This window comes from Acomys minous (assembly GCF_964271855.1).
Source record: "Acomys minous genome assembly, chromosome: 13".
In the NCBI taxonomy this organism is placed as follows: Eukaryota; Metazoa; Chordata; class Mammalia; order Rodentia; family Muridae; genus Acomys; species Acomys minous.
The window spans coordinates 14,613,589-14,848,747 of NC_140495.1; the positions used below are offsets into that span (position 1 = coordinate 14,613,589).

Here is a 235,159-nt window from a genome sequence, read left to right on the forward strand (position 1 = left end):
TCTCAGCGCTAGGAATCCGACCCCATCCTATTTTCAGAGAGCAAAAGTGAGTTCCGGCCGCGTTTTTCAACGTCACGGCTTTTGAGTTGTCATGGAAACAGCTGATGAAATGAAGTCCCTGATCACTGCCGAAAATGTGTAAAATGGCCTATCTAGGGACCGCATAAACCTGGTATTTTTTAGGTGCCTACTGGGAACAGCACAGACAGGGAAGGGAAAGAAAGGGCTAGGAGCAACTTCATAGGAAGTTCTGAGATTTCTTTAAAATCTCCGGGGAACACGATCCAACAACATGTCACAGGCAGCACTTATTGGACCAAGTAGGTTATTAAAACAAACAAAACAAACGTTTTGAGGTTCTTAGTAGTAGTTGGGAGGAAGGGTGGGGAGTGAGATACATTGTTGCTGGGAGAGATCATAAGTCTTTAATCACAGAGGCAGAAGCAGGTGCGTACCAGGAGAGTTCAAGGCCAAGTGTGGCAACATAGTGAGACTCTGTCTCAAAAAAAAGAAAGAAAGAAAACAAAGATACATTGTTTACATATATGAAATTGTCAAGAAAATTAGAGAGCAAAGAGGAGGAGGAGGAGGAGGGGAGAGAGAGAGAGAGAGAGAGAGAGAGAGAGAGAGAGAGAGAGAGAGAGAGAGAGAGAGAGAGAGAAATATTCTGGGAGTGAGGAGATGTCTCCGCAATTATGAAGAACACTGGTTGCTCTTCCAGAGAATCTGGGTTTAATTCCTAGCACCCACAAAGCAGTTCAACTATGGCATCACCAGCTGCAGGGGATCTAATGCCCTCTTCTGGCCGCCACAGGCGTTAGGCACACAAGTGGTGCACAGATGCACATACAAGCAAAACAGCCATACACAAAGTTTTTTCTTTTTTCTTTTTTTTTTTTTTGTTTTGTTTTGTTTTTTGTTTTTTGAGACCCGGATTCTCTGGGTAGCTGTCCTGGCTGTCCTGGAATACACCCTATAGACCAGGCTGGCCTCAATCTCAGAGATTTGCCTGCCTCTGCTTCCCAAGCGCTGGGATTAAAGGCCTCTTGAACCACCATGTGACATAGTCTTCTCTTCTTTTTAATCTTTTGAGACAGGGTTTCTTTGTGTAGCCTTGGCTGTCCTGGATTTGCTTTGTAGACCAGGCTGGCGTCAAACTCACAGAGATCCACCTCTCTGCCTCTTTGGGTGCTGGGATTAAAGGCATGTACCACCACACCCAGCTAAATAAAATTTTTAATGAAAAATAACATTAAAAATAAAAAAAGCAGGCCAGGTGTGGTGGTGCATTGCTTTAATCTCAGCACTTGGGAGGCAGAGGCAGGGGGCTCACTGTGAGTTTGAGGCCAGCCTGGTCTACAAAGTGAGTCCAGGACAGTCAAGGCTACACAGAGAACCCCTCTCTTGAAAAAACAAAAATAAGTAAATAAAATAAAATAAAAATAAAAAAGCAGGAAGATCGCTGTGAGTTTGAGGCTAACCTGGTCAACAAAGCAAGTCCAGGACAGCCAAGGCTACACAAAGAAACCCTATCTAGAAAAGCAAACAAAAAGAGGTACATCTTTGAGGCAGGTGTGGCACACACACTTTAATCCCATAACTTCCAGGCAGAGGCAGGTGGGTCTCTGTGACTTCTAGGCCAGCTTGGTCTACAATAAAGTGAGTCGAGGACAGCCAAGGCTGTTGCACAGAGACACTGTATCTCAAAAAACAAAACAAGGGGCTGGAGAGATGGCTTAGCAGTTAAGAGTGCTGACTGCTCTGTTACATTAAAAATGTATCAGTTAGCCAGGCGTGGTGGCCCACACCTGTAATCCCAGTACTTGAGAGGCAGAGGCAGGCGGATCACTGTGAGTTCGAGGCCAGCCTGGTCTACAAAGTGAGTCCAGGACAGCGAAGGCTAACACAGAGAGACCTAGTCTCAAAAAACCAAAAAAACAAAAACAAAAAAAAATGTATCAGTTAGGCCTAAGATTGCTAAATAAAGACAGAGTCTGAAGTGTACTTTAAAGCTGCCAGCACAACGCTGAGCAGAATCTGAGCTAATACAAATCTTCTCCTAAACTATGGTAAACAAACTACTCTAAACGGATATATAATACATATACCCCAAGCATTTGCCACTAAGATGCTTGTCCGGCCATTCTTCCCTTCCTCTTCCTACACAGTCAACCATCTCACTCCTCTCAACTGACAACCTGAGCTCTCTTCCAGGAGGTCCCACCTTCCACTCCCTGTCCTTCTGCCCAGCTGATTGGCTACACAGCGCTGTCTTGACAGTAGTTACATCCACTCAGCATACCTCCACACTGCTCTTCCAGAGGTCCTGAGTTCAATTCCCAGCAACCACATGGTGGCTCACACCCATCTATGATGTGATCTGATGCCCTCTTCTGGCCTGCAGGTGTAAATGCAGGCAGAGCAATGTATACACAATAAACTTTTTAATTAATTAATTAAAAACAAAACAAAAGAAAACCCCAGAACCCACAGGCAGATCCCTCCATAGAACTTTTGATGTAGGGACAGTGTCAAACGGAGATGCAGTAATCATGATGGTGTCTACAGTGCTTGGAGTTCTCCATAGTCTTCTAACTTCCAAGACTTGCTTAGAACAAAACACATAAATTGCCTGGGCGTGGTAGCATACGCCTTTAATCCCAGCACTCGGGAGGCAGAGGCAAGCAGATCTCTGTGAGTTCGAGGCCAGCCTGGTCTACAAAGTGAATCCAGGACAGCCAAGGCTACACAGAGAGACCCTGTCTCAGAAAACAAACAAACAAAAGCCCCACATAAAGTGTTCTTTATGTGAAAACTGAGAAAGTTAGCTGCTATTTGTAGGACTGTGAAGACATTCCCAAATGCGGAACTGGAGTTGAGGCTTTTGGAAGCCTTGATGTTCTGGATGGTCAAGGCCTGAGCAGGAGTCTGACAAGGCTCTAACCACACCCTGTGATCTGCTTCATGCTGACACCCCACCAACGGCCAAGTGTCATGTCCAAGTTTATGTATGGATCTCACAGAACGATCACTTGGCCAGGTTCTGTCTGGAGCCACAGATCCAATCCTGTATCTCTCTCTCTCTCTCTCTCTCTCTCTCTCTCTCTCTCTCTCTCTCTCTCTCTCTCTCTCTAAGATTTATTTATTATGTGTACAGTAAGTATTCTGGCCGCATGTGTGCTTATACACCAGAAAAGGGCACCAGATCTCATTACAGATGCAGCGCCATATAAATTACCTCACCAGAGGTTGTAGAGATAGCTCAGAGGTTAAGAGCACTGACTGCTCTTCCAGGGTCCTGAGTTCAATTCCCAGCACCCACATAGTGGCTCACAACCATCTATAATGTGATCCAATGCCCTCTTCTGATCTGCAGGTGTACATGCAGGCAGAACATTGTATGTATAATAAATCGATCTTAAAAAAAATAATAATGACCTGTTACTGCCAATGTTTCCTCAGTACTTGAAGCCACCCAAGGATCATTCCAACTCAGCCACTGCCTTCACTAGGCCTTCCATGTCTGGCCATCCTGAATGGGGTTAGGACCCACATCCCTTTACGTGGTCTCCTCATGACACCCTGTAGATCAAACAGCTCAGTGTAGCAGCACGAGATAGTAGCTCTGTCATGGCATAAGTGACAGGTGACAACAGGATGTCTAATCAGTCTCCAGGAACCATGACTTACACACAGAGCAGAAATGAATGGCCCTAGCCTATAGGTTAGCCTTCCTACAGGAGTACCACATTCATGAAAAACGTCTGAGTAGAAAAGCTAGGTAGCAGCCAGCAAAACCCATCATAGTGTGGGGTCAGCCAGGTGCATAACAAGTCTCAATGGCATAGACTAACGGCATACAGAGGCCACAGATGGTGTCCTAGGCTCAGCAGTGACAATGTTACACACAACAAAGACCAACACAATCCTGTTTTACAGTCCATGCCTACCAAGTCCACCAACACACAGTTTAGCCTTTCCATTTCTACGAGGCCCCACACTCAGCCACTTCTACAAAGGCAGCACCACCACACGACCTTTTTATATTGTGCCCTCACTGGGAGAAGCCAATTGTGATCATGTAGTTAGGATTTTGTAGTAACTCCCAGTTCTGAAGGGGAGCAGTAGTGAGATCTGAGTGCTGAGCTTCATGTAATTGGCTGTGTGCTTGAGGATGCTGTTGGCCCCATTCACACCTTGGCCTCTTGTCTTTATGCTTCTGGCTTCTCTAGGTCCAATTGTGTGGGGACGGGAGGGCATGTGTGTGTGTGTGTGTGTTGTGGGTACCCAAAGACAGAGACAGTCAAATTCCCTGAGGCTGGAGGGTTTGGTTTTGTTTTTCAGGAAAAGGTTTCTCTGTGTAGCCCTGGCTGTGGACTCGCTTTGTAGACCAGGCTGGGCTCAAACTCACAGTGATCTGCCTGCCTCTGCCTCCGGAGTGCTGGGATTAAAGGCGTGTGCCACCTTGCCCGGCTCTGAGGCTGGAGTTTTAGGCAGTTGTGGGCTGCCTAATGTGTGGGTGTTGGGACTCAAACTCTAGAAGACCAGCAAGCAAGCACTTAACCACTGAGTCATCTCCCCAGCTCAGCTCCCAAATATCTGCTTCCTAACTACTTTTGCTTCCCATCACTCTCTGCAGATGCCCACTCTCAGGTAATTAAGAATACAGAGACAGCAGGATCAAGGTAGAAACAAGGTTTCTTGTGTTTGTACAGGGCTCAGCTCGGTGGTAGAGCAACTGACTACACAGATGCCTGGTACTGGAAGCAAGTGTACAGGTTGCAAAGACCCTGAAACTACATATGCCTGCTGACCTGTAGGCGAGTAGCCTCAGGCAGTTAGGAAGGGCCATTGTCTGAAGGAGGAAGCTGGGTAACATTGTCTCTGGTCCTCTGTTTTCCTCTTTTCAGAGCAGGCTTCCCATCATTTTTCTCAAGGCATGCAGGTGTTTTTAAACTACTGCTGCGGCTTGAGGAGAGGGTCCCCCAGAACGCTCCTGCCCTCCCCATGGTCTCCAACCTGCTGTCCGGTTGTTCCCAGGCTGCTGTATGGTTTGTACCTCTTAACCCGTGTTATCAGCTCTGGAGTTTCAAGGGACTACTCTTAACTAATGCCAATTATAGCCACTTCAACATGGGAGCCAGAACCAACGGGATGCCAGGCAGCAGGCAGCCTCCAGAGAGCCGATACCACCGGGCTTCCTGAGTATGGTGGTTAACGCTGTCTAATTGGCCAGGCGGTGGGGGCACATGGCTTTAATCCCAGCACTCGGGAAGCAGATGGATCTCTGAGTACTAGGCTAGCCTGGTCTACCAAGTGAGTTCCGGGACAGTCAGGGCTTTCACAGAGACACTTGTCTCCAAAAACAGAAAAAACATCTCTTTGACACAATCTAAAATCACCTAGGAGACCTATGAGGGCAGTACCACTCATCCCATAGGTGGGGGGTCTGAGTGAACAGGAAGAAGATGACCTGCGGCGCTCGCTGCTCCCTGCTTCCTCACTTGACACACGGTGTGACCACCTGCTTCATGTCTTTTCTGCCGTGGTAACTGGACCCCCAAACTAAGAAACCCTTTCTTCCTGAAGTTGTTTTTAGCAGGCAGTTTGTCGGAGCAACAGTTAAAGTTCTACAGTGACCCAGAGAAAGTGAGCTGTGACCTTATCTCCCCTCAGACCAGAGAACCCCAGGATCTTCAATACGAACACATACACCAGATGAGGAGGAGGGAAGGGAGGGGAGGGAGCCACAACATGTTGTGGATCAGTCACTAAGTCGACTTATTTATTATTTATTTTAAAATATATTTAAACAGCAGCAATCACTTCCAAAATGCAAAAAAATTACAATTCTTAGAATAAAATTATAATGTTTATAATGCAGGTCAGAAAGAATTGAAGTTACAACTGAGAATCAAACACGCAGTACTAAAGGCAGCTGAAAAAGCCAAGGCCCACTAACCTGGGGACCGAGTTGACATGAGGTCACAATTTGTGAGGTTCCCACCCCCAAATCACAACCTCAACTTCCCATTGGTGGAACCAGTGTCCTCTGAGTGACAGAAGAAAAAGTGGCAAAGAGATGGCCCTCTATAGGGGATACCCCAAACCCAGTCCCTCCATCAGCCAGGGACCTGCTAATCGACCTCCTCCATGTTGCTGTACGTGGGGGCTGGGCGGTCCACAGGGGGGGCGAAGCGTTCAGGGGCTGTCCGCGTGGGGGCCACCTCGGGGGCCTGGCCAGGGCCTAGTCCCTGCAACAGAATACGAGGACAGGGGTTGGGGATTGCCCAGCATACTGCCTGGCATCCCGGGGGTGCTGGCTCAGAGCCCCGGCACCCAAGGGAGGGCCCCTAGGCAGGCGCAGACAGCAGCAGCATTTAGACAGAGAGACGAGATCGGGCCTGAATACTCACTTTATTAACACTTTAAATACAGGAAATAGTTCCAGCAGGGCTAAGCCCTAGGACAGGGGTCAGAGAAACAGGAGGAACAGACAACTGGATGGACACATACCCTAGGGTACTCTGCCCCCGCAGAGGCTGCAGTCCCCACGAATCTCCCATCAGATACAAACACTGAGGCCCAGAGCCCAGAGTTGTTCCCCACCACAAAGGTAGGCACGGCCTAGTGAGAGGCAGGTAGGCCAGCTCACAGAGGCACCTGCAGGTGAGCTCATCTCCAGCGGCTCTGAGATACCAGAGGATAGAATACGTTGAGCACAAGGGCCACCAAAGCCGCCACGGTACCCAGGACAAAGTATCGGAGGCAGCCCTCGTCTGTTGTGGTAGGGCCACGTGGTGGGGGCCCCACCCAGTCTTGGGGCCCCCAAGGGCCCAGAGGCCCAGGCCCCTCGGGCACCATCTCCTCCTCGGCCTCGAGCTCCTGCCAAATCCGGGAAGCCTATGGTATGTGGAAAGGGCCATCAGCACCCAGAGGGTGGGGAGGCCCCAGCTTCCCTGAGGCCCCTATAACCAGGATGGCCACATCAAGGAGACTGGGCCTAAGCCCTGGGAAGGCAGCCAGGATCAAGAGAGCATTAGGATATAAGACTCCCAACAGCCTCTGACTGCCTCCAGACAGCTTAATCCACACGTAGCTGTTCGTGGGCAAGGGTGTGGAGTTACCTGGTCAGATTTTAGTCCACACCTCCCACAGAAGGGACCAGCTCACAGAGGATAAGTAGCCAACCCCATGGCAAGCTCCTCAGGGTTAGCAATGTCCAGATCCTGACCACTGTGTTGTGTCTCTGAGCCTGAGAACGAGGGCCCAAGGGTGTATGGGAAACAGAAAGGAGGCTGCTGGTCTAGAGAGCAAAGTGACCATGCTCATGGACCTATGAACAGTGTCAGCAAATGAGAGAGAAGAGCAAGGGCAGCTGCTCACCACAGCAAGTGTGACAGCCACTCGAGGTGACAGCCATTTCTGACAGAGGACACATCAGAACACAAGTGAGAACGTCTAGGCTGGCATATGGAGAACATGGGCCAGAGCTGGGAGAAGTCAGGTTAGTCTGTTTACCGCACCACGCCTGGTGAGCTCTGACCAGTACTTTTGTGCACACTGGTGGCAGCATGTTTAAATATGTACACCTTTGACTGTGTCCCTGGGCTATCTTCCAGGATGCCCCTGGGTGAGGTCCGAACGTCAAGGAACCCTGTCTCTAAACTCTATAGGCTTGAAGGGCCCAAGACTAGAGGAAAGAAAGCTATATCCCCAGCTCTGTCCACCAACTAGCCTGTGCGGCCTCCCCCATGCCTCACCTGGCTGGCAGCAGCCTCAGCTGCAGGGCCTAGGTCTGGGTGGTGTTCAGAGTGCCCTGCCCTGGGGGGTCTCTCCACAGGAGAGTTCCGCCGACGGTAGAAGAGTACATAGGCGTAACGGGTCACAACCTGGCTCTCGTCTACTGTTGTCACCGTGCTGTCATCAAACAAGCGCCAGCCTACAGTAGGGTGGAAAGAGTATGAACACGGCCTGCACCACCACCCCTACCACCTACCCTGCTGGTTGTGCGTGCCCTCACCCACGTCACTGCGCTGGCTACTGCGATCATTGGGCAGACGTGCACAGGCAGTATAGTGACCCCCGATCATGCCTCCATAGTGATTGATGACAGCATACAGGTCATAGCTGGGCAGCTGCTCCTCTTTCTGACCAATACAGAACTTGCTCAGGTCCAGGTTCCTGTAGTCCCAGTCAGAGAAGGGTGAGGCAGTTAGTTAGCAGGAGCCCAGGATTTGCGCCCGGCCCCCTTGCCCTGTCCAGTCACAGGGCTCACTCAGTGCTCACCGAACAGGAAACTCCACCAAGTCGTTGATCTTGTCACGCCAAATGAAACTGCGAAAGGAGAAGCGCTTGAGCTGCACAATGAGCACATTTGGTAGGCGCCATAACAAGAGCTGTTTGGAGGCCTCACGGTGCTGTTTGCACTGTGGGCAGTACCTGGTAGGGGACACAGAGGAGTCAGAACCAGCAAGTTTGCCTTCACCCTGCCCCAGTACCTGCTTGCTGCTCCATCCTCACCAGGCCTCCTCAGGTGCCAGCACTTCAGGCCGGGTAAAGAGGTTGAGGCACTGGTCCAGGGTGAAGTGGCCAGCACGGGCAGCCTCACCAGCAGAGCCTGGATCCTCAGCACACTCCAGCTCCTTAGAGGCCACCAACACGAACTCGGGCAGGCGTTCATTGTTCCGCCACACCAGAGCCAGGCTGCAGTCATCACCTAGCTCCAGCGGGGTCTCTCCTGGAGACAAGCAGAAACAGTGGTCAAACGCTGGCTGTCCAGAGTAGCCAGGCCAAGCTAATCGTATGACCTCCACCCACGGCATCAGGCACCTTTGTCCTCAAGCCGCTGCTCTCTGTTCGATGCGTCAATTTTATAGATGTAAAACTGGGGTGTGTGGGTATTCATGGCTTCACGTGAGTGTTGGTACCCAGGCACAGCAGCTAAGACAGAGCATAGTAATCAGTGTTCACCTGTCCAAGGCACAAACCGCCTCCCCATCTTTTCTCTGCAGCACTCAAAGCATTTCAGCAGATCTTACCTTCAGGCCTGGACACCCTCTCACTAGCAAGCAAGGAACAACCTTCAATAGGCCCACTGGCCAGCATCTCAGAAGAAAGCCCACTGGTGCTAGGTGCAGGACCCCGATCAGGAGGCGCCCACACGCGAGAAGCCCCTGTATCCCCGTCAGCCACAGGAGTCACCAACGGGAGCTCAGAAGGCTGAATGGGTTCTCGTTCACTATCCCCAGCCTCCAGGGAGCTAGTTGGAAGCAATGTGGTGCAGCTAGGGCTCTGTGATTCCAAAGAAATGCGGCCAGGCTGGAAGGGCGGCTGGAATACACTCACAGAGTACCTGGCAGCGGACAACAAGGCAAGTCAGGACTCTGAGCTGCTGGCCACCACCTGAGCACCTCTGCTCCCCACCCAGACTGGTGCAGCCTCTGGGCTCTCACCGAGCATAACCTTCTAGTAGCTGAGCAAGACGGGCGTAAGTGAGGCGTGAAGCAGGTACACTGACCAGGAACGGGTAGCCAATGTTCTCAGGGCGGCAGAGGCCTTTGTGGTCAGGCCAGTGGGTTTTCTGGCAGAACCTGGAGGGAAGGAGAAGGTTAAGACTAGGGTCTTACCACTAAGTGCCATAACTGTTACTAGGGACTTGTCTGAAGCCCTGGGGACTAAGTATGCCAGGCCTGCCTCCCCCAAAGCCTGATAAAACAGAGAAGTGGGTGAAAGGCTTAAACTTTGTGCCTACGTGTAGACAGGAGGACAGGACAGCAAACGGCAGGTGGAGAAAACGGAAGGGGAGAGGCCATGGGGTTCCTCACTCACTGGTTGCAGTAGCCCACACGGTAGCAACGGGTACAACGCTTCAGTTTTTCATCCTCTGATTGCTGCTTCCGCTGGCAGGCTGCACACTTAGAGATGGGGATGCTGGGTACCTGGGGGCGCTAGGGTGGGTCATCTGGCTCAGCAAGGCCAGGCAGGAGTGACCAGCCCCACCAGGGCCCTGTGCATCAGGTTGTCCCCCACTTACCTGCTGCACCTCTAGCACCACTACCCGCTCCTTAGCCAACTCTGGGGATAGCAGCTCAAAGCAGAGGAGCATGTCAGTTGGGGACACAGCGTCCAGTGAGTGGGAGGGCAAGAAAACACGGTGGAAACGATTCTTAATTACCTGGAGATAAACAACATTTAGATGCCATACGGTAAGGCCTTTCTCTAGGCCTGCTTCACAGGGCCAAGAAGGGCTTGGCTCCGCACTACAGAACAGGATTTGTGGTCTAAAGAATATGCTTGCCCAGTCACAGAGTACACAGAGTACCTGAGAGACAGCAGGAGCAAGGATCAACTACAGTGATGCACACTGAGGCCTCTGCCCCTATGCTAACTAGCAAGCTCCTCATCTGGAGAGGGAAAGGAGAATCCGTGTACGTGGCCTGGAGAGATGGCTCAGCATTAAGAGCACTGGCTGCTCTTGGAGAAGATCTGGATTCCATTCTCGGCACACACATGGCAGTGCATGACCATCTGTAACTCAAGTTCCAGTGGGTCCGACACACTCTCTCCTGGCCTCTATGGGCACCAGGCATACAACATGGTACACATACATACATGTAGACAGCAGGCACAATACTCATAAATCGTTAAAACAACAACGAGTAAACATACATGGGCACACGGAGAAACCTAGCAAAGATGTACCTCAGCCAGGCGCAGGTTCTCGGGCTTCACGTGGACACTCTGCGAGAGGGAATCCAAAACTTCACTGGCGCTGGAGTTCTCCTTGCTAACACTCACCAGGAACTTTGGCAACAGAGGTAAAGTCAGTGTGGAGGAGTGGGAGCGGCCTGCCTCTCTAGGACAGCCAGAGGGTGGGCTCGGTACTTACCTTGACGGGTTTGCTGTGGGGCTCCCTGGCAAAGTAAAAGATGGGGAGAACCTTCTGCTTTTGTGGCAAGGGCACCGGCAGATAAAGGAACGGGTCAAAGGTGATGGAGACCTGTGGACGCAAGGCGACACTAGGGTGTCACAAGCAATCAAGATGCCCATTCTTGGAGAGCCAATCCAGGCCCTCAGATGTTCTCACGGCCAACCAACAAGCGCAAACACTCGCGCCTTTAGTCAGGAGCCTGCCCTGCCTCACTTCTTCAGACCACGGAGAACCCAGGGCCCCTCTCTGCCACCTCCCTTCCCCAAATTTAGCCCAGCACTCCCTGAAAATGCATATGCTTCAACTTAATCTGACCAAAGCAGCCCAACCAAATAGGGGTCCCTCTCTCTAGGGGAGTCCACCACACCTTGGCACACACAGGGCACACCAGCTTCGACTTGTACTGGCCCTGAAACAGGTCCACAATGAACGAGTCGTTCCTCATCTTGTGCCGCTGCCATGCTTCCTCAGCTACCACCTGAGAAAAAATGCTGAGAACTAAGGAGAACTCAGGGCTGGGACACACAAACCCCATTCTACAACCCGCCACAGACCACCTCAACCCGCCCACGGACCTCGTCAGGCCGCCCACAGACCACGTCAGGCCGCCCACTGACCTCGTCAGGTCGCCCGTCTGAGTCCACAGTCTCGGTGTAGGGCTTGTTTTGGATCCGATTCAGGTCCTCATGAAGCCCATCCAACAGGAAGGCCATGAACTCCTGGGCATCATGCTGTGCGTAGCCTGTGAACTGGCTGGCCTTGCTTGCTACAATGGCCTGGATGAAGATGCCCAAGTGTTAGTGAGGAACCCTAGGACCCAAGCCCTGGGCACCTTCCTAGCTAGGCCTCCCATCCCTCTCCAAACAAGGGTCAGGGTGATCACAAGTCACCTTTAGCTTGGAGGGCTGAAAGGCTTGGTGAGTTCCCTTCCACAGGGCCCGGAGCAGCACAGCAAAGCCAATGGCCAGACGCCCACCGGTCCCCAATGGGTTGTTGTAGTTAATCTCAGCTTCAAAGGATCGGTCTAGGAACAGTTAAGCAGAGGTGTAAGAGACGGAGGTACTCCTTCCGCCTACCCCGTCTCCCAGCCCTGACCTTACCATGGAAGAAGTCACGAAGTTCCCGAGTGTTGGACAGAGACTGGATGACACTATTCATGAAGCACGTGTTCCCTAAATTGACAAGGCCAGTAAAGCCTGGCAGGCACACCTTCTTCTCTTCCTCCTCCTCCTCCTCCACACTATCTCCACTCACCGGGCTATGTGGCATTGGAGGAACCATACATGTGGGTTTGGGCTGTGGAAGCAGAGCAAACGTGAAAGAGCAGCCCTGACGCTCCTCCGGCTCATTTGTGGCCCTACCTGACCCAGAATTCTCACCGAGGCCAAGTGTGGCTCTGGCTTTGGGGCTACATGCTCCAAGGGAGTGCGGGCCACCACACCATCCAGCCCTGAGTCCTCTGATCGAGCCTTGGGTTTTTCCTTCTCCACAGCCCTGGCCTCCTCCTGGCCTGTCAGGGGGTGGGGGGCACCTCCCGGAGGGGTTGAATCCAAAGGGGTTGGACCAGTCGGCACGGCAACCTTTGCACCACCCACTGCACCTTAAACAGAGGGAATGAGAGGGCTGGTGGTTAGCAGCATGTGTGACAGGGGCCTGACTGCGCGGGGCTCGGGCAATGAAGGGAGCTCGTGTGCAGACCTCGTGTAGCCGGGGCCTCCAGTCCCCCCCAGCGCTGACTCTGCCGCTTCCGGAGGCAGATATCGATGCGGGAGGCCGTGAAACAGAACGTACACTGCTCTGGCTCAATCAGGTTCCTGTCACGGAAAAGCCGAGTTTAGAGAGCTCTGGTGAAGTGCTTGAGGCTAAGAAAGCCAGAGAGATAGAAACCCAAGTGGGACAAGCAGGAATGGGGCTGGGCACCACCCACCTGAGCTTCACCTGCCAGCGGAAGATGGTGTGGGGCCCACAGCCTGGATGCAGCCTCAGGAAATTTCCATCCCTGCAGAGGCAGGGCAGGGAAGGAGAAAGGACAAAAGAAAAAGCTTGGAACACATTCCCCGCCAAGGCCCACTGCCTGTGCCAGCCCCGGCCACACACCTGGTCTGGAAGATGAGCGTGAAGTCCTGCTCTCGGAAAAGAACTCGAGAGCTGTTCCTGCAGATCTCCTTCACGTACACGTGCACCACCACGGAGTCCGGCCCCTTCTCATAGGAGTCATTCTTGACGAATGCCAGGTTCACCATGGACTCTGGTTCTATGTTGAGACCACGGCTCAGCGCCACCAACCCAAGACAAGCTCCAGCCTGCTACTGTACTCCTCCCTACCCACCCATCCGCCCTGCAGTCCAACCTGGGGGCCTGCCTGACCAATTCCCCATGTTACCATCCATCAAGGCTGCAGAGTCTGGTCCTACTGCCATCTCCTCTTTCCCGTGCTCATCTTTCTCAGGGTCTCTGCTCCGGACCATGACTGCCGAGACTGGGTCATTCCTGGGGGATAGTGTCTTCTCTCCTGTCAAAAGGGCTAAATTCTTCTCTGAGCCCAGGAGACTGGTTTGAGGGTTCAGTGGTGGTACACGGAGCTGATCCTCAACCTAATCACCCCCAGCCAAAACAAAACAAAAGGCAAGATTAGCCCTGGATCTGGCAGGTGGCACCCACTCTAGCCCACATTCCTTCCCCAATAGTCCAAACAGGTGTCTAACTCTCACCTGGGTGGCCGAGTCAGACAGGAAAGGTGGGGCATCACCCTGGGGGCCAGGGCCATCCCTGGACCCTTCCCCTTCTGGCCCTCTTCGAAGATGCACAGCCCTCTTGGCGCTGGGCCCTGCCTGTGCCCCAGGGCCAGCCCCTGAGCCTACCTCACCACGGCCCTGGGCCCGCTTCTGGTTTCGGGCTTCCTGTTTAGCTCTGCGGGGCTCAGAGCCTGGCTCCAGGGAAATGGGAGGCAGCTCTTGCCCATTCTCCTGGCACCGCAACCCTGGCACCAGTTCTTGGGTCCCTAGAGGTTTCTTCTGCCAAAGATACAACAGTTAGGCCCTGCTGAATACACTGAGGTCCCCAAATCCCATGCCCTCAGTCGGAACTTACCAAGAGAGAGGGCCACGTGAGCAGGGGGACCTTCTTGGGTAATGCCAACTGCAAAAGACCACCCTTACGAGCCTGTACTTTGGTGCAAGAACTTTGTATTTCAGCAAAGAAGACACCACCCCATTGCCGGCCATCTGGAAAAAAGGGTGGCACAAGTGAGCGGGGCTGCGGCTGGCAGAGAACTCAAAGGCTCACACTGAACCCGGGCAGATGAGCATACCTGGAAGCCTCACCACACAGTCTGTGTCGGTGAAAGCAGCGTCCACCTCCTCCAGCCGCACGGGACCTGCTCCTACCCGCAGCTTGACAATCACCTCATCTGCACTCTGTCTCCAATCGAGCAACAAGTCTACAGGGAGAGCGGCAAAGAGATCGGAAGAGTCTCAGCCAGCTGCTAACGGTGACAGACGTACTGTCCCAGATGGGAGCTGGAGTCCCCTTTCCCTCAAGCAGCACTCAAAAGCTCCATTCAGTCACTACTCACCCTCTTTGGTCTGCTCCTTTCGAGGAGTGGGCGCTGGCAACAAAAGAACAGACAATAATGAGAAGCCAGACTCCAAGACCCCACCATCTTCTGGCTCTTAGATGAGTCCCTCGAGGTGAAAGCGGAGGTTCTATCCAGCTTGCCATGAGTCTTTTTGGGAAGCGCCACTCCTACCTCTCCTCGGATCTCCATCTTTGCTTTCCTGGTTTGCGCGGTCCTTCTGCTTCTTCTTACTGGTGGCCTCCTCCAGCCCAGGAGGCCCTCTCCTTGGCCCTGTTGCACTGGCCCCACCAGACATCTTGAGCCGCTTGGTAGCCAGCCAGAGTGCCCCAGGGTCGGCAACAGCGTCTGGGTCAGGGCTGCGGCGCTTTCTTCCTGGCCCAGCTATCTTGGCAACTCTTTGTGGCCAAATTCTTCAGCAAGGAACCAAGAGCCTAATGAAAATGGACCCACGTTATCACTGCCAAGGCCAAACAATTTGCTCCCTGCCTAGAGCTGCGGCACGGCTCAGCCTGGGGGCACTCTCAACCTAAAGGGCAGTATCTGAAGCGGCCATGCCTACAGTGAGGCTACCCGATGAGGAGATAAATAATTCAGGCAGCAGCACCTGCTTCAGGCCACATCTCCCGGGTATCTGCAAAAGAGAGACCCACAATGCTGGAAGCCGCACTAAAGGAAGTGCTGGGTCAAGGCAGTCGTGGCCGGGGACCAGGATCGTCCTCTGGACAGGAGCCATGGCTCCAACCCACAGAACTGGCACTCCGAGCAGAGCGCTCCCTCTCCTTCACTCTCACTGGGTGCTTAGTCACCACCAGACAAGCAGAAGGTGAAGGGGTTAGGCAGGAGACAGGGAGGCCACCAGGAAGTATTAGAAAGGCCAGACTCTGGAGCTGAAAACGGAGCCTACCCAGGTTGCTGCCAGACTCCATCCAGAAAAGGGGTCTAACCTGCTTTCCTGCCAGTGCCCGTTTTTACCATAAATCAGCTTCTGAAACTTAAGTCTTTTATCTCCACCTAAAGCGGGACTTCTCTCCCCAGCTTAAAAGAGGAGTGGACTCCAGTATCGAAAGCCACGGCACTGGGCATCGGGCTTGACACTGACACAGACATCGCCTCTCCTTGCAGGTTCCTTCACTCATCAGCTGTAAGCCACCGCGGTCTAATCAGTTTCCCACCTGTGTGTGGATTCTGGCTCTTTCCAATCCAAAATGAAGTTGTCAAAACCAGACACTGAAGTGAGGGTGGAACGTAGACCTGGGAGCCCTCGCAGCCTCAAGGCCGGCTCGCTAGCCAGAAACGATACGACCAGCCTCTCTCCCCTTAGGGGAAAGGAGGTGATAAAAATACCCTTGTACGGTAAGAGTGATGAGCTGAATCCTTAGTGACAGGCTGTCCGAGCCTGAGGGCAGAGCACTGGCCTTTTTCCTCCTAAAACCTAGGCCCAATTCACAGGCTGAGTCCCTCCCCCATGCTCCGAGGCGACGAGACGGCAGCGGAACTATCCAGAGATCCCAGCTGGTCGGAAAGGCTGCGCAGAGTTACTGACCACAGACCAACGCCCCAGCTAGGCTGCTACCCGACTCCAACCTCCCAAAGCCTGGCCTGCCACCGCCTCCTCCAGGAAGCCACCCTCGCTCGCCGATACTCCTCTTAAAAAAAGAGAGGCCGGCCACAGGTGTAGCATAACGGCTCAGTAGGCATCGGTGGGCCCAGCACGCCGCGGGACTCGGGATATCGGGGCTGGCACGGCCCGTGACCTTGAACAGGCCGCCCCGGGCCAACGTTGCGGCCTTCCCGCTGCGGCCAAACCGGCGACTTGCGGCCCGCACCACTCACCGAGCGAGACCGCCGCCACCAGCCCTCTTCGGGCCCTGGCAACCCGCTCTCGATTCCGGTTCCGGCGTCGGGTCGGTTCCGGTTCCGGCGCGCCCCTCCCCCGTCCCGGCGCCGCCGCCGCCGCCGCCGCTTCAGCCGCTTGTTTTGTTTCGACTTCGAGATAGGGCTGTGGGAGGCGGAGCGCCGAGCTGATGACGCACTTCCGGCAGGAGTGGGAGCTGTAGTGAAGGGCAGCTACGGGAGGGCGGGAAAGAAAGAGGAGGGGTTCCGGTGCATTGCCCTTTTCTAGAATCCTACTGAAGACAATATATAGAAGTCCTTGGCTTCTCCCATTAAGGTCCAGACAACACAGTGGAAGTTCACATTGGTTTATTGAAAGCACTCGCTACCCAAGAACTCTTTAATGTGTGGAGAAACACGCGCGTGTGCGGAGCAGTGCTTGGGGACATGGTTAAGCCCTAGGGCGTGGTCACTGGCAGGTGTTGTAGATCTGGACCTGCAGGTTGATCCCCTGAAGCACGCTGCGCATCCTGGCTTCCAGCCCATCCAGCTGGGCCGCCTTGCCCTCCAATGCCCGCTCATTCTCTTCATAAGTGCCCTCCAGTTCTAGAAGGGTAAACAAATAGTTTAGACCTTTCTCCCACAAGCCCACCTCTCCAGTTCCTATCCACCACGGTGCTCACCCTGTAATCGCTGCAGCTTGTCCTGAGCAGCCTGCAACAGGCTCCGAGCCTCATCCCGCAGCTGCTCGGCCCTGGCTTGTGCAGCCAGAACACCTTCAGCCTTGCGTTCTGCCAATGCCCTCACAGTTTGGTACTGGTCATCTACTTGTTCTCGCAGTTGCTGCAGATATAAAAGGCAGGGTCAGTATGCTAGTCCGGTGGGGTCCTAAATACACTACCCCTACCCCATCCCGATGGCTTTGCCTCAACTCACCTTCTCAGCCTCCCTGGCACGGCTCTGGGCACTGCCTGCTGTTTCTTCAGCTGTAGATGCTGCCAGGCTATTTCCTGCTCGTTTCAGTTTCAGGGCCTCCAGGAGGGCATCCAATTGCCGAGCACGCTCACTAGCCGACTTCAGGGACTGCTCTGCACCTGCCATCCTCTCTTGTACCTGTAACGGAGACACCTGGGTTTAACAAATCCACTTTTAGTTCCAGCAATTGATTAGGAGAAGGAAGCTCCAGCCAGGGAACACTCGGGAGGCAGAAGCAGGCAGATCGCTGTGAGTTCGAGGCCAGCCTGGGCTACAAAGTGAGTCCAGGACAGCCAGGGTGACATAGAGAAACCCTGTTTTAAAGGCAGGCGATCACTGTGAGTTCGAGGCCAGCCTGGTCTACAAAGGCTACACAGAGAAACCCTGTCTCAAAAAGCCAAAAAAAAAAGTTCCAGCCAGGGATACAGGGTAAGACCCTGTAGCAAACCAAACAAAACAGATCCATAATAGGAGCCCATAACCTTGTCCCACTGATGCCCTAGGGAAACCACACCTGGTGCAGGGTCTGCTCTGTGTTCTGTGTGTCAGCCACTGCTCCCCGGATGGCACCCTGAGCAGCACCCTGTGCCCTTTGAGCCTCCTCCAGTGCTGCTTGTACTGTCTCTGCCTTCTGCTTCTCACCCTCAGCCCGGCTCCTGAGGAAAAAGGGGAGATCAGGGTCTGCAGGTATCGGGACCAGGTTTCAACAATGGGGACCAGGGTTGGGGGTCAGACCGTGCCCGCTGCGCATCTTGTAGTAGCTGCTCAGCCCGACGCACATCCCCCATAGTGTGTGCCAGGATTGTGTCCACATCCGCCAGGCTTCGGACACGTTCTGCAATCTCACTTGCTAGGCGCTGGATCTGCTCCGGGGAGGCGGGGATGGAGAGTTCTAGCACCCGTGTCGCTACCATTTCAATACTGTCAGGATCAGCTCCCTCCTCTACGGAGACACAGGCAAGGACTTAGCAGGTTCTCCAACATGAGCTTGGGAACACTATCTTGGTCTGTGGATTCTCAGACTGCACATGCGATAGGAAGTTGCTAATAGGCATAAGGATGTAGCCAAAGAATGGGGACTATATAACGGGTACAGACTCAGGGACATTGACTGGACAAGGACTCAGAGGCCAGACATAGGGTCATGAACACATGTCTGTTGGAGACCCCGAGACTCAAGTACACACAGACACAAGGGAAACAACCACATGGCCTGGGCCACGTGGGAGGCTCATGGCTGAGGAAGTCCTTCACACTCAAGTACACACAGACACAAGAAAAACAACCACATGGCCTGGGCCACGTGGGAGGCTCACGGCTGAGGAAGTCCTTCACACTCTGGATAAGTTCTCGAAGCTCCTGATTGGCCTGCTCCACTTGGCCCCTAGTAGCATTAGCCTTGTCCAGGGCTGCCTGTGCCCGCTGCTGTGCCTCCTCTGCCTGCCGACGAGTCTCAGACACTCGGCTGAGGATGCCACCACCTTCTACCAGTGCCCGCTGCAGCTCTGCCTGTGTGTGCCGAGCCCGGCCCAGCGCTAGGTCTGCTGTGGCTGCTGCCCCACTGCAACCGAGGCCACCACAGCGGGGCTGCCCATCCTCATCCCGACATCCGGCACCCCCACAAGGGCTGGTAGCACAGGGTGCGTCCCCTGGGGCCCCACACACCTGCCAGGCACAAAACAAATCATGGTTCTGTGGGAAGAGCATCCCCACCCACCTGCCCCACTCCACACCTGCCCCTCACCAGCTCATTTATGCCTGTCAGGCTCAGTGCATGGGTATGTGCAGAGAGCTGTCCCAGGGCCTGCTGGTTGGCCAAGTGTTGGCGGTTGAAGTTTTCTTTTTGGGCACCCATCAGCACTTCTGTCCGACGCCTGGTATCTGCTGAGTTGCTCACGGGGCTAGGGACTGCCAGGGTGGAGGTGTTGGCACGGCGTTCTGCTTCTGTAGACTGGCTATGGGCATGGCGGATGCTGTCATAGGCACCTAAGTTGGGTCAAAGGGGCCAGTTAGTGGCTGAACAGTGACCTGGCCCGCCTGCCTAGTTCATTAACAACTCACCTAAGAAATTAGAATGTTTGAGGATATCCAGATGCTGGTCAAGCTGCCTCAGCGTGAGATTAAGCGCAAGCCCGTCTCTCTCCAGCCCACTGAGTGCGTGGTTGGCATTGAAGTTCTCATCCTGGACATCTGTTAGCTCTGCTTCTAACTGAGTCAGGCGCTCAGTGGTCTTCCCAATTTCGTGGCTGTAGCAATAGGGGACGTGTTTAGAGCAGCTTCAGTACAGAACTCTCGGATCTTTCCTCCATCCCCCCGTATGTGTTTAGTTCCATCCGTACCGCAGTCCCTCTGTGGCTTCTACGAGCTTTGCAGTAGAGGCAGCTGAGGCGTTGCGGGCACCCACAATGGCCTGCACCATGCCCAGCTTCCCCTGCATGTTCAAAAAGCTGCTCTCAAAGGCACCCAGCACACCCATCTGCTGCAACTCCCGAGCCCACTGCTCCAGGCGTCGGGTACGAGCAGCCAAGTCCTGAACCACACGATCCCAGTCTCCAAAGCACGCATGGCAGGGGTGACAAGCGGGGAAAACACCAGAGAAGCCACGAGCACACTGGTCACAGCGCACGCCGGACACGCCTGGGCGGCAGCTACAGTGGCCTGTGGCACGGTGACACTGAGGTTTGTCTATTCCTCTGGGATCACAATCACAGGCTGTAGGAAAAGACAGACCACGGTATTAGGGTCCTAGCGATGCATCCAAGACAGTCTTTATCCACCCTGTCTCTCCAGATTTCTCACCACGACACTGCAGGCCAGGGTCTCCCCAGTGGAGCTCTTGGCACTCAGAACAAGTCCTCCCACCAAAGCCGGCATGACAGTGGCACTGCCCTGTGAACTGGGGTACAAACAGAGTAAGGCACAGGGCCTCTAGCAAAGGTTGAGCCTTTGTGGCAGACAGCTGGCTCCATCTGCCAGGATCTCTCCAGGATCCATACCTCATTGCAGGTAGGGCCTCTGGCCCGGCTCGGGTGGCAAGCACAAGGCTGGCAGCCACGGCCACTGGTGAAGTTCCAAAAGTTGGGCGCACAGCGGTCACAACTCAGACCTTGGACATGGGGGAGGCATGGGCACTGCCCACTGCTTGAGTCACAGTGGCACTGGTCAGAAGATGGGCACCGCTGGGGATCTGTGCCTAGGAGGTTGCAGGTACAGCCTGGGCAAGCCAAGATTGACACAACAAGTCAAGGAGCTCTATCTGTAGCAGAGCCCACCCTAAGCATCTCTTCCCACATCCACAACTCACGGTGACAGCTCTGTCGGGTGGCTTGCCCATGGAAGCCAGGCTTGCAACGGCCGCAGCGGGGCCCCTCTGTGTGGTGTAAACAACGCAAACATTGCCCCGTGTGGGGGTCACAGGCATCGGGGTCGGTGGGGTCAATGTTTCCACTGCACTCACAAAGTTGGCATCTGCCACCTGGCTTTGTCGGGTCTCCAAAGTGCCCGGGGGCACAAGCGTCACACCGAAGCCCTGTCCACGGTCAAGGGGAAACCATGAGTGCTTAGCTTAGCCACCTCACCCTGATCCCATACCTGGGCCCCCACACACTCACCTGTGTAGCCTGGTCGGCAGTGGCACACAATTTGCTGAGAATATCCATCCCGGTGACAAGAAGTAGCGAAGTGCCGTTGGCTCCCAGGGCCTTCGGGACAGGGACAAGGCCGGCACTGGCCCCCATACGGCAGCCGTGGGTCCCCATGAAAACCAGCAATGCACCTGCAGGGAAATGAATAAGTGTTGTCTGAAGGCAGCCCACCCAGCCGCCAACCCCTCATAGGCTGCTCTAGGCTCACCTTTCACAGTGCTCGCCCCCTGTGTAATCACGGCAGCCCAGGCAAGCGCCTGTGTGCGTATCACATTCGTCCGCACGCCCATTGCAGACACAGGGCCGGCAATTGGGGAACCCCCACTGGCCGCGTTGGCAGTGGTCACAGCGAAGACCAAAGGCACCAGCTCGGCAGGGACATTGTCCGCTAGTCCCGTCACATAGGGCACTGAGTGCTCCATCGGGACTACATTGGCAGGCTGGGGACAAGGGAGACACTTGAGTTGACAGGAGGCAGTCAGGGTGGGAAGGCTGGGGAAAAATAGAAAAGTGACCCCAGCCTAAGAGTTCCAAGGGATCCAAGGCAGAGTTGAGGAAGGAAAAAGCAAAGCCAGAAGGAAGAGAGAGACTCATAGTGGGAACAGAAAGAAAAGCAACCAAGAGATAGTCAAATACCTTGACAGCCTGCAGGGCCAAAGCCATAGTAGCCCGGAGCGCAGGCGTGGCAGCGGCGCCCAACCACTCCAGGTTTGCAGAGGCACTGGCCGCCATGAGGGTTGCACTCGGAACTCAGCGAGCCTTGAGGGTCACACTGACATGCTATGAGGAGAAGAGGAAGAGCGGATTGCGGGTTAGGCTAGGTCCCCACCTCTGCCTACCAAATCCCTACCCAAAGTACTTACGCAAGGCACCATTGTAGATGAAGGAGGACAGGCTGATGAGGAGGGGGGCACAGGCCTCCGACAGAGGGGTCTTGCTGGGCATCAGACCTTCCTCATGGCAGCGGTATCGCTCAAAGGTGGCACGGCGCTCCAGGGCAGCTGCGTCGCCCCCGCTGAACATCTCTAGCACCAAGACACGGGGCAGCAGCACCAGCTGAAGAGATGCGCGAGAGAGCAGGCACATAGGGCCACACCGGTACTGCCAGAGGACCTGCCTTAGCACTATTACCACGGGCCTGGCTTTTTCAGTCACAGACCCTTCCTAGTCATCACCACCACCATATCCTCCACCCCACCGGCCCTGCCACCCTGGCTGAGATGAGCACGAGCGACTTGTTCACCGAGTCAATGAGTAGCCCAGATCCAAAGGAGGTTTCAGGATGGGCCCGTCCACCCAACCGAATCAGCTTCAGATTCAACTTGTAGGAGACACCGGGCTCGAGGCACACAGGCCTGGGAAACACCAAAAACCTAGGCATGCGGAAGAGGGAGACAGGGATAGGAAGGATGCCACTCAGGGCCCTCGTACCCTCTTACACTGCCACTCACAGCAGTCAAACCTATTGACCAAGGCAGAGACCGCAGCTGGGCCAGACCAGGCCAACATATACCTGTTGAGGCCCTGGTGGGGAATCTGAACAGAAGAGTCCCACAAATGTGGCTTTCTGGAACCACAACACCTATACAGACCAATAGCACTGGAAACACAGAGCCTGGCAACCGCACGTCTCCTGGCATTAGAATTTGTCAGAGTTTCTTTTTCTCGTTTGTTATTTTTATGTATGTATGAATGTGTGTGTGTGTGTGTGTGTGTTTATGTGTGCGCGTGTGCGCCACATGTGACCAGGTGCCCACAGAGGCCAGAAGAGGGTGTTGGATCCTTTATAACTAGATTACATGCAGTGGCAGTCTCCCAATGTGGATGCTGGGAACCAAACCTGGGTTCTCTGAAAGAGCGAGTGTTCTTAACTCCTTCTCTCTTGACCTTGTTTTTTTTGTTTTGTTTGTCTGTTGCTGTTTTTCCTGTCTATAAATCCACAGTTCTTTTCTTTAATGATTTATTATTTACTTTTATGTGTATTGGTGTTTTGCTTGCACGTATGTCTGAGTGAGGGTATCAGATCCCCTGGAACTGGAGTTACAGACAGTTGTGAGCTGCCATGTGGGTTGCTGGGAATTGAACTTGGGACCTCTGGAAGAGCAGCCAGTGCTCTTAACTGATGAGCCATCTCTTCATCCCCTCCAGGCCTGGTTTTTCAGTTTTTGTTTGGTTGCTTGGTTTTCTTTCTTTCTTGTTTTGTTTTTTTAGGCAGATACCCAACTAAAATGTGAGTGACTGAGTTTGTACTGATTTTGTAGACCCAAGGATGGGACCTACTACAGCTTTGTAAGTACTAGGAAGTAAGGAGGTGTCACTACTACACCCAGACCTCTGTTCCTTTCCTTGAGACACTAATCTCATCACTCTTTCCATCTCTGAAGTGACTTCCATCACCTTCTGAACCCGCACGTGACTTCACTCATTCCACTCCCGAATCCTCCTCCATCCCAGGAGTCTTCTGCCCCTGGTGTTACGTCAGCTTTGCTCTTCCACCCAGTCAATCCACAGAGACGCCTGTAGTCACTACCAGCTCGCCTTCTACTCCAATGGACTTCTTTCTGGCCCGCTTGGTGTCAAGGTCAACAGTGACTTCCATGGAGCTAAACTCAGCGGCCACTTTCCTCTCCTCTGGCTCCAGCACTCGGCATGTCATAAGCTCACTGTATTTTCCTCTCCACTCTTTGTGCTCAGCTTCCTTGCCCTGTCCACAGCCCTAGATTTTCCTTTCGTCCACTCATTTCCCTTTTTTTTTTTTTTTGAGACAAGCTCTCATGTGTTCCAGGTAGACTTGGAATGTGCTGTGTAGTCAAGAATACATTTAATTTCTTTCTTTCTTTCTTTTTTTCGAGGCAGGGTATCTCTGTGTAGCCTTGGCTGTCCTGGACTCACTTTGTAGACCAGGCTGGCCTCGAACTCACAGCGATGCCTGCCTCTGCCTCCTGAGTGCTGGGATTAAAGGCGTGCATCACCACGCTGAGTGTTACGTTGAATTTCTAATCCTTCTGCCTCCATCTCCCAGGTGCTGGAATTACAAGCATGAGGTACAACAACTAATTCACTCGAACCATGTTTTTACTCCAAAATGACTCCTCCCAGTAACTCTAGGCACAGAAACACACCCACTCACTGGCCTCATCCCGCAAGTCAAAGAGTCTCAGAACTGTTCTGTCTGTTCCATTAGCTACACAGGGTGGTGCACCCTTTTAGCTCCAGCACTTGAGATGCCAAGGCAAGAAAAATCACAAGTTTTGGGCTAGCCTGGGACATGTTATAAGATCCTGGATTGGGGTAAGGTGGTGGTGCACACACGCCTTTAATGCCAGCAGCGAGGAGGCAGAGGTAGATCTCTGTAGGTTCAAGGCCAGCCTGGTCTACAGAGAGAGTTCCAGGATAGCCAGAGAAATCCTGTCTAGAAAAAAAGATACACACACACACACACACACACACACACACACACACACTAGGCAGTACAGCACACTACTACAATCTTCACACTCGGAAGGTGTAGACAGCGGAAGTTCAAGGTTATTCTAAGCTACATAATAAGTTCAAGGCTAGCCTGAGATATATGAAATTCTCTCTCCAAAAGGGGGAAAAAAGAAAGATGGGATAAGGGGGCTACAGTGTAGCCATCAGTGTAATAAAAAAGATACAGGAAACAAATACTTCTAAAATGTAACAAAACCTTAACCAGACCAGTCACAGGCCTCCTCTGACACCACTGCCTTGCACCATCACCATCATAGGAGTGACACTGGATGACTTCCCATCAGTTAATGTCTTGGCTTCTTAAACTTATACCATTGAGGACGCAGGCCCCGTTTTATCTCTGTCCTTCCTGTAAGCATCCCCAAAAAGGTACTTGACAGAAGGAACTGATGAAAGAGCAGTGGGGTCTCTCAGGTGATGAGGCCCTTCAGTCCTTACCACAGCGGCGCACTCACCTGGTGTTTGGCTGAAGCATCCCCTGAACGCGGTCGTCCTTGGGCAGCACATGCCCACATGGACTGCGGCCAGACACGGGCCCTGGACGCTGCACGGTCACTTCCAGCTCTGCCCATTGCTCAGGAACCTGGGGGAAAGAGAACACTGGAGCGGATGCTTTACAGCCAGAATGCCAGCACAGGTCAGCCACCACAGGGTCTAACCTGGGGCTCGAAGCGCAGTAGCAGGTCATAGTCCATGGCCCTTGGCAAAGAGGTCACGAGGAACTCTACTTCCTGACCTTCCCGCAGCCGCACAAAGCCCAGGCCGGTCCAGGATGGAGTCTCTCGGTTGGTCGCCATACGCTCTACCACCTCAAGCCCCTGAGAGTCAACGCAGTCAAAGTAGGGATGAAAGTGCCTATTTTGCCATAATTAGCGCCAAACACCATTTCTCCTGCCAAGACCTCCCCCAAGACTGGATAGTACCCAATCACCTCCAAGACCCCACCCACAAACCTCCTCTCTAGCCACCCCACCCACACCCTATGAATTCTCCCACCTGCCCACGGGCATCCTCAGCCTCCCAAGTTAAATAGTCCAGAAAAGGGCGGAAGTAGCCAGGCTGTACTTGTTCACAGCGTCGCCCAATCATGTGCTGGCGGCAGCGGCACTGACCCGTGGCCTCATCACACCTGAGGAATGCCGAGGTTACTTGAGGTCCACCCCTCGCCTTCCCGACCACCTCCCGAGCCCCTGTTCCAGCAACTCACTGAGGATCCAAGGCACCACCCACGTCGCAGTCACAGGGGCGGCAGCCAAGCAGGTCATGGCTCAGGCCCCAGTGGCCAGGCTAGGGAAAAGGGATTGCTGGAGGCCAGAAACAGACCTCCTGGCCACCACCCAGAGTCCAGTTGAACTCCCAGCCTCTGCCACTGACAGGTGAACCGAGGTGAACACCTTATCCTCCTCCCAGCCCAGAGGCTTTTCACCCAGGACTTAGGTTCAGGTTTTTGGTACCTACCCACTGGACTTTGCCCTCAGCTATGCGCTTTGAGGACAAGTCCAGGACCCCAAAACCCCAGATCCCTCAGTCATACCAGGCAGCGGTCACAGCCACGTCCGGTCACCAGCCGCTTGCAGAAACAGGTTCCACTGTTGGAGTCACAAGGGGTGCCCCCAGGCACTGTGCCCCGTGAATTACACTGACAACCTGGAGTGAAGGAGACCCATTAGCACTTTAGGGAATGAAAGCAGTGTTCCGGTTCAGCTGCATCAGGCACAAGAGGCCAAGGGTTAAAGGTCAACATAGGAAGAGTCAAGGCAGGAGGCACATACGCTGGCATCCCAGAGGGTCACTGGCACTAAGTCCAAAGAAGCCATCGCGGCATTGCTGGCAGCGAGTGCCGACCACATGTTCTTTGCAGCGACACTGGCCTGAGACCAGCCCTAGCACAGGGTCATCATGGGAATCACAGCGGCCACCATCTTGAGAACCCATAGGGTCACAGTCACAGGCTGAGAACAGAGGAGAATATAAAGTCATCCTGTCCCAATGGCATAGCGTCAATCCGGAACCTTCCCGAGTCCTGTTCTGAGTCGGCCACATATTCCCTATGTCCTGGGGCCATAATATCGCTTCCCAGATCCTGACTCAGGCTCAGCCTTTCTCTCCCTCACACCCAGTCCCAGCCTTACGACGGCACACGGCTGGATCCCGCATGTCCTTGGTTGGGTCACGGTAGAAGAAGGGCCGGCAGAATTCACAGTGGCGCCCAGCTGTGTTGTGCTGACATCCGTCACAGACGCCTCCACTCACGTTTCCGGATGCCAGGTATACAGCCATGTCAAAGTGGCAGCTATGTGTATGCCCGTTGCACTCACACTCTGGGAGAAGGCAAAGGCCAATTGAGAAGGCAGGTCCTTAGGATAAGGGACACGTGTGGAGAGTGGGGCGGGGGAGGTAGTTTTGTTACATTATGGTACCAGAATTTGTGGGTGATAGCTTAAGGACTTCAAGGCTTCAGGATAGCCAGGGCACTGTATAACAGAGAAATGCTGTCGCGGAGAAACCAAAAAAAGGAAAGATAATATATATATATATATATATATATATATATATATATATATATATATGGGACTGGTAGCCAGAATATACAAGAGGGTTGAGGGCACCGGGTGTGGTGGCGCATGCCTTTAATCCCAGTACTCGAGAGGCAGAGTCAGGCGGATCGCTGAGAGTTCGAGGCTAGCCTGGTCTACAAAGTGAGTCCAGGATGGCCAAGACTACACAGAGAAACCCTGTCTCGAAAAACAAAAACAAAATAAAAAACAACAACAAAAAAAAGAGGGTTGAGGGTCATCAGGGATACCAAGGCCTAGGTGGCCTTTAGACAAAAGCCTAGGTTTTTAGGGCCTGACCGTTTTTGGCTTTTGGCTTTAACCAGGGCACAGCCAGGCCAGAGTTCTGTGTGTCACTCACTCCGGCAAGCATGAGTATTGCCATCCTCAGCAGGATGCCAGGGAAGGTCCTGAAAGAAGTCCTGACACTTCTCACAGTTGAGACCGTGGGTATTGTGCTTGCAGATACAGGCCCCGTGCACCTGTGCAGATAACGCAAGAAGGTTGATGTCACCATCCAGAAATGCCTGTCCCTCCCCCCAACCCTGTTCCAGTCATCCCAGGGCCCTTACCATGCCTTCAGCATGGGTCGGTGCCCCTGGGGCAGGGGCGCACTGTGAGGCATGCCCATAGCAGAAGCAGTTGCCGCGGATAACAAGCTCATAAAGGGCATAATAGTATTTTTCCCGGATCTCCCGCCGTGGGTCAAGCAAGTTGTCTCCCAGCGTGTGAAGCCGAGTCAAGTTCACTCGTAGGTTGGTGATCTTCAACAGGTCTAGGAAAGGGTACGGGATTGAGTCCAAGTAGAGAGGCAGGCCCCTGTAGCCTCATACCCACCCAGGGGTTGCAGCTGCCAAGGTCACCTTGGGAGACCTCTTTTCTACTGCTAAAGCAGAGCTAAACTGGGCTTGGCATCTGCTCTAGGAAGCACCTAAAATAGTTACTGAGGCCCCAAATAGTCCCCATCCGGACACTGGGACTGTGCCAGTCTCAACAGTAGAATACCCACTCTGAATCCGTGAGCTGTAGGGGTCTGGAATTGGAATAGCAGGATCCAGCACGCGATAGATGACCTGGCATGACAGGAAGTACACAGAGATAATGGACCTTGCTTCAGATCCATCACAAACCTCACTGATCCTTTTTCCTGTCCGTGGCCAGATCGCAGCCCTTACCTCGCCTTCAGTGGATGGCTCGATTTCTGAGTAGCGGGATTCACAAACCACATCATCCCAGTGCCGGGGTGGAGCCAGCGGGACACCTGGAAAGTCCGCCCCACAGTCATAGGAAAAATATCGGTACACATGCCAAGTGCGACCAAAATCTGCAGAGCGCTCCACCAGCATGGCAGCAGGGCGAAATGTCTGGGTGGGGAAGGAAGACACATCTGATCAGGAGGAACCAGGACCTCAGTTCAACCTAGGCTACTGAAAGCCCAGCTTAGTCATGGTCACTGCCAAGCAGCTCACAGTCAGGCGGGAGTGACAGTGCAAGGCAAAGATCAGAGCAGGGAGGGAGGAAAGCTGTCTCAGGAGGCCCAGGGAGACTGGATCTGACCTAGTCTGGGAATGGGCCACAAGACAGCATGTGCAAGCCAGGTGTGGTGGTGCACACCTGTAATCCCAGCACTCAGGGAGGCAGAGGCAGGTGGATCTCTGTGAGTTTGAGGGCCAGCCTGGTCTACAAAGCGAGTCGTCCGGACACAACACATGAGCTCAGGGAAGCTTAGCTGTGGATCTGGGGCTGTGCCCAGGGCCACTGGGGAGCAAAGCAGAGCAATTCAGGCAGGTTCCGCTGTCTGACAATGAGGCACCTTGAAAGTCATGATGAGATGGGTGAAATGGAATTCAGCTTCCAGATCCAGCTGGATGGTGACCATTGGGATACCTGCAGCCGGAAGCAGAGGTCAAGGTGTTGAGGTTCACTGATAGACAAGCCCCGACCACTCTAACGACCTACTCAGGCCTCACCGTTCTCCGACTGCCACCAGGCCGTCCGGCGCTGTGGTGCAAAGCTGGTGACCACATTCTGGATCCGATGGCTGTTTGGGTTGTCTCGAGCAGAGAAGGGGCGCCGGGAGTCACACAGGAAACACTTCTTCTCATCCTGGTTTGGGTGGAGGTGAGGCTCAGCGAGTGACCTTAGCCGCTGCCAACCCCACCCTGACCCAGCATCTCACCCAGTCCCCAGCGGCACCTGGAGATGACTGACGATACAGTAAGGCTGAGGACTGTGCAAGCCACATGTGGAGGAGGCAGTCAGTCTGTCTGCGCGGCCCACCAGCAGGTCACCCGTGGCTGGGTAGCAGCTTCCTCGAGAACAACCAGGTACATCCAAGGACGGGCCCTGGGCCAATGTGGCAGCCAGCACTGGGGGGGTTAGGGGGATGGGGTGGGAGGGGTGGGGTGGGCAGTGGGTCAACCAGTTCAGCAGTACTTCTTTTAGTGGGTAGTCCCATCCCTTGGGCCCCTGGGACAGCCAACCACCCCTGGACCTATCACCACATCCCACAACCTTAGGCCTCCCCAGGCCCCCTCACCACTTAGAAGTAGGCCCAGGCGAAGAAGTTCCCATGGCACAGGCTGTCCTAGCCTGGCCCTCCCTGGTTCTCCTGAGGCCCACTCCATCCTGAAGAGAGGTAAAATGGAGGTAAGGGGAGAGAAAGGACCTAGAGACAAATCCCACCACCTCCCTTGGTTGGGGACTGACCCTGACCGTGTAGGTACTGGGCTGGCTTGCCTCCAGGCCCTCAGTCGGTCCCAGGGTCCTTCCAGAAGTCACTCCTCCACAATCTGAGAGTCTGACGACTTTGAGTAAAGTTGGAAAGCAGGGAAGGAAGGAAAACATGGAATGGATCTTAGCCAGGATTATAACTGAGGCCAGAACCCACAACCCTTACCCCTGCCCTCTGCAGACAACTCTCACCCCAAGAACCAGACATTGGCCACGTTACACAGTTTCTTTTTTTTGTTCTTTCTTTTTTTTTTTTTTTTTGTTTGTTTTGTTGTTGTTGTTGTTGTTTTCGAGACAGGGTCTCTCTGTGTTAGCCTTGGCTGTCCTGGACTCGCTTTGTAGATCAGGCTGGCCTTGAACTCACTGTGATCCACCTGTCTGCCTCCCAAGTGCTGAGATTAAAGGCGTGTGCCACCACGCCCCCCTCCCCCGATACACAGTTTCTTTAAGCTGGGATTTATTTAGCAGAGTATCAGAGGCGTATTTAACAAAGAAGCAGTTTAGTTAGAAGAGCTAATATGTAAAGGGAGCACCCCAAAGAGAAAGTGGAGTAGGCTGCTCAGAGACAGGGACCAGCCTGGTCCACGTATCTTCATTGTATCCCTTAAGTCCAGCGGAAGATGGAGAGCTGACTCGTTAGGTGATAGGAAGAGGGTTCGTGGAGTCAGGGGAAATGGTTTATGATCTTTGAGATCTGGAAGGCAAAGTGGCTCTAAAGAGCATATGGCCTTTGTCCTTGGCGTCACTATGGAAACCAATGTCAAATCAGCTACACGGTTACAGCATCAGCAGGGAGATGGAAAAGGTGCAAGCTGAAATTCTATTGGACCTGTGGTGAGGTTTTGGATGACCACAAAGGACAGACTAAGACTGAGCTCTGAGCCCTGGGAAGTACTGGGAAGACCAGGCACTACTGCCTGAAAGCACAGCTTTGAGGAACTCGGCAGTCCATAGCCACTACAGCAAATGGGTTCCGAGAAGCGTTGCCTGTTTTCTGATTAAAATGGGCCGTGGTTATTCAGTTACCCAGATGATGGGATCTGGATGTCAGACCCTGGACCAGAGCAGCAGCGAGTGAATCCGAATCTTGTAGCTTTTTATCCATTCCGGGCTTTCCAGGCCTCTGGCAGCTGGAAGCGGAGAGTTGGAATGCGCGCACCCACTAGGCGCGCGCCCCACCCAGACCCCTGGGACGTCAGGCGGGAAGAGGGTGGGTCCAGGGTCCGTAAGGCTTGCTTTGAGTGCCACAGCTATGAACAGACTGCTGGAGATCAAGTAAAGATTACTAAAAGCTGCAGGCGCCCGTGGGAAAGCCGAAAGTTCTTCAAAGGAAAACTTTCCGTCTTACCAAAGGGAGTGGGGGGGAGGCGGGGCGGGGCAGCCAAGCTGCTGGATTTTCCCGGTCGCTGGAGTAGAGTCTCCAGCCGCCTAGAGAGCCCTGTGGGTAACCTAGGGATGGATCAGAATTTTAGATCGCTCAAAGATAAAGGTGGGAGTGGAGTGGGGTTAAGGGCTCTAGAGGGTGTCAAGGGGGTTCATGATAGCTTTGTTCTCAAGGTCAGACGGCCAATAAGGGACATCACAGAGTCACATAGAGGGCACTCAGTGAGTTCTCAAGATGAGACTCCTTGGTTACTATAGTGTTACCCCCCGGGGTGAGTAGGGGGTTGTTCACGGTCCTTTTTTTTTTTTTTTTTTTTTTAATGTTACACGTATGAATGTTTTGTCTGCATGTATACCTGTGAACCATTTCTGTGTCTGGTGCCACCAGAGGCCAGAGAAGATCATCAGATCCCTTGGAGCTGGAGTTACAGAGCTGCCATGTGGGTGCTGGGAATCGAACCCAAGTCCTTTGGAGGAGCAGCCAGTGCACATAGCTGCTCACTTTCTCCAGCTGTGCCTTTTTGGCTGGCATCTGTAGTTGGCTATCAGCTGCTGACGTGAGTGGCATATGTGCTCTAAAGTTTTCCTCCTTTGGGGCCAGGAGATTGGCTGCCTTCTTGCCCAGGGCCTGGCCATTCGGTGCTAGCCGATGCTCCAACTCTGGACACCAGGCCATCGGGTCAGGAGTGTAACTTCTGACTCTGCCCCCAGTCTCTAGCACAACTCTGGACCCCAGACCTAACCTTCAATGAACCCGGACTCGGATCAGGCCCGCCCACCACCCCAAACTTTACTGCAGCGCACACCTCACAGGATCTTGAATCTGATAATGATGCAAGTCCCGGCCCAAACACCTTTGTTCTGGCCTCAGCTTCTGATTTAATCCTACCACATGCCTGCCCGAGTAAAGCCCAGCCACATCTCTCTAGGTGGCTCCAGTTACTTCTGTGTCTTTCACCACAGTTCCTGGCCCTCCACTCTTCTGCAAGATGGCTTCAGGCTGCATTCGCCCTTCTACAGATCCACTGAACTTGTTTGGCCATCTGCAACTTCTAGAGCAATGCTGAGTGTCACACCTACCCAGACTCTAGTGACCCAAGTAAATCACTGATCAAGGTTGCTGGGATCTTCAAACTGAGACCCCCTACTTTAGGCCCATATAGCTCAGCCCCAGCCTGAACCCTACTTCCTACTGTTCTACTGTTCTACAAGGGTCCTTGAGACCCTAATACCCTGTTTCACCTAGCCTGGGTTTCTAGACATGCCCATGGCCCATGTTGCCTGCTCTGCAGCCCGGAGCTGGAACTAACCCAAGATGAAACATGTCCTGAGATCCTCAGCTCCACTGGGCACACGACTGGGGCCATATCAACTAGTAGCTAGGTTCTCTGTCACCTGAGGCAAAAGACAGGTTGTGGAGAAGTCACAGCAAGGGAGCCACTAGATTCAGTATTCATCTGATATGGGTAATTAGTACATGGTAGAGGATCCCCAAAGGGAATGGAGATTACAGTAGGTGTGTCCGTGTGTGCATGAACATGTGTGTGAAGGCATGCAATGTGTGTGCAGGTCCCTGTGGAGTTCAGATGACAGCGTTGGATCCTCTGGAGCCTTAACCTATGAGCCTTCTCTCTCCAGCCCACAGTAGCCTTTGACTAGATAAACAGGCGCTGAGGTGGAGAAGTAGGGTATATGCCCCATCCTAGGGAAGAGGCAAAGCCAGCAAACACCACAACACTGGCCCCACACCCGTAATATCTGAGCCTTCCTCTGTCGAGAAGGGCGTAGGTATCACAGGAACCTTGGTTGATAACCTTATGACCCTCATCCCAACCTTTCTCAGACCCTTCACCTGCCTCAAGCAATTCTGACATGGTGAGAGGTTTTCAAGAACTGGTTGTCAGACCTAGGCCTGGGATCACCATGAGTTCAAGGCCAGCCTGGACTTAACATAGTAAGACTTTGTCTAAAAGAAAAAAAAAAAACAATTAGGAAACATGCAAAATCCTTGCAAATGGGTTGTCAAATGGTACGTATACTGAAAGCAGCCATGGTAGGTTACACCTTGAAAACGGATGCAGACTTCAAATCAGTCCCCCTAACACTAGACAATTTCTTTTTTGTTTCTGATTTTTGAGACTAACTTTAAACTCACTCTCCTGCTTCTTCTTCGGTAAGGTGTGTGTGTGCGCATGTGTGTGTGTTGCACACGTGAATGCATGCCTCCATATCTGAATAATGTACCGGGGATAAAACCTAGAGCTTCGTGGATGCCAGGCAAACACTCGATCAACTGAGCTACGTCCCTAGCCAGCTGTTAAACACTCACCAGCTCACTAGTCCTGTGAAGCCCGTTCAGCCCTACCAATAGCATCAATAGCATCAAGGCAATATTCTGGGTACCACCCAGGTGCCCACAGTCATGTACAAGTAAACATGTACTCATGAGCACACACCGGATGCCTTAGTGCATTAAACCAGATTTTCTAGACCTGGGTCCCTGTGAAGCCTGCTGTGGGCCAGAGTTGCTATAGTTGGTAAGGCAGGGTCATATCTAAGGCAACCCCATATCTAAGCTGTAGTCTCCTGGGACTCCCCATATGGCTCAATACCACGGTAGCCATTCCTGATCTTGCTCCAAATGTATGCCTGCTATGTCTAGGCCACAGGCATAATCTGTGGGAGGCAATCAGACTCCCCTGTGTAGTAGATAGGGCTCCCGGGTAAAGAGGGAATCCCACAGAACACAGAAACGCAGACGCCCAAACCCCTGGTTCCTATAGTACTGCAAACCAGATGGGCGATACACTGAAGAATGTTCCTGCCTGGTCTCCTCCCGCCCTGCACCCAGCCTACGCCTGGGAGGGAGGCCTCACCAGGTAACACCCCTCACAGGAACCCACACACTACTCCAGTTCTGACTAGGGGCCCCAGGGGGTGTGGGTTCAGTATCAGGACCCTACTGACCCGTTCGTTCCTTCTCCCCAGGTCCCCACAGCAAGTGCTCTGTCCACCAACAGGCCCCTTAGACCTCTACACTAGGAGGTCATTCAGTCATTTGAATAATCTGCATCCTAGATTCTGAGCATGGGCTCCCGAGAAAGCAGAGCCTCACCCTCAGTGCGCGTAGGTAGATAGAGAGGCACTAGGGTTCCTTGTTCTGGGTAAGCTCAACTTCCGGTCACAGCCTAGCCCCTTCCTTTACCTGTTGCCCATGCACGTGCCCACTTGGCCTCACCTTGCACTATCATGGCTCTCTTGTGCCAAGCCAAGCTGTTGATCTGGTCCAATCCCCAGGATAGTACTTTGAGGTACTCTGTATTGTGGTTTTTTGTTGTTGTTGTTGTTTTTGGTTTTGTTTTTTTTTTTTTTTTTTTTTTTTGAGACAGGGTTTCTCTGTGTAGCCTTGGCTGGCCTGGACTCCCTTTGTAGACCAGGCTGACCTCGAACTCACAACGATCCGCCTGCCTCTGCCTCCCGAGTGCTGGGATTAAAGGCGTGCGCCATCACGCCCAGCTGTATTGTGGAACAGTGTCCAGGACAATACAGTCAGTTCCCTCCCACAGCAGTCAGCGTTAGTCTAGCCAGAGACGCCCTCTGCTCCATGACTACTGGACACAAAACTCAGGCAGTCCATCTTATTTGGCGGGGGGGAGGTTCAAGACAGGTTTCTCTGTGTGGCCTTGGCTGTCCTAGACTGGCTTTGTAGACCAGCTGGCCTCGAATTCACAAAGATCAGCCTGCCTCTGCCTTCCAAGTGCTGGGATTAAAGCGTGAGGCACTACACCTGGCTGGGCAGTCCATCTTGTAACTCTGTATCTGGACTTTAGGAAGCTGACTAGAGAGTTCATCCCTCCTGATTCCAGATTCCTTGACTGAACTCCCTAGCTGTTGCTGCATAGTTCCCATGGAGGCATGTCTGGTGAAGATGGAGCCTAGGGACTGGAGAGATGGCTCAGTGTTGAAGAGTGCTGACTGCTTTTCCAGGGGTCTGTGGCTCAATTCCCAGCACCGTCATGGTGTTTATCAACAGTCTATAACTCCAGTTCTGAGGGGCTGCCATACTCTCTGTACATCCATCTAAGGCTGGGTGTGGTGGCGCACGCCTTTAATCCCAGCACTCAGGGAGGCAGAGGCGGGTGGATGGTTCTGAGTTCGAGGCCAGCCTGGTTCACAAAGCTAGTCCAGGACAGCCAGAGCTACACAGAGAAACCCTGTCTCAAAAAATCAAAAAAGTAAAAGAATTCATACATCCATACATATAATATAAATAAATAAGTATGGAGCTTTGTGGGTCACAGGTATAGGCTGTAGGGGAGACACTGGGTTAGAAACAGGCAGACGGTACTAGCCTTAGCTTCAAAACCAGCCCTGTGTGAACCAGGTGTGTTGGTACCTGCCTGTAATCCAGGATTGAGGAGATGAGTTAGGAAGATTAGGTCAAGGACAGTTTTAGCAACATAGCAACCTCAAGGCCAGCTAAGCTAAAGACTTCTCTCCTAAAATACAATAAACAACTTTTAAAAACCAAGTATGGTATATGCCTATAGTCTCAGTACTCCAGAGCCTCTGAGAGAGGGTCACTGTGAGTTCAAGGTCAGCCTGGCCTACATAATAAGTACTAAGCCAGTCAAGGCTATATAGCCAAATCCAATATAAAAAAAAGAAAAAGAAAAAATTGAAAAGCAAGTGTGAGTATGCACAGCAGTTTCACCTGCTTATGGCTGACATGGGCACTGAAATCTTCCCTGACAGACAGGCCATATCACACAGCAGCCCTGGGACAAGAATACACAGGACTTAAAGGTTCGTTTGTGGGTTTTTTGTTTGTTTGTTTTTGTTTTTTTGAGACAAGGTCTCACTGTGTAGCCTTGGCTGTCTTGGATTCGCTTTGTAGGCCAGGCTGGCCTTGAACTCAGAGCAATCCACCAGCCTCTGCCTCCCGAGTGATGGGATTAAAGAGGTGCACCACCATGCCCGACTCATTTTTTGCTTTTCGAGGCAAGGTTTTTCTGTGTAACAGCCCTGGCTGCCCTAGACTCACTTTGTAGACCAGGGTGGCCTTGAACTCACAAAGATTAAAGGTGCGCACGTCCATGCTCAGTTTCTCAGAGGTTCCGTTAACTTTCTCAGATTCAGCCAGGGTCAGGGGCTAAGAAAGAGCTATCCAAAGTATCCTCACTTCAATAAGCCACTGCTTAGATTTGTTAATTGTTTCCTTACATTTCTTCAAGTATTTTGTTTGTTTTGTTTTATGGCGAGTGAGGCAATAAACGTGCTGTGTCTTCTTTCTGGAAGCCACCAGACAGACGCTCTCTTGTTCCACAGGCAATGACGTCATAGGGCAGCCTTATCTTCATGGGAGGCTATGTAAGCGCCCTATTCACGTCTTCATTCCTACTCTGGATAACTCTACTATCCTGACGTGAAGAGCACGTGAAAGTCTCAAGTTCTGGCCTGCAGGGGCACATACTTCGTCCTGAGATATGAAGAGTCAGCACCGGCAAATTCCTTCCCTCCTAAGGAAGAAAGGAACAGGAGTGCTCAACACACACACACACACACACACACACACACACACACACACACACACGTGGGAAGCCGCGCTCACATTCGCCATTACAAGATGGCGCTGACATCCTGTGTCCCATGCTGACAAACAACTAATCTGCGCATGTGCGAAGGGATTTTCCACTCGTTGTGCTCTGCCTCTCCCGTGGCATCATCTCGCCCAATGAGCAACAGCCAATCAGGGACTGACACGTCCTAAGCGGAGGACAGTTTCCTATGTAAGGGAGGGGTTTCTGCTGTTTGCTCTCTCTGTCTCCGTTTTTCGTGTTGTAAGCTTATGCTCTTCCTCTCAAGAGGCAGTAAAGCTTTACTGCAGAAGGATCCTGTTTGTGTGTGCAGCGTCGTTCTTGCTGGCGAGACGGTAACGCTAGCCACATCTGGTGCCGAAACCCGGGAGGACTACACCATCGTCATCACCTTCGGAGAGCCCCTGACTACAGGGAGGATTCAGAACTGCAGGGTTGATAAGTTCGGAGAGGTATGCATATTTTTGAAATTCTTGGGCTGATTCTAACTGTAATATTTACTGCCGTAATTGCCCTTCCCTTGTTCATTTGTTTCAAGAGGGCAGTAGATGAAGGACAGGTCGCCCTAGAAGTTCAGGATAGCATGTCAGAAACCGAACGTAGTGAGAGGTTGGGTGCGGGCAGGAAAAAGGATGCCCATAAAAAGAAAAAAGCTCAGGACCCTCCTGTAAAAGGAGTGCAACCCCCCTCAGGAACTAGTTCACCGCCGGGAAAAATATCGCAAAGGTTTTATCCTTTAAAGGATCTTGAGGCATTGAATATTGATAGCTCTACCTCTGACAATGAGACTCTTGATTCGGAGGAAGAAGCCGAATTAGAGGAAGAGGCAGTCAGGTATGAGGAAGAGAGATACCACCTAGACGAACGAGAGGGTAATAAAAAACCCTCCCTCAATTTATCTCACAGGGTGGTACCCACTGCTCCTCCACCCTACGAACTGCAGTCTGGATTTTCCTTCTGGCCGGAAAAGATTCATAAAAAATTACATAATTTTTTTCCTGTGTTTGAAACAGAGAACGGGGGTCGAGTCCATGCTCCAGTGGAGTTCAGTCTAATAAAGGACTTGGCTGAATCTGTTCGCAAATATGGGGCTAATGCAAATTTCACCCTGGTAATGTTAGAAAGAATTGGCGCTAGTGCCCTAACTCCTTCTGATTGGCAGATGGTGGCCAAGGCCGCACTTCCAGATATGGGCCAATATATGGAATGGAGAGCCCTGTGGTTTAAGGCCGCTCAAACACAGGCTCGGGCCAATGCCCTTGCACTTACCCCTGAACAGAGGGATTGGACCTTTGATTTGCTAACAGGTCAAGGTCAATTTACTGCAAATCAGGTAAATTACCATTGGGGAGCTTATGCTCAGATTTCACAAACTGCAATTAAGGCCTGGAAAGCACTCTCTAAAAAAGGGGAAGGTAATAGGCGCCTCATAAAGATTGTTCAGGGCCCTGAGGAGTCGTTCTCCGATTTTGTGGCCAGAATGACAGAAACGGCAGGGCGCATTTTTGGAGACATTGAACAGGTCGAGCCTTTTATTGAACAACTAATATTTGAGCAGGCAACCCAAGAGTGTAGAGCCGCCATAGCCTCCAGAAAAGATAAAGGGTTACAAGATTGGCTCAGAGTCTGCAGAGATCTCGGAGGACCGCTTACTAATGCGGGCCTAGCAGCTGCTATCCTCCAGTCTCAGAAACGCCCTGTCGGTAAAACCAATCCGAGAACTTGCTATAACTGTGGCAAGCCCGGACATTTTAAAAAAGATTGTAAAAATTCCAATAAACGAGAGAAAACGCCAACCCTCTGCAACCGTTGTGGCAAAGGATATCATAACGCTAGTCTATGCCGCTCGGTGAGGGATATGCAAGGGAGGCTCCTCCCACCTATTAACAATCAAACCGCCAATAATGACCCGGCTGCTGACACGCCAAAAAACGGGCCGTCGGGCCCTCGGTCCCAGGGCCCTCAAAAATATGGGAACCCGTTTATCAGAGCCCAAGAGGACAACAAAGACACAACTCAGGACACCCTACAAGAGTGGACCTGCATGCCGCCTCCGACTTCTTACTGATGCCACAGATGAGTGTTCAACCAATTCCTGCGGAGGCCATAACACCTTTGCCTCTGGGGACTGTTGGCCTCATACTGGGTCGGGGCACGCTTACTTTACAAGGTTTAATAGTATATCCTGGAATTGTAGACAATCAACATTCTACAGAAATTCAAATTTTATGTTCTAGTCCAAAAGGAGTTTTTTCAATTTCAAAAGGGGACAGAATTGCTCAATTGTTACTCCTCCCTGATATAGGAGGAGGATCCCCTGGACCAAATATTGCCGGAATGGGCTCTTCAGGCAATGATTCGGCTTATTTGATGGTCCTTCTATATGAGAGACCCAAGCTTCATTTAAAAATTAATGGTAAAACATTTGAAGGCATATTAGACACAGGGGCAGATAAGAGCATAATTTCCTCTTATTGGTGGCCTAAGGCCTGGCCCATCACCCAATCATCCTATTCTCTGCAAGGCTTGGGGTATCAATCTTGCCCCTCAATTAGTTCCACTACTCTAAAATGGGAAACTTCAGAAGGTCAACAAGGAAAATTTATACCATATGTGCTCCCTCTTCCAGTTAATCTTTGGGGAAGAGACATTATGCAACATTTGGGCTTGACCCTATCTAATGAGTATGCCTCTTCTGAAAGATATTCATTACAAGCAAAAGACATTATGTCAAAAATGGGATACAAAATAGGAAAAGGATTGGGCAAACAAGACCAAGGAAGGGTTGAACCCATTTCACCCACAGGAAACCAGACCAGACAAGGGTTGGGTTTTTCCTAGGGGCCATTGAGGTAGCACGACCCATACCTTGGAAAACAGAGGACCCTGTGTGGGTTCCTCAATGGCCACTATCCTCTGTAAAGTTAGAAGCAGTGACTCAGCTGGTAAAAGAACAATTGGATTTGGGTCACATTGAACCATCTACATCTCCATGGAATACCCCAATTTTTGTGATTAAGAAAAAATCGGGTAAATGGAGACTGTTACATGATCTGAGAGCCATTAATGAACAAATGAATATGTTTGGCCCCGTACAGAGAGGCCTTCCTTTGCTTTCGGCCCTGCCCAAGGGCTGGAACCTAATTATTGTGGACATAAAAGATTGCTTTTTCTCTATACCTTTATTTTCTGGAGACAGGCCCATATTTGCTTTCACCATCCCCTCTACTAATCATGCAGAGCCTGATAAATGGAAAGTTTTGCCCCAGGGGATGACTAACAGTCCCACTATGTGTCAGCTTTATGTCCAAGAGGCATTATTGCCCTTAAGGCAGTACTATCCTTCCTTAATTATGCTTCACTATATGGATGATATTCTTCTGTGCCATAAAAATACAGCAAAACTCCAAGAGGCCTACTCTTCTTTATTAAAATGTTTGGAACAATGGGGTTTGCATGTGGCTATTGAAAAGGTACAAATTACAGACACGGGACAATTTCTAGGGTCCATAGTATCCCCCACAAAGATTGTCCCTCAAAAGGTAGAAATAAGAAGAGATCATCTTCACACCTTAAATGATTTTCAAAAATTACTAGGACATGTTAATTGGCTTCGACCCTTTTTAAAGATTCCTACCGCTGAATTGAAACCTTTGTTTGATATTCTGGAGGGAGACTCTCATCTCTCCTCTCCCAGGAGTCTTACTCCTGCAGCTAACCAAGCCCTACAAAAGGTGGAAATAGCTTTACAAAATGCACAATTGCAACGCATTGATAATACGCGGTCTTTTATTTTGTGTGTTTTTAAGACATCTCAACTGCCAACTGCTGTGTTATGGCAAGATGGACCACTGTTATGGATCCATCCAAATGCCTCTCCTGCTAAGGTTATAGACTGGTACCCCGATGCAGTTGCACAGCTAGCCCTCAAAGGAGCTAAAGCAGCACTCATCCATTTTGGATATGAGCCCAAGTCCCTAATCATTCCATATACTGCCACACAGGTTCAAACCCTGGCGGCTACTTCCAATGATTGGGCTGTTCTGATTACCTCCTTTACAGGACAAATTGATAATCATTATCCGAAACATCCTATTTTACAATTTGCATTAAATCAGGCCATGGTATTTCCACGAATGACAGTTAAGTCTCCACTTAAGGATGAAATAATAGTATATACAGATGGTTCAAAAACCAGAGTTGGTGCTTATGTGATTGATAATAAGATAGTGTCTAAAGATTATAAAGAGACCTCACCTCAAGTGATGAAATGTTTGGTAGTTTTAGAAGTTCTAAAAACTTTTTCCGAGCCTCTAAATATTGTATCAGATTCCTATTATGTGGTTAATGCAGTTAATTTATTGGAGGCCACGGGAGTCATTAAACCCTCTAGTAAAGTTGCCTCTATTTTTCAACAAATACAATTGACCTTACAAAATAGAAATACACCCATATATATTACTCATGTCAGGGCACATTCGGGCCTGCCAGGTCCAATGTCCCGGGGCAATGATTTGGCAGATAAAGCTACTCGATTTGTAGCTATTGCACTGTCCTCAGAGGCAGATGCAGCAAGAGAATTTCATCGGCACTTCCATGTGATGGCTGAAACTCTCTGCCGCTGCTTTTTGATAACTAGAAAGGAAGCCAGAGAAATTGTGACTCAATGTAAAAATTGTTGTGAGTTTCTGCCCGTACCCCATGTAGGGATAAACCCACGGGGCATAAGACCTTTACAGATCTGGCAAATGGATGTTACACATGTTTCCTCCTTTGGTAGACTTCAATACCTACATGTTTCTATTGATACCTGTTCAGGCGTTATATTTGCCACACCACTGACAGGTGAAAAGGCCTCTCATGTGATACAGCATTGCCTTGAAGCATGGAGTGCTTGGGGAATACCTAAGGCTCTCAAGACAGATAATGGACCTGCATATACTTCACAAAAATTTCAACAGTTCTGTCATCAGATTAGTGTGACTCATCTGACTGGCCTTCCCTACAACCCTCAAGGACAAGGGATTGTAGAACGTGCACACCGCACACTTAAATCTTATTTAATAAAACAAAAAGGGGGAGTAGAGAGTGTCCTCCCCTCAGTACCAAGAGTGGCTGTTTCTATGGCACTCTTTACCCTAAATTTTTTAAATCTGGATGACAAAGGCCATACTGCGGCAGAAAGACATTATTCAGAACCTAATAGACCAAAAGAAATGGTTAAATGGAAAGATGTTCTGAGTAACACATGGAAAGGACCGGATCCTATTTTTATAAGATCCAGGGGAGCTGTTTGTGTTTTTCCACAGGATGAAGACAATCCATTTTGGGTACCTGAAAGACTTACTAGGAGAATTGTGGAAACAACTAAAGGAACGGACAATGAGGACGTGGATTCATCTCGTCATAACGATCATTCAAGTCAATTCCACACGGCTGGATCTGTCACTTACTGAGGGATTCTCGTCGTGGATATACTCAGCCTTCTCCTTTAAAGAATGGGTTGGGGTTGGATTGTTTGGAGCTGTAATCTGCTGTGGATTAGTGTTGACCCTATGGTTGGTCTGTAAACTCAGGGCTCAAACAAAAAGAGTCAAGGTGGTTATCACCCAAGCACTTGCTGCTTTAGAGTCTGGGACCTCCCCTGATATATGGTTAACCATGTTTAAGCAATAAGTCGCTGGCTGCTCAGCTCTTGCACCCTCAGAGTCTCATCTCATTGCACGAGGTAGAGTGAGTAAGCTTCAGCAGCCCTGGAGAGTTGCATAGCGAAGCATTGCAGTAGAATGGCTCTGCGGCATATATGAGCTAATTCTAGGGAGGCATGTCATCTTGCATGAAGGTTGCGTGCCCCAGTGTCCTTCCCCCAGAAAAAACGGCACAGGGCCAGGCTATGACCTCTCCGGGTGAAGAGCTTAGGGGAGAGTTGTGTATGCAGGCCTGATATTTTGCTTGGGGATTTGACCTCTGTCTCCACTCTCCCTGTTGGGTGTCTTATTGCTTCTTAATAATAAGAAAAGGGGGAGATGTGGGAAGCCGCGCTCACATTCGCCATTACAAGATGGCACTGACATCCTGTGTCCCATGCTGACAAAACAACTAATCTGCGCATGTGCGAAGGGATTTTCCACTCGTTGTGCTCTGCCTCTCCCGTGGCATCATCTCGCCCGATGAGCAACAGCCAATCAGGGACTGACACATCCTAAGCGGAGGACAGTTTCCTATATAAGGGAGGGGTTTCTGCTGTTTGCTCTCTCTCTGTCTCCATTTACTTGTTGTAAGCTTATGCTCTCCCTCTCAAGATGCATTAAAGCTTTACTGCAGAAGGATCCTGTTTGTGTGTGCAGCGTCGTTCTTGCTGGCGAGACGGTAACGCTAGCCACACACACAGCCTTCTTCTGCCAGCCCTGCTCTGGCCTCTGGAACCTGAGTGCTCAACATGCACACACGCAACCACACGCACACCGTGCGGCCTCTGCCAAGCCTGCTCTGGCTTCTAGTCTCTGCATTTGGTGGAGGGCTCCTCACTATGGCTTTCTCTAGCCTGGCCCGCTTGGCCAATCCAATCTCTGCCATCTACATCACCAAGCCTTGCCTCCCATGCGTCCGCTGGATTCTCACTTCCTGACCTCTCGCCCTTCTGTTTCATGTCCTGCTGAGCCCTTGTGCCTCCCTCACCCCTTGACTCTGACTTCCACTCCGACCTCATCGAGGACACACAACATCGCATTCAGTCATTGACTGTGCGCATCCTAGAAACATTTGCTTCCTCAGGAGCTGCCTGTACCAGGTCTCCACCCTCCACCTGGGCCTCCGCAGCCCATTCTCAGCCCTACCCACCCATCCCATCATGCTCACCACCTGTCATGACCCATTCGTAACAGTTTGTCCACATAATAGTGCATAGCTGCACATATGGCTGGGCACATGCATCCTCAGACAAAAAGACTCTTACCACATGCATAGGCAGGCATGCGGTCCTTCAAATCTGGTTAATGTCACACACTTTATATGACGGAGAAAGGCTCACATACTACATGACACACTGGTTGCAAAGTGCCAAATTGGTAGCCCTGGGGTTCCCCAAGGTTTCAGAGGAGAGACGAACAATGGCTAATGCCTACGGGTGTGAGGGTGGCAGGGGGACTGCTTGCTGACTTATTTGCAGAAACAGGCTTTGGTTTCAGATTGACACCACTTTGGGACAATACCTAGGGGGTCACAGCTACACGTAAAGAGAGGAAAGATTTGCAGTGTCTACAGAGGAGAGACCTCATCTAGCTGTGCTGAGGTATCCTCATTCACTCAATATGCATGTTCACACTGGCAGCCTCCAGCACGCAGGCACTGCCAGGAAGCCAGGTCTGCAGGAGGCACAGCTAGGGCCGAGGCTAGGATGCCAGTAGTGTTGGCAGCATCCGTCCTGTGGGATCACAGCCTACAGGGTCTGAAGAATCAGTATCACCATTGCACTGGCAAGGCCAGCATGGATTCTTCCTAAGGTCTTATAACTAAGGGTACCGGAGGTAGCAAGAGGAACAAGAGGCCTGGATGCGTATGTTATCTTAGGCATCTTGTATCTTTAGGGCCTGTGGATACTGCACAGCCATAATGTGTAAGTCTGGCTGGAAGGGGAAAGGACACAGAAGTTACATTAAAAATAACCAATCTTAGGCCGGGCATGGTGGCGCACGCCTTTAATCCCAGCACTTGGGAGGCAGAGGCAGGAGGATCGCTGTGAGATAGAGGCCAGACTGGTCTACAAAGTGAGTCCAGGACAGCCAAGGCAACACAGAGAGACCCTGTCTCAAAAAAAAAATAATCAATCTTAATGAATTATATGAATGTGTGTATAACTCCTCTGTTTTGCCCTCCTTTCCTACACCAGGTACTCTGTAAAGATAAATGTGTTGTTATAAAGAAAGGAAACACACACATACACACACACACACATATACACACACACATACACACACACAAACACACACACACATACACACACACAAACACACACACACAAACACACATACACACACAAACACACACATACACATACACACAAAGCAAAAAAACAAAAACAAAAAGGCATGGTGGCTCATGCCTTTAATCTTAGCACTCTGGGAGGCAGAGGCAGGAGGATCTCTGTGAGTTGAGGCCAGCCTGGTCTATAAAGCAAGTCCAGGACAGCCAAGGTGAACACAGAGAAAACCCTTGTCTCAAAAAACCAAAACCACCACCACCAACAATAACAACAACAATATAATAATTAAGAGGGCTGGAGAATGGGCCCAGCAGTTAAGAGCCTCGTTGTTCTTGCTGAAGACCCAGGCTTGACTGCCGCACCCACATGGTAGCTCACAGCCATCTTTAACTCCAGTACACCCTCCTCCTCCTCCTCCTCCTCCTCCTCCTCCTCCTCCTCTTCTTTTTGTTTGTTTTCCAAGACAGGGTTTCTCTGTGTAGCCTTGGCTGTCCTGGACTCACTTTGTAGACCAGGCTGGCCTCGAACTCACAGCGATCTGCCTGCCTCTGCCTCCTCTCTGGGATTAAAGGCGTGCGCCACCACGCCCGGCACAAAATACTTTTTATATTGAAAAAAATGTGTCTAAGTATACAGGTAGGATGGACGAAGGTTTGTCATGTAGCCTTGGTGGAACTGGGATTTTCAATGAGATGAGTGGGTCTGTGGGTTTGCCATTGTCAAGTATGCCTCACCTTTAGATCCAGGTTCCCTGAAGCACAAGATGTGCCCACTCATGCTGCCTGCATGGCAAGACCTCCTATACTCGAGACCAGAGTCAAGGTCCCCACATCAGAAGAAGGGCTGCCACTGCTGGTCCAAGCCCAGAATGGAGGAGTCACCACAGTAGCTCTACAAGCATCTAGAGGCAGGAGCATATTTACACTTTCCAACCCATTGTCAGGAAGTGCTCACCTTTCCCAGTGCTGACCCATAGTGCTCCCCTTCTCCTGCCTCCAGGGATGACTGGCGGACACTTGTAAGTAGGCGGCACAGGACAGGAGACTCCACTAGCTGGGGAAGCAACAGTCGCAGTGCACCCAGCAAGTCTTGCCTACATATGCACTGCCCCCTCACAGTTAGACACAGCACAGGTGGGTAGCACCCTCAGCAAGACAGTGTTTGATAGCTTCCTGCTGAAAGACTACACTTCCCAGCGTTCCTTAGGTGTTGGGATAATCTTTTTGTGCATTTTGTAAAGGTTGTCTTTGCATTACTCCAATGTTGAGTTCTGTACCAGCAGAGACTTTGGTATTATTTTCATGGCTCATCACCTGCCTTAGTAGTTTGTAAACGTACATCCCCATCACCTTCTGATTGGCTTAATAAAGAGCTAACGGCCAATACGTGGGAGAGGCGGGACTTCCGGGAGAGATAGGAACAGCGGGGAAGAATTGAGAAATGTGAGATTCACCAGTGAGACACAGAGGAAGTCAGAAGTACCAGGGCTGAGTGAGAGGTAATGGGCCAGGTAGCAAAGTGGACGAGAATAAATGGGGTAATTTAAGTTAGGGGAGCCAGCTGGGAGGTAGCCAGCAAAGGCCTAAGCTGTAATAAATAATAGTAAGTCTCTGTGTCTTTATTTGAGGGCTGGCAGGTTGAGACAGTCCAACAATACTTATGGACTGCAGAAGTCATTTCCACCGCTATGAGGGGCTACACCCCATCCTCCTCTGTGGACATTGTCCTCATCTCTATATGCGGGTAACAAAATGCTCCCTTGCCCTGAATAAACATGGTCCTGCCCAAGGTCAAACCAAGCCTCTCTTTCCACTTTCTGTTAATCCCATTGGCCGAGAACAGGACCGCTAACACAATTTTTGGGCCAAATTTAGAGTGAGCTTTATTATAGACCGGCAGGATGGTGGCCAGTGGCCAGGTCCATACCCAGGATTCCCAGAGAATGACCCTGAATTAGGTTAGCTAGGTACTTATAAAGGCAAACCCCACAAGGCTATGTACTCCTGCCTTGGTCCAATTGGGAGCAAACATACATCCAGATGCACTTCCTGCACATCCTGTGCGGTTGAGGCAACCAATCTGGTTTATAGAAGTGGCCTGTGATCTTACACGAACAGCCCTAGCATTCCAGGAAGTTATCTGTCCTAAATGGGAAATACAGGTTAGAGGCATTTTGGTTTTATAGACTTAGTAAGCACAGTAACATAAAACTTAAAACATAACTTTAGCCTTCACGCTAGCTATTGCTATAGCTGCCTTTATTTGTTTGTTTGTTTTAGTTTTTCGAGACAGAGTTTCTTTGTGTAGTCTTGGCTGTCCTGGACTAGCTTTGTAGATCAGGCTGGCCTCAAGCTCACAGTGATCCGCCTGCCTCTGCCTCCCCAGTGCTGGGATTACAGGCGTGCGCCACCATGCCAGGTTTACAGCTTCCAATAAATAATCTAACAATGTTCTTTCTGTGTGACACTATTCCTGGGGAGATGGTAACAAAAGCCCACTCACTCGAGGCAGCGAGCCAGGGACAGAACAAGATACAGTACCACCAAAATCCAGCTTGGTGAACCAGTGAGTTTTATTGGGGTTACTTACAGCAGCAGAAATGACCCAAAAGACAAGCGCATCGCCAAAGCCCAGTCCAGCATGGAGAATCGACTGGTCTTCCAAGCAGCTTGTCTCGTCTGCTGCTTCTAGGTGGCATGGCAGGTCTGTTTGTTTCACACAGCCTAGCAAGTCTGAGTCTAGCTGGTCAGCTTGTCTGTGAATGTCCCCGGGCAGGCGGTCTTTACTGCTTATAGGGAGCTAGTGAATCCTACCAGTCTCCAGGACTTCCTGAATTCCTGAACTTAACGAGTGTCCCTGCAGAACGGAATGTTTCACCTCCCAGAAGAATTATCTTGTATCTTTAAAGAGCCTCCCTGAAGGATACAACGTTTCACTTCCCCTTAGAACATCCTGTGTTGTAGGGAGCCTCCCTGAAGAATGGAATGTTTTGCCTCCCTTTAGATTCTTAAGTTTAGAACACCAGCGTCTTAAGGAGCTTCTTTCCGAATGGATGCTTTTGTCTTAGAGACTACTTACACCATACAGCGGCACCCTGTGGGGGAGTGACAGGACAATTAAACCATCCAGATAAAGGACATGATTGGTCCTCAACCTCAAACCTAGTGGCCTTGAACCTACCACAGCAAAGGGTAGTTCAAGAAGCATAAATTCCGGGCATGGTGGCGCAGGCATCGATCATTGATTCAGGGGACAGTTGGGGCACTGCCCATTCAAGACACACTTGGTGCTCAGTTTGGAAGGCCCCCAGGGACAAGTCTAAGCCATGGCGTTTTTTAAGCCTTTCTTCACTGTTCCCATGCAGCCTGCCTGGAAACACTGTGTGGCCTCAGCAGCTCAGGCAGCAACTTTAGGATGTAACTTAGCAGGAGGGAGGGAGCCGCCGTCCTACCAGCTCCCTTCATGTCCCCTAATATCTTCTGAAGCTTTAAAAAAAAAAAAAGACTTATTTATTATTATGTATACAGTGCTCTGCCTGCACGTACATCTGCAGGCAGAGGAGGACATCAGATCACATTACAGATGGTTGTGAGCCACCATGTGGTTGCTGGGAATTGAACTCATGACCTCTGGAAGAGCAGACAGTGCTCTTAACTGCTGAGCCATCTTTTATCTCCTATCTCTCCAAAGGGCCAAGACCCCACAGCACCCTCACTCAAGACAGGGTTTCTCTGTTATCTTGGCTGTCCTATACTCACTTTGTAGACCAGGTTGGCCTCGAACTCACAGCGATTCGCCTGCCTCTGCCTCCTGAGTGCTAGGATTAAAGGCGTGCACCACCACACCGGCTTCTCCTGGTCTTGTAAACCCTGGCCCCGACCCTATTCTCACTTTTCACCCTTTCTACATGCTATGCTTCCTATGTTCCCCCACTGGCACGTGTCAGTCCCCTTGATTCAATTCTAGACCTGTGCTCCCCCACCTCAGAGAGAGAGCGAGCTTTACTGCAGAAACCCTGTCCTGCCATAATTGGTTTCCACAAGAGGTAAACCAAAACACCAAGAACGTCATAGAACCCAGAAAGATGGTCTGCGCAGGCCACTGTACTCCCTTTACTCTCCGAGCCCTTCATATCTCGAGTGAAATTGTTCGTGGTTCAAAGCAGAAGGGGCCTGGGCAGGACCATCGCCCCACGTGACTGTGGAGAGGTAAGGTGATGGTATCATGATCACGTGGTCCTAAGGATGCCTCTCTCACCCCTCTATTTTTTTTTTTTTCTTTCTGAGTCTTATGTAGCCAAAGCTGGTCTTGAACTTGAGTTCCTCTAACTTGAGTCTCCCTAGTTCGGGGATAACATGTATGCAGCAACATCTCACTTAGGATTCTCCTTTCTCCCTCCTGTTTTCTGACTTGGTCTTGTGTATTCACATGTGCATGTGTGCGACTCACAGGTGTTCTTGTCCAGGAACTGATGATAGGAGGTCTTCCTCAACTGCTTCCTCATCTTTTTTTTTTCCTCCCCAAGACAAGGTTTCTCTGTGTAGCCTTGGCTGCCCTGAACTAGCTTTGTTTTTTTTTTTTTAATATTTATTATTTATACATACTCTGCTTGCATGTGTGCCTGCCCGCCAGAAGAGAGAACCAGATCTCATTATAGATGTTTGTGAGCCACCATGTGGTTGCTGGGAATTGAACTCAGAGCCTTTGGAAGAACAGACAGCGCTCTTAACCTCTGAGCCATCTCTCCAGCCCAGCTTTGCTTGTTTTTTCTTGTTGTTTTTTTTTTCTCCCAAGACGGGGTTTCTCTGTGTAGCCTTGGCTATCCTAGATTCACTTTGTAGACCAGGCTGACCTCGAACTCACAGAGATCCACTTGTCTCTGCCTCCTGAGTGCTGGGAGCCTTTAAAGGCATGCACCAATGCATCTGGCTCTGAACTCTCTTTGAAAACCAGGCTAGGCCCCACCTTCTAAAAAATTGTATTATTTATTTTGGTTTTTCAAGACAGGTTTTCCCTGTGTAGCCTTGGCTGTCCTGAACTTAGCTGTAGACCAGGCTGGCCTCGAACTCACAAGGATCCGCCTGCCTCTGCCTCCCGAGTGCTGGGATTAAAGGTGTGTGTCATCATGTCTGGCTCCCATCTTTTAAAAATTTATATTATTTTATGAGTGTTTTATTTGTATGTAGGACATACGCACACAGTGTCTTTGGAGACCAGGAGGAGGCAACAGATCTGCTGGAACTGGAGTCACAAGTGGTTATAAGCTGCCGTCTCGATGCCGAGAACCTAACTCTGGTCTTTAGCAACAGCAGCAAAAGCTCTTAATAACTGAGCCATCTCTCTAGTTTCCCAACCATGTTTTTCTTTAAGTTCTTTTGGACATAGTGGTGCATACCTTTAATCCCAGCACTTGGGAGATCAAGGCAGGTAATCTCTAGGAGTTCAAAGCTACTATGGTCTATATAGTAAGCACCAGGTCCTTCACGACTACATAGTGAGACCCTGTCTCCAAGAGAGAAGTGGATTTCCCCCCAACAGTTTATACAAAGCCCTGGCTATCCTGGAACTCTCCCATGTAGACCAGACTAGCCTTGAACACAGAGAAATCTACCAGTCTGTTTCTTGTGCCATCACACCCAGCGAGAGATATCCAGATACATTTTTTAAGGTAAGTGCCCCACAGAGAACAGAAGAGGAAATCAGAGCCCTTGGAGCTGAAGTTCCAGGTGGTTGTGAGACTCCTAATGTGAGCACTGGGAACCTCTATTTGTGACAACAGTACATGCTCTTACCCACTGAGCCAACCCTCCAGCCTCCATCTTACTCTTAGAGATAGTCTTTCACTGAATCTCAATTTTGTCATTTCGGCTTGACTTCCTGGTCAGTGAATCCTAGGACCTGCCTTAGTGCTGCTGTTACAGATACTTGAGAGTCTTATACTTGAGTTTGGGGGATCTGAACTTAGATCCTCCTGCTTGCACAGAGGGCGTTTTACCCAGACCATCTCCCAGCCCAGCCTGTCATTATACTGTTCTTCTTGTAAAGGCAGTAAGTGAATCATGTTTCTTTGTGCATAGGCATTTTACCTGCATGCATTTCTCTTTACCAGGGATATGCCTAGTACCCAGTGAAGCCAGATGAGAGGGTCAAATCCTCTAGGACTGCCCTGGGAATTGAATGCAAGTCCGTGTTAGAATAACCAATGCTTTTAGCCTCTGAGCCATCTCTCCAGCCTGGCCAACAAGTTTTTATTTAAGGGATTTCACACAATTCTTTTGCTTATCAACATCACTGAAGTTCAAGGTTCTCACTGCCTTTCATGGGAACCAAACTTGGGTCTTCTGGGAAAGCCCTTGAGATCCCCTGGAGCTGGACACAGGAGTTTGTGAACTGCCTTTCGTGGGAACCAAACTTGGGTCTTCTGAAAAGCGCTCTTAACCAGTAAGCCATCTCTGCATTCCCCTGGCTTGGTCCAGCGGCACATATTTATGCCAGCACCTGGGAGGCAGAGGCAGGTGGATCCGAGTTTGAGGCCACCCTGGTCTACAAAGAGAAAGCCAGTCTCAAAAACCAAGCAGAGAGCCGGGCATGGTGGCATATGCCTTTAATCCCAGCACTCAGGAGGCAGAGGCAGGTAGATTGCTGTGAGCTCGAGGCCAGCCTAGTCTACAAAGTGAGTCAAGGACAGCCAAGGCGACACAGAGAAACCCTGTCTCAAAAAAGCAAAACAAACAAACAAACAAACAAAAAACAAAAAGCCAAGCAGAGTCTCAGTGTGTAGCTGACGCAGACCTCAAGCTCAAACGCCCGAGGATGATGGGATGCTTGGTTCTCTACTTTCTAGCCAGAGCAGCTGCCAGTGCAGCGCAGGTGGGCACCACAGCTGCTTCCATTCAGCGCCCAGCCTCTTCTCCAAAGCAGAAGGCACCAGCAGTGTCCAAAGCACCCAGCATATGTTAGGGTACATGGTGAAAAGTTGAACCCTCCAGTAAGATGGAGCAGGTGGTACAGGTAGAAACCCTCCTGGATCCACCACCAGTTACCACAGAGACAGTTCTTTGGATAGTAAGCACAGGTTTTATGGTCCAGATCCAAAGCCTGCCTCTCGTCACCAACTGGGAAAGTGAGGCTGGTGACTTCCAGCAGGGAAGCGGTACTTCAAGCTTTTTAAGCATGTTCCCTCCCCCAACCCCCAGACAAGCCTAGGCAAAGCTTTAAAGCTGCCCCCCAACCCCAGAGTGGTACCACAAAGGCTTCTTATCCTGGCCTAAAAACCTGTTTGGTGCAGGATTTCCCACTGATCCGCAAGCAATTTTGAATGGGACCCATCAGGTTAAAAACTGGGACACTCATGGCTGTCTTACCTCATAGTGACTCTGACCCTCCCCTCAGGATCTCTCTCTCACATCCAAGGAAACCAGCACCTGGATTTCCCCACCTCTCTCCAGAAGCCTGGGAGCATCGCCCTCCCATAATGTCACCCTATCATTCAAATGGATGACGCGCTGCAAGCTCCCAGGGCATGCTCTTCAAGCCTGCTTAGGGCTGCTTCTGTTAGGCTCCTGCCATCATCCCACACATACCAAAATCAATCAATCAATCAGACCACGGAGGGTGAGCAGGGAGACCGGAAGGTGGAAAGGTATAAAACTTGATAGATGGAACGGCAGACACACAATTTGAAGAACAAATCACAGTGCACTGAGCCACGAGAAAACCCTCCCACGACCCACCCCATCCCAAATCCTCAGTTTCTGAAAGGAGGTTGGTGACCACGAGGGCCTGGGAGGTACCCGGAGTCCAGGAAGCTGCAGAGTTCACAAGCATGGCACACTGTGCTGCTGGCCACACAGACAGCTCAACTGTTTCCCCAAGCATTGCTTGCGGCAAGGACTCAGGTGTTGAGTACAGCATCAAGACGGTAGCAATGGCTGGAGCCATACCACTGGAGAAAGATTCACACGGAGGATCTGTTGGGCCCACTGTCGGACCTCGTCATCTGAGAACTTCCTGTCTACCTTTATGGTGTGGTAGCTGCGAGGCTTTGTTGTTGCAGGCCCCAGCCATGCCTTAGGAGGTCGGAGCACGAGGCGTGCCCTCTTCTTAGGAGGAAGACCCTTGGCCTCTGAGGCTTTCTTCCTCTTCTGCCCCACAGTCTCAGAGCAGTTTTTCAGGCTTGCCCTTCCAGTTCTGGACGGAACGGATCCCTTTGGCCTTCTCTTGTGCGTGGCCTGAGCTGCTTTGGCCTTGGCCTGGCCTGCCTTGGCTTTACCCTTGTCCCTCACTACAGTGGCCTTGGCTTTGGCTCTGGCTGCCCTGGGCTTGGGCTGTGTTGCCTTGGCCCTGATCCTTACTGCCTTGGGCTGGGTTTGAGCTACACTGGCACAGGCACGAGCAGCTTTGGTCAGTGTTCGAGATGCCTTGGCCTTGACTGTTTTGGTGCTCAAGGCAGAGCACCCTTTTACTTGTGGGCCACTGTCCTGGGTCCCAGCACCTCGTCGGGGACCAGCCCCAGGGCCTTTGCTAGTCAGGCATTTGAGGCCCTTGCTTGTGGTTTTTCTGGGTGCTTTAGACTGTGGGTTCCCTGAACCTTTCCTCCGTTTCAGAGGAGAGTTTGCAAGTGACAGCTGCAGTGGCTGTGCCCTGTGCTTAGCACCCAAGCAAGGAGGCTTGAGGGGGACAAGTGCTTCAAGGACCACAGAGAGCCGCATGGCAGGGTACACGCCTGGGTACAGGTGGGCAGGGAAGCCTACTGTTGTGCCGCTGGTGCCACTGGCATTTGACTGCTTCAAGGAGCTCAGCAGCAGGTTAGTGGCAGCATGCTTGGCAAGGGCTGGTGTAGACCCCTTAGCCAGCCTGCCAGACAGTGGCACAGGGAGCAGCGTCGCCTGGCTTGCAGGCAGCGACACAGCAGCCTTAGGAGCCCTGGCTGGAAGTGATGTGGCAGACGGGATGGTGGTGCGAGCTTGTAGCTTTGTCTGGCTGGGGGGGCTGGCTGTGCATGAACTATAGCCATAGACGTCACCACTTCGCAGAACGGTCGGCTGGAAGCCATCGTCTCGCAGGCCCTGGAGGAAGGCCACAAGCTGGGCCTCTGTGGCACTGAGATCCTGGCTCATGGGATTAAACACAAGGAGGGCCTCTTCCAGGGCCTTCTTCCCTGCCGTGGAGATGCGTGACCACGAGTGCACAGCTTTCTCCTCCACATGCTGCACTAGCACGCTCATGGCATTGGGCACTGCAGAGCTGCCTGGAGATCCACAAACCAGCGCTGGGCACCTCCAAAGCAAGAAGAGAAGAGGTGATGAGAATGGTGCCAAGCCACAGAGCGGCAACAGGATGGCAGCCTGAGCGAGGCTCCCACTCTCTGGGACAGAAGGGCCTGGCCAGAATAAATCACTCTCCTGATCTCTACCATGTAGCTGTTTCTTTGGGGTACACGCTCAGAAGCACCTCAGCACCATCTACCTACCCTACTGCCAGGCTTATGGGGAGACTTAAATCAGGCTTGTTTTTACTTCAGTGGCATTAAAAATTTTTTTTTTGTTTTAAAACAAGTCCCACATAGGCAAGGATGGTCTCCAACTCTTATACAGCTGAGGCTGGCCTTGAACCCTGACCCCTGTTAGCCTTGTCGCCCCAGCTGTGATTACAAGCAAGCAATGCCAGATGGTTGTTTGGAACACAGCTCACTATATAGCTCTGGCTGTTCTGGAGCTTGCTATATAGTCTAAACTGGCCTCAAATTCATAATCCTCCTAGTGCAGGCTCCCAACTGCTAGGATTATAAGTGTATGTCAAAGCTCAGCAAAATTCTGCATTCTTTTCAATTCTTTGAAATGGAGCTTGCTATGTCGCCAGGCTGGTCTTGAACTGGTGGATGCAAGTGATCCTTCCACTTAGCCTTCCAAGCAGCTAGGACTACATACTTGTACTACCATGCTTGTTTTGTTTTTTCTTTCCTGATATCAAATATCTAGACTTAGTCCCATGTAGGCAATTATCTCTATCCTAAAAGAGCCCAGTCCTGAGGTCAAGCCATGCCACCATTAAGATTCCTGGGAGTATATGGTATTATCCAAGTCAGCTTACTAATAGGTTAGGGAAGGTCTCCTGGGGGCAGTAACATCTACCTATCTGACTTACAAAAAGAAAAGAAACAAGCCGGGTGATGGTGGCGCACACCTTTAATCCCAGCACTTGGGAGGCAGAGGCAGGTGGATTGCTGCGAGTTCGAGGCCAGCCTGGTCCACAAAGCGAGTCCAGAACAGCCAAGGCTACACAGAGAAACCCTGTCTCGAAAACCAAAGAGGAAAAAGAACACATACAGATGGAGCCAATCAGGTAACAGTGTATGTAGCAGCTGTGATGTATGGGTGAGGAACATGAGTGGTGGTGGGATCTAACTGAAAAAACAGGCTAAGGGCCGGGCATGGTGGCGCACGCGTTTAATCCCAGCACTCGGGAGGCAGGGGTAGGTGGATCTTTGTGAGTTCGAGGCCAGCCTGGTCTACAAAGCAAGTTCAGGACAGCCAAGATAACACAGAGAAACCCTGTCTCTATTTAAAAAAGAAAGAAAGAAAAAACAAAAAGAAAAGAAAAAGAAAAAAGAAAAAAGGGGCTGGAGAGATGGCTTAGAGGTTAAGAGCCCAGGACTGCTTTTCTAAAGGTCCTGAGTTCAATTTCCAGCAACCACATGGTGGCTCACAACCATCTGTAATGGGATCTGGTGCCCTCTTCTGGCCTGCAGGTGTACATGCAGGGAGAACACTGTAAACTTAATAAGTAAATCCTAAAAAAAGAAAAGAAAAAACAGACTAAGGCCTTTCATCATAGGCCCAAAGACCCAAATTTACACTTGATGTCTGTCCACCCCACCTCTGTTTTTCCAGCTGCCAGTGTTCCAGCCAGGAGGTGGTTTATCTCCCCGCTTACCAGATACAGTTCAACCCCAGTATCAGAGGCAGACTCTCCAAAAAAGGGGTTGAAGCCGGATGTGATGGCCCACGCCTGTAATCCCAGCACTCAGAGAGGCAGAGGCAGGCAGATCTCTGCGAGTTCGAGGCCAGCCTGGTCTCCAAGAGTCCGGTACAGCCAGGGCTACACAGAGAAGCTTTGTCTCAAAAAACAAAACAAAAAAAAGCTATTGAATAACAGCTGCAAACATCTCTAAGGCAGGGTGCAGTGGCGCACACCTGTAATCCCAGCACTCGGGGAGGAAGCAGAGGCAGGTTGATCAATGTGAATTCGAGGGCCGTCTCATCTACAAAGTGAGTCCAGGACAGGCAAGGCTACATAGAGAAACTGTCTTGAAAAAAACAAAAAACCAAACAAAACACCTCTAGGGCAAGCAGGGGACCAGGTGCCTCATCAAGGAGTCCAAGGTTTGAAAACAATCAGAGGCAAAGGTTCCAACTAGGAAGATAGTCAAGCGACCATTAAAGGTCTACACCGTGCTAACCACAGCTTAAAGGGTGGCAGGCCTCAGGATAGCACTGACACGGTTACCTGGGACCACCCTGCGCTTTCTTAAAGCGATGCCTATCAACCATGAGTTACATCCAGCACCCCGCACTGCACTTTTGAGGGCTTCTAGGGTCAAGAGGTAAACTCCCCAGCTGCACTGGAACGCGAAAAGATCAGCTGGGATGAGACAGGTCCCTGGAGCCTTGAGGCCCGTCTGTGCTCCCGCTTTGCACAGCTCTAATGGAGCAGATACACAGTCTTCGGAGTCCCCAGAGAAAGTGCCCTGGGGCTCTATGTTTGGAAACATTCTTGGATCCTCAGGTGTCAGGCACTTCCCCTCCCCAGAGGATGCTCTCCAAGTACAATCCTGGCACATGGCTTTAGTTCTTTTATTTATTTATTTTTCTTGAAGGGGTTGGCTGTGAACTGTAGGACTTCCCACCCCAAACCTCTGGCGCTGATATGGGGGCGGGGGAAGGCGGGGACCAAGGAGTTTTTCCGCCTAAGTCATTCTGAGCCCTCGGGAAGGTGCTTCTTGGTTTTCAAGAAGCTTTGTCAACAGAGGCTGCAGCCAGGCTGACTCGGCTTCACACATTCCTTTGGGGCCAGCACAGGAAGTTGACCGAAGATTGGGGGCGGGAGAAGTACTTATCAGGCAGACGAGGGCCGGGGACAGATTGGGGCCCTCAGGCTGGGAGGCCGCATCCCCAGGGCCCGAGCGACGACAGGGAGTCGGGGTCACTGCGGCGGCGAAACGTGTAAGGTGGACATTGGTAGCCCGGCAGGATCCTCACAGCCCCAGGGTGGGGTCCTGTGTGGGGGTGGGGTGTCTTGGCCAAGCCCGGGGAGAATAAGGATCCGGGGAGAGTTGGCCACCCAGTCCCTTCGCCCTGCCGCCCTGCGTCCTCACGGGCCGCCACTCCGCAGCACCGCTAGGCTCGCGGCTCCAACCTACCGGCGCCGCCACGGGGACCCTGGACGCACCTCTGCGCCGCCTCCGCTGCTCCAACATGGCCGCCCGCTGCGCGCCGGAAGTACACTGCTCTTCCGCTTCCGGGATCTGGCCCGCCTGGTGACCCTTGACCCCTAGCACTTCCCCAGGTCTGGGGGGTGGAGCAGGTTGAGTACCAGGGAGGGCTGCCTGGAGGTGGTGGCTACAAAGACAAGGGCAAACCTATCTGATCCAATATGGTGCACATAGATGGCAAGAGACACAGGAACCCAGTCAGGACTGGACTAGGGGGCTTATTTTGACATTTTTCTAAAATGACGTGGTAGTATAGTATAGTGACTCCTGGCAAGGTCTAGCCCATTCTACACCCCAGGGTCTGCTCTTTCTCTGGCACCTGATCAAAAGGTCAAAAAGGAGTGTGCCTGGCAGGGAGTATCTCAGGATAGACCCTTTGTTTCACCACAAAAGTACCGCATATAAGGACTGTAGACCTTCCTCTCTTCCCAAGAATGGGGCCAATGCCTGGAATAGTGCATGAAAAGATGGTATATACATGTGGTAACAGATAATACGCAGAAACCTGCGTCTGTAAGTCATAGTACATCAATGTGGGCCCGAATACACCTGCCCAGGTACGTTTGCATAAATGTAGTGCCAAGATCTGGCTCAGCCAAAGCACTTCAATAGCACAAAGTCGCACTTTCAGTCTTCACAGTGCCAAGAATGCCCATCCTATAGCCAGGGAGATTGCAAACTCCGTCGTTCTACCTGCGTAGGCAACAGAGGGCAGTTACAGAGTCCACACCTCAGGAGCACTTAATTTGAGGACACAGGTCAAAATTAACTCTAGGGATCTGAGACATTCAGATGAACAGTCAAAATGGTTTCCAAAACTTTCTTCTTTTCTTTTCTTTTCTTTCTTTCTTTCTTTCTTTCTTTTTTTTTTTTTTTTTTTTTTTTTTTTTTTTTTGAGACAGTGTCTCTCTACATAGCCTTTGGATTGCTGGGACGCCTAAGCTCCATGGCTCTTAGCAAAGACCTCAGATGTTTCCTAGTCCAGGTGGGGAGCCATCAGGAAAGCTTTGGTTTCACAGGTGAGGGATCGAAGCATCTGGACCAGTATCGGAGTTTGGCTAGGTAGAAGAGAGTGTCGGAATGCTTCCTGTAGGATACTAACCTCCTTCCTTTTTCATAGGACCCAAGATCCTTCAGCTGGTCTCTATTCCCCAGCCTATAGGGCGGGATCCAGGCATCCTAAGAGATCAATACCCACCCCACCCAACAATGCCCAAGGCCTCACTTGGTGCCTGTTAGCTTCTCAGGACCTTGGCATTGATGGTAGAGTCCTGAATATCTTCCAAGGCAACCCAAACGCCCAACAGGAACCACAAAATCTGCTGATAATCTGGGGTTAGTATTTCCAACCCTTTGTCTTGGTGGAGAAAAAGCCTTATGGGCCTACACCAGACTGAAGCATGCCTAGGCAAACAGAAACCGCTTCCACGAAGAGGCAGGGCTCGGTTCCTCCACGGACAGCAGTAGCCAGGTGTGTCCTAGAAGGAGGTTCCTCTCTGGCATTGTCCAGCCCAGAAGTCAGGCAAGATGGAGGACAAGAAGGGTAGGTTCATTCTATCTCTGTCCCATCTATCTATGGTTACTGAAGGAATGGTAAAGGCTAAGGTACCCAGCTATCAAAGGGGCATCCTGCTATTAAGCCTAAGATGGGACTCCCAGGGGACACTCATCAAAGCACAGTTCTTCATAGCTGCTGACTGACTCTACATAGACATAACCCAAGTCAGAAGGGGAGAGACACAAGGTGTTTCCATGATCCACGCCTTGCTCCCTTTGTTTGACATCTTACATGGTCATTAGTGAGGTCAACCCACATCCATCTCAGCAGAGACAACTGGTGATCGGGTGGAGAATGCTACAGCTTAGGAAAGATTTTCTCAATAGATTCTAAGTTTGCTCCTTTGGGAAAGCCAGAGCCAAATCTGTTTTGGGGTGTGGGGTCTGATGAGTAAACCTGGGTCCCTAGGCATGCCACGCAAGTAAATACTGTCCTTAGCCTTCTTTTCTTTGTGCTCATGCTTGCGTGTGTGTGTGTGTGTGTGTGTGTGTGTGTGTGTGTGTGTGTATGTATGACAGAGGATAAACTTAGGTGTCACTGTTTCATTGTTACTGAGGAGCTGTTATTGAGATAAGAGTCTCATTATGTAGTCCTAACTGGTCTGGAGCTCACTACATAGACCAGGGTGGCCTTGTACTGACAGTTCTGGATTAAAGCTGTATACTACCGTGTGTGTGTGTGTGTGTGTGTGTGTGTGTGTGTGTGTGTGTGTGTGTGTTTTAAGAAAAATCTCTCATTTGGCTAGTTTAGCTGGCCAGCAAGACCCAAGGATTTCCCTGACTCGACCTCCAGCACTGGGATTACAAATATTGGCACTAGGATTATAAGTATGGACCACTATGCCTGGCTTTCATTTTTTTTTCCTTTTTTAAAAATAACATTATGTGTGTTTTCATTCTCAGCACACCCTTCCACAGTGAGTGAAGAAAAGAAATAAAAAGAAAAAGGACATGAGTGCTCCTAGCTATGGTGGAGGAGAGAGTTTATTGTAATAAAAGGGAGAATGTAGGCAAAGACAGGGACATCTGGGAGAGTCCAGAGTGGACATGACCAGGTTGAGCTGGGCCATGTGGAGAGAGCAAGAGGGGAAAGGAGAGGGAAGACAGGGGACCCAGGTGCCGCAGCCAAAGGGCAAAAGATAAAAAGGGCAGGTAACCAATGCGGTTGGATTATATAGGGAAAGCATCCTCGCTGGAGAGTTGGGGGTGGGGGATGCTGTAACAGGCAGGGCATGAGGGATTCTGGGAGAACCTGGTGTCCAGGTCTGCTTTGATATATTAAATAGGCACCTCTGTTCTGGGTTTGAAACTGAACACAGCACTGGTATAGCAGTCAAAGGACAACCTTTGGGGATGGATTCTCTTTTTCTATGAAGTGGTTCTCTGGAATCCAGTTCAGGTTGTCAGTCTTGGTGGCAGCCGCCTTTACCTTCTGAGCCAACTCATCAGCCTCCTCTCCAGCATATATATTGAATATACATTGCGACAAGGCCATGGCGCTCAAGAGGTGGCTCAGAGGTTAAGAGCGCTGACTGTTCTCCCAGAGGTTGTGAGCTCAACACTGTATACGTAATAAAATAAATAAATAATAAACTTTAAAAAAAAATCTCACTCGGGAGGCAGAGGCAGGCAGATCGCTGTGAGTTCGAGACCAGCCTGGTCAACAAAGTAAGTCTAGATCGGATCCCTGAAAACTGTAGTTAAGCCACCATGTGGGTGCTGGAAACCAAACCTAGGTCCTCTGAAAAAGCAGCCAGTGCTCCTAACCTCCGCTCTGTCTTTCTGTCACCTAAGTTCCCTTGTAGTGTGTGTCCATCTGTTGGCTTTGTTCCCTTAGAGACTCTTGACTAATACATGTGGTGACTTTTTTTTTTTTTTTTTTTTTTTTTTTTTTGGTTTTTCCGAGACAGGGTCTTTCTGTGTAGCCTTGGCTGTCCTGGACTCACTTTGTAGACCAGGCTGGCCTCCAACTCACAGTGATCCACCTGCCTCTGCCTCCCGAGTGCTGGGACTAAAGGCGTGCACCACCACGCCCGGCCACGTGGTGACTTTTTAAAGGCAATTTTGGTGGCTGGAGATGTAGCTCAGGCGGTAGAGTGCTTATCTAGCATGCTCAAGGCCTTGAGTCCGTTCCTTATCATCCATAAACTGGGCAAGGTGCTATGCCTGCGATCCCAGCATTTGGAAAAAGAAGAGAAGAGACTCAGAAATCCAGTCATCCTTAGCTATGTAGCAAGTTCAAGACCAGCCTGAGCTACACGAGCCTCTGACTCAAAGATGCAAAAAACCAATTGTTTCACCATGTAGTTGTGGTACAGGCCTTTAGTCCCAGACTGGGGGTTGGGGTGGGGCCGAGGCAGGCAAGATCTCTGTAAGTTAGAGGCTAGCCTGGTCTACATGTAAGCAAGTTCCAGGATGGCCAAAAACTATTACACAGAGAAACCCCATCGAGAAACAAACAAAACCAAACCTAATTATTTCAAAAGCAATTTTGGGGGAAGAAGTGACAAGAGACTGAGGTGGCAGATAACAAGTCACTGGAGTCTGCGGACAGATAGCTTCAAAATTCAGAGGGAACAGGAAGAAACAGCCTTGACTTAGTGCTGGTAGATATTTAAAAGGAGATAGCTTGGGCTGGAGAGATGGCTCAGTGGTTAAGAGTGCCGCCTACTCTTCCAAAGGTCCTGAGTTCAATTCCCAGCGACCACATGGTGGCTCACAACCATCTATAATGTGATCTGATGCCCTCTTCTGGCCTGCAGGTGTACATACAGGCAGAACACCGTATACATAATAATAAATAAATCTTAGAAAAAAAAATCAAACAAATAAAAGGAGATAGCTTGTAAATGGTTATCAGCTGAAAAGAAAGCCAGGGGGGATGGGCTGGAGAGATGGCTTAGTGGTTAAAAGCACTGACTGCTCTTCCAGAGGACCTGGGTTCAAGTCCTGGCACCCACATGGCAGCTCACAACTGTCTGTAAATTCACGATCTGATACCCTCACTCAGACACACATGCAGGCAAAACATCAATGCACATAAAAATAAAAATGTCTTTTTTTGAAAAACCCTGTTTGTTAAAAAAAAAAAAAAGCCGAGGTTGTACCCGGGGCACTGTGAGTACCCTGTGGAGGGCCATCTCAGTGCCCCAAGTGAGGAGCGATTTGGAGAGTAGGAGGAGTGGCATGGGAGAGTAGAGGCCTTTTAGAGTCTGCGCAGTTTGTAATATTCTTTGCACTATTCTTCCTGTGAATGCTCCCCCCACAACACCCCCTCCTTTTTTTTTTTTTTTTTTTTAAGTTTTTCGAGACAGGGCTTCTCTGTGTAGCCCTGGCTGTCCTGAACTTACTTTTTTTTTTTGAAACAGGGTTTCTCTGTTTAGCCTTGGCTATCCCGGACTCACTTTGTAGACCAGGCTGGCCTCGAACTCACAGTGATCCGCCTGCCTCTGCCTCCCGAGTGCTGGGATTAAAGGTGTGCGCCACCACGCCCGGCCCCCTGAACTTACTTTGTAGACCAGGCTGACCTCGAGCAAACAGAGCTTCTCCTGCCCCTCCCTTCCGGAGTGCTGGGATTACAGGCGTTCACCACAGCGCCCGGTGCATGCCCTCGACTTCAAACCACCAACCACTGAAAGAGCTGTAGGCTCTATTTAGTCATGAGGAAGGGCTCACCCACCTTTTGGGCAGGTGAAGGCAATGACACCCCCAAACAGCTCTCCCCATATGATTCTTGGGGCTGTGAAGATGAGTTCCTTAGGTCCCCTTGCTCCTGGGCGCTGTAACAGTGTAAGGCCCACGTTCCTAAGCAGCTCCCAGGATCCCCAGAAGGATCTGGTCCCAGTTACCGGCGGTGGCGACTTGTTTGATAACACCTCCTTTCTTGGCTACTTTCCTTGCTACTCCTCTCCTGGCGCCTCCTGGCGTCACCTCCCACACTGACTGTGTGCACTTGTGTCATTGTCTCAAGATCTGCTTTGGGGAAATTAAGATAAGCACGGCACAGGCAAGGGGATCAAAGCAGTGAGAAGACGCAGACAACTGCGAGGAACAGTTGGCCCAGGAGCTCTGGCTGGAAGCTGCCGGCTGATTCAGAATGCTCGTAAGATAGGCTGAACCAAGGTTTAAATAAGGGATAGGTGGCCCTTTGTCACATCAGTTTGCTATCACGTGACCACAGTGCTGGCTAGAGACAAGCCCTGTACCCTGAAGATGGACAGTCACCTAGGCATCAGAGTAGCCCCAATCTCAGGACTTACAGCATTAGGCAGAGATCCCTGGCAGCCTTTGGCTGTTCTAGCTCATCCCCAGCTGAGATCTAACCAAGTTAACCTACCTTTTTGTTAAAAAAAAAAAAAAAGGGCTGCATAGGCCCTAAGGCTGGTACAGTCCGCTTCTTCATCTCACCTGCTACTGGTCTGGTCTGTTCTGTTCCTGGCTTTGTGTCATGGTTAGGACAGGACAGCTGAGTTCCCTACCTCGAGGCCCAGGCTACAGCCCTAGTGACCTCTAGGGGGCGCCGCTGCGAAGCTGGTGGATGGGCACCTCCAAGCTCAGTTGTGATGGGCGGGCTCCGACCCCTAAAGGCCCCAGGTTAGCTCCTGGCTGAACGCACCCACCGTGGATTCGACTCAGAACGACACCCTCCTCGGACCCCACCATACCGGTGTTGTTTTGCTCGCCGCTGCCTCAATTCTATCATCGCCCCAGGTAGAATCCTATATCCTGGCCGGCCGGATGTCCACATGCCTGTCTGTTCATTCTGGGTGACCGTGGGTCGGTGCGCCCTACTCCTGCCGTGGCATGTGCAGAGTTAAGGCGGGAGGAGGTTTCCCCGAATCTGGGGAGGGGGGAGCGAGGGGCGGAACTGGTCCAGCCCCGCCCCACGCCGGAGCGGTGCCGGAGCCCCACCGGAGCCCAGCTTCAGCCCTTGCCAGAGCCAGCGGAGGCGGAGGCGGAACGGCGGACCCCGTGCCCTGGAGACATCAGAGATCCAGCGGGTGAGTCCCGCGAGAGCCTTGCTCTGGGGAAGTTTGGGGCACGAAGCATAGAGCCTTAATTAAGCCCACTAGCCAGACCCGCCCCCCACTCTCATTTGAGTTGGAAGTTTGGGGCCAGGAGGCCGTCCTGCCAAATCCCGGAACTGAGAGTGGTAGCCCCCAAGACACAGACACAGAACAAAAGGGGAGGCTAAGGAATGTGCTTTTAGGGGGTTCAGGAATCCAGCTGTTTACTCCTATAGGAAAATCCCTGAATTCAGGGCCCTTCAAATCCTATACTCAAGAGCTTCTTCTCCACCTCAGCCCCCTAATCCCTCTATAGCTGGGAATCTGCTGGCCCTGCCACACCCCTGAGGATGGACTTCAAAGGGAGTGTGGAATCCTGGGATCTGTCCCCTTGAATCCTTCACGTGAGACTGGCCCTTCGCTGATGTAAATGGCTGTACCTTGCAGATGGGGACGATCTTTGTTCTGAGGACTGCAGATGAGAGACCCTGATGGCCGGCCCCAGCTTGTCCAAGGCACACTGGACGCCAGTGTGCAGAGGACTCAGAGCTCCTCTCTTGAGCACCAAGACAGGACTTGTTGGGAAAGGAAGGGCGCTAGGATGGGTGGAGAGCTGGGTTCTAATCCCCTTACCTCCCCTTCCACTCTAGTTGACCAAGGAGCTACTTGCTAGTGTTTAGAGGTTGGCGGTGGGGAGAGTCCCTCGTTAGCCCTGTGGGAAGTCAGAAAGCTGTCTGGGTAATGAGTCTGTTCTCCTGCCCATCACACCAGAGTGCCAGGCAAAGGGGTGGGTCCTTGTCCACTAGTGATTTGGGGCCTGGCCTGCATGTTGTTCACTGTTTCTTGCCAGTGGCCCTGACTCTTTGTTTTCCATCTCTTCTCCAGGTGAAGGCAAGGTCCTTTGGACTGGCCAGACACCCTTACAGCCCTGACGGAATCAAGATGAGGCCGTATCGTGTCCCCCCAGTGAGGCCCACAGCTTGAGCAGATAGCATGGCCTACCACTGGCAGTGAGCAACATGGCTGCAGGTGGTGGCCGGGCCTTTGCTTGGCAGGTGTTCCCCCCTATGCCCACTTGCCGGGTCTATGGCACAGTGGCACACCAGGATGGACACCTGCTGGTGTTGGGGGGCTGTGGCCGGGCTGGGTTACCTCTGGACACTGCTGAGACACTGGACATGGCCTCACACACGTGGCTAGCAATAGCACCCCTGCCCACTGCCCGGGCTGGTGCAGCTGCTGTGGTTCTGGGGAAGCAGGTGCTAGTGGTGGGTGGCGTGGATGAAGTCCAGAGCCCAGTAGCTGTTGTGGAGGCCTTCTTGGCTGATGAAGGCCGCTGGGAGCGTCGGGCTACCCTCCCTCAAGCAGCCATGGGGGTCGCGACTGTGGAGAGAGGTGAGTGGTTTAGAACATCCCTCAGGTGCCCCAATAACCTTCGTTTTTCTTTTCTCCTGACCAGGGCCATTATCTCAGAGACTGGATAGGTACAACCCTGGGCATGGCTTTGCCTCCTGTCTCCTCCTTTACCTAGGCTTGCCGCAGCTTACTGTTAATTGCCTTTTCTGGGCTATGAGGTAGAGGTCAGATCCCAGAAAGATGGGCCACCCGAGCCACTACCTTGTCCTGTTCTTTGTTACTAAGAGACAGTGGGGGGTGTGGCCTAATGACTCTCCTAGTTATAAATAGTCTGGGGGGAGGGGAGGGGAGCAAGGCCTTGGCTCAGAGCCCAGCAAATGCTTAAGTGCTTAGACCTCCCCCCCACACACACACACACCAGGGATCCTGATGTGGACAAAGGCCAAGCCGACCTGGAGGTGGTTGCCATGGAAGCCCCCAGCTGCCTGGCACATCACCCAAAGGCCTGTGGATGTGCCCCTAGCTGACTCTGAGCACCTAACAGAGGCAAGAAGCTACTCTAGTGAAGCAGCATGGTGTGGTGGTGCTGAGAGGCTGGCAGAGGCTGAAAGCTGTGGCCAGCACCTCTGTCCTACAGGCCCAAGCTCGTCTCCCAGCCCCAGGCCTTCCCCTAGTTGAGTTACCTTCCCAGACTGAGCTTTATGCTGAGCAAATCTTATACCCTCTACCACTGTCTTAAGCTATCCCTCCCCTTCCCCTCAGGGGACCCGCTCTACACACACACACACACACACACACACACACACACCTTGTGGCCTCCAAGTGTGGCCACCAGTCCAGACTAGCCTGCTTAGATGCCAGATTTGGTTGCCATAGCGTCTCCAGGGAGACTGTGCTGGATTATAATTAGATCAGCTGCCTCCAGCTCTTCACTTGGAGGGGCCTAGGCCAAAGCTGGAATCCCAGCTCCTCCTAGCTCCCAACTTCAGATAGGCAACAAGTTTTTGATGAACACATGAGTCTCTATCTACCCCTGGGCCTGACCAAGGGAGCTGTCAGGGTGGGGTTCACCAGCCAGACATGGCCGTGCAGTCTGAACTACTCTTTTCTGTGCAGATGGTATGGTGTATGCTCTGGGGGGAATGGGTCCTGACACGGCCCCCCAGGCCCAGGTACTGTTGTATGAGCCCCGCCGGGACTGCTGGCTTTCGCTACCCTCCATGCCCACACCCTGCTACGGGGCCTCCACCTTCCTGCACGGAAACAAGATCTATGTCCTGGGTAAGGGCTGAGGGAATCTGGGAAAGGGGGAAAAAAGAGGCCAGACGTCTCCATCCCCGTAGGTTGTCTGGATTAGGGATCAGTCTTAGTTGGAGATGTTAGGGCTTGAACAGGTTTTTGGTTTTTGTTTTTGTTTTTCAAGACAGGGTTTCTCTCTGTAGCCTTGGCTGTCCTGATCTCACTTTGTAGACCAGGCTGGCCTCGAACTCACAGCAATCTGCCTGCCTCTGCCTCCTGAGTGCTGGGGTTAAAGGCGTGCGCCACCACCGCCCAGCTACTTGAGCAGTTTTGTTGGGGGGTAATCTAGGCCTATTCTAAACCTCCTTGTTGGCCCAACTGGGCTTGAAAAATCAAACTCAGTGCCTAAGGGGTCAGTCATGTGGTCTCATGGCTGATCCACGGGTGGGTGTATACACAGCTGGGTGTAGGAGGAGCCTGGGTGCACAGTCCAGCGACCTGGTGAGGCTTCTACCAACCCCCTGGGCTCTGTCCTAGGTAGTTCAATTCCTTTCACAGGAGGCCGCCAGGGCAAGCTCCCAGTGACTGCTTTTGAAGCTTTTGATCTAGAGACCCGGACGTGGACCCGACACCCAAGCCTGCCCAGCCGCCGAGCCTTTGCCGGCTGTGCTATGGCTGAGGGAACCGTCTTCAGCCTGGGTGGCCTGCAGCAGCCCGGGCCCCACAATTTCTATTCCCGCCCGCACTTCGTCAACACTGTGGAGATGTTTGACCTGGAGCATGGTGAGCAATGCCTGTTCTAGTCTGTTCTACTCTCCGTGGAACAGAGGGACGTTCGTGTGTGTGTGTGTGTGTGTGTGTGTGTGTGTGTGTGCGCGAGCACGCGCGCGCACCCTTGTGTCTGTCTGAGTGCCTTCATCTTACATCTTCTCTCCTTCAGGATCCTGGACTAAGCTGCCTCGTAGCCTGCGAATGAGGGAGAAGAGGGCCGACTTTGTGGTTGGCTCCCTTGGGGGCAACATCGTGGCTATTGGGGGCCTTGGTAAGTCCCCATGAGGCTAAGAAAAGATGGCATAAAGCGGGAAAGACTATCTCCTAGCAGGCCCACCTTCTCTAGACTCTGGGGTCAGAGCTTTGTGAGCTCTTTGCCTATCTATAAACCAGGGAGCTTCTGATTTGCCTGGCCCAGCTCTCGGGGTGTCCCCCCGGGCCTGTCCAGGGGCCTCTAAGAAACAGAAGCAGAGCACATGATTGAATAGACACAGCACGCATGAGCGAACAGTGATGGACTCGGGCAGTGAAGAGCAAAGCGCTGCTAGCTCGCGCTGGGGTAGTACTTACTGGGCCCTTGTCTGGGAAAAGGGGGCGGAAGGGGTCTTCAGCCCCTCGTTTATCTCCGTTCTCCAGGGAACCAGCCGTGCCCTTTGGCCTCTGTGGAGAGCTTCAGTCTTGCGCGGCGACGCTGGGAGGCACTGCCCGCCATGCCCACAGCCCGATGCTCCTGTTCCAGCCTACAGGCCGGGCCCCGGCTGTTCGTTATTGGGGGTGTGGCCCAGGGCCCCAGTCAAGCCGTGGAGGCACTATGTCTGCGTGATGGAGTCTGAAGGCCTGGTGAGATCTATCTCCTAGAACAGCTCAGTGTAGAAGCAGATCGGGCTCCCTTCTGCTGCTGAGGGACCTCCCCGTGCCTCTGTAGGGTGAGGGAGGCACAGAGGAGGGCGCCTGAGTTGCTGCCTTAGGGACTTGGGTTGGGGGAGCCTCTGTCTTTTAGCACAGGAAACACATGCTCACACCTATTTTTTTAATCAGCATCCACTCATAGCTAGCTCCTCCTATGCCCTAGAAGTTACTAGGCCCTCTGTGAATGCTGACGTGTGAAGAGCATGGTATTGGCCTCACAGTCTACAGGATAGGCCCGAAGAGTTGCAGGCCCTCTCGAGTGGCCATTCTGGAAAAGTCTGAGCTTCCGGCCTTCCTTGAGGGTCCCCGGGGACCCGAGGAGTATTCTGAGCACAGAAATCACAGAAGTAGCAGAGGGGAGAACGTGGGGACTGCCAGAGGACCGCTGCTTTGTGCCATCTACACTGAGGGTTGTCCGACCCGGGCAGGTCATTTCACCTATCTGTGCCTCAGCATCCTCGTTTGTCGATGGGGATCTCTGAAACTTTCCTGCCCGACCTACCTCACAGGGCTGTTGTGAGGACCCAGGGAGTTTTGATGTAGAAATAAAGATACAGCTAAGACCCGGTGTGTGGCTTCTGGTGTAGACAATCCTGTTATTCTTTTCGCCTCAACTTTGGAGGCCTCAGCTCTGTCGGGGATAAGAGTCCACAGGGAGCCGGGCGGTGGTGGCGCTTGCCTTTCATCCCAGCACTCGGGAGGCAGAGCCAGGTGGATCGCTGTGAGTTCGAGGCCAGCCTGGTCTACAAAGCGAGTCCAGGACAGAGAAACCCTGTCTCAAAAAATAAATAAATAAAATAAAATAAGAGTCCACAGGGAGCCCCTTAAGCCTGGTAACCATAGTGAAGGGGACCCCAACTCCACCTAAGCCTCAGCTTCGTCTTCAGTGTGAGGGGACTTGATAGGCTGACCAGAGAAGAGCTAACAAACCCAAAATTCCACAAGGCTGAGATAAGCTCCAGATCCAAGCCTCCCCACACCCCTAAAGGGAGCAGCAGCCCCAGCTGCGCCAGTGTCCTTGTTAGGCATCTCTTGGGCAGGACTGTGTGGCTGAACTGGCAAACCCCATCAGAGGCACCTGGTTCCTGGGGGCGGGGGCGCTGCCAGCCCTTGCTGCTTAACTTTGCCTTAACTGCTCGCTAGTAGGATCCTCTGACTCTGTGTTCCCTGCAGCATCACTAAGTACAAGAGGCTACGATTACTGAGAAGTTATGGGGGCCCTAGAGCCCACCCAGGGTTGTGGTGACCTTTCTGGACCCCCCCTTTTTTTTCTCCTCCTCCTTTTTTTTTTTTTTTTTGGTTTTTCGAGACAGGGTTTCTCTGTGTAGCCTTGGCCATCCTGGACTCACTTTGTAGACCAGGCTGGCCTCAAACTCACAGCGATCCGCCTGCCTCTGCCTCCCGAGTGCTGGGATTAAAGGCATGCGCCACCACGCCCGGCCTCCTCCTTGGTTTTTTGAGATAGGGTTTCTCTATGTTATCTTGGCTGTTCTGGACTCTCTTTGTAGACCAGGCTGGCCTCAAAGTCACAGAGATCTGCCTGCCTCTGCCTCCCCCGAGTGCTGGGATTAAAGGCGTGCGCTACCACGCCTGGCTCCTTTCTGGACTCTTTGAGTCCAGACTTATCCTTTCTTGCTTTAGTGGCTCCGCGGACAGCGCCTCCCCAGCCCAGCACACAGAAACCATAGACAGACACTCCATGGGGAGCCAGACACAGGACCTGTTGAGAGAGCTGCTCACACGCGCCCCCAGACACCTCAGGCTGTGAGTCCAAACAAGCCGCTATGTCAGCTGGACCTGTTTAATGCTTGCGTCCAGTTTAAACACTCAGAAACTCCAGCGTGAATATAGTGCTGCAGCAGCTTGGGCTTCGGAATCCCGGGGAGGTCAGGCAGTATTTCAGTGACTGGCTCAGGGGGCCTTACCTTGGTCGTACCACAATGGCCACCCCGGGATGGCTGGCAGAAGTTGTGCTGGTAGGTGGTGTTTGCATAGGGAGGCTGGAGCTGCACAAAGTTGACAAGGCGCTGGGGGAGCCTACTCAGTTCTGTGCCTGACCGGAAGTCAGTCTGGTAGGAAGATTCCAGAGGTGGCTGCTGGCTCAGTTCCAGCTCACAGGGTGCCCAGCGCAGAAAGGTGTGTCGCTTCCACAGGCGCTCCAGGTCTTTCCGTCTTCCAATTCCCTGCAGCAGACAGTAGGGGCCCTCCTCAACGGTACGGGCCCTTGGCCCACAGTCTTGGCATCCGGTGTTGGCTTGGGCCAACCCCCTCTGTCTAATCCCAAATCAGCTTGGTGATGCTGGGGTTGCGCCTTGGCCTCCCTAGCCTGGACCCTGCATCTTCAGTAATGCCATCCGTTTTAGCACGAAGCCCCTGAGTGAACCCCTGGAATATTTGTTCACAGTTGGACAAACTAGCCCAGAAAACCAAGACAGAGTTGCCTCTTTCTTGGGGGGTAGGGGGTAGTTAGCAGTGGAAGAGTTATGGGGAAATAGATGCTTGTCTGCTTATTTAAGAAGCCCTTGCTCCTTAAAGGGCTTGTCTCTACCCTATGGCCTGCTCCATCCAGTCAGCCATGGGGCTCCTCCCCGTTTCTCTCTCCAGCACTCACTTTGTCGAAGGAAGTGCGGTTGTCATGCTTGGAGAAGAAGTGCTGCCGTACTGGCTCCTTGAAAGAAGATGAGAAGGAAGATGAAGAGGAGACAGGACATTTACCCGCTCCTGCAGATACTGCCTCGGGAGCCCCCACTTCTAAATTGCTAAACTGCCAACCACCTGAGAGGGTAGAGACAAATGAAAGTGGCAACCCTACCCCCACCCCATCTCTTGTCCTCAGCCTGCCCCACCTAGAAGCTTTGGGAGCACTGGGATGCCTGCCAGGACATCCTGCCATTAATGGAGAGCTTTAAATTCAAGTGGTCCAGGACCAGGTTTGTCTTATCCGCTCCACCCCACACTCCGTAACAGCGCAGCCACGCGCTGAGCCCTAAATGACAGCTGGAAATAAATGTCTCCCTTTGAAGGTGTCTGATGAACCCCAGGCTCAACAGCCAACTGCCTGCTGCACATCTTCATGTCAGGGCACGGCAGGGCACCTCCCAACACAGCTCTGAGTTTTGAGTCACCGCCCAGCCCATTTTGCCTACAGCTCAGGCCATGGCATCTGGCAGCTAGATCCAAGTATCTGCATCTCTTCTCCATTTTTTATTTGTCGTTTTGAGACATAGAGTCTTGCTACGGTAGCCCAAGCTAGCCTGGAATCTACTATCCAGCCTGGGTTGGACTTGAAGATCTTTCTGCCTCAGCCTCCCAGATGCTGGAATTACAGATGATGAGCCTCCACGCTTGGCTTGTCCTGGCTGAAGCCACCGTCCTCTCTTGCCTGAGATGTCAAAGAGCTTTCCATTTATGTCTGTGCTTTCGAGATTGCCACTCCCAGGTGTCTGTCTTCTCAGTAGCCAAAAATCCCCTTAACTACATAAATCAGATCACATCTTGTTTGCCAAAAATATGCAAAAAGCTTGTCATGTTTATAGCAACCAAAATCATAATAGTGATCTGTGAGAGCTGACACACATCTTTCCCTCTGACTCTGCTTCCAGCCACACTGGTCTCCGCTCTAACCGCTAGTGATTCCTTCCTCAAACCTGAGCTGGTGACACCGACCACAGCCGGCTTGGTCGTATTAGCAGTGGCTGACAAACAAACTCAGGTAACATGCATGATTTGGGGTATCTCAGTGGTAGATTGTGCTAGCCCAGCTGGTCTGAGTCTCTGGGTTTTTATCACAGCATCAGAAAAAGAAAGAAAAGGAGGGAAGGGAACGGAAGGGCAGGGCAGGGCAGGGCAGGGCAGGGAAGGGAAGGGAAGGGCAGGGAAGGGAAGGGAAGGGAAGGGAAGGAGCTGGCTCCAGCAAGGATTGATGATTCGGTTAAGATAGTCTGTGGTATGTCTTTAACAGTCTCCCCTTTTGGCACTTCCTATCTTAGAGATTGTATATCTGGAAGTAATCTCCAAACAGTGTGATAACTATGGAGAGAGGAAGCTGGCCAGACTTCCATTCCTTATAAGGAATGTGACACAATTGGCACTAAAATCCTGGGGCTCTCAGAACTGAGGTTGGCAATTCAGGGGGTTTAGCTCAGTGGTAGGAAGTTGGTTTCACATGTGCACATACCCTGGATTCAGAGTATACACACACACACACACACACACACACACACACACACACACACACACACCAACTAATAACCAACCAACGAGAAAAAAAGCCAAGGCTGTTTAGAAAAAAAAAAAAAAAGAGGAGAAACTCTTCAGAATTGAGAGCAGGTAAAGGATTCTTAGACTTGACACTAAAATCAAAGCCAAAGAGGAAAAAGTAAGCCAGGTGTGGGGGACCATGCTGTATTCCTAGGGTTTGGGAGGTGGAGGCAAGATCAAGAGTCCAAGGATACACTTTACTACAGACCGTGTTTGAGATCAACCTCAAACAATATTTAGTTGTTTTAGCTAAACTAGATGTTATCAGCAATAAACACATTTTTGTTCTTGGGGACTAGGTGATAGGAGGGCGGCTCGGTGGTTACGCATACTTACTGCTCTTGCCGAGGATCCAGGTTCAGTTACCAAATTCATGCCAGGTGCCTCACACCACTTGTCATTCCAGCCCTCTTCCACACCCTGTTACACTGTTGGCACACATAAAACCATGCAAGCACACACACACACACACACACATGAAAGCAAATAAATCCTGCTGGGCGCAGTGGCGCACGCCTTTAATCCCAGCACTCAGGGAGGAAGAGGCAGGCGGGTCTCTGTGAGTTCGAGGCCACCTGGTCTACAAAGCGAGTCTAGGACAACCAAGGCTACACAGAGAAACCCTGTCACAAAAACAAAAGCAAGCAAGCAAGCAAAGAAACAAACAAACAACACCAAAAGAACCAATAAATAGATCTTTTTTCAAAACTATGCCAGGCATGACTGCCATGTTTATAATCCCAACTCTTTTTTTGCTTTTTGTTTTTTGGTTTTTTTCGAGAAAAGGTTTCTCTGTGTTAGCCCTGACTGTCCTAGATTTGCTTTGTAGACCAGGCTGGTCTCCAACTCACAGCCATCTGCCTGCCTCTGCCTCCCAAGTGCTGGGATTAAAGGCATGCGCCACCACACCTGGCCTATAATCTGAAAGTTTAGGAGGCTGAGGTGGGAGGTTTGTTACTAGTTCAAGGCCAGCCTGGGAGACCTTGTCTCCCAAAAAGATTTTCCTATAAAATCCATAAGATAATGATGAAAAGTAAGCTATAGGTTGGGGGGAAATATATTTTCAAATCATATATTCAACAAGGGAATAGAATCTAGACTATAATAAAAAATACAATAGTAAAACAAACAACCCAAGAGAATGGACAAACAACATGAAGATATTTCACACACAGAGAAAAATATGCAAATGGAAAATAACATGAAAAGATGCATAACATCATTAAATATTGGAGAAATTCAGATCACAGTCACAATGAAATCTCATCACCCATGTATCAGAATGGCTAAAACTAAAAATAGAGACAATGCCAAATGTTACTGAAAAAGCAGGGAAATCGCATCATTCATGCAGGGCTGGTGAGAATGTAAAATGGCAAGGCTACGATAGAAAACAGCTTGACAGTTTCTTTAAAAACTAAACATGCAACTACCATATGATCCAGCAACTGGGCTTCTGGGCATGTGTCCCAGAGAAAAGAAAGCTTATGTTCACCCAAAAATCTGCCCAAATGTTCATAGCAGCTTTATTTATAAGAGCCGAAACTGGAATCAGCTCAGATACCCTTTAATAAAGCGAATGCTCAAACAATCCAATACATACAAAACAGAGAACGTTACTTAGTAATGAAAGGAAATGAACTATTTATAGTCACAACGGCTTGGATGACTCTCCAGGAAATTGCACTGAGCCAGGAAAGCCAATCTCCAAGGTTGCATACTGTATATTACACTTACACGGCAGTTTTCCCCTTTAAATCATTGATTTGTTGGAACAGGGTTTCACTCTGCAGCCCAGACAATCCTAGGCTCACTATGTAGCTTAGGCTAGCTAGCCTCAAACACAGCAATCTTCTACCTCAACCTCCCAAGTGCTGGGATTATGGCAGTGGGCCTCAATGGGCCACAATGCCTGGGTTGTTTTGTTTTGTTTTGTTTTGTTTTTTATAAAGACAAGATCGCCTCCCTGTGTAAGCCTTTCTGGCCTGGGATTTACAGGCTGCCTGCATTCAGCTTTCTGAGTATAAGAATTATAAGCATAAAAAAAAAAAAGAATTGTAAGCATAGCTGGGCATGGTGGCGCACACCTTTAATCCCAGCACTCAGGAGGCAGAAGCAGGAGGATTGCTGTGGCTGTGAATTCGAGACCGGCCTGGTCTACAAAGGGAATCCAGGACAGCCAAGGCTATGCAGTGAAACCTTGTCTCGAGAAAAACAACAACAACCCAAAAACAACAACAACAAAAGAATTGTAAGCATATACCACCATACTTGGCCCAACATTTTTTAGAAGTGAAGGCAGTTTGGTAGGAATTGGGAGGATAGAGGCCCAAGAGTCAGGTGGCTATGTGGGTAAAAGGCCAGGATCAGCCAGGTGGTGGTGGCGCACGCCTTTAATCCCAGTACTTGGGAGGCAGAGGCAGGCCAATTGCTGTGAGTTCAAGGCCAGCCTGGTTTACAAAGGGAGTCCAGGACAGCCAAGGCTAGACAGAGAAACCCTCTCTCAAAAAACAAACAAACAAACAAAAAAGGCCAGCATCAAGCGTCTTTGTGATGTTGGTCAGAAACTTAACTCTGCTGGTAGCTGTGTGGACTCACACTGGATAACATTCTATAGCTCTTAGTGCACAAACCCCAACACAAGTAAAACTGTGACAATTTGAATGAAATTGGTGAATTGCAATCATGCCAATTACTATAGCTTTGTAAAATGTTGCTGTTGAGAGAAAACTGGGCAAAATGCAGAATTCCTTCTAAGCTCTTATTAATGTGTAATCACTTCAGTGGAAACAAATCTAAGGTGGCTCAGTGCACATGTGCACATGTGTAAAACAAATAAATAAATGTGATATATATTTATTCTAGAAACCAGGCATAGTGGTGCACACCTGTAATCCCAGCACAAAGGGTATAAGGGAAGCTAGGTCAGTCCTCACAGGACTTGCTCTGCAATCATCAGGGTCTAAGTCGTCCCCCCCGCCCCCAGAGCCCACATAAGAAGCTGGGTATGGTGCTTTAGGGGTGCAGCTTTGTAACCTCCAGGGCAGGTAGATCCCTGGGGATTCCAGCCAGCTTAGTTGAATTAGCAAACCTGAGGACACAGTGAAAGACCCTGTTCTCACTGTCCTGAGGAAAAGCCCTCAAGGCTGACCTCTGACCTCCATCTATGTATGCATATATGCACACAAGTACACACACACACACAAAGAAAAGTCTAGAAGTCTGGGACAAGTTCCAGCTGACCTGCACGGTTCTCTTATGCCTACTGTCAGCTGCAGTCAGACAGGCTAGAATGAACGCCCTGACTCTGGAAACTCATTATTCCTCCAGTGGCAGGGTAATCAATCGACGCCCGCTGATTCCAGTTCTGCTCTCTCACAACTGTGGGAGCCTGGTGAGGAGTCAATTCCTCTCCGCCCAGGCAGTTCTGGCTATGCTTGCCCTTGAGAAAGAAGTATCAGCTGCGCCTTTGTCCCTCAGCCGTTTAGGCTTCCCTTCTGTTGAGATAGCCACAGTGTCAGTGTCTGAGCAGGTAGGACTAGCAGAGAGTGATTCTGCATTAAGAGGCCTTGGGGAGAAAATTTGGTCCCACCAGGAAGAGGCAGCATTTACACTGGGAGAGCTGAGTGCCCTGTGGAAGCTGGCCAGTCTCAAGTCAGTGGGATGCTGAGGGAGGAGCCTCTGTCAGATGGAGACATGGGCACGACAGGGACACAGCGCTCAGCTCTGTAGCCAAAGGACCTGCTCCACCCATGTGTCTCTGTGTCTCTTCTTGTCTGCCTTTCGGAACCAACAGGGCTGTTATTACAGTTCCCAAGGGCCAGGCAGGTAAAGGCTGAAGTAAATCCATCTGTTTAGAAGGAAAATGACAGTAAAAAAATTTTTTCCCTATATTCAAATGTCATTGATGAAATTTTCATCTGCTCTAAACCAGAGAAAAGTGTTGCCATGTCTCAGGAGACCTTTTAAACAACAGCTGCAATCAGCCAGCTGGAGCTGGTCCTCTCAGCCAATGAAAAGTAAAACATGCACCTTTCCTGGGCAGTTCTATTAATTAAAACAGGCTTAGACTGAGAAAGAGCCACGAGACGTGACATTTATTCAACCAAGTGCAATGCATACAGATAGTGGTGTTTGGAGCATTTGATAATACCAGAAAATATCTCAGGTCTTCAGTTTGATCAGTCACTAAAACATATCTCTTGTGTGTCTGTTCCTGAGGGGTGGGTTTAACAAATCAAGAGGATGTTTGCTCTCTGAAATGAGAGCTGCCTGAGAGATACTGTAAACACCCACCAGGAAGGTTCTGGATTGCTTCTGCCCATATATTTCTCTCTCTCTCTCTCTCTCTCTCTCTCTCTCTCTCTCTCTCTCTCTCTCTCTCTCTCTCTCTCATTTTCCCTGCTCTCTGGTTTAGAACAAGATGACCTTGGACTCATTACCTAGCAAGGCTGTCCTGACCTTTGTGACTTCACCTGCCACGTGCTGGGACTGCAGGTGTGTGCCACCACACCTGGCTTCTTCACTCTTCCAAAAGGAAGCAGGGTGCTGATGGGCAATCTGGAGCTGCGGTTGGGCCTGGTTTTTGTAAGCGTTGCCAATAAGTCCTTCCAACTGGAAATGCTAAGAATGCTAAGAAATATGGCAGCCTCCAAGACTCGGCTGTCAGCCTGAGAAAGCAATTCTTGAAGACTCCAGATGGCAGATCTAGGAGGACCTGGCAAAAGACTGGGAACCAAGAAGCTACCGCGGATGGGAAGTGTTTCTCTGGGCTTTCTTCTACCCTCTCCTTGTTTACAAGGCAGACTGAGAACACACCTCACTGTGACCTCTGGGAAGCCCTGGGAGGAGACAGTTTTTCTCCACTTCGCTCCTGGCTGAATATGTTTCTCCTCTCAGGAGCTCCTCTCCCCACACCTATCTTTCTTTTCTGGACTCTAGCAGCCATTTGCCAGCTTTTCATTTGTTTGTTTACTCAGTTGTTTTGTTTTTTGTTTTTATGAGACAGGGTTTCTGTGTGTAGCTTTGGCTGTACTGGACTCACTTTATAGACCAGGCTGGCCTCAAACTCACAGAGATCCACCTGCCTCTGCCTCCTGAGTGCTGGGGCGAAAGGTGTGCGCCACACACCTGCCCTGTTTCCTCAGTTTTGTTTTGAGGCAATGTCTCATGTATCCTGGGCTGGCCTCTGAGGAAAACTTTGAGTACATGATCCTCCTGTGTGCTGGGATTGTAGTCACATACCATGTTTATTCAGTGCTCTGGATCAGACCCATGGCTTCATGCTTGTTAGGCAGGCACTCTACCAACTGAGCCACACCCCCAGCCTGCTTATTTGAGACAGGGTCTTGCTATGTAGCGCTTCCTGGCCTAGAGTTTGTTAAACACCCCAGACTGGCTTTGAATTCCTCTGTCTCTTAAGTGCTAAGATTACGAGACACGCATAACCAAACTCCACACTTGGCTGGACGTGACGGCTCAAGGCTGTAACCCTAGACTGTGCAAGTTAGAGCAAGAGGATTATTATGTGTTCAAGGCCAGCCTGGGCTATATGATGAGTTAGGCCAGCCTGGGCTACAGAATGAAACCTTGTTTCAAATCTTATCCTCTCTCCTAAACAAACAAAATCTTGTGAGACAATCTTTTCCTGAGGCCTCCATACCTACTGTTTTGTGAGCAAATACTCCTGAGTTCTATTTTGTGTGCTGCTTGTTTGTTTTTTTATTTCTTTGTTGGTTTCAAGGCATGGTTCCTCTGTGTAGAATTGGCTGTCCTGCACTCACTTTGTAGACCAGGCTGGCTTCGAACTCACAGAGGTCTGCCTGCCTCTGCCTCCCTAAGTGCTGGTATCACATGTGTGTGCCACCACGCCCGGCTTGTGTGTGCTTCTTAATGCTGCAACTCTGCTGCACACACCTCAGCTTCTCCTTGTCTGCAGGCATGAAAATGGTGGAGATCTGGGCCTGCATCCTCCTACTGTGCTCTTGAGTCCTGTTTCTGCTATTCTAGGCCACCTAGCCTCCCAGGCCTTCCCAGTCCTCCCAGGCCACCACGTGCCAACTAAAGGGGAAGGTAAAGGGAGGCTTCTTACTTGTGCCCAAGTCCTAGGCCTGGGAGACTGGCTGTGGACTTCTATGGCCTCAAAGAATCTGAAATTAAGGGAAGTTCAGCAAAATTCAAGGTTCCTAGATTCTAAAGACTCTATTCCCCATTGCCACATACCCCACCTTGGCTTGGAACTTTCTGCCATCCAGAAGGAGCCATAAACAAAACTACCCAGTTTGGTGTCTGCTCTCCTCTACCCTTTTGGTAGAGATCTGGTATGTCAAGGCCAAGGTCCCAGACCTCTTGATGGCCCTGACGTAGATTGTTCCCTGGTGCCTGCCTTGTCAGTCTAGCTCTGCAAAGGCTGAAGTGGTGCTCTTGGGGGCCCACAAGAGACAGGAAGAGCCCTTCCCACTGCCCTCAGGGAGGCGTTGTACCTCACATCTCTGCAGGAACACTTCTGGAGGCGGGGGCTTGGCTGCGAGGCGGTACTCTCCAGCACTCTCACTCTTGACTTGACCTCGGTAGTGCCCGTAGAAGCCACTGTTGTGCTGTGACAAGGCAGGTACGAATGCTGGTGAAGCCCATTTAATTCCCTCCCCCAGCTTCTGGTAAGCCAGAAGCTCCTCGTTAACGTTTCTGACAATAGAACTTGAAGAGGAGCAATACTCCTGGATTGGAGCCAGCACAGAGCTGTCCCCACCTTTCATTGGGACAAGTGGCCTCAATATGTTGTTCTTTCTGGGCTCCATGTGTGGAAGGGAAAGGCACCATCTAGTCTTACTTCTGTAGGCAAAGCTACTGTTGAGTGGGGTGCTGTGTCCTTGGGGCCTGACAGTGAGTCCCTTTTGTTTCTTTCCTCACAATATTAATAGTGAGCCAAGAGTCCCCGAGAAGCAAGAATGCAACCTATTTCTTTTGAATTTATTGGCAAGGCTATGAACACTCATTTACCATATACTTTGCTATTCTGGGACAAAAATGTGCACCACTAAGCCTGAGGCACTCAAACAAGACCTAAGCTTTTCCAAAAAGAGGATATAACCAATAGAGAACCTTCTGGTTATAAGTCAGAGAAAGATCCTGTCAAAACCAAACCAAACCAAACATCAGAAATAAGAGCTGGGAGATGGTGGTGTCCACCTTTAGTCCCAAGGAGGCAGAGGTGGATGTCTCAGTTGCAGGCCAGCCTGGTCTACAGAGTGAATCCAGGACAGCCAGGGCTACACAGAGAAACTCTGTTTTGAAAAACCAATTAACCAACCAAACAAAAAATCATAAACACTTGTCTGCCAGACATGGTGCCTCATACATTTAATATAAGCAGTTGGGAGGCTGAGATGGGAGGATACTATGAATTCAAGGCTATCTTGGGCTACATAGAGAGTGCTAGGCCAGCCTGAGCTACAGTGTCAGACTTTAACTCAAAACAAACACCACAACACCACCACAACAAAACCAGTCGAAGGAGACCTATTGAAAATAAGTAGGGGTTCAGGGGTAGTCAGAGTGGGGTGAAAGAGGGTGATGGAGGGTACAATGATCATATACATATATGAAACGGTCAAAGAAGATAGTTCAGCAGCTGCTTTTCCAGAGGACCTGAGTTTGCAGGTTCACAGCATCCCAATGGCATCTCACTGCCATCTATGATTCTGGTTCTAGACCTGAGGCCATCTCACCTTCTGGCCTCCTTGGGGACCAGGCACACACATGGTGTACAGACACAGACGCAACATTCATACAGGTAAAACAGACTATACATTAAAACGCTCCCATGGAAGGGCTGTTCTGTGCTGATATCATTGGGAGAACACTCCTGGACAGTGGCATCAGGTACCTATGGCCCAGCTCTTCTGTACTGAGTCCTCTTGAAGATCAAAGTCCCCATAATGGTAATCCTAAACAGAGTGACTTGGCTGGAGGCCAGCCACAGCAGCTGACTCCCTGAAGATTTGTACCTTAACTGTCTACCTGCTCCTGCACTGTTTGTAGACACCCTCTCACTCGTCACTCAGTTTAGTTTAAACAACATTTTAGTCCAAAGCATTCACTGTGTTCCAGGCATGGGGATGGGCCCAGGAAATGGACAAAACCACAAACAATAATCTACTGATGGCCCCAAAGTAGAGAACAGTTAGTCCCTAAGTTTAACCAGAGCCTGGGAGGACCAGTGAAGAGCTGGCCACTAGAAGGCTGACTGGCTAGCAGGAGAGCAGGAAGCAATGCCCTTCGAGGGTGTGGAGGTGTGGAGGAGGAGAGGGCAGCTTGAGGTCGCTGCCCGCCTGGTTATGACCTCACTTCACACTTATGACTCATGAATGCCATGCTAGCCAGAGGGAGAGGGTTTGCTCTTACCCAGGAGCCTATTAAAGCACCTTGCATCTTTCTATGAAGAGAGCCAAAAAGGCAAAATTGCCTTTTTGAAGCTACATCTGGAGAGAGAAGAGACTCTCAAGAAGTCAGCTTTCGTTGCTTAGTAACAAAGGGGGGAGGGCTGTGACTGCACAATGCTGTTGTCAAGGCATTGCTGACCCAGCCTGTTGTCCTTTTGTCCTTGCTGCTCTGTTTCTTCCGTATGAGGGAACTCCAGCTCTTGTCTTTATCAGCCTGGGAGAGCCTTTATACAAACACACAGCTCTACAGGGGAGTCTGATGAACTCACGGCCTGTGAAACAGTAAAGGGCACTTTAATATGCGAATATTGCATCTTAAACACTCTGTGGTAATACTGCTAGGGACATACTTTTAGAAGGCTCTCTATGGATTCAGGAGAAGTGTCAGAGGTCAGTTGCTTTTAGGAAAAATCATAAGCTCTGCCTGCTTAATGCAGGCTTGTGTGTAACTAGGAACGCCAGTGTTTACAAGTGAATGCCACGAGGGCTTCCCTAGAGGAGAAGGGATCTGATGTATGGTCCACTGCTGAGAAAGTTTGGCTCAGTTTTATACTTTCTATTTGATCTGTAACAGAGATATGAGCAGTTTACATGCCCCCCCCCCCAAAAAGTCTGTCTATCTAGAAACATTCTGATGGAAGCTCACCTACGAGGTCAGGGAGGAGAAAAAGCTGCAAGAGGTAGGATAGAAAGAGGAAAAAATAAAATTAGTTTATATGTATGAGTGCTTGTCTGCATGTGTGTGAGCACCACATGTGTGCAGTACCCATAGACACCAGAAGAGGGTGCTGAATTCCCCTGAGGCTGGAATTACAGTTGGGCACTTCTATGTGGGTGCTGGTCCTAGGTCCTCAGAAAAAGCAGTCAATGGTCTTAACCACTAAGCCATCTCTCCAGCCTCAAATTAAAGGCAGGGGGATGGGGGAGGGGCTGGAAAGATGGCTCAGCGGCTAAGAGCACTGTCTGCTCTTTCAGAGGTTCTGAGTTCAATTCCCAGCAATCATGTGGTGGCTCACAACCATCTATACCCTCTAATGCCCTGTAGGTGTACATGCAGATAGAGCACTTATATACATACATAAATAAAATCTTTAAAAAAAAAAAAGTTGAACAACATAAAAAAAGGCTCCGCTGGTGTTGCAGGCAGGAAGTGTGTCCCAATGTAACTAGCCACACTGACATATCAATATAAAAGTACTCATAGTAGCTGGGTGTGGTGGTGCACGCCTTTAATCCCAGCACTTGGGAGGCAGAGGCAGGCGGATTGCTATAAGTTTGAGGCCAGCCTGGTCTACAAAGCAAGTCCAGGACAGTGAAAATAACATAGAGAGACCCTGTCTCAGGAAAAAACAGAACAAAAAAAATTAATTTTTTTAAAAAAAGGACTCATAGTAACTGTATACATTTGCTATCCTTTCTTGGAAATACTTGATGCCTGAAACATTCCAGGATTATTTTCTGATTTTGGAATGGTCATAGTTACTTTCCTGTTGCTCTGATAAAATATCCTGGCTGAAGGGAGAGAAGGTGTGTTTTGGCTCACAAATCCTCACCATTAGCAAGTCACAACAGCAGGAGCTTGAGGCAGCTGATGATTTTGCATCCAGTCATGAAGCAGAAACTAGGGCCAGAGAGATGGCTCGGTGGTTAAGGAGCACGGGCAGCTCTTACAGAGGACCAGGGTTCAGTTTCCAGCAATGACATGGAGGCTCATAAGCATCGATACTGTGATCTGATGCCCTCTTCTGGCCTGCAGGTGTACATGCAGGCAGAGAATTGGATATATAATAATAAATAAATAAATCTTTACAAAAAATAGCCAAAACAATTTTGAAGTAGAAACTAGCACTGATGAGAATGACTGTGTGGGCAAAGGTGTTTTCTGGCAAGTCTGAAGACCTGAGTTCAATCCCAGGGATCCATGTGGTGGAAGGAGAAGACCAACTCCTGTGTATCCTACATTAAATAAATATCTGTAAAAGAAAGAAGAGCAGCTGGGCCGTGGTGGCACATGCTCGGGAAGCAGAGGCAGGTGGATCACTGTGAGTTCGAGGTCAGCCTGGTCTACAAAGAGAGTCCAGGACAACCAAGGCTACACAGAAAGACCCTGTCTCAAAAAACCAAAGCCAAAACAAAACAAAAAGAAGAATAAAAGGAAAAAAGAGCAGAGGAAGAGAGAAGGTAGCAATGAGTTCTGTGCTCAGTTTTGTTTTGTTTTTTCTCCCTTTTATACGCTCTAGGAGGCCAGCCCAGGGAACCGTGCCACCTCAATGACCTAGTCATGGAAATCCCCTACAGGCATGCACAGAGGCCCTTGTCCTAGGTGAATCTTGATCTCATGGAACTGACAATTGAAATGAACTATCAAAAGCATATAACCAGAAATCTTTTGTTTTGTTTTTGGATTTTGTTTTTTTTTTTTTTGAGACAGGGTTTCTCTGTGTAGCCTTGGCTGTCCTAGACTCGCTTTGTAGACCAGGCTGGCCTCGAACTTACAGCGATCCGCCTGCCTCTGCCTCCCGAGTGTTGGGATTAAAGACGTGCGCCACAACCGCCCGGCTTCAATTGTTAATTTTATTTATTGCCTTTTTGTATGTTCGTGTTCATCATGCGCAGGCCACTGCACACACACGGAGGTCAGAGCACAGCTCTCAGGGGTCTGAGAACTTGGTTCTATCTTTGTGGGTTCAAGATCAAGCCAGGCCTTTGGGTTTGGTGGCAAAGCTCTTCACCCGCTGGGCCTTTTAGCTGGCCCTTGAGCCCACTGTTGTATGGATGTAGCAAATCTCTTCCCTGTTGCTCCTGATGTTCCGGCTACTCTGCCCTGGCTCCCGAATCCCCGGCTTATCCTGACTTTGGCACCCTGGCCCACCCTCAACACCTTCCTCACAGGAGGCATTAGGCCTTCCCGAGGTTCCGGGCCTCCATTTTTCTTTTTTCTTTTTTTCGGGCCTCCATTTTTTCAGGTGAGAAGTGAGGTGGGGCGGGGGACTCCCAGGTGGTCTGCGCTGAGCAGCCACGCCTGAGGGTTCGGCCTGGTGGGGTCCGTGGGCCGGCTGTGGCTGTAAACCGACGACGGTTAAAACAATTCCGGCCGTTAAGACCGTTAAAACCGTTAAAAGCCTTTGGCTTCCTGCGGCCGTGGGGGCGGGGCCAAGGAGAGGCATTCTCATTGGTGTATGCAGCCCGGGGGCGGGGCCTCACCTCGGATGAGGGGGCGGGATCTCCACACTCGTCCCCGACGGCAGAAGGCGTTCGCCTGTGGTGTCGCGTGTGGTGCGGATGCAGGAGGTGAGAACACGAGGGGCGTGGGCGAGGAGGGGCGTGAGGAGAGGGAAGAGATGGGGGAACACGCGGAGCCCGACCCAGTCGCTCCGTGCTTCCAGTCCGGCACTGGAAGCCTGGACTCTCAGCTCCTCTTGGGACTGCCAGGGCCGAGGCTTCCAGTGAGAGACGAGCCAAGAGTCAGCCTGGGAAGTCAGTGAACGCGGAATCAGAGAGGCCCCTGGAATTTGTCTTTATTGGGGTGTTTGTTTTTTTTGAGACAGGGTTTCTCTGTGTAACCTTGGCTGTCCTGGACTCGCTTTGTAGACCAGGCTGGCCTCGAGTTGACAGAGATCCGCCCGCCTCTGCCTCCCGAGTGCTGGTATTAAAGGCGTGCGCCACCACCGCCCGGCTTTTGTCTTTTTTTGTTATGAGCAAGAGTTTAAAAAAAAAAAAGCTGTCTGGGAAACACATAGGAATGCTTGTCCAGGAGTTTGGAGGGCCTCATAAAACATTTTGTTGTAAGCCTGGAGTGGTGACTACTGACGGAGTTCCAGAACATCCAGGGCTACGGTGAGATCAAAACAAACAAACAAAAACCCAAACATACAAAAAACCATTTTGGGGGCTGGAGAGATGGCTCAGTCGTTAAGAGGACTGCCTGCTCTTCCAAAGGACCCGGGTTCAATTCCCAGCACCCACATGGCAGCTCACAACTGTTTGTAGCTCCAAGATCTGACACCCTCACACCAACGTACATAAATTAAAATTAAATAAAATATTAAAAACAAAAACCTGTTTTGTTTTTATTATACTTGTATATGGGGAGGGAGTTGTTGTGGAGGTCAGAAGACAACTTTTGGGAATTGGTTCTCTGCTATGTTCGTCTCAGGGACCGAACTTGGGTCACCAGGGCACCTTTACCCATTGAGCTATCTCTTTATCCCTTAGAGCTGTTTGTTTGTTTGTTTGTTTTTCAAGACAAGGTTTCTCTATGTAGCCTTGGCTGTCCTGGACTCACTTTGTAGACTAGGTTGGCCTCGAACTCACAGAGATCCACCTGCCTCTGCTTCTCAAGTGCTGGGATAAAAGGTGTGCGCCACCACTCCTGGCAGAGAAAACTTCTTGACCAGACAATCTGAGAGTGAACAATTCCTCCTGGCTAAGAATTGCCTAGTGTTTGTTGGAAGGGTAGAAGTCTAAGAAAGAAACTTGCCTTTTATGCATTAAAAAGGGGGTGTTGGAGGCATGTGGAGGATATAGGACTTGGGGGGGTGAGGTATTGGAGGGTTCTCAGAGTTAAGACAGGACAATGGTGAGTTCTTGGACAGCCTGAGCTATACCAAGAGTTCCAGATATATCTGTTGTTAAGTAGTGGAACCTGGATCCAGAAAATCAAGCTGGACATAGTGACAGAATGTCTGTAATCCTAGTACTCTGGGGGGCTGAGGCAAGCCAGTTTTGGGGTTCATAGCAAGATCCTATATACAAATGAAATATCCCAGCACTAGGCAGGCAGAGGCAGGCAGATCTCTGCATTTGAGGACCTCCTCTACATACTGAATTTGAAGGCAGCCATGGCTACATAGTGAGACTATCTCAAGATAAGTAAATAAAAACAAAAGCCAGCTGGGTGGTATGTTTATGCCTTTAGTCTCAGCACTTGGGAGGTAGAGGCAGGTGGATCTCCGTGAGTTCCAGGACAGCCAAGGCTACACAAGAGAAACCCTGTCTTGAAAGACAAAAAACCAAAACACCCAAACCCAAATAGTGGGATACTGATATAATAGTAGCCATAAAAACAAAATAGTGAGAGAACGACATAATGAAAGCCATATAGAAGTATACAAGTAGAGTCCAGAAATATCTGCTTTCTTTCTGGGTACCTGCTGTACAGAGGTTGCAAACATAAATAGCTTATGCAGCCTGTTGCCTATGTGGGTTGCCCTGGGGGACCTTAGACATTTTATGTCTTTGATCTTAGTGCTGTCCCCAGGCTATGATCCCGACAGGTTATATGAGGTGCCTCTGAGAAGCCATGGTCGGGTCTTCATGTCTGTCTACACCAAGCTACAGACAAGGGACACAAGATTAATGATCTGTGGTCAAGTTCCTTCGCCAAGATCCACATCTCAAAGAAGTGGGGCTTTTCCAGGTTTAATGCAGATGAACCTGAAGCTGTGGTAGCTAAGAAGCAGCTGTGGGGTCAGGTATCTCCCAGGTGTGGTCCCCTGGGCTAGCTAATGTTAGGTCCTGACTCCTGAGGACTTCCACAGTGTTGTCCTACACCCACCAAATCATGTTCAGTAATCCCACATTCAGTCTAAAAGTAAAAGAGCCCAGGAATAATTATTAAGAAAAAATTCTCAGAGTGTATCATGGGGTCAGAGGGAGGAGTCACTGACTCCCAGGGCCACCCTCTCTTCACACACATTCTTCCTTTATTCATTCTGGCCAGAACCCTTCTTACGGAAAAGGTGACTTTCTTTAATAAAGAAGGCTTGATAAATGAGGAGGGAATCCTGCACTTGGAAGCCTCAACTGTGTGCATTTAAGATGTCACTTACCTTGATGGATAGGCATATTGGAATGACTTACCTCATCATTAGTCATGCCTGGTAGAATCATCTAGGAGAAAGCTTTGGCTGATAGGATTTCTATTCTCTGTAAAGATAAAGCTCATTTAGTTAATAGCAGACAAAGCTAAAAGCACAGAAGACAACATTAGCCCTCGTGGTCCTTAGATAGAGTTAGTGAACACTAAGAATATGCCCCCCCTTTGGAGACAGCCTTTAGATGTGTAGTCCATGGTGGCTTTGAATTCTCTGTTCTTTTGCCTCTGCTTTTCTAGTGCTGGAGTTACGGGTGTGTACCACTAATGATTGGTGCTGTCATGGGGATTTTTGGCTTGGTTTGGTTTGGTTTTTGGTTTTGGAGACAGGGTTTCTCTGTATACCATCCCTGGTTCTCCTGGACTCACATTGTAGACCAGGCTGGCCTCAAACTCACAGAGATCCCTCTGCCTCTGCCTCCCAAGTGTTGGGATTAAAGGCCAACAGGTTCTTAAAAATAAATTTATCTGTATAGGTGCTTTGCCTGCATGTTTGTCTGTATGCAACGTGCATATAAGTGCCCCAGGAAGCCAGAAGAAGGTGTTGGGTCCCTTAGGACTGAAGTTACATATGGTTGGGAGTTACCAGCCTTGTGGGTGCTAGGAATCAAATCTGGGTCCTTTGGAAAATCAGCCAGTGCTATTAACTGTTGAACCATCTCTCCAGCAAACTGTCACAGAGTTGTACAATGTAGCTTTGGCTAGCCTGCGACTCACTGTGTAAACAAGGCTGGCTTCAATTTAACAGAACTAACAGACTCCCTAAGAAGGTTAGGTTGGCCATTGAACTCATCCCAATCTTCCTGCTTCCACCTTTTCAAGTGTTGTGCACACCTTTAATCCTAGCACTCAGGAGGCAGAGGCAGGCAGATGGCTGTGAGTTTGAGGCCAGCCTGGTCTACAAAATGAGTCCAGGACAGTCAAGGCTACACAGAGAAACCCTGTCTCAAAAAAAAAAACCCCAAAACCCAACCAAACAACAACAACAACAAGATAACAGGTGTGGGGCTGGAGAGATGGCTCAATGGTTAAGAGCACTGTCTGTTCTTCCAGGGGTCCTGAGTTCAATTCCCAGCAACCACATGGTGGCTCACAACCATCTATAATGAGATCTGGTGCCCTCTTCTGGTGTGCAGGCATACATGTATATGTAATTAATAAATAAATCTAAAAAAAAGAAGATTACAGGTGAGTAATCTGGCTCATAGTGCAATTTGGTAGCAGAAAAGATCTATTTCTGGCACATTAAGTAGTGGAACTTTTCACCAGTTTGGTCAGAACAAAACTGCTGGAATGTTCCTAATGTAATTAGTACTTTTGAAAATGTTGTACTGAGCCGGGCGGTGGTGGCGCACGCCTTTAATCCCAGCACTCGGGAGGCAGAGGCAGGCGGATCGTTGTGAGTTCGAGGCCAGCCTGGTCTACAAAGTGAGTCCAGGACAGCCAAGGCTACACAGAGAAACTCTATCTCGGAAAGCCAAAAAAAAAAAAAAAAAAAAAAAGAAAATGTTGTACTGTATTAATCTCCTGAATATTTCTGTTTTCTCTAATAGAAACATAACAATGAATTTTAATGTCTGGAATATCAAAGAGATGCTTAGTATTCCCTCAGGCCCTGGGTAAGTCTCTTGGTTGTTTTCTTTGATATTTAAGCCCTGCGGCTTTATTGGTTTCATAGAAAGTCTCTTTCCTATAGCTGGAGTAGCTGTTGAACAGTGCCAGAGGTAGCCCATGTTACTACTCCTTTTCTCCTTCTCTGTTACTGCTGTTTCTTTCTATGCTTGTCTTTTTCCTCCCACTTATTTTCTGATTGGAAAAGCGATGTTAGTTTAGGACAGATAGCTGAGGGTAAAGTGTTTGCCTTTCAAGTGTGAACACTTGAGTTTAAGTCCCCAGACCCATAAAAAAGGTGGCATGTGCCTAATAATCCATCAAAATGAGATGGGAGCTAGAGACAGGGGGAGTCTCTGGCAGCTCACAGGCCAGCCAGCTTGGCCTGTGTGGCAGAGTTCCAGTGAGAGATCTTGTCTCCCACAAAAGGAGGAAGGCACCTAAAATAAGTACCCGGTGTTGTCCTCTGGGCTCCACATAGATGCTGTTTATACACACACATACCCATATGCTGTTCATACGTACACATACATACACCTTCACCCACATGGATGTGCATTGGAACTTCCACGCAGACACACCCACAGGGAGTATATCAACTCTGTATATAACACGCAGTCCTGGCACTGGAGCTGTGAGAGTCAGATATAGACCCAAAAGATTTATTTATTTTTATTATGTATACAGTGCTCTGTCTGCATTTACACCTGCAGGCCAGAAGAGGGCATTAGATCACAGTATAGATGGTTGGGAGTCAACATGGGTTTGCTGGGAATTGAACTCAGGACCTCTGGGAAAGCAGACAGTGCTCTTAACCTCTGAGCCATCATCTCTTCAGAAACCCCAAATCTTGAAACTGACCTGAAGAGGCAATTTCAGGCAATTTCTGGTTGGGAATAGAAAGATGTTCAGATGTTTATTGGTTTGTGTAATATAATTTGTATCTGCTATGAAGATAAGAGCCACTCCAGCTACTGCTGAGATCCGATGAGACACTGTGACTGCTGTATCTGCTGTCCACCAACCTGCAATAAACCTGCCATTTCTACATTGGTGGTTATGTCTGAAAGGGGATTTAAATTTTTTTTGCAGGTCTTTATCATTGGATAGTTGCTTTCTTTTCTAACACTTTCTCAGAGAAATTTGTGGATTTGATTTTTTTTTAAAAAAAATCTAGATCCTGGAGTGATGCCTCCAGTTAAGATCACTTAATTCTTTTGCAGGCGACCTAGGCTTATTTCCCAGTGTCCACATGGTGGTTTACAACCATCTGTAACTGCAGTTCCAAGGCACCTGACACCCTTAACTCCTTGGGTACCAAGCACACACATGGTATACATACATACATGCAGGTAAAACACTTACACACATAAAACTAAGTAAATATTTTAAAAACTTACTCTTTTTGTGTCTCAAAAAAGGGTTTATGGCTGCTAGGTATGGTGGTGCATGCCTTCAATCCCAGCACTGTCAAAGCAGAGGCAGCCAGATCTCTGTGAGTGCAGGACAGCCAGGGCTGTTACACAGAGAAACCTTGTCTCAAAAAAACCCAAAAACCAAAAGGACTTATGTTTATACAGAGTAGAGAAAACTTACCTTTGTTTAATTTTATCATTGCTTTAAGATATAATACTGTATGAACTGGGCTTTCTCCCCCACCTCTTTTTTCCAGTCTTGCTGATTATTCTCTTTATTCTAAGAGGAAAGGCAGAGAGCTCTTTGGAATAATGATTATGCAACTATATTATATTATGTACAGCTCAACTTGAGCTAACCTCAGAAAATGTTTCTATGAGTAAAATAATTACTTATCCCTGTAAGTACTTGTTTCCTTTCTTAATAATGTTTGTTAATATCAATATATAAACAACTTTTGTATTGATAATATTTCTTTGGCTTAAAATACTTATGCCAGGTGTAGTAGCGCACACCTTTAATCTCAGCACTTGGAAAGCACAGGCAGGTGGATTGCTGTGAGTTCGAAATCAGCCTGTTCTACAAAGAGAGTTCCAGGACAGCCAGGGCTACGCCGACAAACCCTGTCTCGAAAAACAAAAACAAACAACAAAAAAAATTTACTTGCTGGGCATGGTGTCGCATGCCTTTAGTCCCAGCACTTGGGAGGCAGAGGCAGGTGGATCTCTGAGGTCAAAGCCAACGTGGCCTACAAAGCGAGTCCAGGACAGCCCGGGCTAGAACAGAGAAACCCTGTCTCCAAAACCAAACCACCACCAACAACCCCCAAATTTACTTATAGGCTACTTAATTACTCTAAATTTAGTGTTTGGAAAAGGTCTGGCTTGTATACTACATTCCCTCACAGGGTTTCTCTGTGTAGCCCTGCCTGTCCTGAACTGGCTTTGTAGACCAGGCTGGCCTCAACTCACAGAGATCCTCCTGCCTCTGCCTCCCAAGTGCTGGCCGTATAGGCATGCACCACCACTGCTGGCTTTTCCTTACCTCAATCTCTACAGCTGCTTGTAGACATCCATTGCTAAGATGAAGTAAAACAGCACAACTTTATGTCTTAACTTCCTCCATTTCCCTCCTGGCAGTTATTGGGCTCTGTAACTTGCCTGTCCTGTTGTTTTTCTCTCAAACTCTTTGGCCCAACCACATACAGGGTTTCTCTGTGTAGCCTAGGTTGGCCTGTACTTGCTTTGTAGACCAGGCTGGCCTTGAACTCATAGAGATCTGCCTGCCTCTGCCTCTCCAAGCGCTAAGATTACAGGCGTGTGTTACCTGCCCAGCTTCTGACAAACTCTTGATAAAATGATCCTTAGTTTTCAAAAATGAAACACAACTTGGAGGCTGTGTGTTTTTGAAAAAAAAAATTATTTATTATTATGTATAAGTGCTCTGCCTGCATGTACACTTGCAGGCCAGAAGAGGGTGTCAGATTCCATTACAGATGGCAGTGAGCAACCATGTGGTTGCTGGGAATTGAACTCAGGACCTCTGGAAGAGCAGCCAGTACCCTTAACCTCTGAGCCATCTCTCCAGCCCTGAGGCTGTGTTTTTTAATGGTTTGTCAGTCTACTTTAAAAAGAGATTTTACAAAGCCAGGCATGATGGGGTGTGTGTGTGTGTTTGTGTGTGTGTGTGCGCGCGCGCGCGCGCGCGCGCCCTCCCACAGATTCCCTGGCACTGGGCAGCTTTGCTAACTGAACTTCAGAAAAGCAGAGGGTGCTTAACGCTGAGCCATGTCTCCAGTCCCCAAGTTGGCCAATATGCGCTGTCTCTGTAATGGGTTCTGTCTTCTGTGTTCAAGTGTGATTGTACCATTATCGACATCAGGTTTAGCCCTTCAGATGTGATGCACATTTTAGTTTTGGTTTCAATACAGGATCTCACACTGCACCCTAGACTGTCCTAGAACTTACTTTTGGCTTCCAACTTGTATCGAACTTTGTGCCTCACTCTCCTAAATGCTAGAATTACAGGTGTGAGCCACTGTCATATACAGGGTTTAAACACTGGCATGTATTTCCGTGGGAAACAAGTTAGAAATTCACAGCTTCCAACTGGAAGGCAAGAAAGGACAGATAAGCCAGGCATTGGTGGCGCACGCCTTTAATCCCAGCACTCAAGAAGCAGAGGCAAATGGATCCCTGTGTGGTCGAGTCCAGGACAGCCAGGGCTACACAGAGAAACCTTGTCTCAAAAGAGAGAAAGAAAGAAAGAAAGAAAGAAAGAAAGAAAGAAAGAAAGAAAGAAAGAAAGAAAGAAAGAACAAACTGATAGACACTACAGAGCAACATCTTTTATCAAACAACTTTAGGCCAGATCTAAATTTTTCATACCTCCACTATATGGTTTTTGCTTTGAAACAGGGTCACACTATGTAGCCCTGGCTGTCCTGAAACTTTGTAGATTAGGCTCGTCTTGAGCTCACCAAGGTCCACCTGGCTGTGCCTCTCAACTGCTGGAACTAAAGGCATATGTTACCACTTGGCTATCAGTGCTATTATATATGGACCTGTAGTAGCCTCCTTCACCTGTTCAGCTTCCCATAACAGAAAGCCATAGTGTATGTGAGAAATGTATCTTTTCACAATTCTGGAGGGAGAAAGTGTTGCATCAGGTGTCAGTATAGTTGGTTTCTGGTGCAGTGTGTCTTTCTTTTAGGCTTGCACCCCTCTGTTTTTACACACCTGTTGAGGGGTGGGGGTAGAATGTTGAGCATTTGTCTAGTTCTCTGGTGGGGCTTTATTATTATTTTTTCTTTTGTTTTGTTTTTCGAGACAAAGTTTCTCTGTGTAGCCTTGACTATCCTGGACTGGCTTTGTAGACCAGGCTGGCCTCAAACTCACAGCAATCTGCCTGCCTCCGCCTCCCAATTGCTAGGATTAAAGGTGTGCGCCACCACCGCCCGACCCATTTCTTTTTTTTTTTTTTAATTAAGGTCTCACATAGCTCGGACTAGGTTTGAAATCCTTATTCCTGTCCTTATCTCCTAAATGCCAGAATTACAGCAGGAATCACAGGAGCCACCATGCCAGCCTTTATGGGTTTGTGTGTGTGTGTGTGTGTGTGTGTGTGTGTGTGTGTGTGTGTGTGTTTTGGTTATTTGAGACAGGATCTTTTTACATAGACCTGGCTGTTCTGTAACTCACTATATAGACCAGACTGGCCTTGAATTCACAGAGATCTGCCTGCTTTGCCTTCTGAGTGCTGAAATTAAAGACACATATTGGTATTAAAGCCACACATCACAACTCAGGCTTTTGTATCTGTATTGTTATGGCTCCTTCTCTCTCTAGTCCTGTTCCCTTCCTTTATTTTCCAAATGCTCTGTTACAAACATGTATTTATATAGGTTTAAAAAGTCACAAAATGATATGTAATAGAGCTCACTTTAAATAAAGTCTGGTTTTTATTTTAATTTTATTTTTTGGGTTTTCGAGACAGGGATTCTCTGTGTAGCCTTGGTTGTTGTAGTTCACTTTGTAGACCAGGTTGGCCTCGAACTCACAGTGATTCGTCTGCCTCTCCCTCCCAAGTCCTGGGATTACAAGTGTGTGCCACTGCACCCAGCTTGTGCTTTTATTTTTTTATTTTTTTTAATTTTATGTGCATTGGTGCTTTGCCTGCATATATATCTGTGTGAGGGAGCCCAATCCCCTGGAACTGGAGTTATAGGTTTCTTTGTTTTTTGTTTTTGTTTTTTGAGACAGGGTCTCTCTGTGTAGCCTTGGCTGTCCTGGACTCACTTTGTAGACCAGGCTGGCCTCGAACTCACAGCGATCTGCCTGCCTCTGCCTCCTGAGTGCTGGGATTAAAGGTGTGTGCCACCACGCCCAGCTGAAGTTATAGTTTTGAGCTGCCATGTGGGTGTTGGGAATTGAACCCAGGTCCCCTGAAAAAGCAGCCAATGCTCTTAACTGCAGAGCTATCTCTCCAGCCCCTCTCCAGCTCCTTGATTCATTTCTTTTCTTTCTTTTTTTTTTTTTTTTTTGGTTTTTCTTAAGACATGGTTTCTCTGTGTAGCCTTGGCTGTCCTGGACTCACTTTGTAGACCAGGCTGGCCTCGAACTCACAGCGATCCGCCTGCCTCTGCCTCCCGAGTGCTGGGATTAAAGGCGTGGGCCACCACGCCCGGCTTCCTTGATTCATTTCTTAAAGAAAATGTCAAGCTGGTTAGTGGTGGCGCATGCCTTTGATTCTAGTACTGCAGAGGCAGAGTCCAGTGGCTATCTGGGTTCGAGGCCAGCCTGATCTACAGAATGAGTTCCAGGACAGCCAGAGCTACACAGAGACTCTCTCTGTAGACCAGACTGGCCTCAAACTCACAGAGTTTCTGCTTCCCAAGTGCTGGGAGTACAGGTGTGCGCCACCACACCCAGCAACAAAACCTCTCTTAATCCCTAAAAGTTTTATTAATTGGGGTTGGGGATTTAGCTCACTGGTAGAGTGCTTGCCCAGCAAGCTCAGAGCCCTGGGTTCAGTCCTCAGCTCTGAAAAAAATAAAGTTTTTTTACTTTAGGTCTAAAAAATGCTGTTATAGCTCAAAATGCTATAATACAAGGCGTGGTGGTGTCAGTCCTTTCTGTGTGAATTTCCATTTGATTGTTCTCCAGTTGTCAGAAGCAGAATGTGGGTGGTGCGTTCATAATTTCCTTCTGGTTCTTGATAGGTCATGAAGGCAGTGAATAGTATATTGACTGGCAGGTCAAAACAAACGTGCCCAGAGCTGCATAATAGAGAGACTCCATCTTAAAACAAGAACAAAACAAACACCTACTCTCCCAGAATATTCTGCAGTAATAGCTGTGAGTTGTGATGTTGTTTGCTCAGGATGTTTCCTTACTTCATGTTTTCCTTGCTTTGTTTCAGGACCACTAAACCATCCAACTGGAATAGTAATCAGACTGATGGTTCTCTCAGTGATTCCCAGTTCCTCTTTGGGTCTCAGTTTTGTCCAGAAAATTCAGAAACACTGTTAACATCCTTGGACACTGGTGCCTACTCACGACATCCAAAACAGACGCAGCAGAATTCTGTAGATGTGAGTCTGATTTCCAGCTAGTTACATTTTTCTTTTTGAGACAGAATCTTGCTATATAGACCAGTATGGACTCTCCATCTTCCAGTCTCAGCATCCTGACTGTTGGGATGATAGGCATAAGTCACCACCCACAGCTCTGATTTCCAGGATTTCTCTGTACATATTTCTTTTCTTTCTTTCTTTCTTTCTTTCTTTCATTTATGTATTTATCTATTTTTGATTTTTTTGAGACAGGGTCTCTCTGTGTAGCCTTGACTGTCCTGGACTCATTTTGTAGACCAGGCTGGCCTCGAGCTCACGGCGATCTGCCTGCCTCTGTCTCCCAAATGCTGGGATTAAAGGTGTGCGCCACCACCGCCTGGCCATATTTCATATTTTTGTTTGTTTGTTTTTTGTTTTTCAAGACAAGGTTTCTTTGTGTAACAGCCGTGGCTGTCCTAGACTCACTTTGGTTTGTTTTTGTTTTTGTTTTTGTTTGGTTTTTTGTTTTTCGAGACAGGGTTTCTCTGTGTAGCTTTGGCTGTCCTGGACTCACTTTGTAGACCAGGCTGGCCTTGAACTCACAGAGATCCACCTGATCCCCCTGCCTCTGCCTCCCTGCGTGCTGGGATTACAAACTTGCACTACCATGCCCGTCTCATATTTCATAGTTATTATGGAGATAAGCTAAAAAAAATTATTCTTTTGGAGCATGAACATACTTTAGAATTGTACTCTGAAGATTACTATCCTAAATACTTGGTTGATTATGTTTTGGTGCTTGTTTGCTTTTTATAATTTATTTAATTTTAGTCTGTGTATATTGGTATGGAGATATCAGAATCTCTGGAACTGGCCAGGCGTGGTGAAAGGCACACCTCTAATACAGGGGATAGTGGTGTCAGCCCTTCCCATTTGAATTTCCTTTTGATAGTTCTCCCTTTAATCCCTGTGCTTGGGCGGCATAGGCAGGCGTATCTCTGTGAGTTTGAGGCCAGCCTGATCTACAGACAGAGTCCAGGAAAACCAAGGCTACACAGAGAAACTCTGTCTCAAAAAAACAAAACAAAACAAAAATACTGGCACACACTAATCCCACCACTGGAGAAGCAAAGGATCTGAGTTTGAGGCCAGCCTGGTCTACAGAGCTACTTCTAGGACAGCCAAGGCTATCCACATAGAAATCCTGTCTCATGCCAGGTGTGGTGGCGCACGCCTTTAATCCCAACACTTGGAAGGCAGAGGCAGGTGGATCGCTGTAAATTTAAGGCCAGCCTGGTCTACAAATGGTGTCCAGGACATCCAAGGCTACACAGAGAAACCCTGTCTTGAAAAACCAAAAAGAAAAAAGAAAGAAAGGAAGGAAGGAAGAAAGAAAGAAACCCTGTCTCAAAAAACAAAACAAAACAAAACAATACTCCTCTTCCAAAGCCCATAAAACAAACCTGGTATCTGCATGTCAAAGAGAACATGAAATATTTGTCTTTTGAGTCTGAGATTTTGTTGTTGCTATTTTTCTTTTCTTTTCTTTCTTTATATTCTATAGTCCAAACTGGCCTAGTACTCACTGTGTAGCCCAGGCTAGCTTAAAACTGAAGGCCATCCTCCTGTCTTTGCCTCTTGAGTGCTGGGATTCAAGCCATGTACACCAATGTTCTTTTAATTTTTTTTTGTCTAGAACTACATTTAATTTTATATTTATTTACATATAATTTTATATTTAGACTTGCCTGCATCAAATAGGGATGTGGGGATGTAATGAATAAGGCTAGCTCAGTGCTTTATGTTAGTAAAGCACTGTGTGTATGATCTCTGCACAAATTGATGATAGTGATATAATGGAATAAATGCACTTTCTGCATGTTTTGCTTAAGAAATGCAGGAAATTAGCTGCGTGGTGGCGCACACCTTTAATCCCAGCACTCAGGAGGCAGAGGCAGGCGGATCGCTGTGAGTTCAAGGCCAGCCTGGTCTACAAAGTGAGTCCAGGACAACCAGGTTTACACAGAGAAACCCTGTCTCAAAAAACCAAAAATTAATAATAAATATAAAATAAATACAAGAAATGTTCTCCATACCAGAGCTTGTGCACTACTTAGGCAATGTGGAAGTTATCAGCAGACACTGAGTTCAACAGAGTTTGAGTTAAATTTGAGTTAACATATTAATAGCAATTTAAGTTAAATATATTAATGTGAAACTTTAATACCACAACTCAGAGATAGAGTAAATAACTTTCTGTTGTTTCTTATAAGTGTATTCAGTTGGTTTTGAACCATTTTAGCTGAAATTTTAATATTTCCTCATTGATAAGGCAGGCTTTTCTTTCTTTTTTTTTTTTTTTGGTTTTTTGAGACAAGGTTTCTCTGTGTAGCCTTGGCTATCCTAGACTCGCTTTGTAGACCAGGCTGGCCTCGAACTCACAGCGATCCGCCTGCCTCTGCCTCCCGAGTGCTGGGATTAAAGGCGTGCGCCACCACGCCCGGCCTAAGGCAGGCTTTTCAAGACAGGGTTTCTCTGTGTAGCCTTGGCTGTCCTGGACACTCTTTGTAGACCAGGCTGGATCACAATGATCCAACTGCATGAGCCACCACACCGGGATGCAGAAACTGTATTAACTTAGAAAGTAGCTTTATTATAAATATAATTTCTTGGCTAGGCATGTTGGTGCATGCCTGTAATCCCAGCACTTGGAGAGGTAGAGGCAGCTGGATCTCCCTGAGTTCGAGGCCAGCCTGGTCTACAAAGTGAGTCCAGGACAGCCAAGGCTATACAGATAAATCCTGTCTTGAAAAGCAAAACAAAACAAAACAAAACAAACATCAGAAAAAACAAATTTCTTGGTAGGCACAAATAATGGGAAAACAGCATGCTTTTTCCTAACCATATGCTTGACACTTAGATATGATTCTGGATTGTCCAAAGAGAGAATAATGTGTAAGAATTTGGTGTTGACATTTAAAAAGAATTTTTTGTTGTTTTTCATTTAACAGAATGAACCTAGTATTTTTACAAAATACCAGACAAAGCCCCAGTTGTTTGGAGGTGATGCGAAGGATGAAGGCTTATTTTCTCTTCCTTTGCCAGCTGGAAAATCAAAAGGACTCTTGAAACAATTTGAGGAGAAAAAACGAAATGCAACAGACAAGTGTGACAGGTACACAGAGCTTTTTAGAGGTTCAGAAAACTCATGTTTTCTGAAGGGAACAAAACATGCTGTCAATTATCAAATAACTCAATTTCAAAGTAATAGCATGTATTAATCAGGGATGTGCATAGCAAACAGAAACAGAACCAATATTACACACACTATACACATACATGTGTGCATGCACACACAATGGGAGGTCAATGACAGAGAAAGATATAGAAACTGGGTTATTATGGAAGTTAGTTGGTCCCATAACTCTGCCATATGCAAACTAGAGGTCCAGGACGGGTCAGTGATATATAATTTAGTCTAAACAAAGACCATAGAAGGAAGGGGAGAGATGGGGAAGTTGGAAGACTCAAGAACTAAGAGCTCCAGTGTCCCAGGCAGAAGCAGCTGGATGTCACCCAGACCCAGACCCAGAGCTCTGAGTTGGCCCCCTCAAAAATACGTATCACGGAGTATTTGCTGCCAGTAGAAATGGCCCAGGTAGAAAGGGATGAGTGAATGGTTGGGACAAGTGAAGGGGCCGGTCTTGCTAATCCAGTGCTGCAGGATCTCTAGGACACAGGGCAGCCCTGGGATGACCCGGAGGAGTCCTAATGAGGATACAGTATTGCTGGTGTCACGGAACCAGAGGTCTCAGGCTGACTGATGACTCACTGCAGTGAAGTTACAAGTGAAGAAGTGTGGACAGAGGGATCCATGTGGGACACACTGTGGCGTGCTACAGCTTCCACAATGAGATATTTGTTATGCTTTGTTGTTGTTTGCTTATTTGTGTTGTGTTTTATTTTGGGGGGAGGTTGCGAGGGCAAAGGGCAGATATGAAGGGAGATGAGTAGGACTGCCGTGCATGATGTGCAGCTCAACAAAAAGGGTTTTTATGTTTTGTGGGGTTTTTGTGTGTGTTTTGTTTTTGTTTTTTCAAGAAAGGGTTTCTCTGTGTAGCCCTGGCTGTCCTGGAACTCTCTTTGTAGACCAGGCTGGCCTCGAACTCACAGAGATCCACCTGACTCTGCCTCCCAAGTGTTGGGATTAAAGATGTGTGCCACCACGCCCAGCATTTTGTTGTTGTTGTTGTTTGTTTTTTGTTTTTTTGAGGCAGAGTTTCTCTGTGTAGCCTGTCCTGGACTCACTTTGTAGACCAGGCTGGCCTCACCCACAGAGCTCTGCCTAACTCTGCCTCCCTAGTGCTGGGATTAAAGATGTGCACCACCAAGCCCGGCTTCCTACTACATTTATTAATAAGCTTTAAAACACTAAATTGGGGAGATGCTCATTTACTCTGACCCGGCTGTGCTGTCCTGGAGTACTTCCCAGCTGAGTGCCCTTTACGTCCTTCTAGTCTTGCCCAGGCTGCTCCTGCTCCATCGTCATCCTCATGGCCACCCCCTCAACCTCCTCCTTTCTCTCTGCTCCATGTGGGACCCTCTCACTGGAATCAGAAGTCCCAGCTCAACTCTCCTCGCTGCCATTGGCTGTTCAGCTCTTTATTAACCAGAGATGATGGAGAACAATCGTTACACAACATTGAGACAGGAGATTTTTTAATAGTAATGACAGTGTTCGCGTCCAGATCGCCACCAGATCTCTGGGCACAGAAATCAGCATCTGAGTACATGGTGTTAAAAAAGTATCCCCCTAAAAGAAACTTGCCACAAAACCTGATGACCTGATTTTAATCCCTGAGGCCCACATGGTAGAAAGGAAGGACCAACTCTCACAAGTTGTCCTCTGACCTCCACTTTACACCACACATAGACACACACACACACACGTTCTCTCTCTTCTCCCTCTCTGCCCCCCTCCCCCATGAATGAAATAAAAAAGAGGCAGGGGCCAATTGATGGGTGAAAATACTTGCTGACAACCTGACTTTAATTCTCAGAATCTCACTGGCTGGAGAGCTGACTCCCTTAAGTTTTCCTCTAGCCTCCACATGTGTGCTATGCATTTGTGCATGAACACACACACTAAAGAAATGTAAATTTAATAATTTTCAAAAAGAAATAAAAAATTTATAATTTACACTATTCTGTAGATTTACGTGGTTTTGTTTGTTTGTTGTTGTTGTTTTAACACTTTATTTAATTTTATTTCATGTGCATTGGTATGAGTGTGTCAGATCCCTTGGAATTGGAGTTACAGACAGTTGTGAGCTGCCATGTGGGTGCTAGGAATTGAACCAGGTTCCTTTGTTAGACCAGACAATACTGTTAACCACTGAGCCATCTCTCCAGCCTGCTTATTGTTGTTTTGAGACACAGTTTCCCTATGTAGCCTTGGTTGGCCAGGAACTTTCTAGACTAGGCTGGCCTTGAACTCATAAAAATCCACCTACTTCTACCTGCTGAGTGCTGAGGTTAAAGGAAGACCTTACCACACCCAGATGTCCCCCCCCCCAAGACTGGGTTTCTCTGTGTAGCCTTGGCTGTCCTGGACTTGCTTTGTAGACCAGGCTGGCCTCGAACTCACAGCCATCCACCTATCTCTCCCTCCTTCCCCAGTGCTGGGACTAAAGGTGTGCACCACCACAGCCAGCTCCCAGAATTTAGAAGAATTGTCATATTTGTTTATTGCCTCTGAATATATGTGTACTACAGCAATTAGCAGGACAGATAAGGCATATAGCAACAACCTGTCTCCAAAAAGTCAGGAAGAAGAGCTGGAGAGATGACTCAGCACTAATTGTTCTTACAGAGGACTCAGGTTTGATTCCCAGCACCCATGTGTGGTTCACAAACATCCTTAACTCCAGTTCCAGAAGAGTCACCAACCTTTTCTTTGGTCACCAGGCATTGCATGTGGTGTACAGAGACACAATGGTGACAAAACACTAGCACATATAAATAAATAAATCTAAAAAAAAAAATAGGAATAAAAGGAAAATAAAAAAAGCAGCATGATGGATGGAAGGAAGAAAAACATGATTTTTATTGGAAATCAGTCTGTTTGAGCTTGGGCTGGACAACTGAGGTTTCTCAGGTAGACTCTAACTTTAACCAAGGGATGTTTTGATGCTGTGCTAGATGAACACCTGCCATAATTGGTTATTACATGCTATTTCAACAGGGCACAAAGATTTATCCTCTCCCTTTTTTCTCTTTTAACTCTAGTGAGATGCTATACAACTTTGTTTCTCATTTTCAAGAAGCTATTTACAAGGTAGGTACAGCTACTTTTCAGAGAATTAGAGTGTCATGAATCGTAGGAACTGTAATCATTGTAGTGGCTTTAGCACATGTAGAATAGCAGATTTTTACTATTTTATCATTAAATGACAAGTCTCCACGTCAGTAAAATAAGACAGCGCTTTGTGCTTTCTTTTTTCTTTTCTGTTTTTTTTTTGTTGTTGTTGTTGTTTGTTTTTTGAGACAGGGTTTCTCTGTGTAACAGCTCTAGCTGTCCTGGAACTCGCTCTGTAGACCAGGCTGGCCTCGCTCAGAGGGATCCACCTGCCTCTGCATCCCAAGTGCTGGGATTAAAGGCATGTGCCACCAAGCCTTTTAAAAAAATTATGTTTGTTTTATGTATTGGGTGTTTGCCTGCATGTATGTCTGTGTACCACATATGTGCAGTGCCCTTGGAGACCAGAAGAAGTCACTGTATCCCCTGGAATTGGAGTTATAGACAGTTGTAAGCTACCGCCTTGTAGGTGCTGGGAAACGAATCCTGATCTTCTGGAAGAGCAGACAGTACTCCCTACCTCTGAGCCACCTCTCCAGTCCCCATGTGATTTCTTTCTTTCTTTTCTTTTCTTTCTTAAGATGTATTTACTATCTATACAGTACTCTGCCCTCATGTGTGCCTGCCTACCACAAGAAGGTACTGGATCTCTTTACAGATGGTGGTGAGCCACCATGTGGTTGCTGGGAATTGAACTAGGAACCTTTGGTAGAATAGACATTGCCCTTAACCTCTGAGCTATCTCTCCAGCCTGTAATTTCTTTCTTAATTTTGTTTCTTAGTTGCAGACATCTGTGGAAAAGTCTGAGGAGCATCTCAGTTCAAGCAGCCAATCTATTTTGGATTCTTTGGAGACTATAGCCAAGACATGTGAGTGTTCCATGTTTATTTTTTTCTTTCTTTCTTTTTTTTTTTTTTGGCTTTTCGAAACAGGGTTTCTCTGTGTAGCCTTGGCTGTCCTGGACTTGCTTTGTAGACCAGACTGGCCTCGAACTCACAGTGATCCACCTGCTTCTGCCTCCCCAGTGCTGGGATTAAAGGCGTGCGCCACCACCGTCTGGCCCATGTTTATTTTTTATTCATTCCTATTTTTAAAATTTTTGTTAGTGTCTTAAGGTTCATGTTATCAGCTGAGGGCACTGGTGAGCCACAGATGTGAACTTTCTGACCCTAGCCAGGCTTCCAGGGTGTGCGAGGGTAAGTGTGTATATAAAGACTTGCACAATGGAGTCTACTGCTGTGACAGTACTGTTTGTGTTTTATTTTGTTTTGAGACAGGGTATCTCTCTACATAGCTTTGGCTGGCTTGGAACTCAGAGATCTGCCTACCTTTGCTTCCTGAATGCTGGAATTAAAAGCAAGTTTTTACCACACCCAGTTCGTAAACTTTTGTGTAATTTTGAAATTACATTTTATTTACTTTAACTTAATCAATAAGGTGTTTCTGACGTTTAGAATGTGGATGGTCCCCTAGAACTGGAGATATAGACAAGTGTGGGCTGCCATGCTGTGTAAGTGTTGGGAATTGAGCCCAGGTCATCTGGAAAAGCAGGAATGCTCTTATACCAAGCCATCTTTCTAGCCTAGCCAACACTTTGATCCTATGATGGCTTTCATGAATATTACTCCTCTCCTCAGTAATCTTGCTGTCTCAAGAGTCTGATAGCTCTGCCAGCCTTCTCACCTCAAGCCTAAAATGAATCAGCAGCCTCCAGAGTCTCACATGGCTTGTCTGATGTGGACATACTCCTCCTTAGGAGTTAGAAATACTCCAGTCAGCCAGCCGTGGTGGCACATGCCTTTAATTCCAGCACTCGAGAGGCAGAGGCTGGTAGATCCGTATGAGTTCGAGGCCAGCCTGGTCTACAAAGTGAGTCAGTACAGCTAAGGCTACACAGAAACTCTATCTTGAAAAACCAAAAAAAAAAAAAAAAAAAGAAAGACTCCCGTCACCTACTGTTCTTCTCACTGCCTCAATTTCAGTGAAGATTGTTTTGTGGTGAATCAGCCTTGGTCTCCACGTCAGTTACAGTGTAAGTTTTGCAAAATCACCTCCCCCACCAGTGGTGTACATATAGATGAATGCCTTTCTAAATAATCAACATGCAATTCTTTTTAGCTAGATATTTTTCTATATTTACTATATTCTAAGGAACATAGTTATTCTGCATCTGTACATTGTTTATTTATTTATTATTTTTAAAATATTTATTTATTTGTTGGCTGGGCGTGGTGGTGCACACCTTCAATCCCAGCACTTGGGAGGCAGAGGCAGGCAGATCGCTGTGATTATTAAGGACAGCCTGGACAGCCAAGACTAATACAGAGGAACCCTGTCTCAAAAAACCAAAACAAACAAACAAACAGAAGAATTGGGGGGGGAGATTTATTTATTATGTGTACAATGTTCTGTCTGCCAGAAGAGGGTACCATATCTCATTATAGATGGTTGTGAGCTACCATGTGGTTGCTAGGAATTGAACTCAGGACCTTTGAAAGAACAGCTAGTGCTCTTAACCTCTGAGCCATCTCTCCAGCCCCTTATTTTTTATCTTAAACTAATTCAAGACAGCTTGTTTACATGCCATGGGATGAATTACTCATGACTTACAAAAATCAATTTTCTTGTGTGCTCATAAAATAATTTCCACCTATCTGCAAAATAGCACTGTACAGTTTATCTACTGACTTCCAACTTGGGCATCCTACACATGGGGCAACTGCCCATCTATTTAGCAACCTTAGAATCAGAACTGTTCCCTTCAAAAGAGTAGCAGTGCTGAGGACAGAGGCAAGTGAGGGATGCTTCCCTGTAGTGTGAGGGAGCAACTCTGTGAGTGCTCAGTCAATTCTCTAGCTTTTCATTGCTCTGTAAGAAGTGACTGTGGCCGGGTGTGGTGGCGCACGCCTTTAATCCCAGCACTCAGGAGGCTGAAGCAGGCGGATCTCTGTGAGTTCCAGGCCAGCCAGGGATGTCTTGAGAAGCCAAAAACAAAACAAAACAAATTTTCAAAAGTGACTGTGTGCAGGGTGGCAGCAGTGGCAGCTCATGCCTTTAATCCCAGCACTTGGGAGGCAGGTAGATCTCCGAGTCTGAGGCCAGCCTGATCTACAGAGTGAGTTCCAGGACAGCCAGGGATGCACAGAGAAACCCCAGGGGTGTGTGTGTGTGTGTGTGTGTGTGTGTGTGTGTGTGTGTGTGTGTGTGTGTGTGTGTGTGTGTGTGTGTGTAAAGGTTTGTTTTGGCTTCAGTTTCAGAGTTTTAGCTCATGACTGCTTGTAGGAACGGTGGATCGTAGTGGAGGAGGTTTGTCCCGCTTGTGGTGCTGGAAAGAAGAGAGAGAAGCTAACAGGGCCCCAGTGTTTCATGTGTATAAGGGCACCTCCCCAATGGTCTGACTTCTTGTCACTAGGTCCTGCCTCCTATAAGGTTGTCCCTATCCAGTACTGCTTCAGGCTGACAACCAAGTCAGGAGGTCAGGAGCTCATCATGGCCTTGGCTACATGGAGTATTTGAGGCCAGTCTGGGGTACAGAGTGAGACCCTGTCTCAAACAAACCAAACCAACATTAAAAAAATATATATTCATTTAGCCAAGCAGTGGTGGTGCAAGCCTTTAATCCCAGCACACATACACACACACACACACACACACACACACATACAAGACAAGAATTGAAAGACAGGGTTTCTCTGTGTAGCCCTGGCTGTCCTGGAACTCATTTTGTAGACCAAACTGGCCTCAAGATCTGCTTGCTTCTGCCTCCTACGCACTAGGATTAAAGGTGTGCGCCACCACGCCTGGCATAACTTTTTTTTTTTCTTTTTTAAAGACATGATCTCACTCTGTAGCACAAGCTAGACTGGAATTCACTCTGGCTTCAAGGCTAGTCTCAAAAGCATGGCAGTCCTCTTCCTACAGCGTCCTCAGAGCTGGTATTTTAGGGGTGAGCCCTCACTTCTGGCCCATGTAGGTTTAAATATAGAAAAGTGGAGGGTGCTATGTTTGGAAGTGACCTCTAAAGGTATGCACCTCTGTGACCGGCTCTTTTCTGAGATTTAAATGTTATATTTTTGTGGGTATGGTATAAAAATGCCTGTAATTCCAGCACTTGGGAGGTAGAGGCAGGGGGACTCTAGCCAGCCTGAGCATGGGAAACATGGCTCTGGCAGCCTTGCCCTTCCCCTGCTCCCTACCAAGGTCTACTCCCTTATTTGGCCACTTCTTCCCCTCTGAGGCTGACTACCAAGGTGCAGCTATCAAAATATTGATGTCCAGCGTCAAAAGCCTTCTTTTGGCTGCCTAAATAACCTGTCCAATCAAAATTAAACACCTCATCCTAGCACAAGGTTTCCCCTTTTACCTTTATAAACTGACATTTGCCTGTGGGCCACATCTGTGTCCTCTCTGTCCAGAGGTAGTCCTTTGTCCCCATGCGGAAAATATCCCTTTCCCCTTTTTTTTGTTCCTTCCATTTCCCCTTGTCCTCTCTCTGCTGTCTTGTTTTTATCTCTTATTCCCTGCCCTTTGTCCCTGTGGGGCAAATAAATGTCCTTTGTGCTGAAATTTTGGTCTTGGGGTGTCTTTTTTTTCTTCAAAGTCAGGGTTTCTCTGTGTAGCCCTGTCTGTCCTGGTCTTTGTAGAACAAGGGGGCCACAGGGTTCCCCACACAGAGATCAGAGATCAGCTTGTCTCTGCCTCCCGAGTGCTGGGACTAAAGGCATGTGCCACCACCTCCCAGCTTGGCTTTTTTTTTTTTTAATTGAGACATAGTCTTACGTAGAATTCATAGCAATCCTTATGCCTCAACCTCCCAAATGCAAAGATTGCAGCCTGTGCTTGTGGAGAGACTGTTTGGGTCAAGAGGGCAGAGTCTTGGCCATTACAGAGACAGATACAATGAGCCACACTGGTGTCCAGCTCCTCCCTCTCTGCTGCTGTGGTCTGAGCAGGTGATGCTCATCATCAGTCCTTAGGAGGAAACTTGTCTGTTTTGTATTTAGTTCAAGAGACTGCACGGGTCGAGCATGACCTGATGGTTGAGGCAGTGCAAGACAGAGGCCGTGTGGAACAGGCCATCCATGAGATACAGAAGAGCTTTGAAGCTGTGAGTATAAACGCCAAGCTCTTGCTTTGATTTGCTTTGTCCAGGCTTGTCTTGAGGTGATGGACTCTAGTGCTCTTGCCCTGGCCTCCTGAGTAGCCAACACTACAGATGTGTTGCTTTAGGCTTTGCCTCTAAGACCAAGAGAGATACTTAATGTGCAAGTGATTTCCATCCAAGACCAAAGACCAGGATGGTTGTCTTTTCAGTAAGTCAGGATGTAGCCTGTTCTCAGGGTTCCCAGCAGGATGCGTACCCGGGCTTGGCTCACAGTGTGGCTATGTTTGCTCTGTGAGGGACATGCTTTGGTCCACTGGCTAGTTCTCATGTTCTTTTTGCTTTTATATTTTGACATGAGATCTTTCTCCTGTAGCCCAGACTATTTAGAACTGATTATGTAGCCCAAGCTAGCCTCAAACTCATGTCAGTCCTCACAGCTGTCTGTAACTCCAAGCAAAACACTAATGCACATAAGATAAATAAATTATTTTAAAGATATTTATATTTTTAGATTTAGTTTGCCTGCATGTGTGGGTCTGTACCATGTATATGCCTGGTTACCATAGAGGTCAGAGGAAGGCATCACATCCCCTGGAATTGGAGCTACAGATGGTTGTGAGCCACCACATGGGTTCTGGGAACTGAGCTTGGGTCCTGTGCAAGACTAGCCAGTGCTCTTAAGCACTGAGCCATGTCTCCAGCCTCCTCGTGCTAGTTAGTCCCCTTGACTCCGCCATCTAAGAGCTACCATACCCATATCTGTTCTCACGTTTTTAAATGTCCATCATTCCTCTTTTTCACTTCTTTTCCTAGAGGCAAGGAGAGTTTATAGAGATGAAATCCAACCTCAAGAACCTTGAAGTTTTAGTTGCCCAGCAGAATAAAAACTTGCAGCAGCTGTGTGAGAATCTGGGCCAGCTCAATGTGCCTAGTATCCTAGAGGAGCTGAAAAAATTCGCCTCTGCACCTCAGGTGGCTAGGCATCTGAAGGACAGCACCTCCCAGACCTCACCATCCCAGGCCCAGAGCCCCCATTTTACCGTGCAGGAAAAATACCCCTCTGAGGAGCCAGCCTCTTGGCAGCCTGCAGTGAATCCCAGTAGGAGTTCCCAGAGGCCTTGGGAGTTTGGGGTCTGGGATGCAGGAGCAGGGAGCAATGGTTTTGGAAAGGCTGCATTGGCAACAAGTGGTACCCATAGAGGAAAGGAGCATGTGAGGAACAAGACCATGCAGACCTACTGCAAGAACTGGGTTATGACCACCAGGAGCCTCAGCAACCACTGCGCTAACCTCCCAAGCCAGAAGGCTGCCAATGACCAGGATCTAATTGTCCAAGAATCTTCACAGCTGGCCTTAAATAAATTTGAGCTCAGAGTGAAGAATGTCTGCCCCAAATATGAAGCTCAAAGCATGTGTTCTTTTGACCCATTTGAACAGTCAGAAACTGAACAGAAAGGCAGCAAAGGGAGGAGAGGCAGGAAAGGCAGGAAGCAGACCCCAAGGAAGGCCTGTGCTTTCACCTCTAAGCATCACAGTTCCCAGTCTCCAGTTTCTAGCCCACAAGGGCCCCTCACCTGTTGGGTAGCTCCAAGAGGCTCCACAGTGGCAGGACAAGAGAACCTCCGGCAGTCTACCCAGAGCTCCTCCACAGACAGCGAGTTGGTATTCAGCATTTCCCAGAGGGACCAGCAGATAAACTGGTTTGGTGACCTCAGCCTCAAAAACCCAGAGCCTCCTCTGTGTAAGAAGAGAGGGAAGAATTTGCTCTGTGATCCAGATTTTGATAGCAGCGACGATAACTTCTAGCCTGCCAACGGTGACTTTAGCTTATTGTTTTCTGATCTGTTAGAAAAACACACTGTAGGACTTTTGGACTGGGCAGTAGCACACAGTATCTAAAGCTGGCTTATCCAGCCTCAGAGCCAGAGGCCTCAGGAGGAGGTAGGGGGAATCCAGGGCTCTGGGTATCAGTAGCTGCTCATGACAAAGGGAAGGTATGGGAAAGAAATGTGTGAAGAAAGCGCAGGCAGCAGCCTGTGGTGAGGCATCAGGAAGGTAGCTGTGTGTACTTGGTGAAAGGGGCATTGGCTTTCTTGTGGACTAGTATTTAGGGGAACTCTAACAAAGCTGTTGTGGCTGCCTGATTAGCTCTCAAAGCATTCCTTGCGCCTGATGAACACCTTTCTGAGCCACAGCATCCTATTTCCTTACCTAGTTATGCTGACAAGGAGTTTTCTCTTTCCCATGAAAGGATATATTACAGGTACACTTTTAGACATGGGTTCATTATGTAGCTTTGAATTTACAATTCTCCTGCCTCAGCCTCCAGAGTGCTAGAACTACAAACCTGTCTCAGTTTTTAGCTGTAAATCAGTCTACTTAAGAACAGAATGTTAGCCGGGTGGTGGTGGCACACGCCTTTAATCCCAGCACTTGGGAGGTAGAGGCAGGTGGATCGCTGTGAGTTCGAGGTTAGTTGAAGATGATTCCTAACATTAATCTGGGGCTTCCACATGTATGTGCAGCCACACCCACACATGCCCAAGCACAGGAACACCACACCAACACAATGTGCAAAGTAGAAAAAGAAAATAACAACTACTCAACCTCTAGGTGTGGTGACACATGCTTGTAGTTTCAGGGGGCTGGGACAACAGGACCCTAAGCTCAATGCTACCCCAGGCTATATAGTGATATTGTGACTCAAATAGAAAGAGACAGAGAGAGAGAGACAGACAGACAGACAGACAGACAGACAGACAGACAGACAGACAAGCGATAGTGAAGGAAGTTGAGCTGGGAGAAGCTTCATGGAATGAGTGGAGTCCTAGAGTTGCCTGTCTCTGAGCCAGTCTCCAGCTGCAGTGACTCTTAATTTCTTTGTTTTAGGAGTGTGTTTCCCATACATTTCTGTAGGATTTAAATCTGTTACACCAATGGCAGGGTACCAGACCCCACCCAAGGGCTTTCTGTAGCCTGTTCAGCCTATATATATGGGCAATCACAGCCATCCTCTCTTAAGCCAAGGAAGTTCAAGCCTGGATTCAGCCTCAGGCTGCCCTGGCCTCTCTCTCCTGTGGACTATCTAGGGGCTGTTTACTCCCCTCTGTAGCCTCCAGCGCAACCCCAGCTGGGCATCATTGCTGGTGCACAGAAGTCTGAGAAGCAGCGGGCCTTCCTTCCAGGCCTTCCCAGACTGACTGCTGGTGCTTACAGAGCCAGCAGTAGGAAGCTGTGAGACCAAAGGACCTTATTCCTGCTAAGCAATGTAGTATTGGTTATATTTTATTTTTATCTTGTTGATGTTTGTTGTTTTAATATTTGAATTCAAAGTTGAAATCCTGTGACTTTAAATAGTTATTTTTTCAATTAGTGTTTATGACTGAGCCCTTCTTGAGCCTTCTGTAACTGTAAAGTGTCAAAGATGGACGCTGTGTTGTTAGCCTCTACGGCTGTAACATGCTCTTTCTTCAGAAGTACTTCATTTTGTGTTATGGTGTCAAAGTTCAGTGTGACTCCATGTGCACTAGTTGGGTGGTAAACATAGGATAAGTGGTAAACTTAACCACTAACAAGGCTGCGATAATTAAAAATTACACTGCATATCTCTGGCAGTTACCAGGAAAAGGTATTGTTATTTATTCCTATGCTTTTTACCGCCACCTCCCCCCCTTTCTTTTTAATGTTCCTGCCAGACTTGGTGAGCGTGACACAGTCCCAATCACATCCCTTGGAACGCAACATTTTTGGCTCTTCAGATGCTCCTGAGCTGTATGTAGCTACACAGGGGCGGACAGAGTGGGAGGATGGAGAGCCTGCTGAGGGCTCCTCCCTCTGTTACTCCAGGATGGAAATGAGGTGATACAGCGCTTAGTGCCTGACAGTCCAGTATTGCTTTACATATCACCAGCAAGACTGCCCTTTACACTGAGATAGGCACAGAGAGAGAGACAGACAGACAGACAGAGACACACACAGAGAGACAGACAGACAGACAGACAGAGAGAGACACGGAGATAGCTAGAGAGCACCAGTTCTCTCCTTCCACCTCATGGGATGGTCCTGAGGACCGTGCATCCTCTTGCCCTGTTGTACCTCATACTCACCTAGCTGTGTTAGTGTTCTTATCTCACTAGCCTTAACCAGGGATGTAAACTCCAGAACATCTGCCTTGTCCTTGCCCCTCATACAGGAGCCTGTCTCACTTGGCACTTACTGAGGGCAGAGGCTGCATTTCCAGGCAAATAGCTCCTTTAAAACCCTGTCTTGAAGTCTGGTGGCAGTGGCACACAACTTTGTTGTTTGTTTTGTTTTTCAAGACAGGGTTTCTCTGTGTAGCCTTGGCTGTCCTGGACTCACTTTGTAAACCAGCAGCACACACCTTTAATCCCAGCACTTGGGAGGCAGAGGCAGGTGGATCTTTGTAAGTTCGAGACCAGTCCGGTCTACAAAGTGATCTAGGACAGCCAGGGCTACACAGAGAAACTTTGTCTTGAAAAACAAACCAACCAGACAGACAAACAAACAAACAAAAAAAACCCAACAACACCAACCAAACAAAAAAGCAAAAAAACCAAAACAGCAAAACAAAACCAAAAACCTTATCTTGAAATCTGTGCTTTCTTGCTGCGCATGGTGGCACATGTCTGTAATCCCAGCACTTGGAAGGGAGAGGTAGGCAGATCTCTGTGAGTTCGAGGCCAGCCTGGTCTACAAAACGAGTCTAGGACAGCCAAGGCTACACAGAGAATCCCTGTCTTGAAAAACAAAATAAAAATTCAAAGTCAACCATAGGACAAAACTCTTTTTAAAAAAGATTTATTTGTTTATGTATATAAGCACTCTATTGCATGTGTGCCTGCATGCCAGAAGAGAGATCAGACAGAAGAGGGCATCAGACTCATTACAGATGGTTATGAGCCACCACGTGGTTGCTGGGAATTGAACTCAGGATTTTTGGGTGAGCAGCCAGTGCTCTTAACCACTGAGTCATCTCTCTCCAGCCTAGGACAAAACTCTTTACCATGTGTTTTCCAGACAGGCTCTGACTAAAGTCCTTCCTTGGATCCATTGTCAAGTACATTTCCTGAGTAAAACTTTGTTCTTTCTGTAAATATTTAGTTCAAACCTAAAATATTAATGTTCTCCTATGCCAGAACTTTACGTGATCTGGGAGTGAGTCTTCTCTGCGATCAGACGATCAGGTAAACAGCTTCTGAAGCCTCCCTGTATAATGGCTCTTACCTTTTCCCTGCTGTCTTAAGGTCGAGTGCCTCAGGCAGAGAAGTACATACCACATGGGTCCTAGATGAGCGCTGTTCACAGCCTTCCTCAAACATCTTACCATCCCATCTCTGTGTCAGGATGGCCTTAACACGCTTAACACGCTGCTAGCTTGTTCCTGGTGCCAAGTTGAGGGACAGAGGTTCCCTCAGCTGCCCGTTCTTGATTCCTCTGGAATCTTCTCTGAGGTTGAAAGGGGATAGTCCAAGAGAAGGTCAAGGAGTTAGGGAAAGAGGGCAAGAGGTTACTGTGCCCTCCCTGAGTGGAGCACAGGAGGCAGGCGAGAACACAGCTTCCCGTGCCTGATGGAGCCTCTCCTCTCAGGCACAGGCACAAAGGCTTGCTAACTCGAGTGCCCTGACACCTGGCTAGGGTGTTCAGGTACAGATATTAAATTAGATCCAGCTGGCCAGGGGCAGCCAGTGTTAGCTTACAGGCGATTCAGCTGGCCTGCCTTCAGGTCCTAGCAAGCAATAGCTGCCACCAGATACACCAGGTGTGTGGGGATATAAGGACTCCTCCCATCCCAGCCCTCTCTGTGTTCCAGCTTCCCTCGGTCCCCACATTCTCTATGTCTCTGTCTCTCTCTGTCCTGGGCACCCCCTTTCCCTTCCTTCCTGCCTCCCTCACTCACTGTCTCTATCCCATCTCCAGGACCCCATTGTCCCTTCCCACAATAAACTTCCTCATAAAGTATCTGTTGTGTGGCGCATAAATCTTCCAGGGGGGTGTTCCTTGGCATGGACCCTCCATGTGTTATTGGGTCGCTGCAGCCATGCTTGGCAGTTGGAGCACTGCCACATAATTGGCCTGAGGGCAGTGTCATTTTCAAGTCCTGCCCTTGCCTGGCCTGCCTTCCCCCTTCCTAAGCATCCTCCAGCCATCCAGTCTTCTGTTCTAGAAACATCTGCAGACTAGTTCTTGCCTTATTGTCTCAGAGTCAACCAGTCTGCACCTAAAGCTTTGAGTTTAGCAAATTGGTGGGATGCAGCCACAGAACCTGAAAATCATAATTGCAGCTGGGCTCAGACTCTCATATGCTTTATGCTGTGATTTGAATTTGCAGTTTGAAGCTAGCAGGTTCCTCAGTTTCTATTTATTCTTGAATTTGACTTGTTTCTATTTTGATTCTGGTAATCCAAATTGCAGTTTGGTGTTTCCACGGAAACAATTCAGTGATTGTTTGGTGTGCCAAGATGAACTGCGGGGGAGGAAACTGAATGACGTCAAACACTTGACAATTTTTCAGACATGACCAGGGTCAACTGTCACATATCATGAATGCTTTGGACCCTGAAAACCTTGAGTTTTATTACATGCAATGTTCTAGGCTCCTATATCCTTTCCAGCAAATTCCTGAAAAACAATTCCTTCTCCTCCCACTGAAATGACAAAGGCAGGAAGGGGGTTAAGGGGACATTGGGGAGCCAGGAACTGTAAATAGGTGAGGAGGAAGTCTGTGTGCTCACCTAAGTCATCTGGGGCTGCCATGTCAGAGACTTGGGGCTCACCTACTTTGCCAAACATCTGTTTTTACAGTGAGGAAAAATATCCCCCATTTGGGTGGTACTTTGAATTACTTATTTTATAAATCTAATCTAAAAGAAAGCCAAAGTCTACCCACCTATCTGGCCAAAGGGAGCCTGGGTTCTCCTTCCTTGTCTGTCATCTCCATGTGTTAGGCCCACATTCTCAAGGGCAAAAGCTGTCACTTCAAAGAGTTCCACAGTTAGGGTTCCATCCTCATCCACCATAGCCATTTTCCCTTCAAAGCCCTGCCTGACAGAGACAAGACCTTGGCTGTAAAGGGAACTTTTATTTGCGTTTTAATTGTTGCCTGGGAGGCTTACTGCCTCCTTCTGTTAACCCAGGCCTAGTTAGTCCTGGAAGCTTCTTGCCTCTGTACAATTTAACCTGGGCCTAGAAGACTTCTTGCTTAATACGTTTATCTTTTTCTTTCCTTTCCTTTTTTTTTTTCTTTTTGAGACAGGGCTTCTCTGTATAGCCTTGGCTGTCCTGGCCTCACTTTGTAGACCAGACTGGCCTCGAACTAGCAGCGATCTGCCTGCCTCTGCCTCTGCCTCTGCCTCCCAAGGACTGGGATTAAAGGCATGTGCCACCACTGCCTGGCTTCTTGTGATTTTTTGTTTTGTTTTTGTTCTTCAAGACAGGGTTTCTCTGTGCAACATCCCTGGCTATCTTGGAACTTGATCAGGCTGGCCTCTTGTTTTTACTGAACTCTGGGCTGGCTGGTTCAACTCAGCTGTTCTGGCTCAAACGCCTTTCCAAGCAGATTTATGCAATCTAGCCTTTTCTCTTGGCCCTCTAATTGCCCTGCTTGGCCTCAACCTAACTCCAGCAACCTGTTCTAATTTTCTAGCTCCTCATCTTCTGGCTCGTTCTGTCTCCACCTGTGTCTAAGTTGCTTTCCGCCTATGTCTGTAAAACTCTCCCAGTAAACAGCCTCCTCTCCCGCTCATTGTCTGCGCTGCCCGCTTAAGTAGCTTCCCTTTCCTCTCTGCTCTCTGAGAGTTGGGCAGATCCTATTCGGTCAGATCTTTCTCTGATCTGTCACTTTTTTGCCATTCAGTTAAACATCGATTTGAAACATGGGTGCTTCTTTCTACAAACTACATTATCTTCATTGCTTGGGATTAAAGGCATGTATCACCACACCTGGACCAAGCTTTTCTTTACCTGAAACTTGCTCTGTACCAGGCTGATCTGGAACTGGATCCATTTGCTTCTGTCTCCTGGATTAAAGGTGTGTTTGTAGTCCAGCTGGATCACACAGACTTAGAATGTTATTGTATGTGATCTCTTGCCAGAGCAGCCATGTTCTGAATTAAAATTCCTCTACACTTGGACAGTGAACTCAACTGGGACTATTTGATGAGACCTGCAACCACCATCCTGAGGACCCAGAGCCTTCATGTCAGGGGTCTTACGAGAGTCCTGTGTGGCCCTGGGATCCATCCATCCATTTCTCACAGACACTGGCAGATAGGCACCTAGTGACAGATATGGTGCTGGATGGAAATGGGGATTCAGGGCTGGGGGTGAAGCCCAGTGAGAAGCGCTCGCCTGGTGATGGGCTGACTTCTGGGATTGATCTGTGCGCGCGCACACACACACATACACACACACACACACACACACACACACACACACACACGGATTTCTTTTTATTGAAGTGATACATATCTACTATAGATAAAATAGAAATTATCTTTAAGAACCACTGTAATTCCCTTTGATGCTTCCCTACAAATTTTGCTTAAATATTGAAAAAAAAAAGGGGGGGGGGGAGTTGATTGCTTTTTTTTTCTTTTTTCTTTCTTTCTTTTTTTTTTTTTTTTTTTGGTTTTTTTGAGTCACGGTTTCTTTGTGTGTAGCCCACTCACTCTGTAGACCAGGCTGGCCTCAAACTCACAGAGATCTGCCTGCCACTGCCTCCCTAAGTGTTGGGATTACAGGCGTGCACCACTGCATTTGTAAATGTTAAACTTTGGAATAACTTTAGATTTACAGAAAACTTTAAATATAGTGAGCAGGTGTATACTCTGCCCAGCTTCCCCAGTACTGACATGTAACCACCAGTTTATTTGCCAAAACCAGGAAGCTAGTGTATTAATACATTAACCATCAGCCTTCATGCAGAGTCCACTCATTGCTACTAATGTCTCTTACTGTTTAGCATACAGTCCAGGGTTCACATGCTGGCCGAGCCACTGTGTCTTCTTAGCCCTGATAGGGGGTTTGAATCCATTTATTTATTTGTTTGAGACAGGGTTTCTTTTTTTTTCTTAAGATTTATTATTATGTATGTAGTGTTCTATCTGCATGTACACCTGCATGCTAGAAGAGCTCACCAGATCTCATTATAGATGGTGTGAGCCACTGTGTGGTTGCTGGGAATTGAACTCACAACCTTTGGAAGAACAGTCAGTGCCCTTAACCTCTGAGCCATCTCTCTAGCCCCATAAATTTTCTTTTCTTTTCTTTCTTTCTTTTTTTTTTTTCTTCAAGACAGGGTTTCTCTGTGTAGCCCTGGCTGTCCTGGACTTGCTTTGTAGTCCAGGCTGGCCTCGAACTCACAGAGATCCACTTGCCTCTGCCTCCAGAGAGCTGGGATTAAAGGTGTGCGCCACCACTGTCCGGCTCCCATAAATTATTTGCAGTGCTACTTCATAATTATAATTTTGCTACTGTTATGAATCATAATATAAAAATCTGATATGCAGAATATACATGTGACCCTGTAAAAAGGTCATTCAACTCCAAGGGGGTTGAGACCCACTGCACTATGATGTAGTAAAGAGTGATTGTGAACTCAATCCTCTTGCTTGATCTCCTAAGTGCTAGAATAACAGGAATTTGGCTACCACACATCGTTGTTGCTTTTGGTTTTTCTTTTCTTTTCTTTTGTTTTTTTTTTTTTTTTATATTTTTATTCAATTTTTAAATGTATGTGCATTGGTGTGAGGGTATCAGATCTTGGAGTTACAGGCAGTTGTGAGCTACCATGTGGGTGCTGGGAATTGAACCTGGGACCTTTGGAAGAGCAGATGGTGCTCTTAACCACTGAGCCAACTCTCTAGCCCTCTTTTGGTTTTTTGAGACAGGATTTTTCTATGTAGCCTTGGCTGTCCTGGACTCACTTTGTAGACTAGGCTGGCCTCGAGCTCACAGAGATCCACCTGCCTCTGAGTGCTGATATTAAGGGTGTACACCACCATTGCCTGGTGATTTTGTTTTATGTGTGTTTCTGTGTGTCGCATGTGTACAAGAGTGAGGGGAGACCAGAAGAGGGTGCTGGATCCCCCAGAGCTGGAGGTATAATGGTTGTGAGTCTTCCCACATGCTGTGCTGACTGGTATGTATCACCAAACCTGTCTTCTTGCTCTCTGACATTACTGGTGTCTCATGATTTGTTGGGTCTGCAGGTTTCTCCACTTTTTCTCTTGGTGTTTGGAGACAGGGTTTCTCTGTACCTCCCTGGCTTTGTAGACCAGGCTGGCCTCGAACTCAAAGACACCCATCTGCCTCTGCCTCCCAAGTGCTGGGATTAAAGGCATCACCACCACCTGGCTAGGTTTCTCTATTTTTTTGTTTGTTTGTTTTTTGAGACAGGGTTTCTCTGTGTAGCTTTGGCTGTCCTGGACTCACTTTGTAGATCAGGCTGGCCTCAAACTCACAGCAATCCGCCTGCCTCTGCCTTCCGAGTGTTGGGGCTAAAGGTGTGTGCCACCACGCTTGGCTCCGAGTCCAGTTTTTATAAGATAAAAATATCTTTGCTATTGTGTTTTGGTTTTTCGAGACAGGATTTCTCTGTGTAGCCTTAGCTGTCCTGGACTCGCTTTGTAGACCAGGCTGGCCTCGAACATACAGTGACCTGCCTGCCTCTGCCTCCCAAGTGCTGGGATTACAGGTGTGTGCCGCCATCACCACCTGGCCCTTCCCCCTCCCCCAATGTTACAGAGTTTATTAAGTGAGCATGGGTAGAGAAGGAAAGAGGGAGGGGTACTGTTCCCCCCCCCCCCAGAGAGGGGACAGAGACAGAGAGGGAGAAAGGAAGAGCAGTTTCTCTACTTTTAAGATTGTGGGTTGTTGTTTTTCCTTTCCTTTCCTTTTGTGCTTGGATAAGAGTAGCCAAGTCTAGCTCATCCATAAGGGTGATGCTGAGGTAAGAAGTAAAGGCAGGAATTAGGCTCTACCTCCACATCTGCTAAGTCTGAGTGTCCTACAACTCCCTAGGCAGATCATGCTGGCTTCAAACTCACAAAGATCTGCCTGCCTCTACCTGCAAAATATATTCTCTCAAAAACAAAAAACAAAACTCAAAGTCCACATCCACAGCAGCTGAGCAATGTGCTGGGTTATGAACATGAATCTCAAGCACTCTGACATCTTTCCAAGTCAAACAACCTCAGCAGAGGCACCAGGATTGCTATGAGTCTGCCCTCTAACGCCTCAAGCTGCAAGTGTTTACTGAATAGATACCTCCTGCAGGGATTAGATGGCGGTTAGCCAAGAGGAGCCACTGCTTACACTTGTCCTTCTCTCTCGCCTCAGGTGGGTAATGCCAAGGCTGCCCATCCCTGGGGGAAGCCAGGGATGCACTCATCATGGAAGGTCCGTGTGACGAAGTAGCTAGGTGTGTTGAGAGGTTTCCAGGTGATGGTGTGAAGGCTTCCTCTACGGCATACAACAGTCCAGTACTCTACCACTGAGTCAACCCCCAGAGCTAAATAGCTGTTAAAAATAATTGAGAAGCCAGGCTTGGTGGCACAAGCCTGTAATCCCAGCAACTCACGAAGGCAGAGGCAGACAGATTTCTGTTAGTTCAAGGCCAGCCTAGTCTATACAGAGAAACCCTGTCTTGGAAAAAAACAAAACAAAAAACAAACAAAAAAACCCAAACCAAACAAAAATGGCCAGGCGTGGTGCACACCTTTAATGCCAGCACTCAGGAGGCAGAGGCAGGCGGATCGTTGTGAGTTCAGGCCAGCCTGGTCTACAAAGTGCATCTAGGACAGCCAAGGCTACACAGAGAAACCCTGTCTCAAAAAAGCAAAAACAAAACAAAAAAGATATACTTTGAGGTGTGGATCTCAGGGTTTTGTTGTTGTTGTTGTTGTTGTTATTGTTTGTTTTGTTTTTGGGGTGTGTGTGTTTGCTTTTTTGTTTTTTGTTTTTTGTTTTCTTTTTTTTATATTTTGGAGACAGGGTTTCTCTTTGTAGCCTAGCTGTCTTGGACCTATGTAGGCAAGGGTGGCCTGAGACTCACAGCTATCCACCTGCCTCTGCCTCCCGAACGCTGGGATGAAAGGTGTGTGTCGCCACATTGCCTTGGGACAGTGGCCTGGTCTCCTGTCTGGGCTTAGCATGGTCTCGCTATAGAACAGTGTGGTTCAGGCTTGAGCGTGGAGGCAAACCTCTACTCACCATCCCCTTCTGCTCTGCTCAGCAGAGTTGCACAAGTCTGTGGAGGATTGATGAGGCGAGGGGCCTCATGGGAGTGTCCTAAAGGAGGCAGCCCAGGGTCCTACCAGAAACCCAGCAAACCTGCACAGAGGCCAGGCCCCTGTGGGTAGGGTTAGCATTAGGGAATGAAGGAGGAAACTGAGGACTTGAGGCAAGCATGGACACAGGCGGGAAACGGGTCCTGTGTGCAAAGTGTACGAGGAGAGCAGGGCCACAGGTGGCAGCCGAGCTGCAGTGTGCGCCTGGCTCTTCTGTGCGGAGCTCGGCCATGGCAGGCTAGTCCCAGGTAACAAACCCATCCTAGTTACAGTGCCCATGTGTTTCCATGGATTCATGTAAAAAATTACGAGGAGAAAGAGCAGAGGCACAATTGAGAACTGTATATATTGAACACCAATCAAAAACACACTTTAAAAAAATGTCAAGTCAAAACAAATTCCCAACATTTCAAAATAACAGAATATTAAAAATCTGGGCGCTCAGCTCAAAATGGGATTCAACAGGGATTAACCAGGACGTGGCCAGTCAGGCCCAGCCAACCCCTTGTAAAGACTGGCTTCTGACAGCACTGTGGCTGCTCTGGGTCAGCTCTCCTCACTCTATTTGGTATTTGAAAGAGGTCATCAAGTTGTAGTCCTCTTCCAAGTCCAGAACAGTCTCAACAATGTTCTGATCATCCAAAGCCTGCTTGAGGCTACTGGGGTCAGCATCCGAGGCCTTCTGCGGGCTCTCATCCACTAGCAGGGCCCAGGCCTCCTCCTTGGAGGGGGAATCTTGGCAGCGTCCACACACACGGTTCAATTCATTCTCAAATTCTAGTTTTCCAGTCAGTTCTTCAATCGTTCTGATACTTGTATGGTCTTAAAACAATGACAAAAGGGCACTCAGCTTTATAGTTCCACTTACAAGTTTCTAAGGACACTTGAGGCATAAGTTAAAAAGCACAAAACTCTTGTAACTCATGAAAGAACCTTTAGCTTGACACCTATTCCCATAAGCTAGCAAGCAGAGAGACACACACACCATCAACAGGTAGGCACTTGGGAGACTGCAGGGCTAGGCATGCCTGCTCTAGCACAGACAAGTGGCAAGCAGAGTAAGGTTGGCCTGATACCTTCCTTCACACCCCAGAATTCATCCACCCCAATTATCTGTCTGTTCCCGAGGAAGGCATAAATGGAATACACATGCTTGTTTCCTGCTCTCCTGTGGAAGGTGACAAGACGGTATGAAAAACCATCTTGGGGTAATCAGCATGCGGACTGGTGAAGTCTAAGGGAGTGATGTGCGCAAGCAGTGAGTCTGCAGCCTATCTCCTGCGGCCATCAGAGGGCACTCAGCCCTCCAGAGTTAGAGAGCTTTGGGGACCTCCTTCTGGGTCCTTTCTAACCTGGGTTCTTCCATGTCAGTAGTTTCTCGCAATGCCTGAGGCTATGTAGCCTTAACCAGGAGCTGCTGTTCCACTGTGAATGAGTCATTTAGACAATAGACACAGTTCTGATAATCCCAGGACTCAGAGGAATCAGCAGGAAGATTACAAATTTGACATCAGACTGGCCTACCCAGCCTGATCCTGTCTGAAAAAGAAAAGCTTGGCATAGCCCTAGGGAGTCTCAAAAACAAAGCAGTAGCCACAAAAATGGGGTGCAGTAGGCTAGGGGCTGGAGAGATGGCTGTTGCTGTTCTTGCAGAAGATACGGGTTTGGTTCCCAGCACCTACATGGTGGCTCACAACTCTGGAATTACAGACACCCTCTTCTGGCCTCTGTGAGCACAAGGCATGCACATGGCATATATGTGTACAGGCAAAACATATGCACAAAATAACCTCTGAATTGTGCCTAGATTAATAAAAAATGATTTTTAAAAAATGGGGCTTGAGGGGCTGAAGAGATGGCTCAGAGGTTAAGAACACTGCTTGCTCTTCCAAAGGTCCTGAGTTCAATTCCCAGACACCACATGGTGGCTCACAACCATCTATAGTGAGGTCTGGTGCCCTCTTCTGGTAGAACACTGTATACTTAATAAATAAATCTTTAAAAAAAAAAAAAATGGGGCTTGAGAGATGCCTCAGTAGTTAAGAGCATTACTGATCCAGCTGCCTCTGCCTCCAAAGTGCTGGGATTAAAGGCGTGAGCCACCCCCACCCCCACCCCACCCCACCCCCCACCCCGCCGCATTTACTGTTCTTGCAAAGGACCCAAGTTTAGTTCCCAGCACCCATGCCTGGTAGCTCACCACCACCTGTTGATTTTAGCCCCAGAGGGGTATAATGCCTCTGGCCTCTGGGGGTACCCACACTCACATGCACACACATACACCCACATGCACATACTCATATGCATACTCCCACACATGCACATACACTCATATGCACACACACTCACATGCCCACACATACACATACACTCACATGCACACTCCCACACATGCACACACCCACACGTAAATTAATTAAAAATGAAAATATTTGAACAAGAAAACTAGCTGGGCATGGTAGTGCATGCCTTTAATCCCAGCACTCAGGAGGCAGAGGCAGGTGGATTTCTGTGAGTTCGAGGCCAGCCTGGTCCATAGAGTGAGTCCAGGACAGCTAAGGCTAACACAGAGAAACCCTGTCTTGAAAAATAAAACAAAACAAAAACAAGAAAATTAATAAGACATATGTGGCTACTTCTAGAGAGACAAGAGATTTTATTCTCTGTGACAGTATCTCATTCTGCAGCCGTGGATGGCCTGAAACTCACTATGTAAACCGGATGGCCTCAAATTCATAGAGATCTGCCTTCCAAATCTGGGACTAAAGACAGGTGCCACTTTACTCAGCTACCAGATTTCTTCCACTATTGTTTCCCATGCTAAGCGGATTGCTTATTCTCTCCCTCGTTAGGCCTATATCCCATTTCCTTCAGCTCTGCACTCAAGCACTAAGGCATGGAGGCTGTTCCCTGTTCCTTCTGGGACCCCAGATCATTAATAGACACCATCTAATGGTCTTACTGATGTGTGACCTCTCTAGGTTACCAGTTCCTTTGAAAAGTGGGGCAGTGTTTGATTATTTCAATGTTCTCTGCAGAGTCTGCTGTGAGCAAACTAAATTTACCAAATAAGATGTGTGGACTCTTGGCCTGTGTGAAAGACCAAGTGGCCCGGTCTACTTACCGATCATGTCTAGCAGGTCCTTTGTGACCTCTTGGCTAGAACTGCTGAGCAGCATATTTGGGTCAACTTTTAAATCTCTCTCCATATCCTTCCTGTGGTCCAGATTGGGGGTAGGTTTGGGGGGAGAAGATGGGGCATTAGATACTCAGGAAAGTATTTTTAAAACTTCAGATAACCCAAAAAGCAAATGTTTTGTTGCTTTGTTTTTGAGCCAAAGTCTCCGTATGCAGCCCTGGCTGGCCTGGAACTCACTGTATAAACCAGGGTGGCCTCAAATTCAGAGAGCCCTCTGCTTCTGTCTCTGGAGTGCCTGGGGTTCAAGACATGTGCCACCATGCCCAACTAAGGCTAATATGTACTGGTGACTGGTTTATACTATGAGAGTAGCCAGACACTGCTAATACATCAGTGACGAAACAAACAGCAACATCATAATAACCCATCCCTATTGCACGATGCATTAATGTTTATGAAACACACACATATATTTGCATTTAAATGGCTTCTCAATTCCTTAGCTTTGGAATAGGCAAGATGGCCAGACATCTAAGTCACATCACATGCTCTAAGACAAAGTGCCTGGGAAGAGGCAGTTTGTAGCTACTTAACAGGTCTACAGGAGACAATCCAAAAGGCTCCCCCAACCCCTTAGACAGGGTTTCTTTGCATAGCCCTGGCTGTCCTAGCTTAGAACTCAGGAGATCTTCCTGCCTCCTGGGTGCTGGGATTAATGGTGTTTACCCAGCTGCCAAAAGGCTTTCAAACAGGTGAGTGAAACAGAGAAGACAAAGCCAGAAAGTTGGGTCCAGCCGTAGATTTGTGTGGTAAAGGCAGGTGCGCTCCCTAGCTCTAAATATGAAAGATGGTATGTTATTTTTGTTTCTACAGCATAAAATAGCTTGTGTGTTTAAATAGGGTTTCTGCAGGACTGGTAGCTCGTGCCTGTAGTCTCTGCACTTAGGACTTAAAGAGCATCAGAGTTCCAAGTCACACTCAGCTACATAGGAGTTGAAAGTCAGCTGGTCTACATTAGACTGTCTTTAAAATAGCAAAAATAGGTTGGCAAAATGACTCAGCGATGCAAATGCAAGTGTGACAACCTGAGTTGGATCCCTGAACCCACAATGGAAAGACAATTAACTCCTGATGGTTTCCCTTCAGCTTCCACAGGTATGCTGTGGCATGTGTGTGCTTACACTCACCTCTCTCTCTCTCTCTCTCTCTCTCTCTCTCTCTCTCTCTCTCTCTCTCTCTCTCTCTCTAATTAGGGGGGAAAACCCCGCAGCTCGGCGGATAAGAGCTGGCTGCTCTCCCAGATATGCAGGACCCACACAGCAGCTAACAACTGTCAGTAACTCGAGTTACAGGCATATGATGCTACAGTCTTTTGGCCTGTGCAGGCAAAACATCCACACACACACAAAATCTAAAGTTTTTTTAAAAAATTAGGAAAAAAATCCTCAAAGTATAAAAGCAAAAATAACTACAACCAGTGCTAAGGCTTGTACATCACTGCTAGAGTGGAGTGCACGAGGCCTCCAGCTCAATCCTCAGCACTTCCCACCAAGTTAAGAATAGCTATCCACACTGATTACCTTTGGGTACAGTAGTTTCCATGACTGGAAATCTAGAGTTGGCAACCAGGCTTTCAACCCAAACATGTGCAATAACCAGATTTTTGAAAAATACGTTTGAATTTCCTGTTATATAGTCAGCACTCCCAAGAGGAGGCTAGGTCAGAGGAGGCTAGCTCAGTCATGATTCAGATCTGGGATATTCACCTTAAAAAAAAAAAAATTCTCCCTAATTGTTGCTAGTAAGTTATCAAATTAGAATCACCTGAAGCTTTCTTTTCTCCAGTTTTCCCCATCTCCTGCAGCTCTCCAAAACTGTCTCTCACGTGCCAAAATGGAAGAGTGCATCAACACATTTTCCTTGCTGGTCAGAGGTTTTCTTTTGGGGTATAAAGGCTGTGGTTTTGCATTAACTGGGACATGGTGTGGTGCAAAGGCAGGGTTCTCATTCTCAGGGGCACATGAGGGACCAGGGCAGGGGGCAGCAGAGGGGCAAGCTACCAGTGGGCTTCTGCAGAGGAGCCTGTGCACCGGCAGGGAGGAGAGTGACGGGGCGTCGAGCCTCTGCTGGCCTGTGCACTCCTGGGAATGCCTGACTCCTTCAAAGGCTCGGTCTATGGCAGCAGTCAGCTCCTTTCTGCATCTTCGTAGTTTTTCAGACATTTCCCTAAAAGTGACCATGCCCTCTTTAATAATCGGAAATGCACGGAGCAACTTGAGAATAATGTTACTCTACAAGAGGCTGAGATTTTACCCGGATTTCGAGTTTGATCTACAGTTAAACATCATCTTTTGTTCTTTTCCTCTGAAAGAGGAGTATCGCCCGCCCTTCTCAGAGGACCCCAGATCACCGGGAAGGGCCCGAGATGCCCCATCTCACCGCCCCAAGCTTCCTTAGCCGGTTGGCGGCCAGGTCTTTCCCTCTGTCCTCTGTCTGCTACACCCAGTTGCTGTCTGGGTCCCCAAACTAGGCTGGAAGGGGCCCGCGTTGCGTCCTCACCCAGCTGTGGCCGCACAACAGTGTCCAACGGTCACTGAGTCCTCACGTGCCAAGACCAGCGACGCCCAACCCCCACGTGCTAGGTTAAAGGTCGGTCAAGCCTCGCATGACCACGAAGGGCAACACGCCCAAACAGAGAGCTGGCCTTTTAGTATGCGGGCTACACGACTACGGGTCTATTACCGATAACGTCTTAAACCTCATTAATTAGAGTGCTTTGGAGACCTGAAAAACACCCATCGTGTTCTTCTGAGGAAAAATGCCACACTGCACCCACTTTTATGAATGGACTTATTTTAAGGGAGAGCTAATGAAAGTTCCATATTATCAGTTTATCAAGGACAGTGGGGGACAAAACAACTTCTAGGTTCTGTGAGAAATTGAAAACAAGACTCCAATACTAATAACTTCATTTCATAACCGGGAAGAAGGCTGGAAATTCTAAGAGAACAGAGACTAGAAATCGGTTTCGGTGGCTTTTAGAAAACTATAAACCCATCTCAATGAGCAGCAAAGAACTAGAGGACAGCATCAAGTTTACTGGAGGCTTGGTTTACTGTGGCCAGACTACTGGGGTGACCAGTATGGGCACCAGAACCCAAAACCCAGGAGTTCAGAGCAGCCCTGCAGGTAGGTCTTCACGGCTGCACCATACTCAATCACAGGGCGTTCCTCTCCATTCTTTGGAATCCATGAGACACACTCCACTGTGTACCAAATCCCACCCCACACTGCAGCTCCACAGGTTTTTATCTTGCCCCATATTTAAAAGAAAAATAATTCAGCCTCTTAATGTAACCCCTCTGAGAAAACGGTCTTTTTTTTTTTTTTTCCCTCTTCTCATAAAAGAAGGAGATTCTTCATCTGGTTTTTAGGTTGACAGAGCAGTCTTCAAGAGTGCCAAAGACAGTCTCCTAGGGGATGACTTGTGCTGTGGGGTGGCAGGGTGGCTGAGTCAGCATCAGTTGGTGTCCATGTTGTAGGCCTCCTCATCCCCCAAGCCCTGCTGTGAGCTGCTCTGCCTCCTGCCTCCATCAGAACAGCTGGGGAAAGCGGCGAGCCCCGGTGCGCGGTAGCACTCATCGTCCCGACGCTGATAGAACAGCACGTAGGCAGCTTTCGTCTACAACACAGGAAGGGGGTCCATTTATTGATAACCAAATCATTCACTCCCCCACTTTCCTCGCTGTTCTATATTATTAACCACGCCATGGTAGCTCTTGCCTACAATCCCAGCAAGGAGAAGAGCCTGGGAGAGGAGAGTTTTTTCCAAGTTTAAGTCCAACCTGGGCTTCAGGGTGAAACCCTGTCTCAAAAATAAATAATAAATAAATAAATAAATAAATCTTTTAAACTGGATATGGTGATACACATCTGTAGTCCCAGCATTCAAGAAGCAGAGGCAGGAGAGTTACCCTAAGTTGGAGGCTAACCTGACATACAGGTTTCAGACCAGCCAGAGACATATAGGGAGCCCCTATCACAATGAACAAGCACCTTGAGTGAGTGAACAAATGAACAGGTACCCTCAGGAATCTGCCATCTTGCCCTACGTGTCCACAGCCAGTAGCCTCCTGATACAGCACCTCAAGGAAAATTGAGCTTCTCTATTAGGAAAGATCTAGAATGGCAGACCACTCTACTCTACCCAGATGCCCTCCAGACGATGAAGTAACCATCGGCCTGGGACATGTACTTACCACTATCTGATCTTCAGAGGCCAAGGACACATTGCTATCATCAAAGTAATGCCATTTCCCGTTCAGTCTGTTCTTCGCATATGCAGTATCTGCCAAGTTACAAACAAAATGCTCTAATGGCCACTGAAAACCTAATCTGGTTATTTTATTAGGTTAGCACTATATACAAGCACATGCTCACACCCAAAAGTATTAACATTAAAATTAAGAATAATGTATAGCCAGTGTGAATCCACTCAAGAAGCAAAGACAGGAGGAGTTCAAAGCTGACCTAGCCACATCTAGGCAAGGTTGCATAGTGAGACCATGTCTCAAAACAGAAAAATCACTACCACCAAATTATATAACTAATTAAAAATATGCACATACATATAAGTAACAATAATTTGTATTTTTTTACCCAGAGGTGAGGGGACCAAAGCCAGAGCCTTGTTGTTTGCTAGGCAAGTGTACCACCACCGAGCTAAATCCCCAACCGCTATGGCTCATTGTTTGTTTTTTTGAGAAAGGGTTTCTCTGTGTAGCCCTGGCTGTGCTGGAACTCAGAGATCCTCCTGCCTCTGCCTTCCACTGGGATTAAAGGCCTATACCACCACCACCCAGTGGAGACAATTCATCTTCCCCCAATCTGGGCCTTTCAGAACAGCTGGGAAGGGTAAGCTAAGAGATAAGGTCACCTATAATTTTGGGACACTAATCAACAAAACAGAGCCACTCCTGTTAGTATTTAAAATAATTAATGAATGTCATGCCGTGTGTAGAGGTCAGAGAGTAACTCCATGGTGCTGGTTCTCTCCTCTTACCTTTTTTGTTTTCTAGTAATTGAACTTGGGTTACCAGGCTTGTGTGGTCAGTGTCTTTACTTGCTGTGCCATCTTGCCAACCCGAGTGTCTATTTCTGAAATTTGTTCTGAAGACCAGGCTGGCCTCAAATTTACAGAGATCCACTTGCCTCTGCCTCCTGAGCGCCACCATGCCTAGTGTTGTTTATTTTTCAGTAAAGAGTATTTAATTACATGGAGGGTGGTGGGGATGAGACATGTGTACAGGGGCCCACAAAGGCTGTAAGGTGGTGTGGATCCCCTGAAGCTGTGAACCAGCTGACATGGCTCTGGGAACTGAACTCAGGCCCTCTGAAGAACAGTGTTTGCCACTGCTAAGCCATTGCTCCAGCTGCCCCAGTGTCTACTTAATGGCTGTGATGAGGGCTGGGAGAGCACTTGTCTAAGTCTTCCTCAGTATGCCAAACAAACAAGCGTGGCCATGGGTATAGCCCAGAGCCACAGAGGGACTCGGAGAAGGCGCTGTCCTGCTAAGACTTAAGCAAAACAAGAGCAGCCAGCTACCGTCTCCACAGAACACTCTGGTGGTGTTGGAGCCAGCAGGGGAGCTTCAGGTAGGAAACTGTCCATCTGGGTTTGCAGGGTGGGGTATGAACAAGAAGCTTTCTTGTTTGTTTTTTGTTTTTTGAGAAAGGGCTTCTCTGTGTAGCCTTGGCTGTCCTGGACTTGCTCTGAAGACCAGGCTGGCCTCGAACTCAGAGATCCGCCTGCCTCTGCCTCGGAGTGCTGGGATTAAAGACGTGTGCTACCAACATGGCTAAGCAGCTTTAAATTTCCTTTCTTGGCGCTGTGGTTGTGACTGAGACTCTGTGGTGCGTGGACTACTTATCTAGGATGTGCACAGCCCAATTCCATCCCCAGAACTACAGGGGAGGAGGAAATGATGGACAATGCCCTCTTCAAAACTGGTACAGTTTAACTAAAACAAAGTTGGAAGGCAGGAGGATTACCGTGAGTAGTTTGGCAGCCAGGGCTACATAGTAAAGTGGTGTCTTAATAAAGAACACAAAAAAGTTTTCATTAAAACAAACCTAAATGTTACATAAGTTCTGGGAAATAGGGCAAAAGAAAAACATTATTTTTGCCAAGTATGGTAATGTGTACGCATCATCTTAGCACATAAGTGTCTGGGATGGAAAGAAACCCAGTTCAAGTCCATCAAAGGCTACCTAGCCAGTTACAAGCCAGCCTGGGCTATATGGCGAGAGCCTTCAAAAACCAAAGCACATGAAACCAAAAGTGAACTAATTTTGGCATCTCTCCTTCCAGGGCTCTGCACCCCTTGTATTCAGAGCTGGGACACTTTTGTAATGACACTAATTTTGTGTGGTTGTTTTCAATTATTAGGGACACTTCCCCATGTCGTAACTTTACTTTGAAATGGCTAGGAACTCTTTATCAAGCATCTGAATGGCAGTGTCAGCTGTGCTCCGCCGCCTAACACTGTTACTACTACCACTGTTATAAACAGGTGAAGGAGCCAGGTGTGGTGGCACGCAGCTCTAATCCCAGGAGAGACAGGCAGATCTGTCAGAGTTTAAGGCCAACCTCCTAAGCATAAGGTTATTATGTAATTCAAATGCTGATTGCTGTACCCACCATATCTGGTTTATAATCCTTGTTCTAAGAATCTCTGGTCTCACTATTGTCCCAATACGCCAAAAAAGCAGTTTACAATGCCAGGTGGCCCACGCCTTTAATCCCAGCACTCAGGAGGCAGGTGGATGGCTGTGAGTCTGAGGCTAGCCTGGTCGACAATTTGAGACCAGGGGAAAAACAAAACAAAACAAAACAACAAACAAACAAACAAAAGCAGCTTACAGCAGAGCAGGGGAGAAAATAGGGCTGGACTTCCTGCCAGCCAGGGGAGGAGGAAGGAAGGAATTGCGCCTTGGACAGAGGTCCAGGAGACAGCAGGAGAGGGGAGGAAGATTCCCCTGGAACAGGAAAAGCTGCAAAGTCCAAGTATTTGGGGGATGGGAGGGGGTGCGGTTGGAGGGGTGTTACCAGATTACCTTGGAGGGTTGAAAAGGGCCAGGCATGGTGGCCCACACCTTTAATCCCAGCACTCGGGAGGCAGAGGCAGGTGGATTGCTGTGCCAGCCTGATCTACAAAGCGAGTCCAGGCCAGCCAAGGCTACACACAGAAATCCTGTCTTGAAAAACCCAAAACAAAACAACAAAAACCCAAAACAAAACAAGAATAGAGTTAATGGGCTGGAGAAATGGCCCAGAGGTTAAAAGCACTGTCTGTTCTTCCAAAGGTCCTGAGTTCAATTCCCAGCAACCACATGGTGGCTCACAACCATCTATAATGTGATCTGATGCTCTCTTCTGGCCTGCAGGTGTACATGCAGTCAAAGCATTGTATACATAACAAATAAATAAATCTTAAAAAATAAAAATAAAGGAAATCCTGTCTCGAAAAGCCAAAAGAAAAAAACAAAAAATAAATAAATAAATAAATAAAAATAAAGAAGCCGGACGTGGTCGTGCCCACACCTTAAATCCCAGCACTTGAGAGGCAGAGGCAGGCAGATGACTGAGTTTGAGGCCAGCCTGGTCTACAAAGTGAGTCCAGGACAGCCAAGGTTACACAGAGTAACCCTGTCTTGAAAAAACAAAAACAAAACAAACAAAAAAAAAAAAAAAAAGAAAGAAAAAACAGAAAACCTTTAACAGAGCCTGGTCTACAGAGCAAGTCCCATGACAGCCAGAGCTACACAGAGAAGCCCTGACTGAAAAATGAAAATTAAAAAAGGCAAATCTTTTCATGCATAAAACTGTTCTATCATTGCCTTAGGAGAGATTCCCAGAGGTAAACTCAGCATGGTGGCTCATGCCTGTAACCCCCACTGGAGAGGGGCTGCCAGGAGTCCCAGGTTACCCTGACTGGACCACACGATGAGCTCCAGGCCAACATGAGCTAATCAGTGGGGCTGTCTTGAAAAAAGAACAAAACAATCCACAAAGTCACCACTACTGAGTTAAACAATATGGAAACTTAGAAAGGAGAAAAGAGGGAGGCAGAGCACGGGGGCTGAGAAAGCCCATGGACTGAGCAGAAGCCAGGAAGAGGCTGAGAGAAGACTAGGTGGGGCACTTGCACACCTCAGAAGGAAGCAGATGACAATACTTACAGTGACCAACCCCCATGGCTCCATAGTGATTGGACACAGCAATTAGGTCATATACGTAAGGCCTTGCCGCCCGGTCACAGACAAACTCGGACATGTTCAGAGCTCTGAATAAAGAACATAATAGTCCATAAATATGTTAAATTCAAAGAAGTCAGTGAACCCTAGCAACCCCTTTCACCCAACACTCAGCTGTGAGAACCAGACCAGGGCGGAGTGGCTATTTGTCAGACCAGACAGCGGGAGCAGGCTCCAGGGCACTTCTTAGCATGTGGGGCTGCAGTGCCAAGAGGAATCCAGCACCTGAGTGGGGGAGGCTGTTACTAACCAAAGTGTGACCAAAGCCATAGTAATTTAACTGTCAGATCAGGCCCTGGGAACTTGAAATTTCCTTCTGTTGTTGTTGCCGTGTATGGTAATGCAGGTTTGAGTTGAGTAGCTGGGTGTGGCCACCAATGTACAATGCAGAGGGGTCTTAAGTTTCAATGCAGGGACAAGAGGACAAGCATATCAAAGTGGCCTGGCCTCAGGGTTCTTCCAGCATCCCCCCAGGCCTACCTGTTACAAGGTATGGCTGGCACGCCCTTCCTTAATTATGCCAGACTCTTTGGTTACCCATCCCCCACATTTTGCACCATTGACCTCAGGCTGCTGTGCTTCCTTCTCTTCCCTCTCCCCCTCCCCCTCCATGGACTCTCCCAGATGTGTCTGCCTCTGGCTGTGCTCTCTCATGTGTCTGTAATAAACTTTCTCTTCCACCACACCTAGGAGCACTCATGTCCTTTCCTTTGCTTTTATTTATTTGTTTCATTCATCTGGTGCCAAAATCTGGGCGTGGCTTAAATGAGATCCCTCCAAGGAACTTCCAAGCGGCTGGTCTAACTCTCCTAGGGTACGTATGGGTCACTGGTTGACTTTTCCACCCTCCGAATTTGACTCTAGAGCCGAATTTGACCCCTCCCCCTTTAGCCTCTTCCACCTTCCACACATCCATCTCTCCTCACCTACTCAGTAAGTATCCCATCTCCCCGCCTCCGCCTCTGGGCTGGTCTCCTACGTGCTGTCTGACCCCCACCACAGGGGCATTCTACTTACTAACACACCTGCACCTCTCTAGCTGCTTTCTCCTCTACCTGCTCTAACTGTTTGTCTCTCCCCTTCTCCTGGCTAAGTGTCACTCCCAGCTTTGTCTCGCTTACTACAAAAGCCACACTGGTATGCCAGGAAGTTTCCTTGCCCTACAGAGTGCCCATCACAGAGGAAAGGGACATTTCTCTTTAACAAGTCTCTCAGCCAGCTTGGGGACAGCCTGGATTGAAGTTCTTGTTACTATAACACTTAACCCCATTTGCTCCCTCATGGCTCCTCTCAGCTCCTTCCAGGAACTTCCTTGCTCCCCTTGGAGCTGCCTGCTGAGTCCTGCAGCTTCTCTATGGCCTGTGGCTTCTATGATACTGGGACTCTCCCTGGGTGGCCTTCCTGTTGGTTCCCACCATCCCTTATGGCTGCACTGTTCTGTCTCTTAGCTGCCTACCCCTCCTTAGTGGAGTTCATTTCACCACCCTTTCTCCTCTGACTCAATTCCTTTCTTGGACTCAAGAGATTTGTTTTAAAGCCCCTGTCTTACTGAAACTGAAAACAGCTTGGCCTCAGTATAGCTTAGTGGTCAAAGATGGCACATTCAAGTTCCAAACTCTCCCAAATTGTAGCAACATTTTCCGCTGCATAAGCAGAATATCCCAAATTCCTTTTTTTTCTTAATATTTTTTAAAGATTTACTTATTTAATGTATACAAATGCTCTGTCTGCATGTACACCTGCAGGCCAGAACAGGGTATTAGATCACAGTATAGATGGTTGTGAGCCACCATGTGGGTGCTGGGAATTGAACTCAGGACCTTTGGAAGAACAGCAGAACAGTCAGTGCTCTTAACCTTTGAGCTATCTCTCCAGCCCAAAATTTGTTATTTTTAAGGCTTAAACTAAATAGAGGCAAAACTGCAAAATTCTAACCTTATATAAGCTACTAACTGTTAGAGATAATTAAGACATGCAAATTAGTGGTGAGTCACGTTTTAATGATAAAACTCTTTAACATGTACATACTTATATTATAGTCATGCTAAGTACTAACATAATTAGCTTTTCATGATAGAGACTTGCCAGCTGCTGGTAGCACCTATAATCTCCTCCCAAGACAACCATGGGCACAGAAGAACTTCTACCCAAAGATTGCTTTAAATGTGGCAAAGCTGGCTACTGGCAGAAACCGTCCTTCACCTCATTGCTGACAGCACACTGTCCAAACTGTGGACAGGCAGGACACTGGAGAGCTGACTGTCCCGCTTTGCCCAGACAAAGTAGGATAGTCTCCCTAAATTCCTACTCTACAGGAAAGTCTCTCAGATCTCCTGGGCCTCGCAGCTAAAGATTCATGCAGCCCTCCACCAACCGCAGAGGAACCTAGGGTGACTGTCCTGGTAGCCAGTGAGTCTCTTGTCATTTTTAATGGATTTGGGCGCTACTTGGTCTTACTCTGGTGAAATGTAACCTTCTCAGGTCTCTGGTACTGAGGACGAGGCTAGTGACAGGTCTGTCAGTTTAACAGCAGCATCCGAGCTTTAGCTGCACTCTCAAGTCTCTTTGTAAGTAAAAGCCAGAGCCGGGCGGTGGTGGCACATGACTTTAATGCCAGAACTTGGGAGGCAGAGGCAGGTGGATCCCTGTGAGTTCGAGGCCAGCCTGGTCTATGAAGAGAATCCAGGACAGCCAAGGCTACACAGAGAAACACTGTCTCAAAAACAAAAACAAAAACAAAAACAAAAACAAAAACACAAAAAACAAAAAACAAAACCAAAAACAACAACAACAACAAAAAAAAAACACATACAAAAAAACCAAAAAACCAAAAACCAAAAACAAAACAAAACTAAAAACCAGCTTTGAGCTGAGAAAGACAAACAGTTTACCTTGCCACCAGGATCTAAAGAGAGAAACTAACAGGGCAGGTTTCAAAGTAATTTGTCACTAGTCCTTCACTTGAAGGACTTGCTTTACAATGACTGCTCTCAGTGATCAATAACCTGAGCTTTTACTATGATTCAAAGTTGTGAGTCGATTGCTTGTTCTACAATGTAGATTTCAGTACAGATTACAGACACTGGTAATGCTAACATATTTTAAACATCTCTTTTTATAAACAACAACGGCCCGGCAGTGGTGCCACACGCTTTTAATCCCAGCACTTGGGAGGCAGAGGCAGGCGGATTGCTGTGAGTTCGAGGCCAACCTGGTCTACAAAGCAAGTCCAGGACAGCCAGGGCTACACAGAGACACCCTGTCTTGAAAAACCAACCAAAAAAACCCAAACAAACAAACAAAAACCCTAAAAAACAAATAAACGACAACAACAAAAATCTTGTAAGTTTCAGGGGATTGACTTAAATCCATTTCTCATAGGTCAAATGGAGTCCATACAAGTACTGTCAATCAACAGCCTATGTCCTCACCTGCCAGCTCCTGAGGGTGGGATCTTTTCTCTTTTCCGTGGTCTTGGGACTCCCCTCCCCCCCAACTACCAGGAAGATGGGCCTAAAAGTTTCAATTGTACACCTAAGAAAAAATTCCCCCAAGCTCCTTAACTTTACTGTCTGCTCCTAATGTATGTGTTCTAGCAGACTTCCGATCAAATAAAGGCTGCAAAATGATCCAACTACTGCCTTCACACCCCAAGCCCCAGATGTGCCTGTGGAGCCTGGACAGCAAGTAAAACAGCCTGCTTTCCTCAGACTTGGTCAACATTTCAGCTTTTTGTGATAATAAATGAATAAGGGGTGACCTAATTGTCTATGGCTACTTCCTGCTGACATTGGGGTGTTGTTGTTCGGGGCCCAAAGAGCTGGCTGTGCTAGCATCACCACTGTCTGTGGTCTGTACTGAAACCCACAGCGCACTGGGGACAACTTTCAGGAGCTGGTCCTCTCCTCCTACTCCAGAGATCATACTCAGGTCCTCGGGCTTGTGTGGCAAGTGCTTTTACTCAATGAACTGTCTCACCAGCCATTTCTGAAATTTTCAAAAATATAAAAAAGGTAAAAAGAAAAGTCAGGCATGGTGACATAACACTTCAATCCCAGCACTCAGGCAAAACCTGGCATTTCTCTGTGAGTTCGAGGCCAGTCTTGAGGCTGCATAGAGAAGCCCTGTCTTGGAAAAAAATAACAAACAAACAAAAACAAAAAGAAAGAAAAAGGCAAAGGAATTTTAAACTACCAAGGTGGCCTTGAATTCAATTAATGATCCTCCTGCCTCAGCAAGGGATTACAAGCATGCAAAGCCATACCCCACTAAGGATCAGTCCCCTTGGGAAGGCTACTCTCTGGTGCCACACTCCTGTTAGGGGGAAGCAGCACTGAGCCTGTGCTGCCCTGGCTGAAGTCAGGAGCCCTGACAGCAATGATGGACCAGAAAAAGTAGCCACTGGTTGGTGTGCGGATCCGAGAGGAGCAGCAGCAGTGGCAGTCAGGAGGGCTCTTCCTCCCACTAGTGGAGGGGAGGATGGCTCCAGAAGTCAACCTCTCAGAGCCAAGTAATAGACAACCTAACCCGAGCATCCTGTCACCCCACCCAGTCAGCACCCGTGCAGACACCCACCTGACTGGGAATTCCACGACTGTGTCCAGTTTATCCCGCCAGTATCTGTTATAGGAGAAGCGTTTGAGATGAACCACCAGGACCTTGGGCAAGGACCACAAGTCAAACTTCTTTGTCGCCTGTTGGTGTTTCTTACAGGTGGGACAGTACCTGAGGAGTGAGAAGACTGACTTAGCCAGGGCAGCCAGAAGCCACCTGGGCACTTGATGGGGACACAGCTGCAATGCCACAAAAACTATCTTTCAGGCAAGACTCAACACCAGTACCAGAGCAAGGACTGGCCTTCTCAACAGGGCAATGGCCTTTTCAGTCCAGAAAACGCAGCCTTTCTCTTTCTCTCTCTCTCTCTCTCTCTCTCTCTCTCTCTCTCTCTCTCTCTCTCTCTCTCTCTCTCTCTCTCTCTCACACACACACACACACACACACACACACACACACACTAGGTGTGGCTATGAAAAGATGACCTGCCTAGTACAGTAAGGGGTTTTTCTCCCAGCAAACTTCCGGCTCTGGGATACTTGGGTGCCCTGCTCAGAGCGTGGGACTTGCATACCAGGGATCGTGCTCCCCAAGGGTCTCCATGGTGGTAAAGAGCTCGATGCACTCTCTCAGGGCTACTGCAGCCTTCTTCTTCTTCTGAGGCTGTGACATGCTCACATGCTTCTCACAGGCCTGCGAGAAAGAGCCATTGAGTTCTGGTAGAGAAACAGCTTCCTGGCTGAAGATGCAGTGGCGCTCAGCCTGGAATACACTATTTTTTCTGGACACCAAATGACAAAAGCTTGGATGCTTTTCATTTCAAGTAGTAAGCAAAGCTTGTTAACCTCTTGTCCAGTCAGTGAGAGGAATTTTAATATATCCAGGAGCAGAAACCAGAACACAAACTGGCCACAAACCCCACTGACCTACCTCAGCTTCTTGCTCGTCATAGTAAAGGCTTCGAGTCTCACTGTCCCAGTCAATGGCCAGTGTGGATCGAGCTGTGGAGGGGACCACAGTGTCACTCATTATGGAATAACCAACAACTAGAGAGGCTCTTCAAGTGACCAGAGTGAGAAGGGACACACTCAGGCAGCACCACCAGCCACTGAGGAAAGCAAGGCTAGGCCTTGGGGCAGCCCTTTTGAGCCCCAACCTCCCAAAGCTTTTGACAAAGTCTCCCTCAGTGCTACACAAAAACCCAACACCCAGAATCTGACAGGATGTACAGAGTCAAGATGGAATAACTGGCAGCTGGCCATGGTGGTGTGATCCCAGCACTCGGGAGGCGGAGGCGGGCGGATCGCTGTGAGTGCGAGGCCAGCCTGGTCTACAAAGTGAGTCCAGGACAGCCAAGGCTACACAGAAAAAAACCCTGTCTCGAAAAAACAAAACAAAAGAAACACAACAACAAAAAATGATGGCATTACTAGAAGCAGACTGACCCTCTTGCCTGAGCCACAAGAAAGCCCGACAGAGAAACTGCTTTCCCACACTGGCCACACGTCAGCCAGAACAAAGACCCCCGGAAGATGAACATGCAGCAGCCGCTCCGCTCTCCCAGCTTACTGCTGGCCACACCCCAGGGTACTGACTGCTGGAGAGAGGCAGCAAGGGAGACTGAATTAAGGAAGCAAAGTTAAAATTGAGAGCATGAAAAAAAAAATTGAGAACATGGTGTGGCGGGTTATGCTTATAATCTCAGCCTTTAGAAAGTAGAAGTAAGGGGCTGGAGAGGTGGCTCAGCAGGTAAGAGCATTCACTGCTCTTCCAGAGGTCCTGAGTTCAATTCCCAGCAGCCATATGGTGGCTCTCAGCCATCTGTACTGGAATCTGATGCCCTCGTCTGGCATGCAGGCATACATGCAGATAGAGCATCTATACATAAAATAAATAAAGCTTTAAAAAAAAAAGGAGAAAATTAAAAAAAAAAAAAAGGAGAAGCAGGATCAGGAGTTCAAGATCATCCTCATCTACAGAGACTGTTCAAGAACAGTCAACATGGGCTACAAAAAACAAAAGGGGTTGGGCGTGATGGCACACAGCTTTAGTCCCAGCACTTGGGAGGCAGAGAGATTTCTCAGTTTGAGGCCAGCCTGGTCTACAAAATGAGTTCCAGAACAGCCAGGGCTACACAGAGAAATTCTTTTTTGAAAAAACAAGCAAAAGGGGCTGGAGAGATGGCTCAGAGGTTAATAGCACTGGCTGTTCTTACAGAGGTCCTGAGTTCAATTCCCAGCAACCACATGGTGGCTCACAACCATCTATAATATAATCCGATACCCTCTTCTGGTTTGCAGGTGTACATGCAGGCAGAGCACTGTATACATAATAATAAATAAATAAATCTTTAAAAAAAAAAAGGATCCAAGTTCAATCCAAGCACACAAGCAGAAAAAGCTGCTTATAATCGCAGTGCTGGAGAGGGAGGTAGAGCTCTGGAGCTCAGGGGATGGTTGAACGGCCAGTGTCCCACTTGGTGAGTTTCGGTCTGCAAAAAACCTTGTAGAGAAAGCAAGGAGGGCCTGTAGAGATAGCTCAGCAGCAGCTGCTCTCCCAGAGGGCCTGAGTTCAGATCCCTGGAACCACATCTGGTAGCTCACAACCACCTGCACGTCTTCGCTCCAGGGATCCCACACACAGATAGCATACATCCTCACACACACACAATAATTTGTTGTTGGATCATTTAATGAGGTAACTTCTGTGAAAATAAAAAAACAAAGGTGAATGGCACCAGAGGAATGACACCCACACTTGATCTCTGGACCACAGATGCACACAAGCAAACACACATACAAAAAGCTACATTTGAAGAGCTTACTAGAATTTAACAGACCCTAAACTAAAAAAAGAAAGATCACAGAGAACAATGGACAGAATTATAAAAACACCTCAATTATACTCTTATTAAAAATGTAAGCAAGGGTCTGGAGAGATGGCTCAGAGGTTAAGAGCACTGTCTGCTCTTCCTGAAGGTCCTGAGTTCAATTCCCAGCAACCACATGATGGTTTACAACCACCTGAAATGAGATCTGTTATCTTCTTGTGGTGGGCAGGCACACATGTGGGCAGAATACTGTATAAGAAATAAATAAATCTTAAAAAGAAAAATGTAAGCAAGGTGTGGTGGCGCACGCCTCTAATCCTAGCACTTGGGAGGCAGAGGCAAGTGGATCACTGTGAGCTCGAGGACAGCCTGGTCTACAAAGTGAGTCCATGACAGCCAAGGCTACACAGAGAAACCCTGTCTTGAAAAACCAAAACAAACAAACATAAAGGGGACTGACAATATGGCTCAGGAGTTAACAACACCCTCTGCACTTGCAGGGGACCCAGGTTCAGCTCTCAGCACCTACATAGTGGATCACAATACATCCTGGGGATCTGATGACCTCTTTTGGGCTTTGTGAGCATGAGGCATGCATGTAGTATGCATATATATATATGCAGAAATTTACAAAATAGATGAACATATATAAAAAGGGGGCAGGGAAATATAGTTCAGTACTAGAGCCCTTGCTTTCTATGTACAAGCTCCTGAGTTAAGCCCTTAGAAGTATGAAGTAGTCGGGCGTGGTGGCGCACGCCTTTAATCCCAGCACTCGGGAGGCAGAGGCAGGCGGATCGCTGTGAGTTCGAGGCCAGCCTGGACTACAAAGTGAGTCAAGAACAGCCAAGGCTACACAGAGAAACCCTGTCTCGAAAAACCAAAAAAAAAAAAAAAAAAAAAAAAAGAAGTATGAAGTAAATAAAGAGAAAATGTAGAAGCAGAATGAGGCTGAAGAGATGGCTTACAGCTAAAAGCCCCATCTGCTCTTCCAGAAGACCCAGGTTCAGTTCCCTGCACCCAATGGCAACTCTTGACTGTTTGAAATTCCAGTCCCAGGGATCTGATTTCCTCTTCTGGCCTCTGCAGACACCCACATGGTGCACAGACATATACACAGGTAAAACACCCATTCATATGAAAGTTTTTTTGAAAGGGATGGTTGGGGCTGGAAAGTTGGCTCAGTAGTAAAGATCATACTGGGGTTCAGTCCTCAACACTCAGGTTGGGAGGCTTATAATTTTTTGTAGCTCTAGTTACTCTGCAGGCACCAGGAACACACATTTACAAGCAGTGTACATGTAAGAAAAGACTCAAACATATAACTTTTTAAAAAATTAAAACAAAGGAAAGGGGGCTGGAGAGATGGCTCAGAGGTTAAAGAGCGCTGACTGCTCTTCCAAAGGTCCTGAGTTCAATTCCCAGCAACCACATGGTGGCTCACAACCAGCTATAATGAGAACTGGTGCTCTCTTCTGGCCTGCAGGTGTACATGCAGGCAGAGCACTGTATACGTAATAAATAAATCTTTTAAAAAAGGAAGGGGGGGGGGACACACAATACAGAAAGGGAAGGTGGAGGGCACAGAGGGTGCCCACCGTGGAGACATCACACATGATGCACGTCCACAGCCCTTGGCTGTCCTGATCACAAAACTCCATGAACCTGACAGCCACACTCCCCTCTAACGGCATCAAATATAGTTGTTTGTATTGAACAGAGGAACAATAGCACTAATTCTTATGAGGGAATCAAGTCTACAGAAATGCTCCTAACATGTCCACAAGAACCCTGTGCCAAAGGAAAGGTGGGCAGAGTGGTGCATGCCTGAAATCCAAGGACTCATGAGCTGGAGGCAGGAAGATCAGAAGTTCAAGACCAACATCAGCTACCTAGGAAGTCTGAGGCCAACTTAGACCTACAAGAGACGATGTCTCTTGGGATGAGAGAGATGGTTCAGTGGTTAAGAGCACTTGTTGCAGCTGCCTTTAACCCCAGCACTCGGGAGGCAGAGGCAGGCAGATCACTTTGAGTTCCAGGCCAGCATGGTCTACAAAGTGAGTTCAGGACAGCCAAGATACCATAGAGAAACTTTGCCTTGGAAAAAAAACAAAAACTGAGCTCAGATCCCATCATCCACTTGGTGGTTCCCAGATGTAATTTCATACAGGAGATTTGATGCCCTCTCCTGGCCTCCATGGGCACCAGGCACACATGTGGTACACACACGTACAAGTAGGTAAAACATCACACAAAAATGAGGGGGGCGGGGAATGCTTGTCTCAAACTTGCCATTTCCACTACCAAAGGGAATAAGGTGAAAATCCTTTCAGGGATATATGTGTCCTCTGTCATTCCCCAAGGGATCCCCATGTCTGGTTCTAGAGCTGCATAAAGCTTAGGTAAAACCTGATGTAGACAATGTCAAGTAGAATGGTTTTCAAAGGGATCCTAAGTGCTGCCCCAAGTCTAGCCGAAAGGTCAGAGGACGCACTTACAGCTGAGTTTGAGAAGTTTTCCATCAGTTGCCAGTGAGTTGATATCGGCAGTTCCATAGGAGTTCACAAGACTGAAGGTGAAAAGCCTCCTGTGGCGGGGCTGGCCTTTCCCCCTCCTCGGGGCGGTGTCACTGGGGTCAACCCCCTGCTCGTCCTCACCGCTGCCTTCTGTTTCTGAAAGCTGCTCTTTCCCTTCTTCTTGATGATCCATTTCTTCTTCTTCATCTCCTGATACACATGAAAAACAATCCAGACAGGTGCCATAGTTTTAAAATAATTTTTAAAATTTAATGTACACTGTTACTTTGCCTACGTTTATGAAAGACATGGGTCCCCTGGCACTGGAGTTACAGACAGGTGTGCGCTGCCCTGTGGGCGTGGGAAATGAAACCAAGTCCACTGGAAGAGCAGCCAGTGCTCTTAACCGCTGGGCTATCTCTCCAGCCTATAGGCGCCATATGTCAATGTTAAAAAAAAAAATCTTTACTTAGCCAAATCAAGTGTTATCTACCTATAACCCCAGCACTCCGGAGTCTGAGGCAGCACAGTGAGGTCGAGGTCAGCCACAAGCACACAGCAAGTCTGAGGCTGACTTGGGCTACAAGAGACCCTGTCTCAAAACAACAAAACCCACAAGTGGGCAAGTAAACCATAGAACAATTACGTAATACTCAGTGCATCATTATTCCCTGCATCGTCTGTTGTATATGCTAAATGCATCTTCCCTGTACATGTCTAAAGTTACTGCGTGCTGGATTTAACATATGGTGTCCCCAAGGCGTAGACAAGGCATCCTATTCCATGATAAGGAAGCAGAGACACAGAAAAAGAATGAATGGATTTATTTATTTTGTTTTTTGAGGCAGGGTTTTACTGTGCAGCTCTGGCTGTCCTAGAGCTCGCTCAGTAGACTAGACTGGCCTCGAACTCAGAGATCCACCTGCCTTGGCCTCCTAAGTGTGGGATTAAAGGCGTGCACCACCACTGCCCAGCTGACCCAGAAAATTTAAACGAGTGTTTGGAATCAGTTCCACACATCACATGGTCTTACTCTTGACTTCATCATTAGCTCACAGAGAGGAATGCACTAAAATAAAACACTCAACACCCAAGAACACAATTCTGCATGAAATAAATTTTAAAATTGAAGGTCAAATTTAAAATCTTGTAATTCCAGCTGGTCTCAGTGGTACACGCCTGTAATCCGAGCACTCAGGGAGGCAGAGGCAGGTGGATCTCTGTGAGTTCGAGGCCAGCCTGGTCTACAGTGAGTCCAAGACAGCCAAGGCTACACAGAGAAACCCTGTCTTGAAAAACAAAAACAAACACGTAAATCTTGTAAGACCAGTGCCTGGCAGGACTGAAAAGTAAATCAAGCACAGACTGCATAGTAAGTTCTAACCCAGCACTAAAAAACCAAACATTTTCACTTCGCTTCATAGCCTTAGCTTTGTTACCCAATCTCTCCAGGCGCAGTGTGTCTGAGATGAAACACAACGTGTGTGACCAGGGAGCTGTGGGGACTCTACAAAGTCCCAAAGTTAACAATGGGGACTGACAGACCTACTGTCTACCAGCGCAGAGTCAAATACTTCCGTGTGTTTAACACTTTCCAAGAAGAGAGAGAAATCACGAGCAATGTGGCCGTCAAGGCCCCACAGCCCAGTAGCAGGAATGCTTACCTTCATAGCTGCCCCTGGAGCCATTGCAGGCCCCAGGCTCCAAGGGTGAGCTGAGAAATTCATCAGGCAAAGGCTGTTTTATATAGCGGCTTAAAAAACCAAAAGATTATTAGTATTAACATTTAACTCTTTTTCCAATATACAAATATGCAGCAATAAGTGACTTACATATTCAGTTACTCACAAGCATAATGCAATGGCTCAAGAAACTAAGAGGAACCTGAGAGATCACATGTTAACCTAAGAAGCCAATGAAGATACCAAGAAAGGCTGGCTGGTTTCAGGTCTTTTAGGAGTGTCAGGCCAGGCATGGTGGTGCGTGCCTTTAATCCCAGCACTTTAATCTCCAAGTTCAAGGCCAGCCTGGTCTACAAAGCGTCCAGGACAACCAGGACTGTTAATCCAAAAAGAAAAGAAAAGGAATGTCATGTGCCTGATGTTATTTAATTAGAAAAACAGAGTTTCATGTATCCCAGGCTGGCCTCAAATCTGCTATATACCTAAGAATTACTTTTAACTCCTGACCCACCAGCCTCCGCATCTCCAGTGCTAACAGTACAGGGGTGCACTATAACCACGCCTGTTTACAGAGCTGTGGCAACTGAACACAGGGCTTCCGCATGCTGGGAAAGCCCTCTTCTCTTCCAACTGAATGCCACCCAAGCACATTCCACTCTAAGATAGTAGATAAAGTTGTAGGAATCAGTGGCTTGAACACACACTGGCTCGTGTCGTGTAGTGTGCCAGTCACCCCATCCTGCTAGCCTCTGCCCTGGCCCTCCCAGGGGCTGGCCCAATTCCAGAGCTTGAGTACATGGGATCAACAGAGAAACTGCAAGGGACTAAAGTTGCTGGATCAATTAATCTTAGGTAACAACCAGATTACTTTTCTGGTACCAACCTGATACGATCGCAGACAGCCCGGTACAAAGACTCGTGGGTAAGCTTGTGCTTAGGGACAGAAACAAGGAGTGGCTGCCCATAGAGCACGGCCCCAGAAGAAGTACTTGACGGCCTGGACTTCTTCTCTCTGAAGTAGACGGGAAGAGTGATGCACTCCGAGCCATCCACAGAAGTGCTGCAGACCTCATACCTGCATGAGTCACACAAGAGGGAACCTTTAGCAGCAGGCCCAGTCAGCAAATAGCTATACGCTGCAAACAGACGGGGAGGACAGTGATTCTAAAAGACAAGTCAAGTGCCTCTTAGGGGGAAGGGGAGATAAGCTAGTTCCTGGGTGAGTCAACAGCCTCATCAAGGACCATTGTCAATGCATGTGAACCTACACAACTCAAGACTAGTCTGCTCCTCACCCTCAGAAATTCTTAAACTGTGGGCCAGTCTCTCTGACCTTCAGAAGACACAAGGGCCATCGTCTGCACCACACGGAGAACTCATCATCAACTTCACCTTTTTCAGCAAGAGCTCAACTTTTAAAAACTAATCAAAAATTTCAGTCTCCGTCTCTCGCCTTCCTTCCATATCCCAGGCAAGCCTCAAATTTACTACAAGACTGAGGAGAACCTTAAACTTTTAACCCTTCCACTCCCACCTTCCCAGTGCTGGGATTACAGACAGACCTGGTTTATGGAGTGGTAAGCAAGCTGCCAACTAAGTCACCTTCCCAGGCCCCCTCCTCCCTCTTTTGTTTTTGAGAGAGGATTTTGTTAGGTCCTCCAAACTGTCCTAGACTTACTATGTAGGCCAAGCTGGCCTTGAACTCACAGACACCTTTCTGACTAAATCTCCCAAAGGCTGGGATTACAGAATTTCCCAAAGCTGACTAGTGTCTGTGCATCTTACTAGTTCCAGCTGGTCTCAAACTTGCAATCATCTTGCCCTGAGGGTCCCTGAGGGTTAGGACAACAGACTCTGACAACACGCCTTGTTAAGAAGAGCCCAACTTTTTTTTCCTTTTTGGTTTTTTGAGACACGGTTTCTCTTTCTAGCCCTTGCTTTACTGGAACTTGCTTTATAGCCTAGGCTGGCCTGGAACTCACAGAGATCTGCCTTCTTCTGCCTCCTGAGTGCTGGAATTAAAGGTGTGCGCCACAACTGCCCAGCTAAAAGCTCAACTGCCCCCGCCCCCCCAGACAGAGTTTCTCTGAGTAATCTTGGCTGTCCTGAACTCGCTGTGTAGACCAGACTGGTCTTGAACTTACAGAGTTCTTCCTACTTCTGCTTTCCGAGTATTGGGATTAAAGGCGTGCACCACCACAGCTCGCTTAAAAGCTCAACTTTTAAAGCTGTATTCTTAGTGCTTTGCTCTTTAATAAAGTCAAATATAACACAAGGATTCATTATCAGGAAATAGACTGCCAGCCAGCCTTACCAAATAGGTTAAGTTTTAAAACCAGTTGTTTGCCATTGTTATTCAAAACCACAGAAGTAAAATAACTATCCCTCCCACCATTTTGTTTTAAAAAGGTTTACTGCGCAGTCTTGGCTGGCCAGGGACTTGTTACGTCGGCCAGGCTGGTCTACAAGGTATATAGATCTACCGCCCAAACACTGGGTCAAAGGCAACATCAACTCGTCCAGCCATATCCAATGTTTTAAAAAGTCAAAGAAACTACTAACACAAACAAATGATTTTGAAATCTATGTCTTAAATAGTGAATCAACGATACCAACCTGATGGGGTCAGGAGATTTAGGGGTAACATTTGTTGTTCTGGAAAAGATGTTACCAAAAGTATTGGCAACTGACTGCAGTCTTTCCCTCTCTCTACAGGGGTAGACAAACTTACTGGTTCAATTTTTGAAAACTTTCAAACAGCCCTCTTCCCTAATGCTTGGTTAAGTGGTCCTGATTAGGATTCATGCAGGAAACAGAAAAATTCCTTAAAGAGTTACTGACATTTGAGCATATGCATTCGTGGGTTACGTACCCCACACAGGTGCATGGTGCCCTCAGGCCTGCTGCATCAGAGCCCCCGGAACCAGTGCTACAGGCGACCGTGACCGCTGCAGGAGCGGTGCTCACTGACCACAACTTCAAGCTCAGGAGATGTCTTCTGAAAAACTGTTCTTGCAAGTTCAAGTGTGTGCACGAGCGTGTGAGTGTGAGTGTGTGAGTGTGTGTGCGCACACAAGTGCATGACACAGGTGTAGAGATGAGAGGACAATTTGAGGGGAGATGGTTCTCTCCTCCTTCTATGTGGGTTGGAGGGCTTAAACTCTAGTTGTTAGGCTCGGCAACACATAGCCTTTCCTACTGAGGCACCTTGCTGGCCAGTACAGCAGGATTTTAAAGAACAACTCACAAGATACATTCTCAAAGACTGTGAAGTTAGCAATGGTCAGCACCCGGGCCTTGAGTTCCAGGTTCACTGTTGTCTCTTTCAGATTAGGGTGACTCAGAGAAGCACGCTAACTTCCTGTCTGCGTACTTAGTAGCACTATTCACCTACCAGGGCTGTGGTGAGAAGCACCTATGTCAGACCTGGCAAACACAGCAGAGCCTCGCCAGTGTTTCCTCTGATCATGTACCACAAACTGTGAAGTACTTACACAAAAATGTCGTCTCGAGGCATGATGTGGCTTAAACCTTCATCCATTTGGAAAATTTTGTGGAATCGGTGATTATATACATCAGTGACCACCATCTAAGAATCAAGAGTACAGAAAGTTAACAGGACGGCTCACAGAGCTCCTGCTCACTGAGTACAAACCCAGTGCAAAACCGCCCTACTCAAGCGTTGCCTGCAGAGGGCCACCTTATGAGTGGTCCCAAGGCAAGGGCCACGACTGCAGAAGCAGCATGGCTGTCAGCAGCAATGGCCCTGTTGGTGACATCTGCCCTCAAGTAGTAGGAATGGCAAGACCTGAGTGCTGCCCAGGGACTGACCAGGTCGCTGCCTACAAGCCCCAAGGCCTTCCCAGAGCCAGTCCCCACAGCCCGCACGCAGCACAGGGTGACGAAAGCAGCGCCCTACTCTTGTCCCTCTGGGTAGCACTATCACAACGGAAGAAAGTTGTGCCTCCCTGTGCTGGAAGGCACTGTGAGCAAGGCCAGAGCCATGAGGTACCCAAGACACACACCAATGACCACACTTGTGCTGTCTGATAACAACCACCTCGGTCAAGTGCCTAAGAGTTTGAGAGTAAACTCCAAAGGGCCATAAAGTGACGTAAGGGTGTCAAGGCCAGTAACACTCCCGCCTTACATTTTCTGCAGCAATGCCAGACAACTTGGAGAGAGCTTCACACAGGTCAGAAATGGCCCCCATCAATGGCACTGTCACACGGTACTGCAAAGGAGAAATAGTCAAGGTGACAGGGGGAATCAAGAGATAGGGAATGAACAGGGAGGGGACACAAGGGCTCTTCAGAGGCAGTGCACGGCCCAGATGAGTCATGGCGGCAGCTGACAGAGCCAAGTCTTTGGTGTCAGCATAGCTGCAAATTCAGGCAGCCATCTCCTTCCCTCCCGAATATTGTTCTTGTTTATCCTCTACTTTTTGGATCAGGTCACTATTTCCTTTAAAGAATTATTAAAAGCCTAAAAATTGCCTTGGTTTTTTTTTTGTTTTTCAAGACAGGGTTTCTCTGTGTATCCTTGGCTGTCCTGGACTCACTTTGTAGACCAGGCTGGCCTCGAACACACAGAGATCCACCTGTCTCTGCCTCCCAAGTGCTGGGAGGCGTGCACCATCACACCCAGCTTGTTGTTGTTTTTTTGTGGAGTTTTTTTTTTTTTTTTGAGACAGAACCTCACTGTGTAGCCCTACTTAGCCTGAAACTCGTTACATAGACTAAGCTGGCTTCAACTTCACAGAGATCCGCTCTAGCTGCCTTTGCCTCCCGTGAGTGCTGGAGAAAAGGTGTGTGCCACCGCACCCAGCAGGTGTCACCTTGCCACCAGCAGAATTGCACATGAAGACCCACTGGCCATTCCTCTCATCTGGCTTGTTCGCCTACTGGATTTGAAGACAAACTTAAGGAAACTCTACTACATTTCCCCCAACATCCAAGGACATTAGCAGGTAAGCCAAGTTACTACAGGTGCATAATGAGAAAGTGACCGAGAAACCCCAAGGACCATCACAACAGGTGCTGATGGGCTTACACAAAGGTCTGACAGAGGCCCAGTGTGCACACACAAACTAAGCCCAAGGGGACCCAGGCACGGTTGATTGAGTTTCCTGTGCAACAGATAGAAAGAAGTCCCAGCAGGGGCCAGAGTCCACTCAGTGAGGGGTGCTATGAAAGACAGGATTCTGTTACCTGGATAGGTCTGCACTGAGGGTTAGCAGGAACCAGGAAGACCTCCATAACTCGATCCTTCTTCAAAGGCAGTGGGAGAGTTAGATAGCAAAATGGGTCAAAGGTCACTGAAACTTTAGCACATTCTGGGCAAACCAAAGTAGATTTGAAAAGGCCATGGAAAGTATCCACAATTACAGAGTCGTTTCTCAGCCTGTGGTTTTCCCAGGCTTCCTTTGCTACCACCTGGATGAAAAGAGAAGGACCAAGTAAGAGATTCTCTACAATCATCCTTTCCCCTGAATCCAGAATGCTTTGTAACAAACCCTGGACGGAGCAGAAGGTGGGCCATGACCTCCCACCACAGGCTAGCTCTATCACCACAGCCACACTTACTAAGATGCCAACCGAGAATATGGAAGAGTAAGGGCTCCTGAGACACTACAGGCACAGAGCCAACCTGAAAGGCTTTGTGTCCAATAAACCAACCCTTTGTGTCCAATGATCTAAAGGCCCTTAAGGCTTTTCTTGTTTATTTTTTTGTTTGTTTGTTTTTCTTTTGGTTTTTCAATACAGGGATTCTCTGTGTAGCCTTGGCTGTCCTAAACTCATGTTGTAGACCAGGCTGGCCTCGAACTCAGACATCAACCTGCCTCTGCCTTCCAAGTGCTGGGATTAAAGGTGTACACCACCATGCCCGGCTCCCTTAGGGCAGATTTTTAATCAATAGTATATTTAAGCTAACTCATGGGGTTTTGTTGTTGAGTTTGTTAATTTTTCGAGAAGGGTTTCTCTGTGTAGCCCTGACTATCCTGGACTCACTTTGTAGACCAGGCTGTCTTGGAACTCACAGAGATCCACCTGCCTCTGCTTCCTCAAGTGCTGGGATTATAAAGGCATGTGCCACCATATCCAGCTTTAATTCGTGGTGTTTTCTTTAAGATTTGAGTGCTATCTTAAAACACTCATATCAATCATTTTGATGCAGTATGGTCCATGCACCAGAAAATCAAGGCAACAATTATCTGTGTCTTAATTAGTCCTAGTGAAACATCTATTAATCAAAGAGAGAAGAGGCTATTTTATACTCTAGAGGCAAAACACCGAAAATTTCTAGGCACCCTCAGCTACATTCTGATGCCACCCTAGACTACTAATAAGATCCTGACCCACAACAAACTGGCTACTTGGGAAGTTGAGCTCTGCCTGGGTTAGAGACTGAGGTCACGACTGTTTTACAGTTTCTGGAGTTCTTTCATTCCTGGCTTGCCAAAAAATGCTAACCAAACTAACTCACTTGAAGAACCCTGAGGATGTATTAGGACAGCCGTAACTATCCCAGCTGTAGCCGGGCTGGCTGGAGCTCAGAGGCTGAGGGCCTGTCTAGCATTCAAAGGGCCCTGAGAGAACGATCTGGAGTGCTGGGAAAGAAAGAAACAAGGCAACTACAGTTAGCTTCCTTCTGCTAGGAACGCATCCTGTCATGAATAACAGTGAGAGGCAACCAGGGCCCTCGCACTAACCCCAACACCAGAAGACTGTTCCCATGCTGCCAACAGAAGGGAGTCTCTGTGGGCTACTGTGCAGACAGCTTCAATATCATACCGCATCTGGCCGCCCGTTGGCATCCTTTGGCTCCAGGTAGGGCTTCTTCTTTACTCGGTTGAGGTCTTCGTGTAATCCGTCTAGAATAAAGGCTAACAGCTCCTGAGAGTCTTGCTGTTGGCAGCCAGAAAACTGAGGGGCAAATCGTCCCACTTGTGTCTGCAACAAAAGCAATTCCATCAGGAGGTGTAATAAAATAGTAAAGGGGGGGAAAGCAAACAAGTCAGAGGGGCACTGCTCACAACAATAGCTTTACAGTCAGTTGGGACATGAGAAACCTCACCTGAGTGACAGCTCAGCAAACGCCTCAAGAGCCACCCTGATGCTAATGGGCCCACCAGAGAACAGCTCAGGTCAGAAAGCCAAGAAAACCACAGGCCTGAAACCAGGCCCTTATCCTAACGGGAAGGGAGGCCCTCTCAGCTGACATATCCAAGCAGTGATGGGAACCCCACGTTAATGTCCTCTTGTGGGTCAGAGTGCATCACGTATGGGAGTGACACACAGGACAGCATGCACATCCCTGGATTTGACTATGCAGGACAATCTTACCAGCCATGCTTGAAAAGTAGCTTCCCACTGGGAGCTTATCAGAAAGGAGCTCTAAGGCCCCACTGAGACTCAGCCAGAAACTCCAGGGATGGGCCAGAGTCTCCTGAAATAAGCTTCCCAGACAGTATGATGGAGTCTAAAATTGGACAAGCACTGTTCTATATCTGTGTTATATAAACAGAGGAGCTGGGACAGAGCTCACCTGTGCTTACTCAGCATGCGCAAAGCCCTGGGTTACATCCGTAACACCAAGGAGAAAGTTAGCACAATTTACAGTTGAGACTCTTTGGTAATATTAATACTTTATTTATGTGTATGGAGGTTTTGCCTGTATGTATGGTTTTGTGCCATGTGCTATGTGGTACCCACGGAGGGCAGAGCAGGGCTTTGGAGTCCCTGGAACTAGAGTGGTTGTGAGCCATCGTGGAGGTGCTGGGAATCAAATCTGGACCCAGCCCTCCAAGTTCAGATTCTTGTTCATACCAAGCGTACTACAAGTGCTCAGTAGCGCCTGGCTAATGGCAACTACCAGACAGTGCAGAGATCAACTGTGTCCGTCAGTAAAGAGAGAGAATGCCACACTACCCTACCATGCTATTTGTAAATTGCTTACACTGGAACGAGCCCAGTGTGTTGCCATTCAATTCTAGCATTTCTTATAATTTATTATACAAACAGTGATTTACTTGTATTTCTCGGGGATCAATGTGGCCAAGTATATGAAAGAGAGTCGTCAATATTATTAACCAAGAGGAAAAAGAATAAGAACTGCCTTTCAGCCAGGCGGTGGCACACACCCCAGCACTTAAGAGGCAGAGGCAGGTGGATCGCTATGAGTTCAAGGCCGGCCTGGTCTATAAAGCTAGTCCAGGATAGCCAGGGCTGATGCTCCCTTCCAAGCCTGTGTTTGATCCCCTGGACCTACATGGTAGAGAGAATCAATTCCTGCAAGTTGTCCTCTGACCTCTACACTTGTGCTACGGTACATGCATGTGTGCACAAATGCAGACGAGTGTGTACACACACATATAAATGTAAAAACAAGGTTTTGCTTTGAGGGAAAAAGGTACTATATCTCAACCTACTTTGAACATCCGAGGTGCCACGTGAGTGTCCCTTCCAGACCACATCTGCTTGATGAGCTCTGCGTAGGCCTCCGCAATCTCCCCCTTCATCCCCAGAGGGTTGTCTCTGTTGATCTCGGCCTCGTACTCATCTTTGAGGAAGTACTCGGTCAGCGGAGCAGTGTTGCTCAGGCACTGAAACAGAACCAAACCAGTGCTCACAGCCCACAGCACGCAGACTAACGACAAACCGAGTTCTTTTTGTTTCTCATGCCTAGACCAGACTGGTTCCAAACTGCTGGCGATCCTTTTGCCATGGTCTTCCAACTATTGGGACGGCAGATATACAGAAACACACCGGAGCTCTGCACCTGGCCCGTCCTGGACACTGTTTACTTTTTCCCTTTACTAACTTTAATCTATATCCTTTCCTCATCACAAACCATTATCCTGAATAAACTATGATAGCTTTAAGTAAACTCCTATCTCCTGCTAGCAAATATCAAAGTCAAGAGTGCTCCTGGGGAAACTCTGACTTGCAGTTGGGTTCACAACTCAGGGCATTCTTAGAGACCATGACCTTCTAATATTGTAGTTGGATTCTGAGCCCCTTGCAGCCCGTGTCTGTCACCATGTTACTACATAGTATCTACCCAATAAATACCTGATGAATGAATAAAGATGAACTTCTGAGGTGAGATACCTCTGTAGTCTAGGACTTGAACTTGAGCTGTTCCTGACCACGCTAACACTGGTTCTTGTTTGGCTTTGTAGTAGTAGTGCTAGGGGCTGAGGCCAGCACTGAGAACGCCCATCACTCTGCACCACTGGTTATATCCCTAGCCCTTTCACCTTTTCATGTTGAGAGAAGAGCCTGAGTTTCAAAAAAGCATCAGCCAACTAAGCAAACAACAGACATGTCAGGACCACAAACACTGATGGAGCCATTCAGAACTGGCCAGCAGGAGGTAGACTGGCAGAGACCTCTGAAGCACTAACAGGAGGTGAAGTGGAGGGAGTGACTCTAAGGGAAGATGCACTCCTCACTTACTAAGACCCACAGTTTTGGGGGCTGGAGAGATGGCTCACAGGTTGGGAACACTGTCTGTTCTTCCAAAGGTCCTGAGTTCAATTCCCAGCAACCACGGAAAGGCTCACAACTATCTACACTGATATTTGGTGCCCTCTTCTGGCCTGCAGGTGAATATGCAGGCAAAACATTGTATACATAATTAAAAAAAAAAAGACCCACAGTCTTATTACCTGCAGAGCAGAGTTCATGAAGCAGGTGTTCCCCAGGTTTCCAAGTCCACAGAGGCCAGGCTGTACATGAGGCGATGGGGGCTCCTGGCAATTATACGAAGCAGAGAAGCCAGATCCACTGAAAAACAAAACCCACACCAGCAATGAAAGCAAGTGCTGTACATATGCCCTTAGGGTGACTTTTGGAGCTCTGCTTGGGCCTCCAGAACTGTGCCTGGTCATAACCTCACAATGTAAACGTCCCCTACCTCATCAGGTCCTCTAGTCCTCCCTCTCTGCCTCTACTTGACATGTTAGCAGGCAGTACGGAGAGCCTTAAAGGGAGAAATGCTATTTGTATTTTCTTCTCTTAGATTTTGGCAACTAATTTTATAACATTCTGGAAAGCTAGTAACTCTCAGATGATTTCAGGAAAGAATATTTTAGGTACCAAGATCAAGAGCTGACACGTGCCACCATCCACTAGGCCACCCCAGCCTTGACTGGCCCTGAGTGCTAATCCACTCTCTCTCTCCCTCCCTGTCTGTTTTACGGCACATGTTCCTAACCCACATGGAGAAAGGAGCACAGCTACTAAGAGGAGATCAAGGTTCTGCCAGAACTGAGAACAGTCCCCTCACAGGTGCCATCTGACCAGGCCATCCCTTCACAAATGTTCTAATGTCCCTACATCAGCCATCCTGCCCTCAACATTATCAATGGTAGCTGGGTGCAGTGGTGCACACCTGCAATTCCAGCCTTCAGGAGGCAGAGGCAGGTGGATGTCTGTGAGTTCGAGGCCAGCCTGGTCTACAAAGAGAGTCCAGGACCGTCCAGACTACACAAAGAAACCTTGTCTTGAGGAGGGGGAAAAAAAAGGTTATCAATGGCATGGACTGGAGAAAACACCAGACTGCAAAAGAACAAGTAATGAAGTCAGAAGTAGGAGGCATGCTTTACTGCAGGTAGGAAATGGACTGAAAAACCACATGCAGCACACTCTCCCAGGAAGCTCTAATCCCACAAGCGTTGTCTTAGCAACAGATGAGCAGTCCAGAACTCCCGAGAAAGGACTCAGAGGGAAGGAAAGCAAAGTAAAAGGCCTGTTCTTACCCCCTGCTGGCACCGGAACTGTGCATCCCAGAGGTGTTAGTGCTATCACCATTTGCAATGAGAGAGGCAGACACTGAGGAATAGGGACTTGCGGATGGTTTTGGAGAGGTAGTAAAATTTCTGCTAGGTGCAGTGCTTGATCTGAGAGAGAGAAGCAAAAATAATACCACTGACTTTTTGGAAAGTACAGGCCCTGTTCATTGCCTTAGGCCTTTTTTTCTCAATAACCCAGTATTCTTAGGTGTGCCTCACGGCTCATACCAGGCTGCCCGGAACTCAGAAAGCTCGAGCACAGTCTGGTCTACATAGAAAGAGGAAAGAGGAACGGAAGCAGCTCTCTCCATCCTCAGTTGCTCACCCTGCAAAATCCCTTTATACTCAGGAGCTATGAAGTGGAAATAAGAGAGCTGTTGGAAGCTGGTGGCCCAGGTGCTGGTCAGCTAGGTTGGAGTAGGTGGCAAATGACAAGAGATCCCTGTCTCACACTAGTGGAAAGCAGGAACTGACATCTGAAGCTGACCTCTGACCTCCACAAGCATACTCTACCACATATGTGCCTGCATTTACACTTATGAAGAGTCTCTGTCTCAAGGACCAGGTTAAATCTGCCCCATCCCAAATCCTGGGACTTGATAATTTTCTCCCTCAGTTTTGGCTATATTGCTTTTAAGTCAGTGGGCACAAGTGTTTTCCTTATTGATCTTGTTTCCTGACCAAACAGAATGTCTACTTTGTGGCTGTAGGCTCCTGTTCACCAGGGTCTGACACTGCACTGGAGATCAAGAAAAGGAATGTGCCTCAGGAATTCCAGTATATGCTCACTCGGCCAACGCACCTTACAAGAGACTCAGGTCTTCATGGAATCTCAAGGGAGCACTGCTATTTTCCAAAGGCTGTCTCCTTTACTGGAAAGTCTTAACTTCAGAGTGTAGGACAGATAAAGAGAAGCAAAGCTAAGAAGACAAAGAAGTACACGGACAAGACAGCCAGCCTGCCTCTGCTCTACGTCGCCAACTGCACCTCACAGGTGGCAAGCCAACCTCCCAGGGTGTTCTCCCTAGATCGCTGGTTCTCTGCCCTCCTAATGCTGTGACCCTTTGATACAGTTCCTCATGGTGTGATGACCGCCCCTCCTAAAACATACACCTTTTTTTTGTTGTTTTTTTTTTTGGTTTTTCGAGACAGGATTTCTCTGTATAATAGCCCTGGCTGTCGTGGAACTCTCTTTGTGGACCAGGCTGGCCTCAAACTCACAGAGAACGACCTGCCTCGGCCTCCCAAGTGCTGGGATTAAAGGTGTGCACTACCACGCCCAGGCATAAAATTATTTTCATTACTACTTCATAATTGTAATTTTGCTATTGTTATGAATCATGATGTAAATAGCTATATTTCTGATCATCTTAGATGGTGACCTCTATGAAAAGGTCATTTAACCCACAGACTGAGAAACACTGCCCTAGACAGTTCACAGTTTGGGGGTTACTTTCTCTATGTTCTGTGGCACTTCTAGTTAAGAAGGGAGCTGTGGGGCTGGAGAGACAGCTCAGAGGTTAAGAGTACTGACTGCTCTTCCAGAGGTCCTGAGTTCAATTCCCAGCAACCACATGGTGGCTCACAACCATCTATACTGTGATCTGATGCCCTCTTCTGGTCTGCAGGTGTATATGCAGGCAGAGCACTCATACATAATATAAATAAATCGTTTTTAAAAAGAAAAAGAAGGGAGCTGTCTAGTCTGAACTTTTCTATTGGTTTCTATGCTGCGCACAGGCATCAGCTACATACATAATACAGAGACATACATACAGGGAAATGCCTATGCACATAAAATAATTTAAAAAAAAAAAGAGTTCTGAGTTAAAGTCAAAGAATCTAAGTTTTAGTCCTTTGTGGAAACTCTGGGGTTCTTCTAAGGCTGCTCACATATCCTGGTTCTCACGTCCCACTGCTTTGACTCTGCGTCTGACCTCACACCTGCTATGACTCTGCAGCCTCCTTTTCACTTACAGGGAGCCTTGTGATTACAATGGTCTGCCTGCAGAGTCTCCCGGTTTCAACTAATTATTTAATCACATCTGCAAAACATTTTGATACTCTCTTTTGATAAGGAGACAGGCATTTTGTGACAACAGGGTTTTTTTTTCTTTTTTGGTGCGCATATACGGAGTACACGTATGAGTGTTTGTGTGGCAAACATGTACATGTGCATTCGTACATGCAGAAGCTGAGGTTTATGTTGGGTGTCTTCCTTGATTGCTCTTCACCCTATATTGAGGAAAGGTCTCTCACTGAACCCAGAGTTTACCATTTTGGCTAGACTGGCTGGCCATATTGTTCCAGAGACTGTCTCTATTTCCTTTGCATGAGGATTATGGGCAGGCTACCACACTGACCCAACACAGATGGGTTCCAGAAATGTGAACTCTGGTCTTCCTGCCTGCGTGGCAAGCAATTTACCTGAGCCATCACCTCAGCTACAGGTTTGCTTGTTTTTGTAGCTATGGTCTCCTGTAGAGCAGGCTAGCTTACAACTCACTATGTAGCCAAGGATGGCCCTGAGCTCCTCCTTCTACCTCCCCCTAACAAAGGCCCCATAGGCTGGGGTTATGGGCACGCCGCACACCTGGCTCCTTCTCTGTCATCGCGTCAGCAAACAGTGATGTCATTTCCCTGCACTGGAGAAGAGCACTCACAATCTTCTGTCTGCGACCTTCTAAGGCTGTGCACAATTCCACAAGTCACAGGAATGTCTCCTGAGGTAACTGTGCTTGGAATCCAACTCTAGCAACTGAGCAGTAATCCCTGACAGGCCACAGGTGAGTGGAAGAGAGCCACCACCACCTTTAAGCCACACAAGCCCTCACCAGAAACCCCTCCTTCCTTTCTCTCTCAAAGCCGCTGAACTCCCAAGTAGAAAAGTAAAGGAGCTTTGCAGAAACAAAGCAATTTTTGGCAAAGCAGTAATATCAGATCTGACCACTTTTCTTCCTCCCCCTCTTGTCCTTGGTGTGACCCCGGCAGGCATCTCTTACTCGACTGTCAAGCAGGCTGCTTGAAGGCTGACACTTCACACACTGTGATTTGGATGGGAAACCAATTTTCCATCTAATTCAGAACAACCCTCTCCCTCTTCCCCTTTCTCTGCAGCTGAGAGCCAGATACACAGGAGAGAAGAGTCACTTACTTTGCTGGTACAGTCTGCCGGGGCCATGTGCCATCTTCATTTTGGGGCTCAATTACTAGCACCTGAGTAAAAGGAGAAACCAAATGAGCACAGAGCAACATCCTACTTCTGACATGTTCACTGCCAGAAGACTGCTCGACACACACCCTAGTCGGAGCTGCCTGTCTGGGCATGGCCTGGGCACTCCTACCTGACCCTGGTACAGCCCAGCATCCTGGATAGTGTTGTCTAGCTTGCTCAACTGCTCATAGGTATTGCTCATGTATTTGTTCCACAGCCGTGTTTCACGCTCGGCAGGGATGTTGAAGAGCTTCCTCATCTCCTTCTCAATGGTTGCTAGGAGCAAGAAAAACATCACTCAGAGCTCTCTCCAGAGACAAAGATAAAGACAGCTGAGGCAGGCCAGGCATGGGCAGGTGGATCCTTGTGAGTTTGAGGCCTGGTCTACAAAGTGAGCCCAGGACAGCCAGGGATACACAGAGAAACCCTATCTTGAAAAAATAAAAAACCAAATCAACAAAAAAGCAGCATACTATGATAGTGCAGGGCTAATTTATAGCACTGCAGTAACATAGGACACAGGTACAGTGGCTCCTGCCTACAATCCCAGCACTTGGGAGGCAAAGGCAGGCAGTGTAATTCCAGCCTGATCTACACAGCAAATTCTAGGATGGCCAGGGTTACACAGAGAAACCTTGTCTTGAAAAACAAACATCAAGAGGAGGAGGTGGTGCACGCCTTAATCAGTCCCAACACTCATGAGCAGAGGTGGATCTGAGTTTGAGGCCAGCCTGGTCTACATAGTGAGTTCCAAGACAGCCAGGGCTACACAGAGAAACCCTGTCTCAAAACAAGGGGTGGGGTGGGGCAGGACTGAAGAGATGGTTAAGAGGTTAAGAGCACTGGTTGTTCTTCCAAAGGTCCTGAGTTCAATTCCCAGCAACCACATAGTGACTCACAACCATCTATAATGAGATCTGGTGCCCTCTTCTGGCATGTAGGTATATATGCAGACAAAACACTGTATATACATATTAAATAAATAAATCTTAGAGAAAAAAAAAGAGCCCAGCACTCGGGAGGCAGAGGCAGGCGGATCGATGTGAGTTCAAGGCCAGCCTCGTCTACAAAGTGAGTCCAGAACAGCCAAGGCTACACAGAGAAACCCTGTCTCGAAAAACAAAAAAACAAAAAACAAAAAAAACAAACAAACAACAAAAACAAAAAAAAAAAGAGAAGCAAACCAAGAAAAAAAAAGCTAGCTTTGGCCAGGCGTGGTGGCGCACGCCTTTAATCCCAGCACTCGGGAGGCAGAGGCAGGCGGATCTCTGAGTTTGAGGTCAGCCTGGTCTACAAAGTGAGTCCAGGACAGCCAAGGCCACACAGAGAAACCCTGTTTCAAAAAACCAAAAAAAAAAAAAAAAGAAGAAGCTGGCTCTAAAATCATTATTGTTAGACACACTCAAAAATATATAAATACAACCTTCTGAGTTTATTTCACCAACTTTAGAGAAAGTGGGGGAAGCCACAGGAAAGAGTTGAAGAAAGGACTATAAGAGAGGGAAAGGGAAGCAATGTAATTGCTTATTTTTGTTTTGTTTTGTGAGACAGGATTTCTCTGTGTAGTCTTGGCTGTCCTGGACAGCAGACAGGTGTCCATCTGCAGGACTAGAGTTAAAAAGAGTTGATGTGTTGGTTTGAATGAGAATTCCCCCCACCCCCCACCCCAATAGGCTCATGTGCTTAAATGCCTGCGTCCCAGTTTGTGGAACTATTTGGGAAGGATTGTGCTCTGTTAGAGAAGGTATGTAACTGGGAGGTTTCAAAAGCCCACACTAGACCCAGTGCTGACCTCTCTCTCTGCCTCCCTCTCCCTCTCTGTGCCTGCAGATCAGTATGCAGAACTGAGCTACTGCTCCAGCACCATGCTACTCTGTTTCCTGCCATGATGATCATGTACTAATGCCCTAAAACTGTAAGGAAGCCCCAATTAAATGCTGCTGTTTTTAAGAATTGCCTTGGCCAGCCTGGTCTACAAAACAAAGCCCAGGACAGCCAAGGCTACACAGAGAAACCCTATCTTGAAAAACAAACACAACAGCAAAGCGTTGCCTTGGTCACGGTGTTTCCTCATAGGGACTGAGCAGCCACGGAGATGACTGTGAATGCCACGTAGGTGCGGGAAATTCAGTCCTCTGGAAGAATACCCAGGACCCTTAACTGCGGAGCCATCTCTCCAGCCACTGCTGAGCTTTCTGTGCGCAGCATATGACTTGTTTGTGTATATGCACAAGCGTTGTGTGTGGGAGTGTGTGTCTGTGGGGACCAGAGGCCACCTCCAGTTATCTTTGCATCACTTTCCATCTTTTATTTTTTGAGACAGGATCTCCCTCTGAACCTAGAGCCTCACTGGCTTAGCTGGGGTTGCTGACTAATGAGCTTCAGGGGCCGACCTGCTTGCCTCACCTCCCCAGTGCTGAGGTTAAAGGTACACACCACATGTGGTGTCTTATGTGGGTCCTAGGATCTCAATTCAGGTCCTCGTGTCTACACAGCCATCTCCCTAGCCTTTCTTTTTTTTCCTTTGAAATTGGGTCTCACAGTAGACCACACTAGGGGAAACTCCAGGCAGATCCTCATGTCTCTGTACTCCAAGTGCTAGGATTACAGTGTTAGCCACGATGCCCAGCTCAAGGAATAGAGGCTGTTTGTTTTATTTTGGTTTGGTTAGCTTTGGCTCTGAAACCATGAGTACAATCCCTAGTATTACATAAGCCAGGCCTTAGGAAGTGTAGACAGGAAGATTAAGAATATGAGGTTAGAGCCGGGCGTGGTGGCGCACGCCTTTAATCCCAGCACTCGGGAGCCAGAGGCTGGTGGATCGCTGTGAGTTCGAGGCCAGCCTGTTCTACAAACTGAGTCCAGGACAGCCAAGGCTACACAGAGAAACCCTGTCTCGAAAAACCAAAAAAAAAAAAAAAAAAAAAAAAGAATATGAGGTTAGCCAGGCAGTGGTGGCACATGTCTTTAATTCCAGCACTTGAAAGGCAGAGGCAGGCAGATCTCTGTGAGTTCGAGGCCAGCCTGGTCCACAAAGCGAGTCCAGGACAGACAAGCCCACACAGAGAAACCCTGTCTCAAAAAACAAAAACAAACAAACAGAAAAAAAAAAGAAGAAGAGTATGAGGTTACCCACGGCTAAATACTGAGTTCAAGCCTGCTTGAGCTTCCTTCCTGGCCACCTTGCTTGCCCAAGTCCTGTTCTATAGAACACAGTTCCTAGGTCTGGTTCTTCACAAAAATTCCCTCGCGAAAAGATTTCCAAGCCAGGACTGACAACCGCAGTTGAGTAACAAGTGTTAAGATAGCACCCAAGGGGCTGGAGAGATGGCTCAGTTGTTAAAAGCCCAATCTGCTCTTCTAAAGGGCCTGAGTTCAATTCCCAGCAACCACATGGTGGCTCATGACCATCTATAATGAGATCTGATGCCTTCTTCTGGCCTGCAGGTGCACATGCAGGCAGAGCACTCATACACACAAAATAAATAAGATCTGAGAGAGAGAGAGAGAGAGAGAGAGAGAGAGAGAGAGAGAGAGAGAGACAGACAGACAGACAGACAGACAGAGAGAGAGACAGACAGACAAACAGAGAGAGAGAGAGAGAGAGACAGAGACAGAGAGAGACAGAGACAGAGACAGAGAGAGACAGAGACAGAGACAGAGACAGAGAGAGAGACAGACAGACAGACAGACAGACAGAGAGAGACAGACAGAGAGACAGAGAGAGAGAGAGAGACAGACAGAGAGACAGACAGAGAGAGAGAGAGAGACAGACAGACAGACAGAGAGACAGACAGAGAGAGAGAGAGCATGCACCCCATCTTCTCTCCCCTCAGTTACAATGCGCTCTGTCCTCTGGACACATGCCCTAACCCTGGCCAGCTGCTTACCAATGGTGTCTGCTTTGCTGAAATGGCAACTTAACACATTGGTGGGGTCGCTGTTCTCACAGAGCTTCAGTTCCAGCAAATACACCTCCACCTTGCAGTGCTTGACAAACAGGCCATGCTCCACAACCTGGAAGCAAGAGGCAGGGGTGAAGGAGCCGCTGCTGGACACATGACCAACCTCAGGAGCAACATGGCTCACTAGCAGAAGGCTAAAACCTCCCGAGAAAAGTTTTCTTCAGGAATTGTTTGTTTTTGAGACAAGGACTCTCTGGTGTCCCTGGCTATCTTGAAACTCACTATGTACACCAGGTTGGCCTTGAATGCACAGAGGCCCACCTGCCTCTGTCTTCCAGTGCTACAATTAAAGGCATGCATCTCTGTGAGTTCGAGGCCAGCCTGGTCTACAAAGTGAGTCCAGGACAGGCAAAGCTACACAGAAAAACTCTATCTCATAAAACCAAAAATAGATAAAGTAAAAAACAAAAAACTCTTGTTTTGGCCCTTGTAGGGTTTGTCAAATTAAAGGGCTAAAAAAAATATAGGTAAAATCTTAGAAGAACCTCCGGTAGTGGCACACGCCTTTAATCCCAGCACTTCGGAAGCAGAGGTAGGCAGATCTCTGTGAGTTGAGGCCAACCTGATCTACAGAGTGAGTTCCAGGACAGCTAGAGCTGTTACACAGAGAAACTGTCGCAAAAAAAAACAAAACAAAAACAAAAATAAAAACAAACAACAACAACAAAAAAGTCTTAGCAGAATGCTTACAGGACTACATGATAACATTTGCAGACCTCTGAAGAAGGCTGCATCCTTCTTTGTTCCTTAACCTCTCAAGGGTTTCAAACTGGAAAAAAAAAAGTTCTGAAACCACGCATGGTGACATAAACCTAATCTCAACTCTAGGGAACTGAGGCTGAAGGACCAGTAGTTCAAGGTCAGCCTGAGCTACACAGGAGTCTGAGGCCATTCTAGAGTACACGAAACAGCCTTTTTTTTTTTTTAAAAAGGGGGAGAAGGGTTGGTGGTAGTGGTGGTTCTGATCTTGAATAATGATCCTTAAGAGTATAGCTCTTAAGCCGGGCACAGTGGTGCAGGTCTTTAATTCCAGCACTTGCGTGGCAGAAACAGGTGAATTATCTGTGTGTTAGAGGCCAGCGTGGTCTACTAAGCAAGTTCCAGGACAACCAGGGATATACAGAGAAACCCTGTTTTAAAAAAACCAGGAAAATAAAAATGAAGCTCTCTCCTACTAAAGAAAACATGGGGCTGGAGAGATGGCTCAGCGGTTAAGAGCACTGTCTGCTCTTCCAGAGGTCCTGAGTTCAATTCCCAGCAACCACATGGTGGCTCACTACCATTTATGATGTGATCTGATGCCCTCTTCTGGCCCGCAGATGTACATGCATACAGAGCATTGTATACATAATAGATAAAAAAATAAATCTTTAAAAATATATATATACCCAACAAAAATGAGAAATTGATGTACTGTCTAAATATCAACAAGCAGGAATGGAGACACCTGTTATTCCTTTCTAGCAAGAAAAGCAAATACCTGAGAGACAAGGTAGCAGCCCCATTACTTCTGTCCTCTACAGGCACTGAGCCGTGTTCTGTCTCAGCGTGTCCCCGCCCTTGACAAGTTAATGTTCTCTGTGTGTAAACACCTACTTTTTGACTCCTTAGCAGTACAGTCAGCCTCATGAGCATAGGTGAAATGGTTAGCTCGATAACTTAGTAAGAAGTAGGACTTTTGCTTAGCATGTATAAGGCCCTGAAGTCCCTCCCAGTGCTGGGGAAAAGGAAGAGCAGCAACACATTAGTTTATGTCCATATGGCCCAACTGGAGTGTTCTAATGAGCATCCTAACCTACCAGGAAGCTCTGGCATCTGGAGGCCTCTTTGTAACATCCTGAGGTACTCACAAACATTTCATTTCCTAGAAATAGTCTCTCAGGCCAGATTTTGAGCACTAAAGAGGCAGGAGATGACCAGCAGAAGGCCAGCCTGGGCCACAGAGACATCCTGTCTCGTGAAACAAAAATGAAACAAAAACAAGATCTCAACAAGGCTTCAACCACTTAAGTATCTTCATCTTCCCAGAAAATCAACACAAGTCAGTGTACCAAGGAGAACCCCCGCACCCAGCAGGCAACAACTTGAGCACTCACTTTTCTGACAATGGGCTGCTGGCCTTCCACACAGCCATACCAGTTCAGCAGCTTGTTCCAGGCTTCGGTTGGGACCAACACATAGTCCAGCTCATCAATCAAGTGCTCCTTCAAGGTCTGACTCTCAGGGTCTGAAAAGGGAAATCAGCACGTATCTCATTCTCCTTTCCCCAGAAAAGCCTTTTTGTTTATTGTTTTTAAAAAACAAGGTCGTACGTATTTTTCATAAGAAAAGATTCAACAGGAATAAGCACAATACTCCAAAATTCTGTCACTAGCCATAACACAGAGCAGACCTAACTAACCACTCCTTATCCTTAGTCATGTTTTCTCGAGGCACTTGTATTTCGTCTAAAATTAGAAAGAAGAGTGAGGTGGAGTCAGAGGCTCATCCTTGTAGTTGCAGCCCTCAGGAAGCTGAGGAAGAGCTGTTTAATCCCTGAAGTTCAAGGTTAGCATAGGTAACATAGCCAGACTCCATCTCAAAAAATATATATATTAGCCATATTCTCTCTCCTCCCTGACCCCACCACCACTACCACACTTCTCATTTTTGTTCTTGTTTTGAGAGGTCACACGTAGTCCAGTGTGATTTTGATCTCTACATAGCCACGAATGACCTTTAATTTCTGATCTTACTGTGTCCACTTCCCAGGACACAAAAGCTAGGGAGGAGACGGTACTACAGGGTCAGAGAAACTGAGTGAGGAGATGGCTCAGCAGGTAAGGGTGCTCGCAGCCAAATCTCTGTGAGTTTTGAGGCCAGCCTGGTCTGTAAAGTATGTTCCAGGACAGCCAGGGCTCTGTTACACAGGAAAACCTTGTCTCAAAAAATCAAAAATGAAAACAAAACGAAACAAAAAACCAGTAAGTGAAAGCTCTTGGAAAAAAAAAAAGAAAGCAAGCTCTTGGCATACAGATCTGCCAATCTGAATTCAATCCCAGGAACACACATAAAGGTGAAGGGGAGAACAGATCCACAGCGCTGTCCTCTAACCTGCACTATGCCCGTGGAATGAGCAACCCATAAGAGAAAGTTAAATGTAACCCTCCCCCAAAAAAAAGACTACGTTAACCAAGAGCAGCAGACTGTTTGCCTAGCATGTTTGATATCCTAGGTTCATTCCCAGTTTCTGAAAAACAAAAAAAAACAAAAACAAACCAGCAACAGTTGCAGACACCTTGGGGGAAAAAATATATTGACTAACCCTTAATTAGTGAAAGAAAACTCTATTGTTGATCCCTTCCACCTGCACCTGTTTTTTCTGCCACGCTGGGAATTAAACGGAGGGTTCTGGGCATGATTGACTAGTAAGAACATGCCCCGCCCCCCAACCCTTCAGTGCCTCAGTATTTATCTTTTTTTTTTGTCTTCTTTGTCAATGTTTCATGTATAGATGATGTCTGAGTTCATGCACTAACACTAAGATTGTTATTATAATCACTCATAATTAACCATCTTATTTTTCTTCTCTTTTGTGTATTTGTTTTGTTTTGTTTTTGAGACAGTCTTCCAATGTAACCTAGGCTGGCCTTGAACTTTGTATGTAGTCCAAGATAGCCTCAGCCTGCCTGAGTGCTCTAATGCCTGGCTTTTGGTTTTCTCTTTTCTTGGGGAGGTACTTGGGAGTTGAACTTACAGCCTTGCTTGTGAGGAAAATTCTCTGCCAGTAGCTACAGCCAAAGCCTATGCCTGCCTTTGGTTTTCTGAGACAAGATTTTTCTGTGTGGATGTATCTTTGTTCATCTAGAACTTGCTCTGTAGACAGGCTGGCCTCTAACTCACAGAGATCCACCTTCCTCTGCCTCCCGAGCGCTGGGATTAAAGGTGCTCACCACCACCTCCCAGTCACCCACTGGGTTAGTGGTGTAGTGTTTTGAAATAAGATCTTCCTATCCAGGCTGGCCTGGAATAAACTGTATATAGCCCCCGCAGTCTGAACTTAGAGCAATCCTCCCGCCCCATCCTCTCAAGTGCTTGTGTCAAAGGTGAGCACGCCATGTCCAGCAGTGTTGACTGACTTCTGGTCTGTAGTTCTACGATCAGACCCAAGGCCTTGCATACCCTAGGCAAGTACTTTCTCTCTGAGTGTCATTTACAGCCCTGTTTATGTGATTACGGTTTTGTAGTGCAAACCCAAAGCTACATGCATGTCAGTCCAAGTGCTCCACCACTAGGCCCAGTACCTAAGCATTCTTGGTATTATACATTCCAAGTCAGAGTTCACATGGGCACTAATGTGTGAAATGAAATATTTAACATGTTAAACATTCATTTTACATCCACCACAGAGATATCTGAAACACACTTAGGGAAGCATCTAAGATGACGAATCACCTGCCAGCCATAAAGGGTACTCCCTGCTAAGCCTGTCTATCTATCAACACTCACTCTAAGAATGGCAGAAGTCACTGTTCTCTTCAGACCAGTAAAGCCGGGAAAGTGCCCATGAAGGTGCGACTCAGCTGTAACAGATGTAGCAGATGAATTTTTTTTTAAATGAGGAGCCAGGCGTGGTAGCACACACATTGTTAGCACTCATGAGGTAGAGGCAGGTGGATCCCTGTAAGATCCAGACCAGCCAGGACTACATAGTAAGATCTTGTCTCAACAAGACTTTGAATGTTAATGGGATGTGATGCAACCAAGCCTGGCCTACAAAGCGAGTGCACGTGCTTAGGCACAGCACTTGAGAGGCAAAAGCCAGCTTCACCTACAGATTGAGTTCCCAATAGCCAAGGCTACACAGAGAACCCTGTCTTGAACACCCCCCTCAAAAAAAAAAAAAAGATCTTGTCTCAAGAAGAAAAAGAAAAGAAAAAACCAGCCCTGTGGACCCAGGAGATGGGACAGGAGGATCAGGCGCTACAGGGTCATCAGCTACAAAAGGAGTTTAATGATTCTAAGTTTAACACTTTGTTTGTTTTCGAGAGGGTTTCTCTGTATAGCCCTGGCTGTTCTGGACTAGCTTTGTAGACCAGGCTGGTCTCGAACTCACAGAGATCTGCCTGCCTCTGCCTCCCCAAGTATGGGGATTACAGGCGTGCTCCACCACACCAGGCTATATGTTCAGCACTTATAGGCAGTGAGGTCAGAGGTCACAACTATCCTGACTTTCCACCTCTCCTTATACTATTTCTATGACAGAGTCAGTAAAGCAACGCTTGATGATCTTTAATGCACTTACAATTTGTTCTGCTTCACAGGTATCATGCCTAGGCTATGTGAAAGTCTTCAAAACAAATCCTAAGCCGGGCAGTGGTGGCGCACGCCTTTAATCCCAGCACTTGGGAGGCAGAGGCAGGCGGATGGCTGTAAGCTCAAGGCCAGCCTGGTCTACAAAGTGAGTCCAGGACAGGCAAGGCTACACAGAGAAACCTTGTCTCAAAAAACAAACAAACAAACAAACAAACAAACAAACAAAAAATCCTAGAAAGCCAGGCATGGTGGTGCACGCCTTTAATCCCAGCACTTGGGAGGCAGAGGCAGGTGGATCGATGTAAGTTTGAGGCCAGCCTGGTCTACAAAGTGAGTCTAGCACAGGCTACTCAGAGATACCCTGTCTCAAAAAACAAAAACAAAAACATAACCTAGAACATGTCAGCTTCAGTAGACAGGTGGGGTGAGAGGGGCTGCGCTGCAGGTGACACCCGCCAGGCAGCCGTTCCCACATCCTGATCCTCACACTGGCACTACCATCCCAGGGGCTCCGGGAGGCTTAACACGGCTGCGTCAATTCTGAGGGCCGCATGGGCAGTAGAGAGAGAGTCTCAAACCCTACCACTACCACCGTGAAACAATAAGCAAGAAAACAAAGAATTTTCCTTTTAACCAGACACTATGGTTCACAACTTTAATCCCAAGACTCAGCATCAGGAAGACTGAAAGTTCAAGACTCACTTGGGGTCCATACATAGTTCTAGGTCACACACTTGCTATGCATCCAAGTTATATAGCAAGACTCTGCCTCAAAATAAGGAAGTAAATAAACAGAATTATCTTCCTCAACATTTGGGAGGTAGATTCATGGTCATCCTCAGCTACAATGCTAGTTTGAGGCCAGCCTGAACTACATGACCTCACACCTCTACACAAACAAGGCAAATAAAAACTCTAAATAAATAAATATAAAATAAAATAAAAATAAGCAGGCCAGATATGGTAGAGCATAGAGCATGGTTTCATCCCAGCACAGAGGAGGCAGAAGTTGGAGGAGCTCTGTGAGTCAGAGACCAACCTGGTATACATAGTGAGACCATATCTAAAAATAAAACCAACAAACAACAACAAAAACCAGGGAACAGCCATACATGGCAGAAGACACCTGTAATCCTAGCACTTGACACAATGAGGATCACAAATTTGAAGCGAACCTCAGATCCATAATTAAGATCCTGTCTTGGAAAAATACAAAAAACCAAAGCGGTGGTAAGACAGCTCAGCAGGTAGTGACACTTGCCACCAAGTGTGACAACCTGAGTTTGGTCCCCAGAACTCAATGGTGTAGGAGAGAAGCTGTCCTTAACGTCCACACATTGCCCCATGCCAAGCACACAACCAATCTGCCTCACACATACACAAACAAAATTTGTAACAAAAAATTCTAAACAAATTCAAAATTTAGAAGTCAGACTCAGTAATACAAGACTTTAATTCCATCACGTGGGAGGCTTAGGCAGGATGACAGTGATTTTGAGGCCAGCGTAGGCTACATAGCAAGTTTAAAGCCAGCCAGGGAACACAGCAAAACAAGACTATAGCTGCAGTGGCCCACTCCTGTAACTTCAGAACAAAGGAGGCAACGGCAGGACTGACGCAAGTGCAAGGCCAGCTAGGGCTCCAGTCAGACCCTGCCTCAGCAAGTAAAACAGCAAAGAGAGAGACAGTGAGGGCATGAGCTAGGCCCCACATGGGAGGACAGAGAACCTCCTTCTATAAGCTGTACTCTGACCGCCACATGTACACCACAGAACACTCACGAGCACAAGGGGACACACACACATACACACACACACACACACACACACACACACACACACACGAATAAATGCAAAAAAAAAAAAATGCCTGGGCTGGAGAGATGGCTCAGTGGTTAAGAGCACTGACTGCTCTTCCAAAGGTCATGAGTTCAATTCCCAGCACCCACATGGTGGCTCTATAATGTGATCTGATCCCTTCTTCTGGAGTTCAGGTGTACATGCAGGCAGAACACTGAATACATAATAAATAAATAAACCTTTAAAAAAAATGCCAGGTTAATACTAGATACTGGTTATCATACCTGCCTGGATTCTGGACCCAGGTGAGAGATCATCTGAAAACGATAACCATGCCATTTCCATGCATTCACTACAATAGACAATGCATCACTTTTGCTACGACACTTATTAGGAAGTGAGGAGGTCAGAGGTCACAACTCTAGTGACCTTCTACTTCTCCTTACAGTATTTCTATGACAAACAGAATCAGTACAGCAATGCTTGACGACCTTTAATACTACAATTTGTTCCACTGCACGAATATCAAAAATCTGTGGATAATCTGCCCGCCCCTCTCCCAAAAAAATAAAATTCCATTGAAACAGCTAGGTGTGGTGGCACAGGCCTGGAATCCCAGCACTCGGGGAGACAGAGAGAGGTAGAGTTCGAGGCCAGCCTGGTCTACAAAGCAAGCCCAAGACAGCCAGGGCTACACAGAGAAACCCTGTCTCGAAAAACCAAAAAAAAAAAAAAAAAAAAAAAAAAAAAAAAGAGAGAGAGAGAGAGAGCCGGGCATGGTGGTGCACATCTTTAATCCCAGCACTCAGGAGGCAGAGGCAGGCGGATCTCTGTGAGTTCGAGGCCAGCCCAGTCTACAAAGCAAGTCCAGGACAGCCAAGGTTACACAGAAAGACCTTGTCTTGAAAAACTAAGGGAAAAAAACCCAACACATATCAATTACTAGATACTACTTGCTTAGTATACTGACTTTAATCCACAGAATTGAAAGAAAAGCGGGAGAGATATGGATTACAGGTGCAATTTTAAATAACTTTTCTCCTTTCCTATCTACATACAAGTCCAAAATCTAAAAAAGAAAAGGAAAGCTAAGGAACCAGAGAGGCAGTTCAGTGAGACAGAGGTCCAAGTAAGCACCATCACTGGGCAGCTTACAACCTATTGCAACTCCAGCTCCAGGGGATCCAGAACTCTCTTCCGGGGGTCCTCAGGCACCCGCTCACAGGTGCACTCATTCACAGACACACGCACACACTCAACTAAAAAATAAAATAAAATCAAGGTTATAAAGATGTTTTCAGCTTTGCTTGCCTAAAGTCTGGTAACCTGAGAATCAACTGCATAAAGCTGTACTCTGGCCTCAAAATACATAATATGTCTCGGCTGCACACACACATCATACACAAGTGCACACATACAGTGAAAAGAAATTGTAAAAAAAAAAAAAATTAAATGTTACAAAGTGTAGCGGTTTGAATGCGAACGGGCTATCTAGGCTCACATGTCTGACTCCGTGGTCAGCAGAGGATTGAGGATAAGGAGGTCTGGCCTTGCTGAAGAAGGTGTGGCCCCGAGGGGTGGGCTTTCAGGTCTCAAAAGCCCTTACCTGGCCCTGTCTGTCTGTCTGTCTGTCTGTCTCTCTCTCTCTCCCCCCCAGTTGGTCAGTATATAAAGCTCTCAGCTACTTCTCCAACAGCACACCCACCTGCCTGCTGGCACACACACTCCCCACCATGATGATCAGGAACTAATTCTTTGACACTGTAAGCAAGCCCCCAATGATAAGCTGCCTTTGTCAATGTGTCTCTTCACAGCAACAAAACAGTAAGACATAAAGCATGCTCTCGCTAAAGGTAGTTATTTAGGGAGAAGGTGCTTAACTGCTCCCTGGTAATCTCAAAGCTGTCTACTGTAGATGTAAGCCAAGACTTCTATCTCTTCACATCGTGGGAGTTACACGTTCATGATATCCATGGTACAGACGCACACCACCTCCAACACAGTTAGAAAACTTAGGCTACTGCACCTGAGAAGAGTCCAGAGTTGTCAATCGGTCCAGGAAACAGATTATGTTCACCCACATTGTACATATCCCAGCTATCAAAGCCCACATACTTCTTCCACTGCTTGAACCACCGGCTGTCAATAAGATACCTAGAGAGAAACAACAGTTTAATATAAAATATAGCAAAGCCGGGGAAAGCCAGTTTTAAGTTTTGCAACTCTCCTTTCATTTTTTTTTACTCCAGATGCCTACCTTAAGTAGGTAGGCCTCTCCTGGTCTTTTGACTAAGATAATATGCAATTCCCACTAAAATCACTTGTTTGGTTTCCAAGACAGGGTTTCTCTGTGTAGCCCTGGTTTTCCTGGATCTCACTATGTAGAACACGCTGGCCTTGAACTCAGAGATTCGCCTGCCTCTACCTCCCAAGTACTGGGGCGAAAGGCACGTGCCACAACTACCAGGCTAGGATTTTATTTTTCATTCTGTGCTTGTGTGTGTGTGTGTGTGTGCATGCAGACAGGTGCCCACAGAAGCCAGAGGAGACGGATATCCCCAGAGCTTGAGTTATAACAGCTGTGAGCCACCCAACGTGGGTGCTGGGACTCGAACTCATGTCCTCTGCAATAACAATATGAGTTCCAAGCTGCTGAGCGGTCTCTCCAGCCCATGGGCAATCATCTAAAATAGACTCTTGCTAATTATGCTAAGTTTTTCATTGCATTCCCCCACCACCACCTTTTTTCAAAATGTCACTCAGGCTGGCCCTGAAACTTGACAGCATTACACCTCTCCAGAGCTAAGACTACAGGCATGTACATCCACACCAAGCTGAATATTCTTTATGTGTCATTCCTTCGCAGAATTAATTTCTAAAGTACCTCTCTCTTTTTGTCTGGCCTTTTTTTTTTTTTTACTAGCTCAGTTTAAACACCATAAAACTATTCCTAAACTGCACTCTCCCAAATACACAATCTGTACTCTCACAGTGGTTATAATCAATGCAAAACCTACCCTACTTTTGGACTCCTACACAGTAGCACCACCCAGGCATTTCTCCACTACTGGTGAGTTTTATTCCTTCTAGTTAACAATCTATTAAGACGCCCGAGATTTGAATCTGCTCTAATAAGCCTTGAAATTTTCTGTTTGGAGGGGTCATGCTCCCTGTGCAAAAGACCACCCCTGAAACTGCAGCAATCCTCCAGCGCCTGAAAAACAGTAATGCATATGCCACCATGCCTGGCAACATCTTGGAACTTTTTTCAATCTTCTGTTTTGCTCCAGGATTCACGCTCTGCTCCTCTCCCACTCCTAGACCTAACTATTGCTACAATTGTTCCTGGCATGTGATAATCTGGGTTCTTAAGACATTTCTTCAGCTTCTGGCCTTGAATTCTGTCCCACAGTTTACAAGTTACAAAGTGTCTACTTCTGATCCCCTCTCTCTCAACTCCCTGTGCGCCATAAGCCACAAATCGCTACCCAGGTTTTAATTGTTAAGGAACCAAGGTGCTCTCTCCCCGCGCCCCCGCCCCTGCCCCTAAGGTCACCATCAAGCGCTCAAATCTTCCGCGGTTAAGTGCTCTCTCACCTTCCCGCTCCAGCCGACCCGAGCACTTTTTCCACATTCTACGTCCCTTGTCCCCGCCGGCCCAAGATCTTTGGGAATCCGAATGGGCCAAGACAAACCCCAGCCCTGTCAGCCCAGTCCCCCAGCTGACCCCGGGGTTTCTTTCGTAAGCAGCGGCTGTCAAGCCACTCTTTACAGAGACTCCAGGCACCGCCCCCGGCCCGCCTCTACTTAAAGATGAGGAAAGGGGTCCGGCCTGTGGACCAGCGACTTTGCCTGAGGCTCTGCGCGATTGGAGGGTAGGCCGGACGCTCACCACTGCGCCCCACGTTGGAGCGAGGTCCCCATCAAGGCTCCGAGCTCCGTCTTCTGGGTCTCCACATCCGGTCGCTCACGGCTGCCCCGGCCTTCCGCCATCTCGTCCGCTGCCCGAACCCAGCCGGCCCGGACATCCGCCTAGCGCACGGCGTGTTATGGGCCGCGCCCACGCACGCACGTAACCACGCACGTGCGCGCGCCCGGCGCCGCGGTCAGCTTCCGCCTCTTCTCCCCGCCCCCACGCGCTGAAGCGGTCGGCAGAGGGTTGGACGCCCAGAGGCGGTGGCCACATCCACCCGCGTCCGGTCGCACACTTCCCTGCGATCTCTTAGAGGTCTGACAACTGGCCGGTCCTCTAACCCGCAGGCGCTCGCTCCATCCCAGCCAGCCTGCGGGGTTATCCTGATGCTCAAGCAGTGTCGGAGAAGCCTGCCACTTGCTTTTCTGCCTTCTACTCGGTGCCATTTCGCTTTCAGGAAGATGGCCTAAAGGCGTGATTGAATTTACTGCCTCGGCGGCCCCTGTAAGCTAGGTGCACAAACACACTGGGAACTGGACTGACCAGTGTGGTCCAGCCACTAACAGTTGTCGCAAACGAGGCCTGGAGACATGGCTCCCTGATTCCCTGAACCCTTGTGAAAGTGAAAGAAGAGAATGTTGACTCCTTAAAGTTGTCCTTTGTTCTTGGCATGCGTTTGCCATGCAGACACACAATACTGAAATTTGTTTTGTTTTGTTTTTTCAGGGTTTCTTGTAGGTGGATGTCCTGGAACTCCCTATGTAAACCAGGCTTGCTCTCGAACTCAAGAGTGCTGGAATAAAATGCATACGCCGCCACACCTGGCAAAAAAACAAGTTGTCATAAATAGACCCTGTCACAAAAAACAAAGTTGGCTTCAACAACTTAGTCACCTAGAATCCTGTCACCACTCCATATCAAGGGAAGTAGCAACCACCGAAGCCGATAGCAGCCAAGAGATAAGTGAGGTCCAGGCATTTTAATTCTTTCCTGGAACAAAGACTGAGTGTCCTGCAGCCTGGCCTACAGAGCAAGTTCTAGGACAGCCAAGGCTACACAAAAAAACCCAGTCTCGAAAATCAGAAAGAAGTAAATACATGCAAGATTGTGTGTCCTAAAACATTTTCTCCAATGGCTCCCTCACAGATTTAAGCACAGCTCTTCTGAAGGTAAGAATGGGAGGATTAGGACAGAGAGCTGAGCTCTGACTGTTAAAAAAAAAAACTTAAGGAAGCCAGGTGTGGTGGCACATGCCCGTAATCCCAGCACTCGGGAGGCAGAGGCAGTTGGATCGCTGTGGGTTTGAGGCCAGCCTGGTCTACAAAGTGAGTCTAGGATAGCCAAAGCTAACACAGAGAAACCCTGTCTCAAAAAACCAAACCCAACGAAACAAAAAGAGCTTAAGGAGATCTGAAGCCGGAAAGGAAGCTAGTGGGAAGGAAGCTTAATGAAGGAAAAGCTAAGCCTGCATCAAGGATGAGCCCCGGAGCTGGGGAATCCCCGCCTCTCACAGAAATCCTTTTCTGAAACAACAATAAGGCCAGTAATACAGTTTCTTGGGGGAGAGACAGGTATGTGCAGGCCCTTGGTTCCTAGCAGCCCTCCAAAAATAATCCAATTCCCTCACCTTCCTACAACCTATCATAATACAGATTAAATATTTATTTATTTATTTATTTAGTGTGTGTGTGTGTGTGTGTGTGTGTGTCCCCGCACAAGTGTACATGCACCACCTGCATGCAGGTGCCAGAGGCATTGTATCCCCTAGAGATTCCATGTTGTAGCCCTTTAATAAAGTTCCTCATGTCATGGTGATCCCCCAACCATAAAATTATTTTGTTGCTACTTCCTATCTGTAATTTTGCTACTGTTGTTATTGTCATGTAAATATCTGACGTGCAGGATAGATGAGACACCCGAAGGGGTGGTGATCCACAGCTTGAGAACTGCTGCCCCATTGTGAGCCACCTAACAGCAGTGCTGGGAGCCATCCTTGGGTTCTCTGCAAGAACAGTGCACTCTGTTAACCGCTGAGCCATCTCTTCAGCCCCTCTTTGTGAACTTGAATAAGTTCATTAACTTTGCCTTACTCTGGGTTGTCTTGACATTGTTCCTGCTGCACCTCAGTGCAGTTACTCGAGCAGAAAGGGAACACCTCAGGCCGTGTGGTCTCTTGTGTACTGCTGATAAGACCTTGTCTCAAAACAAGGGGTATAAAGATGGCTCAGAGTAAAGAGTACTTTTGCCTATCCGGAGGACCCTGAGTCCCAGTTCCCAAGTCAGACACCCCACAACTACCTGTAACTACAGCTACAGAGAATCTGATGCCCCCTTCTCGCCTCTATAGGTAACTACACAGAGGGAGCACACACACACACACACACACACACACACACACACACACACACTAATAATAAAAAATTTTTGTTGTTGTTTTTTGAGACAGGGTTTCTCTGTTACACAGAGCCCTGGCTGTCCTGGACTCTCTTTGTAGACCAGGCCGGCCTCGAACTCACAGAGGTCCTGAGTTCAATTCCCAGCAACCACATGGTGGTTTACAACAATCTAAACTGAGATCTGGTACCCTCTTCTGGCCTGCAGGTGTATATGCAGGCAAAGCACTATACAAAATTAATTAAATAATTAAAATATTTTAAGAAAGAAAGAAAGAAAGAAAGAAAGAAAGAAAGAAATTAGCTGAGTCTACAAAGTGAGTCCAGGACAGTCAGGGTGATATAGAGTAATCCTGTCTTAAAAACCAAAAAATAAAAGAAAGAAAGAAAAAAAATTGTAAAGAACACCAAAAAAAAAGTTCTTCACTCATTTACAAACCACTCCAGTGAAAGACAGTGTGTGACAGGAATCATTAGATGGTGCAAACCAATGGCTGTAGGAATGCCAGTGTAAAAGGAAGCCTTTGACTTAAGGAGCATTTGAGTATGGTCCTACAGAAACTCCTGGAAGGAAGCAGAGATATGAGGGAATTTTCCTGAACTAAAAAAATTCAGTGTCAGGGTGGGGATTAGGTCAAAGAGCTGAGCTCTGGCTATTAAAAGAATTTAAGGAGATCCAAAGCCAGAAAGGAAGTCAGTGGGACTTCTTGCTTAATGACAGGCAGCCACTGGAGGGTTGGGAGCAGAAGTGAAATGCCTGAGGGGATTTCACAGCACAGAGCTGCATCCAGGACAGAGAGCCATTAGGAACCGATCTCTGTAGCTTTGGGAGAAGAAACAGGTTAGTGCTGGGGTGGGGGAAGGGGACTGTCCAGTGAAGGCTAGGCAGGTCATTTGATTTTTTTTTTTTTAAGTTTTTTGAGACAGGGTCTCTCTGTGTTAGCCTTGGCTGTCCTGGGCCCGCTTTGTAGACCAGGCTGGCCTCGAACTCACAGCGATCTGCCTGCCTCTGCCACCCGAGTGCTGGGATTAAAGGCGTGTGCCACCATGCCCGGTTGTTTAGGCAGGTCATTTGCAAAGACTGGTTTTATGTCCTGGTTTTACCTACAGGCAATCCTATCTCAGCAAAATAAAAGTATGACAATAAATGTGAAACAACCCACCATGTGATAATTCTGTACTATACCTGGGAGGCCAACCTTGATAGTTTCTTCTATAAAAGTTTTTGAGAGGGAGAGGCTGGAAAGGTGGCTTAACAGTTATGAGCATTTGTTTTTTAGGAGGACCTGAGTTTGATTCTTACTACTCATATGAAGGTTCACAACTGTCCATAACTACAGTTCCAAAAAATCCAGACTGTCTTCTGACTTCCACGGACAGACAGCAGGCATGTTCATGCACTCAGGAAAGACACTCATACACATAACAAAAGTAAAACAAAATAAATCTTACACACATAAAAAAAAATCCTTTTTTGTTTTGTTTTGCTTTTCTAGACAGGGTTTTAGTCCTAGCTGTCCTGGAATTTGATCTTTAGCCCAGACTGGCCTTGAACTCAGAGATCTGCCTGACTCTGCTTCCTGAGTGTTGGGATAAAAGGCATGCACCACCACCTAATAAGTCCTTTTTACTTATTTATTTATTTATTTATTTGTTTTTGAGACAGGGTTTCTTTGTGTAGCTTGGCTGTCCTGGACTTGCTTTGTAGACCAGGCTGGCCTCGAACTCACTACCTGCCTCTACCTCCTGAGTGCTGGGATTAAAGGCATGCACCACCATGCCTGGCTTTTTTTTTTTTTAAATAAAAATAAAGTGCTTTGTGAATGTTAGATCTGGGACTGTGATACCTGATACTCAGAAAGCTAAAAGGAAAAGATCAAAACTTCAAGGCTAGCCTGAGCTACAGAGTCAATTCAAGGCCAGCCTGGGCAATTTAATAAGATCTTGTCTCAAAAATAGCCGATGAGCCGGGCGTGGTGGCGCATGCCTGTAATCCCAGCACTCGGGAGGCAGAAGCTGGTGGATCACTATGAGTTCAAGGCCAGCCTGGTCTACAAAGCGAGTCCAGGACAGCCAAGGCTACACAGAGAAATCCTGTCTCGAAAAACAAAAAGACAAAAAAAAAAAAGCCGATGATGCAGTTCCCTGGTACAGTGCCAAACATGTTGAAGGATTTGGACTAGGATACAATCTCCAGTCTCTCTCTCTCTCTCTCTCCCTCCTCCTCTTCCTCCTCCCCCTAACACACATGTAAGCTAAATCTGTGCTGGGTGTGGTGGCGCACACCTTTCATCCCAGCACTCTGGAGGCAGAAGCAGATGGATCTCTGTGAGTTCCAGGCACACTTGGTCTACAAGAGTCCAGGGCAGTCAAGGCTACACAGAGAAACCCTGTCTTGAAAAACCAAACCAACCAACCAACCAAACAAACAAAAAACCCAGAAGGGCCTGGGATGTAGCTCAGTGGCAGAGTCAAGTCCTGGGCTCCATCTGGTACCACAGAATGAAAGACTTTAAAAACGTTATGAATTGCAAACATTACCGTTAATCTTGTTATTTATGGAAAAAGAAAGCTGTTGATGGCATTAGCTCAGAACCTACGTTAGAGGGTGGCAACTTCCCTCTTCTTTTTTTAGTGGTTCCCTCTACACCATTTATGGTAGTTTCAAGGAAGTAGGGCATGTCCTCAGAACCAACAGAACCAGGGGAACTTAACTTTTATAAAAGTGAAGAATTTGTGTTGTTTGGGGAACTACACTGGAAGGCAGGGGAGTCATAGAATCAAAGGCTACGTGCGCCAGAAGCACCTGGCCTCATTTTGTCAGTCGTTTTAACTAACAAACAAAAACAGCACTTTTGCTAGAACTGCTAAAATGGAGGGTTTTTGAACCCAGTTAAGTAACCACAGGGCCCACTGGCTTCTCAGAAGGTCTATGACCTAAGCTGCTGCAAGTTCCCAGAGCAAACTGTCCCCTGCAGTCATGTCAACGCGAGGCCAGGCCCCCTGGAGAGGAGAGCTGGCTTGTTTCAACTGCTGAGTCAGGAGGTTTGCTGGGCATGGGGCAAAGCCAGAAGCAGTTACAGGATTGATTTTTTTTTTTTTTGGTAAAGTGTATGTGCGCATGTGTATTGAGGGGAGGTGTTTGACTTCTGGCAAAAATGCTGAAATGGTAATGGGCATTATTCTGAGTGTTTGTGTTTCTGGAGAAGACAGACAGGCTTGGGAAAGTTTCCTTTGTGGGAGCCTGCTGCCTGAAGTCTGAGGGCCAGTGCTCCCCACCTGCGGTCAGCAACGGTGGGAGCTTAGTTAACGCCTAACTGCCTAACTGGAGATGGTTCAGCACTCTGACCATGTACCGGTTAGGAAAGACTTCCAGTGGAAAACCTCTCTCCTTCAGTCACTGGCAAGAGCAGACTTTCCAGTTAAGTAGCTTTGGAGGGCTGTATGTCTAAAAAAAAAAAAAAATTGCTTTGGCCGGGGGGGTGGGGGGGGGGGTGGTGGCACACGCCTTTAAGCCCAGCACTCTGGAGGTAGAAGCAGGCAGATCTCTGTGAGTTCAAAGCCAGCTTGGTCTACAGAGTTCCGGGACAGCCAGGGCTACACAGAGACAGAGAAACCCTTTCATCTCAGCACACTTCTCTCCAGGCAGACCTCATAGGCTGTGCTCAGACGGTGGGGGAGGAGGACCCACCTGTCAGAGGTCTAGGGAAGGGGGATAGGGTGGAAGAGCGAGGGAGGGAGGGAAGGAAGGAGCAGGAAGATCGGATGTAATGTAAAAAAAAAAAAAAGGAAAAAAAAAATCTCAGCACTCTGGAGGCAGAGACAGGCAAATAAGAGTTCAAGGCTAGCCAGGATTACATAATGAAACTTTCAAAGAAACAAACAACGTTTGTATATTTTTGTGTGTACATGTGGGAATCCAGGTGAGGTGGTACAGCTCCATAGTTTCAGCACTTAGGAACCAGGGCAGGCAGGTGGATCAGGAGTTTAAGGACAGACCTGGTCTCCCAAAGAAACAACAGGAAGCTGTACCTTGGGGCGTAGTGGCTCTCACGTAATTCCAGCATTCGGTGGACGTAGCAGGATATTGTTACAGGCTAGCCCTCAGGCGTGGTGGCAGAACCTGGACTGCTAGGAGTTGGGAGTCACCTTAGGCTAGTCTTTTTTTTTCTCTTCCCAAGACAGGGTTTTTCTCTGTGTAGCTTTGACTATCCTGGACTTGCTTTGTAGACCGGGCTGGCCTCGAACTCACAGCCATCTGCCTGTCTCTGCCTCCCGAGTGCTGGGATTAAAGGTGTGCACGACCACGCCCAGCTTGGTTGGTGAGCACTTTATGTAATAGGTATGAGGCCCTAAATTTACTCCCCATCTAACCCAATACACACGTACTTCTGTTTAGAACAAAGGGGTATGTTTTTGACTTGGTTCAGGAGTAAGAAAGCCAATTAGGCACGTATGCTAGAGGGCAATGACCTCTGGCCCACACTATAGACTGCTTCATACTGCCCACAAGTCTCTGGGTTCTTGTCCCCAAGAAAAAGCTGAGCCTGGTTACTGCAGAGTCCCCTAGAGGCTGTGATAAGAAAGGTTCCAGGTGTGTCTTGAGATATTAGGGGGCGGGGTGGGGGTGGGGAGCCCAAGCAGCAGCCGCAGCTGGTCTCTAAGATATGTCCTAGCCTACGCCTAAATATGTAACTGCACTCCAGGGCTAAGTACATCTTCACACAGACCAGTTACAGTGTAAACTCTGCAAGTTTTGCCAATTATTTTTTCTCCCTCAAATGCCCAGGCTGGTCACAAATCCTCCTCCCCGCTGCCACACACTATAGGCATGTCTACCACCTTTTCTCCCTGAATCTACCAATACCCAGCCTAACTTTATTATTATTATTATTATTATTATTATTATTTTTTTTTTTTTTTTTGAGACAGGGTTTCTCTGTGTAGCCTTGGCTGTCCTGGACTTGCTTTGTAGACCAGGCTGGCCTCGAGCTCAGAGCAATCCGCCTGCCTCTGCCTCCCAAGTGCTGGGACTAAAGGTGTGCGCCACCAATGTCCGGCTACCCAACATAACTTAAGGAACTCGATTGATGCAGCCAAGAGAAGCCGGTAACATTAGATACAAGGCTACTGTACGCAAACAGACTTCTGTGGGCCGGGATCTAGACTCTAGAGTCTTTAACGTGAATAGGGGCCTCGGCCATTTCCACAACCAGCAAAACTGCGAAAAGAGAAGTTGCCGCTTGGGGTTAGGCCTTCCTCTTTCTGGAATAAGGACTGTGCTGTAACAGGGCCTACGGGCCACCCTTAAGCATGTCCCGGGAGAGGGATTCCCGAAAGGAAAGGACAAGATGTAGTCAAAAGGGAAGTTTAGACTTAGGGCCTTAAAAAAAAAAAAAAGACAGGGCCTAAGTTCTTTATCCCGGGACAATGAGGTCATCCAAAAGGTGACCTTGACACTGGACACACATGCAGTTCTTTGACATTCAGCACTTTATTAGCAGAAAGGCATCGGGGATGGACAAAACCAGCGCCCATCTGAGGGGTGTTCCTGAAAAAATCAGGTGTTTCTCCATGCAGATTTAGAGGAAACACCATCATGGAAGAACCTCCCCCCCCAGAGTGCAGCCAGTGATCACCAAGCCCGGGTACCAGGGAAGGCCTTAGGGGCTGCTAGGCTGCTGGGACAGCAGGGCTTCTATGTCGGGTTCGATGTCGATGGTGCGAAAGCGGCGGCTGTACCTGCGCACCGGAACGCCGTCAGGGCCCACCAGGAACTTCTCAAAGTTCCAGGCAACGTCGTTGCGGCACACCGGGGACCAAATGATGTACTTGGGGTCGGTCATGAGCGCAGTGGGCTCGTCACTGGGCGCAGGCAAGGCCTCCCGCAGGAACCTGAAGAGCGGGTGGGCTTTCTCACCGTTCACTTCGCACTTTTCAAACAATGTAAAGTTGGGTTCGAACCCACCACCGGGTCGAATATACTTGAGGGAATTCAGAATCTCTTCGTTCTTGGCATTCTCCTAGAGAAGACAAAGGCATTTATGGCCCAGGATTTCAGAAAGACTGGAGTTTCCCTTTGAGTCACCAGGAAGTTGCCTTCTTTGCACCGCCACCCCCGCCCGCCCGCCCGAGGAAAGGCCTGCATTCCAACCGTAGCACCGGAGGGAAAGCGAGCGGGTGTCCCGCCCCTGGGAGCCTGGGGCCCAAGGCCGCCCACCCGGCCCCACACACCTGATGTCCAAACTGGTTGCACGGGAAACCGAGCACCCTCAGGCCACGAGGCCCCAGGCGTTTCTGCAGATCGTTCATCTCGGTGTAGTCCCGGGTCGTGGTGCCTCAGAGGGACGCGACATTCTCGATGAGCAGCACCTTGCCCCGCAGGGAGCCCAGGCTCACAGGCTCCCCGCCCGCCAGCGGGCGCGCAGAGAAGGCATACACGGTGGACTGCGCCGCCGCCGCGGAGAGCCGAGCAGCGCACATATTGTAGGAACTAGTGAACTCAAAAACAAGCAGAATCCAGACTAACACAATCAGCGCCCAGCACCTCCTTTTAACTGGATGGTGCTGGGGTCACGTGGCATCCGCTTTTTTTTTTTTCTTCTCTTTTCCCGGCTCCACTGCCTGCTCTAGGTTTCAGGGTCCCGCCTTATCCGGCCTCCACCCTCCCCCATCTAGAGACAGGCAAAAGGGTGCGGCCAGGCTTAAGCGCCCGGCCGAGCCTAGGGCCGGTCTGGTCTGGCCCGGGCAAAGAAGCAATGGTCTGAAAGTAACCGCTTAGGTTCCCGCCAAAGCCGGGATCCTCCAGCTCTGGGTTAGTCCTCACCCGTTCCTTAATTAGTTTAGGGTTCCGCCTAGGAAGCTGGCCGCTGGCGGTAACCACGGCTAAAGCAGCTCACGAACAGCTCCCTTATATTGTGCCACTTTACCACTAGAGATCATGCGTCCATCTAGCAGTTATAGGGTTTTAAAAACAGACACGTTTAATTACTCTTATTGGTTAATTAAATTGTACTGTGGGGGCATGCATGCGGAGGTCAGAGTTGGTTCTCTCCTTCCACTGTGAGAATTCGGGGGTTGAACCCCAGGCGTGGCCGGTGAATGCCATTACACACTGAACCATTTCAGCATCACATCAGGGGTGCAGTGTTTTGTTCCTGTGAGATAAGGTCTTTTACAGAGCCCTGGAGCTCCCAAGTCGTTTTTAGGGGACGGAGGTGGGGTGGGGGTGGGAAGGGGGTGATGTGTGGTGGTTCTCTCTAGACAGGGTATCACTATGTAGCCCTGGAACTTGCTCTGTAGGCCAGGCTGGCCTCGAACTCAGATACGCCTGCCTCTGCCTCTCAAGTGCTAGGATTTATAGGCGCCACCACACTGATCTGCTTTTTGTTGTTTTTAATATTTTATTTATGTATATGAGTGCTCTATCTGCATGTACACCTGCAGGCCTGAAAAGGGCATCAGATTTCAGTATAGATGGTTTGAGTCAATATGTGGTTCCTGGGAATTGAGCTCAGGACCTCTGGAAGAGCAGCCAGTTCTTTTAACCCCTGAGCCATCTCTCCAGCCTGTTGTTTTTTTTTTTTAAAGGATTAATTTACTTTATGTATGAGTGCTTTATCCACATTTACATCTGTATCCCAGAAGAGGGCATCAGACCACATTATAGATGGTTGAGCCACCATGTGGTTGCTGGGAATTAAACTCAGGACCTCTGGAAGAGCAGATAGCGCTAAGCCATTTCCCCGGCCCCATGTTGCATTACTTTGTTTTTTGAGAGAGGGTTTCTCTGTTTAACAGTCCTAGCTGTGCTGGACTCACTTTGCATACCAGGCTGGCCTCAGAACTCGAGATCCACCTGCCCCTGCCTCCTGAGTGCTGGGATTAAAGGTGTGGGCTACCATGCCCAGCCCTGTGTTTTTAATAGCACTGACAACAGCCCTGTCAAGGACATTTTGTTTTTTGTTTTCTTTTTTGGTTGAGACATGGTCTCTCTGTGTAGCCTTGGCTGTCCTGGACTCATGTGTAGACCAGGCTGGCCTCAAACTCACAGAAATCCACCTTCCTCTGCCTCCCGAGTGCTGGGATTAAAGGTGTGTGCAACCACCCCGCCAGCCCTTCTTTGGGCCCCTGCACCATGGAACTCTAACATCAAGGACTCTAGTGCCCCTTTGTCTCACTACAGGGTATTCCACCCCACTTCTTAGACTTGAATGTGTCACAGGATAGTCACTTCCATGCTCTTGGCAGGAGCCAGGTTAGTCTGGGTGAGTAGGGAGTGGGAGGAGCTGGTACCATGCAAGAGGGAACTTCTCCATCAAGGGATTAGTCAGTGAGGCGGAGTCTTTCCACCTTCCTGCCCTTAGCCCTGTTGAAAGCAAAACACACACCAGGATACAGGAAGTTTAGAAAACTGCCTTTATTCTATTAGTTGGAAAAATTAACTGGTACAGAAAAAAAGTTTAGTCAGCTGGAGAGAAGAGAACCCCCCCTTGCCACCCATAAGAACTGGTGGCTGCTCTGGGAGGCACCTTGGATACAGTGTGGAGAAAGGAGCAGTGTGACTTAGAGCCAGACCCTGCAGTCCAGGTGGGAGGCCATGCGCCTCCAAGGTCTAACTGCCTCAGGCGAGAAACCAAATTCCTATTCACTTAGTCCAGTCTGGAACGGGGTCCTGGGATGATACATAAGCTGCACTGGGGAGATATGGCCATATTTTATCAGAGAAAGTGACAAAATGGGAATTTAAAAAATGAAATTTCCATCTGACTTTATTTCCAAATACACTTTCTTTAAAAAAAAAAAAAAAAAAAAAAAAAAAGCAATACACTTTCTGTGGGAATGACAAATATCAGTATTAGGAAATCCAATTATACAAAAAATACTACATCTAGTCTGGGGTAGATATATTTATTTTTTTGGTAACATACATTAAGTGGCACTAATTACACAGTAACTATAAGGTAACTAACATGAGACCACAGAACTGTAACTCTGCCACAGCTACGTGGACTTGGGCCTTTCTGGCTGAGCAAGGTTTCAAAAAACTGGATGCCCACCCCAGAGCTCTGCCAATGGAGTCTGTGAGGGAGGAAACCCTGAAGGAGTGACTCACCAGAGCTCCTTGCAGCTCACAGATAGGCAGGTCATGTTAGTTATAAAGTAGTTACAGCCTAATTCACAAAAGTTACCAACTGTTTCTCTTTCTAGAAAGAAGCAAGAGGTTAAGAAATTCTTTGAATTAGCGCCTGGTGTCAGGTGGAGTGCAGAGAGGGCTGTTAGAGCAGTGTCAGAGGACCCTGGCTGGTCAGACAGGTTGGACGTCATTAATAATCATGGTTGGCTTCTAAATACTGGTAGCAAGATGACTTCTGATTTGTAATCTTAGGTAAATTATAGATAAATGAAAAGGCCAGTAATCATACACTAAGATTAATAAACAGCACTTCAAATTAACCGCATGAGGCTGCGCTTCACAAGGCTTCACAAGACGAGGCACGCAGACTTTTTCTTCCCACGTCTGGCTTGCAGAGCAGCTCTCGTGGCCATCTCAAAGACCTCTCTCACTCCATCTTTGGTCTTTGCTGAGCACTCCATGTACCCAAAAGCGCCAATCCTGTTTGCCATATCTCTGCCTTCTTCAGGTTTTACTGGCTCCTAGTAAAAAAAAAAGAGTGTTTTAGACAAGTCTTACTCTTTTTCCCCTTGTTTTCTCTGGGACAGGGTTTCTCTGTGTAGACCAGGCTTGCCTTGAACTCAGTGATCTACCAGCAAGTGCTAGGATTAAAGACATGTACCACCACACCCAGCCTCTAAATCTTATTATGTAGATGTAGAACATTCAAAACATTTTTCTCCCAACTACTTTGTTTGAGATAGGGCCTCACTAACATTCCTGAAGATGACCACCTGGTGATTCTCCTGCCTCAACCTCCTAAACGGCTGGGACTATAGGTATACGCCACCACTCTTGGCTTACACCAATCCAAATTTAAGCCTGCCTTTTTTTTTTTGTACATGGAAGAAGTCAGACACTGGGAGATTAAGCAAGGAATCCAGGGCAAGCTGTTTGGTTCTAAGCCTTTTTTATTACAATGGTGCTGGTGATTAAACCTATAATGGGGGGGGGGGGGGCACGCGGCAGCGCAGGCTGGAGAGATGGCTCAGCAGTTGAGAGCACTGGCTGCTCTTCCAGGGGCCCTGAGTTCATTTCCCAGCAACTACATGGTGGCTCACAACCTTCTATAATGGAATCTGATTCCCCTTTCTAGTGTGCATGAAAACAGCGCGCACACGCACACACACACACACACACATATATACATCTCACCCAACTGGTACTCCCCAAGCCACTGAACTGTAGTCTCAATCAGAGAATACTTTAAGTACAGTGCAAGGGAGCAACAGGTTAGGTAATAAGAATAATCTGCCTGTGTCCAGGTTTACAGAGGAATGAATGCCTGAGAATAGCACAGTGCTTGTCCCTGATATTGAGGGCAAACCTGGGTTGGTTTTTTGTTTGTTTGTTTATTTGGGGGGGGGGGTGTTAAAGACCTTAACACTCCATCACTGGAGAAGCCCTGACATTAGAACACCTGGTATCTGGGTTTGTTTGTTTGTTTATTTATTGGGTGTGTGTGTGTTAAGGACCTTAACACTCCTCCTTCACTAGAGAAGCCTTGACATTAGAACACCTGGTAGCTGAAAGGTCAAGGTTTATTTATTACAAAGGAACTTGCACCTTCTGTCTGGACTAATAAGCACCTTTAAGGTTTCCTGACCCTTTAGCTGGAGAGGAAAAGGAGGTGTCTGACAAACTCTCTGGGTCTGAAGCAGCAACTATTGCTAGGGTGGTTTCTTTCCAGGTGGCACTCCTAACTCCCATATCAGAAAACAAGGAGCCTTAGGGATCTCCTTGGTCAGAGTCAGCCAATGAATACCGGGTGGGCAGAGAAGAACCTCAGGAATCCTTTTTTTTGAGACAGGGTCTCTCTGTGTAGCCTGGACTCGCTTTGTAGACCTGGCTGGCCTGGAACTCATCACAACCCACCTGCCTCTGCCTCCTGAGTGCTGGGGTTAAAGGCTTGCACTACCACGCCCAGCTAGAACCTCAGGGATTCTAAAACAGGGTTTCTTCTGGTAACAAAGTTTAAGACTGCTATAGGAAAGCTAAGTGTGGTGGCTCAAGCCTTTAATCCCAACGCTCAGAAGGAAGAGGAAATGAGATTTGAGTTTGAAGCCAGCCTAGTTACAGTGAGACCCTGTCTTAAAGTGTGTGTGACAGAGCTCCAGCTCCCCTGCCCCAAACCACACCTGCTTCATTTTGGCTAACTCCCGCCTTGTGTGCTCATCATTCCGAAGATCCTTCTTGTTCCCAACCAGGATGATGGGCACATTTGGGCAGAAATGCTTGACTTCTGGAGTCCATTTTTCTGGGATGTTTTCTGAAAGGAAAAAAACACACACAGAATTTGAAGATACAGTAATCTCATTTTGAAGAATTCCAAGAACCCTAGTTAAGTTCAGGGGGATTTCCTTTTCCTCTGTAGTTGCAAAAGCACACTAGGGACAGGCGAAATCCCTCAACAGGTAAAGGTGTTTGCCCTCAAACCTGAGTTTCAACACCAGGACCCACATGGTAGAAGAGAACTGTCTCCTGCTTGTTGTCTTCTGACCTTCATGTATACCATGCATGTGTATGTGTACACACACACACACACACACACACACAGTGTAAAAACAAAAAACATTTTGAGACCCATATAACGAAAAAAATCCATTAATTTCAAAATCAAAGAAAAATGCAAAGTGGGCTGGGCAGTGGTGGTATACACCTTTAATCCCAGTACTCAAGAGCTAGAGGCAGGAGGATCTCTGAGTTGAGGTTACCTTGGTCTACAGAGTGAGTTCTAGGACAGCCAGGGTTCCCCATCTTCAAACAAAACAAAATATAGAAAAAAGGCAAAACCTAACTTCCACTCTACAAACACTAAAAACACTGAACAGTGCTAGCCTTTCTCAGTCCCATCAAAAGAGTTGCTGAGGTTCTCAGAGCACAGTAGCGCACGCCTTTAATTCCAGTCTGATCTACAGAGTCCAGGACAGCCAAGGCTACAGAGAGAAACAAAAAACAAAAGAGTAATAGGGTTTCTCTGTTATAGAGCCCCCTGGCTGTCCTGGACTTTCTGCTCAGCCAGCCATTAATTTGCTATTTATTGACTTTGAGGCAGGGCCTCTCCATATAATCCTGACACTCACTATGTAGACCAGACTGGCCTTAAACTCAACAGACATCCACCTGCCTCTACCTCCCAAGCAGGGGACTAAAGAAATGAGTGAAACATCCTTTTGTGCTCTCTTTTTGTTTTTAGAGTCTTGTTATATATAACTGGCCTGGCTTACAGTGTAGGCAGAATGGAGGCACACTACCAGTAATCTTCTTGCCTCTGCTTTCCCACATGCTGAGATTATCACTGTGTGCCACCGTGCTCAGGTAAAGTATTTAAAGCTTAAAGTCTTTAAAGCTTTACCACAACCCCAACAAAATGAAGTGCTCTCTTATTTCTGTGGATAATACCTTTGTAGGTCAGACAGTGACATCAGGTTTAATTCTCAATCACCATGTTGGAGACAGGTTCGCACTGAACTGGAGCTCACCAATTAGGCTAATAGATAGGCACGAGGGATCTGCCTGTGTCCCTCTTCCAGCTGGGATTACAGATGCATGCTGCCTGCTGGAGACCCAAACTCAGTACACCAAGTAGTTTACTAATTGAACTCTCTCCAATCCTAAGGATGTTTGAGGTGAGTAGATAAGATAAAGCTAAACATAGCACGAAAGACTAAAATATTTCTTTTATTGCCACCTTTAATCCCAGCACTCAGGAAGCAGAGGCAGGCGGATCTGTGAGTTCGAGGCCAGTCTGGTCTACAAAGTGAGTTCAGGACAGTCAAGGCTACACAGAGTAACCCTGTCTTGAAAAAAAACAAACAAACAAAAAAAACAAAACAAAACAAAACAAAACCCAAACAAACAAGCAACAACAACAACAACATGTTATTGTTTGGCATTTGTAAAGCCCCAAATTCAATTCGAGACAGGGCTTCTCTACATAACAGCTCTGGCTGTCCTGGAATTAACTGTGTAGACTAGGCTGACCTTGAACTCAGATTGATCCATTGCCTCTGCCTCCCAAGTCCCAGGATTAAAGGTGTGCACCGCTACCACCACTGGCACCAGGCCAGATCATTTCTTCTGCATCATAAAATAACAAGCTTTCTAACCCAAGCCTTCTCTATAATGTGTATTTCAGACCAACCGTTAATGAGACGGCAGAAGTCCCAAAAGGCAATCTGATTGTCATAGGTCAGCCAGCAGGGGGGTGGGGGGTGGGAGGGGGAGGGGCCGGGTCAAAATGTTCAAAGATTCCAATGTTACAGGACAAGGATGTAGCTCTGGGGTAGAACATGTGCCTAGAGCTTGTAAAGCTCTGGGTTTAAAACCATAAGATTCCTGTTGAAACGCTCTCATGGCTCCCAGCCTGGCCTCAGACCCACTATGGTCTCCCTGCTTCCACTTCCAACTCAGGATTAATGCAAGCTTGGCAAGTCCTCTACCACAGACCTTTAGCCTAGGTCTATGGCTTGCATTTTAAATTAGCTTTAACCTTTAAACTATTAAGATTAATCATCTAGATGTAATAGGGAATATTTCTCAACAATTTCTTGTGTAAAGTAAAATTTTAGGTTTTGCTTCAACCGTCTATTGGCTGTTCACAAGATTATTACTGGGTGAGTAAATCTTTCTATTTTGTCTCTGTACTCCTTTATTCAATCTTGGCTGCCACAGTGAGACAGACAGAAAGCGCAAGGAAACATTTTTTTCTTGCATCTGTAATGTAAACCTTAGAAGCAGACCGTTAACTGCTTCAGGTCTGTCAAATAGATGCACAAAATTATGATGTGAGGCCCAGCAGGTTACCCAACATGCAAATTCAAGGCTAGGATACTAAACATCCAACCAGGTTGAGAAAACAACTCCAACTTTAGGGTGACATTAGCTTTTCTTTTCTTTTGTTTTTATTTTTTGAGACAGGGTTTCTCTGTGTAGTCCTGACTATCCTGGAACTCCCTTTGTAGACTGCCCTCCAACACACAGAGATCTACCTGCTTCTGCTTCCCAAGTGCGAGAATCTCAGCGTAGCTGGCAGGCACTTCTGAACACATGGGAAAACCTGAAATTTAATTCTGCCAGTGTAAAAACACTTAAAAAACAAAACAAAACAAAAAACCTATCACATGTGTTAGTGTGTGTGTGTATGTGGGCATACATGTACTCCAGTATATCTGTATAGTGACTTCTCTCCTGTCATATATATAGATCCTGGGGAACAAATTTAGGTCATCAGGCTTGGTGAAAGGTGCCTTTACTTGTTGAGCCATCTCACTGGGACCCATCATGTGAACATTTTGAAAAACTAACCCCATCTCTAACACACACACACACAAGCCATGAGAGACCTAGGATGAAAAATGGAATCCCAAGCCCATGCTCCACTCTCATGGGCCCAGAACTCTCAATACCATGATTCCTTTTCTGTTTTTGTTTTGAGACAGGGTTTCTCTGTATAGTCGTGGCTGTCTGAGAACTAACTCTGTAGACCGGCTGGACATCAACTCACACAGCTCTTTCTACCCCTGCCTCCGAGGCACTGGGATTAAAGGTGTACGACACCACCGCCCAGCATGACTCACTTTCTGAAAGAAGGTCAGAATATCTGTTTTTGAACCACTTGATACCAGAAAGGGCCCAAGAAACCAAATGTTTTCCCATCTAAATAGTGACAACCAAGCAGCCTGCCCCACTCACCTAAACTATCAGGGCTGTCGATGGAGAAACACATGAGTATAACATCAGTGTCGGGGTAGGAGAGAGGCCTCAGGCGATCATAATCTTCCTGTCCAGCTGTGTCCCACAGGGCCAATTCTACCTGTGACAGGAAAACAACCACAAAGTGCAATGTTAACTTACTCCCCATTCTTCAGAAAAGGGGCGCTCACTACATACACTCCAACAGCAGACTATCCAAACTACAGAGACAGCTGGTCCTCTTTATGAGAATCAAATCCCAATACAGGCTGTTTAAAACAGTTTTATTTTATCAGAATAGCCCATTTATAAGCAGAACAAAGCCTACAATTCAAATGTCCAGTTAATAAACCATTGTAGTTTATAAAACCCTATACAAAGAACCAAGGGCAAAGAGCACATCAACTAGTTACCAACTCCAAATGGTCAGCTCTGAAAGCATACATAAAAGTTAACATTATACAGACTGAACAGGTTGTACGTGTGTATTTAGAAACACACACACACACACACACACACACACACACACACACACACACACACACATGAACTTGAAGAACAGAAAGGGTTTGTGGGAGGCTTTAGAGCAGTGGCTCTCTAGCTCTATCTATTGCCAACATTTCAGGGGTGGAATGACACTTTCACAGGGATCACAGATCAGATAGCCTGCATGTCACATGTTTACATTACAATTCTTGAATAGTAGCACAATTACATTTATGAAGTGAAACAAAAATAAGTTCACGATTGGGCGTCACCACAACATGAGAAACTGTATTAAAGGGTTGCAGCATTAGGAAGGTTGAGAACCACTGGTTTAGAGGGAGAAAAGGGAAAGAGAAAAAAAAATGTAATTATAATTTCAAAAAATTAAAAAAGTCATTTTTATTAAAGTGTTTATTATATTACCATGCTACGAGAGAAAAAGGACACCCAAGAAAGAAAATCAAGCTTTGAGTAACAGACTAGGTAACTTTTCTCCATTGGGGCTCCTGAGTGGCTCTGAGGCAGACAGTACCTCTTCCTGAATGAAGGATTCTATCTTTCCTGGGTAAGTCATACTCAAGGATAACAGCACAAAAATGATGACAATGGACCAGTACTAAAAGTGCTGTTTATTTTTCTTTTTTGAGACATGAAACTAGGTTGGCCTCCAATTCATGATGCAGCTGAGGACTCTGCGGGCCTGCTTCTCCCATCAACATGAGAAGAGAATCTAGGGCCTCATGCTTACTAGACAGAATCCTACCAACTGAGCGACATTCTCAGTTTGCCAGTAGATTTCCTATGAGCAAGAACCTGGTTGACCCAAGATATCCAGGCTCAGTTAACAGTCAAAGAGGAGGGGCTGGAGAGGGGGGGTTCAGTGGTTAATGGCCCTAGTTACTCTTCCAGAGGACCCTGGTTCAAGTCCAAATACCCACATGGCAGCTCACAACTGTATCTCTCATTCCAGACGACCTGGCATCCTCACACTGACATATATGCAGGAAAACACCACTGCACATAAAAAATTAAAACCAAAAATAAAAAGGTTCTTATCCGGTGCACAAAAACACTTGTATCCAAGCATGCATGCAAAGACAGACTGAAGTGGCATGGGTCACCTTCAAAGTGTATGCTGGTTCCCAGGCCCCAGCCCAACAACGTGCACTAAATACAGGACCTCAAGCATGTTAGGCAAGTGCTATACCATTGAGCTACATAACCGCTACTTTATGCATATGTGTGCACATGCTTAATTTTGAGTCATTTCACTAAGTTGTCAGACTGACCTTGAACTTGTGATCCCTCTGCTCCAACCTTCTAAATAGCTTCAACTAAAAGCCTGTGTTACCATAACAATTTTCTTTGACTCTCTGAGACAAGGTTTTTCTATTCAGCCTACTCCAGCCTCTGATTTGCAGTCCACCTCTGCCTGCCAACTGATGTGTACAACTACTACGCCATATGCTGGGCTAGAATATCTTTATATTTTATTTTACTGTAGAGGTAAGACCTCACGTACTACAGACTGGCCTCAAACTTGTTTTGTAGCTGAGAATTGCCTTAAATTTTTGACTTTCTACCTGTCAAGCACCAGAATCAGAAACACCTGTCACCATATCCGGTTAGTGTCATGCTACAGGCAATCAGTCTAACAACTGAGCCACATCCCAACTCCTGTTTACTCATCTATATGTATTTACTTGTCGTCTGTCTGTTTGTTTAATGGACACTGTCTTACTCTTTAGCTGAGGCTGAGGTGGAACTTAAAAAAATACCATTTTTAGCGGGGCATGGTGGTGCACACCTGTAACCCCAGCATTCAAGAGAGACAAAGGCAGGCCGATCTCTGTGAGTGTATAAGTGTTTTGTTTGTTTGTTTGTATGCATGTATGTATGTATGTAGCTGGGGGTAAAGATTATGTTGGCTCTCCTAGACAGGAGTTTCAGATATGATTAGCTACCACATGGGTTCTAAGGACTGAATTCAGGTCCCCTGAAAGCATTTAACTACAAGTCATCTTCTAGCCCCAATCTGGAACTTACTCTGTAGTATTTCAAACATGAATTACCATGTCCAACTTTTATTCTCTACAGTATTCTTGGCCAAAATAGGTACCCTATAATGAGAAAGCCTGGAACTCAGAGCAGCTATCTCACCCATGACACCAGGTGTGTACTACTGCACATACTTGTAATTATCCCATGTAGTAAGGAAAGCCTGAACATATGAGACCCTGCTTCAGAATAAATAAGATGTAGCCCAGAAAATCATGAGTTCAAGGCTGGCCTTGTTTAACAGTGATATAGAAATAAGCCTGAATGCCAGCACTCGGGAGGCAGAGGTAGGCGGATCGCTGTGAGTTCGAGGCCAGCCTGGTCTACAAAGTGAGTCCAGGGTGGCCGAGGCTACACAGAGAAACCCTGTCTCGAAAAACCAAAAAAAAAAAAAAAAAAAAAAAAAAAAAAAAAAAAAAAGAAATAAGCCTGAGCTGTCTCAAAATTAAACTACTGATCAATCAATTAACTCAAAAAATGTGGCAGGGGAAAATAGATTTCTGTTTCTAACATTTTTGCTACACTATGTACAAAAAAAAAACCTACTCGAGCCAGGCAGCAGTGGTGCACACCTTTAATCCCAGCTCTTGGGAGGCAGAGGCAGGCGTACTGCTGTGAGTTCCAGGCCAGCCTGGTCTACAGAGTGAGTTCTAGGCAGCCAAGGCTACACAGAGAAACCCTGTCTCAAAAAACAAAATCAAGAAAAACAAAACAAACCACACAAACAGGTACTAAGACACAATCGCATCAGCTATTGTGGACTTTGTACTCACCTGCTTTCCATCCACTTCAATATCTGCCACATAGTTTTCGAACACCGTGGGCACATAAACCTCTGGGAACTGGTCCTTGCTGAAGACTATGAGCAAGCATGTCTTACCACAAGCTCCATCACCAACAATCACCAGTTTCTTCCTGATGGCAGCCATCGCTTAAACATAAAACAAAAGGTATTATCTAGAATGTGTAAGAAACCGTAAGCAGCTGGGCGTGGTGGCACATGCCTTTAATCCTAGCACTGGGGAGGCAGAGGCAGGCGGATCGCTCTGAGTTTGAGGCCAGCCTGGTCTACAAAGTGAGTCCAGGACAAATAGGACTACTGTTCTTGAAACCCCTCCACCCCAAAATGTGGAACGATGTTCTATTTGGCACACAAAAGCTATACACCAAAAACTATGCTTAATGGTATAAGATTAACAACCATCCCCATAAGATGAGGAACAAAACAAAGATTTTTTTCTTGACACTTTTTTTTTTTAAAGTTTTTCGAGACAGGGTTTCTCTATGTAGCCTTGGCTGTCCTGGACTCGCTTTGTAGACCAGGCTGGCCTCGAACTCACAGCGATCCTCCTGCCTCTGCCTCCCGAGTGCTGGGATTAAAGGCGTGCGCCACCACGCCCGGCTCCACACTTCTTTTTTTTTTTTCTTGACACTTCTACCTAGAGCCATTCCGTAAAAAATTTTAAAGGAATCCACTCAAAAAAATAGAGTCTGGTATAGCTGCTTGTGTCCTTAATTTTGGCACTGAGAGGCTGAGGCAGTAGGTTGACTACGAATAGGAACTAGATTACAATATGAGACTCTGTCTCAAATAAAAACTAAATATATACAAATTATCAGAATGAATAATGTAATAATGTAGGATATGGGTTGGGCAGTAAGTAAGTAATCAGCTAGCCAGCTGTCTCAAAAATAAGTAAATAAGGCCAGGTATGGTGGCATACATCTTTAAGCCCAGCAATCGGAAAGTTGAATCTCTGTGAGTTCAAGCCCAGCCTGGTTTACATAACAAGTTCCAGAACAGCCAGAGCTACACAGTGATCCCTTATTTCAAATCAAAACCAAAACAATAAAATCAACCAATCAACCAAGTAATCAATCAAAGTGCTGGCTCAATAAAGTGCTTGCTGCTTAAAGCGTAAGCTCTGAGTTCAGATTACCAGCATAGAAAGTCTATCAAAAGACAGCAAGTGGTGGCTGGAGAGATGGTTTAGTGGTTAAGAGAACTGACTGTGCCAAGCATGGTGGCACACACCTTTAATCCCAGAAAAGGAAAGTGGATCACGAGGCCAGCCTGGCCTACAAAGCGAGTCCAGGACAGCCACGGCTACACAGAGAAACCCTGTCTCAGAAACAACAACAACAAAAAGAGCACTGACTGCACTTCCAGAGGACCTGAGTTGAAATCCCAGCATCCACATGGCAGCTCAATCCGTCCTTATCTCCATGACCTGACACCCTCACATAGACACACATGCAGGCAAAACACCAGTGCATATAAAAATAAATAAAAATGCTGGGAGGCAGAGGCAGGCGGATCGATGTGAGTTCAAGGCCAGCCTGGTCTACAAAGTGAGTCCAGGACAGCCAAGACAACCCAGAGAGATCCTGTCTTAAAAAACCAAAATAAGTAAATAAATAAATAAATAAATAAGAGCAAGTATATTTTTATACATTCGCAATGAACAATCTGGAAAATGAGCAATTTCACAGCTTGGCGTGGTGGCTCATCCTGTCATCCTAGCACCTGACTGCCTAAGCAAGAAGAGGCTTACTTACTTCCAGTATGAGGGCAGCGGGGGCTACCTAGTTCATTCTAGGCCAGTATAAACTATAGTATGATATCTCAAAAATAAAAGCAAAATAAATTCTGCAAAGTGTCATGGGGCATGATTTTAAACCTGGGCTACATTGTACATTCAAGGACTGGAGATGAAACTCAGTGGTAGAACACTTACTTGACTAACATTTGCCAAAATCTGGGTTTAATCCCTAGACCTCAAAACCAGATAAAACCAAATTTAAGTTTGAGAACAGCTTTAGGCATAGTGAGATCCTGTACCAAAACTCCAAGTAGGAGCTGAGCGGTGGTGGCACACACCTTTAATCCCAGCACTCGGGAGGCAGAGGCAGGCGGATCACTGTGAGTCCAAGGCCAGCCTGGTCTACAAAGCAAGTCTAGGACAGCCAAGGATACACAGAGAAACCTTGTCTCAGGAAAAACAAACAAACAAAAAACAAAAACACCCCACCAACAAAACTCCAAGAATACGCATGTGTGGTAGTAAACCCCTGTAATCCTAGGGCTTAGAAAGTACAGGTAGAGGCAGAGGCTAGGGGTGCTGAAATGGCTTAATTGGTTAAGGTACTTGACACCAACCCTAACAACCTTAATTCAGCTCTTGGGACCCAAAGGGTAGGAGAGAACCAATTCCTATAAGTGGTCCTCTGGCCTCCTTACATGTGCCATAGCAAACATACATGGGCACTTAGTAAAAAATATTTTAAAAGAATAAGGTGAAGTTTGGTGATGGACCATATCTTTAATCCCAGCACTCAGGGAGGCAGAGGTAGACGGATCACTGTTGAGTCCAAGGACAGCATGGTCTACAGAGAGTCCAACTTGAGTTTGATCTCTTCAGAACACACAATAAAAATGCCAGATGATGCCAGGCAAATGGTGGCACACTCCTTTAATCCCAGCACTCAGGAGGCAGAGGTAGGCAGATCTCTCTGAGTTTGAGGCCAGCCTAGTCTACAAAGTGAGGCCAGGACAGCCAGGACCACAAAAGAAATCTCGTCTTGAAAAACAAAACAAGGGGGGGAGGAGGACAGATTGATTGATTGATTGAGCAAGTGAAGCTATTTCCTTGAAGCTGCTTCTGTCCTTGCCATTGGTGATGTTCTATGAGATCCCTTTAGAGTTGAAAAATACCATCTCTCTGCCTCCCTGAGTGCTGGGATTAAAGGCATGCGCCACTAAACTCAGCTCAGATTTTTTTAAAGATGTTCAAGTGGCTAGGCCACAATCACACAGCAATGTACAATTCTCTCCATTGTATCCAGCGGTCATGTTTGTATGACTACGCTTGACTCACATTTGTCTGAATAGCATTCTGAAGTCTTTCTGGAACAATCTAGTGGCTGCTCTTCTAGCCTCTAGTTTTTGTGTGTGTTTGTTGAGACCGTGTATCTTTGTGTAATAGTGCCCTGGCTATCCTGGAACTCACTTTATAAACCAGCTGTGGCCTCGAACTCAGGGACCTGCCTGCCTCAGCCTCCTGAGTGTTGGGATTAAAGGCATAAACCTAGCTAGTTAGCCTAGAGTTTCTGTTTTTGTGTTGTTGTTTTTTTAACTCAACTTAAGAGTCTTTCTAGATTAAACTGGGTTAGGGAATTAAAAACAAATGCTCAACAATGATATCCATGAAAGTATGAGAACACAGAGGTCTAGCCATGGCGGCAGACGCCAGCAGCACATGTGGAATGGAATGGAAGGACTCTAAAAGGGGGGAAGCAAGCCCAACCCACTATCCAAAGGGAGTGGCAGAGGCTCCCTGAGAAGGCTCAGCAGAGTTGAGAGAACCTGGCTGCTAGTCCAGATGACCTAGGTCCAATTCCCAGCACCCACATGGCCCCTAACAACTACCTGTAGTAAGTAACTCCAGCTCTAGGGGATTCAATACCTTCTCTGGGGCCTCCACAGGCACCAAACCTGCAAGTGGTGCATATACACACAACTAGGCAAAACACCCATACATAGAAAATAAAAAGTAAAAGAAACCTATAAACATTGTATACACTGACCTTTAAAACACGTAGTAAAGCCAGCTAGGAGTAGTGGTGTTGTGTCTCTAATCCTAGCCCTTGGAACCAACCTGGTCTACATAGTAAGTTGTGGGCCACCCCTTTCTGGATATAGTGCGGACTCTGTTTTTAAATATTATTATTTTTGGTTGGTTGGTTGGTTTTCTTTTTTTCTTTTTTTTTTTTCCGAGACAAGGTTTCTCTGTGTTGTCCTAGACTCGCTTTGTAGACCAGGCTGGCCTCGAACTCACAGCACTTCACCTGCCTCTGCCTTCCGAGTGCTGGGATTAGAAGTGTGCACCACCACACCCAGCTTGTTTTGTTTTTCAAAACAGGGTTTCTCTATGTAGTCCTGGCTGTCCTAGAGCTTGCTCTGTAGACCAGGCTGCCTCTTTCCAGATGATACTCAGGGAATTTAGGGATTTAGTATAATTTACAAAGAAGAGCTTAGATAGCCTAACACAAATTGGAAGGATTTTTCTAGTACAGATTTTGATTGGCAGGACTTAGTTCCAGCCACATGTTCTTAATTAACAGATTTTTTTCCTTCACTGAAAAGGGTAAAAGTGCTCCTTACGGATGCTTCTGGAACTCTCTCTGTTCTGTCAATCACTGTAGTAGTTAACACTTTAGAATGAAAGGTACATAAAAAGCAGTTAAGATAACAGAACTACAAGAACTAATTAGGAGTCCTAAGTTTACGAAAGATGTAGAAGACTGGCAAATAAATGTTAGGGACCAGAGACTGCTCAGAGGTTAAGAGCACTTGCTTTTGCAGAGGAACTGGGCTCAGTTCTCAACACCCACATGATGGCTCACAACCACCTGTTGTAACTCTAGTTCAGGGGATCGGATGAGGACCAGGATGAACATGATCAAAGGATGCTAGCATCCACAATAGATGTCTCAAGAACACCTGTAACTACAGCTCAGCTCAAATGATCTAATGGCCCCTCCAACATCCATGGGCACCTGCATACACACAAATAAAATAATGTTAAATCTCCCCCCTAGACAGGGTTTCTCTGTAGCCTTGGCTGTCTTGTAACTCTCTTTGTAGACCAGGCAGGTCTCAAACTCAAAGATCCGCCTGCCTCTGCCTCCTGAGTGCTGGGATTGAAGGTACACACTACCATGCCCGACAATAATATGAAACTTATTTTGTTTATTTATTTTGAGACAGGGTCTCACTCTATGACCCCAACTGGCCCAGAACTTACTTTACAGACTAAACTGGCCTTGAACTCAGATTCACCTGCCTCTGCCACCCATGTGCCAGGATTAAAGGCATGTGCCATCACACTTAGCAATAAAATCAATATTAAGAGAGAGCACACATAAGGCAATGCAGCACATCCCCGTAAATCTAGGAATTTGAAGCCACCTTGAGCTACATTGCAAGACCCTGCCACAGACACAGTTTAGGGGATATGGTTCAGTGTCCAAGCACTTGCTTAGCATGTATAAGAAAGACTCTGGAGCCGGGGCTGGAGAGATGGCTCAGCGGTTAAGAGCACTGACTGCTCTTCCAGAGGCCATGAGTTCAATTCCCAGCAACCATATGGTGGCTCACAACCATCTATAATGTGATCTGATACCCTCCTCTGGCCTGCAGATGCACATGCAGGCAGAGCTCTGTATACATAATAATAAATAATAAATCTTAAAAAAAAAAAAAGACTCTGGAGCCAATCCCTAGTACCGACAGGAGAAAGCTTCTGGTCTCAGAATCTACAATGGCAGCTCTCAACTGCCTAAAACTATAGTCCCAGAGGATCCAACACCAGGAATGCAAGTAGTAACAGACACACATGCAGGCAAAACACCCGCACACACAAACAGACAAACAAGTAAATGGAGCTGAAATCGATGCTAACTTGACAGAATGCCTGCCTATCAATCATGAAGTCCTGGCTTTGCTCTCCAGCAACACATAACTGACTGTGGGAGCAGACACCTGTCATCTTAGCACTCTGGAGGAAGAGGCAAGATTAGGAGTTCTCGGCCAGACTTAGTGAGCTCAAAACTAGCATAGGATATGAGGCTTATGTTTTGGAAAACAAAAGAAAAAAATTACAAAGGAAGGACCCAGACTGCGTAACCAACAAGAGCTTCCAGTTTCCAGCAACCAGAGAAACCTTTTAGTTTACCACGAAGAGAGAACTGAAAGAGTGGGGAGATGCAAACGTCGAGGTGGGCGGTGTGAAATGTTCTTCCAAAGCACGAGGGAATACATTACAACTAAGACAAACTGTAAAGACATTCTACATATGAAAAAAAAAAGTCACAAAAGACAAAACATTTTGTGATTTCATTTATAAAGTGTTTAAAATAGCAGACCTATGGAAACAGAGTAATTGGTGGTTGCTTAAGGTTTGAAATGGTATAAAAGACTAGAGATGACAGCTTGAAGTAAGGCTTCTTTTTTCTTTTTTCTGGTGGTGAGTATGATGGCTGGATTTATGTCAACTTGACACATATTAGAGTCATTTAAAGGAGGGAATCTCAACTGAGAAAATGCTACCAGAAGATCCAGCTATAAGGCACTCCATCCACTGAGTTACATCCCTGGCCCTTCTTTTCTCAAAAGAAGCAAGACTTAAACAGTAGAGCCAGGCATGATCATGCAAATCTGTGATCCCAGCACTCAGGGAGGCAGATCTCAGAGTTTGAGGCCAGCCTGGTCTATAAAGTGAAGGCTGTCCTGTCAAGAAAAACAAAAAAACCCTGTCTTGAAAACAAAAGAAAAACAAAAAACAAACAAAATCAGTTGACAGCGATACTGGGAAAGGAAATGTGTTTGCATTAAAAGAGACACTCCACTATTCCAAAAACAAGGCTATAAGCTAAGGAATTTTAGAATAGCTAGGCATGGACAAATGTCGCCTTTGAAGGCAACAGTTATTAGTCCAAAATGAGACCACTTATATACTTTGTCTGGCACTCAGTTACAGGTACAGAATAGGTGAAGAGTTGGATTTAACCATAGCTGAAGTTCAGTTCTACTAGATAAGATGAGAAAGGAGGGACTGGAGAGATGGCTCAGAGGTTAAAGGCACTAACTAACTGCTCCTCCAGAGGTCCTGAGTTCAATTCCCAGCAACCACATGGTGGCTCACAACCATCTATAATGTGATCTGATGCCCTCTTCTGGCCTGTAGGCCAGAGCACTGTATATGTAATAGTGAATAAATAAATCTTAAAAAAAAAAAAATGAGAAAGAAGGAGTGGGCTGATAGCTCACCAAGTAGAAAATCTGCAGTGGTACATGCCTTTAATCCTAGCACTTGGGAGGCAGAGGCTGGCAGATCACTGTTCGAGGCCAGCCTGGTCTACAAAGTGAGTCCAGGACAGCCAAGGCTACAACAGTGAAACCCTGTCTCAAAAAACCAAAAATCTGCCTAATACACAATGTCCCCAGTTCAGTTCCCACCAAAGAAACCTATTGTGGTGGTACACATGAGATACTATCTCAAAAGAAGAGAGAGAACTGGAGCTGGCAAGGTGGCTCAGTGGTTAAGAGCACAGGCTGCTCTTCCAGAGGACCCAGGTTCAATTCCCAGCACCCACATGGCAGCTCACAACTGTCTATAGCTCCAGTTCCAGGTGGTCTGACACTCTCACACCAAGGCACATAAAATAAAATAAAATAAATTATTAAAAAAAAAAAAGAAGAAGAAGAAGAAGAAGAGAGAGAAGTGAGAGGATAAAATTGGGAAAGGGTTAAAATTTTACAAACAAGGAGGTGATAATTAGAGCATGAACTGAAAGGGAACAGCAATGGAAGGATGATAGATCAATGAACTCTAAGTTCCAGTGGGGCCGAAGAATTTCAGTGTTTGAATATTGAATACACAATGATACGTACCCCTCTAGGGACCACATATCCTTCTGTAGTATCTTATTTACCAAATGAAATGATGATACTTTTAAAAACCAGTAATATATTTTAAGAAGGACTCACTTGAAAACAATCTGTAGGTCAAAGGAATGAGAAATAAAGTGTATCTTAGGTTGCTTTGCCTTGTTTTTTTCAAGACAGGATTTCTCTGTTGAGTCCTGGCTGTCCTGGACTCACTTTGTAGGCCAGGCTGGCCTCGAACTCAGATCAATCCTCCTGCATCTGACTCCCAAGTGCTGAGATTAAAGGCACAAGCCACCACGCCCAGCTGCTTTGCCTTGTTTTTAACAACTGACTATTGATGTCATTTCCAGTGTCCTCACTTCTTTGACCAAGGCTAATAACTGATCCCTCTGCTGCTGCCATCAGTAATAAATTACTAGTCCACAGCCATCATGTGGAAAAAGTACATCACATGTCTTTTAAAGTGTCTATAAAGCCGTGGATTATGCACTGTTCGTTATCTCATCATTCTGCAGAAAACCAACCCCAAGGTGTGCACAGGCCACAAGTGCCATGAGACCCAGGAAAGAGGCTGCTTCTGGGCGGCAGCAAACCCAGTGGATCTCCACAGTCTCTACTGGCAGAAGGGAACTTATGGAGTGAGAAACTGTAAGTCCATCGGAGACTGTAAGAGCACACTGCTGTTTTAACTCCACAGAGCCGCCTTAGGTGTGCTGGTTAGTTTTGTTTGTTTGTTGGTTTTGGACAGGTCTGTGTCTCTATAGTCCAGGCGGCCCTGCAGCTGGATGTGTAGCTCCGGCTTTAAACTCAGGGACTCTCCTGCTGCTGCCCCAACTGCTGGGATTAAAGGCATGCTCCACAACACCTCACCTTCCTCATGCGTGCATGTGCATGTGTTCATGTACACATGTTTTGTCTGTTCCTGGAACTACTATGGATACTAGGCTAGCCACAAACTCAGAGATCCACCAGACTCTGCCCCTCTAGAGTGCTAGGATGAACGGCGTGTGCCACCACAACCCAGCCATTGTTGGTTAACTGTACAGAAAACTAGGTTACCTCTGAAGAAGGACCCTCAACTGAAGGACTGCATCCTTCAGATTAAGCTGTAGGCAAGTCCATGAGGACATTTTCTCAATGAACAATCAATGCGAGAGCGCCCAGCCCACGGTGAGCCTCACTACCCCTGGGCAAATGGTCTTGGGCTGTACAAGAAAGCAGGCTGAACAAGACAGTGGGAGCAAGCGAGCAAGCGTTCTTCCCTCTGGCGTCTGCTGCTTCAGTTCCTGCCTCCAGTACCTGCGCTGGTTTCCCTTGATGATGAACTATATGTGACCTGTAACCTGAAATAAATCCTTTTCTCCTCAAGTTACTTGTGGTCATGATGTTTACCACAGCAACAGAAAGCAAACAAGAACACCAGTCGAACCAACACTGGTTACTCCCTACAAGGAAATAAACCAAGATTAACTAGATTCAAGCCAAGAACTAAATTCCACAAAACCCAAAATTATATTCAAGCCAAAACCTGAATTCCACTACTTCTGACATTTGTTATCCCAGCATCTGAAGAATAAAGACATGAGGGTTAAACATTCAAGGCCAGCTTGGGCTACGTAGTAAGTTTCAGGCTAGCATATAAGACCGTTACTTCAAAAACAATATCAAAAGAGATGAAGAGACAGTTCGTTAGTTAAGAGCACTTGTTCTTGCCGAAGACCAGGATCTAGTTCCAAGCACCCACATGTTGGCTCACAACCATTCATAACTCCAGTTTGAAGGGATCCAATGCCATCTTCTGACCTCTGTAGGCATCAGGAACACATATGATTCACATATATAACTTCAGGAAAACATTTACATACACAAAATTTTTTTAAAATTGTAATTAAAAACTCAAGGGCATGTAAATGAGATAGTTGGGCTAATAAAAGCACCTGTCACCAAAAGGGCTGTATTTAATCCTTGAATCCCACAGTGGAAGAAGAGGAAAGCTGTACCAGCTGATGTAACTTTTTTTCTAGACAGCACTTTCTGATCTATAAGCTTTAGCAACAAGGGGCTTTCTTTTAATTTTTATGTTCCCTACAATACTTAGCAGGGTCAAAAATCGCACTGAATAGATATTTACAAGATTAAGGAATTTAGCCTTTCCAAATATAAATGTGTTGCTGGCATACAAAGAAGGTATGAGGGCTTTTAAATTTTTTGTTTTGAGGGCCGGGCTTGGTGGCGCACATCTTAAATCCCAGCACTCGGGAGGCAGAGGCAGATCTCTGTGAGTTCAAGGCCAGCCTGTTCTACAAAGGGAGTCCAGGACAGCCAAGGATACACAGAGAAACCCGGTCTCAAAAAAAAAAAAAAAAAACTGTTTTGAGACAGGGTTTCATTATGTATTCATAAGTGGCCTGGAAGTAACTATGAGACCAGGCTGGACTAGAACTCAGATCCACATGCCTCTACTTCCACATTTGGCCAAAAGAGTTTGTTTTGTTTTGGGAATGCTAGGGCATGAACCAAGGACTTGCACATGCTAGATAAGAGCTCTGGCACTGAGTTATGTCCCCTACCTTTAAGACTTTTTTGAGGGCTAGAGAAATGGCTCAGTGGTTAAGAGCACCGCCTGCTCTTCCAAAGGACCAGGGTTCAATTCCCAGCACCCACATGGCAGCTCACAATTGTCTGTAACTCCGGTTACTCTGTTACCTTCATACTTAATGCACATAAAATGAAATTAAATAAATTATGTTTCTTAAAAAGACTTTTTTGAGACTAGCTCAAGAGATGGCTCAATGGTTAAGAGGCTGCACTTCCAGGCAGGTGTGGTGGCACACGCCTTTAATCCCAGCACTCAGGAGGCAGAGGCAGGTGGATCACTGTGAGTTCGAGGCCAGCCTGGTCTACAAAGTAAGACCAGGACAGTCAAGACTATACAGAGAGACTCTGTCTTAAAAATACCAAAAAAAAATCAGAAAGAAAAAAAAAGGGGGGGGGGGGGAGGCTACGCTTCCAAAGGTTATGAATTCAATTCCTAGCACCCACATGGTGGCTCACAACCAACTATAAATGGGGTCTGATGCCTTCTTCGATCATTCATGCAGACAGAACATTCAGACATAAAATACATACATATATAAATTAAGCATGGTGGCCCATGCCTGTAATCCCAGCACTTGAGGAAGCAGATCTCTGTGAGTTCAAGGCCAGCCTTGTCTACAAAGTGAGTGCAGAACAGCCAAGGCTACACAGTAAAACTGTCTTGAAAAAACAAGCAAAGGTACTGGAGAGATGGCTCAGTGGTTAAGAGCACCACCTGCTCTTCCAGAGGTCCTGAGTTCAATTCCCAGCAACCACATGGTGGCTCACAACCATCTATAATGTAATCTGATACCCTCTTCTGCACATAAAGTACTCATATGCAATAAACAAAATAAATAAATCTTTAAAAAGAGAAAACAACAACAACAACAAAACCAAGCCAAATAAATAAATACCCTCACTTATTAGCCAAACACTAATTATCAGGAGGCACAAAACAATCCTCCAGCCAAAAAGCAGAAGTGGAAAATAATTCATCTGAATTACACTGCCTCTGCAGGATCAAGATGTTTATAATATTTTAAAAGATAATGAATAAATTTCCATGCAGATAAAATAACCATAGCCTTAAAAATGACTAATTCACTGTACTTAACATAATTATAATTTTACCTCATGCATCTTCAAAAAGGCTAATTATGCAGAAGAAACAGTGATGATTATAGCAAGCTTTCTACCATTTTTAGACACTTGGACACCAAACAAAACGCAAAACAATCTCATTTGTCAAGGGCTCAGCGACGGGGTTGGAATGCAGCTCGGCAGCAGAGCTCTCCTCTGGCACATGTGCAAAGCCTTGAGTTTGAACCTTAAAATTACAAAAAAAATGAAGTGCCTCCTCTAATAGATATAACATTAAAATTTGAGACTGTAACATTTACCCTATTTGCAGTATTTAAAACCTTAGCTCTCAAACATGTAATGCTAAAATTTACACATCTTAGGTTTTTCTCTAAATTGAAAATATGTATGATGTGAATGACTATTAGAAAAACGAAAGTTGTCTAGCCTTTTAGGAAATAAACCTGAAGAGTTAAGCCAAAACCAGGGCATGGTAGCACATGCCTGCAATCCCAGCACTCCGGAGGCAGAAGCAGGTAGATCTCTGTGAGTTCAAGGTCAGCCTGGTCTACAAAGTGAGTTCCAGGACAGAGAAACCCTGTCTTGAACACCCCCACCCCAAAAAATTAACACAAAAAAGACTTTGAGTTAGCCAGGTATAGTGGTGCACACCTTTAATCCAGCACTCAGGGAACAGAGGCAAGCAGATTGCTGTGAGTTTGAGGCCAGCCTGCTATACAGAGTTCCAGGACAGCCATGGCTACACAGAGAAACCCTGTCTCAGGGGAAAAAATAGAGCCCGGAATGTATAAATACTTCTTGCAAAGTGTTAATTTCTTTTAAAGGTTTATTAATTTTTATTTTATGCATGCAGGTGTTTTGCCTGTATGAATGTCTATATACTACGGTGCATATCTGGTGCCCACAGAGGCCAGAAGAGGAGCCCTGGAACTCAAATCACAGAAAGTTGTGAGCCCATGTGGGCACTGGGAACTGAATTTGCTTCCTCTAGAACAGCAGTTCTCAATTTGTGGGTTATGACCCCTTGGGGTGTGTGGGTGTGTTTGTGTGTGTGTGTGTGTGTGTGTGTGTGTATTTGTGTCTCTAAGGACCCTTTCCCAATGGTCACATATCAAATATCCTGCACATCAGATACTTACAATTTATAATAGTAACAAAATTACAGTAATGAGGCAGCAACGAAAGTAATTTTATGGTTGTGGGTCACTACAACACAAGGAACTGTATTAAAGGGTTGCTGCATCAGGAGGGTTGAGGACCACTGCTCTAGAAGAACATCTAGTGCTCTCAGCAGCCAAGACATCGCTCTGTCCTCTAAATGTAAAGATTCCTTTTTGTTTAACATGCAGGAGTGTTCTGCTTGTGTGATACAATGTAAGCAGTATAAAAAACACCTTGATTGAATTCTGGGTAGAGTACTGCACTGCAATTAACAATAACCAAATAAATAAGTAAATAAATCTGGAGTCATTAACTTATAAAATTCTAAAACCCAAAGCCTTAACTATTCTTGCCAAAACAATGAAATATCCATCTTCCACTAGTCAAGCTTAGAGCTACATCCCTATTTCAAAGGCCTTTCCTCGGCTCCCATCTTAGATCAGGCCATTTAGTGCTTTCTTGTAGCACCTCACACACACTTTTTTTGGTTTTTTGAGACAAGGCTTCTCTGTGTAGCCTTAGCTGTCCTGGACTCGCTTTGTAGACCAGGCTGTCCTCCAACTCAGAGAGATCTGCCTTCCTCTGCCTCCCCTAGTGCTGGGATTAAAGGCGTGTGCTACCACGCCAGGCAGCCTCACACATCTTAATTCTCTTCCAGGGTTTCCTCTTGCCAAAATACACTGAAATGAGAATATTATCTTTGCTGGGGGCTGGGGCGTGTGGTGTACATCTTTAGTTTCAGCACTTAGGAGGCAGAGGCAGGCAGATCTCTGTGAGTTAGAGCCCAGCCTGGTCAACAGAGGGAGTTTTAAGACGCCAAGACTACAAAAGAAATCATATCTTGAAAAACAACAACAAAAAAGAACGTCATCTATAGTAGTCACCATTACTGGACAAGTACGTAACAGGTAGTGTTCAAATAAAACAAACAAATCTGGGAATGTCTCTGTGTGGTGCGGGTACTTGATGTCTTGCTCCACTGCTCTCTGCCTCAGTGCCTAAGACGGGGCTTTGCTCAGCTGGAAGCTCTTAGGATCCAGCTGTCTCTACCTCTGCCCCAGCACACTCTTGCTAGGGTTATAAGCTCACACAATCAGTCTGAATTTTTTTTTCATGGGTGCATGTCTTTTTGTTTGTTTGTCTTTTGTTTTTCGAGACAGGGTTTCTCTATGTAACAGCCCTGGCTGTCCTGGAACTCTCTTTGTAGACCAGGCTGGCTTTAAACTCACAGAGTTCCACAAGTGCGGGGATTAACAGTGTGTGTCATCACGCCAGGCAGAGTTCTTCTTTGTACTTGCACAGAAGTACTCTTACCCACTAAGCCATTTCTCCAGCTATGAACATAGTTTTAGAAGCAAACAATCCTTATATAGCCAATCTGTGGTATAACAGATTTTTAAATGTTCATTTATGGGTCAATGAAATACACAAAATAAATTATGTAAAGAAATGCTTATTTTGCTTCGTGTGGTTGTGAAAACTTTTACACTCAGAACTTGGGAAGCAGAGGTAGGTAGATCTTTTAGAGTTTGAGGCCAGCTTGGACCACAAGATGAGACCCCACCTAAAAAAAATTTTTTTTGGTATGTATGTACGTATTTTTGAATGTATGAAGCTGCACATGGAGGCCAGAGGTGAACCTCAGTTGACATTCCTCAGGAGCCTTACAACTTGGTTTTTGAAACAGGATCTCTGCGTGCTAGGTTCACCCATTTGGTGGTTGCTGGCCAGCCAGTGAAGCTTCCTTCAGATGTTCCAGCATACTTCCTGGCATATTGTAGTTTTAAAGAAACCATTTTATCAAATAAGTAAGGATAAAAGCCACAAGCCACAGCCAGGAGTGTGGCGCATGCCTATAATCCCAGAGCTTAGGGAGGCAGAGGCAAGCAGATCTCTGACTTCTAAGCCAGCCTGGTCTAAAAGGCAAGTTCAGGATAGTCAAAGCTATACAGAAAAAAAACCTGTCTTGAAAAAATAAACAAACAGGGGCTAGAGAGATGGCTCAGAGGTTAAGAGCGCTGACTGTTGTTCCAAAGGTCCTGAGTTCAATTCCCAGCAACCACATGGTGGCTTATAACCATCTATAATGAGGTCTGGTTCCCTCTTCTGGCCTGTGGGTGTATGTGCAGGCAGAACACTGTATACATAATAAATAAATAAATCTTAAAAAAAAAAAAAAGAAAGAAAAAACAAACAGAAGCCCACACAAACCACCTTAACATTCCTCTTACTATAACAAAGAATTCAAAGTTAACCAAAATCAGCTGCAAGATATAGTCATTGCTAGGCACCCAGAGCAGAAATATCATGAGTTCAAGACCAGCCTAACCCACACAAGATCCTATCTTAAAAAAAAAAAAAGGGGGGGGGGGGAGGAGAGACAAGGCCAGTGAGCTGTCTCTAGGGGGTTAAGATCACTTCCATGAAAGCTAACCACCCAAATTATACCCTAGAACACCTGTGATGGAAGGATAGGACCAACTCTTGCATGTTGTCCTCTGACTACCACATTCCTGCCTAAAGTACAAGTGTTAAAGAAAACGGGGCTGAGCCTGGCATAGTGGCACTCGCCTTTAATCCCAGCATTCAGGAGGCAGAGGCAGGTGGATCTCTGTGAGTTTGAGGCCAGGCTGGTCTACAAAGAGAGATCCAGGACTGTCAAGACTGTTACACAGAGAAACTCTGTCTCAAAAAACAAAAACAATGGAGCTGGCCAGATGGGAAGGAGAGAACTGATTTCCACAGGTGTCCTCCAATCTCCACACATGTGTACACACATGCACATATATACAAAGCAAGTCATAGAAAAAGTTTAAATGCCTTCAAGATTGGAGGACAAGAGAATACTAATAGTAATTATTAGCAGCAATCACATTTCCAGATTTTATCCTAATAATGATCTTTCAATAGGAGAAAAACATACCTTACAAAGGCGCTGAAACACACAGCTTCTGTGACAGCAGTTGTACAAAGTACCTGGAACTTCTCAGATGCAAGGCTATAAAAATAAGAAATATGTTTATTCATAAGGATAAAAACAATGTAAACGTCTTTCCAGACAGAAAAATGTGCAGCACTACTTAACTGCATTTGAAGAACTTGTCAATGACATCCTTGGCCTGAGATTCTTTGCCATAGTCCTTAACCATTACACACGACTACAACCTATCACACTTGAGGGCAGTGGCTCTCAACCTTCCCTAAGGCTCTGACCCTTTAACACAGTTCCTCATGCTGTGGTGACCACCAACCATAAAATTACTTCTGTTGCTACTTCACAACTGTTATTTTGCTATTGTCATGAATCATAATGTAAATATTTTTGGAGATAGACATTAAAGGGTGATAACACAGGTTGAGAACCACTGTTTCATGGGTTGTGTTCCCTTACCCCGACCCCATCAACCCCCAATCAATTTTGCAAAGGTCTATCTATTTCACTGTTTTGGTTTTCTGTCACTGTTATCAACCTCAACTGGGTTAATCTGGTGCTCAATACCACACCACTTCCTCCAAATTGACACACACACAGGCTCATCACAATTAGATGCAAGCACACAAAAACAGCCCTGGTAGCTTAATGAATTCCACCTGTTAAGCCACCATTGATGAGGGTAGTCTTTAGTGCGTGTTGTAAAGCACTGTTAAGGTCATTACCCCTCTGGCAACAACACTTTCCTTGGGTGTGGTGGGTGTGGGGGATGTAGGTGAAGCTAAACATTGAACATACTAGAGCTTCTGCTCAATTTAATGGTGAAAGGGAAAAGCTGTCATTAGTATCACAAAAATTATCATTTATACCATCCATGACCTTCCTTTGTAAGCATAGTAACTTTTACCTGGGCATGATGTCACATGTCTTTAATCCCAGCAGAGGCAGGAGGATCGCTGTGAATTTGAGGCCAGCCTGATCTACAGAGTGGATTCTAGGACAGTCAGGGATACATAGAGAAATCCTGTCTTGAAACTCATCCCCCAACAAAAAGGATGTAAATATGTGTATATAAAACATGCGAGGGCCGGGCATGGTGGCTCACTCCTTTAATCCCAGCACTCAGGAGGCCAGAGGCAGGTGGATCTCTGTGAGTTCAAGGCAAGCCTAGTCTACAAAGTCAGCCTAGGTAAGCCAAGGCTACACAGAGAAAGTCTTGAAAAACCAAAAACCAAAACAAAAAACCCCAAACAAACAAACAAAAAAAGCCAGGCATGGTGGCACACGCCTTTAATCCCAGCACTCAGGAGGCAGAGGCAGGCGGATTGCTGTGAATTCCAGGCCAGCCTGGTCTACAAAGCAAGTCCAGGACAGCCAAGGCTAATACAGAGACCCTGTCTCAAAAAAACCAAAAACAACCAACAACAAAAAACCACACACACATACATATACATTTATTGAAGGTCTTGCATCTATAATCTCAGACTCAGGAGTTCCAGGTTAGCCTCCCAGGGGTTGAAATTTAAGGAGTAAAGCAACATACTCAACTCCAAAATTTCATTACAGTATTTTTCTTTCTGCCCCATTTACTTACTTGCGTGTCTTGTGTGTGCATGTATATACATGTGTAGAAGCAGATGCTACAGTACACACGTAAAAGGCTGAGGATAGCATATAGAGGTTGATTCTGTTAGATTCTAGCATGTGGGTCCCAACAATACAACTCCAGTGGTCAGGCTTGGTGATACAGACATCTTTACCTTGCTGGCTCTGTTATACAAATATTTTTTTTTTGGGGGGGGGATAGGGTCCAAGACAGAGTTTCTCTGTATAACCTTGACTGTCCTGGACTGACTCTGTAGACCAGGCCCACAGCGATCCACCTGCTTCTGCCTCCCAAGTGCTGGGATTAAAGGCGTGTGTAAACACCGCCCAGCTCTTTTTTCTCTTTTTTTTATACATATTAGTGTTTTGCCTGAAATTATGTATGTGCATCACATGTGTGTTTGGTGCCTTTGGAAGTTAAGAAAAGGGCACCAGATCTCCTTCAACTGGAGTTATGGATGTTTGTGAGCCACCATGTGGGTGCTGGAAACTGAACCCAGGTCCACTGCAAAAATAGTATGTGCTCTTAACCACTGAGCATCATCCGAGTTCCCCTATTTTTTTTTTGAAGATTTATTAATTTATTTTATATAGATGAGTGCTCTATCTGCATGTACACCTGCATGTCAGAAGAGGGCACCAGACTCTAGTATAGATGGTTGTGAGCCACCATGTGGTTGCTGGGAATTGAACTCAGGACCTCTGGAAGAACAGTCAGTGCTCTTCACCACTGAGCCATCTCTCCAGCCCCTCTAGTCCCCCTATTATATAAATCTCTCATCATCTAAAGTTAGAAAACCCTTAGAGTGAATACTACATCTTCTAGACCATGTAACATTTTAATGAATGTCCTTATCAAATAGTATTTCCTTTTTAAATTTTGTTTATGAATACTGAGTGCTCATAAGCAAGTGTTTTACAAGCACCTTGGGCTGGCTAGTTTTATGTCAACTTGACACAATCTAGCGTCAAAAGAAGAGAAAACTAGCCGGGCGTGATGGCGCACACCTTTAATCCCAGCACTCGGGAGGCAGAGGCAGGCGGATCGCTGTGAGTTCAAGGCCAGCCTGGTCTACAAAGCGAGTCCAGGACAGCCAAGGCTACACAGAGAGATCCTGTCTCGAAAAACCAAAAGAGAGAGAGAGAAAAAAAACTTAATTTAAAAAATGCGGGAGCCGGGCGTGGTGGCGCACGCCTTTAGTCCCAGCACTCGGGAGGCAGAGGCAGGCGGATCGCTGTGAGTTCGAGGACAGCCTGGTCTACAAAGCGAGTCCAGGACAGCCAAGGCTACACATAGAAACCCTGTCTCAAAAGACAAAAAAAAAAAAAAAAAGCTTCCATAATATATGCCTATAGGCAAACTTGTTGGACATTTTCTTAATTGATAGGGGAGGGCACAGTACATCCCTGGGCTGGTGGTCCTGAATTCTATAAGAAAGTAGGCTTAGCAAACCAGTAAGCAGCACTCCTCCACGGCCTTTGCATCAGCTCTAGGTTCCTACCCTGTTTGAGTTCCTGCCTTGGTTTCCCTCAACGGACTATGATGTTCAACACAAGTAAACCCTTTCCTCCAAGTTGCTTTTGGTTCCCTTGTTTTATCACAGCAACAGAAACCCTAAGACAGTTCAGCGAGGCCCTATATTCCTTTTTACACAGACCTTACAAGGAAGTTAAAAGCAGAAAAGCAGCTGTTTGTAGACTGATGGCTTGGGGGGAAAAAAGAAAGAAAAAAGAAACCACTAGATTGGTGATAACTCATTTGATAAAGGACTTGCCTTGTAAGCTTGAGGACTTGAGTTCAGATGCCCAGCACCCATGTAAAAGTTGGGCACAGTAGTGCCCAGCCCTGGAAAGGGTAAACAAACACAGGAGGATCCCTGAAACTTCTTAGGCAGCTAGCCTGCTTACGTGTTCAGTGGTTTTTGTTTGGTTTGGTTTTTTGGAGACAGGGTTTTCTCTGTGTAGCCCTGGCGGTCCTGGACTCATCTGTAGACCAGACTGGTCTCCAACTCACAGAGATCTACTTGCCTCTGCCTCCCAAGTGCTGGGATTAAAGCATGCACCACTATGCCCGGCCAAATTTTAAAAAATAAGGTTGAGAGCAACTGAGAAAGACACCCAACGGCAACCATGCCTCCACAAGGATGCCCACACACATGTACAACATGTATGTAGCTGAAGCTGGCCTCAAACTTGGAGGAATCCTCCTGCCTTAGCCTCCTGCAATCTGGGATCACAGGCATACACTAAAACCCATCAGGCTAGCAAGAGTTTTGTTTATTTTAATGTGTATAGACACTTTGCCTGTATGCCTATCTGTGTACCACTTCATGCTTGGTGCCCAAGAAAGTCGAAAGATGTCAGATACCCTGGAATTAGACTTAGAGACGACGGGAGCCACCACCTGTGTGCTGGGAATCAATCTGGGTCCTGCACTTTCAACAGCTGAGCCATCAACACTCCAGCCTGCCAACTCCCCCTCTATGTTAAAAACAAAACAAAAACAACAAAAAGGGAGTTCCAGGACAGCCAGGGCGGCTACACAAAAAAGCCGTGTCTCGAAAAAGTAAAACAAAACAAAAAAATAAATAAATAAAAATCAAAGCACAAAAAGGAGTTGTAAGTGTAACTCCACTGTTAAGACCCAAGCCACTTAGGAGGCAAAAGGCAAAAGATCAGAAGGTTCTAAGCAGCCTCACAAAAAAGCCAGAAATACACACCTGTACCAGGAAGGGTTAGGCAGCAAGATCAAGAAGTTAAAGGCCATTCTTGGCTACATAACTAGTTTTAGGGCAGCCCAGGTTCTAAGAGACCTTGTCTCAAAAAAATTTTTTTTCAGAGCCGGACATGGTGGCACATGCCTATAATCCCAGCACTCAGAGGCAGAGGCAGGCAGATCTGTGTGTTTGAGGCCAGCCTGGTCTACAAAGTGAGTCCAGGACAGCCAGGACAAGAGAAACCCTGTCTCAAAAAAACAAAAATTCAAGGTCATATTATTCTCCAACTTCCAAACAAAGCAACAAATGTTAACACCTAATAAGCATCTTCTCTCAGAACAGCCCCAAATCCAGACACGGCTCGGTGGACGTGTCTATAATCTAACACCCAGGAGGCTAAGACAAGAGGACTACCAGGAGTTATGAGGCCAGCCTACGTTACACAGTGATTTCTAGGCCAGCCTCAGCTACAGCCACAAGTCTCCAAACAAAAAGAGCAAGCTTGGTGGGCGTGGTGTTGCATTCCTCTAATCCCAGAGAGGAGACACAAGGCAGGTGGACCTCTTGAGTTAGAAGCCAGCCTCGTCCACAAAGAGAGTCCAGGACAGCCAAGGCTACACAGAGAAAAACCCTGTCTCAAAAACCAAAAAATAAAAAATAATTAAAATAACCAATCCTGTATTTCATACTTTGGTCACTCAGTATTAAAAGGGCACATTCAAAAGAAAAATTTTAAGTACATCCAGATTCCTTCAGAAGCAAACACCAACATCCTGAAACCAATACCCAGAATAAGCACCTTTAGTGCCTAACTTGTTTTCAGTCACATGGTTTCATAATTATAAACATAGAAATCTTCACTTCAAATACTGCAGCACCATAGGTTAAAAATGAGTCAGGAATGGCGGCTCACACCGGTAACTCTAGCACAATGGAGACTGAAGCAGGAAGATTGCTCAATTGTGAGGCCAGCCTGACCTACAGAGTTCGAAGACAGGCAGAGCTACACTCAAGACTACCTCAGCCAGGCGCGGACACCGTTTAATCCCAGCACTTGGGAGGCAGAGGCAGGTGGATCACTGTGATTTCTTGGCTAGCCTGGTCTACAAAGCAAGCCCAGGAAAGCCAAGGCTATACAGAGAAACCCTGTCTAAAAACAAGCAAACACAAACCAAGACTGTCTCAAAATATCTGTCACCAAAACAGTAACAGTAAATTGCATACTTAAATGTTTTAAGCTGGGTATGTGGCTCATACCTGCAACCCCAGCACTCAGGAAGGTTAAGCTAAGGGAGAACTGTTTCCAGGCTAGCCTCACATAGAGTGAAACTGTCTCAAAATAAGTAAATAAACAAATAAATAGTAGGAAGCCAGGTGTGGTGTCATACACTGGTAATCCCAGATCGCTTTGAGTTTGAGGTTAGCCTGGTCTACAAAGTGAGTCGGAGACAAGCAAGGCTACACAGAGAAACCCTGTCTCAAAAAACAAAAAACAAATGAGCAAATAAATAAACAAAAAGATAGTTAGGAAAATAAATAAAATGCAGTACAGTTAGGCCTAAGTATCCCTTTAGTCCCAGTTACTGGGGAGACTGAGGAAGGTTGCAAGTTTAAAGATCATATCATGCAGCCAGGCGGTGGTGACACACGCCTTGATCAATGTGAGTTCAAGGCCAGTCTGATCTACAAAGCAAGTCCAGGACACAGAGAAACCCTATCTTGAAAAAACAAAAAACAAACAAACAACAACAACAACAAAAAACCATACACTAGGCTGTAGATGACCCTGACAATGTACTAAGACTATCTCTAAACAATCAAGGTTAGGGATATACTTTAGTAGCACAGCCCTTGCAAAGCATGTGTAATGCTCTGTGTTCAAGCCTAAGGCTGAAAAGTAACCAATCAGTTAGTTAAACTATAGAGAGGCTAATAGTATAGCCAAGCAGAATGCTTGACTAGCATCAAAGTTGGGTTCAATTCTCAGTACCACAAAAAGCAGATAAGTAATATACAGGTAATTATTAACACTTCAATGTAACAATTGAGGTCCACTGGATAGGACCATTAAGAGGAAAGAACATTATTGGGATTTTTGTTTGGTTTTTTTTTGTTTTTGTTTTTAAGTCATATTTATTTATTATGTATACAATGCTCTTCTTGCACACCTGCAGGCCAGAAGAGGGCATCAGATCACATCATAGATGGTGGTGAGCCACCATGTGGTTGCTGGGAATTGAACTCAGGACCTCTGGAAGAACAGTCAGTGCTCTTAACAACAGCTGAGCCATCTCTCCAGCCCCCAGATTTATTTTTTTTTTTAAAGACAGGATTTTCTACATAGCTGAGGCTGGCCTCAAATCAGCAATCCGCCTACCTCCTGGAGTGCTTCTATTACATTTGTCACCTTACCTACTTCCAATTTTTAAATTCAGCATTTATGCACAATTTATAATCATTGCTAGTAGCTATAATGCAATGGAAACCAAATGTACTGTCTATAGAAATCCACTGAGCTTAGAAACTTAACTTATCCCTTAGCTCTAGTTTCCCCTCACCCCAAGAACAGGGTTCCTGGCTGTCCTGGAACTCTGTAGACCAGGCTGGCCTCAAACTCACAAAGATCCACCTGCCTCTGCCTGAGTGCTGGGATTACAGGTTTACAGGCCTGCGCCACCACACCCGGCTGATTTCTTGGCTCTTTAAAGATGAGTAAAAAGACTAGTTTAGACTCAACCTCTTGTTAGACTCCCTCTCATGAACTAAGAATAAGAAACGCTGAAGATGTTTCCACTCATCCAATAGCTTATACCCCGATAGACCAGGATGGACAGAGAAAGTATAAGGACCATGAAAGCACTCCAACAAAAGCACTCTCACACATGTGCACTGACCACTTTACTTGATGCATGCAGAGTCCACCACTTCCACTTAAAATTGAGTCAAGGGCCTCTAGTTGCCTGAAAACACTCTAGGTGGACCTCATCATGTAGTCCTTGCTAACAGTGAGCTCCCAGAAGCTGGGTCCTTAAGAAAACTAATACACTCAAAGGCAAGGCCTAGCCAGAAGAAAACTATGTACAAAACCTTAAAGTTAGCAAGTTGGCAAATGTACTGGCCAGAGCCTCCAAAAACATCATGCACAATCTGGGGGGGGACGGGACGGGACGGGACGACAGAGAGTAACCACCAAAGAGGAAAATAAAATAGGAAAGGGACCCCTGAGTGTAGCTGAGAGAGCATGGAGAGTGCCTCACACAAAGGAAGTTCTAGTCTAACTACATACATGACCTTCCAGCACTGTAAGTCTCAGCAGGAATGGCGACACACTCCCAGGAAGCCCAGCGCTGCTCAGGACGCAGAAAGAGGAGCACTATCAAAATTTGAGGCCAGCTTCATCTACAAAAATCAAGTTCTAGGTCTCAAGTCAGAGCCGGTGTCTTAGACTGAAGGGTCTTCTGTTACCATCACCCCCACTGGTCTCTCTCCATAGTACTAATAAACCTTTCTCCTTAAAAAGAAAAACAAATAAATAAACCTCCCTGAGCTCAGCTTCTACACCTACAAATAGAGTTGGCTTGTAAATCTTAATTTTTTTCCAGTCCAAAACGCTACATCTATTAAAATAAACCAGTAAATCAGACATATTCCTATTCTCTTCTTCCGGTAGGTTTTTGAGTAGAGGCTATGTAAGTTGAGCATTAGACTTTGACCCAAATTTAGTTGTAGGGTTGGAGTGAAGCTCAGAGACACAGGATTGCTCACTATGTCCCAAGCCCCAACACCAAAGAGGAAAATAAAATAGGAAAGGGAGGGGGAGCTTCACATTATCTTATGTCCCTAAGAAACATCACTGTTCCACATAAGTAGACAAATTCTCAAAGAGCCTTCAATATTAAGACCTTGTATTTTTAGTTTAACAACAGTAACTTGTGTTAAACGCTCAAAACAGTATCACTACCATTTGGAAGGTGAAAAACCATCCACATGATACATACATATTTGGGCATGTGACACTAAGTGGCTGAAATTTTTCACCACATACAGCATCCTGAAGTTTGAGTTTTCCCCCTTCCAGGTTTGCAGGGGAATATAACCTAGTTTCGTGTGTGTGTGTGTGTGTGTGTGTGTGTGTGTGTGTACACAATATTATATATAACCTGCAACAAACACATAAAGAACCAACAAAATTAGAATTTTTAGTGAGGACTATTAGAAAATACAAGAAGAACCAATCCTTTGACAAAAAAATAAAAACAAAAAGGAAAATGGTGCCAATTTTCCACTATATGCTACTAAACATGAATTTTAAAGAAATAAATCGATCTGGGTGCAAAAAGTGCAATTTCATGAAGACGAACAGAAAGAGGAACCCATCAGTAAGTGATTCTTAAATAAAGTAACTTTAAGTAGAAATCCATCTATTTCAATGCAACCTCGCCAAATTATCTTCAAAATGTTTTTTTCAACTGGATACCTTCCCCCAAGTCATAACCGCTACCATTTCAAAACAATCTTTTACTTACACAATCTCCAATAACACGGCACTGAAAACACCCAGAGCCTGTCTTCACCCGGCATAAAACGGTGATTAATGATCCACGTTTAATGTAAAAGGCAAAATGGAGTTGTCGAAGAGTTTCTTGCCTATTCTAACTCCCGACAGCCACGCGCGCTTCGCAGTGGCAGGCTACCCCGAGCGCGGTCGCGGGCCGGTCGGGAGCCCCCGCCCAGCCCGGCGCAACCCTGAGAGGAAGCGACGGGGAGGGAGGGCGGGCGGGCGGCTAGGGCTCCACCAGGCCCGGCCGGGCGGGCGGGCGGGCGGGGGAAGGGGGACTGGAGGCGGCGGGGCGCGCTTCCGGGGACTGCGCGGGCGGGGCCGCCGCCTCGGGCGCGGGGCCCCAGGTCAAGGGGCCGAGGACCAGGGGCTGTGCGGGCCGAGAGCAGCAGGTGGGGCGCGACCGCGGGCCGGGCGACGGGCGGGTGGCCGGAAAAGTGCCGGCCCGCCGACCGGCCGGGGCCCGGAACCGAGGCGGCTGGAGGGAATGCTCCTGCTCACCTCGAGGCGACGACTCCGAGTTCCGGCCTCTCCGCGCTGAGGACGCCTGTCCGCGAGTCCGCAAGCTCGGAGACGAGGGCCGGCAGCTCCGTGAGAGACGGCGGACTACGGAGAGAACCGACGGAGGACCGCGGGCGGCGGGCGGGGAGCGAGAGCGAACGAGGGCGGGCGGTGGCGGGAGGGCGGGGAGCGACGTGCGCGCCCCCGAGCGCCCTGCGGGCTCGAGCTGGCCGCCAGTCGCGGCCCCGCGCACGCGCGCACACTCGCAGCGCAGCCACGATTGCTCAAGAGCGCGTCCACGCCCTAAAAGCAAGACGCTTAACCAATCATCGCAGCCGCGTGGAGCATCACGGGAACTCCGGGGCTATAAAAGACCGAGTTGCTATTTTATACTCACCGAATCACTCATCCTCTAAGTAACCAGGGCGGGGCCGGGTGCGCCTGCGCGGTTTTAAAACCCCGCCCCAAACTGCCAACACTTCGCGCAAGCAAAGTAGATCTTCCTTGCTTCATCCCACGCGTGCGCACTGACAGGCCTCACCCCGGAAGACCATACGCTTGCGCAGTGAGGACTAAGGTGACAGTAAACCCTGTGGGGCGCTGGCCAGTCATGGCGGAACCTTGGTCTGGGCAGTTTCTACAAGCTCTGCCCGCTACGGTGCTCGGAGCTCTGGGCACCCTGGGCAGCGAGTTCCTGCGGGAGTGGGAGACCCAGGACATGCGAGTGACTCTCTTCAAGCTGCTCTTGCTGTGGTTGGTGTTAAGTCTCCTAGGCATCCAGCTGGCGTGGGGGTTCTACGGGAACACGGTGACCGGGTTGTATCACCGTCCAGGTGAGGCTCCCTACGAACCTCCTTGGCCTGGCTGCCCCTACCACCACCAAGCTGTACCACTGGGTTCTCCTGTGTCCGCGTAGACTACCTCTGGTCCCCTAGGAGCCTTAAACCATTTTACACCAGAATCCCCACCTGTCCATCATCAAAACCCTTACCGGACCATACTACTAGTCCCTAGTATCCCAGCCCCAAACTCTGTTAAACTATACCAGAGGCCCCTGACCTGACCTAGGCTAAGGCCTGCTCAGATCCCCACCCTCAGCCTCCTGCAGCTCTGGGTGTGTTCCTGCCTCCAGGTCTGGGTGGCCAGAATGGATCCACACCTGATGGCTCCACACATTTCCCTTCATGGTGAGTAAATCTCTGTCTATCCCAACCCCATGCTTGGCAGGCAGAGGACACTCTCAGTGCTGGTGACAGGAAAGAGAATTCTCAGGACACGAGTGCACCAGTTTAGTGGCCTTGACAAGAATCCGGCAAGTCCACAGGCAGAGCTTAGGATTCCAGCCGGGGGTTCCCCGTGTCTTTAGAGCCTCTCCTCAGCATATGCAGTGGGGATGGTGGTGATACCATAATTTCAGAAAGATGAAGTGGCAGGCCTGTTGGTTGGGAAGGCCTTCACTAGGAAGGCAAGAGCATCTATTTTCGGCAAGTACTGTTAGCATTGGAGCTGTAACTCACAGGCCCTATTCTTAGCCTACTTACCTCATCAAGTCAGCCTCCTAATCTCTAAAAACAACAACTTGCTTATCAGGACATTTCTTTCAGCTAATCTCTGAGCTTCTACCAGATGGCAGAGGTCACAGAAGGCCCAGAAAAGAAGGACAACCTAGACTCTGCTAACAGGGGGAAAGGTCTAGGGAGAGCCGCCCCCCCACCCCACCCCCACACACCCCATGACACCTAAAATGAGACCGAAGAGGGAGAATAGCACAGTATACTGGACAAGGAAAAAAACAAAAACAAAAACGGATAAAGCAAGGCCCACTAGCAAGGAGAATGTGGCAGCAGGAGCCTAGATCAGACTGTGATGGTGAACTTTGGACACAAAGGCCTAGGGAGACCATGGAGCGATTGAAGAACTGATTCAGCAAGTCAGTATGCTAATCTAATTTGCCTTTATAATTGCCTGCTTGCTTTCTTTTCTTTTTTTTTTTTCTTTCTTTTTTTTTTTTTTTTCCAAGACCAGATTTCTCTGTGTAGCCTTGGCTGTCCTGGACTCACTTTGTAGACCAGGCTGGCCTCAAACTCACAGTGATCCTCCCGCCTCTGCCTCCCGAGTGCTGGGATTAAAGACTTGCGCCACCAGCACCCGGCTTTCTAACGGCCTCTTAATGGCAAGAAGACAAAGGACTAGAAGAGTGAGAACAAGACATCATTTAGGAAGGTTGTCACTGTCTTAGCCAATCACCAAAAATGTAGGGAGCCAGGAAGAAAGGACTTAAGAGATTTGGTGGAGGGCTGGAGAGACGGCTCAGTGGTTAAGTGTGCTACCTGCTCTTCCAGAGATCCTGAGTTCAATTCCCAGCAACCACATGGTGGCTCACAACAATCTATACTGTGATCTCATGCCCTCTTTTGGCCTGCAGGTGTGCGTGCAGCTAAAGCACTCACCCATTAAATGAATAAATAAATCTTGAAAAAAATAAAAACTACCCGCCATGATGGTGCACGCCTTTAATCCCAGCACTTGGGAGGCAGAGGCAGGTGGATCATTGTGAGTTCGAGGCCAGCCTGGACTACAAGTGAGTCCAGGACAGTCAAGGCTACACAGAGAAATCCTGTCTTCAAAAAGTGGGAAAAACAACAACAACAACATACAAAAAAACCCACCTGCTCTTCCAGAGATTTGATGGACCCAGCAAGGAGAAATCAGTGAGCCCAGCTTAGCCAAGAAGGAAGAGCCAACGTCAGGGACCACTCTGCTATCCATGAGATAACGTTGCTTCTCTTTGTTTCTTCCAGGGAAATGGCAGCAAATGAACCTCTCAAAACCCACAGAGAATAAGGGAAGGCAGCAGCAGAAGGGTCTCCAGAGACACCACTGGGTCTGCTGGCTCCTGTGCTGCATCTTGCTGCGGCCCAGACCCCTTGGACAACTGCGGAGGGCTTGGGGTTGGGAGGCTGGAGTACGACAGTGCTTCCAGGGTGAGCTTCCTTTGCCCTCAGCCTTGCCTCCAGCAGCTACAGGTGCTGGGCAGGTGAAGTTTGTCTCTACCCTTGTGTGGTTACCCTAAGGAAAGAGTCTGTCAAGGGTCAGAGCTGAGAAGCATTTTAGTTGAGGATGTCAGTCCTTCCTTTTCTTGCCTTGGCTTTTTTCTCACTTCCTTATCCCCTTGGGATCTTACAGAAATGTATCCTAAGAGGGATCTCGAGAGATTGACCAGTTCTGAGATTTATAAGGAAAATCTGTTCTCCCTTAAACCCTGACTTCCTATCCTTTGCTTTGTAGGCAAAAAGGCAGCTAATCTTGGTCTGGACTCGGGCACCAAACACATACCTCCCTGGCCCAGGCAGAGGAAGTTTATCATTTCCCAACTGACTTAGTTTTCTGTTCTTTGAGAGCAGGTTGAGTCCCTGAGAGACCGCTCACTCAGAGCCCTAGTGGTGGCCACCATCTCCGCTGCCTAAGTACCCATGGGGTTTCTGGTGTGCACCTTGCCCCCTCCCAGGGAGGCACTAAGCAGTCAGTGTAATGATTTCGTTGTGCCATTTTGGCCTTACCACTTCTTGTCTTGAGAAGGGCCTAATCTTGAGGACCCACTAGCGTCATTTCAGCCCTGAGGAATATCACTAAGAGTGAGCCACAGGCCAGACAGTCCTGGGCCCTTCACAGTGAGTCAAGAGGTTCCAAAGGGTGGGTAGCCAGTTCCCCCCCAAAATACCACTTCTGGAGAATACTGTGGTTCCTAAAAAGCATTTTGGCCCTGGATCTGTCACCTTCTCTAATGGTAGTCCTCCTGTCTCTGCTGGGCCACTAGCTACCTCAGGTGTCCACTCTCTGTTAGATGTCACATAGGCATCTGGCAGCCTTTGCCTACAGAGACTTTGTAGCAGGTATACTGTAAGTGAAACTGGACCGAGCCCCTCATGCCCATGAACGTACCCAGAGATGTCATCTATCTGTATGGCAGAACGATGTTCTCCACAGCCCCATGCCCACCCACTGACATTGCTACAAAGAGTCAAGGTCTCACATTCTACCCCAGAAGCGACTGAAGATGTGACATAATAAACACAGAAATGCATCAGCTGTGTGGTTATTCCAACAGGACAATGTGTGTACACGTGGGCAACTCGTGAGGGATCTTGGGTATGTTGCTCTCAGGATCCAAAATACAGCAACTTGCGGAGGTGGAGAAGTGATGTCAGCTCCCTAGTGATGGTGTGTAGCCCAATCGGGGTAATACCACATAAGATTTGGAATAGGAGGGATTGGGGGAGCTGAGTTAGTGCCTCATGTTGTCCAAGTTGGCCCTCAGTATATAGCTGAGGATGACCCTGAACTTCATTACTCTTGTATCCAGCTTTCAAGTACTGAGGACTGAGATTACAGAGGATGCTAGCACACCACTTTTTTTTTTTTTTTTTTTTTTTTTGAGACAGGGTTTCTCTGTCTTGAACAGCCCTGGCTGTCCTGGACTCTCTTTGTAGACCAGGCTGGCCTTAAACTCACAGATTCTGCCTCCCTCTGCCTCCCAAGTGCTGGGATTAAAGGTGTGCGACACCGTGCCACACGAGCACAGCACTTCTATATTCCAGTTAGCTCTCATATAACTGGCCCCTTTCAAGGAGATCCTACCCAGACCTATCCTGAAGGCCAAGAAGACAGGCCTTGGGTTGACACCCCAGAAATTCAATGAACAAAAAACAATAAAGCACCGGGCGTGGTGGCGCATGCCTTTAATCCCAGCACTCGGGGAGGCCAATCTCTCTGAGTTTGAGGCCAGCCTGGTCTACAAAGCAAGTCCAGGACAGCCAAGGCTACACAGAGAAACCCTGTCTTGGGAAAAAAACAAAATAAAAACAAAAAACAATAAAGCTAGAAACCATGACAAGTAACAAGAAAAAAAACTTTAATTTTTTTAAAAAAAAGAGTTAATAAAGTATAATTATTCACAACAAGAGCTGAGGTCAGCCCAGGTACTAAGGCTACCATGTCTGGGTACTACACAGCAGGCTGAGTTGACTAGGGAATGTGGCAGGGTGAGTCCATGTTTGCTTAGCCAGCCCTAAGTTTGCACACAGAAACCGCTCAGCCAACACTGAGCCAGGAGTCCTTTCTGTCCAGGGAAAGGCAGCAGTATGCATTCATGGAAAGCAAAGCAGAGAAGATACCTAAGCCTACACTGCCCACAGTAAGAGCCCTTTGAAATTTGAGACACCATGGTGAGGTAGGTTGGGCAAGTGTTATCCTCCACACAAAGGCAGACCTTTGCTCCATAGCCAGCACCCAGCAGAATAAGGTTAGTGGGGCTGTGGACTAAAATGGCACATTAAGGTGATTTGTCATTTAAAAATTGGGCCCTAAAGTTAGAATGTCCTGTCAGGGAAGGAGTCCAGACGGGGCGCTCTCCCCACCCGAAGCAGACCACACACTTAGCTTCCACCCCTCTGAGTTCTCTTCCTTTTAAGATTGTATTTATTTTATGTATAAATAAAATACATATTTTATTTGTATGCTCTATCTGCATATACACCTGGCACACGGGAAGAAGTCATCAGACCCCAGTACAGATGGTCATGAGCCACCATGTGGTTGCTGGGAATTGAACTCATGACCTCTGGAAGAGCAGGCAGCACTCTTAACCGCTGAGCCATCTCTCTAGCGCCCCCCGCTCCCACCCCCCCACCCCCCCCATGAGTTCTACTTCACTGTTCTGAGCTCTGTGGTCTGCCCTTTAGGGAATGACTCCTGGAAGGAAGGGCGTGTCCAGGGCCATCTTCACTTGAGAGTATAGTAGTTCGTGGGCACAAAGGGCATTTTGCTAACCACCGTCATTTGCTGCTTCCGTCGAACCTCCACCAGCAGCTGTGTTCCTGGCCGACTGTACTTGATCGGCACATAACCCATTGCTACATTCTTCTTCAGGCTGGGTGAAGGGCAGCCACTGGTCACTGTACCTGTCCAGGCATAGGCCATAGGTTAACACCATTCTGCCAACTCAGTACCCCCTACCCTGGACACCCTGCCAGCTGATGTCCCCATCTTGGGCCACTTACCAATCACGGTGCCTTCTGGGTTCAGGATAGGACTGTGTGCTCTCACTGGAGCCCCTTCACACACCAATCCCACACGTCTGCGCTGCACCTCACCCTTCAGCTGAGGAATGATGATTTTGGCGCCCGGGAAGTCCATAGCAATTCGACGACGCTTCCCTGAAGGATAACACGCCACATGGCAGCCGTAGGCCACAGGAGCCCCAAGTGGCTGACATCCATCAAGCACGCCTGTCCTGAGCGCGCTTTGTAGTCCTGGCTGGCCTGGAACTCACATAGACCCGCCTGGCTCTGCCTCCCGAGTGCTGGGATTACAGCGTGCATCACCGTGCCCAGCTTTGACCAGGCTCTCGGGCTCTGTTCTTCAGTCAGCCATCAGCCATCCCTTACCCCTGGAAGCCACACTTACAGCCCTCAGCTTATAACAGGCAAAGCCACACTAGCACCTCAGGGAATGAAGGCTTAGCCAGGCTGAGTTGCTCCAGCCTGGACAATCTTAGAGAGCAGTCATGAGCTGAGTGGTGTCATTAAAGGGTATTCTAACTCTCAGGGCCCCTCGAATGCCAGCCCAGCTCACCCAGTGTCCAGCTGAGGCTGCCCTCCACAGGCGTGGTATGCTCGTCAATGTCATTCCCATACAGACAGAGGCCTGCCTCCAGGCGCAGACTATCTCGGGCTGCTAGTCCCGCCAGCTTCACCTCTGGGCTCTTCAGCAAGGCAGTGGCCAAGTGGACTGCACTTACTGCTGGCACTGCTATCTGCACAAAGAACCAGGAAGTGGATGGACAGTTAGCCCCTAAGTCTTAACGTCCAGTAATTACTTTTACCCCTTTTGGTTGTGTGGGAGTCAAATATTTCACCGCTGCAGTATATCCTGACCTTGCCTAATCCCACCCCTCTTTCTGAGACAGGTATCCCAGATAGGTCTCTAATTTATTATTCTTCTGTCTGTACCTCATGCCAAGCTTTACAACCATCTCTTTTTTGGTTTGGGGTTTTGTTTTATTTATTTATTTATTTATTTATTTATTTATTTAGATTTATTTATTATGTATACAGTGCTCTGCCTGCATATACACTCACAGGCCAGAAGAGAGCATCAGATTACACTGTAGATGGTTTGGAGCCACCATGTGGTTGCTGGGAATTGAACTCAGGACCTCTGGAAGAGCAGTCAGTGCTCTTAACCACTAAGCCATCTCTCCAGCCCTATTTATTGTTTTTTTTTTTTTCAAGACAGGGTTTCTCTGTGTAGCTCTAGACTCACTCAGTAGACCATGATGGCCTCGAACTCACAGCAATCCACCTGCCTCTGCTTCCCGAATGCTGGGATTAAAGGCATGCGCCACCATGCCTGGCTGGGATTTGTTTTCTTTGAGCTAGGCTCTGGCTGTATAGTCTTGGTTAGCCTGGAACTCATTATGTTAGACCTTGAACTAAGATCTTCCTGCTTCTACCTGCAAGGTACTGGGATTACAGGCATGCGATACCAGACGGAATAATAACCGCTTCTTGGCGTACCTCCACGCCATCCTCTCCTGTGTAGCCACAGCGGGTCACACGACAGCCAGACACACCGAACACCTCCATCACAGCACTGGTCATGAAGGGCAGTTTCCTCAGATCGTCTGTCACACCAGCCTGTAGCACCTGCACTGCAGTAGGTCCTGAGCCCCAAGAGAATAACCACAGGTGTTGGGCCCAACACCCCCTGGACTACAGCCTTTATTTAGGAAGCAGAAGAGATCCCCAGCAAGCCCAACATTGCAAGTGGGGAGAGGATACCCCTGACCCTAGCCCATGAACAGCCTTGCTCATGGTGAGAAGTGAGAAAAGAGGAAAGATATTTAACTTTGGGATTATGGCATACAGATACCATACCTTCCTCTTGGGATAGCCCCTGTGCTAAGCAGCAAACACAGTCAGGAAGACGAGGGCTGGCTCTAACCCCGACCTGGTAAACTCACCTTGCAGAGCTAACAGGGCGTTATCTATCACCTCTAGGCCTACATCCCTGCCCTTGTTCTGGAACTCCTTGACCTTGTCCTGAAATGAAAACCAGAAACACATCAGTGCCTGCGACCATTCCTGAGGACTTACTGTAGACTGGACGCTGCAGACCTTAAGCCTCACCGGAGGATGCTCATTTCAGGCTCAGCTCTATCTCCCCACCTCTTCTACTCCCCATCCCCAAATGCTGGTGTGCACCAGGAGGGCCTACGCTTCAGTCTATTGGCTGTTCTTTTCTTCAGAGTCATTTTCTGAGCCCCTGTCTGCGCCGGGCACTGCTTTATGGACAAAGAATGCAAAGTGCCTAGAGTAAAGGACAGTTGTACCTGCATGAGAGCCAAGTCCTTGTCCTGGCAGCCAGCGTTGGACACTACGTACAGGTGCCCTTCAGAAGTATTGGTCACAATCAAGTCGTCTAAGATGCCTCCGGCTTCATTGGTAAACAGTGACAGTGTTCCCTAGCGGTAAAGCAGAGCATCCTCGTCTCCGGGTCCAGGAAGCCCGAGCCCAAGTGTGGAGTGGCTACCACATGAACTCATAAACACAGATCTGGGTGAAGGTAAGGCTCAAATCTAGAGCCTTTGACCTTCATTTGTCAGGTAAATTCTCACCACTCCCATTTTAAGGGGTCTCCCCAGACTAATGAGACCTTTGGTTTCCTCCCTATTCAGTTCTTAGAAACCCGTTTCACAGCTGGGCATGGTGGCAGATCTCTGAGTTCAAGGCCAGCCTGGTCTACAGAGTAAAAAAAAAAGAAAGAAGGAAAGAAAAAGAAAGCTATTTCACACTTACTCTGTGACACCTAGGAACTACTGTTCCACCCTGCCCAGGTAACCCCACCCGCGTGCCAACCTCCAGGATAAATGCTTCAAACACCATCTTCAGGGTCCCACAGGCTCCCACCACAGTCTTCAGCACTGTGTTCAAAACACTGTAAGCTGGCCTCAGCCTTGCCACTGGATGGACAAAGCCTGTGCTAGATCACACTGACCATGTGGGGATCCTGGGAAAACTAAGATTCCGGCTCAGCAGGACCAGAGCAGTGCCTCAGCCTATTCCAAGAAGGTGGGGAGGCTGCTGGGCCAGTGGCCACCACACTTTGAATAGAAAAGGTGTGGGCAGCAGGAGAGGTCAGGAGGGCATATAAACGTTGGTCTCTGGCCTCCCAGCCCAAGGAGTAAGACCGGGATCATGCTTCCCCAAAGCTGGAGGCAGAGGAAGGCGGATCTCTTTGAGTTCGAGACCAGCCTGGTCTACAAAGCAAGTCCAGGACAGCCAGGGCTACACAGAGAAATTCTGTCTGGAAAAACCAAAAAAAAAATGAGCCGGGCATGGTGGCACACGCCTTTAATCTCAGCACTCGGGAGGCAGAGGCAGGCGGATCGCTGTGAGTTCAAGGCCAGCCTGGTCTACAAAGGGAGTCCAGGACAGCCAAGGGTACACAGAGAGACCCTGTCTCAAAACACCAAAAAAAAAAAAAAAGCCGGGCGTGGTGGTGCACGCCTTTAATCCCAGCACTCGGGAGGCAGAGGCAGGCGGATTGCTGTGAGTTCAAGGCCACCCTGGTCTACAAAGTGAGTCCAGGACAGCCAGGCTACACAGAAAAACCCTTTCTCGAAGAAAAAAAAAAAAAAAGAAAAGAAAGAAAAAGTTAGCAAGCTTTGTGCCTCTTATGCTTGAGGCACGCTGTTTACTGGCTCCTGACTGAAAACACCGCTGGGAAGAGTTTGAATGGGCCCACCTGGTTAGGCTTCAGCTCTGCAATGTCTCCAACCACCATGCTCTCCATCAGCTTCACTCGGTCACAGCCAAATATCTTGGTCTAGGGAAAAGATGGAAAGGCCCAGGCTGCTGCAGCATCTGCAGCCTACAAGACAATAAGTCAAGGAAAGCATCTTCCAGTACACACAACAGGCCAGCTCAGAAGTGACTGACTACAGTCTTTTGGTTCTAGAGATGGCAGAAGTTCCATCTTCTCATTGTCCCTATTCCTCTGAGCCTCGGTGTGCCTCAGGAAGGTGTAAGAATTCAAGGGGACCTAGCATCTTACTGAGATACCCAATCAACTTTCAAACCAATACCCGGCACAGCAAATGGGAGTGGGTATCAGCTCTAGCAAGCCCAAAGGCATTAAAACATGGGAGGGCCGGGTGTGGTGGCGCACGCCTTTACTCCCAGCACTCAGGGAGGCAGAGGCAGGAGGATCTCTGTGTTCGAAGCCAGCCAGTGCTACAAAGTGAGTCCAGGACAGCCAAGGCTACACAGAGAAACCCTGTCCTGAAAAACCATTAATAAATAAATAGATAAGTAGCCGGGCGTGGTGGCACACGCCTTTAATCCCAGCACTTGGGAGGCAGAGGCAGGCGGATCGCTGTGAGTTCAAGGTCAGCCTGGTCTACAAAGTGAGTCCAGGATGGTCAAGGCTACACAGAGAAACCCTGTCTCGAAAAACCAAAAAAAAAAAAAAAAGAAAGAAATAGATAAGTAAATAAACAAACAGACCACCCCAGGAACAGGAGCAATCAGAGATAACTGAAGACCTCCTGAATTAGTCCTCTAGAGCCCCTAACACTGTAGTCTAAATATCCTCAGACGAAGCTGCAGAGTAGAGTACTGTAGCCGAGGAGGAAGGCCTGGTCCCCCCTGACTCACCTGCAGCATGTGAGACACATCGAAGAGAGAACAGTGCCGGCGTGTATGCAGGTGCGAATCCACGTGACTATCTCGGTATTGCACAGGCAGACTCCACCCTGCAAACGCCACCATCTTCCCTCCGTGGGCTAGGTGGAAGTCATAGAGTGGAGTCCTGCGCAGCACATCCTGCAGACAGCCAGGCTCAATGCCACCAGGGTCCCAGCCCCACCAGCGTCCTTCCCCCCACCGCCCAAGTCCAGTTTAAAAAAAAAAAGACTTCCAGCACCCTTTATCCCACCTGTACAGAACTGAGCGGGCGACTCTGGACCAAAGGTTGTGCCTGCAGGCGAAAACTCAGAGGGGCCACCACACTCAGTGTCCGCTGCATTGTCACCCGCAACTGGTGCTGCCGGCACACTGAGGCCACTACTCTGCCAGGCACGCTGGGAGATGTAGTCCGAACCCCTGCTTGGACAGGTCTTTCTGGTCCGAAGAGGATGGGAAAGGGGGCGGGAAGCCCATAGGGCAGGCTGAGATTTAAAACTGAGTGCTGACACGCCATGACCTCAGGATCTTCCTCTAGCCAATCAAAGCAAGTCAGGCAGTTCAGAGCTGAATAGGCTGCCTGGAACCAGAATTTAGAGGTAGAACTCCCTGCCTCCCGAAGGTCAAAGTTCGGCAAATGGCTGAAAAGCCTGAATTACACATTCAGGTCAAATAGCAGTGGGGGGTGGAGCGATCACTGGAGGATGAAGGCCGCTGGGCAGGCACAGTACTGGTCTGGCCTGGCCTCTAGCTTTCCCACTGGGCACACACAAGCAGCAAACACAGTCGTGTTTTCCACAAGTATTTATTGATCTTGCTGCACACTGGCTCCAGTGCTGGGAAGGTAGGAACACAGCTGTGACTTAGGCACGGTCGCTGCCACCCTAGGATCCTCTTCACACTTGCATTCTGAAGATTGTGGTTCCCTGAACTCAGGACTATGGCGATCAGCCTTTCAGCAAAAACCGAATGGGGCTTAATGATCCTGCAGGTGGAGACCCGGCAGTCTGGTGCGGTGAGGCGGAGGCAGGCGGGTCTCTGTGAGTTCAAGGCCAGCCTGGTCTACAAAGCAAGTCTAGGACAGCCAGGGCTACACAGAGAAACTCTGAGGGAGGGGGCTGTGGGGGTGGGGGTGGGTTGTTCCCAGGGGCAAGCAAGAAGAATTAGAGGGAAACAGAATTGGATCATAGGAAAGGACAGCAGCCTTTGCTAAGTGGTTGTGTTGGGGGTAACGGAGGGCCTCGGCCCTTCCAAAAGCATCAGTGAGTTGCTGTTCATTGGACACACTTCCCACAAAGCTGATCTCTCACCACCCTGAGCATGACTGACAGAAGCCACTGGGAAAAGGGCCATAGATGTGCTCTGTGCTGAGTCTGATGACAAACAGGTTTGAGGTCTCATTCTCAGGCCCCAGCTGTGACTAAAGCACCGGCCCAGAACCAACGGAGAACACGTTTCAGGAGCCAGTTCAGAGACTCAAACACTCAAGCTCCCAAAAATGCCAGCTTCGCCTTCTAGGCTGGGAGCAGACAAATTTCAAGGCGGGCGGTCCCCCCACCCCCACCCTCTCTCCCTCCTTTGGTTTCAAGACTGGGTTTCTCTATGTAGCCTTGGCTGTCCTATGTAGACCAGGCTGGCCTCGAACTCACAGAGATCCGCCTGCCTCTGCCTCCCAAGTGCTGGGATTACAGGCATCTCACTATGTAGCTCTGACTGGCCTGGGAGTCACTGTGTAGACGAGGCTGGCCTTGAACTCAAAGACTGCTGAAACTAAAGGTGTGTGCCATCATGCCTGGCTCTAGGACATTTTCTTTTTATGGATATAAAGAAAAAGGCCATGAGCAGAAGTGAAGGGATCAATAGGGGGCATCTCTTCCTCAAGCTTCCCAGGTCATGAGTGTCAAAACAGCAGTGGCTTCCCAGGCTACATGGAACAGGTTTATCTCAGCAATGGGGAAAAGAGTACCAAACAGGACAGGCAGGAGAAGAGGATTCTAAATAGAACTGATGAGTTTTGAGAGGAAGAGATGGAATTTGCATGTCAGACAGGAAAAGACAGAAAGTGCCCCCACTAGGAATTCATGCTCAGACAACTAGGTGAGTGTCAAGAGTTCCCGAGCTGTAAGTTTTGCCCAGATAGAACTTGGAGGCACAGGGAACAGGCTTCAGCTTCTGGTGGCCAAACCACGCCTGGGTGGGCACAGAAGGCCAGTGTCCCAAGTCAAAGCTGCTGTTCACGTGTAGGAGAGTAAGTTCAGATCATAACAGCCATCCACCTGCAACACAAGAAACCATCAGTCCTGAGCCGCCTCGAAGCAACGTAGGCCAGCCAGAGGGAACAATCACTCACATCAAAGCGGCCGATCCTCGTGGAAGCATGACTAGCCCGAATCATCTCCGTCAGTGCCCACATCTGCTGCACCTCGGAGGACACTCTGCTGGGGTCTGGGAGACCCTGCTCCGGAAGGAAAGAAGGAAGGGTGGTCAGGAATCTCTCCTGAGAAGTGCCCTTAGAGATGTAAGCTATGGGCACTCCAGCTGAAACTGGTAACGTTCCCGGATAGCTTGCAGAACTGTGACAGCGGGCTGATGTCCCCTCAGCAAGCAATCCACGCCTATGCCAGGCCTGACTCCAATCCCACAGAGCACCCAAGAAGACATTGAACTGTGGTCCCTGAGTCCACTCTCAAATTTTTACAGTGCTGGGAATCAAACCCAGGACCTCGCGCATGCTAGGTAAGTATTCTATCACTGAGCTACATCCCTAGGCAGCCACAGGGACAGGCAGAGGAACCATTAGTCCATGCGCTGGACCTCAGAACCATGTATATATATGTGGTTAATACCCTGATGTTAGAGAACTTACCTCAAGGCGGGGAGCAGGCTGCTCAGTGGACACTGGGTGGGAAAGCCACGTGGGGAATGTCAAGGAGGGGCTCTGCAAAGCAAAGGCATATGTCCCAAGTGATGCAGAGGCTGGGCATGGTGGAGCACACCTTTAATCTCAGCACTCAGGAGGCAGAGGCTGGCGGATCGTTGTGAGTTCAAGGCCAGCCTGGGCTACAAAGTGAGTCTAAGACAGACAGCCAAGGCTACACAGAGAGACCCTGTCTCAAAAATGAAAAGGATATCCCAGCACTGAGAAGCACTGGGTGGTCTCAACGGTCTGAGTGGACAGAACCTCACCTCTGATTATGAACGTCTGCAATTACACGCCTCCATCTTCCATGAAGGCTTCCTTCTGAGTCTCACCATCCTTGCCCATGACCCACCCCGGTGCTCCATCTCTCCTAGCCATAGCTAGAAGCCCTTAAGGCAAAGGGCTAGCCAGTAGGTTTCTGAGAGTCACTTACCTTCAGTCCCTGCTGGTAGATTTGCAGTTCCTCCACCGTGAAAGTCAGCCATAGTGGTGATGGCTGCCGCAGAATCAGGCGCAGCTCCAGCACTCTGGTCATGTCACACAGCATCTGATACACATACAAAATGACCCACTGAGCAGGGTGTGGTGTTGCTGCACGGCATTAGTCCCAGCACTCAGGAGGCAGAGGCAGGCAGTTCCTTTCCCTGAGTTCAGGGCCAGCCTGGTGGACAAAGCAAATTCCAGGATAGCCAAGGCCACATAGAGAAACCCTGTCTCAAAAAAATTTTTTTTTCAAAAAAACAATCAATTAAACAAACAAACAAACAAACAAACAAAACACTAACTGAAGATGCAGTGTACCAAGAACCTCCCAACCAACAGTAAACCAAATGCTTCCCCAAGCCTTTGGGAAGGAGAGACCCGTGGTCCCTCCGAAGTACCTGCCTAAAAGCCCAGTCGAGACCAGTCCAGCCCCACTCTCCCCTCCTGCTACTCTGCCCCCTCCCTAGGCAAGGAAGTCCCTGGCCATGCTGAGCCCAGCTCACCTGGTGCTTGAACAGGGATACGTACTCCTGGGCTCCCTCCTCGCTGTGTGGGTCAGGCATCAAGCAGTAGTCCCGCAGACAAGTTATCCACTTGGATGGTGTATGTGCTGTGGTATGGTGACGGACACGGATGCTCAAGAAAGCTGTGTAGTAATTCTTAAATGTGATCTCCTGTAACTAGAACGCACACAAGCCACCATGGATGAGCCTGCTAAGTGGACCAGTGGAGGCTGAGGATGGATGGATGAGCCTGCTAAGTGGACCAGTGGAGGCTGAGGATGTTTGGATGAGCCTGCTAAGTGGACCAGTGGAGGCTGAGGATGGATGAGCCTGCTAAGTGGACCAATGGAGGCTGAGGATGGATGGATGAGCCTACTAAGTGGACCAATGGAGGCTGAGGATGCAGCTCAGCTGGTCCGGTGCCAGCCTTATCCAGCACATTTTAAGTTCTGTGTGAAAGGGTCGGTACTGCATAAAGTAGGTGTGTGATGCACACTTGTAATCCCGGTGCCTGGGAGGCAGAGGCAGGAGGATCAGAAGTTCATAATAAGCCTCAGCTATTCTTGGCCACTCTGGGATTACTGAGATTTCACACACACACTCAAAAAAAAAAAAAAAAGCGGATTGCTGTGAGTTCGAGGCCAGCCTGGTCTACAAAGCTAGCCCAGGACAGCCAAGGCTAATACAGAGAGACTGTCTCGAAAAGCAAAAAAAAAGAAAGAAAGAAAGAAAGAAAAGTAGCATATTTTAAAAAGTACTGGGGGGGCGGCTGGAGAGATGGCTCAGCAGTTAAGAACACTGACTGCTCTTCCAGAGGACCCAGGGTTCAAATGCCAGCACCCACATGGCAGCTCACAACTGTAACTCCAAGATCTTACACTCTCAAATAGACACACAGGCGAAACACATATGCACATAAAATAAAGGTAAATAATTTTTTTTTACAAAATTAAAAAGTACCAGAGTGAGAGAACCTGAGAATCTAGTATGTAAATCAGCTTGGTAATAACAAAGGCAAGCAGGCGCTGGAGCACTCCCTCCCTCTCCCTCTCTCTCTCTCTCTCTCTCTCTCTCTCTCTCTCTCTCTGAAGGAATTAGCCGACTTAGATCAGACTAAGAATAGTAAGGTCACCCAGGACACACCTGTGATCCCAGCAGAGGCAGGTGGATCCCTGTGCGTTCAAGATCAGCCTGGTCTACAATTCGAGTCCAGGATAGCCAAAGCTATACAGAGAAACCCTGTCTCAAAAAAATAAAAAAATTGAGAAACCCTGTCCCAAAAAATGTAAAATATATAAGTTAATCAATTAAAAATTGAAAATATAGATATCGGGCCTAGAGAGACAGCTCAGAGGTTAAGAGTACCTGGTGCTCTTGCAGAGGCAGGTTTGGTTCCCAGCACCTATATGGCACCTTACAGCTAGCTGTTCATAACTCCATTTCCAGGGGATTCACAACTTTCCCTAGCCTCCACAAAATACATGCAGACACAACATTCCCAAATTTAAAATAGATAAATAAACCTTTTAAAAAATAAAAATATTAAATAAATAAATACTTAGATGTCAAAGATCCACCTCAAGCACACTGACTCAGTTTTTCCATTAATTAGGTTTCCCCACCCAATGGCAAGCAGCATCTTGGGAGAGACTGACACACTGTAACACAAAGCATACAGGGCCAAGAGGGTGGGTGAGGCACAGAATGCTATGCCATTAGAGGAAGGCTTTGTCCTGTGTTGAGGTCATGCAACGCCTTGTCACTTGGTCAGCTGAGACAGAAACACGACGAGGGACTGGAAACAAGTCATTAGGAGGCCATAGATAAAGCATGAGTTGCACCTGACCTGGGGCAGGGACCATTGGAATAGGGGCGATTCCAGCTATGGCCAAAAACCTCTCGCTTGTTTTTGGTTTGGTTTTGGTTTGGTTTTGTTTTTTTCGAAACAGGGCTTGGCTGTTCTGAGCTCGTTTTTGTAAACCAGGCTGGCTTCGAACTCACAGCAATCCACCTGCCTCTGCCTCCGGAGTGCCGGGATGAAAGAAAGGCGTGCGCCACTACACTCACCCTCTGTCTTGTACTGAGGTTCAAAATTGTATTTCTAGTGATGTCCTGAGCACTGGGAAGAGTTGCTTAAGAGAACAGGAGACTAATAGTCTAATAAAGGAGTCTATGGCACTGAATAAGGCCAGTTCGCAAAAGCAAAGGACACTGCAGAGGATGTGGAAGAATAAATGGCTGGGAAACGCCCAAGTTACTAGGTCTTCCCCGCCTTGGTCGCGCCTATTGGGGGGTCGCTCACCTCGAAAGGCGCGACGTTAGGAAATGTGACATCCACGACCAGCACGCCAGGCCGACCTTGGGTAGTCCTCATGTCGCCCACTTGCAGGGCTACGGTGCTTTTCACATGACAGGGCACCAACACTCGGGACATGATGCGGGCGACCAAGAGAAATCACTGCTAACAGTCTCCAACCAGTAGCCCTTATTGGCGTCACCTATCGAACCAAAGGAACTACAACTCCCAGGAGACATAGTGCTTGTACAGGCCAGCCAATCACCGATGCTCAAGGCGGGTCCAGAGTCGGAAGTGCCTGCGGAAGTTCTTCTTCAACCAATCACCACGCGGCTATGAGCACCCCCCCCCCCTCCCGAGCCGCCCCCGGCAACCGTCCAGTCATTCTTTATCCAAAGGATCCAGAGTGCTGTGGGCGGGTTTAAACCTCTTAGATTCTGCTACTTTGTTAGGTTAAGGAAAAAAAATCCGGGCCGGGCGTGGTGGCGCACGCCTTTAATCCCAGCACTCTGGAGGCAGAGACAGGCGAATTGGTGAGTTTAAGGCCAGCCTGGTCTACAAACTGAGTCCAGGACAGCTAGTGTTGCACAGAAAAACCCTGTCTCGAGAAAAAAAAAAAAAAAAAAAAAAAAGAGTGTTAAACAAAGCAGGGCGTGGTGGCTCACTCCTGTAATCCCAGCGTTTGGGAGGCAGAGGCAGAGGCAGGCGGATCTATATGAGTTCGAGGCCAACCTGGTTTATAAAGTGAGTTCAGGACAGCCAAGGCTACACAGAGAGACCTGGTCTCGAAAAACAAAACAACAACAAAAAAGAAATGGTTAGCAGTGCAGCAGTGGTGGCACGCGCCTTTAATCCTAGCACTCGATATATAGGCTCTATATATAGGGAGTGCCAGGAAAAAGAAAAAAAAGTAGTGTTTATAGCCTGAACATAAATGAGCGTCCCTGACGTTAATTGCAAAAACAGGCAATACTTTTCTTTCTTTCTTTTTTTTTTTTTCTTAAACAAACCAAAACCCACAGGGCTTTATTTCCATCCTTGGGCAGGGCAGTGGGCGAGCCGGCTCTCACAGACAGGAGAGCCCTTACTCGATTTGCCAGTGGATGAGCAGGTCCCGCAGCACCAGGTTCACTGAGTCCGAGCGCAGGAACATCTTGGAAGTGTAGCCGCCCTTGTTGACAGGCCGCTCTCGGGGACCTCAGTCCACATGTCCTTCACGTTTTCCAGCACCATGTTGCAATGCCTGTCAAGGGCCTTCACCCGGCCCAGCAGCTTCTTCTTGTTGCGACAGTTAATGAGCACTTGGGTGTTGTTCCTGACCGACTGTGTGAGCACTGAGAAGGGACCTGTGCTGAATTCCTCCTCCTCCCGCTTCTGCAGCTCCTCTGGCGTCATCTCACTCTTGGGTTTATTGAGGAGACTCGTGGAGGAGACTGCGCTCTCAGGTCACTCTCGCTCCAGCGCACTGTTCTGGCTCCCCAGGCAATACATATTTAAAAGAGCTCATGGCTCAGCTGGTGGAGTGCTTATCTAGGGTATAGAAAGCACTGCACAGAGCCGGGTGTGGTGGCGCACGCCTTTAATCCCAGCACTCGGGAGGCAGAGGCAGGCAGATCTCTGAGTCTGAGGACTGCCTGGTCTACAAAGCGAGTCCGGGACAGCCAAGGCTACACAGAGAAACCCTATCTTGAAAAACCAAAAAATAAATAAATAATGAGATCAGATGCCTTCTTCTGGTCTGCAGGCAGAGTGATTGATATATATAGAAACCCCGATAAAGCAGATAAAAAGTAAGGTAGCAGGTTTCTCTGTATAGCTCTGGCTATCCTAGAACTTGCTCTGTTGACCAGGCTGGCCTTGAACTCAGAGTTCCTCCCAAGTGCTGGGATTTAAAGCATGCATCACCACAACCAGACTCGAGATATATATTTTTTTTAATTTTTTTTTGTTTTGATTTTGGTTTTTGTTTTTGTTTTTCTTTCTTTCTTTTCTTTTCTTTTCTTTTCTTTTTCTTTTTTCTTTTTTTTTTTTTTTGAGACAGGGTTTCTCTGTGTGGTCTTGGCTGTCCTGGACTCACTTGGTAGATCAGGCTGGCCTCGAACTCACAGCGATCTGCCTGCTTCTGCTTCCTGAGTGCTGGGATTAAAGTCATGTGCCACCACGCCCAGCTTTTTCTCTTTCTTTCTTTTCTTTTTTCTCTTTTGGTTTTTTGAGACAGAGTCTCTCTGTGTTAGTCTTGGCTGTCCTGGACTTCCTTTGTAGACCAGGCTGGTCTCGAATTCACAGTGATCCACCTGCCTCCTGCCTCCTGAGTGCT

The 235,159-nt window shown here is 47.8% G+C and overlaps 13 protein-coding genes, 1 long non-coding RNA gene and 1 pseudogene across 41 annotated transcripts; 4 read left to right on the forward strand and 11 right to left on the reverse strand.

The window, feature by feature from the left end:
• Positions 1-5,776: 5,776 nt before the first annotated feature.
• USP19 (ubiquitin specific peptidase 19) lies at positions 5,777-16,582 on the reverse strand. 12 transcript variants are annotated; one of them, XM_084752582.1, is made up of 27 exons: positions 16,344-16,579; positions 14,682-14,941; positions 14,508-14,540; positions 14,244-14,372; positions 14,024-14,157; positions 13,645-13,944; positions 13,317-13,527; positions 13,031-13,187; positions 12,861-12,932; positions 12,632-12,747; positions 12,313-12,527; positions 12,034-12,229; positions 11,824-11,957; positions 11,551-11,709; positions 11,301-11,411; positions 10,892-11,002; positions 10,705-10,806; positions 10,037-10,177; positions 9,832-9,950; positions 9,456-9,593; positions 9,042-9,355; positions 8,833-8,943; positions 8,524-8,740; positions 8,290-8,442; positions 8,024-8,184; positions 7,764-7,942; positions 5,777-6,254 (listed from the first exon to the last, which is right to left on the reverse strand). In XM_084752582.1, the coding sequence occupies exons 2-27, from the start codon at positions 14,803-14,805 to the stop codon at positions 6,138-6,140; spliced, it is 3,954 nt and encodes a 1,317-aa protein (XP_084608708.1). In that variant the 5' UTR covers positions 14,806-14,941; positions 16,344-16,579; the 3' UTR covers positions 5,777-6,137. The 12 variants fall into 12 exon arrangements, with proteins under 12 accessions (XP_084608708.1, XP_084608707.1, XP_084608716.1 ...); XM_084752581.1 differs by having other exon boundaries at positions 12,313-12,533; XM_084752590.1 differs by having other exon boundaries at positions 13,795-13,947; positions 16,344-16,578.
• A 113-nt stretch (positions 16,583-16,695) lies between these two features.
• Positions 16,696-29,857, reverse strand: LAMB2 (laminin subunit beta 2). 3 transcript variants are annotated; one of them, XM_084752563.1, is made up of 33 exons: positions 29,725-29,856; positions 29,549-29,637; positions 29,206-29,378; positions 28,980-29,115; positions 28,823-28,896; positions 28,185-28,373; positions 28,019-28,082; positions 27,582-27,784; positions 27,371-27,491; positions 26,587-26,775; positions 26,227-26,406; positions 25,989-26,101; positions 25,662-25,741; positions 25,451-25,583; positions 25,114-25,272; positions 24,910-25,037; positions 22,206-22,335; positions 21,826-22,018; positions 21,599-21,742; positions 21,171-21,402; positions 20,930-21,093; positions 20,623-20,847; positions 20,315-20,532; positions 20,118-20,214; positions 19,658-20,030; positions 19,380-19,564; positions 19,063-19,304; positions 18,635-18,983; positions 18,054-18,261; positions 17,833-17,974; positions 17,280-17,456; positions 17,027-17,186; positions 16,696-16,949 (listed from the first exon to the last, which is right to left on the reverse strand). In XM_084752563.1, the coding sequence occupies exons 2-33, from the start codon at positions 29,634-29,636 to the stop codon at positions 16,813-16,815; spliced, it is 5,406 nt and encodes a 1,801-aa protein (XP_084608689.1). In that variant the 5' UTR covers position 29,637; positions 29,725-29,856; the 3' UTR covers positions 16,696-16,812. The 3 variants fall into 3 exon arrangements, with proteins under 3 accessions (XP_084608689.1, XP_084608690.1, XP_084608691.1); XM_084752564.1 differs by having other exon boundaries at positions 29,719-29,817; XM_084752565.1 differs by lacking the exons at positions 16,696-16,949; positions 17,027-17,186; positions 17,280-17,456; positions 17,833-17,974; positions 18,054-18,261 and adding an exon at positions 18,283-18,531 and having other exon boundaries at positions 18,613-18,983; positions 29,725-29,857.
• A 22,481-nt stretch (positions 29,858-52,338) lies between these two features.
• Positions 52,339-63,550, reverse strand: CCDC71 (coiled-coil domain containing 71). 3 transcript variants are annotated; one of them, XM_084752696.1, is made up of 2 exons: positions 63,418-63,550; positions 52,339-53,982 (listed from the first exon to the last, which is right to left on the reverse strand). In XM_084752696.1, exons 1-2 carry the CDS (start codon positions 63,498-63,500, stop codon positions 52,617-52,619), a joined length of 1,449 nt encoding a protein of 482 aa, XP_084608822.1. In that variant the 5' UTR covers positions 63,501-63,550; the 3' UTR covers positions 52,339-52,616. The 3 variants fall into 3 exon arrangements, with proteins under 3 accessions (XP_084608822.1, XP_084608824.1, XP_084608823.1); XM_084752698.1 differs by lacking the exon at positions 63,418-63,550 and adding an exon at positions 57,154-57,248; XM_084752697.1 differs by lacking the exon at positions 63,418-63,550 and adding an exon at positions 57,125-57,224.
• A 67-nt stretch (positions 63,551-63,617) lies between these two features.
• Positions 63,618-68,602, forward strand: KLHDC8B (kelch domain containing 8B). Of its 5 annotated transcripts, none has more exons than XM_084752725.1 (7): positions 63,618-63,753; positions 64,057-64,185; positions 64,645-65,154; positions 66,232-66,396; positions 66,913-67,137; positions 67,295-67,396; positions 67,762-68,602. In XM_084752725.1, the coding sequence occupies exons 3-7, from the start codon at positions 64,779-64,781 to the stop codon at positions 67,956-67,958; spliced, it is 1,065 nt and encodes a 354-aa protein (XP_084608851.1). In that variant the 5' UTR covers positions 63,618-63,753; positions 64,057-64,185; positions 64,645-64,778; the 3' UTR covers positions 67,959-68,602. The 5 variants fall into 5 exon arrangements, with proteins under 5 accessions (XP_084608851.1, XP_084608852.1, XP_084608853.1 ...); XM_084752726.1 differs by having other exon boundaries at positions 64,057-64,163; XM_084752727.1 differs by having other exon boundaries at positions 63,624-63,753; positions 64,076-64,185.
• A 1,094-nt stretch (positions 68,603-69,696) lies between these two features.
• On the reverse strand, positions 69,697-107,807 carry CIMIP7 (ciliary microtubule inner protein 7). Of its 2 annotated transcripts, XM_084752770.1 has the most exons (6): positions 107,728-107,807; positions 86,598-86,663; positions 80,698-81,007; positions 78,777-78,890; positions 70,646-70,702; positions 69,697-70,238 (listed from the first exon to the last, which is right to left on the reverse strand). In XM_084752770.1, exons 3-6 carry the CDS (start codon positions 80,722-80,724, stop codon positions 69,822-69,824), a joined length of 615 nt encoding a protein of 204 aa, XP_084608896.1. In that variant the 5' UTR covers positions 80,725-81,007; positions 86,598-86,663; positions 107,728-107,807; the 3' UTR covers positions 69,697-69,821. The 2 variants fall into 2 exon arrangements, with proteins under 2 accessions (XP_084608896.1, XP_084608897.1); XM_084752771.1 differs by lacking the exons at positions 86,598-86,663; positions 107,728-107,807 and adding an exon at positions 83,940-83,974.
• IHO1 (interactor of HORMAD1 1) lies at positions 69,774-109,780 on the forward strand. Of its 2 annotated transcripts, XM_084752687.1 has the most exons (10): positions 69,774-69,798; positions 71,637-71,746; positions 82,976-84,026; positions 88,164-88,229; positions 94,558-94,729; positions 97,702-97,865; positions 100,979-101,027; positions 101,831-101,918; positions 106,053-106,156; positions 106,967-109,780. In XM_084752687.1, the coding sequence occupies exons 4-10, from the start codon at positions 88,174-88,176 to the stop codon at positions 107,957-107,959; spliced, it is 1,626 nt and encodes a 541-aa protein (XP_084608813.1). In that variant the 5' UTR covers positions 69,774-69,798; positions 71,637-71,746; positions 82,976-84,026; positions 88,164-88,173; the 3' UTR covers positions 107,960-109,780. The 2 variants fall into 2 exon arrangements, with proteins under 2 accessions (XP_084608813.1, XP_084608814.1); XM_084752688.1 differs by lacking the exons at positions 69,774-69,798; positions 71,637-71,746; positions 82,976-84,026 and adding an exon at positions 87,633-87,798.
• A 9,001-nt stretch (positions 109,781-118,781) lies between these two features.
• Positions 118,782-124,534, reverse strand: LOC311580914 (uncharacterized protein C3orf62 homolog). Of its 3 annotated transcripts, none has more exons than XM_084752758.1 (4): positions 124,160-124,534; positions 123,425-123,826; positions 121,586-121,677; positions 118,782-119,283 (listed from the first exon to the last, which is right to left on the reverse strand). In XM_084752758.1, the coding sequence occupies exons 2-4, from the start codon at positions 123,820-123,822 to the stop codon at positions 119,018-119,020; spliced, it is 756 nt and encodes a 251-aa protein (XP_084608884.1). In that variant the 5' UTR covers positions 123,823-123,826; positions 124,160-124,534; the 3' UTR covers positions 118,782-119,017. The 3 variants fall into 3 exon arrangements, with proteins under 3 accessions (XP_084608884.1, XP_084608883.1, XP_084608882.1); XM_084752757.1 differs by having other exon boundaries at positions 124,040-124,534; XM_084752756.1 differs by lacking the exon at positions 124,160-124,534 and having other exon boundaries at positions 123,425-124,029.
• Positions 124,535-124,678: 144 nt separating this feature from the next.
• Positions 124,679-170,619, reverse strand: USP4 (ubiquitin specific peptidase 4). 2 transcript variants are annotated; one of them, XM_084752618.1, is made up of 22 exons: positions 170,462-170,619; positions 168,596-168,723; positions 161,572-161,702; positions 159,401-159,527; positions 155,641-155,786; positions 155,451-155,512; positions 152,264-152,404; positions 151,172-151,289; positions 149,930-150,103; positions 148,293-148,451; positions 146,709-146,933; positions 145,649-145,732; positions 144,993-145,087; positions 142,382-142,573; positions 141,481-141,569; positions 139,799-140,026; positions 135,401-135,471; positions 135,045-135,163; positions 134,492-134,641; positions 129,842-129,945; positions 125,860-125,948; positions 124,679-125,282 (listed from the first exon to the last, which is right to left on the reverse strand). In XM_084752618.1, exons 1-22 carry the CDS (start codon positions 170,560-170,562, stop codon positions 125,121-125,123), a joined length of 2,895 nt encoding a protein of 964 aa, XP_084608744.1. In that variant the 5' UTR covers positions 170,563-170,619; the 3' UTR covers positions 124,679-125,120. The 2 variants fall into 2 exon arrangements, with proteins under 2 accessions (XP_084608744.1, XP_084608745.1); XM_084752619.1 differs by lacking the exon at positions 152,264-152,404.
• Positions 170,620-178,350: 7,731 nt separating this feature from the next.
• GPX1 (glutathione peroxidase 1) lies at positions 178,351-179,434 on the reverse strand. Its single transcript, XM_084752773.1, has 2 exons — positions 179,110-179,434; positions 178,351-178,898 (listed from the first exon to the last, which is right to left on the reverse strand). The coding sequence occupies exons 1-2, from the start codon at positions 179,356-179,358 to the stop codon at positions 178,539-178,541; spliced, it is 609 nt and encodes a 202-aa protein (XP_084608899.1). The 5' UTR covers positions 179,359-179,434; the 3' UTR covers positions 178,351-178,538.
• A 1,845-nt stretch (positions 179,435-181,279) lies between these two features.
• RHOA (ras homolog family member A) lies at positions 181,280-216,057 on the reverse strand. 2 transcript variants are annotated; one of them, XM_084752774.1, is made up of 6 exons: positions 215,896-216,057; positions 206,506-206,580; positions 191,062-191,219; positions 187,745-187,865; positions 184,189-184,319; positions 181,280-182,532 (listed from the first exon to the last, which is right to left on the reverse strand). In XM_084752774.1, the coding sequence occupies exons 3-6, from the start codon at positions 191,215-191,217 to the stop codon at positions 182,359-182,361; spliced, it is 582 nt and encodes a 193-aa protein (XP_084608900.1). In that variant the 5' UTR covers positions 191,218-191,219; positions 206,506-206,580; positions 215,896-216,057; the 3' UTR covers positions 181,280-182,358. The 2 variants fall into 2 exon arrangements, with proteins under 2 accessions (XP_084608900.1, XP_084608901.1); XM_084752775.1 differs by lacking the exon at positions 215,896-216,057 and adding an exon at positions 215,363-215,502.
• Positions 191,226-205,804, forward strand: LOC311580940. Its single transcript, XR_014773604.1, has 2 exons — positions 191,226-204,721; positions 205,030-205,804. It is a non-coding gene; the product is annotated as an uncharacterized lncRNA (long non-coding RNA).
• A 194-nt stretch (positions 216,058-216,251) lies between the features above and the next one.
• On the forward strand, positions 216,252-219,979 carry TCTA (T cell leukemia translocation altered). 2 transcript variants are annotated; one of them, XM_084752778.1, is made up of 3 exons: positions 216,252-216,728; positions 217,028-217,082; positions 218,697-218,875. In XM_084752778.1, exons 1-3 carry the CDS (start codon positions 216,506-216,508, stop codon positions 218,737-218,739), a joined length of 321 nt encoding a protein of 106 aa, XP_084608904.1. In that variant the 5' UTR covers positions 216,252-216,505; the 3' UTR covers positions 218,740-218,875. The 2 variants fall into 2 exon arrangements, with proteins under 2 accessions (XP_084608904.1, XP_084608903.1); XM_084752777.1 differs by lacking the exon at positions 217,028-217,082 and having other exon boundaries at positions 218,697-219,979.
• An 844-nt stretch (positions 219,980-220,823) lies between these two features.
• On the reverse strand, positions 220,824-227,229 carry AMT (aminomethyltransferase). The gene is made up of 9 exons (XM_084752706.1): positions 226,894-227,229; positions 226,614-226,781; positions 225,703-225,783; positions 224,288-224,419; positions 223,919-223,997; positions 223,473-223,618; positions 222,529-222,709; positions 221,955-222,110; positions 220,824-221,855 (listed from the first exon to the last, which is right to left on the reverse strand). Exons 1-9 carry the CDS (start codon positions 227,155-227,157, stop codon positions 221,677-221,679), a joined length of 1,386 nt encoding a protein of 461 aa, XP_084608832.1. The 5' UTR covers positions 227,158-227,229; the 3' UTR covers positions 220,824-221,676.
• A 200-nt stretch (positions 227,230-227,429) lies between these two features.
• Positions 227,430-233,072, reverse strand: NICN1 (nicolin 1, tubulin polyglutamylase complex subunit). The gene is made up of 6 exons (XM_084752769.1): positions 232,849-233,072; positions 230,547-230,723; positions 229,994-230,107; positions 229,507-229,578; positions 228,991-229,095; positions 227,430-228,916 (listed from the first exon to the last, which is right to left on the reverse strand). The coding sequence occupies exons 1-6, from the start codon at positions 232,978-232,980 to the stop codon at positions 228,875-228,877; spliced, it is 642 nt and encodes a 213-aa protein (XP_084608895.1). The 5' UTR covers positions 232,981-233,072; the 3' UTR covers positions 227,430-228,874.
• Positions 233,073-233,337: 265 nt separating this feature from the next.
• Positions 233,338-234,360, reverse strand: LOC311581145 (small nuclear ribonucleoprotein Sm D2-like; annotated as a pseudogene). Its single transcript has one exon. The product of its transcript is annotated as a small nuclear ribonucleoprotein Sm D2-like (transcript).
• Between the last annotated feature and the right edge of the window lie 799 nt (positions 234,361-235,159).

Excerpts from the sequence above, each read along its gene's own strand:
- NICN1 (XM_084752769.1), bottom strand. The coding sequence starts at position 232,980 with ATGTCCCGAGTGTTGGTGCCCTGTCATGTGAAAAGCACCGTAGCCCTG. Across the intron at positions 230,724-232,848 it reads CTAACGTCGCGCCTTTCGAG|TTACAGGAGATCACATTTAA; the intron begins GTGAGCGACCCC and ends TGTGCGTTCTAG. Across the intron at positions 229,579-229,993 it reads TCTACCAGCAGGGACTGAAG|AGCCCCTCCTTGACATTCCC; the intron begins GTAAGTGACTCT and ends TTTGCTTTGCAG.
- CIMIP7 (XM_084752770.1), bottom strand. The coding sequence starts at position 80,724 with ATGCAAGGTGCTTTAATAGGCTCCTGG. Across the intron at positions 70,703-78,776 it reads TGTTCCTGCAGAGATGTGAG|GAGCCAGTACGGCAGCACTT; the intron begins GTACAACGCCTC and ends TCTTCTTTCAAG. Across the intron at positions 70,239-70,645 it reads ACCGCACTTCCTTCGACAAA|GGCCCCTACTGTCTGCTGCA; the intron begins GTGAGTGCTGGA and ends ACCGTTGAGGAG.
- USP4 (XM_084752618.1), bottom strand. The coding sequence starts at position 170,562 with ATGGCGGAAGGCCGGGGCAGCCGTGAGCGACCGGATGTGGAGACCCAG. Across the intron at positions 142,574-144,992 it reads CCTCGAGACGACATTTTTGT|GTATGAGGTCTGCAGCACTT; the intron begins GTAAGTACTTCA and ends TGACTCATGCAG. Across the intron at positions 140,027-141,480 it reads CTCCAGGGGCAGCTATGAAG|GAGATGAAGAAGAAGAAATG; the intron begins GTAAGCATTCCT and ends CATGTGTATCAG.
- CCDC71 (XM_084752696.1), bottom strand. The coding sequence starts at position 63,500 with ATGTGGACATCCGGCCGGCCAGGATATAGGATTCTACCTGGGGCGATG. Across the intron at positions 53,983-63,417 it reads CGGCGAGCAAAACAACACCG|GTGCCCAGCGCTGGTTTGTG; the intron begins GTATGGTGGGGT and ends CTTGCTTTGGAG.
- USP19 (XM_084752579.1), bottom strand. The coding sequence starts at position 14,805 with ATGTCTGGTGGGGCCAGTGCAACAGGGCCAAGGAGAGGGCCTCCTGGG. Across the intron at positions 12,230-12,312 it reads CAGAGCCACACTTGGCCTCG|CCCAAACCCACATGTATGGT; the intron begins GTGAGAATTCTG and ends CTGCTTCCACAG. Across the intron at positions 9,594-9,831 it reads CGTGTGGGCTACTGCAACCA|GTTCTGCCAGAAAACCCACT; the intron begins GTGAGTGAGGAA and ends CCTTCCCTCCAG.
- LOC311580914 (XM_084752756.1), bottom strand. The coding sequence starts at position 123,840 with ATGGTCACTTTTAGGGAAATGTCTGAAAAACTACGAAGATGCAGAAAG. Across the intron at positions 121,678-123,424 it reads TGGAGAAAAGAAAGCTTCAG|GAAGGATATGGAGAGAGATT; the intron begins GTGATTCTAATT and ends TCTGGACCACAG. Across the intron at positions 119,284-121,585 it reads GGACCTGCTAGACATGATCG|ACCATACAAGTATCAGAACG; the intron begins GTAAGTAGACCG and ends CATTGTTTTAAG.
- LAMB2 (XM_084752563.1), bottom strand. The coding sequence starts at position 29,636 with ATGGAGTGGGCCTCAGGAGAACCAGGGAGGGCCAGGCTAGGACAGCCT. Across the intron at positions 28,083-28,184 it reads AGCCATCCACTGAAGGCGAG|GTCATCTATCGCGTGCTGGA; the intron begins GTAAGGGCTGCG and ends CTGTCATGCCAG. Across the intron at positions 18,262-18,634 it reads TGTGAAGGACTTCCTCAGCC|AGGAGGGAGCTGATCCTGAC; the intron begins GTGAGCCTCCCA and ends GTGTCTCCGTAG.
- IHO1 (XM_084752687.1), top strand. The coding sequence starts at position 88,174 with ATGAATTTTAATGTCTGGAATATCAAAGAGATGCTTAGTATTCCCTCA. Across the intron at positions 97,866-100,978 it reads GCAACAGACAAGTGTGACAG|TGAGATGCTATACAACTTTG; the intron begins GTACACAGAGCT and ends TTTTAACTCTAG. Across the intron at positions 101,028-101,830 it reads TTCAAGAAGCTATTTACAAG|TTGCAGACATCTGTGGAAAA; the intron begins GTAGGTACAGCT and ends TTTGTTTCTTAG.
- AMT (XM_084752706.1), bottom strand. The coding sequence starts at position 227,157 with ATGGCGTGTCAGCACTCAGTTTTAAATCTCAGCCTGCCCTATGGGCTT. Across the intron at positions 226,782-226,893 it reads GCCCGCTCAGTTCTGTACAG|GATGTGCTGCGCAGGACTCC; the intron begins GTGGGATAAAGG and ends GGCTGTCTGCAG. Across the intron at positions 225,784-226,613 it reads ATGTGTCTCACATGCTGCAG|ACCAAGATATTTGGCTGTGA; the intron begins GTGAGTCAGGGG and ends TCTTTTCCCTAG.
- KLHDC8B (XM_084752725.1), top strand. The coding sequence starts at position 64,779 with ATGGCTGCAGGTGGTGGCCGGGCCTTTGCTTGGCAGGTGTTCCCCCCT. Across the intron at positions 65,155-66,231 it reads GGTCGCGACTGTGGAGAGAG|ATGGTATGGTGTATGCTCTG; the intron begins GTGAGTGGTTTA and ends TTTTCTGTGCAG. Across the intron at positions 67,138-67,294 it reads GATGTTTGACCTGGAGCATG|GATCCTGGACTAAGCTGCCT; the intron begins GTGAGCAATGCC and ends TCTCTCCTTCAG.
- RHOA (XM_084752774.1), bottom strand. The coding sequence starts at position 191,217 with ATGGCTGCCATCAGGAAGAAACTGGTGATTGTTGGTGATGGAGCTTGT. Across the intron at positions 187,866-191,061 it reads TTGAAGTGGATGGAAAGCAG|GTAGAATTGGCCCTGTGGGA; the intron begins GTGAGTACAAAG and ends TTCCTGTCACAG. Across the intron at positions 182,533-184,188 it reads AGTTAGCCAAAATGAAGCAG|GAGCCAGTAAAACCTGAAGA; the intron begins GTGTGGTTTGGG and ends TTTTTTTACTAG.
- TCTA (XM_084752777.1), top strand. The coding sequence starts at position 216,506 with ATGGCGGAACCTTGGTCTGGGCAGTTTCTACAAGCTCTGCCCGCTACG. Across the intron at positions 216,729-218,696 it reads CGGGTTGTATCACCGTCCAG|GGAAATGGCAGCAAATGAAC; the intron begins GTGAGGCTCCCT and ends TGTTTCTTCCAG.